Source organism: Lytechinus pictus, chromosome 10, assembly GCF_037042905.1.
Source record: "Lytechinus pictus isolate F3 Inbred chromosome 10, Lp3.0, whole genome shotgun sequence".
NCBI classification, from domain to species: domain Eukaryota; kingdom Metazoa; phylum Echinodermata; class Echinoidea; order Temnopleuroida; family Toxopneustidae; genus Lytechinus; species Lytechinus pictus.
The window spans coordinates 31,826,940-32,085,402 of NC_087254.1; the positions used below are offsets into that span (position 1 = coordinate 31,826,940).

At 35.9% G+C, this 258,463-nt stretch overlaps 6 protein-coding genes and 1 long non-coding RNA gene across 13 annotated transcripts; 3 read left to right on the forward strand and 4 right to left on the reverse strand.

Moving 5' to 3' along the window:
* Positions 1-10,506: 10,506 nt before the first annotated feature.
* On the forward strand, positions 10,507-14,153 carry LOC129270093 (G-protein coupled receptor moody-like). The gene has a single exon (XM_054907501.2). The coding sequence runs from the start codon at positions 11,322-11,324 to the stop codon at positions 12,555-12,557; it is 1,236 nt and encodes a 411-aa protein (XP_054763476.2). The 5' UTR covers positions 10,507-11,321; the 3' UTR covers positions 12,558-14,153.
* Positions 14,154-32,135: 17,982 nt separating this feature from the next.
* On the forward strand, positions 32,136-40,204 carry LOC129269480 (uncharacterized). Of its 4 annotated transcripts, XM_064105830.1 has the most exons (4): positions 32,371-32,418; positions 36,257-36,471; positions 36,962-37,170; positions 37,610-40,204. In XM_064105830.1, exons 3-4 carry the CDS (start codon positions 36,979-36,981, stop codon positions 38,633-38,635), a joined length of 1,218 nt encoding a protein of 405 aa, XP_063961900.1. In that variant the 5' UTR covers positions 32,371-32,418; positions 36,257-36,471; positions 36,962-36,978; the 3' UTR covers positions 38,636-40,204. The 4 variants fall into 4 exon arrangements, with proteins under 4 accessions (XP_054762959.2, XP_063961900.1, XP_063961901.1 ...); XM_054906984.2 differs by lacking the exon at positions 36,257-36,471 and having other exon boundaries at positions 32,136-32,418; XM_064105831.1 differs by lacking the exons at positions 32,371-32,418; positions 36,257-36,471 and adding an exon at positions 32,909-33,076.
* A 14,577-nt stretch (positions 40,205-54,781) lies between these two features.
* On the forward strand, positions 54,782-87,704 carry LOC129270494 (transient receptor potential cation channel subfamily A member 1-like). The gene is made up of 27 exons (XM_064105834.1): positions 54,782-56,118; positions 60,154-60,313; positions 63,111-63,292; positions 64,403-64,510; positions 65,599-65,707; positions 66,504-66,601; positions 67,149-67,321; positions 67,845-67,893; positions 68,283-68,397; positions 69,183-69,346; positions 69,778-69,860; positions 70,402-70,563; positions 72,878-72,989; positions 73,698-73,867; positions 74,296-74,440; positions 75,048-75,131; positions 76,277-76,347; positions 77,060-77,240; positions 78,318-78,425; positions 78,841-79,007; positions 82,212-82,272; positions 82,717-82,788; positions 83,390-83,566; positions 84,135-84,203; positions 84,571-84,684; positions 85,376-85,473; positions 86,771-87,704. Exons 1-27 carry the CDS (start codon positions 55,600-55,602, stop codon positions 86,886-86,888), a joined length of 3,669 nt encoding a protein of 1,222 aa, XP_063961904.1. The 5' UTR covers positions 54,782-55,599; the 3' UTR covers positions 86,889-87,704.
* A 2,723-nt stretch (positions 87,705-90,427) lies between these two features.
* LOC135155740 (uncharacterized) lies at positions 90,428-96,242 on the reverse strand. Its single transcript, XR_010294919.1, has 3 exons — positions 95,985-96,242; positions 93,361-93,512; positions 90,428-92,275 (listed from the first exon to the last, which is right to left on the reverse strand). It is a non-coding gene; the product is annotated as an uncharacterized LOC135155740 (long non-coding RNA).
* A 2,885-nt stretch (positions 96,243-99,127) lies between these two features.
* On the reverse strand, positions 99,128-126,845 carry LOC129269482 (transient receptor potential cation channel subfamily A member 1-like). Its single transcript, XM_054906985.2, has 26 exons — positions 125,342-126,845; positions 124,822-124,981; positions 121,702-121,880; positions 120,933-121,040; positions 120,647-120,755; positions 120,046-120,143; positions 118,800-118,972; positions 118,198-118,361; positions 116,892-117,055; positions 115,865-115,947; positions 115,051-115,212; positions 114,551-114,662; positions 113,994-114,163; positions 113,358-113,502; positions 112,609-112,692; positions 110,967-111,037; positions 110,091-110,295; positions 109,364-109,471; positions 108,287-108,453; positions 107,259-107,319; positions 105,737-105,805; positions 105,171-105,347; positions 103,909-103,977; positions 102,935-103,048; positions 101,117-101,217; positions 99,128-100,874 (listed from the first exon to the last, which is right to left on the reverse strand). Exons 1-26 carry the CDS (start codon positions 126,002-126,004, stop codon positions 100,703-100,705), a joined length of 3,888 nt encoding a protein of 1,295 aa, XP_054762960.2. The 5' UTR covers positions 126,005-126,845; the 3' UTR covers positions 99,128-100,702.
* Positions 126,846-129,921: 3,076 nt separating this feature from the next.
* LOC129269483 (transient receptor potential cation channel subfamily A member 1-like) lies at positions 129,922-174,209 on the reverse strand. The gene is made up of 27 exons (XM_054906986.2): positions 174,021-174,209; positions 172,387-173,268; positions 171,166-171,325; positions 170,503-170,681; positions 168,136-168,243; positions 166,379-166,487; positions 165,289-165,386; positions 164,660-164,832; positions 163,688-163,851; positions 162,474-162,637; positions 162,014-162,096; positions 161,288-161,449; positions 160,777-160,888; positions 159,971-160,140; positions 159,181-159,325; positions 149,516-149,599; positions 149,048-149,118; positions 147,982-148,261; positions 146,412-146,519; positions 145,335-145,501; positions 144,617-144,677; positions 138,719-138,787; positions 137,898-138,074; positions 136,943-137,011; positions 136,020-136,133; positions 134,502-134,602; positions 129,922-133,654 (listed from the first exon to the last, which is right to left on the reverse strand). Exons 2-27 carry the CDS (start codon positions 173,176-173,178, stop codon positions 133,483-133,485), a joined length of 4,092 nt encoding a protein of 1,363 aa, XP_054762961.2. The 5' UTR covers positions 173,179-173,268; positions 174,021-174,209; the 3' UTR covers positions 129,922-133,482.
* Positions 174,210-179,600: 5,391 nt separating this feature from the next.
* On the reverse strand, positions 179,601-214,285 carry LOC129269484 (inactive rhomboid protein 1-like). Of its 4 annotated transcripts, none has more exons than XM_064105839.1 (15): positions 214,065-214,285; positions 206,622-206,806; positions 196,382-196,507; positions 193,213-193,444; positions 191,347-191,488; positions 190,302-190,568; positions 189,251-189,365; positions 188,732-188,806; positions 187,604-187,765; positions 186,947-187,038; positions 186,380-186,443; positions 185,789-185,953; positions 183,902-184,002; positions 183,332-183,485; positions 179,601-182,441 (listed from the first exon to the last, which is right to left on the reverse strand). In XM_064105839.1, the coding sequence occupies exons 2-15, from the start codon at positions 206,652-206,654 to the stop codon at positions 181,998-182,000; spliced, it is 2,172 nt and encodes a 723-aa protein (XP_063961909.1). In that variant the 5' UTR covers positions 206,655-206,806; positions 214,065-214,285; the 3' UTR covers positions 179,601-181,997. The 4 variants fall into 4 exon arrangements, with proteins under 4 accessions (XP_063961909.1, XP_063961908.1, XP_063961906.1 ...); XM_064105838.1 differs by having other exon boundaries at positions 196,382-196,510; XM_064105836.1 differs by lacking the exon at positions 214,065-214,285 and adding an exon at positions 213,093-213,328 and having other exon boundaries at positions 196,382-196,510.
* Between the last annotated feature and the right edge of the window lie 44,178 nt (positions 214,286-258,463).

Below are 258,463 nucleotides of genomic sequence, written 5' to 3' on the forward strand. Positions count from 1 at the left end.
TAACTCGAAGTGCGAGGAAATATATTTGGCAGTTTGGTGTATATTGACTTGAAAACGGGAGGTTTTAGTATAACAGGATTATATATCTCGGTAAACAGACAATGCAAGCACCAGGAACAATGAAGACATAGGCCCTGATCAAATTATGTTTCATAAAGTTATGAAAAAAAATGTTTCTTATGTAATATAACATAACATAACATAATTATGATATAATATAATATTTTAATGAACAATGATGTCTTCTTTCCCACTACGTTTCTCTTCCTTTCTCCCTCTTTTTCTCCTTTTCCCCGTTTTTTTTTTTTTTGTCAGCCGATTGGGGGGGGGGCACGTGCCCCCCATGCCCCCCCCCCCCGTAGTTACGCCACTGACGCTCAGTATATAGATCTCTCTCTCATTCTCTAACTCTCTCTCTCTCTTTACTCTTTTCAGTGAGACGGTGACGCGTGAATTATGAACCTATGGGTGCTTCTTTAAATTGCAGGAGAACGGTTACTCCCGGTATATAGATTTTTTTTCTCTCTTTTTCTCCCTCTCGTCTTTTTATTCCTGTCTGGGACATGGTGATCTGTGATTCATAAACCTACGGGGTGTCGTTCCTTACATTGTATTAAAGTGAACGGTCATGCCCAGTATATAGATCGCTTTCTCTTTATTCTTTTCTGGGACATGGTGACCTGTGATTTATGTGCCTACAGGGCGTTTTCCCTTAAATTGTAAGTGAATGGTCATGCCCAGTATATAGATCTCTTTCTCATTCTCTCTCTCTTTACTCTTTTCCATGAGATGTGACCTGTGCATTATGAACCTACGGGGTGTTGTGTCGTTACTTACATTGTAAGTGAACGGTCACGCCCAGTATAATTATAGATCGCTTTCTCTTTCTTTATTCTTTTCTGGGAGATGGTGACCTGTGATTTATGTGCCTACAGGGCGTTGTCCCTTAAATTGTAGGTGAATGGTCATGCCCAGTATATAGTTCTCTTTCTCTCTCCATTCTTTTTCTGGGAGATGGTGACCTGTGAATTATGTGCCTACGGGGCGTTGTCCCTTAAATTGTAGGTGAACGGTCACGCCCGGTATTTAGATCTTGTTCTTTCTTTTTTTTCTCTCTCCCCTTTGCAATCAATTATTTTTTTTAATGAGACATGGTGACCAGTGAATAGTGAACCTACGAGATGCTGTCCCTTAAATTGAAAAGGAACGGTCTTGCACAGTATATAGATCTCTCTCTCTCTCTCTCTTTATTCTTTTCTTGGAGATGGTGACCCATGAATTATGTGCCTACGGGACGTTGTCCCTTAAATTGTAGGTGAACGGTCACGCCGGTATATAGATCTTTTCCCTTTCTCTCTCTCCCCCTCGCTATCTATTTATTCTTTTCTGGGACATGGTGACCTGTGCATTATGAACCTACGGGGTGTTGTGTCGTTCCTTACATTGTAAAGTGAACGGTCACGCCCAGTATATAAATCGCTTTCTCTTTCTTTATTCTTTTCTGGGAGATGGTGACCTGTGATTTATGTGCCTACAGGGCGTTGTCCCTTAAATTGTAGGTGAACGGTCATGCCCAGTATATAGTTCTCTTTCTCTCTCCATTCTTTTTCTGGGAGATGGTGACCTGTGAATTATGTGCCTACGGGGCGTTGTCCCTTAAATTGTAGGTGAACGGTCACGCCCGGTATTTAATTTTTTTTTTTTTTCTCTCTCCCCTTCGCAATCTATTTTTTTTTTCTGAGACATGGTGACCAGTGAATAGTGAACCTACGAGATGCTGTCCCTTAAAGTGAAAGTGAACGGTCATGCCCAGTTTATAGATCTCTTTCTCTCTCTTTATTCTTTCTGGGAGATGGTAACCTTTAATTATGTGCTAACGGTGCGTTGTCCGTTAAATTGTAGGTGAACGGTCACGTCTATCTGTCTTTGTTCTGATGGCAACCCGTGAATTATGACCCAGGGGGATATTGTCCCTTAACCTGTAGGTGACCATCACGCTCAGTCAGGTATTGTTTGCTGTTGTTATTTAGTATAGGGGGACTATGGACATCTTAGCTTCAGGCAGATAGCCTTATAATGCTCTTCGTGTTTAGAAAATATGATGTATGAAAAAATGTACTTCAGTACTCTGTATTACTTTGAAAACAGGATCTAAGATTCGGACATAAGATCTATAGAATTATGGATAATGCATATATGTTACTGAAACACGGGATCATTTTGACCATCAAACAAAGTTTCTCATGAATCTTGTTTGGGTGTATATGCTTGTCTGTTGTTCAAATATTTATTATGGCATAGATTCACGAAATATACAATTTGATGATCAAAACCCGGATGAGTGATATCTTTATAACTTGCTTGGAGCCAATCGTTCCAAACGTAAGAACGTGCTCACATAATTCTCCGATGGCATTCAGCAACGGGATTGACCAGGGTCCCGTCCATTACTATATAATCGATGGGAACTAGTTAATCCTAACGGGGTGTCACACCTCAACGTTTTAAAATTCACAACATAATGAGCCATCGTTTCCGACGTTGGCTTTACCAAGCTGTTTCCTTAATTCCATTTTTATTTTAAAAAAATACCCTCTGTTAACAACACAACTGTTTCTTCATAAAGAATGTGAATTCTTGATGCATTTACACTTCTTCTTTAAAGTTTCTGATTAAAAGACTTTTCATCTGACAAACCATTGATTGAAAGCGAATTACTTCTCCATTTAATACTGTGTATAAGACACTGGATTAGTCGTTACTTAAACATAAATACAAATTGTATTAAAATCATAAAAATTGGTAATAGTAGCATGCCGTAGAAATAAGTCATAGATTTTTGAAAGGAGCATATAACTCTCAATAATGAAAGGTAATGTCACACTCTTCTTCAGTGCAAATGGTGTGACCAAAAAAAACCAAGAGAATTCAAATTCCGTTTCTGAAACAGTCGTAAATATCACGTATTCTCATGGGCATACGGATGGTAAAACTTACCTTTCAAAGAAATCATTGGACTGAAGATGAAATAACGCGACAGAAATTACCAATTGTATTTATTTTATTCCATATATGCCGAAGTAGACTATTTTTATTTTATAAATTTTATTATCTTGCTATAAGAAAATTAAAACATTATTTTACGCTCTATGCCCGTCGTGGATGATTTCCTAAAATCAATTATTTTTCTTTCTATTTTGATTATCTTTTCACGTTCAATACTTCCCAATGTTTTACTTCTAAAATACAACGTCTGCAAAACAGATATGCACGTTTTGGTTTTTAAATGCGGACTTTGTATTCCTCACACAACATTACAGAGTCAATTAAACTGGCAGTCGCTCATACAACGAGTCGATTACCAATTTTGTGTATATGTCTAAGGTAACTAATGGGCTTGCCCCTGAGTATCTTATAGCATTAATAGTATTCAGAACCCCTCAGATACCTACACGTTATGCTCTAATCTCTCCTCTTTATATAGCCAATCCTAGAACTCAATACATGAAAAGATTTCTTCAATATCACGGTTATTGTATATGGAACAATCTCTTTCTTTCTGTACGCAACATCGTTACAATCGTTTTAATCCAAGTGCAAAATCCTTGCTTCCGTTAATCGCCTTGATCCTTATTTTTTTTATTATTCGTACATCTTGTAAATTTATGAGGCTCTTTTTTCTTTTAAACTACCCCCCCCCCCCTTCGTCTTAAAGCTTTTTCCCCTTCATATTACATATTTGTCATTGTGTGTATAATTTTCATTCAATATCTATTTCATATTTCATGTATATGTTGTAATATCAATCTCGTGTTGCTTTCTATGTGTTGCAAGGCCCATTTGTAAATCAGTTTGCTAACTGAAAGGGCTGCCCTGGTCTATACAATATCCATGTGGCTACTCTTACGAATTAAATCACTCGAGTCTATCCTTCATTCACAGAGATATATGATCTTACAAGAACCGCCCTCTTTAGATGGATGCTTTATAAGCGTCAGTGATGACTTGAACACGAAAGAGAGAGAGAGAGAGAGAGGGGAGGGGGGGGGGGTAGAAATGCAATTAACCATTTTAGAATTGAACACAATTTATATCAAGTCCTTTCACGAAATTTCTCCTTTTAGAATGCCTGCAGTTAAATAAAATATCTATTCAATATTCTAATAACGGAACCACAAACACGGGAATATTGTTGATCTTGATCAGTTGGTTGAAACATACTGATTCATATTAACACAGTTTTTGGTCTTTTTTTAATCATGTAAGCCTATGTACCATGTGTGAACATCCCCCCCCCCCTCTCGCAAGATTTAAGATGTGGGGGGAACCATCAATGTTTTATAAAAATGAAATTCAGCATCATAATGTCTAGAATATATATAATCAAAGAAAAGTCAAAGAAAATGGCACTTCGAAATTTTATTATTTTTAACCTTGTTTTAGGCCTGACGGAGAACATATTTCATGTTTTCGTGTAATATAAAATCAAAGAGCTACAGCTTAGGCATACTTTTTCTTATTTTCAGCATGCTGTCAGAAGCGACGTATTGTATGTGTCTCCACAACAATGACCGCACCTTTCTTTCCACGTCATATAATCGTGCCCTTATAACGCAAGTAGGAGGGCGCACTATTATATCTAGCCAAATAGGTCCATGGACAGATTAATGGCTCTGTTTCAATTGTTCTGTATCTAGCATAGGCAAGTAATAATAAAGTGATGCATTGTTTTTCGTGATAGCACTCCCATATATCGACCATGCTTTCACTATTTTTGTCAGTCCGCATAAACATGAAAGGGGGGGGGGTTATATATTTGGATGTGTAGACTGTATTCTCAAGTGATACTGTATGTAAATACAGAATGAGATGTACAGTATACATGGTATAGGCATTGTACCCAATCATAGCAAACAAATTGATGTCATGGCGATGGATATTACCCGGGATTAAGTTTCAAGTTTTAAATTTCAATTTATTTATTTTCACTCTTAGATAATAATGATTTTTTTTTAAAGAACAAGAGTCGTATAAATACTTCAGGAATGAATAATATCGTAGGAGAATGATCAGTAAATAAATCAATCGTTGTTTCAATTTTCATTTGGATGATAAAAAAATACGGATTGGAAATTGGGGAATTATTCAAAAACAGAATTTGTATTGGTAAGCTTCTTATGGACATGAATTGTAGTAATCTTAATCATAGGCAATTACAAGTAGAGTAGGATGAACATTATCATCATTATGAAGAAGAACAAATTAGGCGTCGTTGGTTTAATTCGATTATAGGTGCTGTACTGTATATGCATATTTATAAATCCACATTACGTATGAGGCCTACATGGACTGTAAGTAGTCCTGAGTCATTTTCCTTTATCGTCATGACCTACATGCATGCATACATATATACATAACAGGTACTTAGCGCTCAAAGCCCCTAACAGGCTGCTTGAAATGCTATGAATCCAGTGTGAAGCGATTTGAACAGTCGTAGATTGATAAAGCGCTATATAAATGCCAATTATTATTATTATTATTCACAATAGACGTACGACCATTTGCGACCTTTTGGTCGTGCAACAGGCGTCAATCGCTAGTCATCTCATAAGATCGCACAGAGGCTTTCACAAATGCAACAGCTGTCGTACATAAAAACAACCAGTAAACCCCGTTACACGAGTAAGTCGCATATGCTCTTATTGTGCTCGTGCGATCACATGCGAGTGTTGCACGAGGGATTGCGAGTGGAACGGTCGCATAAATGCGAGTGCACCGGTAGTGCAATGTTGTAAGCCGTTGCAATCGATCTTGCAACAGTTTTAATGGCCTATATATTATCGCACCCAGTCGCAAGACTGGTCTCTGTACATGTAGGTCGCCAGCACATGTGCAAGTGTTGTACGACCTGTGGTCGAGTAAATGCGACTACTTAGTTGTGCCACCTCTCGCACCAAGTCGTACAACGTTGAACAACACTGACACGATGATCGCCCGACCGATGGTACGACCTGATGCGAGTGAATCGAACGTATTTGATCGCGTTTGGATTTTGAACATGTTCAAAGTTCAGATGCGACCAGTCACGACCACCTCGAGTTCGTGCGACCGTCTACAACGATTGCGAGCGCTCGCAAGACACCAAGAGACTGATCGTGCAACAACAAGAAAAAATGTTGCAGGCGGTCGTAAACTGGTCGTACGTCAATTGTGAAATAGGCTTTGATACCAAAGATATGATCAAATCGCTTTACAATGAACAACCATTTCCTTACACGCTCTTTCACCTTATTTGAATTCCCCCGTCTCCTCCATTCATCAGCAACTGATTGGCCTTTTAATGAGAATGAAATTTGGAAACGGAAATAGAATAATGCAAGGAATGAATTTCGTTCCCATGACAACGTGCTATTCGCTATCATCCGTTTGTATTGCTTCTGCTGCTGATTCAACATTGACTTCATGATTCGTGCCAATGATATCCATGTCACAAAGGTGGATTGCCAATTGGTCTACACCCGATTCGTCTTTCATTTGCTTTAATACAATGTCTATTCGACTATGCTAATGCGGCTTGGTACGGTAGTCTGGGCGTTACGGGTAAGAAAAAGCTAAAAATAATTCAAAATAAAATTGTGAGATACATAAATGTTTTAGGACCAAGAGCACATGTCGGATGTAATGAACTTGAAAAGGCAGGATTACTTCATGTAGATCACATATCACAACAATTAGTATTACACCACGTGCATAAAATATTTTATTCGGATAATTAGATCATTATATAGCAAATAATTTCACCTGTGTATCAAATATCCATAGGTACGATACTCGAAATAGTAATTTTAATTTTGGATAACCAAAATGTGAAGGACATATAGGGAACGCTTTTTATTTTAATGGCATCCAATCTTGGAATGCTCTTCCTAATCAAGTAAAAGCAGTTAAAATATTTTCTCAATTTAAGAGTGCATTAAAGAAGCACGTAAAACTGGAAGCTACTCGAGAGCAGTATTTCCAGTAAAAATCACACATTTTGTACAGTTGGTTTCTAGTATTGTAAATAATGTAGGGTATGTTAAAATATAATCTTGTTTCATATATTAGGAAGATTGTTGTTTGCTACAGATGTTTGCATATTATTTGACTGATGGATATGTATGTATGTATTTTATTTTTATTTTTTTACCATATTCCAGTACTTGTCGTAGTTTATACTATTTGTTACAATATGTTAATGTTTTATACTAACTATAGGACCCCATTGGAAATAAGCCTGTCGGCTTTCATGGGCTATCCCTGTCAAGGTATTCTTCAATTTCATTGTAATCTCCTGTGATATTCTTGACGAATAAAATCAATCAATCAATTTAGCACATTAACCATTTGTTCAATTTCCATTTTTTTCAATTCAGTGTTTCTTACAACCAGATTGCAAATTTTATGTATATATGTATATTTTATATACACGAAGGACGTGTCTTATGGACAGATTTGGACAACAGAAATTGAAACGTGTCCATCTATATCGTGCTTACAGTTAGCATGGTTAGGGACTAACCATAAGTCGGCGTACCAGTTTATTATTATTTTTCATTTTAAAGGGATGGTCCAGGCTGGAAATATTTTTATTCTCAATAAATATAGTAAAATTCACAAAGCAAAATGCTGTAAATTTGATCAAAATCGGATAACAAATAAAGTTATTACATTTTAAATATTTGCATTATTCCGGTGAAATCGTTCTAGGCATGTCTTTATGAATGTTCATTAGGTGGGCTGATGACGTCATATCCTAACTTGTTCTTTTGTATTTTATTATATCAAATTAGGTTTATTCAAACATTTTCTAACAAGAACTAAAACAATTGGATTGACAACTGATTAAGTGCATTAGTTATTACTGCCGCAACTTACTTCATCATAATCGAGACATGTATGGAAAATGAAACATTTATGATTCCATGTCATAACATAAGAAAAAGGAAAGTGGGGATGTCACATCATCATCCCACCTAATCAATAATCATGACAATGTGCATATAACTGTTTTCACATTCACAAAATATTGAAAAAAAACTGTAAAATTCAATAACTTCGCTATTTGTTAGCCGATTTTGATGAAATATTCAGCATTTTGCTCTGTGAATTTTATATATAATAAATATTTTCAGCCCGGACCTTCGCGTTAACTGTTGATACGCAGAACTTGACCTCGATAGGTTTCTGACCTTTGACAATCACCTACATTAATTACATAATGGTTTTACCTTTTTCCTGAAGTCATTATGTTGGTTTTTCTTGTATTAAGTGCTTTCCTTATATTGTATGAATTCTTGTTAATTTTTAAATGGATGTGAATAAAAATGAATTTGAAAATTTCCAGATGAAGCAATGTGGTAGGGCTAGGGGAAGGCAGAACGGGTGGTTGTGGGCTCCCTTTCGTAAACGGACGCAATTGTCCGCAGGATTTCATTGCAATTCAATTTCAATTCAATTTCGAACGGACGTAAGTGTTTGGATACGAGTATTTGCTGGTAATTGCGAATACGTACGGAGGACGCAAATAAACGGTATGTAAAAATTTCACGGATAATCTGCGTCCAACTAGCTACGGATATTTACGTATATTTACGGATAGTTAAGTTCATTTACGGTGACTTGCGGATGTCAGCATTCATGGTGACTCCATGCGAAATTTTGAACATTTCAAAATTTCGCAGGGTTGGCGTCCTACGTCTGCGTCTCACTACGGATCAGTTACGAAGATTTACGTCTACTTACGACCCTGCGGATGGCTGCGTCCATGTCGCGTCCACTAATCCGTATCTATTCGCGGACGTAACTCAACTAAGTGACTGTGCGACTGCAGCTTTCTTCGACCGTCGGATCCGTCAGATAAGTACTCAAGATTGAGAAATGATATTGCATCATTATATGACATTCCTGGAGTTATACAACATATGTTTCGTCTAATATAATCTACATGGTTGTATAATCTGGGCCTCGTCACTTACAAAGAGTTGCGTTGATCTGATCAATCGCTTCTATGGACGGCCAGCAACGTCAACATGTATTATGTATGCTTGTTCAAAAATATTTTCTAGCTATGATGTACATTCATGCATTTATTGTTTTCTTTAAAATTCACTGTGCTTCTTTTGTTTACAAAGGACATTGTGCAAATTTCCTGTAGAAAAATTTATGACACTGATGGATTTCCATAGAGTTACGATTGATTGTATCAATCTAACTCTTTGTAAGACGGGCCCCAATTTATGTACCACTTTTTCAATCGACGAAGTAAAAATAGTAGGCGAAGATTATAATATAATAATGGGCATGTATAAAGAATATTAGACTTTTTTATCCTATTATACTTACACTGTGATCGATAGTAATAAAAATCTAAATCAATTATTCTGATTTGACATACCCACTCTAATTTCAGTTCAAGCAATCGGAGAGCAGTCATTTTGTAGAAACAAATTATTCTACATTTTCAATAATCAAGATTCTTTATTTGAGCAACAATGTATTTTTTCCTTGCAGAATGTGAACAATTCTTTGCCAGTAATCACCATCACGCGCTTGCAGTTATTGAATACACGCCCTTAATATTACTTTAATGTCTGTTATTCGTTTTGGGAGTTTAAAATGTCTACATTATTAAGATAAAGTCTGTGGATATTTATTGGTTGTTATTGTTCGAAGAAAATGAGGTGATTGAAAATGAAAATAGTGGTTATTATGCTGTTATACAATGGGTTCAGTTCCATAACTATTCCCTATTCAGATTCATCTCAAATTATATATCGAATGGAAAAGACAATGGAAAAGGTAAAAGTGGATAAATATATTGCCCTCTCGATATAGATCAATGCAATATTGAGAGCGGAGACCCGGGGCTACTGTCTTTAAAAGTTTTCAGGTCAACAGCTCATGTTAAGGCACTGTCATCTTCATGTACAAGCCCTGTGTGATTTTGTTATCCGTAATAAATGCAAATATATATATATATATATATATATGTATATACATTGGCCATTCGTCGTAAAATTGATAGCTATGCATGATATTTTATCGGACATGAAAGACTTTTAATAAAATTGTTAACCCATGTCTCAATATTGATAATCATTGGTTGACCATTGATCGACAAGAGTTTGTTTCGTTTCGAATCTCCAATAAAACATACAAATTAACTACAAATTCAAGTAATACAAAATCAAAATGAATTGAGAAGGAAAACATTTGGGACAGCAAAGCTTGTCTGTGCAGGTTACCTTGAATAAATATGTAATTGACATGTAGATGTCTATTCAATTTTAAACAGTATATACATAGCAGTCATATCTTCTTTAGACTTATAAATTAAGCATATTTAAATACAAAGTGTTGACATTGTTTTCTTATAACAAATTGAGGCAAGAAAATACAATAAATCATAATGCCATTCAGTAGGGCAACACGAGACAAAACACAACGATACAAGTACTAGCTACATGTAGAAGAGCATGAAAGATGGCTGATTGGCCTCGATTTAGAGGTTAATGTAATCCAAGAAAATCATCACAATGCATTTCTCAAGAGAAGGCGCAAAATGAAGAGATTTTCTCCCGTATTCCCAACATCACAAAAGCATCTCCCAAGAGACACAGATCACGCTTGATTATGCTTCACCCAACAAATCACATAATATAGTGATAAAAAAAAATCACGTGCACAAATCGGCGCAGAAATCCGAAGGCATACAAAACAGAGCATGAATATCCCCAACGCCTCAAAGGATGGTCGCCGTTTTCGAGAAACCGTTTGTTAGTTTAGGAAAAGCGCCTACAGTCCATACACCATCACTCTTTAACAACTCCACGACATATTCGGCAGAAAATCATTGACATTTGCTGTGATAAGAAGTCATCGGCCGATACATTACCACATTTATCCATCTCTGGAATGCCTATACGCTTGATTAAAGTGGTTTAGTTACATGAACTATCTTATTCAAGAATATGTATTGAGATCTTGTTGATATTTTTGTCCATTATCATTATTTGTTTTCACGCTTCATCATATAAGATAATCCCCAGAAAGCCAAAGTTTTATTGAGTTTTACAGACTCGATGTTTTGAGTGAGACATCGGTGGATGTTCATAGAATGTCATGATCAATCCAGCGGTCAATGAATATCTGCTCACAAAAATTAACTGTTGATTCTGAGGAAGATTTGCTGGAATTCTACCATAAACTAATGAATCTTTTCCAATCACAAATCGAACTCCCGAAATTCATTGAGTAAAGCAAATTTAAGTGATGCCATCATGTTGGCTCTCAGGTACATACTTGCTGTATTGATCCGCAGTGTTCTCATGGTCCTGGGGATTCCTGGAAACGGTCTTATCATCATCGTTTACTGCAAGAAACAACGGAAGACCGGGACAGACGCCTTCATTCTAGGACTTGCTATAGTTGATTTCATCGTTTGCCTTAGTTTCCCCCTGAAGATATATTCTTACCTGACATTGCAGTTCACAAGTGATGTCCTGTGTAAGCTAATGCACTTTATCGTTTTCTGGAACACATATCTTGGAGAGTTCTTGACTGCCGCCATCACGGTGGATCGATACATTGCAGTGTGTAAACCACTGAAGCGAAGGGTATCACCCAAACAGGCCATTATCATCATCTCTACCTTCTCTATTCTGGCAGCATTCTGCGCCATCCCATCCGTTACGAAGTCAGGTATCCAGAAATATGGTCCAGCCGTTTCCAAGTGCTCCTACAGTTACGATAACATTACCTTCGCTCAAATCATCTCCTACTGCAACGACACTCTGTTCTACAGCTGTTTGGTTTTGATTACGATCCTGTATACCCTAATTTGGATCTCGGTGCGACATCAGGCAAGGGTTCGCGTGGAGAAACTAGGAGGGGCCAGTAGTGTATCTAGGAACCTGAAGCCTCTGCAGGCTTCTGTGATGCCATCTGAAGCTTGGGGTAAAGAGGAAGGTACGAAATCAGAAAACGTGACTGATGGCTACAAGGCACCGGTTCAGCGGAATAGCTCGACTGAAGCTACACAGTCTGGTGATGCTGCTGGCATACAACAGGATAAGTCTGCAAGAATACACACCTCTGACCTTCTCTCTGTGGAATCAAATTCTAGTCGCGGCAATTCCGATTCTTCTGGAAACCATCTTGCTCCCCCTGTCCGTATTGACGTTCTCGTCAGTCCGGGCACCACTGCGAAGCCATCTAATCCAGGTGCCCCAATCCCAGTCGTTCGAACCAACAACAAGACAACTGTGATGATCTTCATCATCACTGTCATTTTTTTCCTCTCCTGGATCCCAACTAAGATCTGGGATTACTACCCAAACACAAAGTTTACTTGGGTACAAACCGATCCAGTGAGATACAACATATTCTACGTCTCTCTATTCGCTATCAATCTCAATCAGGTCATCAATCCATTCATCTACAGTTTCGTCAACGTTCAGTTCAGACGAGAATGTGTAAGAGTAATGAGACATATTCGACAATGCAGATTTTCTTAACAAATTCAGTAGGAGCACGATGAAATTGATTTGGTTTCGATTTCTAGTATTCTACTTTTGATGTTTGGTCTTGTTTTTATGCATTTGTATGAGTCGCACTCAATGTAAAAGTGTTCACATTGTTAATACTTCAGTCACATTTTCTCTACGGCGGCCATGCAGCGAGTCCAAAACTGCAGTTTTAATACTTTTTGTACCAGGTACAAATAGGTTTGAATGAAAATAAACAAAAGGCTGTTTCGACTCGCCGTACGGCCGCCGTAGAGCAAATGTGACTGAGGTATTCGTATAAGTTCAGCGAACTATTTAGGGTGGAAATCCACCATCCTGCTGCTGCTGCTGCTTCTGCTGATTGTAACGACAGGGTCTGTGGGTATGTGCGTTATTTTGTTGAGTGGGTGTGGGTATGAGTGTGCAAGTGAGTTTTCTTCCAATTATATATATTTGAAGATCATAACCAGAGAAAACTTTTACTCGTAAGGGTGATTCTCACAATTGCGCTGAATCTCTGTACTATTGATGAAAGGGAGCTTTGAATCTACCCCGGGCCCCTAGAAACGTTTATCATGTCTGTTCGCATGATTTTTAAAATGAAAAAAAAATATGGATAATGTTCAAGATCTTGTTAGCAAATAAGAAAAGTGATACAGCTGTAATACACTGTATGTACATAAGGTGTATGTTTGCCACAATTCGAAGAAGAGAAAGAGTATATATAGTGTTGTGATTTGGCGTATGTAACGCGTTTTCAACTTTGAAAATACAAAAGGCACACTCTTGAAAGAACTAGAAAGAAAAGAGATAAATAAATGTAAAAAAATGTAACATATGACATGCGTTTGGAAGTAGAATTTATACTCGACATTTTTGTCTCGCCTGCATAGCAGAGCGAGACAATAAGGTTAGCTTTTGCGATTGTGGGGCCGTCAACATTGAAATCTTAAAAAAGGTAAAGTTCAATGTCATTATAACTTAGAAATTGTGGACCCAGTTCATGAATCTTGAAAATAAGGGTAATCAAGTAAAACTGATCATTTTGCATGAGTTTTACATGACCATGGTCACATAACCAAAGTCAAAGGTCATTTAGGGTCAATGAACTTTGACCATATTTGGGGTATCAACTCTGAAATCTTAACAAAGTTAAATTTTTGAAATGTCATCATAACTTTGAAAGTTTATGAACATTAGGGAAATCAACTATCATTGATCATTTTGTTCAAATTCCCATCACATGATCAAGGACAAAGGTCCTTTACGATCAATGAACTTTGACAATATTGTGGTATCAACATTGAAATTTCAACCAAGATTTTAAAATGTTATCATAACTTTTAAAGTAAGTGGATCTTTTTCTTTAACTTGTACACAAGGGTAATCAAGTATCTGTGGTCACTTTGCACGAACTTCAGGTCACATCATCAAGGCCAATGGTCATTTAGAGTTAATGAACTTACTATTTGAGTGTATTTTGGTGAATAATTATTCATCTAATTGTTTGCAAAGGTATCACTGCTGCTATATTGAATCGAGTAATGCAGGTGAGACTGTCAGAGGCGTTCCTTTTGTTTGTTTATAAAATGTAAGATGTGTAATATGTGGTGTAATTGTGTACTAATTGAAAGTTATTTGTCACTCTCTATTAATTTTTGTGACTTTTTTTCTCTATTTTCGCACATGATGTTACGACTTTTTTATTTCCAAATTTTGTATGTTATATGATGAATGTTTTCCTGTCTGTACTGCAAAACCACGCAGTAGTAAAACACATTTTAAGAAACCTTGGATTACAAATGGTATATTGAGGTCAATGAAACATAAACAAAGAATGTATAAAGATACGATGAATACATTGAATACAAGGAAAAAAGGAAATATTATGATTATAAGAATAGATTAACTTCCATAATTAGAGCGTCAAAGGCTAAATATTACTTTATGATATTTTTATCAGTCAAGGGGGACATGGTTAAAACGTGGCGAGAAATAAATAATTTACTTGGAAAAAATAAACAAAATTCGCTACCACAAAAAATGTTTTATGGAAATTCATCTTTCCATTCATCTAAAGATAAAGCACAAGCTTTCAACTCTCTTTTTATCAATATGGCTAAAAATATTTCAGCATCAATTCCTAATTAAACTAAGTCATTTAAAGACTTTTTTACTACACCCTCCATGTCCTCTTTGTTTCTGAATCCAACCTCTCCATATAAAATTATTAATCTTTGCCATGAACTTAAATCATCTAAAGCAACAGGCCCAGATGATGTATTAACTTCTGTTTTGAAAAAATGTATACACTTTTTTGTTGAAACTTTGTGTTGTATTTATAATAAATCTCTTGTATCAGGAGTATTCCCCAAAAAACTGAAAATTGCCAAAGTTATTCCTTTATATAAGAAAGGTCCAGTTGATGGTATAGAAAATTATAGGCCCATTGCACTTTTATCTACTTTTTCAAAATTACTCGAAAAAATTATGTATAAAAGAATTTTTAAATTTTTATCAAAAAATAATCTTCTAGTTTCAGAGCAATTTGGCTTCCGGAAAAAACATTCTACTTCTTTAAGCATATTAAATATTAGAGATTATATATCAGGTAAATTTGATGAAGGTAAATTTTGCTGTGGGGTTTTTATGGATCTTTCCAAAGCATTTGACACCATCGACCATCACATGCTGCTTGAAAATTTTTATTCTTATGGTATAAGAGGTGTATCTCTTGAATGGTTTAGTAGTTATTTATTTGAAAGGAAACAGTATGTGATGGTCGATGGTGTAGCATACAATTTTTCATATATAAATACTGGTGTTCCACAAGGTTCTGTGCTTGGGCCACTGTTATTTTTGTTATATATAAATGACATTATACATACTTCAAATATTCTCAAATTTTCATTATTTGCTGATGATACTGCTGTCATTTCATCTCACAAAGATATAAATATTTTGATTTGTAATATTAATGTTGAATTAGAGAAACTATATAAGTGAATGGTATATTTGTAACAAACTCTTTTTAAATGCTGATAAAACACATTACATAATATTTCATTCCAAACAGAAAAAAAGGTTCTTGTCAAGTTCCCCCTGTGTATATTAAAAATGATATTCTTAAGAAATCTGATATTGTGGAATTTTTAGGCATCAAACTTCATGAATCACTAGATTGGTCTCACCACATTTCTCATGTTTGTTCTAAAATCTCAAGGGGGGTTGGTATTATAACACACTTTAGAAACACACTGCCAAAACATATTTTATTAACTTTTTACAACAGTATTATATTACCACATATCAATTATTGTAATATGATATGGGGCAACTCTTACAAGACATACCTTTACAAAATTCATATTCTTCAAAAACGTGCTGCCCGTATAATTACTCATTCTAACTACATGACACCAAGTACTCCTTTGTTTTGTGACCTGAAATGTTTGCCAGTTTTTGATCTTGTTACAGTAAACAATTTAATATTTATGTTCAATTTTCATAAAAAAAGAGCTCCCATCAATATTCAATGATATGTTTAAAACAAATTATTTTTATCATTCTTATGAGACCAGGAACAAATCAAAATTTCTTATTCCTTTTGCACGTACCTCATTAAACCAACATACAATACGATTTCAGGGTGTTCATGATTGGAATTTGTTACCTTATGTTGTGAAAAATTCTTCAACTTTAACGAGATTCAAATGCTTATGTAAGCAATTATTGTTTAAACGTTTGATGTGCACTGAGTAGAGGGCATTCTTTCTCCCTCTCGATCTCTATCTTCCCTCTTACTTTCTCCCTATCTCTCCTTTTCTTTTTCTCTCCCGCTATTGCTTCCTTTCTTTCTTACTCTTTGACTTTGTTAACTTCTCAATGTTCTGCATATGGGTGTGTGTTGGTATGCTGGTGTGATTGTGTGTGTGTATGAGGAATGTTTTATTTTTATCTTTACACTTTAACAACGTAAGATCTGCTTTGTTTTGTAAATTATTGTACAGGGCCCCATCCTCGCAAGCTATGCTTTTCTTGGGGTCCTTCCGATTTTTATTTATAAATTTTGTATGTATTTATTTTGATTGAGTTTTTAATGGAAAATAAATGAACTGAACTGAACTGAACATTGCAGTCGATAATTATGTCGATAAAAGTTGTAATTGTGAAAAAAAAGTTCTCTCTGTAGACGTGGCAGAAGACTACTATAACATAATTATGCAGTGAAAATTGAATTATGTATAAAGTGTAAAGTAGTAATTATGTTTTTGCCTCATTCACGGAACGGTCAGATTATTCAGAAAACAAAGCCTTATTTGTAATGAATATTTTGAATAATCATTATCACATTTTACATCATCACTTGTAAAATACCATTGTGCCTGTCTTGTCTCTATTACATTCAAAATCTTAAATTCACTTAAAATGGATATTGTAGCACTTAAATTTTAAAGAATATTTTCTTTTTGTCTTAGAGTTGTGGGAATTTTCATGGTTTTATTTTGTGTTCAGGGGAACTACTTCTCCCAAACTAAAGAAGAGAGAGATAGGAGATCCAACAGAGTCTATACATTGTATCGCGTTGTAAAGACCTACAACATATTTAAGCACATATTGTAATTCTATTAAACAAATTAACATTCATTAGTTTTTAGATTAAATCGGATTAGTAGAGGGAAAGTGGGGTCGATGTCACATTTGCACAGTATGGAAGATGCTTATATGTTTAATGTAGGGGTGTATACATGTACATGGGTATTTTTGTACAATATATTTTTCTCACAACGATATATTATTTTAGTATATGACACCAGTATCAAACTTTATAACAAAAACACTTATTGTGGTTACATTCTCTGCAACTATGGAAATGGTGGCATATATTTTATGTTTTACTTGATGAAATTACCATTCATCCTTATTTAATTTTTTTTCATTATTATTTTCACTCAGCTCTGTGAAATAAAAACAGTCGCTTTCCTCGCTCTGTATATAGCAACATCTTTGTTAATTATAAATTAATTATCATTACACTCTTGTTTTGCTAGCAGGAGTATGAAGTCAAGGTAATTTTACATTTTCAGTCAATAGTTGATTCGATATGCCTAGTCCATGGACATTTGACATTTGAATTCATACTTTTACATTTAAAAGAATAATTCAGTTTCTTTTGAACTGCCCTTTTCACAACATTCCCACTTTCACGTGCGTTTCTATTTCTGCATCATCCGCAGGAAATATATATATGGATCTTTTTTGTGTGTATCACGATGTTTCAGCCTTAGTAAAAAATAACTGAATTTTTAATAGAACGTCAAGCAAACTTTTCAATTAATCGTATCTAGTCAAGGTCTTCTACAATCAATACTTTCTGTCTATTATGGGAAGCAGCCGACAAACTATGTAGGGATATTAATAATTAACTATAAACACATTTCCAATCATGTTTCATAAATAGGCTTACGGACAATGAGGACAACAATGAAAAGGATTGCTATATTTTTCTAACTGTCAGATAGAGGACATTTCGCCATTTCAATGACATAATGTAGGGGATGTTTCAACATTTTGTCAAAGATTAATGAGCGAATTCAATTGCTTATTATCTATGTACGTTAAAATATATCATACATTGTTGTGTTATTATATATTACAAGTTCATTAGCAAATCTATTAGTCACCCGATCAATTGTCTCTGACAAATTAATCCATGTTGTTATATTTGATTTGTAAAATATAATTAGCTATTTTCATAAGATTTTGCATTTTGCTCGTGAAGGACTTATAACTATTAAAGCTATTTGACGAATATTTGTCATTTTTCATAACTTCATTAACCCTTTGCGTGCGGGCCCGCGAAACCGGATACCTCTCCCTGCGGCGGAGCTGTTTTTGTACATTGCTGGTATATGGATCTGTGGCGGTGTTTTCCTAATCTATTGCTAATTGCGACAAACTGAAGTATTTTCAGGATTTTTAGTAAATGTAAAGATGAAAGGTCAGACATTTTTCTTTCTAGAATTAAAGGTCTCGCTTCTCAAATCAACAGAATAGTTAAGAAATTTATGAGGAAAAAGTCGTGTTTTTTGGTCAAATCTTCGCTTTTTCCCAAGTCAATAGGCAGTGTGTACAAAAATGCGTAAGGGCAATCAGCACGCGCGGACGAGTCGGGTTCGATCGATACCGCTTTGTTGTCTGCTCTGGTGCTTTTTTCAGTGTCTATTGTCACGCTACTCATGAATGGTCTCTTTACCCCCTTGTATACAGATCATTTGCAAAGTGTATAATTACGACGATAATCCGTTTTGGGTAAAATCACAGCATACCAAATACCTCATTTTCCAGAATGAATAAAAAAGGGTGAATATTCCCTTGCAAGTACGATGATGATGCTGCGCAACGAAAGTCCGAAACTATTTTGTGATTTTTGGCTTCTGGGCTACAAGACGGTGGCCTCAATGTTTCACTTAAAATCGCCTTTGGCTTCTTCTTTTCATGAATTATAGTTTGTAATAAAAAAATAATTTTGTTCCTGAAGATTGCATACCTGTCTTCGATTTGTTTTCCTGTTGCAATTTCAAAGAGCGAAGGGGGTAAATATGACTCAAATAGTGGATCTGAAATCATACCTCCAAACGCTCTCCTTGTCTCGTTCTACGTTTCATTTTTCTATCTCCCTTTTCCCTCCAAAATAACCATGCTACCGATTACTCTTTGTCACAATGAGAGAAAGTAAATTATTTTTATCTACTGAAATGGTAGCATCTAAATTTAATTCAGATGCTTTTAATTTAAAAGTGTTTTATTTTGTTCTTTCATTTTATTCGTTTTTAACCGTTCTGGATTTTTTCACAACCGAAAACAAAAGTAATAAATAAAGAAAGATTTGTATCCCGTTTTGTCTCTATCTTTTTAATCGTTCAATTAAATACAGATGCGTTGGAGTCGGTAGGAGGCGTCAGTCCACCCCCCTCCCCATTCAGCAAACGTATACAAAAACGCGAAGTCCATAAATTTATGATTTTTAGGGGCCGATCACTCCCTCGCACATTCAGCTCAACCCCTCCATTATAAAAAACGCTTAGCGGTCCCTTTTATTTATCCATTTTTTTTTTAATATTTGAGTTTTGAAGCTCACCAGGGTAAGCGCCCCAATAGTATGTTTGCCGTAAAAAATATAAGGTCAACCTGTCTTTTTTTTCCTTTAAATGGATCCTTTTCTGCTACGCTATTCGGCAGAAAAACAAAAGACAAAAAAAAAAGAAAAGAAACTGGCGAAAAAATTAATAACATTTTTAGGGGGGGGGTAGGTGCAAGATTGAGAGGGGTTTGTCGGGACACGTCAAACAAACATGGTTTTTTTCAGGTGGATGCCTCAACGTAAATTATCATTCTATTTCATCAATTTCCGGCGAGGAAACTTTTAGTTCATTGTTAGTTTTAGCGTTTGAACTGATTATGCTTTGTCGAATTTTCAGTGCAAAAATTTTCACATGGGAGAGAAGGAGAGAATGAGATGAAGAGCTTCCAAAACCTAACATGACAAATTCATTCTATAAAATGGCGTGAATTACAAATTGAGGTGGGGGACTAGTATTCTATAATTCTTTTTAAGTAAATATTCATGCAATAGCAAAAGCGCACATTATGGTTTACATTATACCTTTTTGGTCTATTTCCTCTTTTTTCCCTTCCATCCTTTCTGTCGTTTTATTATTCTCCTATAGATGTATCTCGATTTGCATTTTCTATTCTTTTTTTAATCTCACTTGCATCTTCTTCCATCCCTATGTGTATCATCACCCAGGGGAAATAGTGTTTTTTTTTGTGAAGAAAGCACTGTCATGCTCAAGAAGAAAATGTTCTTGCCATGTTTTAAGCGCCTGCATGTGTTGTCAATATAAATTGAGTAATCATTTACTTTTTTAATGTTGCTGTCCTAATATGAAAAGCAGTATTCCTAAAAACTTTTTGTATTGCTAAATATTATCCTGACGAAATACACTAATCTTCCTTTATCCAGGGTGTTGGCTATTTGTCCCCTGCTCTTTTTATAAGGAATTTGTTTGAGTGTCCGCAAAAATTTCTTTTGTTTGGGGACTGCCGAGACCAAGAACTGCATGGACGTTTTCATTTTCAAAAGAGCGGAGGATAGACGGTGTTCTAAATGCCTTTATTTTCTGTTTGTTTCCTTTGAAATAGAAGACAAAAATAAGAGCAATATCGGATGAGAGAACGAGGGAAAGCGGGAGGGGGTGGGGGTTCAAAAAATTACCAGGGGCCCGTTTTATATAAAATTTGTTTACTAATTTTCAATAACACTTAAAAGCTACTGAAATCCTCCTATTTGACTGGCGGATGGTAAATGTGTTTAATTTTTGCGCATTTGTCAATATAAAATGTACATATATAATGTATTTATAAAACGGTACCAATAAGGGATTTCTTCGTTTTCCCTTTCTCTGGTTTCTAACCTATAAACTGAATGTATTATCTACCGCTTTCATTCCCTTATATCTATCGTCTTTCTATGCCCCTCCCTTCTACACCTTTTTTCTCTGAGTTCTTCTCATTTAAATTATATCTGTACATATCGTCTTCCGTCTTCCCGATTTGGATTACGAGGTATATACCCGCCCCCATCCCCCCAATCCTTTCTCTCTGATTTTTCCTTCTCAGTACCTGTCATTTTACATTACATCTAACGTCTCCCTCCCCTCTCTCTCCCTCTCTCTTCATCGGAAACGCTTCCGAGAGAATGCCTCGTTTTTACCAACTTGTATCGGAGATGGGCCTCTCGTCCTATTGCATCGTGGTCATTATGTCGACATTTTTGGGGGGTTTTCCCCCAGTTTCTCAAATAATGTCCCGAAAACCTTTTAAAATTACTATTGTTACTGTCATTTCATGATCAATTCTGTATCATCTTCCATTTTCTATATTGATAACGTGGGTAGATATCTTCGCAAAAGACAATACGATGATGATCATCATCGTATGAAAATGCACAACTAAACTATTTTTTGTGAACTTGGGGCTTAGGGTTATGGCAAGACAGAGACCTCAATCTTTCACTAAAAGTAATTTTCTTTTTTTATATTTTTTTCATAAATCAAATGTCTCATTTAATTCGATTTTCCACGCAGCTATTATAGTAATAAAATAATTTTGTTCCTAAGCTTTGCGCACCGGTATTCGATTTGTAATATCCTGAAATTATTTCAAAGAGTTAAATCGAATAAAAGTGACTAAAATTATGAGTCAAAAATCATACCTCCCAACTCTCTTCTTGACACTTTCTACGTTTCTTTCTTTATCTTACTATTCCCTCAAAAAGAGCCATGCTAGCAATTACTGAAATTAAGAGAAAGTATTTTTTTCTTGAATAAATTATAGCCTACGCAATAAAAGGTTTTTTTTTATTTGTTCTTTCGTTTTGTTCTATTTTCAATTTGTCTCATTGGTTTCACAACCGAAAACAAAGTAATAAATAAAAAAAAAACATTCCTAATAGTTAGAATTCATTTTTGTCTCTATCTAATAGTACAGAGGCTGCGGAGTTGGTAGGAAGTTTCAGTCCTCACCCCTTTCAGCAAACATGTACAAAAAAATCCGAAGTCTATATAAATTTGTGATTTTTTGGCAAGTCCACTCCCTCCCACATTCAGCTCAACCCCTCCATTATCAAAGCGCTCAGCGGCCCCTGTTTTTTATTTTAAAAATCAGATATTTTGGTTTATATGCTAACCAGGGTAAGCGCCCCAAATGTTTGCAGTAAAGGAAACTATTTTTTTCTATATGAAATCTTTTCTACCACGCAATTCGCCGGTAAAAAAAAGAAATTCGCGAAAAAGTAGGAAAATCAATAAAATTTGGGTCGGTATCAACCTTTTTTTTGGGGGGGGGGGGGGTGTAGGTCACACATGAATAAAAGTTTGTAGGATTGAGCGGGTTCTGTCTGGTGACACGCCAGACAAACGCGTTTTCTTTATAGTGGGTGCCTTAACGTAATTTCTCATCATATATCATTCTATTTCCTCCATTTCAGGCGAGGAAACTTAGTTCATTGTTGGTTTTATAATTTGAAGTGATAATGTTTCCGTCAACTTTTCAATGCAAAAAAAATCATCTGGGAGAAAAAAGGAGAATAAGATAAAGAGCGTTTAGAACCTAACCTATTATAAATTCATTCTGTATATTGACATGAATTAAATAATATATTTTTATTAGCCGTCTCTGTCTCTCATTCTCTCTCGTTCACCGTGACATATAAACATTTTTTTCCTATAATTTCCCTAAATGATTCTTCTTTCATCCTCATATGCATCATCACCCAGGGGAAGCGCTTTTATGCAAAATGGATCACTGACCGATGTCATAAGCACCTGTTTTGTTGGTAATTGAGACAATTTTGTTTTCTTTTTTTTAGATAAAGTATGTTGGTCGGAAAAGTATTCATAAAAACTTGTTGTATTGCTAAGTACGAAGGGCATTCAATAGGTAATCTTGCCGATAAACGCTAATCTTTCTTTTGTTCGGGGCGTTGACCATCTGTATCCTGCTCTTTTCGGAAGGAATTTGTTTGAGTTGCCGCCCAGACATTCTTTTGTTTCGGTAGTGCCGATATCATGAACTACATGGACGTTTCCCTTTTGAAAAGAGCATAAGATAAATGGTGTGCTAAACTGCTTTCTTTTCTCTTCTTTTTTTAGAAAAGTAGAGAAAAATAATGAGGGATGATGGGGAGGGAAAAAGTTCAAAAGTGCACCGCGATCAGCTCAAAGTACTAACAAGACATTACAAGCTTTTTGTTTTTCTGAAAATACAATCGATCGATGAAACCAAGGAGATATCATTCTATCTAAAGTGATATCGTCTAGATGAAACAAATAAGACGAAAATCGTGAATAAACGCGTAGGTTATTACGTGACGATCTTCCAGAAATGATTTTAGCTTATCTTTCAAAACAACGATATGGATCAAATCACGTGATCAGAACAAATCACGTGATCAGGCCTAGTGTGCGCGCGCGTACGTGCACGTCACAAAATTTATCCTCCCCGTCTGACTCCAACGAAAAATTCGGGTAAAGTTGAAATGATTTCCTATTTTAGGGATTTTTCTCCACGTAGCTGTGTATTTTTTTCATTTGATTGTCGAAATAGGTTTATAAAGGAAATAGTGGGAAAGGTTTTAGTACATAACAATTACGAAAAAGCTGAAAAACTTCATCGAATTAAACCAAACAAATCTCGGCTTCTGTAGAAGCCCGTCGTAGCTAAGTGAACGACTCGCTGGGCTTCTGTGGAAGCCCGTCGCACGCAAAGGGTTAACGTATTATAATATATTAAAGGTCACGTCTAAGTAGGGGAAGAAATGTGATATTTATTTATCTGCTATAATGCCTTGTATAGGTAATAATTTTATCAACTGGGTGAATTATGTGTTTTGATCATGACGTTTAGCCATAGCCACCGATTCATGTTATGAATGTATTTTGTAAAATAACCTTGTAACTGAACTACCACATGAAAAATCAATTTCATTCAAGAGATTACTTTTGAAGGCTGATAGTTAATATCGTAAATGGCATTATTAAAAATATCTTGTAAAGTATTTGAAGATCGGTAGAACATTAAATATTTGACTATAACTCACATCAGTTCGTCGTCCATTACCTTTATTAGATATATGCTTACATGATCCTCAATCTGTATAATGCAAGATTCCGATATACTATTGAATTAACTGAATCATATATTCCCATGGTCCAAGAACGTGGAATGAAAAATAAAATCTTTGTGTGTACATATGTGCGAGTTTCTTAAATTTTGCTAGATTTCACCCATTAACCAGGGACGTTCCCAGTCCAGATAAGCATAGAAGCAATTCCTCAGCTCATTTCAAACCGTTTCATGCTCATGATTTGTATAAGGTTCTCGTTCGACCTATTAAACTCAAGTTTGTGTGTGGAGGGTGATAGGAAGCGTCCCCAGTCAGCCAATCATGTTCACTTACGTTCGAAAATGAGCCCGGTTTGAGGTTGAATTAAACGGTAGGCACTTATGACCTCACATAATGATATTTCAGGACCCCATTGTCAATATACAAGACTGTGTGTGTGCGTGTGGGTGTGTATGGTTGTGTGTCGTCTTGCAGACCGCCGCCTCTCTCCATCTCTCTCACTGCCTTTCTCGTCTCTCTCCCTCTCTCTCTGTGAGGGAGTGTGTGCGTTGTTGCGAAGTTTGGCGAGAGTGCGTGAGAATGTGTGTGTGTAATTATTTTTTTACATACTCCTCCCCTCCGTTCCCTTCGGATCTACCATGCACCTTTCAGTCCCTTCAAATCAAATGCGCTCCTCCCAGTTCGTTCACACCTTGCTTTGTTTTTCTTACCGCCAATCCTATATCAAGATTCTGTACGGGTACTGTAACTTTCAAACTAATTACCTTAATCGGCATCTCATGTATTTTTGCTCACTCCAGTACTTCTAATAATTTCGTCATTCCTATTTTATAAAGTCCAAGGAATCTTCATTATACTTCATAATTCACACAACCCGATCTTCATCCAGCAGACTTAATTACCCAGGATTCATTGCGATTTTACGGTCAACTCCTTTTCTGGTAGGTTTTAAGTTTTGTACAGATAACCGCAAGTATGTGGATTTTGTCAATGTGATTATCAAAATCGCAACTATCTTGTTTTTGTATTCCTCATGCAAGGGTGGCTCAGTAGTATATTGTCCTGTCCGCCTCATGAACGGAAAGTCGGGGGTTCAATCCCTTCCATCAATGTTGTAGATGGAGGCCTTTGGTCGTTGAACCATTCGATCCTTCAAACCTTCCTGGACCAAGAAAAAGAAAGGAAGCGGGGAAAGAAATAGACTAAGAAACTAAAATGAAACTGTTAAAATATGTTATTTTCAGAATATTATGTCGACCTATCATACAGTTATATTTTCATTTTATAAAGGCCATATTGTTTGCTATAATTACGCCGCTGTATGCCGAGTCATACTAAATATCAGATGGAATATTGGACCTTTTGACGTCTTGGTTAGTGTTCAGCGTTTGAGTGAAAAAGATTGATAATGCACTTTATGCTATACACGGTCCCCGGTGAAGCAGTTTCACATTATAATGGACATGGTAAATTAAACGTATTTCATGTTATGATTTCTCCGAAAAATATTAACTGTAATAATGCACTATTTCTTTCTATAATCAAATGCGATTTCTAGCATGAATGCGTTCTCCTCCGAATAATGTTTCTTCATAGTGTGGTCAGAATTGTTTAATATGTAATTAAAACGGTAACAATCTTACAACTTGTAATCAAATGGAAAGTGCGTTTCATAAATGTATTTTAGTTTAATAACACGCACTCATCAAAACATTAAGAGCAGTTCGTCTTAATAATATAATTATTGAGATATGGCAAAACCGCAAAGTGAGACAGATTGTGTAAACTTGTGTTCTCTTTGCGACCATGATGTAACATTTGCAATTATGCTCACACCTTGAACAGTAAAAATAATCAGACTACTAAATGAACTTTTTTGGTACACCCTCAATATTTGTTAGCACGATGAATCTGGGTTCTCATTAAACGCTGTAATAATCACGTGGTATCGATTCGTAAGTATCTTAATAGAACTTTTATCTACAAAACCTGGCTGGTGATGATCTCAATAAAGCCATATAAATGTCTCCATTTATCATCCATATTATGTGGCGGTTAAGTGCGTAGTGTGGGTTTAAAACACGATTTCAAATATGATCATTAATGAAATTTAAAAGGAATTTAATGAATGCTAGCTTGCTTGCCATTTTCTCTGCTTGATGACCTGATAGAGAACGTTGCAAGCATGAATTAGTCATGTTAATGTTTTGTCTATTCATGACATTTTGACAATTATCTCATCGGCCAATGAATAAGATGTAAATCTTTTTTCAATAAATCCCTTTATTTTAGTCACTCCAACGAAACCCACTCCAAATTATAACGATAATTATGTCATTGGTAATATGATTGGTTTATTTTGCCAATATGACAGTAGTATTACATTAAAAAACATGCATATGGCATCGTGCCCCCCAACTCGGCACTGTATCTTACTTCATCATCATTTTTTAATCCTTTCTGGGGATCCAATCGTCACCATTTTATAATATATCTACTCATTTTTATCCTTCAAAAGCCTATCAATATGTGTAAAGATTCGTATAAAAATACTATAGGGACTCAGGGCCCTGGGAACAATTTTTCTATCAGGGGTGCTGGTTTAAATTTAGAAAAAAAGTTTTCACTAGTAAATGAAGGTCATTTTGGTCTCGATAACATCGAAAAGCAAAAACTGAAATAAAAATCAAAGTTACTTTTCTGCCGATATAGAATACATACCAGATTTCCAGGGTGTGCTGCCTATGATAAATAACACACTCAGCACCCCAAGCGCCCCGCCTCCAAGGGCCATGGAGATACTAAAGAGGAACGTTTGAGTCCAAATAATTTGTTCTGCTTGCCCTTATGTAAATGTTACCATGACACAAGCAATGACAATATTATCTTGCCCTAAAAGCATGAACATTGACATTTGAAATTGCACTGGATAAACAAAATCATGCTTTTCAAGGTGTTCACGTTTTCCAAAATCACGATAGAATGTCACTCTTACTTTGATCAGTGTGCACGCATGAATTACTCTTTCTTACGTCGAAATTTTCTTGTATATTATAAAAAATAAGAAATGTATTTCTCTTTACTGAATATATTTGGACCTGTCACCCCATTTGAGCTTTCAATTACTCGGTGTAAACACGAGATTATCTTAAAATCCATTTTTTACGAACCTATATATTGTCCTTTTCAAATTTGAAAAGCTAATTAACTCATCACGAATATATATATATATGTATATATATTTCAATTCAATTCAATTAATTTATTTGACATCCTTTAAAAACATATGTACAAGTATACAACAACAAAGGAGTAAACATTTTAAATAACAGTATAAGCGATAAAAAATGGTAGAAATATAAAATAAATGAAAATAAAATGTAGCGGATGTAGGAAGTCAGAAAGACCATTGACCTGTCAAAGCCGACTCCCTTGATTACTACATTATGGTACGATTAAAAACACAAATAGAATAGTGGCCAAAAAACAAACAAACAAGCAAACAAAACAGACACGAACATATCGAAATCACCCTACCCCCCCCTTAGATAGGCAGTTGGAATTATTAACTATAAGTAGACAGTTGGTTTTGTTTCAATCTACGTTTCAATGATGAGAATGTAACAGATGATTTTAAAGTATCGGGTAAATTATTCCACAAGTTTGGTCCTTTATAACGAATTGTAGATTTAGAAAGCGTATAACGAAAGAACGGTATATATAATTGGTTTGAATTTCTCGTTACATAATTATTTATACTGCTATTAAATATAAAATAAGTATTAAAACAAGATGGAAAAATAGAATTTAAATCATGCTCACATATTGCTTACGATTTAATAAATAACTTTTCAATAATAACAATGGAGTCCCTCTAATTCCATAAAAATACAATTTATGGAATAAAATATTAAAATCAATACAATCAAAAGCTTTTGATCTAAAAATATACTGATTAAAAATTCATTGCACTCAAAAGCCTGAGATATGCTATCAAAATTTTTTTAAAGTGCATGGCAAGTAGTATGGTTTTTTCTAAAACCAAATTGCTTTTCGAATAAGATGTTATTATTTTCAATAAAACAATCAACTTATATATAATTTTTTCAAAGATCTTACTGAGAATTGATAATACTGATATAGGTCTATAATTATTTAGTGAAGAGGTATTACCACTTTTAAAGACCGGAGTAACTCGGGCGATTTTGAGTGCATCAGGAAATATACCACGTTCTATGGCCAAATTAATGATATTACAAAGAGAAGTCAAGACTATATGAATAGATTTCTTCAAGACATTGGGGTGAACGTAATCATACCCTGGACCTTTACTTACATCAAGTTTCAGGACAACGTTTAAAATATCCCTCTCCGTAGCAGGATGTAAAAACAACGACTTTTCAAAATGACCAGTCATACACTCTCTAAATGAATTTTCTGTGCTATTAATGTTGATGTTTTCTCTTAGCTTCACACCTACTGAAGTGAAATGGTCACTGAACTCATTGACTATTTCCTGTTGATCAGTTATTGTACTACCATTTATTTCTAACTCTCTTACATTTTTTTTCGATATATTTCTGTTTGAAGTCTGGTTTATAACATTCCATGTCCCTTTCATATTACCTTGTAGTTTCGCAAATTTCGTGTGAAAATACTCGCGTTTCTTTTCTCTTATCTAGTTACCGAGATCATTACGGCACCTTTTATAGGCGTTTTCACATGTATCAGATTTACTCTTCAGGTATTTTTGGTAGAAAGCATGTTTTCGCTTACTTAGGTTTATGATATCTTTCGTTATCCATGGTTTTCTTTTTGTGTTTACTTTCTTTTTCTTTATCCTTGCACTAAAATATCGATTATAAACATCTCTATACAGCTTCAGAAAACAATCATACCTTATGTTTACATTGTCAATTGCGTTCAAAACATCCCAATTTACTTTGCTTAGTTCACTACAAAAAAGGTTTATATTTTCATCACTGTAATCTATTTTTTTAATTTCAATATCTTTTTCTTTATTAAAGTTATTATTTTCCAGTACAATAAATGGTGTCAAATTATCACTAACGTCCGTAATTACAATACCACTTTGAATAGTTTTTTTTCAGGAAAGTTATAAAATATATATTATCGACAGTCGTCGCACTAGTGTTGGTAATTCTTGTTGGGTTATGAATAAAAGGTAAGTATGAGAAAATAACGAAGCTATTGAAAAAATCTGCTGTGTCAATGTTTTCATTTCTTTTGAGAAAATCGACATTAAAGTCTCCCATTATTATGCATTCTTTATTTTCTCCTGCAATCTTACTCATACTTCCTCTAATATCGTTTAAAGCATCTACAATTTTTCGATTTGGCGGACGATACATCACAGCTACAATATAATTCTTAATCTTATTTGGAATTTCAATGAACAGGCTTTCGATATTTTCAGTAAATGTGACCAAGTCTGGGCGTTTAATATATTTCATGTTATCATTTATATACATGCCTACGCCTCCTCCTCTTTTGTTATTTCTGTGTTTGCCTACAAATGTATAACCTGGAATCATGTTCTTCCTTATTATTGAGCCATGTTTCACAAGTACCAATAAATGACAATATCTGACCAATTTCATCAAGACAATTAGTGAATGTCTCAAAATTACACTTTAAACTACGGCAATTGAAATTTGCCAAAATCAGATTTTTCTCACCATGTAATTTCAAGACATTTCCGAACTCCGTAGGGGTATAATATTTATTATTTATCAAATATTCAAAGTACCCATCATTTTCATCAAAACTAGTTTCAGATTCTTGTTCATTTCTTAAAGGCCTACATAAGAAACAATCATTACAAGTTAAGTTACATTACCTGCTACATAATACACAGTTACAGTTAGAAGACATTTGGCATTTCTGAAGGGGAAAAAAAATATATATATATAACAAAAAATATATATATATATAACAAAGAAAAATATCAAAGTCTATGGAATATTCTGTTCAAGTCAACAACTTCCAGAGTTAATTGCATTTCATCTGTCATATCAAATCTCTCTCTCTCTCTCTCTCTCTCTCTCTCTCTCTCTCTCTCTCTCTATATATATATATATATAATTCATTGGTTGGATTGCTTAACTAAGCTAGTCGTACAGACTGTTTCACCCTAAGGCTCATATATATATAAACCCCTCAAAGTGTTTAGAAATCTGAGTTTGGCGATTAATTTCTCCCAACTCCCAATTTTACACAATGCATATTTGACATCATTCAAAAGATCATTTAATTTTCTTTAAAATGATACAATTTTTGGCTCTTGCCCCCCCCCCCCCCCCATGGCCACCGACCCCTGTTACGCCGCTGACATGTTGTTTATACTGGCTGTATCACCTACTTGTTTAAACATTTTCATGCCTTCATTCATTGTCTGATAATATATTCATGGCAAAGAACCGACGTCTATCATTGTCTCTGTTATTGTAGGTAATGATGATGATGAGGAGGATGATGGTGATGATGATGGTGGTAATGATGATGATAATGATTATGATGGTGGTGATGATGATCATGATTGTGTGATGATGATGGTGATGATGATGGCGTTAATGAAAATGGCAACGATGATGTCCCAAAAGAACAACACAATGATAATAATAATATAATGATAATAATAATAAAAATAACAATATTAATAATAATAATATCAATTATAAAACTATGACGAAGATATGAAAATGTATACAAAAGAAGAAGGAAGACAAAAATAAGAAAGTGTAAAAAGAGAAGGAGAAAACATAAAAGTTTAAATGGGGCTAAAGAAGGAAAAAGAACAAGAAAAAAGGGGGAAGAGTATTGATGATGACGATAATGATGATGATGATGGTGACGATGATGATGGTGGTGATAATGATACTGCAGCATTGCAGCAAATAGCAATAATATATTCGTTTTAATTGTAGCAATTAGCAAATTATAGCTTATCATATAGCAATAATAAAACAATATAGAACTTTACAGTTTTACAGGTTTTTTTTCGTATGTTCGAAGTTCAATGAACACAGTTTATGAAAAAGCATTTTCCTTCCTGCCATCGTTTTATGCACTACAGAGTTTTAGAAAAACAATATCATCAAAACATAAATTGTTTTTTTCTTTGAAAAATCAAATCTTTTACGGGAACTACATATTAATCATTTTAATCGTCCAAGAAATGAGATGAAAACATTTGATTATTAACTGAGGACTTTCCATAATTCTTGGGTAGAGTATAAATGTCGACGTACATTGGGGAAAAACAAATACAGAAAATATCAGAGGGGTTGATATGCATGATCATCTATGCATTATCTTAACAAAAGCTCTCGAACAAGTTTGATGAAAAAACAAATCCTAAATTAATCTATGAATATATTTCTGACCTGAAATAATTGTTACCACCTTTTTTTAGAATCCAACCTATAATTTGGGTTATTTATTATATATTTTTTTTACTTTTTTTGCCAAGCACATATTTGCCAACTCATTGGTCAATTACACTCATCCTATATGAGAGTAAAACCAGAAATAATAAAGTATTCATCTTCCATATAGACTAAAGATATTGAATCCTGAACTCCTTCAGGACAAAATATTTACTGAAACTTTATAAATAACATTCTATTTTCTGATACCTTTGGCAACTACTTATTGTCTTAAGAGTTGTAGAGCCAATATTTGTGTTGGTGGTTGTAAATTTGCGGTTGTTTATATTGAACATCATTCAATCATAATATGAATGTAAATTATACAAATTATTACTATCTTCTTTATCAGGATATAACCTTGATTAAAATTCACTTTGCTAACCTTGCCAAAGAATTTTGTACTTTTACACCCCCATCCCACCCCACCCACAATCCCTTTCCACCTTTGACGCCCTTGACGAGAGGCACGCAACACAACACAGACCTAAATCGTTAACCGTTAAATCAAATGGAGAGAGAGAGGGAGAGAGAGCGCGCAGGAGATCTGACACACGAAGATTTTGACTTTGAACCTGTGCGAGGGGAAAACCCCAGACAGCATATCTCTGACGTCACATTGACCCCGATCACAAGATCAAAATCTCTATGAATTGATTGCCTCTTGAAGTGCAGATCTTATATTTAGGCTGATTCTGAGGGGGATCGCAACGGCTACAGTAACACGACACAGGTAAGTACGAATTGTTGTATAATTGCTGCTTCATTAATTGGTCGGCATCCATTACAATATGTCAAGGATTAACCTTTCATGTGATAAGTTAAGCACTTGTTTACTATCATTAATACATTTCGAAGGAGACATTGCAACATACATGTATATGGGAATAGCCCATCGATTGTCATGTATATCTTATCTTTATCTCTCTATTATTAAAAATGAAAACCCTGACACACAGGCCTATAGTCTATATAATATAGCTTAGAAATGGTCCATATACCTTCACTTTTGTACCTATATTATTATGAAAAGTGCGCCTGAGTTATTATGTACATGCGAGTGTGTTTCGTATGCATGTGTTAAGTGTTGTGATGACTTTATACGGTTAATTAGGCGGGAATTGATTACTTGTCAACCACCGGGTGACAATAATGATATGGGAATCAGGTGCACTAATTGTAATGCAATTCCAAAGACAGGTCATGAGTTAAGCACATCATACATTTTGATAAAGCATGTTTATGGGGGAGGGAGGGAGGGGTGGTCATTTGCCTATACGTCGGAGCTTACAGATACATATTTTACTATTAGTTCGCTTTTTAACATTCATATTTGAAAACAAGAGAAGACAATCAATTGCTGGTAGAACCATAATGGGTCCATGGTACAGGTAAGATCTCTATTATCATAATGTCATATCGATATTATCCTTTAGCAGGACAATCCTGTCGTTTCAATATCTTCAATTTGTTCGCATACTGATTTTGTGCATGTGCTGCATCATAAGACATAGTGAAATAACTTTACAAATTAATATATAGTTCCTATTTCTATCGAACATGCTGAACATGTGACGTATTCGAGATACAGATTTGCTAGAATTAACTAATCTTTCTTTTAGGTTGATGGGAAAATAATCAAGATTTCGAGTATAATTTATTCAAGAACAGAAGCCAGTCCACCGCGGGTCACTTAATTTTTATAATAGTTCATCATGCCTCAATGAAGTTGAAAGCAATTTTCCCTTGCAGTTTTTAGCGTGCTGAACACGCTGAAGGGGAGCTGTGGCTTATAATGTTAAACCATGGACCTATAAGAAATGGACGATTAACGCGATCATTCTTTTGATGCAATCATAGTCGCCGTCTCCTGATTATGTGCATATTAATGATAACATACAGGTGCTTTGACAATAGCGACTACCAAGGCGAATCTGATCTTCACAAAGGAATGTTTTGCTCTTTTTGCCGTTTGTTGGCTGATGTCTTGTAGCAGATTATACCTTTCAATTAAGATGTTTCAGATTTGGAACAGCAAATTGAGAAGCAGACGATTTTTGTTATATCAAATTTATTATTATCGATTTGCACGCTTCTGCACACTCATAATGACTTTTCTAACAACGAGAGGGGGACGACCCCTACAAGAAACCCACCATGTTTCTCTGGAATATTATGAGGAAATCTTTAAAATTTGATTATAAATTACAATCAATCAATTTCATTTTAGCCTCTATCTTGAAATATTCATACATTTTTCCAAATAAAAACCATGGAACTAAGATAACCATTTGTAAACCAGAACTGCACATTAATATCCGAGAATTCAGGTAATTTATTACCTTCTGCGCATACAATTTGTCTAATGTTAAATGTCTAATCACCGAAAGCTTCTGTAACTCATGATTTAATTGACGGCGACCATGATGGTATCACAGGAGATAAATATGAAGAGAATGTTATTCACATGACAATGACAGTCAGATGTTAGTGAATTCATTAACTAACCGATGAATGTCCAGCTTTCATAGGTCTATGGTTAAACGAAATAAGCAGATTATCATTTATATCGATCCAATGTGCATTGAGTCGTTAAAGTAACAGTCAAAATTATTTTGTGTTCAAACACACGGGGAAAATATATTTCGCTGGAGGTCTATAATGCTATAGCCAATTTTTCCCTGCGGCGGCCGTACGGGGAGTCGAAAACATCAGTTTTATAAATTTTTATTCAAACCACCCTATTATCATGATTATGTAGCTTGTACAAAGAAATGTTAGAATGGCTGTTTTTGACTCACCGTAAGGCCGCCGTAGAGCAAATGTGACTGATGTATTAGTATCCCATTCCCTTCTTTAGGAAACATATTTAACATAGTTATAATATTACTTTTTAAACATTTTCAGGGACTTGTTCCTTCTATTTCACGGCACATGAAGGGAAACGCATCATTAGTTTTTCTTTATTTTCAGATTTGGAATAACTTTGCAACTGAGTTTAGGTCTTTGCTGTTGTCAATAATTTTATCAGTCGATACCCCCCACCCCCCAATACTGTATACAGACCAGAAAGCCACGTTAATCCCCTTCTTTAGCACCCCTCCTCTCTATAATTCCTGCCAAAGCTAGTTTTAATATTCATCTTTTGCGTAGCAATTGCCCCAAAACTCATCTACTCTATAATCTCCAGCACGCTGTTTCCTGCTCACTTCCAGACCGACTTAGCACATCCTGATTGCTCATTATTAGTCATTAATAATTTTCAGTTATAAGTACAAGGGAAAACAGAGCTGAAAAGTAATTGAGATTCGAAAGCGAGGGAGTATATGATAATACACACACGGATAGTGATAGAAAACTTCAGTAATTGATCTGTTTATCTGTTTATATTACTAGTATAAAGCTCTGTTTCGTTCGATAGATCACCGCTATGAATACAGATTCTTAGAATTTTATTGAGCTTCATACTCTTTTTTTTTCTTCAATATTTGGAGGTTTTCAATGGAGGTGAAACAAGTTGGTATTTATTGTTTAGGCTTAATGAGACCCTGGAGTTTAATCTACCGAACATCACTTTTATTTTGATTGTTCTGACCTGAATGGAGTTGATTGGTGTGGGAGGAAAGACTGTCAGTGGAGAATGGTTATTTAGTTCACCTTTCCACATCCATGCAGCCTACTCAGCTCTAATATTGGCCGTGTATTCATCTTTTGAAAGATTGAAATTGTGCGATTTGTTAATTTTTTTTTTTTTTTTAGATAAATGCCAAATGAATAATAAATAAGATGATGATGGTGGTGGTGGTGGTGCTGCTGATAATATGAATGAAAATAATGTTAATATTAATAATAATAATAGCATTAATAATAATACTGCTACTAATAATGATAATAAGAATTGAATTTATTTCCGTTAAAAACAAATAACAGTAAATATAAAATGATACATAGACACAAGAAACGTTTCGATGAAGGTTTTCCACAATTCCACCTAAAAATAACGGGACTATGAATATTTGAACTTTCAATTTGGTGAGGTCACATATGCGAACAATAATCCTATAAATCATATTAGAAATTCCTTGAATTGCCATTTTTTGTAGAAAGTTGAAATGTATTTTACATGTTAATTCAATAAGCCACAGCAGGCACAACGTCTTTATCATGTTATTGTGTTTTTTTTTTTTTCATTTCTGTTATCCGTTTATTTTATACGAAATATTCTCTCTGATTTTCCTGATATCACGCTTGGCTACCCTGAAATTCCTAAGACATTTATGTCTTAGATTCTTATCAAACCACTCTATGCGTTATATGAAATGTCATAAAGTTGTTATTGATAAAACGTACATTTTATTGCACGTCATCCTTTGAACAATATGCATCATCATGGTTTCATAAGTTGCGTTACTCCCCAGTTCAGCGTTGTATTTAATTCATGTTTATAATGCCTATATTTTGTACTTTGTACTTTCATTGATTACTTTGAAATCGTTTATTTTTCAATCGCTATATTGACAAGATGTACTTTTGGTTCCTGGTGAAGTGTGTTTGCTTTCATTTATATTTAGTTTGCTTCTCAGATGAGAACCTTGACCTTGTGCACTTGATGTATGCAGGGAGAACTGTCAAGAATATTGGACAAGATTTTCAGTCAAGCATTAAACGTTTGTCGTGGACATGGTCTGCTCGGCTGCATTTGAATCTAAAGCACTTTTTTACTTATTGTTAACCATATTGATTTGATGAGGGACAGAAGAAACTGTGCTTGAAATTATCTGGTGAGGTATGCATGGTTCCTTTTTAAAGTGGGAGGGGAGGGGGGCAAGTTAGCGTAGCGACAGTGACCGTGCGAGACTTGATGGCGTTTCTAATATTTCAAATAAAGGATAAAGGACCTATAGGACCCGCTTGATAACTACAAGTACAGTAAACAGGTCTCAGCAGCAAATCACAATAAGAATTTTCATTATAGTTACGATACAGGCAGGTTTTCTTGAATAGTTTGAACAAGAAATGGGTTTTTACTGAAACTCCATAGAAATTCATATATTCATTGCATTTCCTAATGCTTTTTCTTAACGAAATTTCTAGAAAAATCAAGTTTTAATTCAACCTTTCAAGAAAATCTGCTCTTTTTCGTTTATTCTAAAATGCACTTTAATATGTTCAGTTTCAAGATCTCCATCATTTTTATTTATTATTATTCCCTTTTGGTGTATATATATATTTTTTTAAATTACCATCATGTATCTACTATCTGATCCGTCTTTTAGATGCAGGAGTTGTCAGGATGGATGGGTCTAAACTACAAGGTCTGCTTTGTCCCATGTGCTTTGATATCCTCACAACAGCAAAGACTCTTAAATGTGGACATTCTTTCTGCAACAACTGCCTTGACGGAGACAATGAAGCCATATGTCCTTTATGCAGTGAGGAAAACCTTGCTGTAGGGGCTGGACAGGGAGATGTGACCTACGAAGAGGTAAGTTTTATTTGTAGCCCTTCAGTCAGTTCGTGTACTTTTAGCTTTCTGCACTTGCTCTATGTGGTCCTGTAACCTAATGTCTTCCAATTACAGCATATTATTTTACTTTGATCTTTAGCTAACGGGTTTAAAATTGGTAGACGTAGGCCTCCTTTTCCATTTACTTTTAACGAAAAATTGATCTGTCTTCCAACCTTTGATCATTATTGAAACAAACCGAAAGTAGAAGGTATCGTAAGATGGTGGTAGTCACTGGAAGAGTATCCAATGTAGACTCAGAAACCTTTTTACCCAAAGTGAAATAGTTCAAAAAAGCGTTTGGACCCGCTACAATAATCCAAGTGCCCAAACTGCACAATATGTTATTCAGTATGTATGAAAGGTATACTCTTAGTTCCGTATTGCTATATGAATTTTTTTTTTCTTTCAATTACAGAAATCAAATGACAAGGGGTCTGCTGTAGGAGTAGGTGATGATCTTCCTGCAGTGAGCAGTCTAACTTTAGGAGGGGAATCAACAAGTGCAGATAAGCAAAATTCAAAGTCTTCTGCAGATGATGGAACAAAGAAGGCAGGAGAACAACTGAAACCAACGAGCTCAGAATCGGCTAATTGTGGAACTAGTGGAAACATTACAGCAAAGGTTGTGTCGGTGGTCCAAATACCACGAAGAGCGTGTAATGTGAACGGGATGGCAGCCACGTCGAAGGATTCTGTAGTCGTAGGTTTCGGATGGGACGGGAAAGGTTCCGACTGCTTTTCCATGTCCGGTGACAAAACTCAACATTTGAAGCCGGCATTGGGTAACGTATGTGACATTGCATTTCTCTCTAACGGTAACTCAGTTGTTTCACTCGGGAACAACACAGGTCGTGTGTACGACCCCGAAGGTACAAAGACAGACACAAAATACTCTTTCATCCAGGGTTTGGGACATCCATGCCTGTGTACTGATCAGCAAGATAACGTTTATGTCGTCAACGGAAACCCATCAATTTACATCTTCAAAGGCAACACGAAGGATCCGCATACCGTTGTCCCTACAGGAAATATTCTGCCATTACAGGTCTGCGTCACGAAGGGCGGTGTGATGATCACATCTACCGGTAATTTCACACGCGGTCGGATCACGGTGTATGACAAGACCGGGAATGCAGGTAGCTCCATCGCTGCAGCAGGTTCTGACAACGACGAGGATAATGAAGATGGCGAATGCCTCTACGCTACGGTGGACGATCAGGACAGAGTGTTGATAGCGAGGGTGGGGCGTTGGTCCAGCGTGATCTCATTGACTAGGTATACTCTTGAGGGTACGGAGCTCCTTGAAGATGTGGCCTTTGGGGAAATCCCCATTCCACACCAGATTGATATGGCTTGCTGGTGTTATGTGGTCACTTTAACACCTAAAATGCTTGTCTTTGCTAATGACTGTTTTCTGTATTTCATAGAGCTTTTAGAGTAATTTGGGATTTGTTTTACTCATCCATTGACCTTTAAACTGCACGGATTATAATAATGACTTTTATAGAAAAGGAATTTAAATAATTTCCCTTGTCTTTCCCGGTGCGTGCTTCTTAGAGCTCTTTGGTCAATCCGAAAGATATTTTTAAAACTAAACCAGTCCTGTATGGCCGTTAGGAGGCTGCTCTTGACCAATTAGAATGCCCTCCCATTAATGGACTCGCATCAATCGTCTTATCGATGTAAATTAATTCAAAACTACCTTCTGATACCAATATAAATAATAATACATAATACCGTGATAGGATGATATAGTTATAAGTAGTTTGCCATATTTCTGTAGTCTCTTACTGTTAACATGACTAACATTTAATAACAATATTTCAGATTATTATATTTTCAATATACATTTGACGAGACTATCTTCAGTTGCTTTGATCAAAGTAGCCCTATTCATGTATGCCATGTTTATAGGAGTATAAAAAATATCAAATCTTAGTGTATTTGTAATTCATCGCCATATTTTCACTTTTGTTTATACTTTCAAGGGGCAAACTGAAAAAGAATTTTCCTATTTTCTGGTCATTTTTTTTCACTTAAAGTAATATGAAATCTGATGATTCTGTACAAACATGCTCTAGACTCACTGAGAGAGGGGATACTCCCCTGTTCTACAATGACAGCTTTCATTTATATTTTATGTGAAGAAAGTAGTATCATATTATTGTTCTTATTTCTTATCAGTAGTTCGATTCTTTGTTGCATACTTTAATGTTTTACTATAAAGACAACTTTCAGTCATTTTATAAATAATGTTTGTAAATTGCAATCTTTGTCCTTAGTTTTCATATCAGTGTGTTTATGTTTGAATAATTTTATATTGTATGATAATTTTTTGTTGTTGTTTAATGGCAGCTTTCACCTGTATTAAGTATGAAAAGAGTACGTTTTGTTTAAAAAGTCAGTGTACAAAGCTAAACGATTGTACAACTGATTAAACCAATAATTCAATTTTGTCTAAGATTTTACAAATGACTATGATTACATATTTCACTTTATTAATTCATCATTTCTCAGTTTCTGATAGGAGTGTTATCCTTTAATCAGCTATAAAATTATTCCTCCATTTTTAAATAACACCCTTCGTGACAACCAAACTACTTTGTCACCCTAATGAGACAAACCACCTGCGGTAGTTTTGATGGTTGCTTTATTTTTTCTGCCAGTAGTACATAACATATTTTGATTAATTAGCTATGCACGTTATAAAATGTTAAAGACCGAATAGAATGGTCGAGCAGTAAAGATTACGCCTCATGAATGGAAGGTCGTAGATTCGATCCTCGGCGGGATTGAAAACTTCTGCCTTCTTCAGGCGCTGGACATTGTAATTCACAATTAGAATTCGACCTCAGAATCTTTATTTGCATGTATATTTTTAATGGGGAATCCTAGTTATTACTTGGCACGTTGATCTGTGATGACATCGTGTATAAAGGATTATGTATAATTAGATCATTATATTGTCTCATTTTAATAAAATTAAAGAAAAAAGGGCTACCTTCACAAAGTGTTGCTATTTTCCCTTATACCTTTTGTGTATCATGTATCACGTGAGTCATGGCTTTCCGAGTCGTGGTGAGCATGCCAAGTCCAAAGGAGTTGCTATACTTTTCTTTCGTCCTTATCTGTTGTCTGCCCTTCAGGACGAGCTTTTTGGGTCATTCCTAGCCCGTGTTGGCCTATTTCTATCCACATTTGTAATTATGTCCCACCAACATATGAAAAGATGCCCCATCTCCTGAACTGGAAACACATTTTTCTTTTCTGTCCCTTATTTTATTTGATGGGGAGGAGGTGTTGTCAAAATAATGTGCGGAAATGACCCCTCCCCCATTTCGGAATTTCAATGAATTTTTGTAAAACAAACTTAAATGATTTTGAGAGATGGCCCAGCCCCCACATCTATGAAACCCTAGAAATGCCTTTGACCCCTGCAAAGTCCTTCGGGAAAAGGAAAACTGTCACTACTTATCGTGAGCAAAGGGTAATTTTATGACAATGAAAATTATATCTCCGAAAAGTATGTCTCACAAACGTATTTTAATAAGGCTTCGAATGCTCCCATTTTAGGGTCATGCATCACTGTACACTGGTCAATCGTCTGAAAATATATAACATGAAATTTAGTTCACATGCTTGCTATAAACACAACTGACAAAATGAACAATGAAAACAGAAATTGTAGGAAAGCATATACAGTGCGTATCAAAAAAAAGTTTACACTTTGAAAAAATCCTGTAAAATTATATATTTCTAATATCCTAAAGATTTTTCCACATTTTAACATTAGTAGAGATCTATTTAAGCAAATGACGATATAAACTGTCGAAAAATATTTCCGTTTGAGTGAGCACCACTTACTTTTGAAATTTAGTGAAAAAATGATTTGCGCAGATCTTTGAAGTAGTTGTGTAAATAAAGTAGACCTAAATCATGAAGAAAACATGGACTAGCAAAATTGATTTGAAGATATCTTTTACCTTTTTAAACTTGTTTCCTCGCCCAAAACACTTCGAAGAGTGCATTGCGCCCCACCCCACTCCCCACACACCGAGGCCATCGTGACGATATTTGCTTTACACTGAGCTGTGATTTACATGAAATGGCTTAGGCTTGATTTTAATTTTGTTAATCATTGTCAAGCTTGGGAAAAATGTGGAGAAACAAGTATCAAATGAAATGTAAACCCACTTTAAATGATAAAAACTCAGTGAATACATGCTGGAGATGTCTGATATAAACTTTTGTTCAGGTTCAGATATGTCCTCAAAATCCAGCTGGCACAAAAAGGGTAAAGGTTGTGCTTATTAAATGTTGAAATTTCAATTTGGGTGGCAAAATTGTTACAAAATGCTTGAATGTATCCGTTTTATTTCAATTGACTAAAAGTGCAAAGGAAATGTATGAGAAATGTTTCGCAGGGTAAGGTTGATTTCGCCCTTTCACCTTGACACGGCGTGAAAACGAGCATTTCTGCGCAAACAGATTTCTGCGAGCTTTACAAAAATGGACAGTGCTCACTCAAGTGTAACATTCTGTCAAAACTTTTACTTTCATTGGATATATGAGACCCAAACCCAAGATTATATGTGAAAAACCTACCCACATGTTGTATATTTTTGAATTCCCAGGGCTTTTTCAAAGTGTAAACTTTTTTTTTATACGCACTGTATAGACTAATTATTTCGATATTTCTCGATCACCGCGATGGTTTGACGTTGTTTTGTCGCTTTCCCGTAATGGTACGACCTAAATTAATCTAGAATGCGGAGACTAAATTGAAAATTGATACAAATAAAGTGCGTGGGAGAGTGTAATGAATTCTAGCATTCATTCTTCGAATGCTTTCGAGCTCGTTTTATGCAATATGCATTCACCAATTACTTTTATTTGAATCATGTAATAATAACCAAGATGCCTGCATAATAAGTCTTCCATTACAAAAGTCATCGTAACGAACATTTGGGGGGGGGGGTGGGATTGGTAAAACGCCATGAGGTATTTTAGTGGATGTCTAGTTCCAATTTCTCGCCTTCAATTCGTTGACAGGAACGTCGGATTTAAAGGTGAAAAAATTGTGAACGACCCCGATGAAGGTATATAATATAATTATATCAAGTATATGCAGTTATGTTGTCGGTCTAATGTAGCCAATCATCCAAAATTGCGGTAAAATGAACGTGAGGAAGGGACAGACAATTAAACTGGTAAAAATGATAACATCACTGATGGCGGATGGTGGTGACGATATAAACATCAGCAACATTTAATTATCAATAATAAAAACTAATAACGTATCAAATAATCCCCTCCTGGAAATAACACAGTGTCACACACTGTGTTCACATCATGTTCACAGCAAGTTCACAGTGTGTCCACAGTGAGTTCATAGAATGTTCATAGTATGTTCAGAGTGTACTCAGTGTGTTCACAGTGAGCTCATAGTATGTTCAGAATGTGTTCACAGTGTATTCAGAGTGTGTGCACAGTGTATTCAGAGTGTATTTAGAGTATGTTCACAGTATGTTCACAGTGAGTTCACAATGTGTTCATAGTGTGTTTACAGTGAGTTCACAATGTGTTCACAGTGTGTTCACAGTGTGTGCACAGGGTGTGTACAGTGAGATCACAGTGTATTCAGAGTGTATTAAGTGTGTTTACAATGTGTTCACTGTGTATTCACAGTGTATTGAGTGTATGTTCACAGTGTGTTCATAGTGTATTCACAGCGTATTCAGAGTGTGTTCACAATGTGTTCATAGTGTGTTTACAGTACATTCACAGTATGTGTTCGTATGATGGACTATGAGAAGATGTGATTCGGACTGATAAAATGCTTAGAATTAACGATGTGAAGATAACATCACACTGTGGGGTGTGCTTAGTGTGTTCACATCAATAGACTATGTAACAGGCGCGTATCCAGGATTTTGCACCCCGGTGGCCCGACCTAATTTTGGCGCCCCTGTGAACTATTGGAAAATGGCGCCCCTCCCCCCCCCCCTTTCGCCAAGCAACCATAGATTCCTTAAATGAATGTTGAACTATCTTATTTCATAATCACGTGAAAAGGGGCTATCGACGACCACTGTTTTTAATGTGTTCATGAAAAAAATATCCATGAATATATACGTTTTCATACCACTTTTTGAAAAGAAGAAATGGGACCAGGTGGGTGTTTCAAAGTCGTTCGTAAGTTTGAGCGGTTTAACAATGACTGGTGAACCTTTCTTACGCTCCAAATAATCATCTATGAACATTTAATGGTCAATATTATTTACCACAAGATAGGATCACCAGTTGTTCTTAAAGTTGCTGTTAACTTACGATCAGCTTATGAAAGCATATAATTTTAAGCACTTTGGGGTTTTAACTTCTCATCAGAATCGGCCCTACTAAAATTATGTGAGCGGGAGCTGACATTTCTTTACCAGGGGCAGATCCAGCTTTCGCTAATGGGGGGGGGGGTATTTTCATCTCTATGTTTCCCGATCGGATATTCTAAGCACTTTTTGTAACCGTGAACATGATGGGTATACGTAAATCTAAAATATTGGTGCGAGTGCGAAACGCGAGCGGAAAATTTTTGATATTCTGACGTCAAATATGAAAAGTCTGTAAGCACTTTTGGTAATCAAGAACTGGATGGGTATGTATCTCAACATTAATCCAAGCGCAAAGCGCAAGATGAAAATGTTCGAATTTTTTACCCAAAACTGGACATTCTAACCACTTTTTGTAACCATGAACAGGATGGGTAACTTTATCAAATAACCGATGCGAGCGTAAAACGCGAGCTGAAAATTTTTGATATTCCGACCAAAAATTTGGACATTTTAAGCAATATTGGTAATCATTAATAGGATGGGTATCTAACAAATAGTTTTATGTGAGTGCAAAGCGCGAGCTTGAAATTTTGACCCAAAACTGGACATTCTAAGCAAATTTGGTAACCATGACCAGGATGGGTATCTATCTCAACAATTGATGCGCGCGAAGCGCGAGCTGAAAAATTGTGATATTCTTACCTTAAATTTTGACATTTTAAGCACTCTTGGTGATCATGAACAGAATGGGTATCTAACAAATAATTTTATGCGAGCGCGAAGCGCGAGCTTACAATTTTTGATATTCCGACCCAAAACTGGACATTCTAAGCAAATTTGGTAACCATGATCAGGATGGGTATCTATCTAAACAATTGCGCGAAGTAAGAGCTGAAAAAAGTGATAATTATTCTGACCTAAAATTTGGCCATTCGAGTTAGTATTTTTGGTAATCAGGAACAGGATGAGTATCTAACAAAACATTTTATGCGAGCGCGAAGTGCGAGCTGAATTTTTTTACATTTCCACCCAAATTTGGACATTCTAAGCACTAATCTAACCATGAACAGGATCGATCGTCACCTTACTAAACAATTGATGCGAAAGCGAAGAGCGAGATGAAAATTTTTGATATTCTGACCTAAGATTTGGACTTTCTGAACTCTTTTGGTAATCATGAACAGGATGGCATCTAACTATGCATTTGATGCTAGCGGGAGCACCAAACTCATGTGAAACATGAATTTGGCGCCTCCCGGTCAAACATAAATTTGGCGCCCCAAAGGTCGAACATTAATTCGGCGCCCCCTATGTCGAACTTCAATTCGGCCTAGGCATGCTAGGTTGAAGATCAATTCGGCGCCCCTATGTCGAAATTCAATTCGGCGCCCCTAAGTAAAACGTCAATTCGGCGCCCCTAGGTGGAACATCAATTTGGCGTTCCTAGGTCAAACAGCTATTCGGCGCCCCCCGAGATCGAACATAAATTCGGCGCCCCCTATATCAAACTCCAATTCGGCGCCCCTTGGTAAAACATCGATTCGGCGCCCCCCTAGGTTGAACATGAATTTGGCGCCCCTCGATCGAACATTAATTCGGCGCCCCCTATGTCGAACTTCAATTCTGCCAAGGCATGCTAGGTTGAAGATCAATTCGGCGCCCCTATGTCGAAATTCAATTCGGCGCCCCTAAGTAAAACGTCAATTCGGCGCCCCTAGGTAGAACATCAATTTGGCATCCCTAGGTCAAACAGCTATTCGGCGTCCCCCGAGATCGAACATAAATTCGGCGCCCCCTATATCAAACTCCAATTCGGCGCCCCTTGGTAAAACATCGATTCGGCGCCCCCTAGGTTGAACATCAACTCGGCGCCCCTAGGTCGAACATCAATTCGGCTTTCCCTAGGTCGAACATAAATTCGGCGCCCCCCCCCCCCCCCTAGTTCGAATATCAATTCGGCGCCCCCCCCTTCCATCTTCCTTTTTTTCATCTCTCTTTCTTCCTCCCTTTTACCTCTTTCTCTTCTCCTTTCCATCCTTTTTCTCCCCCTATTCTTTTCCTCTCTTTTCTTCTTATTTTGGCGCCCCCCTTTTCGCCTACCAGGAAGGCCCGGCCCCGAAAGCCCCCCCCCCCCCCCCGAATATGCGCATGTGTGAAGATATGGTTTCACTCTTTTTTAAATGCTCACATTCAATAGTTCCACACTGTGAACACACTGTGGGACAAACAGGGAATAATTAATATATATTTTCTGTTAGGGAATGTGATGGAACTATTATAAACGTGGTAAAGTCTGATATAATTCCGAAAAATTATGTAAAACATAGTTTCCACAGAGGGTTGTCGTCCATTTGAAAAGGTGTTAAAGATCAAATACATGTACAAAAAAATCTTGTTTCATGCACACAATTTATCCTTCCTTGGACACCATCATGACGATAGTGCTCTTTTAGATTCTTCTCAAGATTCACCCTGCCATATAGATAATTATTTTTTGTAATGATTTACGTCTTTGTCATTATGGAAATGCACCGAAATGCCAACTATTGTCAATATAAGCCCCTCTCCTCGATCAATCATCTTAATGATAGGGAAAGTCGACAAACATTACCATTATCTTTTTATTATCTTTGTAAATATTATATCCAAAGGACTAGAAAACAAAGCAATTTAAAAAAAGAAGAATCTTTTAGCTACAGGGACATACAAATCTTATTCTGAAATGGAATCTCTCATGAAGGTAATCAGAACAGCACGCTCATGAAAAATGGTGATGATGATGATGATGTTGATGATGATGATGATGATGACGATAATGATTATGATGATGATGACGATAATGATTATGAATGATGATGATGGTGATGATGACGACGATGGCGTTGTTGTTGATGATGATGATGATGATGATAATGATGATGGTGATGATGATGATGATGATGATTGTGACGACGGTGATGTTGATGATGATGGTGATGATGATGATGATGATGATGATGATGATGATAATGGTGAGGAAGAATATAAATATTCATGAAGTCGCATACATCCAAATGCACAGAGAAAAAAAATCGTTGACATTTAAAACGAATAGATATAAAAGAAGGCATCATGTATTCAGAGAGTCAATACATGTTTTAGATCCACAACCACATGTGAGTGTTTATGTAATATATTTTATTTTTCAGCAGTTCATTTATATTTCATTCCAAAAATATGTCGAAAGAAGATTTATTATCTTGAATTTGTGCATAGTAGTTTAAAATATTGATATTTAAATTGTGTTTTTGAATCGTTAAGTTCAACTTTTATTCTAAATTTGCATCCCAGCTATTTGGACTCTCTTCATTTATTGAAGTACGATATACCAATTTGAATAAAGCCAAATGTGTAATTTCTTCTCATCGGTGTTAGCTTTCGGTCATTATGGCCATGCTGGCCGTCATCAGGCCTGCAGTTGACTGGGATCGGCAGAGTGAGGGCGGTAACACCGGTGCACTGTCACCAACCAAAGGTCTTGTATTTGGGATCTGTGTTTCCATCAAAATGTTAACACCCAGTGAAAGGGGAGAATTTGGTGTAGAAATGAAAGTTGTGTAGCGTGTCGTGTGTGTAGACGTGTGTAATGTGTGCAGTTTTGGTAAACTACACACCCTATGACCCCCTAATTAATCCCCCGATAAGCTTAAAATAGGTTGATATTAGCTTTATTAAAAGATGTGAGCTTTGAATAGTAGCAAACAAGTAAGCCACGTACGAGTCATGCCTAAAAAATTATTTGCTTTTAATGACCCCTGTAACAACCGACATTATGCCAAGAGCGTCCAACGCACAATGTCGTAACTTTTCTAACGCATAACGTCACACATCGCAACGCATAATGTCACAGCGGTATTTGATTTAGGACTCGAGTTACAGATAAGATATAAAATATGCTGTCACTAAGTATTTTGAGACGTGAGAAAGAGAATTAAGTGATTTGGAAATCAGGATTACTCTTTGTATGGATATTTATCGATTGATTGCCATTACGTCTACTGCCATTTTGCCCACTATCGAATGGTCTAATATCATTTCGTCTACCATTATAGTTAGTCAACTTTCAACATAGACAATAACAATTTCGTCTAATTACCATCTCGTCTAATAGCCAGTTGGTCTAATAGCCATTTTGTTTATCATTTGGTCTAATTGTATTTTTTTCAATTAGTCCAATATTAACTTTGTCCAATATCATTACGTCTATTACCTTTTGGTCTAATAACCACTTGGTCTTCTTTCATTTCGTCCATGTTCCATTTGGTCTAACTGCAGTTGGTCCACTATCACTTTATCTAAACCCATTTCGGCTAATAATAATTTGGTATCGTTGCCATGGGTCCAATCACCATCTCGTCCAATCATCATTTCGTCCAATAGGCATATTCATTTCATCCCCTAACCATAATGATCTACTGGCACTAGACCTCTACGGTGACTCTATGTATCATTGCCGACTTGTTGCAGTACTACTCCTGATTTGTGATTCAGATCAGCTCGCGAGCGCAAAAAAATCCTCTACCATCCGCCAACAGGGCATAGGCGGATAAAGGGAAAGGGCCTGGTTACTCCCCCCCCCCCCCTTACTGGTGGATAAATAAAGAAGGGGAAATAAAGAAAAGGAAAAGAAGGGGAGAGGATAAAAAAAGACGAGGAAAAATAAGAAGTGACAGACGAGTGAATAAAATAAGGTGAGATGGAGACTTGGAAAATATTTTTTTTTTTAATCGTTCATGTCACAAGGAGGCACGATAGCTCAGTCGGTAGAGCGAGGGTTTCTGATTCCGGTGACCCGGATTCGATTCCTAATTGGTGCGTTAGTGCCCTTTGGTAAGGCATTTAAATAGTCATTACGCCTACCAGGTCCCTCGGAAAGGACCTTAAGGCGTCGGTCCTCTGGTTGCTTGCTTACAAGCATTCATGCTTTCTTAGCAGTCAGGTAAAAAAAATCACCATTTACCATATACTACATGGGCTAAAATTTTCGCTCGCGCTTCGCGCTCGCATCCACATCCACTTCACAATTGTCATACATAGTGCTTTAAAAAATCGCTTTAATTTACCCCTTTTCTGACTGGAATATCAAGTATTTTTAACTCGCCTTTCGCTCTCGCTTAATATTTTTATGCTTTTTCAGTTATGATTGTTTTGCAAAGTGTACATCGATAATTATTACTATTATTATTACGAAGTTATATTTATGCATGTGTATGAAATAGGGTAATGAAACTCAGTTTAGGGGCTGGCCTCTCATACAAGCTTTGCTTTTTTTCGGCAAGCCCCCTCCGTTTTACTAAAATACCCCCCCAAAAAATATTTGAGGCAGCTCAATGTTTCAACTGTGTTTATCAAATATTTAGGCCTAATTATGTTTTATATGATATTATGTTTCGTTATATTCTTTATTTTTATGCTATGTTTATTATATTATATACAACATTGTGAAACGGAAAACAGTGAATAAAATGAAATGATTAAAACATGTATTCAAAATCTAAAAATTAAATCTAAATCTAAAAAAAAAACGCGCTCGCAAGTTTATTGAGATACGCAGCTTGTTCTATATTTATAACGTGCTTGAATTATCCAGTTTCAGATTAGAATATAAAAAAAAACTTCTGCTCGCATTATTTAACATTAATGTAGGAAGATACCCAGTTACCCATCCTTTTCACGATTTACAAAACATTAATAGAGTGTCCTGTTCTTAGATCCGAAATCTATTTTTTCGCCGTCAATTGTTTAGTTATATACCTATCCCGGTCGTTCATGATTCCTGTACAAAAAGTGCTTAGAATGTCCATTTTTAGGTCTAAATATCATTTTTTTAAATCTAATTGTTGAAATATTTATCGTCCTCATGGTTAAACTGCAGTTTTCAGGTCCCTTTTCGATCAGGCCAGAACTTATATTAAAAATTTCTGCTCCAGCTTCGCGCTCGCAGTAATTATATACTTACATCCGCATCTTGTACAGGATCAAAAACATTGCTCAGAATATTTAATTTTCTGTACAAAATACATGAAATTTCCAAAAATTTCATAGCTCGCACTTCTCGCTCGCAATATTTAAATAGGGTTATTGAGATTACTACAAACTGATGTTAAAAGAATAAAGCTAAGAAGTGACTGTTAGGACTACCCCTTCAAAGAAGATCAACTTTGAGCTGCCGATCGGGGAAAATATGGATTTAAAAAATGCCCCCCCCCCCCCCCATTGACGAAAGCTGGATCGGCCCCTGCAGGGGATATATAAACGAATGAACATTTCTCGAGCTCTCCTCCCACATAAGCAAAAGCTAGATCCGCAAAAAATCGTTACTCGCCACCAAAAATCTGCTCTTGGGATTTCAAATCCCCCTCCCACGGGACACTCCATTCATATTTTGTAACATTGACAAGAATGGGTTTCTTCCTAAATTAACTATGCGAGTGAGAAGCGCGAGCTGTAAAATTGTTGATATTTCGATTTGAAACTAAAGATTTCAAAAAGATTTCAAGCACATTTTAAATATAAAACAATCTGTGTTACTCAACAAACAATACGAGCGCGAAGCGCGAGCCGTCTTCTTTCTCCTTTAAGACTTAGAAATGGGGAATTATGAACTCATTTAGTCATGATGAACATTATGGATATCTTCCTTATTAAATAAAGCGAGCGCGGAATGCGAGCCAAAATATATGATATGGAAGAATATATATTTTCCACGTCTTTCCTTCACCATCTTTTATTCACTTGTCTTCGTCCTCTTATTTTTCTCTTCTTTTTGTCTCCCCTCCTTTCCCCATTTTCTCCCCTTTATCTTTTTTGTGCCACCAATAAGGGGAACCCCTTCAGTTCCGCTTAATTATTACTATTAATTATTATTATATGATATCAATATTAATTTCAATATTAATATTATTGTTATTATTGTAATTATTTATTATGTTCACCATATATATTATGATGTCCAACGGTAAACTATTTGGGGGATGATTACACAGGCCACCCCCCTCTACGAAAAGTCAAGGGCATATATCCCCAATCCCCCTGGATTTACGCCCGTGAAATCAACACTCGCGTACGCATGGTCAGAGATGACATTAGAATGGAGAAATTTCGTTAAAATAAATATAATACTTCAATATCCCTAATAGTCCCAAGTTGAGAAAATGATTTATATTGGCATTACAGACCATTATTTCATGCACAGGAGTGAAACTAGAGTACTCACTTTTGTCAATTGAATAAAGAAAGTTAAAACAAAATATATTGTGAAAGAAATGTTGTGAAATATGATGAAGTAAAATATATCTACACACAGACACCCTCACACGCTGTGGCATTATATATATATATATATATATATATATATATATATATATACGGTTGAGGCCAGAAGTTTACATACATCCAGGAAAGTCAAAGAAAAGTTGACACTTGCCAATCATAAAATTTACTGTATCTTATAAAATATTTGTGCTATCATGACGAATTTGATATCAAACAAATGAGTATGTCATGCCCCTTCATCACATTGCTTTGTCATCAAGAGCTGAAAAATATTTAGGTGTCATTTTTACCCAAAAATCTTCATATTTTAGACAAATTAAAAATAAAACCTTACAAAAACATTTCATATTTGTGCTAGTTACTTCTCAATACGAACATTACAGATTACACTTTTTTGTTCAGTGGTGACATATCATGATAGAGAATGTAATATAAATCATAGATTGACATTTATATATTTCTATGAAACAATTTTTGAAAATATAATAAACAATAGAATACATTTGGCACGAATATTACTTTTTTTTCTTCAAAGAATATTCCACCTGATATACTTTAATCAAAACAACATCCCAATCATGTGAAAGAGCTTTATACACTCTTTCATTTGATACCAAGTTCGTAATGGTAGTATTCATATTTTTAAAGATATATTAAATTTTACGATGTTTGGCAAGTGAACAAATTTTACTGAATTCCATGCGTGTATGTAAACTTTTGGCCTCAACTATATATATATGTCTATATATATATATATATATATATATATATATATATATGTATATATATAGATATGTATATCCCGGCCCTAAACACACACAATCGCACATTCCAACACACACTTTAAAAACGTTCAGATGACAGATTTTGAACATAATACTGATTGTAAATATATTTTATATCTTATCTGTAACTCGAGTCCTGAACAAAATACCGCTGTGACATTATAGGTTTAGACAAAGTGATAGTGGACCAACTGCAATTAGACGAAATTAAAGTAGACCAAGTGGTTATTAGACCAATGGCTATTAGACCAAAAGGTAATAGACGTAATGATATTGGACAAAGTGGATATTGGACCAATTGAAAAACATACAATACCAAATGATAATAAACAAAATGGCTATTAGACCAACTGGCTATTAGACGAGATGGTAATTAGACGAAATGATTATTGGACTATGTTGATATTTGACTAACTAATGGTTGACGAAATTATATTAGACCATGTGATAGTGGGTAAAATGGCAGTAGACGAAATGGCAATCAACCGATAAATATCCATACAAAGAGTAATCCTGATTTTCAAATCACTTAATTCCCTTTCTCTTTTTTAAATATCTTATCTGTAACTAAATCAAATACCACTGTGACATTATGCGTTGCGACGTGTGACGTTATGCGTTAGAAAAGTTACGACATTGTGCGTTGACTGCGACATTATTCGTTGGACGCTCTTGGCATAATGTCGCAATCTGCGACATTATGCGTTGGTGTGACATTATGCGTTGGTGTGACATTATGCGTTGGTGTGACATTATGCGTTGGTGTGACATTATGCGTTGGTGTGACATTATGCGTTGCTGCGACATTATCGGTTGTAACAACCCCTACCCGGGTATCGCTTTATTTCGCCTTTTTATATAGTATGATATTCTTTTGCAGCTAAATCCACATAAATTAATATTAGGTATGTGTATTGCCTCTCTAATGAAAGCAAATAAAAATAAAGATTGAAACTATGGATGGCGAAAATTAATTTTAATGAAATGATGGGATAGCAGTTCCCATTTTAAAGTCACATTAAAACATTTTACGAAATGAGATATTAATGAAAAATTGAGAAGTCTCAATTTACTACCTTTGTTGATAGTTTGATTGGCAATGTTGCTTTATAATATATCGGGGCCCAACTCTTAATAATGTTTTCTTTTAAACAAAATTGAATATATTTTCTTCTATCTCGTAAGATATTGCTTGTCTTTAAAAGTGAAATCAACATAATGTCAAATGCATTTCTCATATATCTTTAGCTGACATTGAGACAAGCACCATAGCGGTGAAAATGTGATTTTTTGCGAACAAATTATAGAGTCAAATGCTACCAAAAAAATTCACTCTGGGGCAGCATTGCCAATTTAAGGATTACCACTGAAAACTTATATAACTTTTTCATTTTGCAACCGATTTTGATGGTATTTTGTTTTTCTAATCTCTCTATCCTCTCCTTTCATTATCATCGATTTCCCCCTATGGTTTCACTCTCCTTTAAAAAGTTTCCTTGCCGGAGGGAAACGCCTCCGGGTAAATAAAACCGCGCAGAGTCAATAATAGGGCAGCTTCTCCAGAAGTACCCATCCGATCAATAGTTGTACCTACCCCCACCACTCAAGTATTAAGATACCTTTAAAATACGTCATTTTACTCCCAAGAAGCAGACATCCATCATATCTATCTAATTTCTTAGCGTCAATGGATTAAATCATGTTCCCATCCTCAATTCGTTCGGGTTTTTTTTTTTTATTAATTGTACGTGATAAGAGGTTTTGCAATATTCTAGGCAAAAATAAGGTATACAGATTTTTTGCGTATATTTACTCTTAGAAATGTTGGGGAACATACTGTCCACACAACAATTGGTTAAACATTTATCAAATTCTGGGTAGTTTTAAACCAATGATGTGTGCTTTGGGTGAAAACTACACAGCATTGGTTGAAAACTAGTTAAAGTTTGACGATTTTTTAACCAATTGTTGTGTGGACAGTGGACATTTTAAGAGTGTTCTAAAAAAGATTGTCGAATGAAATATATCGAAAGTTTTTGATGTCCTATGAGTTTAACTTCTTATTAAAAGAAAGAAAACGCAAAATCATTCATGGTTCATATTTCCTGACAATTTTCTATGTTCATATGTATAAGTTTAGAATTTAGTGACTCGAATTTTAGAAGAAACACAAGAAAATCTTCAAGCAATTGTAGGTAAACAGACTGCCTGTGGGGTGTCCAGTAGCACTTTTTGTAGAGCACTTATTTGCAACAGGTGTTTACACCACAGAAACCCACCCCATACCGATCAAGATAATGTATTGTATCATCACAATGGTGTAAGTGCAAAATAAACCAATATATTGTTTGTCTTTGACCTAATTACTTTCTCACCAATTCAAACAACTTAAGGCTTTCAACTGGACATCTATCTATTTCTTAGTGTTTGCCTTCTTAAAATCCATCCTTGTACCTGAGTGATGAGGTCTAAGGGATAAATGCACCGATGGTCAGGGGCTGGTCAAGGGAGAGGGGTGGGGTAAATAGGGCATGTGCCCTTTTCAGAATCGTGCCTCCGATGTACGATGTCTCCTCTTTTGTGAGAAGTTCATCCCCTTTTCAACTTGCATGAGATGAGAATTGGGAGTGCGAAATATTTTGTTGTGGATTTTGTTTTCTTTAATAAAATTGTGCCCCTCATATTTGCATGCTTTAGCGAAAATAGAAAGTAACATCTGATTTTAAAGAGTTGAAAAGTGATATTTGAATTTACTTTTTCTTGAAAATGTTACCAATTTGAGCGGAAAATAACCATTAACATTATTAGGATAAGAACTGAAGGGATCCTGAAATTTCAAATCTACCTGTATTCAATACAACTCCAATGTTCGTCATCTCCAGATGGCCTTGACAAAAAAAATCAGTCCAGCCTAATAATTCTCACTTTCTGGTATGTATTGGAATTTTAACGATTCCATTTAATATCAAATTCATATCCCTGAGTTCCTCACTCCATTCCTACCAACTCCCCGTTCTTAATGTCCAAATACTAAACCCATCACGTAATTGCTGTTGTCAAGGTACACCGCCAGGTAAACCTCTCCAAGTTCCCACAATGCAAAAGCCTACAATACTTACGTAATCAACTTTGAGCGAGAGCTCTATGATTTTTTAAGCTATTGTCTGAGATTGGTAGCGGTGTCCTTCGACCCACCCGCCTGGGGTGGGTCGATAAATTCCGTAAGTCAAAAAATTAAGCGCCTTCGGGAAAACATTTAAACCCATGTTTCAACAAGAAGGCGTCACACCTCTCAAAAGAGTGGTCTTTGTCGCGTGGACAATAAAAATCTATCATCGATTCCTAGTCGATTGCTGAGATAGATTGGAAGACACCAACTGCGTGGAATCGATAAAAAGCATCTATTAGCTGCTACCGGCAATACTTTCATCATATGTAATATTGTTTTGCTTTATAGATGAAGCAGAAAATTTGACGCTGCCCGACATTGATAATAGGGAATTCGATAGAAATAAATAAAATATCGTCAATATCTTCATGTTCGTTTGTTGTTAATTCTACAAATCTTGAAGGATCGGGAGATTGTGGGTCATTTTCTAATGAGGAGCGTTATTTGTAGAAAGATTAGAAGATAAGCGTGCAGTGTATAGCTTTCTTGAGGACAATTCTAATTGAATCAAGAAAATATAGGAAAAGTGATTGTCTTTTGCCTGTTCCTAGCCGTGAAATAAACTGTTGACCTGCCTACAGCCTCCTAAAAACTAAGAGGTCTACATCGTGGAATCAAGTGTTCCAACCTGAGATATTTCTAGTTCTTAGATAACAGGCGTCAGCGAAATAAAAATTTCTGTACTTTGGTGATTAAACAAGAATAAGAAAACATCAATGTTTTCTTGAATCGGTGATTTTGATGAAGTTGTAGAATGGCAAGACGGAATTGGGCCGGAAATATTTGAATTTGGACCAAGGCTTCTGAAATGGCTTCTCCGGACAACATTCTGAATGACATCGACTTAACCAGCAGGTATTCGGATATCATGGCTTCACCCAAAGGCAAGCTGAGCACCATCACGACAGTCAACTGCGAAGTTAGGAAGGATGAATCGAATGAGGCATCAACGTCGTCTATGGGTGACGATGGCGATGATATTGGCTATCGCGACCTCCTCGAGTTGGTAGGAGACACCGAGAATGCCTTGCCTCGATCGAAGGCAGCACCTCAACCAAGCCGGTGGGGCAAGATCGGGGGCAACGGCAAGGGTAGCAAGGCAAAGGCGATGTTCAAGGCGGCTGCATTGGTATCTGGCGTCACGGCTGAGCGTCGTTTTCGTAAAGCTAACAAGCCTTCACGCTCGAAGAGAAATCAAGTCGCCAGCGAAACGTCCCTCCATTACGACTGTGAAGAAATGAAGGAGACCTTAAAACCAAAGGAAGATCATCTGTTAGCTGTTAACAAGAGCTACATGAGACTTGGTTCGGTCATGAAACTTTCAGAGGTGAGTATTGGAGTAGGAAAAAAATTATATTAACTTTAAAGCATTATAGATAATATATTTAATATTCTTTAATTAATTGAAGTCTGTTATCTATTTTTTTAATGTGCACATTAAAAGAAAGGGACACTTCCGATTTTTTTTTATACAAATTTGTACTTAAAATGTGAATATGTTTTCATGTTGATAATATTCTAACGCCTCCCTTTTCGCTGATGTGCATACTTTCTGAGCGGGAATAACTGACTGAATCCGATGAGTGGGATAATAATAATAATAAAGTGCGTAGATACATCATTCATTCATTCGGCGTATGTCTTGAGCGTCCTATGAATAACACTTTTCTTATCATTTAACTTATTTATGGTTGGGAGAAATCGACCATTTCTTCCGGACAGTCATGAAAAAAAGATCTTCACTACCTAATGAAGGTGATTTTTGTCAAGAATATTTAAGAAGCAAAAAAAGGTTTTCACACCTAAATGAAGGCGAAACCCTCGATCAAACCTATTCCAAAAGGAATGTTTATGTTCATCATTTGGTAAACGAAGCCTGATTTCCATTTTTTTTTTTTTTTTGGGGGGGGGGGTGCTTTAGAATCGCTTTCCAAGGCCTTGCACTACTACTATTACTAATATTACTATAACTACTACTACTACCACTACTACTATTACTACTATCATTATGTCTGGTGCTTCTTCTCAGGAACGGTGCCACAAGAGGAGGGCAGACTGCCCCAGTTAATTTTGCAAGTAGTAAAAAAGGGGAAAGAGAAAAATAGAGAAAGAAGGGAACAAAACAGAATGAAGAATGGAGGATGACTATGATGACAATCATGAGGATGGTGAGGATGACGGTGGTGGTGGTGGTGGTGAAGATGACGATGATTATGAGGGTGAGGATGAAGATGATGAGGATGATGACGATGACGATAATATTACCAACAATTTTGAAGTCCATCAATATTCTACTCTTGTACAGTTGTCGTTATCATCTATAAGAATATCATCTTTCGCCCAAATGATGTTTTTTATCACATTTTGTTAAAGTCAATTGAATAATCTCCAAAAGGGAGTTGGTAAAATAATAAACCAACTGCATCATCATCATCATCATCATCATTATCATCATCATCATCATCATCATCACCACCATCACCGCCATCACCACCACCATCGTCATCACCATCACCACCATCACCGCCACCACCATCATCATCATCATTATCATCATCATCACCATCATCATCATCACCATCATCATCATCACCATCATCATCACCATCATCATCATCACCACCATCATCATTATCATCATCATCACCACCATCATCACCATCACCATCACCGCCACCATCATCATCATCACCATCATCATCATCACCATCATCATCACCATCATCATCATCACCACCATCATCATTATCATCATCATCACCATCATCATCATCACCATCACCACCATCACCGCCACCATCATCATCATCACCATCATCATCATCACCACCATCATCATCACCACCATCATCATCATCACCATCATCATCATCATCACCATCATCATCATCACCATCACCATCACCGCCACCATCATCATCATCACCACCATCATCACCGCCACCATCATCATCATCACCATCATCATCATCATCACCATCATCATCATCACCATCACCATCACCGCCACCATCATCATCATCACCATCATCATCATCACCACCATCATCACCATCATCATCATCACCATCATCATCATCACCATCATCACCATCACCACCACCATCATCACCATCACCACCATCACCGCCACCATCATCATCATACTAAGAAGAGTTTTTCGTTTTGGATGTAATTCCCTCATCACAGCCCCTGGATGGTTTAAACATTATATAACCCATTTTTCACACGTTTCATAAGAATGATGCCGAGTACTCCAACAGGTCAAGCAAAGTTTAATGCTCATTTATATTTGTTTTGCTTCTAATTGTCATCATAACACTCGTTAATAGATCTATATTTTAGCTGTGTAAATAGAACAAAACCATTAGCGAACTTGTTCTTCAACCAAAATATAAATGAATGTCTGCTCCGTTCACTAACGATCTAATTGAATACCTGGTGATAACGACAGACTCGGTTCTTTCTCATGATTGGGAGGTGTAATTAGTGATCTTAACCTTAATCAAAATGCATTGTCTCGTATTTGTGTAGCTGGATTTTCTCGCTTTTAATTGCGTGACTTTGCAAATTATTTCGGGAGTGGAAAGATGATAATATGGAAAATGTGCTTGCATAAGAAGTTATTAAAAAAGTTGTAATTACGAGGTAACGAGCAACTCATTAAAAACCATTGTGCAAATAATTCAATTCTGAACAAAAAAATACGTCAGAACTGCCCTTTTGAAATTTGAATTATGAATTTACGTAAGACTCTTATGAGTGTTAACACATTTAAATTAACATATTTGCTGAATCACGTCTGAGATCCCCCACCCCCCCCCCCAAAAAAAATGCTCTAGACCTCTAATAACGAAAAGGAAGAAGACATAAATAAATAATCAGGAACGATATTAAAGGGAAATAAAATACTGAAATAGTTGTGATTTGGCGCATCGATAGAGTATATCACACGGCAAGGGTTCAGAACGTTCTGGCCCCCCACCCTCATGGACATTTACTATTAATCCTCAATATTAAATCTTTGAGAGAGGACCCATTCGTCCTAAGTTCCCCATAACCGATATATTACAATAATTAAACAATGGCACCAAAACATTGTCATCAGTCAAACTCTGGGAGGGGGTCGAAGCTTTGTTAACACTCGCTACCCCTCCCCCTAAGCTTTGCATTGTAAGGCCAGAGAAAAAAGGGAAAAGGAAAGAGAGAAGGGTGAAATATGAAATAATTTTCTGAATATTATGTCAAAATTTGTCACAAATTTTGATTTTTTTTTTCAATTCAAAATGTCGAAGGTTTGCTCGCTCGCAGCTGTTTATAAATTTTTCGTGATATCCCATATCAGGGGCGGCAGAGCAAAGTTGAAAGTAGAGGGGCACCGGAAAAAGGGCAATTTTAATCTCTTTTAATCTTAAAACAAATAAAAAATCTACCGTGGCGTAATGAACAAAAAAAATTGAGGGTGCTCGATATGTCGGATCACGGAAATGTATAAGAAGTTGCGAGCGAGCAAAATTTTTGACATTTTTATGACGAAAATCCGATTTTGTGATAGATTTTAACAACTAATATTCAGAATATAATATCATACTTTACCCTTCTCTATTTTTTTCGTGGTCGTAAATTTTTTTTTGGGAGGGGCAAGAGCCTCCAAAGCCCCCCCCCCCCCCCTGTACGCCACTGCTTATCTACCCCACTCACATGACTCGTGAAACTTAAGGCACGTAGGATTATCCTTACAAGTTTTTTCCTTCATAAGTAGTAATATATAACGATAATATTTTCTCTTATTTCAAAGGGGCACTCGTTAACATATAAAATTATTTTATGGGTCCTTCTCAGGTGAAAATAAAAAGGGGAACCTATAAAAGGGCAAAGGGCTAAAGGCATAAAACGGATCCTTCTCAAGTATGGAAGGGGCAAAGAACACGTTCGTGATGGGCACTTTTCTTGGGTAAAAAGGGGCACTTTCTCACACATAAAACGGGTCTTCAGTTGAAAGGGGCACAGAAAACGTTCGTGAGGGGAACTTTTCTTGGGTAAAAAGGAGCACTGATACGAGAAAGGGCACTTACAAGAAGGCAAGGGGCACTTGCTTACACCTAAAACGGGTCCTCTTCAGGTGAAAGGGGCACAGTACACGTTCATGAGGGGGGATTTTTCTTGCGTAAAACAGGGCACTTTTTCGGTGCTTCAAAATTTGGGGCACTGTGCCCCCCGCCCCCCCCCCCCCCCGCTCAACGCCCCTGCGCCATATCTAGCCCCCTTAAAATTGTTGGCTCATTACGCCGCAGGTTTACCTTGTTAACTGACATAAAGAATTGCAGTTTTGAAAACAATATATGTTTGTACTTCCTTCTAGGCTGTTCGTCGTGGAAATGTCGAAGAAGTTAAGGAGAGGTTGGCATGCACCAAGGATGCCCTCCTCAACAAGCATGATAGAAATGGACTGACCCCTTTACATCACGCATCGGCTTCTAATCAAATTGCTGTGATGAAACGATTGATTGAACAGAAAGCAGGTAATTAAGAATGCCATCATTGCTCTGCCAACCAACAGAAACAGAATGCCAATGTTGCCGCTTGCGTTGCATATCCGATATCTACCGGATGTATTTACCTGACTGGCTCCTTACAAATATACATTTTTTTTTCAAATGCAGCTTGGACTACTGAGCTCGGACTCGGCTAATTTAATCTAATGGTCAGTGATTCTGGCGCTGATCGTCCGTGGTTGATGATATAGAGTTTTCACTCCACGGCGAACGGGGAATTCAAGAAAAAAAGAAAATGTATTGTCAATGCCCTTCATGACAAAGAACAATAAAGAAGCCTTTGTCGAAAATTTGTGAAATTTTAAAACAACAGTTTTGTCATGGACTCCGTACAAACGACACATTTGCCATTTTTCATCAACTCCGAAACTCCTGTCCAAGTTCACCAATTATCGACAAAGACCTCCAAGCTATTCTTTGTCATTTGACGAACATTTTCAATACATTTATTGTATTCTTGAACCCTCCGTCCATCGCAGAGCGAAAAAAAAATCACTAACGATGTTAACAAAACCATGAGAAGCAGAGGAAGTCAGCTACCTGCGCAAAGATCGGTTATTCAGTAAATTTTTCTACTCGATGTAGAGGACTAACTGCGATATATTTTCTTGCCCCGCCGTCAAATTGGTTTCTCTAAATACCAATCGACTCAATAATAAAGAAATTTTAAGCAAAATTATTTCCATGTAATAAAAAACATGAATGAACGGAAAGGGTCTAATGTCAATTACACGGTCAGAGTGTTGAGCGTGGCCATACAAAATAGGGCTCCGTCTTACAAAGAGTTGCGATTCATCCGACCAACCACAACTATGGAAAGCCAGCAATGCCAACATCTTAAATGCATGGTTTTTTCAAAATATTTTCTAGATATTGTGTTTATTCATACATTCCTTGCTTTTCTTGAAAAGTTAGGGTGGTTCTCTTGTTTTACAAAGGACATTGTAAAATGTCCTGTAAAAAAATATTTGACACTTATGGATTTCCATACACTCTTGAAAATGTTGGGCAACATACTTTTCCACACAACAATTGTTTAAACTTTATCCAATTCTGGGTAGTTTTAAACCAATAATGTGTGCTTCGGGTGAAAACCACACAGTATTGGTTGAAAACTACCAAGAGTTCGATTTTTTTTTAAACCAATTGTTGTGTGGACAGTATGTTGCCCAACATTTTAATAGTGAGCATTTAAGGTTGATCGGATCAATCGTAACACTTCGTAAGACGGGCCCTGGTGTTATTGTGGGAATTTGAACTGATTGTATCTTGGCAAGTATATTTGTTATTTGGTTTTTAAGCTGCATGTTCGATGCGATGGGGTCCTGGTAGGCAGGTGGGAAGATGTTGGAAAGGTGTTTGTGTATACTCATTAAATTACAGCTCATTAGCGCGATGCATGCGTAAGGATACTCGTCGACCTCTTTTAAATTTCCTCGTTGCCACTGCAACTCTGGCGATCTGTATCTTGATACACACCCATAGCTACAATTGCCTGAGCTGTATCAGAATTTAGTAACTTAATTACTGACTAGCATAATATGAATATAGTCAACGTAAACAAAAAATAAAATCGAAAAACTGGTTACTCTTTGTACTATGAAATCATGCCGATTTTGTCAGAGGCTTGTCAGAGATATTAATGACTGTACTCAGATTAGATTTTAGATAGGCCCTATGTTAGTTTATTCATCAACAGTGGGTTGAGGAAATTGGTCATGTATTAATAATCGGGAAAATCATTTCTTCAGATATTTGTTTAACCAGCTCCTAAATTCTATCAATGCACTCCTCTATGGTGACACGACATTTGTTCCTGCGATTTGCTCCGATCATAAATTTCCAGACTGATGGCATAGGGTTAGAGTTGGGATTTAGTATATTTTTTTGTTTTGAATAGTGTAAAGATAGTGATTATGGTCTATTAGATTTGAAGGTAAGGTTTTATGTTTGGCTTACCGTGCAGGTTTTCTATCGGAGCAATTGTCGCCAGAGCAAATGTCTTGGAACCCTCCTCAATTCCAAGTTGATCTAGGCTCATCTATATACTATTTCATTCGAGTTTCTACATTCTTCTTCCCTGCATGGGAACAAAGTCACGGGGCATTTATTTCACGTGTTTGTAATTAATGAGCTACAATACTTTGAATCCAGTTTGCAAATATTTCATTTTTCGCTACGTCTGACAAGCCTCTGCCAAGTTTTGGGGGTTTATAAGAACAAACTTTGTTTAGCAAGTGTGCATAAAAATAATTATGTTAGTAAATTATTCTTCTGAAAACGCTTTGCATTTCCATTCTTATATCCATTAGTACCGATTAGTCATTTATTAACCATCAGAAAACAATTTCTTCAGATGTTTGCTTCAACATTCGTAACATTTTTTTTATTCTGAAAATACGACTTCACAAAAACAAAATCGTGGTAACTTTACCTACAGTACTATGACCGGAATATTCATAATGTTTCACATAATACAGAAAACTTTCATCACTTGGGGATGATGAATTAAATCATTTCGAAGCTTCAACCAACCTTAATGATTATTTGGGGCGAACTTTCGTCCACTCCTGTCATGCCTGTGGACATTCTCAAACCAATTGATCACAAAGACCACCGCAGGCAGCAAACTCTGTAACTGATCAATTGGCTTGAGAAAATCCACAGGAGTGGACGAAAGCTCGCACCAAATGATCATTAAGGTCGGTTGAAGCTTAGAAGTAATTCAATGTTTCACATATTTCATAATGTTCTTTACTCTTAGAAATCAACATAAAAACAACCGACGGGAATTCGTCAACGCCTCTTCACCTGGCTGCTAAGAAGGACAGCGTTGAAGCGGTCAAACTCCTCTATGTCCATCATGCCGACATCGATGCACGTCAAACCAACGGTCGAACAACCCTGCATGTCGCCGCACGATACGGGTCCAAAGAGATGGTTGAGGTCCGTAAAATTATCAAGTTAATATATTTGTTTAAGAAAACTAACCATGCCGAAAGTCTTGTTATTTTCTTTTCTTTATCTAAGCCGGTCAAAGTCACCTAAAGCAGAACAATATTATTATGGTTTTAACTCTTCAAGGAGGAAAGTTAACCAATACCAGAGGTTACAGATCCATCCTGCTCATAAAAGGGATATAGATAAAAATGAAGGATTTTCTGTTTTTCTTTAGAAGATATTTTAACATTCGGCAGTTATTAAGAAAGAAATTGATTTCATACTTTAAATCTTGCCATAATGACTGAAGTGTTGGTTTGATATTTTTATCTAACTACCGGTACTGACAAAAGTCTGGCCATCCTTTCACTTTGAAAAATGAATTAATAACACTTCAACTCCAAGTCCCCAGGAAAGAATATAATAAATGATGAATATGATATATCCTTAACAAATCAATGCGTAAACTGAAGACAATCATGCAAAAAGCAATTTACTTGAGTGATCGGAAATACACATTTCAGTTTGATGCTTTCATGCCCGTTTCTTTCATTTTCTTAAAAGCCATTATCGAAACACCGGGCAAAAAGGTCGATGTTCAAGCATGCAAACAAAAATCTGTCTCTTGGTGTAATAAAATTGGAAACATTAGACCATTAATAAAATGTCCTACATAGTTTGAGACAAAATGGTTTATTTTTAAATGAAACTAATTGTACACACTCCATTACAAGTGTATACTCTACTCAGACAATGAATTGTGCGAAATTAATATGCATCGAATCTTCTGTTTTCTTACATCATCCTCAAAGCAAATACACTTCAAATATAAACTGATAAATAAAATTTTACAAGTAAATTTTCGTTGGATCGGTAATATTTGTCTTCAACCATACAAACATGATATTTCATTTCAATTTCTTTAATGCAATGCTTGACTTTTTAAAGGCCAACGACGATACTGTCGACTCTGCTTGTAAGCTTTATTTACTATTGAGATAGGTAAATATATCACGCTGTCGATATCATATGATTACTGGATTTTGGTAAATAAGGAACATGGTGTAATCCAAAAATCGTATAAATGATCGATTGTCATGTTTTTAATCAAATCAGGTTATTATTGATTTTGGAAAGAGTGACGTCAATGCCCACGATGAGGACTTCATAACGCCTCTTCACATCGCAGCTATAAAGCGAGACTCAAACCTGTGTCTGGCATTGGTTAGTATTTTATGTACCTCATTTAAGGTGAACTCCACACTAATGATATATAATGATGCAATTTTGTGAATGAAATGGTAATTTCACCAGGAAATACGTTGATGTGCCTATTTGAGCGAATATCATTGGATGGTAAGGCGTGTCTCACTGAGCGGCGAAAGCTTGCGAACGAAGTGAATTTTAGATTTCGGTAGGGTTCATGAAAAGGTTGCAAAAGGTTCTTAAAAGTTTGAAATAAAGTCTGTAAACATCTCATTAAGCGGCGAATGCTTGCGAAGGTAGATATTTCACCAGGGTTCGTAAAAGGTTGCAAGAAAGTTCGTAAGGAGTGTTCATTTTTGCAAACAGCTTTCCTTGTCGCAAAGAAATTTTGAATACTTTCCAAATTTATTTTCCTCAAACAGTTGCTAGCGTTCGCAAAATAGTTGTAAGCCTTTGAAGTTCTTTTTTGATCCGCCAATGAGCTACCAAATGACCACATGGCTCCTGTATAATATAGACCAATCGATTAAAAATGTGCGTCGAGCGTATGCGAACATATTTCCGTTTTAAAACAGTTCACATAAAAAAATTTGATATAGCAAACAAACGTAAGTCATAGTTTGCAACAGTCGTCAGAAAAGTTGGCTAATGCAAAATAAGCGACCTTCGTAATAAAAAAAATTATATTTATTCATTTTCGTTTATTGAGATACTCCCATTAAGAATGTTCGTTTTCATTATCAAAATATATTTTCGAACTGCTTCAAAATGGGGGAAATATTATGTTCGCAAACAATCGAAATATTCTTTTTATCAGTGGGTCGATTTTTTTTTACAGAAGACATTATAGGGGGAATACAATACAATAAGAAACATTATGATATTACCGGGGAGGAAGAATTTATGAAACTATGAAATACTTCAATTGGGTATACGAAGCCATCATAATCAACGAACTTATGACCGACTTTAATTACGGATCAATCTTAACTTTTATATTTATCTCTGTTTACTTTGTCAGCAAAGTGGATAACAAATGCGTAGTGGTTGTCATGGTCCAGAGTGTTTTTCTTCGAACAATATAATTCATTAATTTCTTCTTGCAGATAAATCGTGGAGCTCTGTTACAGGCAAAGGACAAACATTCGGCCACACCCTTAATGGGTGCTGCATCGGTAGGCAACGCAGATACAGCTAGAATCCTTATTGAAATGGGTATGTAGTCATTGTAGCAAGTAATATCAATCTATTGTTACATCCAGGTCTTCCTTCCCCCTTTTTTCTTTATCTTGCTGATACTTCCTTTCTTCACTATTTGACAGTCATGAAGGTGGTTGCCCATGTCCCCAGTAATACCACGCGTGCAGGTCTCGGAGCATAAACTCGCAATTGACAACAATTTCGTCATTAGTGCTACCTAGATTTGATTGGCTATCAAGCACTGTTACCATTGTGGTTATCACGTGAATTATCATTGGCGAAAGGGTTACCATCAATTTCAGGCAAATGGCATATTGTGCATATAGCTATTCATCCTATCTTTGTCGTCTTGAGTGGTAAGATCGACTGATTATCCTGAAAGCAGCAAGTGCATTCTTGCCGAAACATTCAGTCTTACTCTATCTTAAAGTGTTTTTGTATACAAAATATATTTCTTTATATAAATTTCATTATAAAACTTTCAATTCGGTTAAATGTACAAACGAGTTTCCGCTCCCTTCAAAAAGAATATTCAACCGTCCTATAAACTCAAGACTGCCGCACATGATGATATTTGTAAAACATCGAAGAATTATTATCTTATCCTCCGTGGAAGTATATATACCCCCCCCCCCCCAATTTATAACATTTTTGTAATATTGCATAAATCTGCAGCGTGTTTCAGCAAGGCTATGTTAAAATCACCGTGATTCATATTGTTCAATATTTCACTGTATATTGTTCATTTTTCTTTGGATCAATATTTATTGCTGAATATTTAAATGCAATTGTATATTTCTTTTCGTTCTAGCTCCAAAATATGGAATCAAGGTTGTCGATTATCTGAGGGACCATGACAACGAGGAAAACTCGGTTCTTCATATAGCCGTCAGAAGCAGAAATCTTGAGGTACGACCTTTTATCGACATCTTACAAGTTTGTTTGATCTCTTGAAAATAATTGGTCAAAGCAATAAATATGTTGGTGAATGTTTGTCCGACCGATTAAAATGGTAAAATCAATCCACTTCCTGGTAGATTCTAACAAAAAATATCAACAAAAGATTGGTTTTGACCATGTTTGTCGGTCGGACGAATGCTAACCAACACGTTGGTTAATTTTGACCAATCCTTTTCACAGAATACACATTATACCCCGGTCCTTATAGTTGATGATTAATACATACGTTTTAAATGTTCGAAATTTTATAATCGCGATGTGAATTCAAATCATGGAATGTGTGTATCATGTATTACAAGGTGTTCACTTTGCGTATATTGAGTATGGCAAATGCATTCGGGTTGTATTGGGATAGAACTCAGTGGTTCAGAACTAAAAAGCCTATATTCAATATAGACTGCAGCACCTCACCACCACCACCACATGGTCAATGAAGATATCATTTATATCACTATTTAATAAAGTCGTTTTTCATCTGAAATGTTTATTTTTACAGTTGGTTGAACTTCTCCTGCAACATGGCGCCAATGTAAACGATCAGAAATCAAACGGAGCATGCCCTCTACACGAGGCAGCGGTTACAGGGGCAGATGACATTGCGCGTGCGCTCTTGCGCTATGGAGCATCTATCATGATGGAAGACGACGAAGGTATGACGTCACTGCACAGGTGAGAGCAATTATTATGTTTGTATCATTTATCACTGTCGATCATCTCTGGTTTGGATTCGATTTTGAATCAAACAAATCCAAAGTCTGACCCTAAAAACACTTTATTGTGCATGTCGATTTACATATAAAAAGTTTATATCGGATTATTGAACCATGGAAGATATTTATTAGATTGGGAAGATTAACAAAATTAAGAATGAAAATCATTAAAGTGGTATGGTTGAATCTAATAATGAAAATAAATCTAATACGAGAAAATATGGCATGATCAAGACTGATAATATACTGGATTTTTTTTTTTTTTGGGGGGGGGGGTTATTATGTATGATTGCCACCGAGTGGAGGTGTGAGACCTTTTTATTTTAAAAATTCGGAAATCTCTACATCTCTGGAATAACATTCCACATTTAATAAGACCACTCTTTACATAGTTGCATCTTTTATTTAAAATTTGAAAAAAAATTATGAAAATCATTATTCACTTATACAACTTGTATTTTTCTTATTATTTATTCAAACAGGGCTGCTATGCATGATCGATGTGGAATGATCAGTCTACTCATCAAAGAGGTACAAAAAAGAGGATTCCTCTTTTTTTTTAAGTTTATATACATATACTAATGGTATGATGCACAGAGAGATGTATGTTTAAAACTATACTCATAATTATCATGTAGTACTTTGAGTAAAGAAGGTGGGTCTATTTAACGACAGTAAAACAATATCTTGGGTAGAAATAATATGTGGGTTAAAACATTCAAATGTTGTATTTAACAAATGAAATCGTTCTATTGTATTCACGAATTTTATTGGTTCTACTACTCGTATTTAATCTAAAAAATCGAAATGAATTAATTGATAAGTAGTTAAACAAATTATCACGATTGTCTGTAGTTAATTCAATCACATTGGTCTCATTTTCCGCTTTGAAAAGACATCCAGAACTTGTTTTTATATAGGGTGCCGAGATCGAACATCGTGATGACTATGGGTTTACACCCCTGATCTGTGCTGCCTGGAAAGGGCACAAAGGGGCCGCTGCAAAACTATTTTCATATGGAGCCAGCATTGAAGGTAAGTCTCAGTCAGTTGCAATAGAATAATCAAATGATAATGATCATACTAATAATTTATCAATATTTTTGTAGCCCTACTCACAAAAATTCCTCTAAGCGCTTAAAAGAAAATAGTAAAAGAGAGGGTAGACCGTTGGGTAGACCGTAGAGGGGCTGCAAGTAAAGTTAACTGACAATCTAACGAAAAAGAAGGTTCTTAACATGGATTTTGAATATTGTTGAATCTGCTTGTTTTATACATTGAGAAAGATTGTTCCAGAGTAGAGGGGATGCTAAATAAAAAGATCGGAAACCATAAGCATGATGAGACTGGTTATGGGTGGCAGGGACTATTAAGAGTGATTTGTTCAGAGGAATTATAATTTAAAATCAACGAACATAATTGGCCAATACTTCCCCGTCGACGAGGTCTCTTCGTGAAATTAGGCTCAATCCATTTGAATCATCAAACTCACCGAAGATAATAATCGAAACAAGTTTGTCCGACTTAATTATCCCCACTTCCTGTGTTGCCAGCATTAAAGTACTAAGCTCTATTTTCGAAGAAAAAAAGAATAGTCTCTTAACATTTTGAAAAAAATACGTTCATATTCAAAGTCGCTGCATTATTTGCATGTAAATCGTTGATTGAAACAACACGAATTTGTGATGATTGCTTACAAATTAGTTGTTGAATTGATGACGCGATTAAAGATTCATTTTTAAGTAGGAGGAATGTTTTTACCTTGAACGAAAAGACACGATTAAAACAAATGTTCATTATTCAAATATCCCGTTTGTTAGCGATGGACGAGAAAATGAGGACGTGTCTGCACTGGGCAGCCGAGAATGACAGACCTGACATTATTGAACTCCTAATGGATCACGGAGGAGAGCAGATCGTCAACCATCTCGATAAGATCGATCACACAGCTTTGTACTACGCAGCCGAAGTCGGTGACCTAGAGGTAAGTTTTAAGAAAAAAAACCACGTTTCCATAATTAGGATGAAGCCATTGCATATTTTTTTGGAATGGTGAATGTTATGAGTTTACAAACGGAATAATATGTTGTATGGTTGTATAAACATTTTGATATCATTATGTATATGTATTAAAATTAAGAATGAAGAGTATATCAACATGGTTAAAGTGGGGACCCAATTCTGGAAGAACTGTTGTGATTACAAATGCACAATTTCTATAACAGGTTTACTATCACCCAATCACAATGGATGATTTTAGTGGCATAAACTGTTATTACAATTTATAAGAACTAACATCAAGATACAACTATTAACTTAAAGACTTGGTTTGTTTTGAAAGTCACAATTTAAAAAGCGTTACTGATATACTTATTATTATCATTGTTATTATTTCTCCAACCTGTTTACATTCAGATTCTTAAAATGTTGGTCAAAAATGGCGCCAAACTGGATGTCCGAGACACGACAGGCAAGACGGCACTTCACGTAGCTGCCAAGTAAGTATATGTCGTTTTCGATCTGTTCGAAAAAAAAATTGTTTTTATCATCAGCAGTATGTATTAAGGAATTTAAAAGACAATATCATGAATCCTTTTCGCTAACAAATAATTTTGCTTCCTTAATAACTTGATTTCTATAGATATTTTGTGATAATAATGTCATGTCGGATAAAGAATATTCAACTATAATTGTAAATCGCAAGAGCAGAACAAACGACGGAGACGATTATGATCACAATGAATGGATGTAGGTGATGATGAGGATAATGATGGTGGCGAAGGAGGTGGTGATGATTGTTGATGATGATGACGATGATGATGATGATGATGATGTTGATGATGATGATGATGATAATGATGATGATGGTGATGACGACGACGGTGAATTTATCCAGAGAAAGATGATGATCAAGGCTGATACGATCACGACGATGTTGTCGACGGATGTGGCAGCGATATGTATTATTGTTATTTAAGATGGTGCAGAGGACGACGTTGTTAATGATAAATCTTGGTTTTAAAATCACCCATATTACAGATTGGGACGGCAGTCGTTTTCAGAAGAGCTCCTTCGACTGTGCCCTCGGCTGCTGACCGAAGAGGATCTTCAAAGTCAAACACCGCTTCATTTAGCAAGCAGCAACAGACATCATTACCTCACGCAATGCCTTCTACGAGCTGGTGCAGATGTATCCAATAGGTAATTCATCAATGGATTCAGTAGATTTATTCTGATATGAATCGTATTGAATAATCTAGACCCTCATCTTCGAAACACATCGCAGAAATTAAGGATTTGGTTTTTAAGAGGGAAATTCACCAGCCATCGCATGGCCCAGAGAAGCGGGGTGCCGAGTGCAGAAGCTTCCCTCCCCCAAAGATTTACCTGGGTGTGCTGCGTGTATTATTCACCATAGGCAGCACCACCTGGAAATCTGGAAGGTACATGTATGATAGATAAATAGTCGAAATTAAAAAAAAATGACCTTCAATTCGTATTGAAAACCCTTCCGTTTTGGGTTTTGTTTTGCCTGTCAAACTTTTCCTGGAACAAACTCCCCTTCATTTTTTAGAGAAAACTTTGTTTGTGCTTTTCAAAGTTAAACCAGCACCCCCTGTGAAAAAAAATTCCCAGGGCCCTGAGGTCAGTGGCGTAACTACGGGGGGGGGGGGCATGGGGGGGGGGCACGTGCCCCCCCAATCGGCTGGCCAAAAAAAAAAAAAAAAAAACGGGTAAAAAGAGAAAAAGAAGGAGAAAGGGAGAGAAACGTACTGGGGAAAGAAGAAATTATTGCTAATTATAATGTTATATTATATTATAATTATGTTATGTTACATTACATTAAAAAATCATAAATTATTGAAACATAGGCCTAATTTGCGCAGGGCCTAGGCTATGTCTTCATTGTTCCTGGTGCTCGCATTGTCTGTTTAACAACTTAAGATATATAATCCTGTTGTACTAAAACCTTTTTCAAGTCAATATACACAAAATATATTTCCTCGCACTTCAAATTATTATTGTTTTATGTAGTGACATATGCTTCTTTTTCATGACTACTTAAAGTGATTGCCCCATTTTAAGGTCTTAATATAAACCATTTCCTGTCTGTGCTTACGTCTGCATTCGTGGATTGGTGAGATATGTCTGTTCTTCATGAATTCCTAAAATCAGACCTTAAAATGTCCCTTTTTCTGATCTGAATATCAACAAATTTCTGCTTGCACCTCGCGCTCGCATAATTTGGTTAGTAAAATAAGCATGGTCTTCGTGAATTCCTACAAGTAGGCCTTAGAATGCCCCTCTTCAGGTCTAAATTTCCTAAATTTTCAGCTCGCGCTTCGCGCTCGCAATATTTGACTAGTGAGATGCGTATTGATAATCATGATTACAATGACTACAAAAAGTGCTTCATGTGTTTAGATGTATATTATTCAAACAAATTCAGCAAGCGCTTGGCACTCGCATTAGTTGACTATGGTAAGATATGTATACTCTTATTGGATTCCCAAAATATAGTCCTTGAAATGTACTTGTTTGGGGTCAATATATACACAAATTTCAGCTCGCGCTTTGCGCTCGCATCGTATGTTTAGTGAGACAGGTACGTATTATGATTACAAAAAAATGTTTACAATGTCCCTTTTTAGGTCTGAATTTCAAAAAATTTCAGCTCGCGCTTCGCGCTCGCATTATGTGATCAGTGAGATACATATCCGTTTAATGGCACTGTTCTTAAAATGTCTCTATTATGTCGGTATACCTGGCAACTGAGCGCGCTTCGCGCGCTCTCTAAGTGACTCAAAATTTTTGCTGGTGCCCCCCCAATGCCGTGACCCACGGTACGCCACTGCCTGAGGTATTTTCAGATATTCTATGCATTTACCTGCATACAAATATTGCCATATCCTTGCTCTCTGAAATGAATTCGATATAAAGAAACAAGTTTGCCGATAAAATAAATTTCAAGCATCATAATATGCAAATATCGACTTCATCCATCGCATCATGACGTCTACTCGACGGCTCTGAAACAAAATTGTCCAAACCCAAGTTACAATGATGCTTTTTCGATTTTGCTCATAATGGCTGCGTGGAAGGAGAAATTCAGCGTTGCATCAAAATCCTGCTTTAACATTTTGTGCATTAGATGCCTATTTCCAACAATGACGTGCTATTATCATTATCTGCATTTGTGGCCTTCAGAAAAAAGTAAAATATTTCGGGGGTACTTTTAAGAACGATATAGTAATCTTCCTTCTTAATAAGATGTCCATAGTACCGTTATATGAAATTGATATCACGGTAACTGCCATGGGGGCGTATTTGTTTGGCCGACTAGCATGTTTACCATGGTAATTGGCCCCAGTACAAACCATGTCACAACGATTTGTATAATATTTACCAGATATATTCAAGGTATTTGACAAAGAAGTAAAACTATGATTACCTGTAAAAAAACAAAACCATGATTAATTATGTCAAGATTATTCAACTTTTTAAATGAAAACAGAGACGGAGATTATAAGACGTCCCTGATGTTGGCAGCTTCGAACAACGATGTCGAGACGATGGTCGTCCTCATCGAGAACCACGCTGACGTCAATGCTGTCGACAGTGATAAGGTGGGTGAAAGTTGAAATCCAGAAATTAATTTTTAGAGTAATCTAATTTTTGCTAGAATATATTTTTCTATTTTTTTATTTGAGGTAGTTTCTGTTGCAGAAAAGAGATGTCGAAAGCCTTTTTATCTATTCTAGTTATATTATTTCATCATGAAATGTATCGCAATAGAGTTTAAAGCAAATTAAAACGTTCAAATTTAATGTATCGAACGTTATGTTTCGTGGGTATCAAGTAAAGTAAGGCAGAAGTTATATTGTGCAATAAATATGATATGCTCCTCTATAACATACGATGCGATAGGGACTCGGTTTCAACGAAAATGTTGTTCCCGTTTATGCGTTTCTATTTTTCAAATTGTTTTTTTTTTACTTCATCAGGACAAGAAATCCTGGATTTAATCATTATTTGCTTGAAATTACTTTTACATGAATATTTCTGTAATATGGGTAATTCAAACGAACCAAAAGAAAGATCAAGCTTATAATGTTTGATGATGATATTTAAAAATCATAAAACCATATTACACACTTTAATGGAAAATATGTTAGTACCAAATCTTCTTTATTTTACAATAAAAAAAAATGTAATGTGAGCACACGGTGTCCTGTTGTGCTCATGAACATGTTAACCAATGGTGACCAATAATAATTGAATAATAAACATTCCACAAACCGTAACATGAGAGTCATTGTATATTTCTTACAAAGAACACCGCGCTTCACATGTGTTGCCTTAGCAACGCGACTGATGCTGCTAAGTTGTTACTTGAGAACGATGCCGACCTCACTCTCTTCAACGATGATGCATTCACCCCTCTACAACTAGCTATTGAAATGGAGGCGAAAGAGATAGCAACAGCCATCATTCGAAGTGACAAGTAAGTCGGTCTTGAGAACATTAACTGCAGCATCTTAAAGAATTCATGATTTTCGATTCATTAGCACAATGTGTTTTCTGTGGACCGTTCTGTGAGTTTGGAATGTAATGCACTAACAGAAAACGTGAGATGTACATACACATAAACGTATTATCGAGCATAAATATAGGACAACGCATAAAATAGAGTTAAAAGAAAAGAAGAACAAAGTCAGAAGGACTCCCAGCATGCCCAGTTCAGCCATGCCCCAGGAACATGATGAAATCGGGGCACTCCCAATTCTCTTATTATATCATAATTAAAAGTCTTATTACCCTCATCTTTGCATCCCTATATTGCCATAGTTCGACGTTAAAACAATAATTATTCGCTCCATAGAAACCGTTCAAAGTAATTCAAAGATTGATGTTATATTTGTTCATATTTAGATGGGACTTAGCCATGTCAGCCCGTAACCAGGAGAAGCTGTCACCTATGAAGGCTCTCATTGAAAATCTTCCAGATGTTGCCATGTTAGTCTTAGATAAATGCATCAAAAAATCAGATTATCCACCAAACGATCCACGCTATACGGTATGTAGGCACTCTATCTTTGAATAATATATTTGCCCTCCCCCACCCCCCCCCCCGTCATCTTCCAGTATGTTTTTTTGACAATAAGCACAATTTCACTGTTCTTTATCCCATTACTTTTCATAATGACATTTTTATTACTGGAGATTGTGGTATGCATAATTATCTCATATTGTTTTATATGTGAAGTTTATTGTCACAAATGTAATTTTTTCAGGAATAGAGTTGCCAAAAAGATGCGAGATTGGTTCATCTAAAATTCTAAATTAACCACAAATCGTCAGATTATAAGGCCATGGTTATACGGAGGGAGTTGAGTGAAGTTGTTCAAAATTAGCTTTTATTGCACATTTCTCAAAAATCCATGTAAAAGGTACAACTCATTGTTAATTTTCAATTTGAAAATAAAGAAAAGTACGCCCTCGGAACCAGCTAGGTAAAGGCTATGATGATCTGGATATGATAATAATTTAATAACCAATATGCCGGACGCTCCTGAAAACAAATAAAATGTTTGAAAGGGTGAATGGACTCATGGTCCCATTGGTCATAAGAAAATGTCATGTGAGTATAGTATTCATTTCGCTCTGGGTGTGCTTTTCTTCAGATATCCTACAACTTCAAGTTCATTGACCCTGGAATATCCGACGAATCTTTCAGACATAATGGAGAAAGATATGCAGCTCTGGAGGTATAGTATACTGCTACCCATAGAAATACCAGTATGATATGCCGCATATCATTATGGATTATGTCAACCGCGGTTTAAACTATAAACTGATAATAATACTCAAATGATTTGTGAATAAATTAACTCCTAGATTTTATCATGCCACTGCTGCCGCCAATAATGTAATACACGTTATTATAAAAACTCCTGATGTAGCGTGGATAATATGGCGAGTGTTAACCACTATCAAATAACTAACCCCGATGGTAAAAGCAAATTTATTTCTTCTCTTAGCCCTCTCCTCTGCCTTCTTCCTTTCCTCGTATTGTGTATTTATTTGTGTAACAGGCGTATCCCGTCACAGCTTTTGCTTTTAGGAAACAGCTCCTTCTGTTAACATACTGTATATTTTATACACTGGCGGATCCAGGAGGGGGGGGGGGGACATCCAGCCCTTGCCCCCCCCCTGAAGAGGCATAATCAAAATTTGAAGTGTAAATATGCCATTCTAACACAAGTGTGCCCCCCTCCCTTTGAAAGCGAGGACCTTTTTTTTTGCTTGTCAAATTTTCCGTGGACGAAATGACCTTAAATTGTGGGTGAAAACTTTTCTTTTTTTCTTGACAAATATTCCTCGCAAAAATGTGCCCATTTTCTTTGGAAAATCCTGGATCCGCCCCTAATGATATATATTCATATTTTTATGACAAAATGTTTTGTATAGTTCATATTGAAAAATGATATTTTGTGAAAAATGGAAGTAAATAAATGTTTATTTGAATGAATCAAATGTATAATCTGGCGTTATGCTTAATAATCTCTTGCGGAACAATCGCTTGCGAAATTTTTATCCAAATTACGGTCTTATATTTCTAAAAATCTTTAAAATCTCTCTTTCTCTTAAACATAAATCCTTATCTACTGTGAAAAAAAGTAGAAATATTAAAGTGAATATAATAATATAATTTCGATTGGGGCGTATATGCCTTCTTTCTACGTGTTCTAAGCGCACATGTAAATATTAAAAAAGTTCGTAGTGGGCTTGGTTGCTCCCCCATTAGGACCTCGAAGGACATATGCAACATACATTTGAAAAGCATAGTCCAACTTTTTATGTTCCTATACGTGGTTCTACATACTCATTCATGTCATTCCTATTCTTACAGACAATGTCAAGGAATGCACGTCAAGAGCTCTTAGCTCATGAACTATCCAAAGGTCTTGTCGAACGGAAATGGTAAGTATAATATGAAAGTAATGTACAATATGTTTATTATGAAAAAAAACCCCGCAACATTGAACAATAATGAGCTCATTACAACATCATGAACATGGTAATTGTGAAATCGTTAGTAACGTAACAAAAAGAAGAAATCTATATAACATCATGAAGCACATTTGAAGTCGAAACTTGTATGCCTTTTGTCTTGAATATTTAATCAATTCTAATTGATTAAATCGTAAGTTTAAAAAAAAAATAACTTTAATCGGATACCATTTACGAGGTGAAATCTGGCAAGAGGACGGGGTGCGTATATTCTTCCGAAAGCAGAGTCGAGCAGCCGAAGCCATCTATTATGTATAATTTTCATGGTAACTTTTGGCGGGGAAAAGAAGTATTGATATAAGCATTTCTTTTCAATGAATTTTACTTAAGCTATGAAACATGCTAAGTATTAAACCGAAACCGTGTTATCATCGCTTTTAGAAAAGGGGAAAATCGCCAATTCTAGAATCCATCCTAAAAATACTGCAAAATAAAATCTTTCTCGTTTCATGTACTGATGGATAAAGAAGTAGAAGTTCCATTTTGTCTGTAAACATCTCTTTCTCTTTCTTTTAAGAGATCAATATTTGAACAAACATATATCGCACTTTCCATCATCTTGTTCTTTTATCAGTCTTCAATCCCACCTAAGTTCTAAATCCACCTTGATGCATCTTTGCAGGAATATTTGCTCCAGATATGTCTTCTACACCTACTTCTTCTTATACTTCTTATTCGCGGCTGCCATGGTTTTCTTGAGCGCCGTTGCTGGAAGGGAACTGAGGTATACAATGGACGGTATGTGCGCTCAGATTAATCTGACAAGCAGTGCTTACCTAGCATCAATCATCTATCGAAACCCGGTAATTCTTCTTGAATATATTATCCTTTCTGATATATGAAAAATTGAAAATGGCATGTGATATATTAGTACCTATATAAAGATGGTTTATCACTGCTAGGATTACAATAGATCTACAAGATTATGCAAAGAAATATTGAAATCATAAAAGTATACATGTATATTAAAGTACATACAGGTACCATGATAAAATAATATTTTAATGGAAATATCAGTGATAGGCCATTCTCACGAAAGTTCAACAATAGAATATTTTTTGAGAAAACACAATCATGAAAATAGGAGGAACATATAAATCAAGTAATGGATAGGTCCGTCAATAAAACATCTTTATGCAAATCCGTTCTCTCAAAAGCTCAACAAACAAAGGATTTCTTGACAGAATATAAATCATTGTAAAAAAACACAATTATACAGTTATAGAAAGCTTTGTATTATTCAGTTATTTCGTTTAGTACGTTGGCAAGAATCGCGAGAATCAGCAAACGAGCAGGAAGATAGCATGCTTGCAAATGAAACTTACGAAACAAAAGTGCTGTTAGAATTAAAACGAATAATGAAAAACGAAAATAAAACGTTTTGCGAGAAATGTTTTTATGCTTTCAGGTAAACACCTAATTATTTGGTCAATGAACTGTAGTTTTCGATGTCTATTATATTACTTTGTTCCCCTTATCATCAATTACCTAAACTTTGAAAACCCTTGTTTATCTATTATTTTATTTCCGGCCAATCATCTTTACTATAGAGAATCTATTTTTGTTTTGGTATGTTAACAATATTCTTTGAAATTTTTTGTCATTCTTTATGATACAATATTGTGTAAAGACTATCACACTATGATGTTTGTGATTGCACACGGTGAGCAAAAATATCGTACATGTTGTCGATAAAATACCATTGGATTGAATTGAATTAAATTTAACAAAAACAATTAATGATTTCTATTTGTCATAGAAATGCGATTCGTTGTGTCTTGAATCGGTTCAATAGAGGAATGATTCGAGAAAGCACAATGTGTGTTCTGCAAGTTTCTTTGGCTGAATCTTAATTCATTGATTTCCTTTAATTAATATAGGAAGGAATGTATACATACTCGGCATTTGCTATCACAATCGTTCGGATCTACATCTTTGCGTTTTCCGTGATGTCCCTTGTTATGGAGCTCCCTGAGTTTATGCTGAAAGTGAGTACATGTATTATTTTATAAGTGATAATACTACACAGTGTTCTTTTCATATTTCAGATGTTAGCTGGCATATGAAAGGAAAAAAAATTAGAGTAGGAATATATTTTGATGTGTGAATCGAAAAGTATTAAAGTAAATTGGGTCGAAATAAATAACGAAGGAAAAAATCGCAAGTAACAATTTTGGTTACTTTTAGTCCTAAATTTTACAAAATCAATTGTCAATTCTATATATATTCGCGTTCTCGTTCCTTTTATCTTACATCCAAACATATAGTCATGTCAGTGCATGCACATCCATGCGATGTAAAACCATATGCGTCGCATGTTTCACGTCTTGCCAATTTTATCAGTTTATGTTAATCAATGTAGTGATAAAACATCGTATTCTTTTTTTCATTTGCCCGTTTCAGCGTTTTCATTTTTTCTTGGAGCCTGGGAAGTACCTGAATGTGATCTTGTACGCCACTGCTATCATGTACACCTACCCCCCTGATCGAGTACCTTGTATTCCAGAGTTCATGTTTGGCGTGATGGCAACCTTCTTGAGCTGGGTCAAGCTATTCCTCAATCTTAATATGTGAGATCATTCAATATTATGCAAACTGTAATACGTTAAAAATAAGATAATGCCTGCTATGTAAACGTTAACAAAAAGAAACGAAACCTTACTCCATGAGTATGCCGATAATGATATCAGCATGGAATTTTTAATGATCTATTTTCTTTATTATTTTTACTTTTTTACAAAGATATGTTTCTATCATATTTTCGTCGCAAATAGGTTTAAATTTCCATAGATCAGAAGTATATCCACTTCTCCTTTTCAGATACTTGGCAGTGGCCGCGGAACCGGGGGAAGGGGACTAAAGGGTTCTCAACCCCTCCCCATATGCACACTTTAATTAACGTGTGCAAAAACGTAAATAAATACCATCTGATTATGTTTTCTTGCATGATCAGCCCCTCCCCTCACTTTCAAAACCGTTCCTTGTCCCCTTTTGGCACCGCCTATTTGTCCGAAATGATTATACAATAAGTGATTAAAGCATTTTTTATTTTAAATCACTTCAACTACGAATCTTTTGATATCAAGATACATTACATTTACTTATGGAAAAAGTTATACGATTATGTTTGTGGAATTTCAAACTTTATGTATGGAATTTCACGATATATTTTTTCTCAACACTTGAATGTTTTTATTTGTGTCATACCCATAACTACATGTTTTGTGTCTCGGCCTGATATCGCGAATACAGGATGAATAATTCTGCTCAAAATCAGGATTATATCCCTTGTCTACTGGATCCGAAAGAGTCAAAATCTTGCGTTATGCCCATACGATTCATTACTTTTCACCCTGTTAAATTGATCGGCGAACTCGTAAACCATCATCTGAATTGCATGAAACTGCCATTCCTGTTATTCAAAAGATATACAGTGCGTTCCACAAAAAACGAAACCGAGATTCATCGATGAATTATCATAACTTAATTACAAATACAATAGACAAATGACCTACCATTGTAAAGCTTAGAATCTCCTCTTTCATCTGAAATCACTTAATAGATTATTTCTCATTCACGCATCAGTGAGCAAAAACGATTTGAAGAGGGGATACCAAAAAGTAATTTGGCGGGCTGTATCTGGGTTTCAAAAAGAAAACCACATATTTAAAAAGTTCAATATCTGCTCTTTAATTACAGAAAATGATCAAGAAATAACAAAGTTCTGGATATTTGAAATAAGGCTTGAATTTCAATAATTTCATAAAATAAAGTGGTTTTACAGGCTAGCGTTCAAACTCACTCGACACTCCGTTTTGTTGACGATCAGCCATGCATTAAGTCTTTTGTTAACCATGCGATAGCTTCTGTGGGAAACCGGTGAAAACACGTTTATTTAATGAAATTATGGAAATACAAGCATTGTTTCGAGGGAACATAACTTTTTTACTTCTTGACCATTTTTTGTGATTAAGGTATCAAATAAAAAAGCAGATATTGACCTTTTTAGGCATGTGATTTTTTTTTGAAATTCAGATACCCCCCGCCAAATGAGTTTTTGGTATCCTTTCTTCAAATTGTTTTTGCTCACTCATGCGTGAATAAGGAATAATCTAAGTAATATCAGATGAAAGAGGAGATTCTAAGCTTTACATTGGTAGGTAATTTGTCTATTTTATTTGTGATTAAGTTATGATAAATCATCGCTTAATCTCGGTTTCGTTTTTTCTGGGACGCACTGTATAGTAGACGCCTGTATGTGGTAATCTTTGACATATATTTTTAGAGAAAGAGCTCTCTTGCCATGGCTGTTTTTTTCACGGCACGTATAAACATGCATATGAACTTCGAGATTGAATCAGGACATAGACAAAAAAATAAATCAATATTTAGGCAAAGGAGCTTCATGGAGGATTTGGGTTTCAGCTAAAATGGGCCTTCGCAAAATACATCTTTGATATAAGGTTGATAAATAATGAATTGAAAAAAAACCGATGATAATATAGGGTATTTATATTGCGCACATATATCCACCTTGTTAGGTGCTCAAGGCGCTCCTATATTGATTGATTGATTGATTGATTGATTTTATTCGTCAAGAATATCACAGGAGATTACAATGAAATTGAGGAAATACCTTGACAGGATAGCCCATGAAAGCCGAAAGGCTTATTTCCAATGGGGTCCTATAGTTAGTATAAAACATTAACATATTGTAACAAAAAATATAAACTACGACAAGTACTGGAATATTGGGGAAAAAAATACATACAAACATATCCATCAGTCATATAATTTGCAAACATCTGAAGCAAACAATAATCTTCCTAATATGTGACACAAGATTATATTTTAACATACCCTAATGTATACATTATCTACAATACTAGAAACCAACTGTACAAAATGTGTTATTTTACTGGTAATGCTGTTCTCGGGCAGCTTCCAGTTTTAGGTGATTTTTTAATGCACTCTTAAATTGACAAAAAAAATTAACGGCTTTTATTTTATCAGGAAGAGCATTCCAAGATTGGATGCCATTAAAATAAAAAGTGTTTCCAATATGTCCTTCACGTTTTGGTAATACGAAATTAAAATTACTATTTCGAGTATCGTACCTATGGATATTTGATACCCGGGTGAAATTATTTGCTATATAATGATCTAATTTATCCGAATAGAATATTTTATGCACGTGGTGTAATACTAATTGTTGTGACCTGTGATCTACATGAAGCAATCCTGCCTTTTCAAGTTCATTATATGACCCGGCTAAGCTAGGCGTTCATAGCGCACACAGCTTTTTAAGGAATTACTTCCTACCGGTACCCATTTACCTCACCTGGGTTGAGTGCAGCACATTGTGGATCAATTTCTTGCCGAAGGAAATTACGCCATGGCTGGGATTCGAACCCACGACCCTCTGTTTCAAAGTTCGAAGACTAATCCACTGGGCCACAACGCTCCACTGATGCAATTATATTTATGTAAATTTGAACTTTAAAGTGGCATCTTCATCAATGGATTATATTCATCTTTGGTACGCAATGGCAAATCCAAACGATAAAATGGGGTTTGATTTTTATGCTCTTCTAAAATTCAACATTACGGAGAGAGGTTTGGCCTAATTTTCCGACATTTGTCAGGTTTGTTCGAATCTCGACTAGTTACGCCTTTTTTAAGTATGCAATACCTTAGATAGTCGAAGTATATCGAGTAAAACATACTGTTCCACTGTAAAGTTTATCCTTTCCCCCTATTCCTTTACCCTGCAGTTTCGAAACACTGGGTATTTACGTGCTGATGTTCTTTCAAACTTTAGTAACACTCGTAAAGGTAGGTCTGTCTTTTTTGTCTACATTTTTCGTAGTCATACTTTTTATCATGACGTAGTCATGATTTTGAGTTAATTGAAATGTCACGGTAGCAGATCTCAATATTAATATACCTTGAATTTTATGAACGTAGAGGTCTGTGAAGAATGCTTCTATGTTTTCACAGTGTACCTCTCTCCTATTTTCGTTTTATTCTGTTACTGCCTCCCCCCCCCCCCTTCCACCCTGCTCAGTTTCTTCTGTTTTTATACTTCCCTGATGGAGAATATTTTTTTTCTTCTATAAGAATTTCTATGATTGTTGATCAGTATCCGCACCCCACTCATTCATTAAAAAAAAAACTGGACGTTTTCAGTCCTTTTAATTTTGATCTTCATGTTAAATGAAAGTTGTAAAACTAAACGGGCATCTGATATATTCCAATTTCCTTTCACGATTATGACAGGCCATGGCAGTATACCTGGGATTGATCATGGCATTCGCCGTATCGTTTACTATGTGCCTTCAAGGAAAAGTGGTAGGTTTTCAAATATATTGATTGTATGATTGCAATTCGTCTTGATAATGAAGATTAGATAATACTAGTTAGTCCATATATGGTCAAATATTTTATGTGACAAAAATATACTAAATCGATAACAAATGTGTTTACGTTTTAGTCGGAAGTTTCAACCAAATGAACAATCCTAACCGAAAATAGAAACATTTATACATTATATTCAAATCATGCTTGTATTATGAACAATTCACTCAGATTGCTTTTAATAATGTTGTTTGCATAATAAGATCTTAGTGTCCCGCACTCTCCTTAAATTCATTTTCACAATAAATAGATAGAACTATGATTCATCCAATATGGAATACATTGCTTTAAAAATATGAGTAGAAAAATACAGTAGAGGACTTAATTCCAAAATAATAAATAGTTAACAATGTGAATATAATCTTTTTAGTATTAAGGAATCTCCAATCAATAGTTTGAAGGTCAAATTCATGTATAGCTTCGCTATAAAACTTAGGCGGATTCTTGTTTAACTGAATGGACACACTTCACAGCATAATGCGAAACTACAATACCATCTTCTACCTAAATATTTCTTACTTTTTTTGTTCCGAAGTTTGGCTTTACCGACGAAAGGCTCTCTGTGATCGCAACCTTCACCATGCTCTTGGGTGAAATCAACAGGGGTGATATTTTCAATCAACGGATCGATCTAGAACCATTTGCCATGCTTACCGAACTCATATTCTGTATCTTCATCTTCTTGATGCCTATGGTTTTAGCGAATCTCACGGTATGTATCCGTTGCCATGGTGATAAAGTGGTACAAGTGCCGGATAAAACGGTGACTTGAATATCTGTATCGAATCGTTATTTTCATGAATAAATAAACCATTCTTTCGAAAATCATCCCTGGTGAATGTAGTTTGACTGATCGCCCATTGAAATAAGCAAAATGATTGGCAATGGGTATTTTCTTTTTGAATTTATTTTTTTGGGGGATTATTGTGACACTGTATGAAATTGTCTCGAATTAGGTCTTGTAAAAAAATAAAACACAATCTCTGCGAAGATTTACAAGCGTAATTTCAGCGCATGGTACGACATTGCTAATATATAGACTTTAAACATTCGTGACATTGCAGTGCCTTTTCTTGGTTAAAGATATGCCTATTTCTTCCAATCGAATTATTTTCTTTCAAATAAATTTATGAACACGGTAAAAGAAAAACTAATACGTTATCGCCCTAAGTATCCAAATCTTTCCTCTAAAGGAAAAAAACAACAAATGTGGATATTCCTGAGAGCTTGAATATATATATATATAATGAGGTGTATATTGGGTTATTTGTCTGTTTCAGATTGGTATTTCTGTTGGAGATATTGATGGGATCAGAAAAGATGCTACTCTAAAAATGATGCAGATGCAGGTGTGTAATAATCATGAAACTATGATAGATTATTTTAATTAGGTTTATAATGTAAAAACAAATGCAGTAACAACATCAACAACACTCAAATAATTTACTCTAGCTTTATAGCAAATCGTCACTCACTGTGAATTATTTCAGTCTTATCCTAAAAGTTTGTATGTGAGTGAGGGGATGTGTTAGTGCACGTGGGGTGCGTTTGTAGGTGATTGTGTTTTGGTGAATGTGTGCATACGCACTTGTCTCAGTTAAAGCGAAATTTTGCTTTATTTATGGATTATTGGATCATTATATTTCATATTAGATATTCATCCCGATAAAGATTTAGGAAAATCAAGTTGAAATAATGATATTGTCTTTGTCGTAGGTTGATAACGTTTGTACTTTGGATCGGAAATTACCTGCAGGAATCCAGCAATATTTCCATGAAGAAAAATATACAGCACGACCAAACACAAAACTGTGGACCTTGTGGAAAGGTGTAAGTTTACACGGCCGTAAAAACGCCCCTTGAAAATTGCATGTGCTTTCCTTCAAATATTTTGTATTACATTGAGGTAATAAACTGAGTTTTCTTGTGACTTTTTTGTCTTGTTTATCGTTTGGAAGAGAAATCATTTCCACTTTGGAGTGATATAAATTTGACAACCCCTATAAAAAAAAAAAACAATGTATATTAGGAGTTCGTATTGGTTTATCATGTTTCCCTTTTATTGTTCTTAATTTCGCAGCTCTGACTTTTTTAAAATGAAATCTCATTGAAAAATTGAAAAGAAATTAATATAGACTATTTTCTCAATAAATATACTCAAGGGTAGAATTAAAAATCTGGTAATCATCTTGTTAATTTTGAAAATATACCTACAGTGCGTCCTAAAAATTTAAATAACCTGGCATTTGCATAGCTGTTTCCATCATATCCTCCCCGTGATTATATTTAAAAAACATATAACAAAACAAAGTTAAAACCTATATAGAATAAATAATCACATTGTAAGTATGTTCAAACCTGGCTTTTTAAATCGCACTAGAAAGTAGAACATTTCTACCTGCTCCCTCCACTTCTCGGTTAATAACTGCTTCAAATTATTGAAAATATATGTATATTGTGTATGGACATAGAGAAAAGACAAATGAATGACATGTTATTATTCCTCATTTCTTTTATCCAGTTCAAGCAAATATTTTTCCTGATCAGTGATGATGACGAACAAGAAGAGACAGCAACACAAGATGAAACGATGGCGGAATTATCAGAACAAAGGACTATGTAAGTAAAATATCTTTTTATCATGATTATTGGGGGAAAAGACAATACTTAGGTCATAAAGTAGCTTAGTGTCTTAATTGAAATTGTATGCATGCAGGTAAGGAAGTGTTTTTATTTAAGTAGGCATACCTATATACCGGAGAGGAGATGGGTTCAGACGAAATGATCTGAGCATTGATAACTTTCCAGTTTGTCTGGTCTCTCAGGTATCAGGAGTACCCGTCAGCATCTGTGATTGATTCGGTGTAATACGTCTTCATTTTAAAGGTCAAGTCCACCCTAGACAAAAGTTAATTTGGAGCAATGGAGAGAAATCACGCACAACATTGATACTTTCATCAAACCGGATGTAAAGCAAAGAAAGATATGACATTTAAGAGTTTCGCTTATTTTTCCCAAAAGAGTTATATGCGCAACTCAGTGACATGTAAATGAGAGAGTCGATGATGTCCCTCAATATTTTTTTTTTTTTTTAATCGTTTGGATTGTACAATATTTCAGTGTTTACATATTTTACAGAAAGAATCAACTGGTATGAACCATAAAATGTTAAAACAATGGTAACGCCATGGATTCAGGGAGGAATAAATATTTTTTCACCGGACATTTTGGAGAAAATTCATATTTCATGTGAGTGACGTCTTAAGTCCCCTCATTTGCAACCGACCAGGATGTGCGTATAACTCTTGTGAAATTAAACGAAACTTTAAAAATATGATAACTCTCTTATTTTACATCCGACTTTGGTGTATTTTTTTGTGTTATGCTTCTTGTATTTTTCTATTTTTTTTCAAATAAACAATTTGTTTTATTGAGTTGCTCTAGATCCCCCGATCTGACATTCATAAACATATTTCAGTGGCTTCCATGGTCTAGAGTACCGGTATACAAACTTTATCTTTAGTCAAGCAAAGTCTGAATATGTTTGGCATTTTACATTTCCAAAAAATCTGCAGCGGCCATTTGCGAAAAGAGTTGCGGTCAAACTTGACTTTCATGTGCGTATTAAGGACTTGCGCTTGAGCACTCAACTTGACTTTCATGCGCGAATTGGAGACTTTCGCTTGAGTACACAACTTGACTTTCATGCACGTATTACGAACTTGAGCTTGAGTACGCAACTTGACTTTCATGCGCGTATTGCGGAATTGAGCTAGGGTACATAACTCTTTCGACAACGCGTCCCCAAACACGTACATTACATGTAATATAGTTGTGATTAAAAAAATGAAACCTTTAAAGGTTCAACAAATTCAATGAATTAGACATTCTGTATATTTTTCATTATTTTTATCAGACTCCGGCTGTTATCAGTGCAGATGAAAAATCACGGGGATATTCTCAGACGTCTCGCTGAAAAGGAAGGAATCGATGTCGCCATCTTGAATAAAACATCTACAGTCAAAATGAGATAGTCAGCTTTGCAAGTTACTATACCGATCCAGTGTAATAGGGTGGAGTTTGCTTGGGTGCAAAAGTATAGAGTTTTGCATAAAAATAAGCGATGGGCATTTACTAGTTGGCCTACTCCCCACCCCAATTAATATATCATCATGCTTAAATGAATGCATAATTTTTGTGACATCATTTTGGTTTTTAACTTCTCCATGATTTGTGTAACCTACCTACCACTCCAAAACCAACAACAGTCGCCCAAAACGATTTTATTTAGATTTTCAATGAAATTGATAAAGTATATCAGCCGAAGCTATAAAATGATGTATGACTTGTCAAGATTCATCTACAATAACCCACACATGTACTTGATTGAATGGACAGGTTTAAAGAATAGAGAAGAAAACAAGGTTTAAAATTCGGGGTTCACTCAAGCATAAAATGTGCATACTGTGCAATCTCTCTGAAAATGGCTTTAAATAATTGTTTTTATTTAACTTATGAAGAAGAGTTACTCCTTGAGAGCTAATTTTCTAAGTATTACTTTTTGAAGACCAAATTGTTCTTTTAGCTATCTACATAGAACTTGGTTTTGGGGTGGATGGTCACATGTATACATGTATATATCTTGATAAATTACATTGCTATGTACCTGTAAACTGAACGGTATGCGGACCGAACACTGTAATTATACATGCACATGGGTTCAGTTCTCATGGTTTCTCTTGTTTTAAGTGTAGGATTCATCATATTTCTTACTTCGTTGACTAATCTATCTGTATTGTTCATACTTTATCCAGTGTTGATTATGTGATTAAATACTATATCGTTCTCGATTTTTCTTTCGTCGTTTTTAATGAGAAAATTAAATTGTGTTTCGGTATTTGATGTGTATGTTAATATGATAAATATAAAAAATAAATGAAAAAATATAAATGAAAATGTGCTGATTTTGTTTTAAAAAAAGTATCCGTGTAGCGCCTTGATTTCCTTGCCGCCAACTTATGGGGAAACCTGATGTTGCGAGGAAAAAACCATTGTAAAAGAGAGATTATTATATTGATTCTAATTACGACGAATAAATTCGTTTAAAAGAAAAAAAATCTTTATTTAAACCTTAAAATAGCTGTATTAGATAATATTCAGAAAATTGATTGATTACACAACGTGTAAACGCAATCCAAATGCCGATTCTGCATCGGCATTTGGTTCAGAACCAAATGCCGATTAAGTGTAAACACGACTGGGTATGTGGTTTAGAAATAAAAAAAATAAAAAAATGAAAGCTTGATATCTGAGCTGAAATACGTTTTGTATATTGACTTCAAAACTTGACATTTTAAGCTCCAAATCAGTAAAATATTGAACAAGATATGTATTATGCGAGCGCGAGGCGCGAGCGAAAATTTTGTAAAGAGGCATGAAAGATTTTTTTAAATTATTTTCTAGGTCTTACCCTCACCTCATTTTATTCACTCGTCTTCCTCCTCTTTCTTTTCCTCCTCTCTTTTTCCCTTCTCCCCCCACTTTTTTTGCCTATAGAAGGGCCCGGGCCCCTCGCCCCTGGAACCGCCTATGGATGGGGAGCAAGTCAGCTACATAACCTAAAAGATAACGCCTTTTTTTCTCAATCGAACAGTGATATAAACGATCAAAAATTCTGATTTTGTTACATTTTTCAATATTTAATATTTTTTCTTTTCATTCCTCCAGTGTTCCTTTAAATATAAGAAGATGCCCAGACCAATACTCTATTAATCCATTTGAATAAGCTACATAACAAGGAATGCAAATCCATTGATTAATTCGTTCGGGCAAGCCGAGAGCGAAAACAAAATACGTCTTGACGTAAGAATGCTACACACCCGTTGCAAGGTATTGTGATTGGTCAGAAAGTATTTGGTATAACCATGCCAACAACAAAGTATGTTTCACTGATTGAGGGAGCATTTCACGAAACAAATATAATCAGTGTTTGTTACAAGCAACTAAAATCCATGCACCCCATTGGCTCAGAGCCAAATTGTCATTGAAAATCATTGACTATTTGTTTTATGAAATACCACCCCCACCCCCCTCCCATGATGACCAGTGAAATTGCAGGTGATCAGAATATTTCGACCTCAAACACATCTTTTGGTAGCGTTGTCTATTCATTCAAATGACCGTCTTACTCAATTCAAATTTATTTATCCGACTGAACAAAAAAGTGCATGGACGACGCAACGTTGGTATGGTGCTGAATGGGGGGATAACCGCAGAGATTTTTATCAATTGTTTGACAAAACACACAGGGGGAAATATATTGAAAAGCCTGCGATAAAATTAATATATTATTCAAAAAGGCTACTTTTCGAAATTTTATGTAAAGTTACTGAAATATGATATAAAAATAGTATATTGATACTGATGAAACACCAACGTCGTTCTGACAGGGGTCAGTGCTTTCGCTCTCTCTTCCTAATGGATCGGGGGTGGGGGAGATCCGGCCCTCAAAATAGAAGGAAATTATGTAATTCTTAAATATCTGTGATATCTCCTTTCTGGGAGATAATTAGCTTTTTTCGTGCCCCTCTCCCATTTATGAAATGCAATACCAGCCCTGTTCGCGATTCCGTGTAAAGGGATGGCATACCATGCTTAACTGTTGTTACGTCGGATGGTCTGAACATGGACTATAGTACAGTAGGTCCATGTCGGAATGAACACCTTTTGTACTGCACCGCCGACTTGCAAGTTTGTACTGCACCGCCGATTTTGCAAGACGGCATGATCTGAATGCGAAGGTATGTATTCATCCGCGCTGTTACAGCTTATATCAGCTCAACTGGTCTAGTAGGTCTGGATGAGGGCTACAATTCCACGTTTATCAGTCCCGTCCTACAAAGAGGTTAGTTTATTATTTGAATCTTTTATATTATTAGGCATGTAGTGATTTTTTTTGGGAGGGGTGTTACTTGACACAACAAATTTTGTTAATATAAAGCACTTGTTCACTGCAACCACCCTGCAATATTCGCAGAAAAACATTATTCGCAGAATGCGACATGCATCATGCCGAGAGCATCCAAAGCACGATGTAACTTTTCTAACGCATAACTGAATAAACATAGTTTATCGGTTGAACAAATCACATTAACAGGATGCTGTTACAGACGCAACAGAAAACATTGTTCATTCATTGACCTCATCTCGTCTTAATTTCGGCAATGTGCATTTATCTTATCTACCTCAATCCTAAATTACTCGTTTACAAAAACTACAGAATTCTGCTGCTCGTATAAAGACCGTTCATAACAAATTTACCCGTATCACGCCTGTTCTTTAATCTTTACATTGGTTGCCCATGAGCATGATGAGTGAACGCGTCAAATTCAAAATCATTTTACTGGTATATCACTCAGTTAATGGCTCTGCTCCACAGTACAACAGGAGCCGCGGAAGCGGGGGGCTTCAGCCCCCCTCCCCCACTTTTTTTCCAAAACCGTGTACAAAAACGTAAAAATTACCATATAGGATTGGGATTTTTTGCATGGTCAGCCCCCCCCCCCCCCCACACACACACTTTTGGCTCAGCCCCCCACTTTGAAAACCGTTCCGCGGCCCCTATACAACACTGCTCTTATTAACAGCTACACACAATCTAGGCTATACACTCCAGTGACTCAGGTCCTCTTACAGTTCCAAAATGAAAGACAAGGTGGGGGGGAGAGCGGCCCTCATACTATGGAATTCCCACCCACGAGAGATCCGGGATAGCAAGTGTGTCGAAACATTTAAGATCACGCTAAAAACTTAACCTCTATAAACTCATTTTATCAATGATGATTTGTTATTTTGTTTTGCTCCCCCTTTTACTTGTGTGCCTTGAGCACCTCTTACGAGATGGATATGGCACCTAATAAATTGCATTTATTATTGTTATTATTATCAAAATGGTCAGAGTCCGAGCGTTGCAGCCCTCTACGTACGTTGAGTTTATCTTACATTGACGATGATTAAAATAATGATGACACCAACAACACTAATTGTTAGATTTATTATTTCAAACAGATATTTGTAGGGCGCTTCCTACGGCTGTTTCAAAGCGCACAAATGTGCTGACTACATACAGCAAGTCTATAAACAGTTAAACTGTATAAATGAAATCCGAATATCCAAATCAGCAATTTTTTGTAGGGCCTACAAAGATTTCACTGTATCAATTACATGCCGATCGGGATCCGTAACACCACACTTCAAAACGCCTGCATAGTTGTCCTAACCAGTCAGTCCGCAAGCCCCTGTGTTAATGAGCAAATGAGCAAGATTTATCCAAGTCCTCACGTGGCTGAATTCATGTCCCTGCAAAATCTCGTGAATTGTGAGACTTTCTTTCTCAAAGAATTTAACCACTTTTTCCTTGAGTAATATTGATTATTTTTGTACCATGGGCAAGAGTAAATGTTACCCTTTTATATTGGTCATTTCTTTTGAATGAAATATTTTGCTAAATAAGTGAATTCTTTACCTGAAAAGATGCATCAAACAGAATTTTCTTCCTCTGTTTTCACTTGCAAATTGTGCAACATTTTGTGTTTTAGGCACCAACATTATTTATATCATCAGAAAGCTCAAACTCTGTACTTTCTTACAATGTCACTCTTGATATGTGGCATCTTTTAGATGGGTCAGCAGCCAGTTATTTCCATCAAGATGCAAGACGAGATTTCTGAAATTTCTGAGTAACATAAAATCCAGAGTTCTGATTGGCTGAATACTGTTTTCAAAACAAACAGGCGCGGGTAATTTGAAGAGATTACCACATGGTGAGTGTGACCTTGCAGAGGCCCAGTGTGGGGATCATTGGAATTTGCGTGGGTGTGTGGTCTATGACCAATCAGAGCGCAGTATTCTTGTTTTTGAGCTGCAAAATGTACTTGGCCTATGAAAAGCTGGCTGCTGACCCATCTAAAATACATCTTCTTATAAAAATTATATCATATTAAAGCTTAGATCTTCAGCTTTATCATGATTTAAAAATCATTTGTGCCTAAACAGAAATTAAGTGTAAAAATAACAACTTTTGTTGCATGAAAAAAAATATTTTGTTTCATGTTTTAGATCAAAAGTTTTTCCTATATTACAACATTCTTTTAAGAATCCAAACACATGACCTAAAAGAATGATTCTTCTTCTTTACAAAAATACCAAAAACATGAAATTTTGTCGATATTTAGAGCAGCAGTGGCCGAATAAAAAGAGGTGTTTTGGTTCGCACCAAGCTCATTAACTATGCAAAAACCCTCTTGTCATGAATATCACTTGGATAAAAGTATCACTTGGATAAAAGAAGCTACTTTTTCAGGGCTTGCGGACTGACTGTAACCCCCACATCTCGGCGGGCATCGCAATTTACCTCCCAGAACTGCAAAGACACAAGAAAATGATACATTGAAGTGTTGAGGAAACAAATGAAATTACTGTTGCCAAGGGAGAATGAGCTTAAGCGGGGTTATTAGATAGCGGCTCGACATGAGCGAGGCTATGTACCCCTTATTACGCATATTTTTTTCAGGGTTGGGGCAAGACACATAAAAAAAACGTAGAAACTCGAAAGCGAGGGAGCGAGGCGAGTAAGTTTATCATGGAGGACGCTTTTGCTTTTCCTACAGTAAAAATTCCGTTCACACTTTTGGTGAATTTTCGTGAAGATTTTCAGATGAAAACATGTAAGTTTTCAAAATTTCTCGGGGGAGGGGGCAACTCCCTCTTGCAGTGTACGGCTATGCTGAAGAAATTGTATTTGATTTTATTTTTTTGTTTTAACTCTGAATTTCTCTCTTTTCTTTTACATGAATTAAATCATTTTGGGGTATTCCAAAAGGCCTCGTATTAAAAAAGCTCCGGGGGATCTGCCCCCACCCTTAATCCTTGCAAAGGGGCCCCATGCTGTGTGGTTCCGCTCGCTTTGCTCGCCCCACATAGTGGAAGACATTTTTCCGATAACAAACGGGGCATTTTAAAACCTGTATAAAGGCTTGTGTCGAACAAAACCTTGTAATCTACAAAACTCGAGGATACAAGTTTTCTGCAAACTGTTATAGGCTGGTTTTGAAAATAGATTTTTTCTGTCGTTGTCACAGTCCTCAAATATTATATGACGTCAAGGTTTACCAGGGGAATTGAATTACAGTACATAGATTTAGTAAAAACCGACTCTTAGCTTCAATATGCAAATTAGGAATTATGATTTTGTATAACTCGAGGAAGAAAATTGTATTCACAATGATATTCAGAGATTAAATGTGTAAACTCTCAACTCTTGGACGTTTGTATTGCAATTCTTTCAATTTGTTCTCCTTTTTGCCAAGATTTCTTGCTTTACAGAAAAGAAAAACTGTAATAGACAATGACCTGGGAGAAACAAGTGGGTCTGTCTCAATATAGCTTATTGAGAAGAGATAATATATAAAACAAAAAAATGGGAAATATAAAAATATATATATCTACCTTCCTCACTGGCCCCCCTTAATGAGAAAAGCCACCGCAGCAGTCCTGTTTGAGACTGCTGAGCATCCTCGTTATCGGCGATGACCACCTCAACCACCATACCGACGACGGCGACACAGAGTAGGATGATGAACAAATGTCTTGAAATCATCCTGTATAACATTATGATATCGGAAAGAGAGCTCATCTTTAAAACCCGCGGGTAAAGGGCCAATGTGTTATGTTCCCCGGACTTCGAAACCAGAGCAAAAGGTTTGGATTCGAAACCCAGCCAGTGTGTATTTCCTTCAAGAAATTGATCTACATTATACTCCACTCCACCGAAGTGTGTTAAATGGGTAAATAAGCGATATACACAACAAGTGAGTCTTCAGCACACAATAGCAAAAAAAAAACAGAATTCCAAATATTTTACAAATAATTTTTCTCCCAAAATCAGAACATTTATTTCAAATAAAACGCACTTGTATTTGGAATGCTCCACATCGTAGCCCTTCTGGGGCATACACATCCACATGATCTATTAATGTATTAAAGGCCTTGGGAGCGTTTCATCAATATTTTCATCCGACAAGTTGTCAGATCTGACATCTTTCCATGATTTTGAGAAAATGGGACTTGTCGGATAAAACGTCCGACGAGTCCTTTCATGAAATGCCCCCCAGGTCACACCGCCCGAGCGTTGTTGGAGCGGTCGTGGAGCGGTAGGGAGAGCAGGCGCGGATCCAGGAGGGGGCCGAGCCGGCCCCGGCCCCCTATTTTTGGCAACCTGCAGAAAAAAGTGTACTCTTAACTTGATAGAAACGATGAAAAACAGAAAGAAAAGTAAAAAAGGGGTATTATACCCATGATGTGTAATTTACAGCCTCGTAACGGCCGGCCCGACCCGAAAGGAAATAAGAAAAAGGTGAGGGGAAGAATTGGAAAATTGAATTTATATTAAAAAATTTCGCTCGCGCTTCGCGCTCGCATTGCCTGTGTAATCAACCTCATTCAAGAGGATTAATGGCACTTAATATATCCAGTTCTGAAATCAATTTGCAAATAATATTTTAACTCGCACATCAAGTTTTCATTATTTTGTTTGATTTACACAAATTGTTAATATATATAACAATTTTCAGCTCGCGCTTTGCACTCGCATTGTTTGATTTGTGAGATACCTATCATCTTTGGAAATTCTTACCACAATTTCTCAAAGTGCCCGTTTATCATGTCAGTAAAAATTTAAGCTCGTGCTTCGCGCTCGCATTTAATTGTTTGAGACACAGCTTGTTCTTTATTTAAATAAAAGCGTGCTTAGACTGTCCAGTATTTAGGTCGGAATATCAAAGATTTTGAGCTCGCTCTTCGCACACTCATTATTTAATTGGTAATACTTGTATCCTCTTCATTAATCACTAAAAAACAGTCCTAATTGAGTCCCTTTTCACGTTGATATATTAAAATTTCGGCTCGCGCTTCGCGATCGCATTGTTTAGTTGGATTCTTATCTTTGTTCATGATTATAAAATCTGCTCAGGCAGGTCTAAGGACATAAAATATCAAAGAATTTGAGCTCGCGCTTCGCGCTCGCATATTAAGACCACATGAGATACCTTATCTTGTTTATAACAATAAAAACTAAAACTTCAGTTTTAAGTTAGGACTACCGCCTGAAAAACCAAAAAAAAAAATTCGGCCCCCCCCTATTGGCGAAAGCTGGATCCACCCCTGGAGAGGGGGTCGAATTTCGACAACGCTCGTCACCGCTCACAAAATTGGGGAAAAAACAAAAAAACATGGGCGTTGCCTTAGCGGTGCACCGCTGAAGCCAGCGTAGCTTTAGCGTTGGTTTAACGGTGGCGAGCGTTGGATTAGCGGTGACTCGAGCGTTGATAGAGCGGAGTTCTGCACATGCGGGCGTCGCACAGTGGGCCAGAATGAGTTCAAGATTTCTGTGTTGGCCTAGCGGACCCAAGCGTTCACGAACTTTTCTCTAGCGGTGCCAAACTTTGACTGGGCATTGTTAGAGCGGTAGTCAACTTTGCTGGAGCGGAAAATTGCCCGCTCCTCACCGCTCGCAATATTTTGAGCAGCTCAAAACTTTCGGAGCGGTAGGAGGGACCATTAGCGGTGGCCGAGCGTATTCGGCGTTGCCTTAACGGAGGCCAACTTTGGTTACACGGTGGTGAACGGTAGCGAGCGGTGATGATTTTTTCTCTCCGCTCCACGACCGCTCCAACAACGCTCGGGCGGTGTGACCAGGCCTTTAGATAAAGACCTTTTAGGAGATTAAGCTCGATTTTAAAGCTGCAGCAGCGACATATGTTGTGTTTTGATAACTGCCAATACTTGCCGTGCGTACTAGATGAATGTATTCTTTCTCATTTGATACACATTTTCATTAAAACGTACAGTATAGAACGAAAAATCAAAGTATGTTCAACAATATCGTTAGCCAAAAAAGTATCCAACAATCTAATGTCCTACCATTCATTAAAATACTCATACATGGACCGTTTTCATAAACCTCAATAAGTCTAGTAATCACCTAACTGTACTCTGTGGCCAATGTAAATTTGTAACTAGATCTAGACTTATTCTAGTTTTATGAATAATGGCCCAGGTATTTTTGTTCTCACCTGAAATACTCAAACAACGACAAGATCTTTAGTAAAAGTTGATCGCAGAGTGCATACGAGTGCCTGACTTAGACACAAACAACCGTGGTCACTCTATAGTACTGAATGAACAATTCCGTGTACTACTCAGTGGAATATCGCTTTTTACAGCAGTTGATGGTTGACCTGGATTGAATGAAGTGCCCTCACGCTCCTTCTCGATTTCATCAAAGAAAAGAAGTTGTGTTTACCTAGCTTACCGATCCGATTTCATGATCCTACGATAACAATTAGAAAGAATGGACTTTCCATTGTATGGATGATGACGAAAATTGTTACCTTGACTTTTGCACCGTCATGATAAGTCAAAAAGTGGGACACACTCCTTGGTCCCGTTTAATAGAATTGTTATAATAACAGATGCATCAATTCTATATAAAAAATTACTATTGTCCAATTATTTTGAATGCTTTCAGTAGCTTTAAACTATTTATGCAAATTTGTTATTGTGACGGGTTTCAGACACCGACCCCTGATATTTTTCTAATAAGCATGTCACGAAAATTCTAGTTTAGGTTTATTGAAGAGATTACAATTTTCTCAGAAAATTTGAACTTATTTTGCCACTGCATTGATTATTTACTCATACGCTTAAAAAAATCATAGAACATTGATGATATGCAGCGCTTAGAACCATTATACAGTGCGTTTAAAAAAGTTTACACTTAAAAAAAATCTTGTAAAAGTATACATTTGTAATATCCTGAAGATTTTTCCACATTTTAACATTGGTACAGATCCATTTAAGCAAATGACGATATAACTGCCGAAAAATATTTCCGCTTGAGTGAGCACCACTTACTTTTGTAAAGTTAGTGAAAAAATATTTGCGTAGAACTTAGTAGACCTTAATCATGAAGAACACGTTGAATTTAGCTAGTGAAATTGATTTAAAGAGATCTTTCACCCTTTTTTAAACTGGTTTCCTTGCCCAAAACACTTCGAAGAGTGCATTGCGCGCCACCCCACTCCCCCACTCACAGATGCCATCGTGACGATATTTGCTTTACACTGAGCTGTGATTTACATGAAATGGCTTAGGCTTGAATTTTCATTTTATTAATCATTGTCAAGCTTGGAAAAAAGTGTGGAGAAACAAGCATTAAGTGAAAAATTAAATGTAAACCCACTTTAAATGATAAAAACTTAGTGAAAAAATGCTGGAGATGTCTAATATAAACTTTTGTTAGGATCCAGTTGTCCTCAGATCCAGCTGGCACAAAAAGGGTAACGAATGTGCTTACTAAGTGTTGAAATTTAAATTTGGGTGGCAAAATTGTTACAAAATGCTTGAATGTATCCGTTTTATTTCAATTGACTAAAAGTGCAAGGAAAATGTATGAGAAATGTTACGCAGGGTAAGTTTGATTTCGCCCTTTCCCCTTGACACAGCGTGAAAACGAGCATTTCTGCGCAGATATCTGCGAGCTTTACAAAAATGGACAGTGCTCACCCAAGTGTAACATTTTGTCAAAACTTTTACTTTCATTGGATAGATGAGACCCAAACCCACCCACATTTTGTATATTTTATTAATTCCTAGGGTTTTTAAAGTGTAAACTTTTTTTTTTTTAATAATTTTTGCCAAAGTTATAATTGGATTCAATTGTCCATTAATCAACATTTTATTACATGACAGACATGTATAAGTGAGCTGCTGACATATGAAGTCACAAAATGTGTTTTTCTTTCATTGATAAATCTTCACCATAAAAACTTTTTGGCCTAAACGAATGGACTATTTCTGGTATCCAATGAAGAATAGCCATGAAATATAATTCTTAAATTACCAATAGTGCACGGTATTGTTCTAAGCATTAAATGAATTCGTCATATTTCTGCATTACGTGGGGGAAAAACACTCTGATAGTGCAGGCAAATAATGCAGCCCAAAACAATTTTGCATGTTCAACATCGTTATAATGAAATTCCGAATTTATCTCACCTCATTCGACGACTGCGATAATATATAGGCCTAAGCTCATTGATAAATCATAAATCTATTAATATACACTCCTCAAAAAAAGTTTGGAAATCTGAGTTTGATCGATAATATCTCCTCGGTTTTAGTAAATATCAATGTGTAATTAATATTAATGAATAGATCATTTAATTCTCTTTAAAATGATGCACTACATGATATGATTATGGTTCACATGGAGGTGCAGTGCCTTGAAATGTGGGCCAAGGTCAAAATTCAAAGGTTGTAAAATGACACAATATTGAAAGTCACTGTTCTTTTTCCAGTGGTGATGAGTGAGTTTCTCAGCGGTTTCTTTTAATTATTTTCATGCACCTTAACATCAACATTAACATGGAATCAAACACACCTTTGCACAAGCAAACACATGACAAACAAACAAACATGCATGGGTATTTCAAACCACGACTCAAACCATACATAAACCACAAAAAACATAAAAAATGAAGAAGCAGTGGCTTGATTTGAATTGATTTTCATCTCTTTTGACACAGACAAAAGAATCATGTTCTGTACTGACCCTTCATGACTATTTCTGCTTGTTTTGCAGCTTTTCAATTCAGACCTCATCCAACACTTTTGAATTGTGCTCTTTTCGTGATGGCATGATCATAACACGCATGCTATCATTTTAAAGAGAATTAAGTGATCTTTTGAATGAAATCAAATATGCATTGTGTAAACTTGGGAGTTGGGAGAAATTGATGGCCAAACTCAGATTTCCAAACTTTTTTTTGCTCGTTTGCAGCTTTTCAATTCAGACCTCATCCAACACTTTTGAATCCTGCTCTTGTCGTGATGGCATGATCATAACACGCATGGTATCATTTTAAAGAGAATTAACTGATCTTTTGAATGATATCAAATATGCATTGTGTAGAATTGGGAGTTGGGAGAAATGAATGGCCAAACTCAGATTTCCAAACTTTTTTTGAGGGGTTTAGATAATTATTCAACTCCAGAGCATGAGCTACTTCGAACGCACAAACACCCTCTCACAGGCGGATCGCTCCCCCACGCCCCCCTCCCCCTCAAGGCGGTGCAAGAAAAATAACAAAGGGAAAAGAAAGAAAAGAAAAGAGGGAGAAGAGAAAGAAAAGAAGAAAAATAATCAGAACAGGAATCAGTTTCAAGTTTCATTTATTTCTCCTCAAGAGATCAAGATAAAAATACATAAAAAATAGACAATGTAAATTCAATGAAAATCAAATTAAAGAAAGTGAGGAAGGTAATGACCAAAAAGGAAGAAACCTTGTGTGAGGCCAACCCATCAGCATTTAACAAGGTCTTTTTCAAGTCAGTATATTAAGAAAGTTCTGTTTGCGCTTCGCGTTCGTATTGTTTTTTGTTGGTTAGTGTTTTCTTTATTAAAATTTCAACATTTCTATTGAAATGTCAAAAAGATTCAACTCGTGCTTCGCGCTCGCCCCTTTTTATTGTAAACATGCCCATCATTTTCATTATATAATTATGCCTAACTGCACACTCCTTGCTCCGCTGTGATTCCCCAAAACTATGCAATCCACAAAACACTTTTCTCAGTCTCTTGAGAACGAAGCGATAAGATAATAATATGAAAAGCAAAACAAGACGATGTTTCTTCTGCATATTATCAAAAAGACAGTACAATTAATGTGATAGACATAGCAGACAATCATGAAAACGAAACATATCCAAATGTGAGTTAAATAGGAGGTAGTCATATTCTTGACATCTGTACATGCATGCAATGCTTTGAGATATTCTTATAAAAAAGGTAAAAATGATTCTACAATCACTGACTTTTGTAACGCAACAAAAATAACATATTGAGAAGGTTAATTTTGAGGAATTAATTATGGTGCTAGAACAAGCCCATGTCTTTACATCATTATCATACAAAAAATATTGAACAAAGGTACAATAAACTTGCAAAATCTAACTTTTTCTCACCTAAATATTTATACGAAGAAAATCTTGTGAGGATGAAAATAAGGTCATTTTTTCCAAGTAAAGACCCCTTAATTGCTTGCCAAAATTATGTGCTCCTCCCCTCGACCTTCCTGTTATACAACCCTGGAAACGCTCCTTCCTTTATTTGATCCCTTTACATCACAATTGCATACACAACGATAAAATAAGAATGCATTCTATTAGGCTATTAAAGAATAACGGAAACTTTCTTTTATCAAACAAAATGAAATTTTGCACGTTGAAACGTGTCATTTTTCTCCAATAAACAATGGATCGTGGGAATCACGTATAACACAAAATGGCGTTGCAACCCCATGAAATATAATGCACGCTTTACATCTCGAATATGGACTAGATTAGATTAGACCACGCATGATCCGTATAAGTTAACTAATGTCAACCTTGGCAAAGTGCACTAAAATCTGATATTACAAGGTCAATAGTCATAAAACAAAAGTCACTATGAAAGGCATATCGATGATACAGATTTGACGATGATTTGGTTTCTAGGTTTAAAAAGAGGTTCTTTCTGCAATGTCATGAAAGACTCCCAAGCAATTTGTATAGTTCTTAATTTGAAGGTACGTTCCCAAACTTCATTTCTAGTTTGGAACAACTAAAAAAAGGAGAATATAATTATAAACATCAACCATGTCAATGGGCAAATGCATTATCCTGACACCACCCTCCCCTTCTTCTTCTTCTTCTACTACTTCTTCTCAATCTTCTTCTTCTTTTTCATTGACTACGCAACAGACGAGGTCGGGTCATTTTTATCGTCCTCATCGGCCGGGGGATCATCGTAGAGTTCGTCCAGGGCTTCGAAGTCCTGTAAGCGGGATTGGACACCATCCTTATCTGCCATCCGTCTCAAAATATCACCTTGCTGCTTCATCATCAGCTTCAACGACGACAATCTACCGGAAATTGACAGAGATCGACAAAAAATTAATCTTTTGCAACCCGTTTTTTCCGGAACCATTCTTTCTCAGAAGATCATGCCATGGGTGTTTGTGAAAATGTATCTTTGTGAACGCAGTGGATGATGTTATGTGAGTGAGGGTTTGTGAGGATGTGTAAATTACATGTTAGTGTGGATGTTTTTTGTATTATGAGTAATATGGCTTGATTGAAATGCATTGCAAATGCCGATACTCACGCTGCTTTATGTCTCTGCAGCTCTTCCAGTACATGTTCTGAATTTCTTGGTTCTGATTTGTCATCTGTCTCTACAAATGCCGCGTCTTCCTTGGGAAAGAACTTCAAGGTAAATAAAGAAAATATCTTTCATCACTTTTGTTTGATCAGATAACCAAATAGAATTCACTTATCACCCTAAAAAGACACCCCATAACGAAATAAAAGGCATGCAAGTGAGCAAAGAAACTATCAAAGAAAGATTACAAACTTAACATCTTTATTTGGATTCAAATTGGAACAGTTCTACGATTTTTTTTTATTCATTTGCAACGACAACTCCAATTAAAATCTTCCTCCAAGAGAGAAACTAGTAAAAACTACAGACACATTGCAATAAATATTGTAGGCAAACTGGCAAAAGCGATTACAAAGACCACAAAGACCATTACAAAGGTCCATGCAAAGACAAAGACAATGCAAATAGGACGATTAGTACATTCCAGTCATATGTAGGCATAAATCTATGACAAAACTTTTTTTTTAATTAGACCTCTTTGCGTAACCACTACAAAATAGTTTCTTTTTAGTACAATTATTTTATCGAGGTGCATGTGAATTAGCCAGTTCGTAGTCCCACTCTGCGCATGATCAGAGGAAGGTCATTGGTACAAAAGTGACATGGTGGTGTAAACTTTAATGAGATAAGCACCAACTTTGATGTCTTGATTATTCATATATTCTTTCGAATTGTGTTTTTCATTCAAATCCACAGTTTGCCAAGTACATTGTACAACATCCTCTAATATGCATTCAAAGTAGAAATGCAACCTTCATATAGAGTGTTCATTAATATGCTATTCTAGTTACCTGGTCTACATGGTCTATTCAATTTCTTCATCCTGCTATGTAAGGTAAGCTTACGTAATATCTTACTTTGAAATCTGCCTATCATAATGAAATAAATGAAGGGTTATTTGACCAAAATTGTCCATGAAGTAACTACGAACTGGTCTATTGCCTTGAAACGAAAGAGGTTGAAGATCGCCTATGAACACTCTACCCCTTGCCCTCTCGCCCCTACCCCCATTCGTCATCCCGCTCCTCTTATAATCCCATACACACACACACACACACACATACTTCATACTCATTAATCAGCCATGCAGTTGTAGCCACCATCAACCCTATCACCGCCACACATTCATAATCGAAATGGAAAGCTATAATAAACTGATGTATGTTTTGAATCATCCAGGAAGAAAGACAACGATTAGAAATAAATCTGATCATCTGGACTTACTTCGTCTCAAAGGACCGTATTCTGAAGTCAGGTTATAAACTTAGGCCATGGTCTAACTCTGTGCTAAAATTATGGAAGGCCCAAAATTTCGAATTTTTCCTTACATTGTATGTTTTTTTATGTTGACTGTGCTCTTTCCCAACTCGTGAATGATGTATAAAACTATCTAATGTATCTTTCCGAAACAGTTAATGATTTAAGAGAAAAAATAGCTGATACATTGAAATTCTACAGTTAGAGATTTATGCCACTATTGGCTATCCTTAGTTAAACCACAGCTTTAATCCAGAGTTTAAACTAAACCCGACTTCCAAATACGGGCCAAAGGCAACAACATCTATTGAGCGGCAACGACGATTTCCCACCAGTTCAAACGAGCTGAAGAAGCGTCCAGGATCGGACGTGAAACTGTTCTCTCCGTTTAAAAAAAGTAAGTCCAGACGATCAGATTTATTTCTTATCGTTATTAAAGCCATTATATTCATCCTTCCACTTTCAGGAACATAATACAACCAGATAATTCTTGATTCTCCTTACCCATGAGAGATATTTTAGTCTGTTCTTAGTAACCTTCACAATGAAATCAGGTTGATAGAGCAACCGTTGAAGCCACAGGGGAAACTTTCCTTCCAAATGATAGACGTAATCCGCCTACATTAAAAAATAATAATTCTAATATTTAAAGGAAAAGAAGTTTTCAATCGATAACATTGTTGCAATCATTGCAATATATCGTTGGATATATATAAGTAAAGTTCGAAATTATTTTGTAACTATTTGACATGTTACGCACGTAAAGAATTAAAAAGAGATACTCTCGCAAAGATAAATAGATAAAACCCCAAAAATTCATACAAATCTTATGAATGATTTTCAATTATGGATTTTTTTTTAATCATGAAGCATTTTGTTATTATCTATGTCGTCATGAATATTATATAAATGGGCATTATGATATTAGGTGCCCACCTACACTTGAAATAAGCAGGGAATCCTAATTTTGCATTCTTGTAGCATGCAAATTTAATAATTACAGTTTCATGAACAAAATATTAAAAAAAATATTAAGATGACATGAATAGGTTCATAGATTATGAGTATTCAGTATTTTTCACACGCTTATAGTTTTACTTAAACCAAGTTATAATCAACCTGGATCACCCCTTTTAGAAAGAAAATAGTTCTTAGTTTTGCTAGCTAACGAAGCCATTTATTTCATTTGAGTCGGTAAATTGTCAATTTAGGAAAGATATAGTGACAATGGGAAAACTGTTTATATGTTTGAACTAACATTTGCTATTCAAATTCAATCTTCTAGTTGTTAGCCTATACGGAAATTTTATTAGGTATGATGAGGATTCATTCTTCTTGTAATGTAAAATTTTGCTAACAGAAAGGCATCTTTGACGACATTTGTATTTTTTAAAGAAATATTTAAAGAAATAATTATACTTATTTTCCATTGCATATCGTACTTAAAGTGTATGTGCATGATAATCAATATGAATTACCTGAATAGAATTTCTCTTTATGAAGGCCTTCTTCTGAATACCTTCGATATCTCCAACAGCAATACCAATCTATCCAAGAGGGAAGAAAGTAAAAACAAAATAATTCAAACAAAAAACAGTAATAAGTGACCCCCCCCCCGTCGTTGTATTAAAAAAAAGAACTAGATATTGGTAAAATGGAAGGTTTCCACAAAAACCACAGTGATCTTAAAATATCCATAATCATTATTTTGTATTTTATGAAAAGCCTTTCCGTGAAAGAACAAGACCACCTCTTGCCCATTGTCTTACGCATTCATTACACAATGTCTGGTAGGTTTATCATGGCTTAAGCCCAGAGCACACTATGCGATCCGAGCATTGGACATGAAAGTTCCAAGAAGTAAAATTATTTTATTTGACGTTCGGCATAATGTTGGGAATAATACAATCGTAATTTTGCCTGTGGTCGGGGTAAAGTCCGAATCGGCTACCAGTCGCAGCCGATGATGACGTCATTACGAATTGGAATTGAATTTGCTTTTTATCCCTATACAGGGAGGCTCGAAGAAGACTAAATTTCAATTTTAGTAGTCCTTCCACTATTCTGAACTCGCTAAGATTTTATTGGATAAAACGTTATTGCAATTTCTTTGAAATTCGGATCGCAACGAATCGCATAGTGTGCGCCTGGTTCTACTCGAACAATCGAGTGATCGCGTCGGGTCGTGTTATCGCGTGATCAACCCTCACTTGAAACCATCCAAGCTGTTTGCCAAAGGTTATGACAATCATTTGTAGAGAAAAAAAAACCCGCTTCTGAATTTTGTATGACAGGGTGGCTATTTCATAAAACTGATCCTGTAATCATGGTAATAGATAAGATAACATTGTCTTCTGGTAGGATATATGGGCCTTCCTAACCCTTATCAAACTTTGACAAATAGTCAACTTTGCATTCTGGAGCTATCAAGTCGATTTAACAAATTTGGATTTTAACTTTTAACACTTGGGGATCAATTTGGAAGTAATGAAAAGAGAGCCTGATTTTAAACATAAAAACGTTACTTTGGTTGTCCATGGTCCAACTTACGAACGGCTTCATGAAAGGCCTCATCCGACGCTTTTTAAAAACCATCAGAAAAATATGCGACGCGTAGAACAGAGTGGTCGCATAGCCTGACCTTCCGTAAAATCTGTATGTTATGTTCAATGAAATGTCGTCGGGTTTAGGCGGTTAGGCGATTACCAAAAAAAAAGTTTGGGCCTTATCTGAAACTCACCGTCAGATTATTGATGACCATAGGCATAAGGAAAAGAAAGGTCATGAACAGCACGTACACCATAACACCGTAAGGAGCAAGGGATTGATCAGCGTTGAAGATATCGTCCTTATTAAATTCGCCCAACATCATCGTTATGACTGTCAGGAAAGACTGCTCACTGGTAGAAAATCGGTACTGCAAATAAATCCATAACAAAATGTAAGTCGTATGTAAAGAATTCCTATAATGAATACGATATAAAATACCAGGGTAGCAAGTGCCAATGATATAGATCTTCTTAAGATATGAACATTTTGTAGAATAGATTAACCTCTGTAGATCCGGCTAGACCATGTTTAAAGAAAATATATTCAAAGATAAAGACTAGGTTGAGAACAAATATCAATTTAATCGGTAGATAAAGGATAATAGGGTTATTACATGTAAGATAAACTTTACAAATTACCTATACTCAGTAACCATGCCTGTGATGTGAATTGCCTTTATCAAGGAACAAAAATATATAATCTATCCGGAAGTTTTGAATGCGAGAATTAAAAATATAAATGAAACAATTTACTCACCACTTGGTAGAGGCACATCTGGAAGGTAACTGCAAATGCGACTACAAACATGACGTACACCGACATAGCCTGTTAACAAATAAAACATCGTGATTATATCAAAGGATAAAGCCTAAGAATAAGCCTCGCTTGTTTTATATGGTAGAGCAATCAAAAAAAAAATATATATATGTATATATATATAAATATTGAAAGCAAAAATAATGTGTGATATACGTCCATCTATACGTTGTGACCACAACGCCATCTTTATAAAGTTTGAATTAGAAAAGTGGAGAAATGTCCTGGATTCTCGCTGTAAATTGAGTACGTATATTCTTAAAGATGATGTGCATAAAAAAGTAAGGTAAATTATTAAAAACATCGAAGATATGAATCTTAGTTTCTCTGAAAGAAGTGAACTAATAAAGATTAAATGTCGTGAATTTACACAAACATACTATATTGGAAAGAAGTATGAATCAAAAGAATTTAAGAAGAAAAGATTAGAAGAAAAATTCGCGAGTATAGCCAACAAAGTTGATGAACTGAACAAAGTAATATTGATGATGTAACTAGGAAATAATACCTTGGTATCAGAAGTGATTTAGATAGATAGTATAAAAGAGATTGTAAAGAAGCAAGCGTACGAGCTAGAATAGGCCTTTCTTTCACAAATTATTCATTTTGATAAAAGATAAATAGACCTTTCTCTTGATATTGACATTTTGTTAAAAAATTACCAAAAAAGAGAAGATTGATATCATTACTACAGCACTATGGAGTATTCATAAATTTATAACTTTAAGAAACGTACATAAAAAAGAAAAAATTATGGTTTACCTATGTGAAGGAATTAACAATTAGATTAGACATTAATAAGGAGCTAGGGGGGAACAGGATGAAAAAATGAATATTTTGCCTATTATTTTGCAATTTGTATGTGAAATTGATATTTGATGAAAATAAATGCCCCTGTTATGGATAAAAGAAAAAAAGGAAAAAACTGTAATAAGAATTTTTCAAAAGCATTTTTATTTCAAAATTTATCTTTAAAAAAGGGATTGGTCAAGCTATTGGATAACTAAAACTCTTTAAACTAATTAACCCTCAACCATATACAAACAAAACACGCAATCAACACTAACAAATAATATACAGGTCAGTTTCAATGAAATCAATACAGTATTTTACAATTATATACATGTAATATACACACAAATTTTCAGGTGGTCTTAAACTTATGCAGATAATTGTATATATTGATTGATTTCATATGCTATGATTTAATACAAACACCGATGCTCATACAATGCATACTTTGCATGCATTGATAACTTGGTTGGCATAAATTATATGATGAAACATTTTTCTTCATAAAATTAAGGTCTATCAGAGGGATCAATGCAGTTGCTAAGAACGAAAAGATCAATAGATATTTATTGAAGTTTACACAAAATTTTCAGTTCTAAAAGAGATGAAACTAAAATAGATCATTCCATAAACTTATGATATAAAATCAAATTACTCGTATCGTTATTACCTTGAGTAAAGATTTAAGAGTCTCCATAAACATCAGCACATAAAGACCGGTTGTCTTGAAACTAATGGGAAGAAATCAGAGTTTTAGAAAGAATTGTTTCATTCATCGTTTGAAATATATGAACGCTCATCTCGATAAAGGTAAATAGCAGTTATCCCTATAATTATCATGATTATTATGCAAGGAATTTTCTACTAACGACATGAACGAAGCGTTCCAAATATGACGCCAAATGATTTTTTAAATGAAATTGGTATCAGTACTTTTGTGGCCTTAAAGCTCGGTGAACTGTTAAGGCACAAGTGTCATACTTATTTCCAGAGCATTGTTTTTATCCTACAGTATACAGTTATGATATAACTTTTCCTGTGCTCAATAGCCAAACAATTGTGACTTTGCTCAAGTGTATGAATTATAATTGGTGCCTTTTTGAAAAAAGAGTTTGCTAAAATACAATTTAACGAGTTTCTGTGGGAACGAATCATTTACTTGCAAGTCATAGTCACGTTTAAGTGCATGTTTGAAAACACCTCATTGTGGAAATCTTCCATTAAAAAACCCCCAAAACAACCAAATCAAGCATAAGGTGAAAATAAGGATCATCTATATCCACGTATACATGCCCTACACCCACCCACGCCCACATATTTCTCCACACGTACGTCCGCCGTACTCCCATTTCGTCCCCACCGTTCTGAATACTTTTAAACTTTTTACTCCAATCTCTCTCCCCCCCCCCCCTCTCTCTCTCGTTCTATCTATCTCTATCTGTATTGTTTTAATTTACTCATGCCAAATGAGGAATATTCCGAGTTATACCAGGTGAATGAGGACATTCTATTCTTTACATGCAATTTGTGATTAATTTAATGATAATTTATCGATAATTCTCAGCTTCTTTTTTTACTGGAACACACAGTATGTATGATTATATTTATATATTACTATTTATATCTTTCTCTTACTAGCACTCCCTCTCCTCTCTCTCTCTCTGTCTCTTCAATCAACTTTACACAAAGTTTTTATACCCCTTGAAGTAGAGGATGAACTTCATCCAGGAGAAGAAGATGGACATGATTCCAGCAGTCCAATTACGATAGCAGAGTTGCCTCCCCGGTGGATAGACAAATACCATCGCTGTCACCAGGTTCACCCAGTCAATAGCGTTCGACAGGTCCGTGAAATATTTCAGCCGCTACGAGGATTAAAGAAAGAGAAAAAGAAGTAAATTCTTTAAAACAAAAAGACAAAAATAGCAATGTGTTGATGACCAAATGCGAAATGTAGTAAGCGGTAATAATTGTTCGCAAATTGCAAAAAATGGAGTTGTGAATCTCCTTTTAGTTGGATAATGAGCAACAAAAACAAAATAGCATGAGAATCTGTATCACGACCAATCCCTATTATTACTCATATAAGGGATATGCTCGAGGTATGACATCGAACTTTTATAAATATATTTTTGTAATATATATATATATATATATATATATATATATATATATAAAGATTTTAACCAACAACGATACTATATTAATGTCCGATTTAATTAAGAATTAGTCGACGAGTAAAGTTAATAATCATTTTTCATTCAATGGTCAAAGCCTCTATACGAACAAAAAGGAAAAGGAAAATGTGAATCTAGATAGCAATAACTAATTAATTATTTTTTTTAACTTTAATAGAGATTCTCCATATTCAGAGATGCAAAACAACACTCTATGTTACTTAATTTCAAAGGCTTGCCAATCAAGCAAGCGACGGCGTTGGGGTAAGGTGTTACAAGAAAATATGGAAAACCTGGAAATTTATTTCTTATCATTATCCGTGTTATCGATTTAAACATGAATACTATGAAATCCATCAATGTCATAATTTCTTATTCAGGAAATTTGCCAAGTGCCATTTGTAAACAAAGAGAAGCACACTGAATTCTAAAAAAACCAATGAATTCATTCATGAATATGAAACATATCTAGAAAATAATAAAAACAGACGTGCGTTTTAAATGTTGACGTTGCTGGCTTGGTTGATTTGATCAATCGCAAACTTTTGAAGACGGGGCCCAGTAATGACAATTTGATTGGTTAAGTAGGCATACTCACCACGACATAAATTTCTCCCAATTCTCCAACGATAACAGACAGGCAGTAGGCTAACACCATGTAAGATATCAAATATGGAGTACCGTCAATGAAGTAGAAGTGGTCGGTCTGAAAATGCCGGAAATAAAGACAGTTGATATACAAGCCTAAAACAAAGATTATTTTGGTAATTTGGCTATCGTTACTGCTATGCTGATATTAATAATACTACTACGAGGACCACGACCAATATTCCGCAATGCACGACTACTATTGCTGCTGCCACTACTACTTCCATTACGATTAATAATAATAATGATGATGATGATGATAATGATAATGATAATAATAATAATAATTCACTACTTTTACCATTTCTAAACTGAAGAAGAAGAAGAATAACAAGAAGAAAAAGAAGGCGAAGAAGAACAAAAAAGCGAAGAAGAACAAGAAGGCGAAGAAGAACAAGAAGAAAGATGAAGAAGTAGAAAGGAACTATCAACTCAATAAGTACAATCTTTGGAGGGGTAGATTCTGGGGAAATAGAGAGTTATATCTGGTTTCTCTGTGGTGACTATGACATTAGAAGGGATTGTGCCACCATTAATCCTCATCCCTGGGAGGTCAGCATACAAATCAAATCTTAAACCATTGCTTTCAGCACAACTTTTCATTTCCTTTGCAAGGTAACCTAACACGCTATTGTGTCGATATGTAAATCTCACGTCTTTCGGTGGTAAAACCTTACCGACGCATCCAAGAAGGAGTACTCCAATATAAATGGGGCTGCAGTCACGTTGAAATAGGGGCAGTTGATGTCCGTCTCTGATAGTATAAGGAACTGATAAAACTCTGGAAGAATTTGGGTGATGATGGTGTATGTCGTCATCAAAGCCAGGAACATGACGTAGAAGAAAAGATCAAGGTAATAGAACACACGACCGAATCTAACCCTAGATGGGGGATAAAAAAAAGAGGGAAAAGAGATCAAGAGAGAAAATGTAAGGGATACGTTTGCAAGACAGGAGAGAATGGATGAGGTTAGTGTGAGTGCGTAATTTATGTGTCAGAACAGATGCTCTTATAAAATATTTTGATTATTATATTAATTATTCTTTTTGAAGAACTTCACATCGGATACTTTTTGCCTAGCGATAGTTCATCTAGCCGAATATGCTGCATACGGAATGGCGTGCGTCAAGGTTTAATTCTGTCTCCGATGTTCTTCAATAAGCATATGAACTCGCATCGCTGTATATACATGTACATATGATTTCTAGCAAGACAGAGATTTGTGCTCACTGCCGACATGTGGGATTTGAAAGTTCAGTGTGAACTGTTGACATATCCGATTATCAATCATGTAATTTATCTGTGGTTCTATAACATCTGGAGGCAACGGCTAATTTGTTTTTCCCAAAGGATGCACTTGATTGGCTTGCCGAGCTCAAAGGGTTGCTTCATGTACGATCGGTGCTAAACCATAATAAAGAAGAAGAGAATCATAAAGAACGATTTATCTAGTACCTACATCTGAGACCTTAATAAGAAACAGATATTTCAGTAACTTAAAATCACCGTCAAAAACCTTCATGAAACATTCGCAAAATGCAAATATCTTTACCATTTTCTTTTGAGGATGCTTTGACATAAATCGTGACCAAGGAGTTTCTCTCGTCCATATTGGCACATGGTCTGTAAGTGAAATGGAAGGAAAAGTGAATTATGGTTAAGAACTAGAAATTTGACGTGTCCAAAGAACACAGATGCCCCCGCTTAACTCGATCAGACATTCACGAGCATAAACCAATATGCATATATATAATGAACAAAGTCAGACATTTGACCTAAACACTCACCCTTTCCATAATAATCTCTGACAGAATATATGACAGTAAGGTCATTTGATGTGACCTGACTGTATTTTGGTGTCATCTACCCAGACACCAAACATTTTTAATATCTGGTGAATATTTCATAAGTGATCATGCGGAAACCAACTCGCATATTTAAAGGACAAGTTCACCCCAACAAAAATTTGATTCAAATCAAAAGAGAAAAATCCAACAAGCATAACACTGAAAATGTCATCAAAATCGGATATAAAATAAGAAAGTTATGACATTTTAAAATTTCGCTTAATTTCACAAAACAGTTTTATTCACATCCTGGCTGGTATGCAAATGAGGAGACTGATGACATCACTCACTCAACTATTTCTTTTGTATTTTATTATGTGAAATATGAAATATTTCCATTTACTCCCTGTTGTCGTGTAAAACAATGATTAATTCCTCCCTGAACATGTGCAATTAGCATTTTTTAATACTATATGGTTCAATCAAGTTGGTCCTCACTGTCAAATTTGTAAAAAATGAAATATTGTATAATTCGAACAATAAAAAACAAGAGAAATAGTGAGTGAGGGACATTGACTGTCTCATTTGCATGTCACTAAGTTGCGCATATCACTGTTTTGTGAAAAATAAGCAAAACTTTAAACTGTCATAACATTCTTATTTTACGTCCGATTTTAATGAATTTTTCAGCATAATGCTTGTTTGATTTTCTTTATTTATTCAGATCAACATTTTTCTGGGGTGGACTTGACCTTTAATGAGCTGTGACCTTTGAACTGCGGACTCCGAATTCGAACTTAGCCTGTATTTTGGTGTCATCTACCTACACACCCCAATTTTTTAAAAATCTGTTAAATATTTCATGCGGAAACCAACTCGCATATTTAATGAGCTGTGACCTTTGACCTGCGGACTCCGAATTCGAACTTAGCATGTATTTTGGTTTCATCTACCTACAACCCCAATTTTTTTTTTAATCCATTAAATATTTTTCGAGTTATTACGCGGAAACCAAGTGGGGGACGGACGGAAAGACGGACGGACAGGGGCAACGCTTAATGGCCCCTCCGGACTTCGTCTGCGGGGGCATAAAAATGAATTGAATTGCCGTTGACAAAAAGCATAACTAGATTATTTGAACTTAACCGATGGCAATTGAAATATTTAAGAATCTTCTTCTTCTTCTTCATCCGCTTTTATCGGAGATCAGCATCAAAATGCAGAACGTTGTAATCCATTTAGTATGTTGCTAATGAAGGTTAAGTTGCATATCTATTTCATTGAGGGCAGGAAGTGATATGTGATACATGAGTTTCATGTAAATCATATTGGTTTTTCATATCTCAGGACGCTTGCAATATCATTTGTAACTTAATGATTGTTTTTTGACAGACTCCCCATACTTACCCTGATGGCGAAGTATCTATAACCATTTGATTTTGTAGACTCGTCGTCCGGTCCAGGGTCAATGTACTGATACTCGTATTTCACCTTCGAAAGAGAAAAAAATCGATAGGTCATAAGATGTTTCCTTGCGGTACTCTTCAAAGTATAATAATGAAATCTGTTCTACAAGGAAAACGGTATACAGACAGCCTTATCTTATCAAGCTAGTAGGAAAGTAGTGCCTAACCGAGTAAAAATACTAACAATTCAAAATGAGTCAAGTTATCTAGTAACGTATTTTTCCAGTATGGTCATGTTTCACGGTGAATATGCTGTCCCCACTTATTTTTTTTAAAGAAAAAGAAGAATTCTCTATCAATCGATTCGAAATCAACAAGTCTGGATTAGGTAAACACGAATGACCATTCCTCTGTCACTGACATAAAGCCATTAATGTATTACTGAATAATGGTAAAAATCTAAACGTGTGGTACCAATGCTGCGTTCTCTTAACTTTCGGTAAGATATCCAAATGGTGTGGCTCAATGTCCCAAATAAACATCTTCACAACTGTAACAAGATAATATTTATAAATATACCGTTTATCATATCTATTTGAGCTTTATAACTCCCATATTATATTCGTAAATAATTTTCGAAATGTTGCTCGTTCGCTTTTATCCATGCACACAACCTTTGGCTATACACCGCGTCCCCGGAAAAAAAACTACACCATTCAAGTCTTCTTCAAGGGCTTTTCATTTACTCACGTGATAGGACGGGCAATGAGGGTTCTTGTATGTCTTATGAACGCATCGGTCCATGACAAGGAGGGCGACGTCGGGAAGCTTTTCGATGAGGGATTTCATCGGCGAGATCATCAATTCATCCTTACTCTGCATCGCAATCCTCCAGCTGTTCATGAACAATAAGGTCAGTGAATCAAATGTAGTTGATAATATTCTGCTTCAGACATGTCAGATGTTGGTAAGCACTGATTTCATTAATTAATAACAAATTGTTGCTAAGTCATACATAAAAGGACATAAGGCTAATAACAAAGTCTTTGTGATAAGAAACATTAGGCTATTACATGTATATTATATCGTTCTACCACACGTCCAAACTGTAATACAGATTTTTTTAAATAAAACTAGATTCGCTTTATCCAGGAATGTCTTTTGTTTGATTCCACCAAATCCATTCTACGTGTCTTAAAATGAGATCTTCAAAAAGTTTTTAAAATCTGGAGGGTCCAATTATTTTTGAAAAATAATATTTCATTTCATACAAAAACGTCTTTTATCCAGAAGTTACCTAATGTTTAGAGTGAACATACTTCCCATAGTACATTCCAAATACATACTAATTATCAATGTATATTATGATATAATATAATGATTTACTCTTTGCTTTTGATGATAGCCGCAGCAATCTCTCCCTGTTCTCTCTCAATGGCTAGCTCAAGAGGAGTGAAACCTTCGTTGTTTGATGCTGATTGGTCAGCTCCGGCTCGGATTAACAGGTTAGCTGCTGCTATGTGACCAGCATCACAACACACATGAAGAGCATTGTTCTATCAATGGAATTTAAATACAAGTAATAATTATCCATCTGCTACAGTATAACATTCATGTAACTGGCGTTTTCGTTCTTTGCCATGACTATGTCCGCTAAACGGATTGTTATTCCGCTAACTACTTTTTTTATGCCCGGCGTTAAAAAATCAGCTAGTGCCAGTATTTCGATTGCGCTTTACATCCAATTCAATTGATAAAGGTCTGTTGAGTAACTTAAAAATGCATCAGAGTTTCCATTAGATTACCAGTTAATTAGATCATATTCTGAAAGAAAATAAAACTCCACTTGATACTGTAGAGTGTTGGATGATATTTATAAATCTAACACCCTATGGTCTACATGGTCTTAGATATTCCTCTACTGAGTACGTATTGACCATTACCTTATCTTTATCAATAGCATGGATATCGCAGTTGTGTTCGATGAGGATACTCATTGTTTCCACATGGTTGTTGACGGCTGCTAGCATCAGTGCAGTCCTATGTTCGTCATTGCTAAAAATTAAAACAAAAAGACACTTTTCACTTTCTCATGTTTCTCTTCGGCTTTGTCCTACAATCGTGCCGTTTCTTCAGCAATTAAGTTTACATTCATACCGAAAAAACACGGTTACCTAGACCAAAATCTCACACAATATTGGCCAATTTAAAAAAGCAAAAACATTGAGTTGAAAAAGTATGATACTCGATACAATTCGTTATTTTTTATTCTGATAATTAACTGTTTGAAAAATTGGGTTGGCTTTTTTTCATCAATCGACATCATTTAGTTAGATAATCATCAGCAAGGTAGATTGGTAATTAGATAACTGAGATAACTGACTTTCACTTGAAGAACTCGCTATCGTTTGTGTGACTGTAACATTAAAGCAACTGTCCTTACACATTGGTAATGTCAGCACCCATCTTCAAGAGCTGACGAACCAGATCATGGCGTCCGAAGAAACAACTGGTAAGAAGCGGTGTCATGCCATCCCCATCGTCATCATTGAGAAGCATTGGGATGTGGTCCAAGAGTTCCTCCACGCAGGCAACATAACCAGCTCTGGATGGGGGTAAAGAATGACCGCAGTGGGGTGAAGAGAAACAGAGGAAGATCCAGCGGGGGTTTATATCTAACCGACCCCTCCCCTGCTTTCTGTGGAACAGTATTTCAACTAACAATCTAATGGGGAATCGTAAGAAACTAGCAATCAAATATAAGTTAAATTCATGTTTTTTATTTACAAATTGTAAGAAATACATTTATTTGTGATATTGCTAAAGCTGATAAACCCATTTACACAAGAATCAAATGATTTGATGATGGTCACTATACTTTTGTAAGATGGAAATACCATATAAATCACATTATTGAACCATTATCAAAGATTTAGACATGCTTTGACAGTGCTTCGGAATAACGTTCTGTTTGACACGAGAGACTTTTGTCACTACAAAATAACATACACGAAAAATTTTGGTCGTGAAACGGATAACCACTTTCGATGTAAAAAAAATATATATGTATATGTCACCACCTTCATGACCTTGAAGGCTTGTTGCAGTGAGTTTCTTTCTTTTTCAGTCTTTGGGGATGTACAAAGGACACTAACTGTCCATGAAAGAATAGCACTCAACATACACTTTAACATTTATATTTTCCCCCTCCTTTTTTTCCTTTAGCATCTTTGAGAAGTGAATTTCGAAGGACTTACTGAGCTGCGATGTGGACTGGTGACTTTCCAAGGACATCGCGAACTTCACCCTGAGCTTCGTATTTGAGCAATAATTTTATCATCTAAAAGAAAGAGTTTTCATGCGAATGTGATGAAAGATTATGTTAAAATATTTTATACTAAGAAACCAGAATACGCGAGCAGCGCAACTTGGGAGAAGGTCTGTAAAACTAACAGGGCTTTTTGTCAATATTGGTTGTGTACAGAAACAAAGCTGATCATTAATGTAAACTTTCCTGACATATATACACCCAGTCTGCAAGCTTGATTGAGTTTGGGAACGGTTAATTTACGTTATTCGTTTTAACTTTGCTTTCCTACAAAGATAACGCAGAGAGTTATTTTCATAATTGCTTTGCCATTTTCATTTGTTGTAGGTGATTTTGAGAGGGAAAACTAATTGTTATATTTTACATCAAAGTGTTCAACATCAGTTTGCTTTTGGCAACGGTCGACATCAGTTAGAAGGAATAAAATTATGTGTAGGAAGAAACAAAAAAATTATTTAGAATGGTTTTGAAAATAGATCAGTATTTATTTAGCAAAGAGAAACCGGTGATTTACATTACCACAATAGTAGAAAATTTTGAAACACTTCTTAATTCTCTTGTCTCACTTGTTATTAGAATCGTTTTTGAGCGGCATGTTGGTTGAAACCACCCACCCCTTTTCCCTCCCTTTAAAAAAATCCCTACAGATTCGACCTTAGTGGATCATTGACTGTTTTAATTACTACGAAAGACGAATATTATTTCGTATTACAACGAATTAAATCACTATTATAAAAAAAAAAGACATCGTATTTGTATGTGTTTTCGACTTAGTTACACGTCGTGTTTCATATTCAGTTGTAGAATGTTTCAACTTGACTATTTTGAGACTAAATTTAAAGTTTGTACTCCGTAATGTAAAGAAGAAGAAGAAAAAGAAAGAGAAGAGAAGAAAAAAGAAGGAAAAGAAGAAAAGTGAGGGAGAAGAAGAAGAAGAAGGAAGAAGAAGAACTTACATCCACATTACCAGCTTCGGCAGCGTAATGGAGTGGTGTTTGATCGTAATGATCAGTTAAATTGAGTAAGCCATATCCGCCATGTTTGAGAATAAATTCTAGAAAGCTTGGATGATCCATCTCCGCAGCCCAATGTAAGGGTGATTTGTTGTGCACGTCGAATACTGTATCAACAGATATGATGACAAGAGTTATTTTTAGTTTAAAACGTATTATGAGATGCAATTTAAAAGGGTATTAACTCAAATGTTTAGTAAACTGGTTAGGTATACCTCCTTTAAAATTGAAAGGAACTTCACTCTATTATTAGACGTGTTGCGTCCATATATGACATTCATTGTGCATTGGCATGACAGCTGGGCCCATACTAACGGGGAGCAAGACGACATGATTATAAATATGTTTCGAAATACCGAAAGGTGATTGATTAAAATGGTGCAAATCAATGCAGTTCTAAGTTGTTGTTAAATATGGATCGAAAGTCATTCATATAGCATTCCCGTCAACATCACCACCCAGTAGTATTATCACCATCACCCGGACCAACACCACTATCGTCACCTTCGTCATAAACTGCATTAACAAGTTCATCTCTCCAAAATGTCAAGTATTTTACCATCACCATCAATTTCTACATCGTCAGTATTATCACAACTATCATCAAGAGCATGATCCGCATCATATAAACAGCGCCATGGCCATGATCAGTTTAATGATCATTCCATCAACAATTATTTTCATAATAAAACCATTATTTACGCCACCACCACCATCACCACCGCAGCATTTTACGATACAAAAATTATTGTCATCATCATCATCATCATCATACCAAAACAATCACCGCATTAACCACCGGATAAGATTATGTTTACATGTTAAATCTGCTATATTCATGTATATCTCTTCTTCTTCTTTTTTTTCTTTTTATCGAGAATGGTAATACATCGAATTGAAATCAATCACGTCAAAGCGGGGGCGACGCCAGGATACTTTGATACAGTCAAGACGACCTTAACACGTTCAATCAAGATGACGTCATAATTATTTGTCTCAATTTAATAACAGAGCTTTAATAGTATTTCACGGCCCAGATTTCTTTGTCCTATCCTAATTTTATCTTCTTACCACCCGTCTCCCTTTCTCTTCCATTTGTTCACTACTGGAAAAAATACAGGAATGATCCCCCACTGTCCCCGGTGGCACCGCCCCTGGAACAAAGACGGAAGGCAAGAACATTGATTTGTTTCGTTGTTGTTGTTGTTATTTTTGTCGTTGTTGTTGTTGGTTTTTAGTAAGATCTTACCAAACACCTGCGCGCCTCTGGTAAGGAGAAGCTCTCCTGCCGGTGTATGACCTTTCCATGCAGCGCAGAGAAGAGGCGTAAAGCTGTTATTATCGATATCATCGACCAGGGCTCCTTCGTGGATGAGCACGGCCATGGTCTCCACGCGGTTATAAACAGTGGCCCTACAGATAAAAGTTGTAAGGAGCATGACCATGATGACTGTGAAAAGTAAATAATCAAGCAGCTTTGTTCCGATTCCGAACAAACATTTACAAATTGTTGAAACCATTACCCAAAAAAGTTATGCATTTTCACTTATGCAATACTATATGTATTTCAATGAATATGATGAAAATTTACATATTATCTGCAAAATATACCGAATAAAGACTAAAAACCTCTCTATAATTTGTAAATTATATTTTCCTTACAGTTCGTATCTAAGGGAAATATCACGTATTCTTGATTATTGACTGTATCAAGCAACGGTATCTACGATCTAAATCGTTGCTATTCCCTTCATTTTCATGTTTGAGGGCAAATATGTAGCATAAAATTAGTTTGAACCTCCTACCTAATATATCATGGATTTAGAATTACGCCATCATCACAAACCTTACCTGTGCAGTGGCGTCATGCCTTCATTATCCTTCATGTCGATGTCGGCTCCGTTCTCGATCAGCTGCATAACCGTGGTCGTAGCCCCGTTCATTGCCGCAATGTGGATCGGAGTCATTCCATTCTTCTTCCTAACGTTCACATCAACCCCGTTGTCTAGTAATCGTTGAATTACCTGAGGGAATAACACATTTCATTTGGGTTTTCCTCTTGTTTTATTAATCCTTCCTCTCTCTAATATTCCCTTTTTATCTTCATCTCATTCTGTGGCACTCGTGTACTCCTGATGAGGTTTTCCATGTGTGGCGCTGTTTAATGATATATTCCAAGCCAACTTATCTAGAAGTTCAATACTATCAATATTTTTTTCGTTCTCGTATTTTTCCTGTACATTCATGGGAGGGGTCAATGCGCTTTCTGCCGTCAGTAATGATTTCAGACGCCATCGTGCCACTCGTAAATTTATGTTATCGTGAACATCCCAACAAGACATTCCTGTAACATTTTCTATTCATAATGAAGAGTAATACTGGATAACCACTCTACAAGTTTAAGCTTCAGATTTCTTCTTGTTTGAAATATAATTAGTTTTTGTATCATTCAAATATTGATTTGTAAAGAACTTTTCATTCTCTATTTTCTTATTAAAAATGTTCTTGATACACAACGCTGTTTTTTTTATGCGACAGTCATTTTCGTTTTTGACAAAGAAGACCTTTTTATTACTTGTTAAGATATTGCCGAATAATGAAAAAGATTTGTTTTATAACTCCCACCGCACTTTAAAATTTATTTATTTATTAGAAAAAATTTATACAGGATAAAAAGATCAGCTGAATTGCTGTTTTACATCAATGTCCTGATTTAACAAGGTTAAAAAACATATAAAGTTACAATAATATCATGATGCAAAATACATATTAATATTTAAACTTAGCTACTAAAATATGATAATAAGATACTGTAAATAATCATGTTAAAACATTTTTAAAAAAGGTGAAATTACTTAGCTCCTGAAATATGATAATAAGATACTGTAAATAATTATGTTAAGACATTAAAAAATTTAAATTCAGTTCGAACTAGTTGAGTGATCACGGGAAGATAATATTTCACAAGCAAACTAAGACCTGTCCCTGTCCAAGACATTTCCCTCCGCGAAAATTATGTATCCATCCTAGGATATGTCTCTAGACGAACAATCCACTGTTCTTAGAAACTTATGTCTCATCAGAGCCATTTAGTTACCTCTGTTCTTCTCTTAGAGACAGCAAGATGTAAAGATGTATTACTCTCATTATCTTCATCCATCAGATAATCACCCACTGGTATACACGTCTTTTTAGCTGGACAAAAAAATAATTAGAGAAATTAAAGACAAATCAGTGGATTTAAATTGAATAACTGTTCGATCAGAAAAGCGAGACTTGACCTGTGATATACGAGCTTTGGCTAGAGTTGGAATGATTGAGTCAGTTTTGGACGAATTGTAAATTCTGTATAGAGTAGGATGTATTCTTCATCTTAGTAGTAGAGTGACATCTCCGAAGATCTCTGGGATTCTCTGTCGGGCCGTTTCGGTAACGGAACAAATTTGGTTTGATATCGATTTCAAGTTTGATGTTGAAGGTGCTGAATAGGTGCTTCTATTCATTCTTTTTCTCCTCTTTGTTTTCCTTCTTTTTCTGCTCCTCCTCCACAAAACTCTGCTCCTTCTTCTCATTAACACGCATCCGCATTGCCACCACTTCATTTCCGTCTTTCTACATTATTCTTCGTAGCATATCTTCGTATTTCCTTTTCCCCAAAACAAAACTAGTGGGAACTTCGGATAAAGTCAAACTCTCACCTGTTTCAAGGAACATATTAATGAGGTCGATATGTCCGTTCATCACTGCTTTCATCAAAGGTGTGTAATAGTTTGCATCTTTAGCTCTGATGTAGGCTCCGTGCTCAACCTACACAAATGGGGAAGGCAGGCATAACAGGTGAAGCACTTTCATACAATATATTAAAAGAACATTAATTTGTCGTTAAAACAACTTGTCGCCAGTTAAAAATAAGATATGAGGGCTACTATCACCCATTGAATAAAGCTTTATACTTTGAAATATGAAGATTTCCCATTAACTTACGAGTAACTTGCATACGCCCATACTTCCATTCGTAGCAGCTAAATGTAGAGGTGTACATTCGTCATTATCAATGGCACTAACGTCTGCCTTTCCGAGCGTCACCAGAATCTGATGATAAAGAAGAGCAAAGGGGAATGAATTATTCAAAATTAAATCAGTTTTATTAATGATAAAAAAAAATCATATTAGCAAACCCCAGCTTGCACAACTTGACATTAGTTTACTTTAATATATCTGCATGTACTACATAAACACGAGAGTAGACGTATGGTTATCCATTTTATAGCCGTGCTCATTATATGAACTGTCTTTATTTTCGTCGTCAAAACGATCATTGTTATCAACATCATTACCAACCATCACAATTATGGCCATGATGGCCGTAAGCAGCGGGGTGGGGAGACAGATGACTGTTGCCTTTTTCTTTTGTAAATTTTAAACATTTCATGAAATACACGTAGAGTGTGCATCAGATACTTTTTAAAGTTTGAAATGCAAACAGAAACTCAATAGCTTCGCTCCGTCACTTATATATATATATGAACTTTTTACGTATTCTCTGCCCCCCCCCCCGGTGAAATTTTAAGGCAGGCATACGACCATAATCATCAATGACGTCACAATTTAGGATCCTCGTTATAATCGCCATTGTGACTATCACAATGAGCATAATTAACGTTTCGCATCTCCTCGTCTGCTCTACCCAAGGACTTTGTCCCAGTCTCTAGCAAGGAATTTATTAACAATGTTCATCATATTTTCTCCTTACCTTCGTAATCTCAACATGCCCCCTCCTCGCACTGATGTGGAGCGGTGTCATACCACCGGTGGTTCGTTTATTGACATCAGCGCATCGTGCTAGGAGTACGTGGGCGACGTCGGCACTGTTCATACGAGCAGCAGCATGGAGTGGGGTTGCCTTTATGTCAAGCTCAGTCACATCAACATCTGTCAAGGGAAATTATTAGATTAAACTTAACATTTCAAATCAAACTCTAATATTTACCTCCTATTTTCGAGTCCACCACTGATTTGAGTACAAATATAAATCTAAAAACATAATAATTTTATCAAAATCAAATGTAAGAAAGGACAATCAGGGGACCGTTTCATTGAAAGTTGTCAGCACCGACAACTTTCCTTTCACCAACAGTTAACATAGTAACAGTAAGAAGTTAGTGCCTCACAGTCAATCAAATCCAACTTAGGATTTCACTGAAACTATCAGCGCTGATAATTATATTTAGTCAGAGCTGACAACTTTCGTTAAACGCCACCCCGCTGATCATGAAGCTGTTCAGATGTTAAACATGCATGATGCAGTTGTTAGGCATAACATATAAAATACGGCTTCCTACTTTCAATATCTTCTTTTTTTTCTAAATCTAAACTTAAAAAAAAACATACTTGGGGCTAACCTTAGTAGCCTAAGCATATTGATATTTTTTGTAAGTTTTTTACCGTTCATTTATGAATGAATTACAGTGAGATTGGGTAATCAATTCGATTCCGTTATAACATGGAGGTAAAAAGAACGGAGAGACAACGATATGTAAATAGCTTCCAATTTCTAAAGAAGTACAAAAGGAATACGCATGTGCACTGTAGCCTTTGGTTGGGACCTATCACCTACCATGCCGCCAGTTTCAAAACTGAAAAGAGACTTGTGTTGAAAATATATAGATGTCTGGGATATTTCCATTTTTATTTGATCACAAGACATGGATATTGAACACATGACGAAATATGCGTCAAAGGCTTATTGTGTCCTGAAATTGTGCGAAATGTTGAATAATTTGAAATTTTTTAAATCAACATTTTACGAATACCTACAAACTTCCACACGACAAAAATATTATGATTAGTTTGTTGTAATATTTTAATTTGTGATACTATGTGTCAAAATGCGGCCAACTGCGGTCATTCGTAATTTCAAATCATATTTCAATAAACATGATAAATATTGTAAAAATTATTTTGCTGTCCCATGTAAAAGTGAGCAATGTGTCTGCTCAATCTATCCACCTGAGGCAGCGTAAAGTAATTATCATTACAAAAGCATGTTTCCTATCGTAATTCTTCCGTAAGTCTGTAGTTAGGCAGGAATCTTTAATCTACAAACTGCAAGAAATGTGCAATGAAGACTAGCATATTTTATCATAGTGGCATCAAATAGTCTAAAAAGGGAATGTGTTGGATGGTTCTCCATGTTTTAACACTCCTTATGAAATTACTATTCATTGTAAAGACGATATTTAAAAAAATTAAAGCATTCTATTAAAGCACTCAAACAAGTATTGTTTGAAATTTTGAGCAACTGTTTATTAAACAGAGTGACGGGCTTAAACAACGTGCTTAGAATTTCAAGCAACGTTCTTACAGTGAACCAGAGGACCCTGTGTGACAAACGTTATCATACCATTCCCCAATGATGAAACCTCTAGCTAAGGGGTCAATCTATATAGACAGCGAATGGGTTCGGTTTCATTGTATCACAAATTTGAATCATGCAAAGCGAAAAAAAAAACAAGAAAAATTGAATGTTGTCATTCTATTTACAAAAATTAACGATAGCATATCATTAATATTTTTAATTGAATAAAATGAGGCCACATTATCTGTATCATTGTTCCATGGCCCTTGAAAGCGGGAAGTTATTTTTTTCTTGTCAAACTTAAAAAAAAAGCATCATCCGCTCTTTAAATATTCCTGGCCCCTGCATTATTTTAATGGCATTTTTGGGGGTTCACCATCAGGCATTTCAGTCTGACTAAGAGTATAGAATCAATTATCATATTAAAACGTGTATTTCTGATGAGTATGCAGTATATTGAATGAGTATAACCCAATGATAATAGCAAGCTTCCATCCAGTATTTATTCCCATCATAGGGTGCTGAATTATTGCCACCTTTCTTCAGGATATTACATATTTAGTACAGAACGCAACCACATAATTATATTGGACTTCGGACTAACCTATAAGTAGACAATAACATTTTACTCTCTGTTAGAACATATTACTCAACCATATGGAAGTTGAATTGGGATTTGGCGACAAATAGTGTACAAAGAAATTAACCGGATCATTGATAAACTACAATAATAATAATTGTAAAGAATATGAGAAAACCTATTATTCCCAGAACAAAATCTTTTTGTTCAGGTCAGTAACAATGATAGGTATACACATACTATGCGTCCATTCGAAACTGTGTGCTCTAACTCGAAATGGTTCTACAAGAATTAAAACCATGTATTATCGGTGCTTTATTATAACCTGAAGCGTATCACAATTATTATTTCATAATAAAGCTAAGATCGCTCTCCCCGATTTGATGCAACTAACATTACGAGTATTTCATGCGTGAAGAAGTAAAATAAATTTGAAGAAAGGGTAGTAAAAGATATTTGGTGAGCGGTATATACATTTTCAAAAGAAATCATAATGATTTAAAGAGGAGTTTATGCACATTGTGTCCGTAATAAACGTATTTAAATCAGTTTTATTCGTCCTCATCCCGACATCTCAAATAGTTGGGGATTTACAAAACATTCAAAGTATATTTATTTGACAAAGGACTGAATTCTGTCTTGTTGGTAATCAGCTCTAACTATGAGAGCAACATGTATATGAATTCCCCCTCTGTTGTGTAATACATTAACTGAAGTAAACTTGAAATTAAACTTCAAGACCCCTCTTTTTCTTGAACATATTCTCACATTTCCCATCCAATGACCTGATTGAACTCTACTCGGCTTTCACGGGATACCCTGTCAAGTTATTTAGTACCTACAAACATTATTATCTCTGCATTTTGTGTGTTATACTTGACGATTATTAATCTGTCTTTATAATGGATATCAATTAAAATCATTTTGAGATTCACCTGCTCCTCTGCTAAGCAATTCCCTGGCGATAAAATCCCGGTTGTTGATGGAGGCATGATGGAGTAAGGCCAAGTTGTTCTTGTCGAGTTTATTTACATTGAATGAAATATTCTCATCGAGAAGGTTTCTCAGATCTTTAAGGTCACCACTTCGAACAGCCTATAGTAAAATGGGAATAAACATATTTGTCATTATAATGAAAAACGATTTTTTTTTTTCAGCGATATCTTGATTATCAACAATAGTATTTTCATCAGTTTACTTCACCACCACCATCACTATCATCTTAATATCTTGTTGTTCGATATGCCGGTATCGTCGTCATCATCATTGATGCATGGTCTGAAAAATGTATTACATCAACTTAAAAGGGGAAACTCTCTAAACATGGATATTCCCTATTGGATGCTAAAAATAATCACAATTCAATTCATATTCTTCCAGTATCAATTCATTAAATAGATAGCATGCAATCGATAAGTGATAACAAACTTTAAACTAAATAGCGAAGCTACTTACTTCCGTCAAATTGACAATCAGCAAAGGTGAATAGATTTTATTCAACTTATTGTTCTTGGTTGTCTTCTGAATTTTAGATTTGACGTCGTGAAAGAACCCTTCCTTCGTCTTCTTGACTTTTCGTAACTCTTCATCAACAGCCGGATCGTCGAAGCCCTGGTTCACCTTCCAACCTTCATCACCTTTAGATTCAGGGTACGTCCCGGCGTTTCGAAAATTGGCAAACGATTGTCTATTCTTCTGTCTAAAATCGAATTTCGAGTTGGAGATGACTTTACGCGAGCGTTCTGGACGACTGTCGGTGAACATCGTGGTGGAGACCGACATCGCCGATGGTTGCTGATAGCCCACATCGCTGCTGAGATCATTCATCGGAATTCCATTCTCACCACTCACGTTTCTGGTTGCACCATGGTTTGACCTCAAACGCAGCCCACCAGGACTGGTGTTCGTGCTGACGTTCGATGCTTCGTCGTCCGCCATCGATTCCGTGATCGAGGGGAGAAGTCTTGACGGCATCAATGTTGAGACACCGATGATGGGACTGGCGCATCGCCTGTCTTGATCGTAGATGAGATGTCGGAGGTCGTTGATATTGCTGTCATCGCTGCTTGATGAGACATTCCCTAGCCCCTCATCCGATCCACCATGGTCCCTATCCATAAAGCTAATCAGAGAAATAAAAATCAACTGATCAGTGCCTTTTCCGGGTTGTCATTTGTGTTATGCTATCTGATGGAAATAGAATTGTTGACTGTCAAAACTCACACATAATGAGTTGATTAACCCTGATTAGTGTTTACAGTCATATCCGTCGTAAAAACACTCTTACTTCCAATCAGCTGTCAAATATGTTGTTGTACCTTCAACGCTTTGAACTTTTTCAATGGTATTCCCTTTTTATCGGTCCAGTTGACTCTCAAATCGTGGAGGTTAATTGAACGTAAATGGTCAAATGCACGAATCAGTAACAATTAATTATTTATTTGTAGATCACATAGGCTGATATCAGTATTGATACCATTCGCTTATGTCAATGTCGACCTCTCCCTATATTCCAGATGTCCACTCCTCCAAACTGGCTGGCCATTGACTATCTAGTTGTAGGTTTTTTGGTAGAAACTTCAGCAGGAACCTTCCAAAATGAAGTGATAAAAGTGGTTCAATATTCCTGTTCTACATGACCGCACAGGCGTGCCACTACCAAACACACGGCTATCAACAGAAGCTCGGAGATACGGGAAACCATTTGTATGACAATGCATTTATTCTTGGCACTTGTCTGGACTCAGGGTCTGGACTCTCGCTGAGGTCTTTTGTCCTCAAAAGAAAAGAGAAAGTTTGCTCAAGGTATCTTCAAATGTTTACCCAATACGATGACGTTAATTGTGAACCTCTGTGTCACAAGTTTTATGTAACTGCGATCATTGCATGTTCATGTACTGTACCTTAGTATGTATTGAATGTAGCTGAATATGACACAGATGATGATCATTTACATCATGGAAAAATCGCCTAAATAAAAATCAATTTATTGATTGATTTTTTGAAAAGTTGTGACGTAATCTTGGGACTTAAACTTCAGGGGATCATTCATAATAATCACAGGCGATTATAATGTGACAAATTAATTGAAAAAAAAACATTCTAATCCTATGGGGACACACCGTAAATATATTATAACGTCTTTTGGACACACCCAATCAGCCAAAACTTCTTTCAGATAATCGATGTCAGGATACTATGTCACCAGAATACAATGACGCAAGGAGAATATATGAGTAGTGGCGTACTGTGGGCCAACAAATAAGAGGGGGCTAGATAATGGCGTATCGGGCAAAATTTATAAAAAGTTGCGAGCGAGCAAAAATTATTACCAAAAACGAAATCAAATTTCGAGAGTTGTTTTTTAATATTTACAAATGATATCATATTCCACCCTTATCTCCTTCCTTTTCTCTCAATTTTTGTATTCTTGCTCGTGACAAATGGGGGGCAAGCGCTCACGTACAAGCCCCCACCCATCTTAACGCCACTCACAAAATAAGGATAGGGAAAAGTGGTGAATTCGAGAGTGGAAGAAGAGGAAAGTTACAGTATTGTGTTGTGACATTGCTTCATCTGATTCAGCCTATACCATTGGTAGGCATCATGTAAAATTGTGGTATCAAACAATCATGGTTTATCTTGATTTTTTTTTTTGGGGGGGGGGGCTATCAATTCCAAATGTGTAAAATATGAAATACCCACCAACACACAGCCTTAGGTATCGACTAAAAGCTTTGGGGTAAAGACTAAAAAATCCCGTAAAAATTCAGTATAATGCATGTTTTGAAATTGAGTATGTTTTTATACCCCTTCCCCTTAAAGTACATTAATATAAATGAGTAGAACAGTATATAAATCAACTTAATGGATGGGGATATCATCGCATCAAAGTAGGTATGATATTATTTAAGGGGAATCCAACCTAAGTCATAGAATGTGTGAGAGAGGAGAAAAGTGTAAAACAGAATGGTGAGAGTTTGACAGACATCGGACAAGCAATAATAAGGCTATGGCTGTTAACAAATTGAGATCCCTAAGACTATATGTAATTTCAAATTGACAACTGGGTACAAGTGTTAGGGACAACTTTCCCAAAAGCTTTGTACGTAATCATCATGAATTGTTGGATTTCTCCTCGGTATCTATTTCCCTGGGGGTGGGGCAGTAAAAAATATAAGCAATAGCAAATTGTTTATGCCCTCATGAAAGAAAAATATAATTTAAGTCAAATTTTGAAGAAAAAAATATTTTGTCATCTTATTATAGGAGTAAATGGAAGAAAGGCGGTATTTGCCTTACATCACTATGACATCCCAATGCACCCAATTAAAAGTATCCATGTATAATAATTACCAATTTTTACAACTTATTATTTTTTTCTTGTTGCTTTTATTATTGTGCAAACTCCAACCTATCTAATTGTCTTTTTTTTCTTTTTTCCTCGAAAAATTGTTTATTTCGGTTGGATTCCCCTTTAAGAATATTTTGAATTGTAGAAACTTTCACTGGTCCGTGAAGGCTAAACCAAAATCCATCTGGATTGAAATTGGGTTTTTCTTAGCTTCATTGCTATCTACTGAGTTTAAACAATGGAAATTAATGAGATTGGTGATATGTATTTCTCTCTGTTTGTCTGTCTGTCTGTCTTTCTCTCTCTCTCTCTCTCTCTCTCTCTCTGACAAAAATGTGCACAGTACAAGTCCTTAAAGCCAGACGATAATCTGTCGGAGATAAAAGGTTCACATTTCACAATCGAAGTAAATTTCACAAGAAATAAACCGAAAGTAATCGTTGAAAAAAGTACTGTTTATTAGATTCCACATTTCACCGGCAATTTCATCTACATAAATATGCAATACATTTTGTTAACATGTGATAAATAGTACGGAGTTTAAAATTGACATGAGCTCGTTTTCACGTGATGAATATGTACATTATAAGTCACTTTAACTGCAGTTAATTTTCCTTTTGAAATTGAATAACAAAGACATTATATAGTGAATTATACAGTCTCATTTTGTTAAGTGCAAACATACAAATAGTCAGGGGCCTTAGCAAAATTTTGGGGACAGAATTTACAAAAGCGCAATTTTTTGCATGTGGGTCCCTGGTATCAAAAGCATTAATACTAGATAGGGTGCCCCGAAATCGATGAAGGGCACCCTATTTTAAAATGCTAATTTATGCAAATTTTATGCAAAAAACTCATAATTCACCATATCTCACTATAAATAATTTTCAAATGCCCAATTTTTGTGTATTTGGGTCTTCTTTTGCTAAATATTCAACTGCAGGTCGATTTTTATAAAATTGGTGAGTATGAATCAATTCTTAAGGTTAATTTATGCAAATTTTATGCAAATTATATGCAAAAACATATCTCGACATATAGAATTGTCAAAATCACAATTATTTTTCCACATGTGTCACTGGTTCCAAAAGCATTAATTCTTGATAGGATGCCTCGATATCAATGACTGGAATCCTATTTCAAAGTGCTAATTTATGCAAAATTATGCAAAATCACACTATTCACCGTAAATTACTGTATATGTATAGTACAGACCTAAACTTTTCTAGAAGCCTATTCTTTTTTTTTTTTTTTTTTTTTGGGGGGGGGGGTTTATTTTGATGGGGCATCAAATCTAGATTGATTTCTGTACAGTTCCCGAATCAAAATCAATTTTCAATGTTAATTAATGCAAATATATGCAAAATTTATGAAAATATGTGTAAAACACATTAACTATCATATTTCGAGGTTTTAAACAGAGGGACGAGCACAACACTATGCATATGAGACACTGTTACACAATTCATTCATTATGGTGACTTTCCATGCGACCAGAGGAGGGTATCATGTTTAAAATGCAAATTTATGCAAATTATAAATCCTGTGCATACCCCTTTCTTTCCCAAGTAGAGTTTCCCCCTGTCAGAAAGAGGAGGGTATATGGATCGTTCTAATGTCAGAAAAAGCTGTTTATGTTTGCCCCTCTGACAATTATGTGCATTTTTTAGAACAGGGACACATCAGATTTGAGCAAAGATACCTGATCATTCTTCTTTTTCTGTCGTCCCTTTGTTGACGGTGACCTGAATAATTTCAGTGATTTTTCTTTATTGGCTTATGAATTGATCTCTATCACTAAAACTAGGGTAACACCAAAACCAAATTCTCCCAATCAATTTAAGACCGAATCAGAGTCGAATTGGTCTGGAATAGGTCCCGAATCAGAGCATTATTGACTTCCCAAAATAATTGTCCAAATGCCTCCCGTAATTCAACCGAATTCCATCCGAATACATCCCGAATGTGGCTCGAATAAAATTTGTCGTGGCCACATTCGGGAGTATTTTGGAGGATATTCGGCTGGTTTTTAACATTTCAAGACAAGCAGAATCCCTTCACGAATGTTCCCGAATGTTCTCGTATAGGGAGAGGGAGAACAGAATAGTCCTGGATCCTTCCAAATAGATTCCGGGAGCTCCCCGAATCGGAGACGAATAAGTACCGAGTCCAGGCCATTCTGGGCAAAATTTTTGGTGTAACCCTTGCTTAAAGCTAGGGTTAGAACGGAACTGAATCAGCTGCGAATCCATCCATAACACGTATTTGGGTGGTTTCAGGAATATTCTGTTTTGCCTTCGTAAATGCGAGAAAATTTGCGAACATTCGCTGAGGAATTCAGCTCATTTTGAAATGTTCAAAACCAGCCGAATACCTTCCAGAATACTCCCGAATGTGACCACAACAAATTTCATTCGGGCCAGATTTGGGATGTATTTGGGTGACATTCGGTTGGATTAGGGGAGGCATTTGGAGATTCTGGGCAGATTCGGACCTATTTGTATCATTCTGGGCATAACTGTCCCGAACCGTCCGAGCTCAGCACATTCGTTCTGGTTCGGGTCCACAATCAGGCCATCGTTCGGCTGTAATCAGAGATATCGGGTCACATTCGGCTGAATTCTGGATACAGGTTTCTTCCAAATTTCGGCCTCTTTTCACTGTAATATTTGCTTAGTCATTGGAATACAGCTTCATACATAAATTATTGTTAATTTACATAATATAACACACTTTTGCATGGAAACAGGATTTTCAATAGCATGTTTTGCTGGTAAAATTAAAGCTTTTGAGTTGATAGAGGTACTTCAAATTAATGCTTGGCCCCTTTTCCACTGTTAATACCCATTGGAATGGGATAATTTATACATACATGTATAAAATAATTGCTAATTTACATAAATTAGCATATTTTGCATGAAGACGGGACTTTCAATAGCACCTTTGATAGGGAAAATTAAAACTCTTGATCTGATAGAGATTTTCTTTGAGTTTGGTTTCTTTTTATTCCTTTATACTAATTTTCACTATTCATGCATAAATTAATTGCTAATTTACATAAATTAACATATTTTTGCATGAAGACACAATTTTCAATATCATGTTTGAGAAGGAAATTTAAAGTTATTGACCTGAAAGAGACTTTCCTAAAGTTTGGTATCTCTTTATTTACTTCTATTAATTAATTCCTATTGGCATATGGCTTCATGTATAAATTACTGCTAATTTACATAAATTAGCATATTTTTGCATGAAGACACAATTTTCAATATCATGTTTGATAAGGAAATTTAAAGCTATTGACCTGAAAGAGACTTTCCTAAAGTTTGGTATCTCTTTATTTACTTTTATTAATTAATTCCTACTGGCATATGGCTTCATGCATAAATTACTGCTAATTTACATAAATTAGCATATTTTTGCATGAAGATGCAATTTTCAATACCATGTTCTGTGGGAAAAAATGAAGCTATTGACCTAATAGTGACATAGGGAAAGTTTGGTGCTTTTGTAAACTCTGTCCCCAAAACTTCAAATTATGGGCCTAAGGCCCCTGACTAAAATGAGAATTTTGTCCGAAAACTCTGTAAAATAGCAAGAAATCTTATTTCCCTTCACGTGATGTCATAAAAAGCATAACCCGTTTCCTTATTTTTTTCCATATACTTGTGCTATATATTCTATCAACATTAGGTGTGCGATGTGAGTACATAAACTTAAGAATAAAATACAAACAAATTTGTAGACTGCAAATACAGTTGAAGTTTGCATGAAATATTCATTTGTGAATACATAATTTGTTAAATAGTAGTGCACAAGAATGTGTTCGATCGAGGCTTGTTCAGTCATCTCAACAACAAGGCTCAGTTTACACATTGTGTGCGAAGTCAGCAGGATTAAAATATGAGGAGATTTAAAAAGAATGTTGCAGAGTTATGAAGCACTTCACCAATGCCCAGCTGGTGACAAAAAGAGCTGTCGGACAATAACATTTTTGAAATATAAGTAGGCCTACATTGCATTCTGTATAATCAAGGCGTTTTAATTCATATTGTCACTTTAAAAATAATTTAAAAAATAAGTCTTCTAAAATTTAAATAGATACCACTTCATATATTTCTGGTTATCATGTTTAAACTATTCTTTAAAAGTACCATATGGTAATAGTGGTTAGAACCACAAGTATTTTGAACAATTGATTGAGATCTAAATGTTCTTTGAGGTCTGGAAAAAACTGTAACATTTCAAACTTATATCAATAATAACCATGGCAATGATAAGAATAACGATTTTGATTTTCAAGCGAGCTTTTCGCAAATCGAGCAATAATGACACGTATGAACATTCTAAAAAATTATGTTTCAATTTAGTATCCGTTCCTAAAACATTACCGCAGTTCCCATGCATAACTGCTGTGACGGGTAAATACGACCCCGACAGACAATATTGGTAAAGATTAATGTTAAATTTAACTGCCAACATTACCATTATCATTAGTTGAAACGTATAGGAATTATGGTTGACTTTACAATTTCCCCCCTTTATTGAGGTCGGACAAATTCGCTGATATATTGGACATTTTGACCATGGATCTTTTTTAGGCTTGTTTAAATTGTTTGTTTATATGATAACTAAATTTTTCGATGCACAAAACTACGACTGATCGTAATTTTGCTCGTTATGGTACCTTCCTTTGATTCTAAATTCTTTTTTTTTCAAGGCTACCATGGTAGCTGCCGTTGAAGAAGTCAGTGGTTCCAGGATAAAGATTTCTTAAGAATTTTCAAATCAGCGACATGAAAATGAAAGGTTCCCACAGACTCCGCCGCATTTAATAAGCGTGCAGGATGAGACGTTAACAGTAAAATTACGGACTAACAGGTGCATAGGAGAAATGAGATAGATGGGTTAACTCAAACCATGTCACCTCAGTAAATTGGCAACCAGTTTGCTTGATCATGTCAACATTCGTTATTTCGGCGGGTGGCATCTTGGCTTTATTCGGGGTAACATTAAAGTATTAGCACTAACACTCGACGAATCGGAGTGCTTTTACAAGTGAATGGTACTCTTATCAAAGTAGACTTAGCTCAATTTAGTAAAATTAATCCGCTTCCTTTGTGCAATTTAAGAACGAGGAAAATTTCAAGTGAAATATAAAGTCTTATTTCTAAATTTTAAATAGATAAAAACTTGTTTCGATCAATCTCTTTCATTCTATCCTTCTGTCTATCTCTTCCTACTATACGACCGATGATGTAGGATTATCTCCATCATCCTGGTCATCAGGTGGGTCATCGTAGAGTTCTTCAAGAGTATCTAAATCCTGTGACTTGGCAAGTACGCCCTCTTTGTCAGCTACCCGTCGAAGAATGTCACCTTGTTGCTTGATCATCAGTTTCAAAGTTGACATCCTGGTGAAGAGAAAATTGAAAAGAAAAAATGGCGGAGCTCATCATGTGACTAGTACATATAATTTGATTAAGAATTAGAAAAAAAGGTTCAAAGCGTTTGGTACAGCTTGACATCGCTTTGGGAATGGCAGACAACAAACCACTCTACAAATATCAAAAGGGGTCAATTTTCCACTCGTTCGGCTCAGAATGATTTGGTAAATTTCCACTCGAAATCGAATGATCTAATCCAATATTCCTTCATCGATTTTCACTCGCTAGGTGATTTGGGTAACTGACTAATCGATTGCGGGTTAGATTTGATAAATTTAACTCGTGTGTAACAATCGAAATACAGACAAGTTAGGGATCCCAGTCCTTATATAAATACGGATATTATACGAATGAACATCTGTATCAAGTTGAGCATTAGTACAAGTCACACTCAAAAGTGATAGATCTTGGACCAAAATTCAAATTTGGTTTGATCGATTACCGAGTGAACATTTTGTTACTCTTCTTTTGAATAAAAATTTATTTGGCCATTATCATGTTCCCTGAGATTTTGGGATTTTACTCTTTTACAGCTTGGAAATATGACTTATACAAAAAGTACTAATGCAGCACGAGCCTGCGTCATGGCATATAATATGTATGTTCTTTGTCATTGATATACTTGAATTTAAAGAAAAACATAATAGTACGTTAAGGCCTCTGGTATAAATCTCAGCTTAAAAAGGTTATCGAACCATTCCGTTATACATGTCTGCATATAGGCTCGTATTCTCAAATCGGGTTTAATTTAAACTCTGGTCTAAACTTGTGGTTTGACTATAACCTGTGGTCACGGAAGTGATGGAATACTTACATTGCTTTATGCTTTCGAAGTTCGTCCAAGACATGTTCTGCATTTCGGGGCGCTGACTTCTCATCCGTTTCAACAAATGCAGCATCTTCTTTAGGAAAGAACTGCGTGGTTGACAAATTTGAAAGAGTCACGAAGTTGAGTGGTTAATTTTTTAGACTGGTTTCGCAAGTATCTGTCGGTACGTGCTATCTCTTAACCAATGATAAAGACATGCTCTTGGCATGGCATATTTGCAGAAAAAATGTCCGAAGGCAAATTGTTATAAGTAATTTTACATTTATATGGTAATGAAATCAAAGCGGCCAGTTGGAAAATAAGGTCTGTTTTGATGCTTTATTTGAAATTGAAAGATACGAGGAACATATGATTGAACGACTCGTGATAACATGCGTAACAAGTCGATATTATTGCCAATAATGCTCAAACAAAAATAAGCGACGGAATTTTAGAATGTACTGAGCGCAATTTCCATTGTTGGCTTTCCAAAGCATTCATTGACAGAAAATAATTCGTTACCTATCATTATCATCAATTCCATTTTCAAAGTCACGAGTCACGAGAGATTGTCATAGTTAACACATTATCCTTATTCACATCACCAATACTAATAATTATTTTCATTTCATCACCACCAACATAATCACAATTATGACCATTAATAATAACAATAATAGGCATTTGTATTGCGCCATCTATCTAGAAACAATCTATTCCGAGGCGCATTGGTATTATTATTATTATTACCCATTATAACCATCTTCATCATTATCATAATTAACAGCGTCATCATTACTATCATCTTCATCACTATCATCATCATCATCATCAACATCATTATCATCATCACCATCATCATCACCATCAAAGCAGCATTATTTTTATCCTCATAAACATCACCGTCGACACCACCACCACATCATCAACAACAAGAACAACACCATTGCCAAAACCTTCACCGCCACTCCCAACATATTCAACAACATCATTGCCCACGCCACCAACTTTATCATCACTGCCAACATCACCACCATCACCATAATCATCAACATCACCGCCGATAAAACTACCATCATCAACATTGCTGCCGACACCACAACAACCGTCATAATCACCACCACCACCACCACCATCAGCATCATCATCATCATCACCATCATCATCAACAACAACAACATCGTCAAGAACACCACCGTCACCATCATTATCATGAACATCCCCGCTGACAACACCACAACCATCATCATCAACATCACCGCTGAAACAACCACAACTATCATGCTCAACAATATCACCTCAGACATAACCACCACCATCATCATCATCATCATCACCACCATCATCATCATCACCATCATCATCATCATCATCATCATCATCATCATCATCATCATCATCATCACCACCATCATCATCATCATCATCATCATCATCATCATCATCATCATCCCCATCACCGCTGCCATCACCACCATCACCTTTATCACCGTCAATATCAACGTCTGAATTACCCTGGCTTACCCACTGTAGGAATCGCACTTTGTTCTTTGTGACTTTGATCATGAATTCAGGTTGATAGAGAAATCTCTGAAGCCAAAGAGGAAACTTTCCTTCAAGATGATATACATAGTCAGCCTAAGAGAATACCAGTCAAATAAAAAAAAAATGTAAATAACGATTGAATGAATATTGCAATCGTTATTTATTGGATGCCAAGAAGGCCCATTTTGTAAAGAGATGGTGTAGATCTGATGGTAAAATCTCGAGTAACGCCACTTTTGATTCGAGGTTACACCAACTATCTAGTCAAAGCGATAACTTGCTTGAAAGAGTTAGAATGATTTTAAGAAATGAATGAATATATCTGAATAACAAAAAGCTCAAATGGATTAATGGATACATGAGAAAATTATTGAATGAATAATTATTACAACTTTTCGGTGAACAAACTATTACAACTTTTCGGTGAACAAACTCCAACCTTTTAAATGGATGATGCTTGAACTTTGACATGTTGCAAATATTGCAAAAATCTTTGACACAGAAACGAGACCCGTACAAACTATAATCATATTAATCATGGTTCTTCATAAAAATTGACGTCTAGGAGCAAGGTTACGTCAAATACTCACGATTTTGTATTTTTAAGCAAAGGAGCAAAGCGATCGAGCCGGTTTTAGTGCGTCTTCTAACGATTGAAATAGATCTAAACCACACCTCAGATGGCATTTTGTTAAATTTGGCGGTCAAAACGTAGCTTTCAGAATTTCGTCTAAATAATTATTTGCCTATATTCTATTTGGTTTTCGTGGTTGATTATTGTAAGGTACTGCAGATTGCCGATCGCAAAAGTAGGTATGTTGAACCAACAACATAATAAAAACAAATGCCTCTCCCCAACACAAGGGAATTTGCACACAATAAAACAAAACATTTAACTTTACCTGAATAGAATTCCTCTTGATAAATGCCTTCTTCTGAATCTCATCAATATCTCCAACTGCAATACCAATCTATACAGATATAATTAAAAGTAAAATGTATTCTTTTTTTAGTTTCAATTATTGATATGTAATGCGACTCTGAAAAAATCAACAAGCCTACGTTCATACTGTATAGACAGAAAAATGTTTAACAAAAGGTTTTACATACTTTATCCTGCTTGGCTCTGATGGTGATATTTATATCCATCTTGCTTTAACCTTTTGATATTTAATATCCACTGTTGAGGGCGGTTCTCGTTGATTTGCTTGATTATTTGTAATCAAAAGAGACAAAAGAAGGGGTACTCTAACCAGCAAATAGCATAAGGGCATTTCAGCGCCTTGTCGAATTTAAAACCTCTAACATTATCATCATCACCTTATTATCATCCCAAATAATTTCATTCCAAATTGTACAATACAATGTTAGAAGTTTATCCAGTAGTTGGTATCACCAACCAACATAAGTTACAGAATAAAGTTATAGATAACCTACGAGTAAAACTTAGTCAAACCAACTGCAAACATACTTTTAAGATTAAAACGGTGGGGAAGTGACAAAAATGAATGAATGGATGGATAAATGAATGAATGAATGAATGAATTGACAAAAAATAATGTAAAAAGTTAACATTAATTAAAAACAGATCAGCGGAGAAAATAAGTGAAAAGATACATTAGTATAAAGATGAAATAATACGTAATTATATACATAATTCATAAACAAGAAAAATAAACCAATAAACGCCTGTCAGATATTACAATGAACTAATAGAGGAATAGATGATATAACGATAGCAAACCACAACCTTAATATAGATTAATACGAATCCTATCTCGTTTGACGTTTAATCCTTTTTATTGGTACTATTTGGGACTAATATCACCCTTTCTTTAATATCCGGATGCTACTTACCGTGAGATTATTGAGAACCATAGGCATGAGGAATAGGAAAGCGAGGAAGAGGATGTAGACTGTGACGCCGTAAGGTTTGAGAGAAACATCTTCGTTGAAAATATCGTCCTTGTTAAACTCGCCCAACATCATCGTGATCACGCTCAGGAATGAATATGTATTGTCGGAAAATCGGTACTACATAGAGTTAAAGAAAGTAAGATATTTAAATCGCATACGGACAGATCTATTGTAATCACGATCGAAATGGAAATTCCGCTGAATACTCGCAGATGCAATGATGCAATTTGTTTACTTTGTTATTACTTTTATTAACTATTTAACTTTTCTTTTTTGATGAAACATCTCTATGAAAAGGTGTACGATAGGTGACAAGGGTGATTTTTTCGTCAGGATATTAAAGCGGTGGTTATTCTCATACCATCTACATGTGACACTGGATATGCCTAGATTTGATTTCTTATGTGTCATATTGATTAATCTACTTATTTTTATTCTAATAGTCGATTGATATCAATCATGAACTTACGAAAATAGACACGTGCATACCCATACTTTGGAATTGATAATGCTTATTATGTTCAGAAATGTTAATTTCTAATTATTCGAGCCCAACAGACGCGCAATTAATTTCAAAATAATTCATATAAATCATATGTAGAGTCATCGCATATTTCATTCCTATATTGGCAGAAACTGAATTCTTGGTATTCTTATCATGAAAAAAGAAGTGCATATGTTTGCTCGTACTATGATGTGCTTTTTAAGTTTTCAATTACACGTTTGGTAGGTATCGTATACAACGAAGAAGGTCTACTCACTATTTTCCTGAGGCAGATCTCGAAGGTGACAGAGAAAGATACTACAAACATGATGTACACGGACATGGCCTGTTAAAAACAAAATATGTTGAATTGCATAAAAAAGGCTGAAAAGGTACAGCTGCTGATAATAAAAAACGGTAAATTTGATTTGTTTTATGTTTACTCTTCCCGGAGCTCCCATTTAGATAATGATGGAAGCTGCCGCTTATTGAAATGTTATCGAAGTTGATATCGCATGAGCTCGGCACATTTCACATCGTCTTGTCATCATATTACAGAAGCTCAGTACCAGTTCACATTTTCTCGTCATCATCTTACAAAACGTCGGAGTCATCTCATCTAAGTTCGTCACAATTCTACATAAGCTCGGCACCATCTCTCATTATCTTGTCACCTTCTTACAGAATTTCTGCACCATCTGACATTATCTCGTCTTCATCTTACAGAAGCTCGGCACCATCTCACATTACCTCATCATCTTAAAGAAGCTCGGCACCATCTGAATTATCTCATCACCATCTTAAAACAACTTGGCACCGTCTCTGATCAGCTCGTCATCATCTCACAGAAGCTTGGCATCATCTGACATTATTTCATCATCATCTTACAGAAGCTCGGCACCATCTCACATTATCTCATCATCTTACAAAAGCTTTGCACCATCTCAGATCATCTCGTCATCATCTTACAGAAGCTTGGCATCATCTGACATTATCTCCTAATCATCTTACAGAAGCTCGGCACCATCTCACATTATCTCATCATCTTACAGAAGTTTGGCACCATCTGAATTATCTCGTCAACATCTTACAGAAGCTCGGCACCATCTCACTTTATCTCATCATCTTACAGAAGCTCGGCACAATCTGAATCATCTCGTCATCATCTTGCAGAAGCTCGGCACCATCTCAGATCATCTCGTCATCATCTAACATAAGCTTGGCATCATCGGACATTATCTCGTCATCATCTTACAGAAGCTTGGCACCATGAGACATTATTTCTTCATCATCTTACAGAAACTCGGCACCATCTCATATTATCTCGTCGTCATCTTACAGAGGTTCGACACCATCTTACATTATCTCGTCACCATCTTAGAGAAGCTCGGCACCATCTCACATCATCTCGTCATCATCTAACAGAAGCTCGGCACCATCTCACCTCACCTCGTCACCATCTTACAGAAGCTCGGCACCATCTCATATTATCTCGTCACCATGTTACAGAAGTTCGGCACCATCTGACATCATCTCGTCATCATCTTAAAAAAACTCGGCACCGTCTCTGATCATCTCGTCATAATCTCACAGAAGCTCGGCACCATCTCATATTATCTCGTCACCATGTTACAGAAGTTCGGCACCATCTGACATCATCTCGTCATCATCTTAAAAAAACTCGGCACCGTCTCTGATCATCTCGTCATAATCTCACAGAAGCTCGGCACCATCTCACATTATCTCATCATCTTACTGAAGCTTGGCACCATCTCAGATCATCTCGTCATCATCTTACAGAAGCTTGGCACCATCTGACATTATCTCCTAATCATCTTACAGAAGCTCGGCACCATCTCACATTATCTCATCATCTTACAGAAGTTTGGCACCATCTGAAATTATTTCGTCACCATCTTACAGAAGCTCGACAACATCTTACATTATTTCTTCACCATCTTAAAGAAGCTCCGCAACCATCTGACATCATCTCGTCATCATCTTACAAAAGTTCGGCACCATCTTACATCATCTCGTCACCATCTTACAGAAGCTCGTCACCATCTCACATCATCTAGTCATCATCTAACAGAAGCTCGGCACAATCTGAATCATCTCGTCATCATCTTACAGAAGCTCGGCACCATCTCACATTATCTCATCATCTTACAGAAGCTCGGCACAATCTGAATTATCTCGTCACCATCTTACAGAAGCTCGGCACCATCTCACATCATCTAGTCATCATCTAACAGAAGCTCGGCACAATCTGAATCATCTCGTCATCATCTTACAGAAGTTCGGCACCATCTTAGATCATCTCGTCATCATCTAACAGAAGCTTGGCATCATCGGACATTATCTCGTCATCATCTTATAGAAGCTCGGCACCATCTCAGATCATCTCGTCATCATCTAACAGAAGCTTGGCATCATCGGACATTATCTCGTCATCATCTTATAGAAGCTCGGCACCATCTCACATTATCTCATCATCTTACAGAAGCTTGGCACCATGTGACATTATTTCTTTATCATCTTACAGAAGCTCGGCACCATCTCATATTATCTCGTTACCATCTTACAGAAGTTCGGCATCATCTGACATCATCTCGTCATCATCTTAAAACAAGTGGAATGCCTCTGGCCGTCTCACCTGCATCACGCGATTCAATATAGCAGCAGTGCTGATTTTGAAAACTACTATAACTCGCACAAGATGTTCAGTGATACTTGGTTACTCTTATTTCCACGTTTTATGAACTAGACCAATACACTTATAGAGATATGATGGCAATTCAACAAATACCCCCAACGTGGCCAAAGTTCTTTGACCTTAACATGACCTTTGACCTTGATCATGTGACCTGAAACTTGCACAGGATGTTCAGTGATACTTGATTACTATTATGTCCAAGTTTTATGAACTAGACCAACACACTTTCAAATTTATGGCTGTAATTCAACAAATACCCCAATTTGGCCAAAGTTCATTGACCCTAAATGACCTTTGACCTTGATCATGTGACCTGAAACTTGCACACGATGTTCAGTAATACTTGATTACTATTATGTCCAAGTTTCATGAATCAGATCCATAAACTTTCAAAGTTATGATGGTAATTCAACATATACCCCCAATTCGGCCAAAGTTCATTGACCCTAAATGACCTTTGACCTTGGTCATGTGATGTGAAACTCAAGCAGGATGTTCATTGATACTTGATTAACCTTATGTATAAGTTTCATGAACTAGGTCCATATATTTTCTAAGTTATGATGACATTTCAAAAACTTAACCTTAGGTTAAGATTTTGATGTTGATTCCCCCAACATGGTCTAAGTTCATTGACCCTAAATGACCTTTGACCTTGGTCATGTGACATGAAACTCAGGCAGGATGTTCAGTAATACTTGATTAACCTTATGGCCAAGTTTCATGAACTAGGTCCATATACTTTCTAAGTTATGCTGTCATTTCAAAAACTTAACCTCAGGTTAAGATTTGGTGTTGACGCCGCCGCCGCCGCCGCCGTCGCCGCCGCCGTCGCCGTCGCCGTCGGAAAAGCGGCGCCTATAGTCTCACTCTGCTATGCAGGTGAGACAAAAAAACTCGGCACCGTCTCTGATCATCTAGTCATCATCTAACAGAAGCTCAGCACAATCTGAATCATCTCGTCATCATCTTACAGAAGCTCGGCACCATCTCACATTATCTCATCATCTTACAGAAGCTCGGCACAATCTGAATTATCTCGTCACCATCTTACAGAAGCTCGGCACCATCTCACATCATCTTGTCATCATCTAACAGAAGCTCGGCACAATCCGGATCATCTCGTCATCATCTTACAAAAGCTCGGCTACATCTCCCATTATCTCGTCACCATCTTACAGAAGCTCGGCACCATCTTACATCATCTCGTCACCATCTTACAGAAGCTTGGCACAATCTGAATTATCTCGTCATCATCTTACAGAATCTCGGCACCATCTCACATCATCTAGTCATCATCTAACAGAAGCTCGGCACAATCTGAATCATCTCGTCATCATCTTACAGAAGCTCGGCACCATCTCACATTATCTCATCATCTTACAGAAGCTTGGCATCATCGGACATTATCTCGTCATCATCTTACAGAAGCTCGGCACCATCTCAGATCATCTCGTCATCATCTAACAGAAGGTTGGCATCATCGGACATTATCTCGTCATCATCTTATAGAAGCTCGGCATCATATCACATTATCTCATCATCTTACAGAAGCTTGGCACCATGTGACATTATTTCTTTATCATCTTACAGAAACTCGGCACCATCTCATATTATCTCGTCGTCATCTTACAGAAGTTCGACACCATCTTACATTATTTCGTCACCATCTTAGAGAAGCTCGGCACCATCTCACATTATCTCGTCATCATCTAACAGAAGCTCGGCACCATCTCACATCACCTCGTCACCATCTTACAGAAGCTCGGCACCATCTTATATTATCTCGTTACCATCTTACAGAAACTCGGCATCATCGAACATTATCTCGTCATCATCTTATAGAAGCTCGGCACCATCTCACATTATCTCATCATCAACAGAAGCTTGGCACAATGTGACATTATTTCTTTATCATCTTACAGAAACTCGGCACCATCTCATATTATCTCGTCGTCATATTACAGAAGTTCGACACCATCTTACATTATCTCGTCACCATCTTAGAGAAGCTCGGCACCATCTCACATCATCTCGTCATCATCTAACAGAAGCTCGGCAACATCTCACATCACCTCGTCACCATCTTACAGAAGCTCGGCACCATCTCATATTATCTCGTTACCATCTTACAGAAGTTCGGCATCATCTGACATCATCTCGTCATCATCTTAAAAAAAACTCGGCACCGTCTCTGATCATCTCGTCATAATCTCACAGAAGCTCGGCACCATCTCACATTATCTCATCATCTTACAGAAGCTTGGCACCATCTCAGATCATCTCGTCATCATCTTACAGAATATCGGCACTATTCCAAATAAGTTCGTCACAATGGAATAATAATCGACACACTCAAATAATTTGTCACAATTTTTAGGAAGTTTGGCGTCATCTCTCATAATTCGCCATCATTTTAAAGAAATTTTGCGGCAACTCACTTAAACTCACAGACCCACAGAAGTTCGTCATCATCATTATTGCGGAGCTTCTGTAAAAGGATGACGAATTTATCTAAGATAGTGCAAACGCCTGTTAGATGGTGACGAACTATGTGAGAAAGTGCTGGATTTCTTTTAAATGGCGACGAGTTATGTGAGATAGTGCCGATCATCTATAAAATGGTGACGAACTTATTTTCAGAAAGTGATGTAAGTACATGAATGCCACCGTTTCCTAGAAGCTTTGCAACATCTCACATAATCCGTCATCATTTTAAATATGATTAGCGCTAGCTCACATAATTTCGTCACAATTCTCTCATGATTGTCACCATCTGATCTCTGCTCAACTAATTGACCATAAACCATTACCATCTTACACACTGTATGAAGAATTTCTTTCAAGTATTCTTCATCTAAAATATACATGCGGCCATTCTACAATTTCGCTAGTATCGTCCTATCGTCGTCTGCTTTGGGATGGCATCACCTGACATAAATATTGATTACATCTTACATCGGCACCATCTCACAGAACTAAATCACCAAAGTTCAAAAGCTCATCACATTCTCACATACGTTTGTCAGCATATTCAAATCCCGGCACAAAGTTACGCAAATCGTCACCATCTTACACGAGTTCGGTGCCTCCTCACATGAATCGTTATCAACGACACGAGATCGGCATTATTAAATATAAATCCCAATCATCTAACACTAGCTTGTCATATAAACCGTTAGTATCTACATATTAATCTCAGAAGCAGTTCTCACAAAAAGCTCGGCATTATTTCACATAAATCGTTGCCATATTTATATAAGAGTGAAAATATCTTTAATACATCAGCTCCACACATGAAATCGTCCCGATGATATTCCGTGTCTTGTCAAGTTTTAATTTGCTTTTGATCAACTTGTATTTCTAAAACTGTTCCTTGAAATACGAAGAGTATTTAAAAATGTCGTTGGCTGTTTAAGGTATAGTATTGTGTTTGCAATATATATGTGTTTTACATACCTTCAGCAATGACGATAGAGTTTCCATGAACATAAGTACATACAGCCCAGTAGTTTTAAACCTATGAAATAAACAAAAGTTCACATATATCTAGTATCAGGCAAGAGGGTAATTTTCCCGAAAGCCATTCAATTATTATTTTTTTTATTCCATGTGTATGTACCTAAAGTTTAAATAATACTGATAAACTCAGCGAGAAGTGTTGACATGCGGTAGATTACAAAATTGTGACGCTTTGAAATTGAATAAATTGTCTGAATCTCCGTTATGCTGGAATTATCAATATGCACTCTTAATGGTGGTGTAATTTTAATAGCACCATTCAGATTGTTTAAATCACAATCAATCATACTCATTCATTTTTAAATGAAACCCAAGACCCCCCACCGGAATTGACCGATGGCATGCCAAATTGTCTAGAATATCATGACATCAAAGGTCATCAAACTGGAAGCCTGCATCAGGTAATCTAATCAAATCAATAATGCCTTTAAACGTGTTTAAGAGTATTCGAATATATTAAAGAGTCCCGGTGAATAGTTTAATAAAGCTGTTCGTAAAATTACGCACAACTTTACGCACGAGTGGAACATGTTCTTAGGTGCTAATGCAACTACACAGGGATATACTATTTACCACAAGAAGGGGTCACCAGTCGCCCGTAAAGTCATTCGTAACTTCTGAACAGCTTCATGAAACACCCGCCCGCTAATCTTACCCTTTGAAGTACAATATGAATTTGATCCAAGAGAAGAAAATGGCAATGACTCCAGAAATCCAGTTATAGGAGCAGAGCAGCTTTCCCGGTGGGTACACGAAGATCGTAGCAGTACCAAGGTTCACCCAGTCTATCGCGTTCGTGAAATCCGTAAAGTATTTCAGTCGCTTTTAATAATAAATAAGACCATACAACAGTCAATTCAACATAAAGAAAACTGAATAAATAAAGACTGTCTTGTATGAAAGCTATGATTTACTGTCGAATTATTAAATACATTTATGAAACAATCATGAGAAAATCAGGTTAGGAAAAAAATAAACCAACAGGAGTTTCCCGAATCTAATTCAACTTATTAGATGAAATCTTTGTGTCATAAAGTCGACAATTGAAGTGCTTATCATTTATCAGAGATATCAGAGATATGTATTTATATAAATGAAGTTCAAGTAAGATAAACGAAATATTATTAATCATAACATTAATAAGAATGTAAAAAATACAAGATAACAGCCATCATTGTGGGTTAAATTGTGATATTTTCAAAGCAAATGTTATAAAGGATTTTGAACGCGCCTCCATCATGCATCAATAACTTTTCTTCCAACTCATGATAAAATAAAGTCTAGTTTCCCTTCTCATTCATTGTTGACACAGACATTACAATTTAAAAAGAAATAGATAATCCTTCTAAATACCCCTCCAGAAAAAAAGAAAAGCAAAAATTTTCATCTATACCTGGGCTCGAACAAAAGTCTGGTCAGATGGCATCGGGGACATCATTCCCGAGTCTCTAAAATAATGGTTTCGCCAATGAAGATTATTGTTGCATACGTATTTTGTTCAAAATGCTGACAAGGAAACAATCAAAACTGTTCTTTCATATTTGCAATCCATCGCGAATCATTACATTAACTTATAAGGGCCCAGGGTCTCGTAACACAACGGTTAGCGATTAATCGTAAGCCCAGTATTTACGTTTAATTGTACATTGAAGTCAATGCAATCAATCGTAGAAAATGATTGCTAAGCTTTGTGTTACGGGCCCCAGATGAAATTAAAAGCCAAAAGACATACCACGACGTAGATTTCACTGAGTTCCCCCATGATAACCGTTACACAGTAAGTCAATACAATGTAGGATATGATTGCTGGTGTTGTGTTGACGAAGTAGAACGAATCCGTCTGGAATGATAACAGTTTTTATATTGATAGCTATTCCACAAATATAATGAAATATGATGAACTTCAACTTTATAAAAAAAAATGGGTGTTGTTTTATTTCGATTGCCAAAGATATTTGGCAATCCCCCTACTTTCCCCTACTCGCTCTTTCTTATTTGTCTTTTCCTTATCGTTTTTCTTGTCCCCCGTCCATTGTTCTGTTTGTTTTGTTTTGTTTTGTTTGTTTGTTTTTTGTTATATCATCCATGACCATGACCATGCATTTATCTTCCATATGTTCAGCGATTTTCCTACTATTTATGTTCCCTTATTTCGAATGATCATTTACCAAGTTTACATTATATTACGTTATTTACATTATTTACGAATTCGAGAGATCAGCGTCCAACAAGCCTAGCTTCTCAGCTGGTCTCTCTTTTCATTTCACCCCTTTCTTTTTTTTTTAACATACACAAGAATACTCAAGCTTTTAAGAATGTTAAGTTTTATAAAATGAGGATATATAAGTATCGTATTTTGTTCGTATAATTACCAAATCTTTGCAAATGTATAAGGTCGTTACTTATGTTCATTTTTGTAATTGTATTTATGTATTTGTATTTATGTATTTTTGACTTGTATGTGAAAAATGGAAAGAAAAGAAATGAAATAAATCAATAAATCTAAATCTAATCTAAATCTAAATATTATCTTAACTATTGTTTGTTAACTCATTCCCGTTTCGTTATATTTATCAGTGCACTTCCGTTAACACTACTACTTTTCAGGGGGGGGGGGGCGCTTGAAAAATAATAATAGTGGGGACTTTTATAACGTACAGATCCACCTTTCGGGGCTCATGGTCATTCAATAAAGTACAATGTACACATACACCACAGAATAAGAATACAGACCCTTGTGAACATGAAATATTATTAACTTATCATTAATTAGAGAGAAACAAATAAGTTTTCAGTTGGGATGTCAATGTCGCTGTTGATGGAAGTTGCTCAGGTGTGTATGATCAATTCGGACATTTGAATAAACAGATACTGCGAGATTCTGATCAAGATAGACTTTCTATCAATCTCATTGTCAATCTGATTATATCGGCCAATTGATCCGAGCCACTCGGTAGTGGGTTTGTAGCATTAAATAGAAACAATAAATCAGCCGCTCATTTTTTTTTTGCATTTTCTTGATAGTATAATATACAAATATATATTAGGGTACAAGAAAGTACAGAGGGAATTGTTCGTCCGAGATTGGACTCGCAATTACTAGTTTTTACCGAGGGATGATATATCGCATGATCTGTGACGTCAATAATGGAATAATGGATCATTCCATCATTGTCGTCACAGTATAGCAAATATCCTCCTTGGGCGATTTGTTTCAACATCATATTAAGAATATTTTTGGTCACATGATGCTATTTGAACCAATCACTAAACAGGATTTGATCTATGAAGGATATACTTACGGGTGCGTAGTAGTAAAAGTAATTGGCGAGAAACGGGTGTTCTGTGAGATTAAAGTAGGGGCAAGCAGGGTAAGAGTCCGACGCTCCTACTGATGACGAATCCACCGGCCCTGGCGTGGTTGACGATGGATTAGTTGGGGGTACAGTAGGATCAGAAGGAGGGTGTATACGGTATTGATCAGCCCAAGATGGATAAAGACCGGTGTAGAGTGTCATCGATACCAAGAACATGATGTAGAAGAGAAGGTCCATGTAGTAGAATAATCGTCCAAACCGATTCCTGTGGTCGGAGGAAGCAGATGAAGAAATATTTTGCATCAATTTGTTACTAAAGAATACAAGCACAAGCACCGATGACAATCCCAACCAAGTTACACTGATAAAAATCCCAACCCAAATTACTGTTTTATTTAGAATTTATTTGTACAAAAGACATGTTTTCCTCATCGATTCACACCTTTTTAAATATTTTTCCTTTCTTTTTTCGTCTAAGAAACAAATTCTTTGTCACATGATCCACTCTTTCAAATGAAACCCTCACACATACATACTAAATCTTCTTGCATAGACCTAAGTCACAGAAAACGTGCTTAAATAGCAATGTAATGAGCTAACAATTTTGAGGGGGCCAGCCATGGCATGTGGGGTAAAATTTGGACCTTTTCGTACAAAAAATCTTATTTTGCGATAGATTTGGACAGAATAGTCATAGAATAAAACCATCTCCACTATTTTCCTTCCCTTTTCTTTCTCTTTCTCCTTTTATTTTTTGGTCGCAAAAATTTGGGGTAGGACACCCTAGCCCCCTCCGCTATCATCTGCACGCCATTTTTTTAAAACAAACCTCATCCGCTCTTTATACGAGAGAGGGCTTATATGACTAAAGTTCGATTCGTTTACAGTTATTTCATAATCAATTACATACGAGCATATTTGTTTCAAACATGGTTTAAGAATAAAGTGCCAATAATTACGGGGATAGCATATTTTTTAAAAACTTATTAATGTCTGCTTGTTTGTTTGGGAGTTTTTTGTTTTATATGGAGTCTGAGATGTCGATATTTACCATTTTCTCTTGAGGATGCTTTGCGATAGCTCATGGGCAAGAAGCTTCTCTCGTCCAAACTGGCACATCGTCTATAAAACAAAATTATTCAATATTACTCGTTAAATCAGAGAGTCGGAAGATCGTATGCAGATCATATATGGTTTCCTGTCGGTTCAAGTATGTTGCGTACATAGTAAAAAAAAAATAGTCAAGATAAAAATCATGAATGAATACGAAAATCACATTCCTTTTCGTATTAAAAGTATACAGTACTACAAAGCCTCACAAGATAATTTTCTGCCTTAGTATTTGTCGAAGATAGCAAAGCACAGTACATGTACCTACAATTGTAATTTTTCATTTTCCAAATATCGACATACATCTGCTTAATTAGTAAAATGATTTTTTTGTGAGAAAATTCAATTTTTTGGTGAAATCAGTTTAAATAAGAAGATGACATAATATGAATTCTATTTGCTCACTCACCCTTATAGCAAAGTATCGATACTCGTTTACTTTCGTTGACTCGTCGTCTGGCCCTGGATCAACGTACTGATATTCATACTTCACCTACGCACAGAAAAATAGATGCATGTAATACTAATGATTTATTTACCCGGGGTAAATGATCAATGTTTATGTTTATATATTTATATCTATTTTACTATTTTATACTGCAGTTATATTACTGCTCTACCAGCGAACTGTGCATAACATACTGTTATCATCCTTCTTCAATCTAAATGTTGAGTGCCTAGCAAGAAGGCATAATGTCATTTTTTAAAGTCTTTGGTTTGACTCGGTCGAGGATCGAACCTACGACATCCCGTTCATAGGGAGGACGCTCTACCACTAAGCCCATATGCCCGGTACTTCTTAAATACTCGGGAGATCGAACCCACGACCTCCAGTCCACGAGACAGACGCTCTGCCACTGAGCGTCAGATGTCAGAACCATAATTCTGCATGGTTAGCTTTCCGAAGAGTGCTCAGCTATAACGTTATTATCATTACATTATAGTTTAAATATATAGAGATGCACAACACAATGTACATCATGCCAATTAGCTTGTGATTCATAATAATGTATTTTAAAGACGACTCGGCGATTTAAAATGATTTATAGGTCGGCGAACAAAGCCAGGTCATGAAGGTGTTTGTAATTTGGAATGGCGCGGTTGACGAGGTGATACGTCACAATGGCGCGCCAGACTGTATGGTTTATGCGCACAATGACAATAATTTGTACTGGGCGCAAGAGCGCGCAAGATTTGGCGCGCGCGCCTAGGTGGAGGCGCGAAAATCCTTCATTTTAGTCTTGGCTTTCAACGGAGATGAACGTCCAAAATATTCGCTTGTAATTTTTCTTACGACCTTGCATTTTTGAAGACGTCGTAATCTACAAAGAACAACGAAATCTACAAGAATTTTTTGTTGAAACCATCATCGATTGGGACTCACAACAAATTCGCTTATGAAGCTGTAAATGCAGTCCGAATTACTTGATGATACTCTATATCTTGCCTGGCCTAACAGTAACAATTATAACTCGTCTGCTTTGACTTTGAACCAAGTTTAATACGACGGGGAGCGACCGTATCGATTACTAGTATATGTTAACAGCAGTCAGCAGATCGGCTGGGCCCTAACTTTGAGCTGTTTGGTTTCAGCAACGATGGGAACGAATTATGAGAATGTGACTCAAGCTGCTAGGTGGAATTCAGTTCATTCGGCTTTTCATAAGCCTGGAATTTTTATTGAGTCTGAGAGTCTTGTCGTTAACGAGCAGGATTCGGGACTGGCAACAGCCAACAAAACATTTGAGTACGGGCCCTGGCACAAGGTTAGAGACTAGGTCTAGGCCTACATTGGCAACGAAATCATGCATATAAGTTAGACATTGTCGGCGACGCCATGATACAGTCGACTATGATTCATAATGATCACCCAATGATATGACCATGAGTATTGAATGTTTGTCGGAAGTCAGAGGTCCTACTCCTGAGTCCGAGCTCTCGAGACTGCTTGTGGGAGGTGAGGCGACGGTCTGGATTGGCAGACGGAACGGGGTTCTCGTGGTCGGTACCACTACCAGACAATTCACAAGTTCCAGTCTCTACAAGACCTAGCCTATCCGGTGAGTACGAAGCAGGAATAGATCTAGGCTAGACTCAGTCTAGATTTAGGTCTACGGTTTAGTGTCAAATGGTATAGGCCTAGTGTAGTAGGTCTAACGTTAGACCTAACGTTAAGCCTATTGATGTAGCCTAGTGCTAACTTAGAGTAGAAGTTAGGCTTAAATGAATCGTATATTAGAAGAGGCCTGCTTTGTAACGAGCAGGTAGGCCTGTCTAACGTTAGGCCTGGCTTTAGATTTCGAACAAAATCATGTTCTTATTGGTCAGGAGTTAATAGGCTCTGAGTCCTTTTCATTTCAATTTCATGGCCCGTCAACCCCCCCCCCTGGTTTTCACGTTAGAACGCGAAGATCCTATTACCAATCATAGGCCAGGCATAAAGACTAGTTAAGGTAGTCAGGCAAACATGGTTCGATGGGGGGGGGGGGGGCTATTTGGCTTGTTAACACAATTGGGGTTTAGATTTGAATGTAGGTCAAATGTCAAGCCATAATAAGACATAGGCCTAGCTTGGACTTGGCCTGGAATTAATAATTTTAAATTTGGTCCAAGCGGTTTATACGATCATGATGGAAAAGGGAGGGGTTATCGTCATAATTCAAACACGGGCCTAGGCCTGTTCCTACTTGACGACTTGTTTTAGTGTCTGAACTAGGTCACTAGGTGTGTCATGGTGATTTTTAAAATGAGTTCAACAATTTTAACGTTAATTACCGTATCGTACTAGGTGTAGGCCCTAGTTCATGGCTGTGGTTGATATGGATGTAAATACATTTTCACAGCCGGTGGTTTGGAAATTGGGGTTAGTATCCTCAGTATATGCCTACGTTGAGGTTCTAAAGTTTCGGCCAGAATCGATGTAGGCCTATATTTACGATGGAAAATCAAAGAAAAATGAAGTCTATAGAGGCCGATATGAAATTGGTTCTAGCATTACAGCTTATTCTAGGCCTAGTGATGGGCTAGGATAAGATCTATTTAAGACCATGATTAATTTTAAGCCGCCGTTTTTGGCAAAAATGGTGAGAATAACAGAGGGTCTACTAGTGATTGGCAAAAAGTTCGAACTTTTTCGGTATTGATAAATAACTGAGTGAGAAATGTCACTTTGTTTTAAATTTACAAGTAGTCTACTACTAGTACAGGTACTCGGACTACAATTTAATGGTGACACCACAAAGGAAATTAGGCTAGGTTCAACGTTAGATCTACTTACAGTAGACGCGGTTTTACATGTCTGTTTTGGGAATAAATCAGCTGGTTCAGTTAGGCCTATAAAAGTAGTATTTGACCTCTGTGACTTTTTCTGGATATGGGCCAGCATGAGCTGTGTTCTCGGTCTAAAAATTATGTGGATAGACCGGTAGTGGAAGAGCTTATACTAGATATGTATACGTCTACTCAGTTTTTGAATGAACATCTACAGACTGCGACGGGCATGATATTATTGTTGAATCAGTCACTTGAAAAGTAGCGGATGTGGCTTAGCATTATGACATGTGATTGTATGGATTTCTTACAGTCTTTTAAAGGAAAATAACTAGAGTTTATAGTATTGAAAATAATACTATTTATTGCTGATGTTGATGATACAGTGTGATAATGATTATACATTAAATATAAATACCTCCACCTTGCACCAAGCAGTTCTGTTTATACATTTACGCCTTGAAAGGGGTTGGTTTTTGGAATTCACTTTGCATGAATTGAATGCCGATGCTTGGTGGAAATGTGAGCTTCACGTTTCGAGGAAACATGGTACACGTAAAAGTAGACTTACCATGCACATAATAGTCGGATGTAATTTCGAAATAGCTTGGAATCCCCAAATTAGTTTAGATTGAAGTCAAGGGGTTCAACGAGCAGTTTGTTATAATATTATAGGCCTCCTAATAGTAATAAGAAACCTTTATGTAATAGGAGTCGTTTATGTGCGATGATTTTGTGTGGATTTTATTTTGTGTAAAAGAAATAGAAATGCTTAGGCCTTATTGGAATTGAATTTAATTACTGGTTATATAGCGCTTTATATCAACCTCGAAGTCGAACTGCTCAAAGCGCTTCACAATTGAACCTAGTTGCACCTCATGGTTCAAGGTATATATCAAATAGGCCTATTTGGCTGGTCAATGATTCGAACTGAGATAATATCGATAATATCATTTTAAAAAGAATGATAATTATTATAGATTTGGTATAAATGATCAAGGCGGCAAATACAATAATAAATAATGATGAGGAGTTAATTCCTGGAAAGCATTGAGTGTAAATGTCATGTGTGGGAAAGTCTGAAATCTTGTAGATGCACCATGCTGTCATTTCCCCCCTTTGCTTTCGGGGGACACAATACGGATGCCTTTAATGCAATAAGCCATGTAGGTAAACTGGCCAATCAAACGAAATTTACCGATTGCACAATCAGGAACCAGGTTACAAAAGTACATCTTCTTTTTTGGAATTGTACAGCGTGTGAAATATTTTGTTGGTGGCCCGTTGAGTATGAAAATGTTTCCAATGGGCTGGATGCAATAATTTGGCTCGATTATTTCTGCAGTGATATAGAGGTAAACTGAATACTGAAATAATAATGATTATATATTTCAAAATAATAAAAGTTATAGTCATTTGGAACAGATTATTTGAAGCTTAATCTGATTTTGACATATTGTCTAAGTTGCGACACGCACATGTATGCAGATGATATTGCATCGCTGGTTGGGGTTGTACTGTAGGGAATTGGAAAATTAAAGTTAAAAATGAAACATAAGGAGCAGGACTACTGATTATTCCGTGAAAGCGGTTTTCAGATGTTTCGGGAAGCTGCTCCTTTCGTGTTAAGCTCATAATTGAGTGATAAATTGAAAGGGAAAGCAGAGGGACAAACCCGTTTTGGTACGAGATACAGATTTAGGTGTTCTGCCCAGGCTTTTTTCTTGTTTTCTTTTGCAGAGTCGGCTCTTTGGATAAAATGGATTCAAGCTGACTACTGCGAGGCAAGGTAGGCTGGCAGGAAAGTTTGATGACAATTGGACCTACTATAGTATGACCTAGAACGCTCCAAGTCTGGCTGCCAAAGAGTTTCCCTTTGGTTGGATCTAGTTCCTGACCAGATAGCCTAGAGTCCATGGTAATGGATGTCAATTTTGGCGTTAATACGCTCTTGTAATAAATAGAAATGAACTGGGTATAGCCTGAGAACTATGCTGCCGGAAATTACCCTAATTGGAGCAGTGGTCAACGTCTTCATCTTCATATAAATAATTTACCGACAGGTGTGGATTTATAATACGTAGTCCAAGGAATAGAGGTTTTCTTCAGTCAAAAAAACTGGTGAACAAACATCTTAGCCTTCAAGGAACAGTATTGCAGCAGGGAAAACCAATTTCATGTTTGAAACATCATGATACAGTGGGCTATCTTGAATAATGAGTCCATGATATGAGGATGAATTCATTATGATTTCAATTTCAGACTTTTTATGAGGTCCTCCATATTGTTCACTTGGAAGGGATTGGAAATTGAACATATGAAGAAAGCCCTTTGCCCCTTTGTGCTTTTGCCAACAAGAATGTAACATATTATTTAGGACAAATCTATATATATATATATATATGCATGTATGAATGAATAAGGCACTTCAGATTTTATTCATTATCCTTTGAAGGACTACTCGTCGGATGTTATTTTATTTTTGAAATAAACAATTATTTCATGGATGTGGTGAAGATGATAAGACAAAAAGTCAGTCATGTTTTACGTCGATATGTGAATACATGATAATCGAAAAATGAAACATCCCCGGTAAAATTCCAGTTTATGTTAACTGGTTCTTAGTTTAGCTGCATGAGGAGTGTAGCTCTAACGGAGTAGTCCTGATCCGGAAGGTTTCATGTTCAAATTTGTTTTAGTGCCTTCAATTATCATGGTTATACCCCATGGGTTATATGGGGTTATTCTGTGGATGTTACTCTAGTTTTCAGTTTCAGTTTTTATTTTATCTCATTTCCAACAGAACAGTATTCAAAATCCATTATAACTCAGGAATGGTATGATGTGTGTTTGTTGGCATTAAGAGTGAGGTGACTAACTAAATGCTGGGGTTGGATTTTGATGATCGATTGTCCACAATTGAATTATTTGTGTGCATAGGGTTAAATCATGCACTGTTTAAAATGGCAAATGGGGCAACAAGAAAGTGGCAGTACCTCATGCAATGCTGGTTTAGCAACGTTGGGATGCTAGTATGTGTTATCTACATGATCAAACTGATCGATGGCATTCTGCCATCAAATTAATTTCAGTACCTTCAGTTATCATGGTTATACCCCATTGGTTATATGGGGTTATTCCGCGGATGTTACTCACGTTTTCAGTGTCAGATTTTATGTCATTTCCAACAGAACAGTATACAAAATCCATAAAAATACAATTATAACTCAGGAATGGTATGATATGTATTTGTTGGAATTAAGTATGAGGTGACTAACTAAATGCCGTGGTTGGATTTTATTGATCGATTGTCCACAATTGAATTATTTGTGTACATAGGGTTAAATCATGCACGGTTATAAATGAAAAACGGGGCAACAAGAAAGAGGCAGTACCTCAGTGCGGCATGCATTGCTGGTTTAGCAATGTTGGGATGCTAGTATTTGTTAAGTATATGGTCAAACTGATGGCGTTCGGCCACCATTGATAACTTATCAAAATTAGTGATGCAAAGAATTTCAATTTTGAAGCTTGCAATAGATTTGTATCAAAACCATGATACTTAAACTAGCATATTATTTTGTCTTCCTTCATACATGTATGTTTTGCTTAGTTTTGTGCATGGTAATCAGATTTTAATTGTGAAGGAAGTTCTGACACGGTTATGTTTAAAGTATTTCTATTGGGAGATTTTTTCCAACAACTGAATATATTGAAGTGTTTTTCATGCTCTCATTATACTTGAGATGGATATTTGAATTGAATATTTCTATCTGGTTTTGGAATGCAATAAGTGAAATATTCATGTGCAAGGTATTTGTCATTTCATGTTGGTTTAAAAGGTGGCTGGTATGTTGGTCTATGATAAAAAGCAGGTATACTTCAAAGAAAATTATCACTCTTATATCAGCCAGACAATTGAAAAATAACTAGAGGCAAAGAATGTCAGCCTTCAGGTAATTGTGTCATGGAAGACAGCGACATCATGGCTGTACAAAGATGTATATTTTAAATTCATTTAAATTTATTAATGGAGGGCTTGGAGGCCTACTTGGCAACATATGCATGATAACTGATTTAGCTTGGCCAGCTAACGTAAGACTGGACTCAATCATGAATGAAGGCTTAAAAAATGAATAAAGTGTTTTGGCGGCCGATCATATATATAAAATATATTCTCGTTTGGCGGTAATTTGTCAAATTATGCCGCCTAAACACTGTTGTCATTAGATATATTGGCATGGCATATGTTCTTTAACAAGGTGTTTAAATCAGTGAATGATATTTTCGCCTCTAGTTATTATATTTTCCACTTTGATGCCATGTACGTTGATTAATATTTCATATTGAATCGGGTCCTCATTCGGTACCTAGACGAAGGGGATTTATTTATAACTTTACATAGTACTTTAGCAACGCAATTGTAATTTGAATGTAAGGGTGTCACGCTCGAACTTTCAGTTTAGGCCTCACCTGATCTCATAGGCGGGGAGGCTGGTAGTCTGTATACATTTATAGATTTATTTATAACTTTACATAGTATTTTAGCAACGCAATTGTAATTTGAATGTTAGGGTGTCACGCTCGAACTTTCAGTTTAGGCCTCACCTGATCTCATAGGCGGGGAGGCTGGTATTCTGTATACATTTATATTTTTCGTGAAATTTAGGCCTCACCCAAGTTCTCATGCGGGAAGGCTGGTATATGTATATTATATGATATAAGTATGCCATCTGTAATCCACCGATTTGCCGATAGCTCATACATGTAGTTAATAGCTGTCCTGGTATTCCTGTCCGGCTAGCAGAGAACCAGTGGGAAAGCAGCCGCGATATTTAACGTTGAATTTTCTGGGAGGGGGGCCTTCTAGCCGGGGGTTTAACCCCCCTTCGGGGAGCTAAACCAAGGCTATCGGTTGGTTCCAGACATACATGAATGTAAGTCTCTAATCAGAGGTATTCATATACATGTTTTATATTTATGTGATTGTGACACCAGATTCGGAAAAGCGTTCATCTCTATTGAATAAAGCCACGACATAATCGCATATTATTTGGTTTTGTCATTTTGTTTGCCGAGTATAATGTATTTTAAAGACGACTCGGCGATTTAAAATGATTTATAGGTCGGCGAACAAAGCCAGGTCATGAAGGTGTTTGTAATTTGGAATGGCGCGGTTGACGAGGTGATACGTCACAATGGCGCGCCAGACTGTATGGTTTATGCGCACAATGACAATAATTTGTACTGGGCGCAAGAGCGCGCAAGATTTGGCGCGCGCGCCTAGGTGGAGGCGCGAAAATCCTTCATTTTAGTCTTGGCTTTCAACGGAGATGAACGTCCAAAATATTCGCTTGTAATTTTCCCACCTCCTCCCCAACAACCACCCATGTAAACGTTACGTTTGGGTCAAATAATGTTGTTTAAACACATGCAATTGAGAAGGTTGAGAATGAAGATACTCTATAGGTATCATTCACAGTTGATTTATGTTTTATTGGAGTGTATAGCTCGTTCTGAATGGAATAATGAATGTACAATGGTCAGATAATAAATTGGACATTTGAATTATTTTACTTACATGAATTTAATGTTGATTTATATAACGAAACACGAATTCAAATCCGGGGGCAGTTTGCCTGGTCGCACATAGAAACAATACAAAGATCGTCGTGCATTTAGAAATGTGGGCCGTAAGGGAATTTTATCCTTCTGATCTATTTTGGTCTGTGGTCAGGTGGGTTTTCGCCCTTACACGTTTTTGGGACTGGGTGTTCGTTATATTTTGGTAATTCTCATGAATTGAGTTGTCATATTATTGGCATGGCATATGTTCTTTAACAAGGTGTTTAAATCAGTGAATGATATTTTCGCCTCTAGTTATTATATTTTCCACTTTGATGCCATGTACGTTGATTAATATTTCATATTGAATCGGGTCCTCATTCGGTACCTAGACGAAGGGGATTTATTTATAACTTTACATAGTACTTTAGCAACGCAATTGTAATTTGAATGTAAGGGTGTCACGCTCGAACTTTCAGTTTAGGCCTCACCTGATCTCATAGGCGGGGAGGCTGGTAGTCTGTATACATTTATAGATTTATTTATAACTTTACATAGTATTTTAGCAACGCAATTGTAATTTGAATGTTAGGGTGTCACGCTCGAACTTTCAGTTTAGGCCTCACCTGATCTCATAGGCGGGGAGGCTGGTATTCTGTATACATTTATATTTTTCGTGAAATTTAGGCCTCACCCAAGTTCTCATGCGGGAAGGCTGGTATATGTATATTATATGATATAAGTATGCCATCTGTAATCCACCGATTTGCCGATAGCTCATACATGTAGTTAATAGCTGTCCTGGTATTCCTGTCCGGCTAGCAGAGAACCAGTGGGAAAGCAGCCGCGATATTTAACGTTGAATTTTCTGGGAGGGGGGCCTTCTAGCCGGGGGTTTAACCCCCCTTCGGGGAGCTAAACCAAGGCTATCGGTTGGTTCCAGACATACATGAATGTAAGTCTCTAATCAGAGGTATTCATATACATGTTTTATATTTATGTGATTGTGACACCAGATTCGGAAAAGCGTTCATCTCTATTGAATAAAGCCACGACATAATCGCATATTATTTGGTTTTGTCATTTTGTTTGCCGAGTATAATGCATACTTAAACTCGTGAATTTAAACTTGAGCTAACATGGATACAGTAGATTTGCCTCTTCATGATGATTGAGACCCCTCAGCTGTCATTCGCTGTCTCAAAGTTCCAATTGTAATTGATGAATACACACACTTACACAATACGATGAACTCTGTGTATTCTTGTATGTCTTATGTACGCATCGGTCCATGACCAGGAGCGCGACGTCGGGGAGCTTTTCGATCAGGGCCTTCATGGGCGAGGTCATCAATTCATCCCGACTCTGCATCGCGATTCTCCAGCTGATCAATGAAATGGATGAGGGATTATTTTTTATTTCACTTAAAAACCTTCATCAATATAATAATGATAATAATTGTGAAGCGCTTTTAACAGTCGTAGATTGATAAAGCGCTATATAAATGCCAATTATTATTATGTTTATTATCAATATCCAACTACTCGCCAAAGATGTCAATATCAACTTAAAGGATTAATATTATATGGTTGCATTGATGTATTGCCAATCGATATTTGTAACAGTTACTGTTTGTTTTCATAATTCTTGAAAAGCATAAACATAAACAAACATAATCTAGAATGTCCTTTCTGAAGTCCTGAAGATAATAAAAATAACGGTAACAAAATTCCGCTTTTACATTGGTCTTACTACATCGGAACGACGTCTCTAAGCGCTTTACAGATATATTATCCCGGTCATCAGATCCTGGCATGCCCGCAAACAACGTATGTACTTTCTCCACTCCCTGTGGAGCATTTCAATAAGAGTGGTAAAACAAAATGAATTTCTAGGCTTCATGTTTAACACGGTTAAGTATCGAAACTTATTGGTAAATATTTAGAATTTACGACGATAGAACAAAATCAAAGCTTTAAACAAAACAATTTTAGGGTGAGAGTCAGGAGATGCAAAATGACATACTTACTCTTTGCTTTTGATGATAGCCGCAGCAATCTCTCCCTGTTCTCTCTCAATGGCTAGCTCAAGAGGGGTGAAACCTTCGTTGTTTGATGCTGATTGGTCAGCTCCAGCTCGGATTAACAAGTTAGCTGCTGCTATATGACCAGCATCACAACACACATGAAGAGCAGTATTCTGTTTAATAATTATTAATGATGATAATAATTAAATGGTGGTGATGATGATGATGATGATAATGATGGTAATAACAATGATAATAATAATAATAATAATAATAATAATAATTTAATAACAATAACAACAACAGCAACAATTACAATAAAGATAATTATAGTAATTACTTCACATCTAACGTAGATTCGGTTCACCATAAAATCACCTGTCCTCTGCTAAGAAGTTGACCGCTCTAAAATGCCGATATCTTCCTTATTCTTTTTTAGCTAAAATTGACAGAGAATTTGGCTTATATTTGATTTCAATTTTAAAAATCTCTTCTTCTATATAGACGTTTTTAATGAAGATAGTAGATGAAAGCCAAATATATAAAATGAGTTTCCTTCGTCATTATTTCGACATGTAATCTAATGTATATTATATATATATATATATATATATATATATATATATATTCCTACCGATAGCCTCTCATTAGCAGTAACTTTCCAGTGATCATAATTATTGCATATGCTCATAAGCTGTACTGAGAAAAAAAATCAAATTACAGAGTCAAATGTGGACATAAATTATTTTATGTGAACAAACGACTGCACCTTTGTATTTGTATTCACAATTAAGTAAAATTGTGCTTACCCTTTCTTTATCAATGGCATGGATGTCGCAGTTGTGTTCGATGAGGATACTCATTGTTTCTACGTGGTCGTTAATTGCCGCTAGCATCAGCGCCGTCCGATTCTCATCGTTTCTGTATAGAGTATCAACAAGTTTAACAGATAACAATTATATCGTGTAGGCCTATTTGATTTAATAGCTAAACTCAACAGCTCAAGTCTTTTCATCTTTAGATAACACTATTATTCATAAACCAAGGAAATTTATTTAGATTAAAGGTAGGTCATTAGAAATCCAAGCATACTTTGTTAAAATCCGCCAAAAAGTAAACGAATAAAGTAAAAATTAAATTAAATCTCCGATTAAAAGTTATGTTTTGAAGATGTTTCCGCAATCTTGCTTAGCTTTATGAAAAAGATAACGAGACCAAGCAAACACTAAAACAAATTGCAGTTCATACTTTTCAAAAAGAAAATAATTTCCTATGTTTTGAACAAAATATCGAAAAGAAAGTCATTCAAGGGTTGCTTACACATTGGAGATGTCGGCACCCATTTTGAGGAGTTTTCGGACCATTTCATGTCGACCGTAAAAGCAGCTTGTTAATAATGGTGTCATTCCATCACAGTCATCCTCGTTCAAGAGCATTGGGGTGTGGTCCAATAACTGCTCTACACAATTTACGAATCCCGCTCTAGTCATGAAAAGGGTAATATAAGAATTTATGAGCAGGAAAGTAAAGAAAAGACAGGAAAAGGGGGAAAGGCACAAGGCAAAAGCCCCCCCCCCAAAAAAAAAAAAATATAATAATAATAAAAAAATAAATAAATAAATGAAAAAAATATAAAATAAAAAAAATTAAAAAATAAATAATAATAATAATAATAATAATAAATGAATAAATAAAAGATACAAAATATAAAAATAAAAAGAATTATATTAATAATAATAATAAAAGAATAAATAAATAAAATAAAAATAAGGTAATAACTTCTGTATGGCACCTTTTTTAATCGATTCTCTGATTGACGGGGCTACGCTGTCTAAATAAAGCTTCATGGGTACGGTAGACTCCATCTGTGATAGCTCATTATTATTGTTTTTACTGTTTTATGTTTTTTAAGTACATTCTTTTGGTTTCATTTTCTACATCACACCTCATCCTATGAAGCCATGTTGAGCAAGGCAGATCAAATTCTTAGAAAGTCATTTTATGTACTTGATAAACTGATGGTAAACATTGAAAAGGGTGACTTACTGAGATGCGATGTGCACTGGGGTTTTGCAGAGTACATCGCGTACATCACCCTCAGCCTCGTACTTTAGCAACAGTTTTATCATCTGAAATCATTGAAGGAGAAGAAAGTGTTAATTGTGGTTATTGTTTGCAAATTGATACATGATTAAATAATAATAATAATAAACTATAGCATATATTTTATATAACTGCAGGTACAATAAGTATAAAATTCATCTTAATTTGAACACTGAAAAGAGCCTTCTAACATTAGAATTATGTTAATAGAACTAAGTATTTTGAAGAGCAGGGTGAAGGTGGATGCATTAATGTTAAATGTTTTTGTAAATACACCTTGCTTTTATGAATCGTGTTTTATGAACAAACACCTTGTGTCTAGTAACGCCCGCAGTAATGCCCGTATGATTTGCATTTTTGTCATTGAGGAACAGCTCAGCTTAAGGAGATGAAATGTGCTTACATCAACATTTCCTGATTCAGCGGCATAGTGGAGAGCCGTCTGATCGTTTTCATCGATTTCATTCCTGAGGTCGTATCCGCCATGTTTGAGAAGGAACTCGAGGAAACCCAGGTGGTCCATCTCAGCTGCCCAGTGCAAGGGAGATTTGTGATGCACGTCAAAGACTGTAGAATCAAAACATTACAAGAGTGATACTGTTGGATTTTCAAGACAGCAAAGGAAACACAGACCCCTTCCAGAGCAGAAAGTAGGCCTCTAGGAGCCTTATTTTCCCGGTTTTGCCCAAAATATTTTTCAGGTACCGAGTAAGGAGACAGGATACACGAAGGGAAATTTTATGACGGTAGGTTGCTGAACGAACTTTGGAAACCCAACTGCCCAATTAGAGCATCCACACCCCAGATATCACTTGCAATGTATAGCCATTGGCACACTTGGGCCCACTAACATAAACCTTAGCAATCGATCATAGGGCTGATTTCTATTCTTGATTGCATTGATTAGTGTGTATGATCAATGGTAAAAGTCAGATTTATGATCAATCGCTAAAGCTTTAAGTTGCGGGGCCCAGGGGCCGTTTCTTGTGGTAACTGATATTCACCATTAAATGTTCATTGGTGATTATTGAACGCGTAAGAAAGGTTCACCGGTCGTTCTTAATGTCTCTCTTAACTTACGAAAAGCTTTATGAAACACCCACCTGTTCAACATTCAAGGAATATAGAGGACAGCCTCATTTTGTTCGCAGATTAAACGCTGTTTCGTTTGGATAATGTCATGAAAATAGAACGCACGGATTGTGGTAGTATTATAGCATTCGCAAATCGATTATTTGGCTGGAATCGCGTTGTTCTCCGATTCCGTCTCCTGTCGTGAAATAAGAAGCTCAATCTGTATACGGTCATCCGGAAATGCCATTGTCTTCAGCGGTGTCACATGTTATTGTGAATCCTGCTCCATCCCCGGTATAAGGATTATCATCATCATTACCACCATCACCATGATCATTATCATCATCACAATCTGCATTATCATAATCTCTATTTTGTACAACCACCACCGTCAACCATCATCATGATTATCATCATCACAAACGTCATCATCATCATCATCACCGTCATCATCACTCTGAGTCCGACGCCAATTTTCTGTTAATCCTTCTCCTCATCATCTCAATCCTCTACCATATTGCAATGATCTTCATCATTACTTACCGTAGACATTTGCTCCCCGAGTCAGAAGCAGTTCACCAGCAGGTACGTGGCCCTTCCACGCTGCGCAGAGTAATGGGGTAAAACCGTTATCATCCATATCATCAATCATGGCTCCTTCGTGAATGAGTAGAGCCATCGACTCCACGCGGTTGTATACTGCAGCCCTGCATGAGGAAACAAATCTTCTTTAGAAAATTCAATACAAATTCAAAGCGATGCTCGATGCTCGTAATGGAGAAGAAAACAAATAAACCGAGAGTCCCGGCCGAGAGTGTTTCATACAGCATGTGGTGATGTCCTCATCAAATCAGATAGGCCAAGTGTTGTTTGACTCTGTAAGTTTTGAGAACCCAATGTCAAATTCGGCTCCCAAAGAATTGCTTCAAACATAGCTAACAGAGTCAATCACAAGTCCCAAAAATTAAGTCATTTAGAGACCCTTTCTGTATTGGGCCTCAGGACACCTCCTGATATTAATGTCGGGTTTAATACAAAAGGGGACTCAGAGGCCAATGTGTGTCAAATTTCTTAAAGCTTGCCACGCTATAGCCTTATCTATATATCTTTATCCTTTTGTATTTCTTCCTTTAAAGGAAACTTGTCTTTAGATATGTATCACCATTACTAATCTGCCCCACCATAAATTTGACATAAATAGTGAGAATGAAGAAGAAAAAATAAGTTGTATGGTACCAATTCATATAGGACAAAAAACATAAATCATTCACCGATGTTGGAAAAAATAATTCGGAATCCCGTTTCATTTTTAATGTGGGGGGGGGGGCACTGTAGGCTATCATTCGTTTTGTCTATAAATGAACGCATTCCAATAATAAGGATTTGATAGGTAGTTCTATAGTGTAGTAGGTTTCACGGTACACCATGTATCTTTCTTGGGCATATGTTGGTCCTGAAAAGGATCACCCAATCTCGACGTTTCGACAAGTGTGTTCTTGTCGTCCTCAGTTCTACCTATGTAATGGTGTCATGCCTTCAGCATCCTTCATGTCGATGTCGGCTCCGTTCTCGATCAGCTGCATAACCGTGGTCGTAGCCCCGTTCATTGCCGCAATGTGGATCGGAGTCATTCCATTCTTCTTTCTAACGTTCACGTCGACACCCTCATCGAATAGACGTTGGATGACCTTGTCAAATATAGAGATTTGATGAAGATATGAATCATAACAATTTCAAAAGTTAGTTTGTAGTTTCGTGGATACTTATTATCGAAGGGACTTTTTTTCATTCCCAAATATCACTAGGGCTACACGAAACTGATATTCTCTTAATTTCTGAAACGTAACTGATTAATTTCGATTGAGGGGCGTAGATGCATGGTATTCCAAATGTGTGTCTAGTATTGGCTGGTATCTTATGCAGTAGTTTATTTCCAAAAGAATGTTTGTTCACAGTGCAGTATTATAAACATTTGTCTTAACTTTAAGTACAGTAATGGTAATGTTAATGGGCCGCGGAATCGAGGGTCTTGGAGTGCTTTTATAGCCACCTCCCCTCCCAACTTTTTTTTTAAATAAAAGTCTGCTGACCACCTTCCTTGATTGAGATTTGTACTAAGCAGTTACAGTTATTGTCATATTTACCTCTGTTTTTCGTTTCAACACTGCCAGATGTAAAGGTGTATTGCTCTCATTATCTTCATCCATCAGATAGCTTAATACAGGAATGTCTGTATTGCGGGCTGTGTATAGTAAATATAAGCTTAATATCGTCATATTAGTAATTGATTGTATATTGCATCAAACTTCACAAATACGGCTGCGGAAGTCCGAGACAGGAATATCTCGATGAAATGACTAATTCGGCTTGTTTGAAAAAGATTATCTCCGAACATGAAAATGGGAGAATATTTCCATCTTTAAGATGCCAATAACAATAAAACAAGATGTTGGGGTTGGCAAATTGCTCTTCCCTTAGCGTAATCAGATGGGAAATTAAGTTGTTGTTTTTTCATATTGAAAAAGGACTTATCGAGGGGGGAATCGAAAAACTCGGCCTAAATCCAAATTAGCCGTCACCCCTTAATCATATTCATATTTTCACAGCAGCAAATATAGAAAAAAGACCTTGAATTATTGGATCGATGTGTATTATTTCGCTCATGTTTCAAGTATCAAAACATCATCTTGAAAAAGCAAAACAAAATCATTCTATTGTTGCTTTGTCAGTAGCTCAGTGCTAATATAATTTATGTTAGTTATGCCCGCTTTATGGATATTACATCAAATACAATAATGCACTCAGACACTGGCGTAAAATCCGAGGGGTGAAACTGTTGTTCAGGGGGTGACCTATTGTGTCACCCCCCCCCCCTATTTGAAAAGTATGACGTCACGGACTTACGCCAATACAATCAGGTTACGTTAGAGTTACGTTTAAACACAGCTCAGGAAATTATGCTCAAGTCCAAAATGCTCTCTTCCGATTGTTTGAATACTGTGAAGTTTTTTATTGCAAGTCTTTGTGCCACGCTAATTTGAAATTGAAAGGGTTCTTAGTCAAAAATATCATAATTTTGTTTTATCAATAGATAATAGTACGCATGTACAGTTGTTGTAAACATGTTCGCTTCATGATTTTTCTGTAAATTGAATTGTTTTCGTGTTTGATTTTGAATAAAATCTTTCTATGAAAGAAAAAAAAAGTCTTTATGCCATCATTCCCATTACTTACCCTTCTCCAAGAGTAAGTCGATGAGCCCATTGTGACCATTCATCACTGCTTTCATCAAAGGGGTGTGGGAACCACCATCTTTGGCTCTGATATCGGCCCCATGGTCTACCTATTGGAAACAGTATAGATTGATCAGACAATGTGAATGCGATGAACTAATGTGACGCAATCCAATGACGCAAGAAAGCGTTATCATGATTATTGTATGGTGATTTGAAGTCAAGCCATGTAAGAGGATAGATATCATATGAAACAGACAACAATCATACAATTCGCTAGATGGTCGACGCATGCATCCACTTGATTTGTTTTTATGCATGCGTTGTATAGATTTATTGACCCACGCGCTGACTGGAATCAAAGTCAGCTTGAAACATTATTGCACTGCCCACTGTAAAAAGGCTGTTTACAATCTTAAGCACGTTGTTTACGCTCATCACTCTTACAACTATCATTTCAAGTTTTAAAGAAAAATCTGTTAAAAGTCTAAACAATAATAAATACATAAACAATTGTTTAAAGGCTAACAATATGTTGTTAGAGTGACGGGATTTAATAAACAACGTGCTTAAAACTTTGAATAGCGTTTTTATAGTGTGTATTTGTATAGCTTTTGTTCACCAGATGAGGGGCAAAGTATTCACAATGGCAACTAAGCAAGTAATACACACAGATCCGTTTTCTCGTTTAGGAAGATATCACGAGGTCTTAAACTATCTCAAAATTTATTTACCCATTCACACAATTGTCATTAAACATGTTAAATTTTGGAGTCATTTATAGAGCGTATAAATGTGTAGTTCACTTTGATTTAAGTAAGGAGAGGTGATATCTCCTTGATTTAAGATTGACCCCAAAGATCTCTAATTCATGATGACGTCATCAGTACACGATACCAGGGTTAAAGTGACGTACGTGTAACAAAGGGTTCACTCCAGTGTGAAAAAGAACACGGATACTATGGCATATAGGTAATAACAAATCGCTCAATCCTCTTAAGATCTGAAGGATAAAAAACTGAAAGGATAATTGGCGATTATTTTTGTTCCCCTCTAATTCAGCCAGATAAAAAAAATAGGTAGGACAATTCAAATCCGTGATCAGAAAACGAAAGCCAGTATTTTTAACACAGGAAGGACAGTGTATAGACGGACATACTGCGGGGGGGGGGGGGTACAGGGGCCATGAACGAGGTTACACAAAATATGAATAAAATAAGAATGCTGGAGTAATAAAATATCTTATATGTCAACATTATGATTTTATGGACAAATGAACGACAGAATGAAATGATTATTCATAGCTGTCCACGATTTTTGTTCAACTATTACTTCTACTACTACGACTACTACTACAACTACTACTCCTCCTCCTACTATTACTTTAGAAATAATGTTAATAATAATAATAATAATAATGATAATAATAATAATAACAGTAATAATAATAATGATAATAATAATAATGATAATAATAATTATAGCCATAAAAATAAGAAGAACAATAATGATATTGATAATAAAAATAGTAATAATTACTTTATATCTAACGTAGATTCGGTTCCCCATAACGTCACATGCCCTATTGGTTTACTCTATAAAATATTCCCCCTGTGTTAGCTTTCAAGCTTTCGAACAGATAATTATTATGATAATAACAATAATAAATACAATGACAACGTGACAACTGTAACGAAAATGAACATAAAATATAGAGCAATAACGACAACAAAAGCATGTTTTGATGTTTTTTCTTACGAGTAACTTGCAAACTCCCATGCTCCCTTTGACAGCCGCTAAGTGCAAAGGAGTGCAGTAATCCTTGTCTAATGCAAACACGTCCGCCTTGCCTAGCCGTAGTAGAACCTTAAAAATAAAAGATACATTATTCTTTCTGACATATTTCAGTAAAGATATAAAATGTATGAAATAAATGAATGAGAATGATAAAGGAAACTCTGGACTGTTTAAGTATATGATGCTGCGAGATAGTGTGTCTACAAGACACCAAGGACATTTGAACTCAGTTTTAGTTCCAGTAGCCCTTATACGATTCAAGGAAGATCCACTAAAGCCTCCAATGCCTACTGAATTCAGTAGGCATTGGAGCTTTGTCGGATCTTTAGTGTACTTTCATTTGATCATCATCGTGACATCTCTATTTGAGAACAGTATACGTGACAGTAGGTGTGACGACGCACGACGCCTCTCTATGCTTGATCCAAATTGTGCACTGATCTACCATTATTTTACCTGGCGATATGGTTTCGACACTGTTTAGTACCAGCAACAGCAGAAACATCAGCCGCATTCAACCTCATTATAATTAGTCCCAAAACTCTGAAATTTGTCACCACCACTGACATGTTCTATTAATCGTCATCGATATTACCTTCATTCCCATCGCTCAAAAGTCCATGCACGAATATAATGGTGACGAAAATGATCATCGTAATCATCGTCACCACAAATTTGTCTGATCATATATATAATCAGTATAATGTTATACTGATGTAAATCAGTATATTATTATTATCATCAGAATCGCCGACACCATTCTTATATTTTATTTTTAAATATTCATAAAACACAATAAAAATAATCAAGTTGTCTGAGAATTTGTAAATAAAAGAGGCAAAAAACGATGGCATGGACAATAATAAATAGAGAATTATTAAAATCCAGCATAAGAAATGGAAATTGGCGTCTAAATAATGATATTAAACAAAGTAAAATAATGATATTAAATAATGATATTAAACAAAGTAGAACTCTAAATAAGTTTTAAAAACTTCTGAAAGTTAAATTTTTCTCTCAGTATAAAAACTCCTGCCAATAGCACACTGTAGGTCACTATGATTTATAATTGTTATTCTAGTTTGCTTGTTTGTTTATTTTCCCTGTATTGGCCCATTGTTTCTTTTTTCTCTCTTTTTTGAATTGTATTTCAATTTTATGTATGTCTTATATTCATTTGTATTTAATTGTATCATGGTGGTGCCCCACCCACAATTTTTTTTAATGAAAACTTCCAGGGGCTCCCAATCCCATGTTTTTATCTAATTTGTATATACCTGTATTTTCATGATTGATTGAAATAAATTTTGAATTGAATTGTCTAAGGCTCATGATCACGGTAAGCATTAGATAGAGTTTCGTGTTCGCAACTGAATGTAATGAATAGGCCTACCTTAGAAGAGCCTGATTCACAGCAAAACCAATTTGTTCAATTTAATCAAATATGGTGTTGGCATCATTAATAATTAAAAAAATAGGGTTCACAGCACTAATATTGCCAACTGATTATAAATTTCAAGCTATGAGGAAACCAGGGCCCCGTCTTACAAAGAGTTACGATTGATCCAATCAACCATAACTATGGAAAGCCAGCAACGTCAACATCTAAAACACATAAGATAATTATGATGTTTATTCATACATTCATAGTTTTTGTTTTAATTCAGTGTGTTTCTCTTCGTTTACAAAGGACATTGTGCAAATTTCCTGAAGAAATATTATGTCATTGTTGGATTTCCATATACTTGTGGTTGATGGGATCAATCGTAACTCTTTGTAAGAGGGGGGTAAGAGGGGGCCCAGAACTTAAAAGTTTACAATCAATTGCTAAATGCCACAGCCCAATCAAGATCATTGTCGTATTGTTTCGCTAATTAGTCACAGTAACAAAAATGGGGCCTGGGTGACATTAAACCAAAAGCTTCCGTCTCCGTACATTGGCTCAACTCATGATAGTAAAATGTCAGAAACTGTTTAATAAATCCCAGGAAACGACGGTTATTCTTATCTAGGATGACATGATTTTCAAGCTTCTTATTCTTCTTTAATCTTCTCAACCTTAGCTTCTGATCTTGTTTTCTTGTTAGCTTTTACCATGATTACGTCTACGGTTCTTCAAGCGATTCATGGCAATGAAGTTTAACCTCAATTTGAAAAAAAAATCCTTGTTGCACACACGATTTGTTCAAAACAGACTAGAAACCAATCAAAATTCGAATTTCTTAATTTTTCTACATCGCAAATGTTTTCATTACGGGGGCTGCTAATTGTGCATCATATTAAAACTGGGAAATTATGAACATTACCTAAATATTTAACCAAACTTACCCGTGTGACTTCAACATGTCCCCTCCTCGCACTGATGTGGAGCGGTGTCATACCACCGGTGGTTCTTTTATTGACATCAGCGCATCGTGCTAGGAGGACGTGGGCGATGTCGGCACTGTTCATACGAGCAGCAGCATGAAGCGGGGTTGCCTTGACATGGAGCTCAATAACATCGACGCCTTGGGTGAAAAAATATCATTCTCTAGTTCCATATGTAACGGGTAAGTACAAAATATTATACATTTTGTTCTACTTTCATCATATTCATTCAATCGTCCAAATTTTGATAACGATGTTAAAATCAATCAATTCAATTAATCAATACAAAAAATCTATATTTTCTATATATATGTAACGTGAAAGCAACAAAAAATAATACATAATTGTTCTACTTTCATAATTTTCACTCAATCATCCTAATTTCGATAATGAATCAATTTGATTATTCAATATACAAAACAAAATTTCTATGATATATGTAACGTGACGACAAAAAAATAAGTCCAAATTTATTTCAATAATAAATAAATAAATAAATAATCAATCAATTATTAAATCAATATGTACAAAATCAAAAGTAAGAATGAAATAAAAACAAATCAACAGTATCATCTGGTCATCAAGATATAATTTTTTTTTTCAAAGTAACGAGTAAAAACTCACATGCGCCTCTCTTGAGTAACTCCCGTGCAATGATATCTCGATTATGAATAGCAGCATGGTGTAAAAGAGAGAGATTATTCTTGTCCAATTTATTCAAACTGAAGTAGCTGTTTTGGTCTAGAATATTCAATACATCAAAGAGATCATCATCCCTTATTGCCTGAAAGAGATAGAAAATGCAATATTTGTTCTATGTATATACAGCTTTAAAGATGCTTCGTTCTTCATTTACGTTCTATCTTTATGTTCGCATTCTTCATAGGCATGATAGATAAAGTGGCTGAAATAAAGAGCAATACTGCTATTTATCATATATGGCCATTGCTCATTGTTTTTAGATAGGAGTAATATTTCACTAATTGGTTGGTGTTGATAAAAAAAAAAAATACATCGTTTATAAAAAGAAAAGGAAAAATATAATGAAAGAACTTATAAATTGCAAAATAGAATATGCAGTGATAATGATTCAAGTACATGCATATACGTGATGACGTATATGACGTCACAAACATTTACACTAAAGTACTTGCTTAATACCTGTTTTTTTTTCAACTAATAAACCATAAAGTTGTTAAACTGAAACCAAAGTGTGCATGGACCTAGCGATAGGAACACAACAGAACAATAGGTTCTCAATCACCGTTTCATATCCAAATTGCTTCAAAGAAATTTATACAGGGGGATCAAACTTTGTGTACCAGATGTGAGTTAAAGTATCAAATCCTAATTCACTTCTAATATAGGGAATATGAACATGACGCATGCCTTGCAATGCTCAAGATTGACGTGACGAATAGAAAATGTGACAAGTCATTGTGAAGTGACACTGTACTTAAATATAATTGAATGCAGTTGCAGCAAACACAGCTATAAACAAAACTCTGTGAAATCGGGAAATTTTGGTAATATCTCAAAAATTAAAAAAAGTCTTCCAAAATCGTTTGGCACGTATTTTTTTAAATTTATACATACAGACACATGGGTGATAATTTGATTGGATTCTGGATGAACTCATTTCGAATTCCTTACCACAACTGGTATTTATCATTATCCAACAATCATGTCTTACATTTCCGTCCGATCTGAGACTAACGAGAAATGTCACGAAGTTAGAATCTTACGGTTTCTATGTGATATCTATTTCATAAAAAAATAATATTTCGCTTAATCTATTTATCAAAATATGATGAAGAAACAGAAATGAATTCTGTATTTACTTACCTCAGTCAAGTTAACTATGAGAGCCGGTGAATAGACTCTATTCAACCTGTTGTTCTTCGTTGTTTTCTGGATCTTTGACTTAACATCCTTCAAGAACCCATCTTTAGTCTTCTTGACCTTTTCTATGTGATCATAGTCGATAGTACGAGAATCAGTATGACCATCGATATCATCAAACCCTTCATTCACCTCAGATGTGTCAAATCTATCTTGATCTGTATCAAGGAGTGATCCTTTACCTATGAAACTAATCGACATGCGATTTCTTTTCATAAGATCGAATCGCGAAACCTTCCTGCCCCTGCTTTCCATTTCTTGGTTTAGAATCATCTGCCGTTTGAAGGATTTGGCGTCGCGCTTCCTGTCCAAAACTTCCTTGGTGTCCAAGTTCGAGAATCTGATTGTCTTCGTCGGCAGGGTGTCCGAAGGCGGTTGGGGATTTGACTCGGTGTTGAAATCATTGAGAGATATCTCGTCGTGTTTTTCCACTTTCCCTCTCCGGTTGGACATCTTCAACTGCATCCCAGAAGCGCTCGTCAGCGTATCAATAGTCGATACGTCGTCATCGAAGACTTCATTCACGCCGCTTCCATGAAGAGGATTTGACGAAGAAACCCGTTTCGACGGGCTTATCGAGCTGACTCCGACAGTAGGGTTTGCATTGTCATGGTCGCCATACGTCATATCGTTGATGTTTAGATCAGAATCGCTGCTCGATGCGGTGATGTTCATCGTACCTTTTGACCTTCCTTTGTGTCGCAGAATAGACTTATGCTCATTTTTCTTGTACATGTTTGGTGATGGAGAAGACACTACCAACGGATTACTTCATCATCTTCCAATCACGGATACTCATCTTAGTATCAAGGTGGAGAGGTCTACCTATTTTATCAAAACAACAGAAGAAAGGGTTGGTCAACTTGGCAAACACGGACTAATTTTGCATGGATAATGGTAGTAAAATTGAACCACAAAAAGCAACTAGGATTTCGAGGCACATAAAATTAAAATCTTCAAATCACTTAAAATCAAAATAAAGATTTTTTTTCTCTCTTAACAAGTTTATTTGGTAACTTATCTTACAAATATAGTAAGCTAAAAAATGATAAATTATACCGGAAACAATCAAACCATTCCATGTTTCATAAATAATACCGAACAACAATATACGCTGTTATTATTATTTGATTGGAGTCCCGACCAAATGAATTCTCATGTGAAATCGCAAAATAAGTTGACTAAAATACGTCTTTGTGCATTATCAACCACGTCATATTACAGGTCTAGGACATGCAGTCTCATAAGAAACTGGAAAAGTGATCAACACGTACTTTTGAGGGATTTACTAAAAGTTAAATTGATAAACTAATATTGTAATCAATATATATGAAGGGTTGAACCAAAAAACCTTAAGAGAGGCTTTGTTAAGTTGCCTCCAGGCTCCTCGGATACCCCCCCCCAAACATCCTTGCGTTGACCCACGGGACATCACTTCACCAAAGATGCATCAAATCTGATCAAGAAACGTTTAAGAACCAGCTCGGTGTGATCTTGCTGCATTGTTTATTTATGATATTTCGTCACATATACCATGATCACTTGAAGAAAAGAAATATACATAGGTCAAGACTTACCATTAACAATTCAAATGACTTATCCAGCATGTCCAGGACTTTGAGATATCGCTATGACCCCATGAAAGAGAAAACATCCATATGAAGGTACGAAAAAAAGCACACTCTACTTTGAATGGTGCAAGTAGTTGGAAAGGACTTTTATTTAATAGCAGTGAGCCAGAACTTTGATAGGCGGGCCTATGGAATGACAAAAGATGATCGCATTAAGTGGAAAGAGGTTGATCATCTGACAAGACTTTTCTCAGTCGAATGGTTGCAAATTCCAATGCCCTTGCTGTTATGTTAATACCACACAGTTATACAATGATTTAGAAGGAATAACAATCCAGACATAACAAAAGAATGAGACTCACACGTACACTAACAAAACGACCGAATTTAAGGGCAAATGCCGCGTATACAGGATATGAGGGGGAGGGGTACAGGATCATGCAGAGATTGCTTTTAAAAATCTTAAAAACGAAACAGTAAAAAAAAATTGATTCTCCCAACAGAAAGGGACGAATTTCATTGTGTCTTCGAAATCCGACAAGGTCGTATCACTCGAGACATCCCTTACTTCCTATAAACACCAAAATGTAGGCCTAACTCTTTAACCGTCTTCACACTGGCCGCAAACACCGCTACAATACCGGGACTGCCCCCCCCCCCGGGGGGGGGGGGACAGGAGAGGGGGCACTAGCTTCCATTGACGAGTGGATACCATGCGCGACCAAGGGGTCTCGAAAAGCACCCTAAACAAGTATTTTCCGTATTCTGAAAGTGCACCCCTTAACATTTAAGTATTGGCGTGTGAACCCTACCTTTAACAAGTATTGGAAACAAAACGATACCCTTGGCAAGTATTCCCTGAATTGAACCCCTAAACAAGTACAGCGATTTTAATTGTTTTACCTTTACCTTCATCATGGGTTTAGTCCGGCCAAACCGCCAACACCTCGCGCAAGTCGGACTCTCATAAACACGTATACCCCGTCTTAACAGACACTTTTCTAACTGCCCTACCCCGATAAAAGCAGGGCGAAAGAAATCCCCCTTTCCTGTTAAGACGCTCCCACTGGGAGAAAAGCAGACTGTAGTGTTAGGGCAAAAAGTACATCCTTTAACATTTTAGTATTTTTTATAACCTCGCAAATTCCACCCTAAATACGCAGCTTTTCTAGCGAAAAAGATACCCTTTTTTCATTATTTTAGTGTTTAAGGACGTTCCACAGTTATGTTTGTGCGCATTATGATCTGCGCATAATTTACACTCTGCGCGCTGACGTCACAGTGGATGAACAGGTGATTAATTAGCTGCGGGTATGAGCTGATTTTTCTCATCTTCTGCACTTTAACTGCAGATCCGCTGCGTTATTTCATAAAGCTTAAAAATTGAATTATTCCATGGACCATTCAAAAAAAAATTCTCTACAATTTCAAAATACTTTACTCTGCAGTGCTGCGTAGAATCACGAATATTACCCCGAGTTTGAATAAATGGTAGAGTGGTTTTGATTTTTTCTTCGCATAGATACAAAGCATTCGGCGCATTTTTGGTGTTTTAAAAAGCACATTTGCTCTGATAAAAATGCTAATAGTTTAAAAACAAGCACATGAACCTCTATTTTTTAATGTTTGTACCTCTTAGGTATACCTTCCTCTACAACTCTGCAAATTTTGGTGAAAATGACATGGATTTTGAATAAAATGCAGCATTTATTGTACGTTTGTAGTTTGTTACTGAAATTTCAAATTTTTTAGATTGGGATTTTGTTATCTTTTACGCCATTTTTAAGAACTGACAGTGCTGTTAAACTAAAAATTGCAAACAAATAACACTATAAATAGATTCTCCATTCTAATTATACAATTATTAACTCTCTTGCGAAATTTGATGACTTTTTCATGTATTTTGACTAAGTAATATAGGTTTAAACTCATTGTAGTAATCTTGGGCGGTCTAAAAATGCCAAATTCTTTTTGAATGTGCAATTCTTAAGAACATCAATTTGGGTGAACTTTGAAGCTCTATAGCAAAAAATCAAGCACATGGACCAATGTTAATTTTTGCATATTTCGAATATTAAGGTTCTAAAGTATCTATGTGCAAAGTTTGGTGAAAATGACATGGATTTCACTTTAACTGTGGAACGTCCTTAAGACACCCTTATTACGTTACGTACGTATACTTGCCCTATCTTGAAAAAGACATCCCTTTATGTGTTTTTTTTTTGGTCGCGCATGGTATCCACTCGTCAATGGGCCCCCGGGGACTGTCCCGAGATTGTAGCGGTGTGAATTCTCGAACCTGCAATAAACCAAGGAGATAGAGTGATATCTCCTTGAATAAACTACCTCGAGATAACCTCGCCTCGCTATAACCAAGGAGATATCATATCTCCTTGCTATAACTCAAGTCATAGTAATAGCGCGACTGTCGCGTTGTTTCTTCAGTGTGAAGGTACACCGCTACAACACCGGGATAATAAACCACTTGCTTAAGTTTACTGTAATGTGGGGGCGTCATGGTCTAGTGGTTAAGACTCTCGTCTTTCAATATGAAGGACGTGGGTTCGATTCCCCCTCAAATATTTCCGGTGTGTCAAAGTCGGGTCACTCACGGGATCACTAGCCTACACGTGTTTTGTTATGGAGGTCATAAAAATCACCTGCTGCAGTGTGAATCATTAAATTTATCCCGGGATTTTGCCGGGATAACTTTTCTACTGTGATTTCGTTTATAGCGGGTTTATAGCTGCGTCGCCGTCCCGCGACAGCACCGGGATAAATTTGAAAACCAGCGTGAAGACGGTATCAGTCAATCGTTTTCTCATTGTTTTGTTGCCCATTTCATAGCTATGCTCTCTCGTGACTGTGTCTTTGTGACCCCCCCCCCCCCTCTCTCTCTCTCGAAGCATTCATTTGATGGAAAAAAAAATCGCAATGAAGATAACATCATTATCATATGCCACAAAGGATTGTCTACTCTCTAATGATTCAGTACGATTTTGACGTGGTAAATGTTTGCCTTTGGATAATAATGTGTCATTCTTTGATGTGTCGGTTTCCTTCTAATCATCGCAATTAATGATTCCAGGGGCCAGGTTCATAAATGTTTACAATTATTGTAAGTTTGTCGTTGAATGGAATCCTTTAGTTTATTGGCTGCTACGTCTTGTTACCACCGTATAAGCAATTCACAAAAAAGAACTGACAAGTAAAAAGTTTATTCACCCCCTCCCCTAGATCCGCCTCGCTCCTTACGCTGCAAAACATTATGTATAATCCTCCCCAAAATCCGTCGACGGAGGAGCCATTGTAAATAATAATGGTTATATAAATTCAACATTCAACCTTTACTTGAACAGGCTTCTTGATCGAAAGAATACAGGGTTTTTCTGACTATTCGAGTTACCATAAAACCGAGCTTTTCTAGATAAGGCTTATCCTATTGTAAGATTACTTTAAGTCGTGATTAAATCAAAGAAAATGAGATTATTATACAGCTATGTATGAGAGACAGCAAAAACAGTGATGATAGAAAATCAGCATTCATATTATAAATTCCACTCCAACATACTGATACAAGGTTTATTAAAAAAGAATGATGAAATCATCCTCAACGAGAAATTAAACAAACCGTCTAGGAAGTAATTTAAGAAAGCTTGAGTGTTTGTAGTGGCATCCTCGGGGCATTTTGATAGCTAGGGAGAAACGCCGACCATAGTGTGACATAATTTTTCACAATTTAAGAACAGGATTAATACAGGGAGGACAATACACTTTCTATACTAAACTGTTTTTTAATCCGTCGTGCATCGTGGAAACAAAAGCTCCTGAGTTTTATATTTCCCCCTGTATTTTCCAGACTTGTTGTCTATTTCTCACTCATTCGTAAATGTATGCCTATCACCACGATCATGTGACTTCTTATCCAGTCTAGACATTTAGTCCAAGAAAAATAAGGTTTTATCTCAAGCAAATTTCAATAATATCCTTCAGAATAGTTTGAGGTACATAAAGATTGAAGACTACTCGCCACAATACATAGTGAAACTAGTCTCATTATTTCAGACTCTGCATTATGCACTATGCAAAATGTGAAAACCAAAGGTCTGTGCCTGCAGACTACTTGATAAAAACCAAATCATATACTACAGGCCTATAGATACATTTTATGAAACATCGTAGACAATAAACAAAAAGAAAATGAGAAGGTGAAGACACAATGTTTTTCTTCCAAAAGCTGGAAACGTATTTATTTACAAAGTAAAAGTAATTGCACAGTTTCAATTTTTATATAATACATTAAAATATGACAATAACCATATAAATATCTTAACAATGCATAATCATGTTTATCTTATAAAAACTATTTGAACAGTTAAAAATATTACAGTTCTTACATTTTCATGAATCAATTAAAATTGATCTATACAGTATAGTATTTTTTTCCTACAGAATTGTATGATTTTTTTTATTAATTACAAATCATGAATTTCATTTTCTCTGGCTCAAATTTGCAACCTGAGATTAATTTAAACAAAAAAAATCACTGACCCAAGCGATGGTATATAATGTAAACAGCACCAAAAGATTGTAAACCCTTGATTTAAACATAATCAGTAGCACAATAGTTAAGAAAGTAACTAAAAAAGGCGTCCAACAGTTCTGATTGGCCAAAATTTCTCTTAACATTATGTCTTGTAAATAAAGATTTAAATAAAGATTTTGGATGTAGTGGAAACAAAATGCAATGTGCTAAAAAAAATCTTTGAGTCCACTCTCAGAAAAACTAACACAATACTACACATATTCTTGCAATAAAGCAAGTTTGATGGCAAACTGCTGAAAATACCAGGAGTTTTTTGTCACATGACCAGTCAACTCCTGATTAAGAGTTACACGTATACAGGTTGCCTTATAACGTATCTGAACAAACCCAAGAGAAAAGATTAGAATTACTTAAGAAATAAAATCTCCCCTTTATGGTATTTTGTATAAAAAGAAAAACTATATTCCATCTACCACTGATTTGATGATCGTAACAATATTAATACATCAAGATATCACAATAAGAGGGTCTCGTAGAACAGTAAATTGTAACTGAAGGCAAATATGAAATGACACATACTTTAGATGGCAAATCAATTCTTACTTCTGTTGAATGAAGGAGACTATCATATACTTGCCAATTCATAATCAATTGCTAATTTACAATCAATAGCAAATCTTATGACTGATATTTTTGAAAATGTCTTCCAATTGATTGCAAACTTCTTGCAATGTACCCTTCGACGTTATACTTGGTAGAGGAACATCCAACATTCTGGAATGGAATCAAACTGTTTTTGCTTTAACCTATGGACTTCTGGAAACTGCATTTCCCATAGACTTTGTACATACCAATCAGTTCCAGAAGGTAAAGAGCTATTCTTATTAAAAGTAAACAAATTCAATCGTTGATTGGCTAAATCAATAACCAATTTGTTCATCTCTTTTTGATATTTGTGTGTGCATCTTAACAATTCAAAAGACATGTCAACAGCTTTTAGTTTTGGGTTAAGATTAACAGCAGGATCTAATAGAATTAAAAAAAGAGAATATGGGTAAGGTTTTATGTAGTGCTTCAATGTACAGGAATTCCATGGGAGCAACATGATGTATTTATCTAGCAGTTGTCAATAATGAAATTGAGATTAAACACAGAACAGTCAAAGAAATTAGTTATGGCAACATTTTTAGTGCAGTTATTAGAAAAAGATATAAAAAATATCACTAATTTCCATTGTAGATGATCATTAAAAAAAAATGGAATTGGAAGTGGGAAGTGTCTAAATGAGTCAACTCTATGCATGAGAAAATTAACACACAAAAAATCAGTAATAAAATGGACTCCAAACAACTTGGTGAGTTTCATAACACAGTGAAGGAAGAATATAGAACATGAGAAAATGATTATCTAGATTACATCAAGAACACATGATAAAAACTACAAATAGCAGTGAAAAATATAACAACTTAGGATTGCAACACAATGTAGAAAAAAAATTTATTGTGAAATTAAAAGTATAATTGACACATATACAAAAGTGACAATGATCAAGTAATAAAATTGTCCAATGGCAACAATCAAGATAAAATATTTTTGGACCTTTTGGTAAATTAAACATTATCTCACAATTGTTAGAAACAACTTTGCACAAATCAATATGTGTTTTGTCCTCTAACAAATAAAAAATATTGAAGTATGAGGTTAAAAAAATTAGGGAGTTTGCAATAGTTGGAAATGCACATCATTCCAGTCTTGTCTGCGATATATTGGATATCATTTCTGTACTTAAAAACAACTGCACAGTCCTAAAGCTTTCATAACTTATCATCTAAAAACAATTAAAAACAGACAACTACATTTCATGATCATTGCATTCATGTTATGGGGCAAGCTTACACATTAGTGTGTATTTGAATTCAAGAATTATCGTTAAAAATTGTTAAAATTCTAGCTTGACAAAACATGAAATAATTGCTTTTTCACGTTTGATGATTGGCATTAAAAAAAGTTTGCCCCCATTAAAAAACTTTGGATAAACATTTTACTGTTTTTTAAATGGATTTCAATGTACACACACATCAAGAATTTGTTCTTTTAAAAAATGCAGATGTAGATAACAGATGCAGATTAAATACATTTGCTACAAGAATACAATGCACTTAAGAAGATTTCAAATTGTATTCATTGCTATCATAAAGGGAATAATCCAAATTCATTAACTTTAAAAAAAAAATTTAATCCCCAGCTTTCAATATCATATCAAAGTATAAAATTAGTCATATATTACCTATGAGCCAGATGCCTCCCATGTGATTACTGTTTTCTTTTATGAAATAACTAAATGATTTTTAAGAGGGTCTATCCTTTTTCTGTGTTATTATGTAGTACCATACATAACTCAGCTAATAAAAAAACTTTTTAACATGTCAGTGTTCTCTAAGGACTGATTTGTCGTTAGTAAGACAAATCACATAAACAATGTTGTTTGTAAGAAAGAACACATAAACAATGGGTGTTCGATTCTTATCTGAATTACATGTTCTCTTAAAAATGATACAATGAGTACACATTGATGAGAGACATGACATGATAAAGATGAGAGCTGACATGACACACGAGGGCAGCAGGCACTTATAACAAATAAAATGCATAATACCCAGTATTCAAAGGATACACCTTTGATGTACCCTCATGAGAACATCAAATAGGAATGGTTCACTAAATACTGAATCGTTCATCTTCGTAACCAGTTTTTGTTGTCATGACAACCATCTTGTCGAATACATCTTGAGAGTTACACTCATTTCATATATAATCTATAAAGTACATGTGCTGGGATTTAGTAAGTAGTTGTAATCCACATGCACAAATAACAATGACAAAAGACTATCAATATCTGCAAGAACAGTCCAGTGCCTTCCACTTTTTAGTGTGCAGATGATACTGGTCACAGAAGATAAATGTCTCTTGGCCATCAGATGGGAGAGTTTTAAGGACAGCCATACACAGAACTGTGGCAAGATAATGTTCATTTTCTGCAAGTGATGGCATTGATGGCTCAAGCTTACAGTCATTACACCAATCGCCTCTGCAGGAACACCGTGATCTCAGGATCATGTCCAGATGGGATCGATGGATCAAGACAAGCTTTGGAGAAACCACTACAGGAGATGATATCAACAAGCCTGATGAAGATAAGGATCTAAGGACCCATGTTTGATAGGTAAAGAGAATAGTCAAAGACATCTCTTGGTCTTCATACTGTCAGCAAGGCTCATGGTACATTGGAATCTCAGTGACATCCAGTTCCAACAAGCCAAGAGGCATAACCAGACACCCCTGGTCATGAGTAACAGCTTATCATGATCCAAGCATTACTGTTTCAGAGATAGGAACCTCTATAAGTTACAATATCAATGGCACATCACATCTCACCATTACATATTCCCTGGTACTCCGGTTTCCTCAAACCTGACGTCCATATCATTACAAAAGTCTTCCGTGATGGGCACGCAGTTGAAATACTGAAACCACCACCACCAATCGGTGATAGGGCGGACATAGAAGAGGACGAAGCCTAGCGAGAAGAACCCAACCAGGAGCACGGAACACACTACCATCTGGATACGCTTGCGGTTGCGGTCAAACTCCCCAAAGCAGATGTAAGGTAAGAAGATGAAGGAGAGGAAGATGCCGCAGATGAAACCACCCAGATGGGCGAAGTTGTCGATCCATGGCAGGAGACCTAGTACAAAGAGCACCATGATGATGGCTAACAGCTTGACAAGGGCCAGGCCAGGGTTCCGCAGGATCTGCCAGTTCTGGAAGACTTCAACAACTAGACATGCAAGGAGACCAAACTGGGCTCCCGCAGGACCAACCTACGAAAGAAAGGAAGAATGAAGATGAAAATCTGTGAGGCTACAATAGATTAAACCTCTCACTTGGTGATTCAACTTGTACAGACAGAATCAATACTTACACAGGTATAATTGTGATGATCATTTTAACGCATATCAAAGCAACATAAATACAAAGACCTTGCCTAACGGCAGAAGTGCCATTGTGGGAACAGAGAGAATTCTCTGGTGGGTATCAAATCCAAGAACCTCACATTTAACGACAGTTACATTATTGGCTACACAATTCTACAGTTATGTCATTGGCAATGGTGAAAACTGTTGAATACAAGCAAACCCCTGATATGTTTAGAACTAGAACGTCAGTTGTTTGTTGGAGTGAGACCTTTCTTCTTTTTCTTCTTTCACAAGCATTAATGGCAAACTGAATGGTTTGTTAAATTATGTGGTCCATAACTGTTTATCAAGGAATCTTAACATGAAGCATTTCTTCCTCCTGGAGCAAGCAAATTCTTATAATTCCCTACCCTGTCAGAATTTTTTTCTAGATGCCTGCATATCAATGTCATTTTGCAAAATTCAAATTATTTTTAACCAAGAAATTTTCAATTTATATCATACTTAATCCAAGCGAATTGAAATGCAATGAAATTGTGAAAGTAAACTCAAAGAATTTCCCTTCTAGAAGCAAAATTTAGTAAACAGCAAAACATGCAGAATCTGTGTATAAAGACCATGCATGACAAGAAAAGTGATCTCTACTCTACAGACTGGTTCCTTTAATACATATTTCAATTAGGGAAAAACATTCAAGGGAAACCACACTAAGGGTCTTCATTGACAGGCAGTTGTGGTTAATACAGAATTATGGTATACATACTTTTGAAGAGTAGATATGAGACGTGTCTTACCTCAGCCCTGTATGGAATGAATATTGCACTGGTAAGGTTGCCTCCAATGCCACTGAAGATATAGATGATAGCTATCCTAAACCAGCCAGCAAGCTTCTCAAGATCTCTCAGGATTGTCATATGCATGATAAAACTCAGCACGCAATGAAAGATACTGCAAGAGAGAACAAGCATTGGGATAAATATAAATCACAACAATGAGAATACTTCTCATTTTTATCGATAATATGAGATGTAAAGGAGTTGATGATCAGACAAGAGCAATGCCATTAGCTTATAACACAACTGCGCTCTAAACAATTTTCAGATTGGCTTCATTGACTAATTTGGTTGTATCATGCATAGAACAAAACAATGCTGACTGCAAGGGGTGAAACTGAATTTAAAGATAAATAAGAAAAATATTGTTTTTCTTCCTCAACATGAGACCAGCCTTCTTTTTTTTAAAGGATGAAATATAAATTTATGTTTTTTCCCCCAATAAATCATCCTACCTTCTCTGATATTGTGCATTAAAGGGTCAGATGCTCATATTTCTACATTTTTCATGATATAATTGCAGATACTCACCCAGCATGAAGAAACAGTGAGAGCCATAATCTATAGATCTGATCGGGATAATTAGGATCTAGGAAGTTGATCAGTCCACATATATCATCAACACAAGAAACCTACAAATTGGAGAGATAGAAAGAGAGTGACAGACATTGGCAGTAGATATGAATATCAATGATCAGAGTCAAGAAGTGAGCTCTAAAACACAGAAGATTCTTTTACCCTGCCCCTCTATTCTGAACTGTCTTTATGCATCATTGAACCAGTGGGGAAAACAAATAGCAGGGGCCAATTTCATAAAGAAACTTTGTCATTATTGTAATAAACCTGGAAACCTTTACTGTGATAGGCTGCTTACCCCTGCTACCATGGTAACTGACGTAATAGCAAGGTTGTAACTCTTTATGAAACGAACCCCTGATGTGATCAAGATCGATCAAAAATCCCTGAGATCAATTAATAGTCCTAGATATAAACTCAAGTTGTTTGTTACTTCAATCAACAAGAGTTTAAAATAACATTTCAATTACTTTTAATTCTATCCAAACTCTTATCTAATCCATTACTTACGTTGTGTACTTAAAAAAAAAATTTTATAAGAAAAAGCCAGGGGCTGGGGTGAATTAAACTCATTTGATTCAACTGCACTCTTCTTTTAGTGAACCCCACCACAAAAATGCACTCCCTCATGCTGAGTGTTGAATGGAGACAGCAACACTACAAAGTTTGGCGATCCCAGAGAAACAAACTTTATAGAATGTATAATATTTTATCACATGACTTCACAATTACATATCTAAAACATCACAGAATTCAATGCTTTAAATATGTTCATTTTCAGATGGGGTTCACTAACTTTTGAGCACCACTGTAAATGTCTGAACATTAATCTGTAAAGTTATGTTAAAACAAGTGGAACGCCTCTGGCAGTCTCGCCTGCATTACGCGATTTAGTATAGCAGCAGTGCTAACTTTGAAAACTACTATAAAATAATCATTCACAAAAACACCATTCATATAATGACATAATACCATGTTCATTGACCATAAATGACATTTGAACGGTGACTTAAGACTTGTCAACTACACCCATGTCCACATTTCATTCACTCTATCCATAAACTTTCAAAGTTATGATGGCAATTCAACAATTACCCCAACATGGCCTAAGTTTATTGACCTTTAATGACCTTTGACCATGATCATGTGACCTGAAACTCACAGGGGATGTTCAGTGATACTTGATTACTCTTATATCCCAAGTTTTATGAACTAGATCAATAAACTTTCAGAGTTAGGATGGTAATTTAACAAATACCCCCAAAACGGCCAAAGTTCATTGACCTTAAATGACCATTGACCATGCTCATGTGACCTGAAACTCGCACACGATATTCAGTGGTACTTGATTAACCTAATGTCCAAGTTTCATGAACTAGATCCATAAATTTTCAAAGTTATTATGGTAATTCAACAAATACCCCCAACTTGGCCAAAGTTCATTGACCCTATATGACCTTTGACCTTGGTCACGTGACCTGAAACTCAGGCAAGATGTTCAGTAATACTTGATTAACCTTATATCCAAGTTTCATGAACTAGGTCCATATACTTTCTAAGTTATGATGTCATTTCAAAAACTTAACCTTAGGTTAAGATTTGATGTTGACGCCGCCGCCGTCGTAAAAGCGGCGCCTATAGTCTCGCTCTGCTATGCAGGCGAGACAAAAATGGTAGGATTTTTATTTCTTAATGTTATTTAAAATAAGCAATAAATACAAATATTATCCGAGTGCCAACTTTTAGACATTGGAATCAACTTGTTGACTTCTTAGTTCTGTCAATCCTATAGAGTTTGAACAGAGAGATTGACCGAATCCAGTAGGCAATGGGTTAACCTACCTGAGAGCATAGAGTGGCCTCTTCATGGAAGAACCCATTGACGAATTCACAGTAGTCACGGCTAACAATCTTACATTCACCATGTATACCGATGCAGCATGGTCGACCCGTCACCTCACACATTGTATGGTATTGATTATGAGAATCAAATGGTTCCACGCAGATCTGTAATGGATCAAGGGCGGATCAAGTGAGAGAATGGTTCATGGTGAGATTCGACATGGAAGATTAAAGAAATAATACAGCCAATATCAATGTTTCATTCATGTGGCCTTACTGGAATCATGTCTGCATGTATAACTTGTTGCTGTTAGCACACTGAATGACAAGGTGTTAGAATGAGCAACTGATGTTCAACTCATACAGCATAAAGTAAATCACATGATTTCAATTATATGACATAATCATAACAATTGAAATGTAACTTGTGTATTCTTCTAGCAGATATGTACATACAGTCGATTGTTTATTCCTCTCATAAACTATTCATTAGAAGGAATGCTAACAAAATGATTCAATTGAATTTGACCCCTTGTATATGGACTAAAAAAATTGAACCGGAAATTTAGATCAGAAAAGGCAATGACTTACAGGCCACTTTGTGATGTCATCTGGCCATTCATACGGCGGTCTCGATGAAGGACTCTTACACTCCCTGATAGGACCAAAAATACATCATCATAGTTGTCATTATCATTGTCATCATTATTATCATAATCATCACCACCACTGTCAACATTAGTCATCATCATTAATTGTTATAAACATTTTCCTATTCTTTACCATCCTACTCATCATCATCGTTTATGAGCTAACCTGTCCTCATCTTTGCAACATTAGTCGTCATCATCATCATCATCATCACCACCATCACTACCATCATCACCATCACCACCACACCACCATCATCGTAATCATAATTAATGAGCTAACCTTGGATATCACCCACATACAGGTACTCATATTTGCACATCATCATATCATCTCCACCACCATCACAACCCCCACCACCACCACCACTATCATCATCATCACCACCACCATCATAATTAATGAGTTAAGCTTTGATCTTGCTCACACACAGGTCATCTTCGCACACCATCATCATCATATCATTTTCACCACCACCACCATCATCATCATAATTAATGAACTAACCTTGGATCTTGCCCACATACAGGTCCTGATGTTCTTTGTTCACTAGGATCAGGTCTACTAGGGGTCCACTTGGAGAACATGGCAAATCTCGTCTAGAAAATAAATATTTAATAAGAAAAGTAAAACACTCAATCTGCAATATCTTTGATCTTGTTGCTAATTTAAGTTAGTTGTATGGTGATGAACACAGGGGTTAACTGCATATTAAAGACAAAGATCATAATTTATGTGATTCAAGTTAACCCTCTCTAAACAACTATGCAAAAACAAAACTACAAACTGTATCATTTCTATGAAAGTTACAATTACCCCCAAAATGAGCAAGCAATAACACAATTGGAGAACAAGTCTAGAAGAGATAAAGCAAATAAATGAAATGACTGATTAGGAAAGGGGTATATAACTCATAGAATTCTAGCAATAATTTCATGAAGCTCTATGTTGGTGATTCCCAGTGCCAACTATTATAAACTACATGATTATTTTTGAGCTGCCATTGGCTAAGAGCAATTTTGTGATTGAAGTTACTAGCCAGAGACTTTATGACATTTCCCCCCAAATCCTCAAAAAGTCAATAAACCATTATCAGGGACCAGCTTGGTTCCTGGATACCAACTAGTTTACAAATGATAAAAAAACATCATGTCTGCCACTTACTGAACATTGTTCATAAGACGTCTGCACACAACCTGCGTTATCCGTTCGTATACAGCACCCTGTCATGTTTTCAACTGCTTTTGCATCTTCAATGGTAGCAAATACTTGTTCATCTCGATGCATACATGGGGAAAACTTGGCACCTAAATGTATTAAATCCGCCTGCAAATGAAGATAATCAAATAGTTGTTGTGATGTTATGACCATTAATGCGTTTTGTAGATATACAGACAAAGTGGTTATTATTCTGCTTGGAGTCGGTGAAATAAAAACACTACGAAATCAAATGAAAAATTATGAAAACAATGAATTATATAAATACTCTTCTACTCAAATGAAAAACTCTGTAGATAGAAAATTATGAAAATACTCAAAATCGAATGAAAATTGCTGTAAATAAAGAATTTTATACCAATATGATTATATAAATAAAAAGTTACAATGGAAGTATGACATCTGGAAATCTGGAACCCATTTCAATATAAAAACTTAAAAATAAGATAACATTTTCATTATAGGGACCTACGTAGGAAGAGTCATGTCATAATTTTCTTTCTGGATTATGATGGTGTTGTACAAATCAGAAACTGGTATTCCGATGGTTGTTCAGTGATGGAAGAGAAAGTATGGTTGGTTATGTTGGGGTGAGGTGCTCTAAGCGCAGGAAAGGGTTTCCTGCACAACAAAGGATATTTCCTGGTATCTCTAAGTTTCTCCTCAGTCATTTTTACCCGCTATACTGTAAGTGATGAGTAGCAAGAAGCTGATAAATACAGGTAAGTATAGTGCAGTGTAATGAATAGCCAAGATCTTGGGAATCAGCCTTATCATATATCCCATATCCCAGTGTCTTGAGGGTTAAGGTGGCATCTAGTGGCTTCATTTTATGAGATAGGGAAGTGGGATTCAAGCATTAAATACATTACTACAACTAGGGTCCTGTTTCATGAAAATTTACAACTATTGTAACTTTACCATAATGGCAACTGCCATGATAATAAGGCTCAGCAGCCAATCACAATAAAGGTTTCAATGGTGGTTACAATAATCGCAAGTTAAGATAGTTGTAAACCTCTATGAAATGGGCCGATGATTTTGAAATCCAGAAGATGAAATGTTTGCACCTACCGGTCTTGGACCGATCCAGAAGTTATCTGGTTCCTTGTAACCTACTGTTTCCATCACTAAATTAGATTGTAAGACCTGTACAGAGAATGAGAGTGACAATAAACCATACTGAATATCAGCTCAAAACAAATCATTAAAAGCCATTCATTATAGTATCATTACAAATGTAAAATCAAGTTAAATCAAGTATAAGTTTTTTTATGAAAAAATAGTACTAATCAATGGTATTAAAATTATGGCAAAAATTTATCACCAGCAAAGACTCTAACACATCTATTACGTATACAAAGTCTAGGAAAGGGTTGTTGGGATTGGAAAAAATATCTCACTATCAACTGCACATTTTCATGTCAATTCTACCCAGTCAAATGGGTCCATTCGGGACTAACCACATGGTGAACCTTATTTTAACCAACATGCAAACCTTCAAAGATATAATTTTATCACTACTTTCCATTTCTACTTCCCACTACAATCTTTACTTGAAATACTAGAAAGGACATTCAAACCAAAACTTACCACTCCTGTTTTTTGTGTATAACTAAAGCCGATGGGAGCAAATCCGTAGAAGGCAAGAGATACTATCATGATGGCTATCTGTACTGTAGTTACCCAATAGGTGAAGTAAGGTCGACTAAACGCAGAGTTGAAAGGGAGGGAGAGAGAGAGAAAACAACTATTCTAAAAAGGCTGTACAACGTGCATTTCACTGTCTTGATGAATTTTGCATCTCTGCGAACTATTTCCCTAAAACAGTAAGTCCATTTTCATCATCATTTTCTACTACACAAGAAGTAGACTCCCATTTTGAAAAGAATATCTGATAGTGATGTTTTCATAGTCTCCATAGCCTACTTTGATCTCTGCCCCAAGACAACCCTTCCTACACCTCAAGCATTTGAAAATACTCAATAACTAGTCATACATGCATATAGCAAGGTACTGTTTATACACAGTTTCCACTGTCACAATTTGGCTCATGATTGATTGAAACAATAGTCTCAATCGTAAAGTAATTATAGTGACCGTATCAGATTGTATCAGATCGCATCAGATCCAATGTGGCAATCATATTGATCAAATTTTTCGCAATCAACTACGAAAGGCCAATCGTGGCATTCATAGTGGATCACATGACAGTAGAAACAAGGTAATAGGAAGACTTATTACAGAGTTGGGACTGATTCAACACAAACTGAGATTGATCTCTATTCTGTACTTGAGCAAGAGAAGAGAGTTAAGACCAATCTAAAGGTCACTTTGATTCAAACAAATTACAACTCTTGTGGAACTGGCCCCTAAAGTCTCAAAATGCTCCAATGTAATGCCTCTTTTCACTCACACAGCCCTTTCAAGGGAAAAAGTCCCACTAGTCATCAATTTACTCCACCATAATGCAGTGCTGTGGGCAAACTTCTTGCAGAAGAACAATGAATGTAGTGTGAGATAACTGAACCCATGACCTTCAGATTGAGAGATAAGAATGAAAACCACTAAACCAAAACGCTTCCCTACATTCTACCCACAGAATATGATATTGCATCACTGGAGACATGCCCTTCTCACTTACCTATGATCTTCAATCTCCTCTATCTGTTTCTGGACGTAGCTGTCCATTCTCTTGGACCTGTATCTCCTGTTGAGCACCCTTCCCACCAGACCCTTGCCGATCTCTCTCCTGTCCGCGTTGTCCATTGCCATGTCCATGATCTGTTCCCTGATCTTGGTGCGACGCAGGGGTTTGCCACCGTCTGGTAGGTCCTCGGGGACAGGCACGATGGGTGGGATCTTGAAGCGCTCCTCTGTCTTGGGTTTCCGCCACCCAATACCGGTGGGTCTGTCGGGAAATGATGAGAAAATTTGGTTGGAAGCATTGGATGTTGATTGCTTATGAAATCTTAACAACTTGCAGTGTTGACTACTGAGGGCATACAGACAATGCTCATAGTTTTTAAGGAGGAAAATGGATCAATATGTAAAAGGCAGCTTGACAGAAGTGGGTGGGCACTGGAGAAAGCTAGAAGTTCATAACAAGGTCAGATATTTAGTGAAGAAGGAAAGGAGCACAACAAACAACTCACTTGATAATAAAGTGGGGTTTTTTACACCTACACACACTACTTCACATTTGTGTCTTTTTCTTTCCAACAAGACACATTTTATAATCTTTTTATCAACTAAATTTACCTAATTTTTTTATAGATAAAGAGTTTTTATCAATTTTAGTATAAAAAAAAGCAACCCCCCCAAAAAAAAATCTCAGAAAATGACATAGTTTCGAATTTGAAGATTCTGGTCAAAAGATACGCTGTGACATGTATCTTTTGACCTTTTTGACAATAATTTGTGTCGGATCCATATCACCATATTATGGTGATACAATGATTTTAAAGGGTCAATCTTTGAGGTTTTGATCAATTTATTTTGATCCCACCACACTTTTATATTGAACGTCGTATTCTTTACGTTTGTAGAACACTTATCTACTGAATCAATTTTGTAAATTACTTTATATATATATTAGTGTAATGATTTGATAAGCTAAAATTTTTCAAATATTTTTTTTGGGTTGAAATGTGGAAAAAAACTCGGAAACTTAATAGATGTAAGCTCACATCATGTCTTGTAACACACTATTTGTTCTGGAGTCCAAGGGATCCCCAGCAGAGGGCTCTCTCCTGTAGACATCTGGAAGATCAGGCATGGCATACATATCATCTTCATCAGGGTATTCCCTCCTGTAGGGTGGTCTTCCTGCTGCATGGATGAGAACCAAACAAAACAACAGGTGAAAACTATGGTACCAAGGGTACTAAGGTTGGAATTAATCAACACCATATAATGACAGTATTTCTCTTCCAAAATTATTACAAACCTCACTGGAGAATTCCTGGGACCTCACTTCTGTTCTACTGATTAATTCTACTCCTTTCCTGTGCTAAGGATTCACTGTTCACATGATTTTTTTTCATTTTGTTATTCTCACTTGTATGTAGCCCATGCTATCTTGTATGTCTTCAGAATAAATGGTTGACCCACACAAGCCTCTCATGATAATGAAGGACGGCGGCTGCATGAAATGTAAACCGCATCGATTCATATCATCAAATCTTTGCCAAAACCATCTACACGTGGATACACATGCTTTAATAATTCTATAGAAGTCTGTAGATATCAATGAGAGAAATAATTACAATAAAGAATATACACAGAATGGAATTAAACCTGTCGGGTTTCACAAGCATGTGTTTCGCATCATGATGCGAATGTGCTATTTTTCAACCAATTCAAATTCATTCAACCATCATTCTGATACATGTAGTATCAGGATGAGGGAAGCATGGTAAAGTGCAAAAAATTGATTAATCTAATTATTAAAATTATGCATGCATTAAAATATTGATTCTTTGCCACAACTATACACAGATGCTTTAATAATTCTGTATAAGTCTGCATCTTGCAAGAAAATTTAACACAATTTTTAATTTCAGCCCAGTTGACACTGTAGTGAATTACATTGGTGACATAAATTGAGGAAACAGAATTAAGAAATGACAAAGAAGAATTTTTTGTGATTTATGAAATTTTTTTTTATAAATTAGCATGAATAATTTTCTAGTCAGAATTTATAGATTCTGTGTAGAACCTTGGTGAACCTCGTGTAGCTCTCAGATGGAACAAAAAAAAATCAAATTCAGTCAACAAATAAATAAGCATTTTTTGGAGTTTTGAAAAATATGCATAAATTAGCATATTTATTGAGTTCCAAAAATTCTGTGTAGAAATTTTGCATCCCCACCTAGAGCTATCACATAAAGCAAACAAAATTGAAATTAAGCAACAAATGGAGAAGAAAAAGCATTTTTTGTGATTTTATGAATACATTTTGCATATATTAGCATAAATATTTTTCTAGTCAAAATTTGACAATTCTGTGTGGAAGTTTGGTGACCCTCATGTAGCTCTACCAGATGGAAGAAAAAAATCAAACTCGGTCATCAAATTAAGAAGTAACATTTTGTAAAAATACACATAAATTAGTATAAAACAAATTTCTAGTCAACATTTCAAAATTCTGTGTAGAAGTTTGGTGAACCTTATGAAGTTCTTCCAGAAGGAAGCAAAAAAATCAAAATCGGTCAACAAATAAAGAAGCTTTTTTTTTTTATTTTTAAAAATGCACATAAATTAGCATATTTAATGAGTTTTGAAATTATGTGTAGAAGTTTTGAATCCCCCACCTATTGCTATCATATAAGGCAAACAGAATTGAAATTGGACTTGAAATGACGAAGTATAAGCATTTTGAAATTGCGGACAGACGACACGCCACGGCATAAGCTCATCAGGCCCAAAGGGCCAGATAATAATGTCAGCAGTATTATTTTCTCTGCCTATACCCTTAGCCCTAACACCATCATTACTTGGTGGAAAAAGGTATTTCACTTCAATGTGAATGTATGCACTACGAGAGCACCTACCCAGGTCGACTTCATCAAATCCGAGTCTGGGTGGCGGATGGGGCAACTGCCGAAACCTATCTTCGCTGCCTGGCACCCTGTCGCGAATCTCCTCGTACTCGCTGGCCTCGTCAGACTCCAGCCGCCGACCCGGTGGCAGTGGAGGGGGATGCTCTGCAGTTGGGGGCCGGGCTCTCCTCTGGGCCTTCGGTGAGAAGTCAAAGAATACCTCGTCATTGAGTTCATCAGAAAGCTGGATGGTTGGTCAGGGAATGGGGTGTACAGGCAGGACAGATGCAGGATGGGGAGGGGTAGGATACATACCATGCAGGACATTAATTAGAGGATAGGATAGGATTAGAGGGGTAGGCAATTGGAGGATAGAATAGCACATATGATAATCAAAGAAAGGGATAAAAATTCAAAAATTCAAAAAAAGAAATTGCATAAGAAGAGAGGAGAGAAGTGAGAGCAATAGAGAAGAGAGACCATAAGAGATGGGTGTAAAAGAAAGAGAACAAAATGAAGAGGAAAAAAAAAGGACAAAGAATAAAAAAAGGAGAATAGACAGGGACAGAAATAATAGGAATGATTGACAGAACAGGAAGAATTTTACATCATCGAATGTAAAAGATGGAGAAATGTAAGAAAGAGAAAGGAGTGAGTTAAGAAGTGGGCATGTTCTCAGACAAGGTATGAAAAAGAATTATGAAATGGATAGACAATTTGGATTTATGGACAAGAAAAATAGTAGGAAAGGGAGGGCAGCGGACAGGGATGGGGAGGGGAGGAAGAGGGGCAGGGAAGGGAGGGGAGAAACCAAGCACATTGCAAAACACAAAAGAATCAGAATCATGCTGACATTGCATACAATCATTCTAAAATCATAAACATACCATAACATAACAAACTTAGAAAATGAAATTCAAACAGATACTCCAAACATATCAGTCAGAACCCTGCATTAAATGGTTTACAATAAGCCACCAACAATTGTAGGTTTTCATGGTTAGCACTGCCATCAAAACAAAGCAGCATTGAGCATCTTTCAAAATTTAGGTACCAGAAAGAGGGCAACTGAATACAATGTTCATCATTGATGTATGTAACAAGTGCAACGCCTCTGGCAGTCTCGCCTGTATTACGTGATTCGATAGAGCAGCAGTGCTGACTTCGAAAACAGCTATTAAACAATTATTCTCAAAAGAAAACACTCATATGATAATAAAATATTATGTCCATTGACCCAACATGACCTTTGACCATGATCATGTGACCTAAGACATGTGCAAATCAATCATTCATACTTGATTACCCTTATGTCTACGTTTCATGAACTACATGCATAGATCCATAAACTTTCCAAGTTATGATGCCAATTCGACAAATACCCCCCAACACTGCCAAAGTTCATTGACCCTAAATGACCTTTCATTTTGGTCACAAGTTATTGAGGGATACATGGTTAATCTTATGTCCCAAGTTTCATAAACTAGATCTATATCATTTTAAAGTTATGATGACAATGCCACAAATACCACCAACATCAAAGTTTGTTGACCCTAAATTACCTTTGACCTTGGTCATGTGACCTGAAACTCGCACAGGATGTTCAGGGAAACTTAATTGCTCTTATGTCTAAGGCCGTGTTTATGCTTCCACTTTTCAGGCCAGAATCAGCGTTTCCAAACGTGATTAGTCCAAAACACGGTTGCGTCCATGCTCACTTTCATTTAAACGCTGTTTCAAAACGCCGATCGTAAACTCACAAAAAAGGTGCGTTTGTAAACGTCGTTTGACCAGAATCAGGCTTTCTGGGGAAGTATAAACAGAACCACGATCGTAAACGTGTTTAAATGACGTCATTTGGTACATGCTTCCGGTGAGATGAAAATCCGCGGGCAAATACAGTCGCATTGCTCCATGGTCGCATGTTACCTCCACGGAATTACCTCTCATCTCCCTTGTTTTGCATGTTAGTATTACTCTTCCAATTTGTCATCACGATGAACATTGAGGGATTTACACACAAAAAACCTGGAACATGAGTTATAATGAGGAGACATCGCCAGATGCCCCAGTAGCAATAACAAGTAAATATATTTTATTATTTTGTATACTTAATATTCTTTATTTTTTCTTACTATTATCCTCACCATGGTGGAAATTATATGGCTATATCAAGAAGCTCCATGCAATGACTAAAATATCGGAAATTGTTTGATGTTTATTTAACAGTCGACGTACCTTCCCCATAACAACACTCGTTAAAAAAAAACTTTCGAAAAACGGCACGCCCAATTTGACCTCGCTTTCCTGCTCAATGAAAATTACGATGCGAAGCCAGCTGGAGATCGTGATTTCGCCTCTGAAAAGTTAAGCATAAACAGCACTCCCAGAACCACGTTTACGATCGGCGTTTTGAAATTCCTTTAATGCTCGATGCGCCCGATCAGGGTAGCCGTGCTAAAGCCGGGGTAATAGTATGCAGCGCTTAGAAACATTTGTATTAAGCGCTATATAAATGTTGCATATTATTATTATTATTATTATTATTTTGAATCGACGTTTGAAAACGCTGATTCTGTACTCGCAATGGAAGCATAAACACACCCTAAGTTTCATGAACTAGATCCATTAAATTTCAAAGTTATGACAATTCCACAAATTATACCCCCAACATCACAGTTCGTTGACTCTAAATGACTTTTGACCTTGGTTATATGACCTGAAACTCAGGCAGGATCTTCAGTGATAAACTATCACCCTTATGTCCATCATAAATTGTCATGCAGAAAATAATCACAAGCAAAAAAAAAAACAATGAGAAACCAACACAAAAATAATAATTTATTCTAAAATAAAATGAGGTACTCATGACTTCTAAACTTTACCTTTTCAGGAGCCTGAATGAAAGAAAAAGTGATGAAATTTGTTGTTGAAAGTTTATTCCTTTTTTCCTATTCAATCCTAATAAAATATTGTCAAAGCTGTACCCTTCAAGAAAAATTGCTTGAATACCACAATTTATAAAGTTGTAAGTAGTGTTAACTCTACCATAAACTTAGGCTTCCCAAAATAATGAGAGTTTTATGCACAATATGGCATAGAACACTTCTAACTGCACAGCAGAACATACTATTAAACATATATATACACAACAGTAAAACATCTAATCATGCATTCTTACCACTCCTGGAGAAAAGAATTGCGTTGGATCGACTGATTCTTCATCATCTTCATAATCAAAGACCATACTAGCGGGAGCAAAACTTCTACTGTGGATGAGCGGGGGACGCTGCTGGACCTTCGGTTGCTGCTGAAGAAAAAAGGAAACACATCTTTCTTCACATTCTTATTTGCAACATTATAATGCGTGCCGATCTATATGAAATAAGACATAATTAGAAGGGAGGTCTGAAAACCAAAGGTCAACAAATAGTGGCCATGTACACACTATAATTATGAGTCTATTCTTGTGGCAGTCAGATGTCCATCATGCAACATACGTTTATGAAATCTTTTATAAAACCCTGTATATCATATACACAATGCTTCCCTGATGTAAAAATAAGTGTGTACATACCCTTTTTTTCTTTATCTTCATCTTCAACTCATCACTAACACAACGGTGTCAATCACAATGATCAATTTTATACTCCTTCTCCTCCTCATCATCATCATCATTACATTACCACCATCACCATCATCATCAACATCATCACCATCACCACCACCATCATCATCGTCATCATTATCATCATTATCATCATCATCATCACCATCACCGTTATCGATCATCATTATCATCATCATAGCAACTCCTACTGTCTTCACTATCACTATTCTCATCATAATCTCTATCAATAAATTAAGTTGGAGATTCCACTTGACACACTATTCTCTGAAGTCAATATATAAAATGTGCCTGTGCCTTTTTTGGCTACTCTCAAAATATCTAGTGTCTAGACATCACCGTTCAATGCCATTCCAGCTCCAATTGATCAATAAACCTGTTCAAAAACTATCCTGCTCCAATTCTTGACATTCGAACAGATTTATCTGGGACCAGATGAAAATCTAAACCTCCCTCCACTTCTCCCTTAATCAATAGATTACGCTGCGGGGAGACTGCATGTCTGTCCTCTATTTCCAGTAATGTACGGCCTACTTTTAAAGAACGATCGCTACCATGGAATCAAGTAGATCAAAGCTGAAAAGGTCCAAAGTGATGTGTCGCTTTTGATCTTGGGAACTCATGGTCATTCCACCTAAATACCCCTTTCACAGTAAACTCATCCCCGTTGAGCTTAGCTTAAAGGGGAAGTTCACCCTGACAAAACGTTCATTCTAAAAATAGCAGAAAAAATAATAAAAATATTGCCGAAGGTTTGAGAAAAATCCATCAAAAATTTAAAAATTATTAGAATTTCAATTATTTGATTTGTGACATCATATGCGAGCAGCATTCCTACATAATTATAGTGTATGGTTAAAAATAAATGTCATTTTCTCAGAAAATTGAAAATGATTTTTACTCTACCTATTGTATATCAATAGACAAATCATTTCACACCCGATCATGAAAATAAAACAAAAATAAGTCATCAGGTACCATTAAAAAAAGTGAAATTTATGCATTTTATATTACATAACATATGAGGCAGCTGCTCTTTTATGACGTCACAAATCCAAAACTTAAAATTCTAATAACTTTATTAATCTTTGATAGATTTTCCTCAATCCTTCAATATTTTTAATCATTTTTTCTGCTATTTTTACAACAAGCTTTTCTTCAGGGCGAACTTCCCCTTTGAGTTGTGAAAGGCAGTAAAATATGGTGTAAGGGAAGTACAGTATGAAATGTGCAGGTGATTGGTATAGAGATTCTGACTAAACTTTCAGGAATATTACAAGTATTTTGCTTTCACGTTGGCATACCTGGTAATTTCTGATCAGTGTAAATTCCCCAATCATAGAATATATTCTCAAACTTTGAGACAGTCTGAACATGCCTAGAGGCATGGTGATACAAGTAATTTTCCAATCATAGTGTATTTATATTACTGTGGTTTTTAGTTACATCATTATTACACTAAACATAAAAGGATATTTGTGCACATTAATACTGCAAATGCAACATTAATGAAGGGAACGTGCTTGAAATCAACGCTGCAGAATAGACAAATTCATATTATTGGCAAAACTTATATGAGGGATTGATTGATGACACCGCATTGTCAATAAATCTGATGTATGCGAACACAATCCATATTGCCTACTTTATCACACGTCACAAAACATGAAAACGGTTAAGTCATCAACCTTGCAAAGTGCTTGTAGATAAATGAAAAGTGTACAAGACAACGCAGACATGCAGCATTTCAATAAACACATCCCGAAGCCACTGTTTCATTTCCCAGCTATTGAATATATGAAAGTGCAGCCTAAATAAAATCATATCTTCTTATGTGCTATTATTAGTCTCAGCTGATCCAATTTTGTGAACCTAGTTTTCGGCGAACGCCATGACAATTACAAGTAGGTTCAGGTCAGGTGAGGGTGAAAAACTAGAAATGGAAAGAGCAGATTGAGACTGAGTTAAAGTACAGGAGAGACAGTATAAGAGACAGGGAAAGAGAAGTGGAAAGAAAGGGAGAAATGCAGAGAAGGAAGAACAAGACATACAGAAAATGAGCAGAGGAAGCAAAGAAATGAAAAGAAGTGGAAAAGTGAGAAAATATTTAAATGAAGAGATGCAGATATGGGGAGGTAAAAAAAAAACAAGATGAAGAGGATTATGAGAGAAAAGTGCAAGTAATGCAAAATGCAGACTGCTTTTCTTTTAAAGTCCAATAAATTGTACCTATTTTAACATAAACTGCTTTCAAATTCAAAGGAGCTACTTTTCATCATCTAGCAATCCACTTAATTTGTTTTCCTCTGTTGCAATGTCACGTCAAACAAATTAAAAATACTATCAAATTTTATTATAGAAACTTCATAAATTGATTGCACAGTTATCTATGCCTTCTTGCCTTGTATAAAAATGATACTCAATGACAATTACAAATACCATCAATTAAAATTAAATACTATCACTGAACTTGTACTGAATTCTAATCAGAAGTATCTCAAATTATGTGCATGATTTAGAAAATGATGTCCTAATTTAAAATCATACTGTGTATGCATATGAGTGAAAATCTTGATCCACGACCAATTTGAGGATAATTCAATAACGGTCTTAATTGCTTTGCCATTAATTCAATCAAAACTTGTTTATTGCCCTCTGCAACAGAATGTCACATTCAAACCTTGTAAGCTCCTACCTTGAATAAAAAGCAAATTAAATTACAGTATCATACATTAAGATGAAGATACATGCATAGAAAATCTAAATCTAAATAGATTTGCTGATATCTTGTCTAAACTCATCAGTAAAATACTATTTAGGTGGTCTGTCATGAATATGACAGATCACCTATTATATTCGTCAGATTTTACTTTATTTATTTTTATTGCCAAATTTTGTTCCCACTTTATCTCCAAATCGGGCTTGTCAAATTTCTTGATTTTCATGTCATGTATGGAAATTATTATGGAATCGCGAAACGAAACTTTTCAAGGTTATCAAATCATGATGACGTCATCTAGGCGCCATTTTGTAAAAATAAATTATTGATCATATCATCGCAACTAATCATAAAAAATCATCCATATTTGCATCATATCAAGTTCAGGTGACAGGTCATCAGGACATGTCATCAGAGGTCATGCAAAGGTCACGACGCGCACGTACGCGCGCGTCAAAATTTAAAAATTCCCCAAATCAACCGTGGTCAAGTTTGGGTACGTTTCAGGTCATTTTGAGCATGTCAAGAATTTGCACGCGCACAGGTATGCGTGCGCGTTCTTGCACCTACCATCGGTATGCATCTTCGAGTCGTCATTTATTTTATGTCTGTCCATTGTCCATTATCTTCTGATTAATTTGATACCTCATTCAGCCTCTTACGACCAATAATACGGGAATGCGCGTCCATTCAAATTTGCATTACACGCGCGTGCAAACTCGCAAAATAAGTCATAAGTGGGCAAAAATATGCCTATATAAAATTCACTGTAGCTCTTCAGGGAGTCCGTTGACCCCCAATTTTTTTTCCCTATTCGAATAGAGTATGAAAAGGAAATATGATTTCATGCCACATTTGACCCTTAAAAACATTGTGACGTCATCAAAATGGCGTCGGAACTAAAAATTAACGTTTTCTGTTTCATGATGTCACCACACTCATGTAAATTGATTCTAATTCCGTAAATATTGGTTATTTCTCGCCAAATTTTCAATATCTTTTAGCTTAGAATGTACCCTTTAGACAATATGTCCATTGTATCAGTTTAAAGCTTGTACTATTCTCAAAACTAGAACTTGTAGAGGTTTGTCATCATGCCAATTTTCTACTTGCAAAAATTTACATTGACAATATGTTTCCTGGTTTGCGTGTGCCGTCTGTCGGAAACATTGTGGTCGACTGGATAACGCACCTGACTGATAAAGCAGGGGTCGGTGGTTCAAACCTTGCCTGACTTTTTTTTTTTTCCTTTTTAGGTGGTCTGTCATGAATATGACAGATCACCTATTATATTCGTCAGATTTTACTTTATTTATTTTTATTGCCAAATTTTGTTCCCACTTTATCTCCAAATCGGGCTTGTCAAATTTCTTGATTTTCATGTCATGTATGGAAATTATTATGGAATCGCGAAACGAAACTTTTCAAGGTTATCAAATCATGATGACGTCATCTAGGCGCCATTTTGTAAAAATAAATTATTGATCATATCATCGCAACTAATCATAAAAAATCATCCATATTTGCATCATATCAAGTTCAGGTGACAGGTCATCAGGACATGTCATCAGAGGTCATGCAAAGGTCACGACGCGCACGTACGCGCGCGTCAAAATTTAAAAATTCCCCAAATCAACCGTGGTCAAGTTTGGGTACGTTTCAGGTCATTTTGAGCATGTCAAGAATTTGCACGCGCACAGGTATGCGTGCGCGTTCTTGCACCTACCATCGGTATGCATCTTCGAGTCGTCATTTATTTTATGTCTGTCCATTGTCCATTATCTTCTGATTAATTTGATACCTCATTCAGCCTCTTACGACCAATAATACGGGAATGCGCGTCCATTCAAATTTGCATTACACGCGCGTGCAAACTCGCAAAATAAGTCATAAGTGGGCAAAAATATGCCTATATAAAATTCACTGTAGCTCTTCAGGGAGTCCGTTGACCCCCAATTTTTTTTCCCTATTCGAATAGAGTATGAAAAGGAAATATGATTTCATGCCACATTTGACCCTTAAAAACATTGTGACGTCATCAAAATGGCGTCGGAACTAAAAATTAACGTTTTCTGTTTCATGATGTCACCACACTCATGTAAATTGATTCTAATTCCGTAAATATTGGTTATTTCTCGCCAAATTTTCAATATCTTTTAGCTTAGAATGTACCCTTTAGACAATATGTCCATTGTATCAGTTTAAAGCTTGTACTATTCTCAAAACTAGAACTTGTAGAGGTTTGTCATCATGCCAATTTTCTACTTGCAAAAATTTACATTGACAATATGTTTCCTGGTTTGCGTGTGCCGTCTGTCGGAAACATTGTGGTCGACTGGATAACGCACCTGACTGATAAAGCAGGGGTCGGTGGTTCAAACCTTGCCTGACTTTTTTTTTTTTCCTTTTTAGGTGGTCTGTCATGAATATGACAGATCACCTATTATATTCGTCAGATTTTACTTTATTTATTTTTATTGCCAAATTTTGTTCCCACTTTATCTCCAAATCGGGCTTGTCAAATTTCTTGATTTTCATGTCATGTATGGAAATTATTATGGAATCGCGAAACGAAACTTTTCAAGGTTATCAAATCATGATGACGTCATCTAGGCGCCATTTTGTAAAAATAAATTATTGATCATATCATCGCAACTAATCATAAAAAATCATCCATATTTGCATCATATCAAGTTCAGGTGACAGGTCATCAGGACATGTCATCAGAGGTCATGCAAAGGTCACGACGCGCACGTACGCGCGCGTCAAAATTTAAAAATTCCCCAAATCAACCGTGGTCAAGTTTGGGTACGTTTCAGGTCATTTTGAGCATGTCAAGAATTTGCACGCGCACAGGTATGCGTGCGCGTTCTTGCACCTACCATCGGTATGCATCTTCGAGTCGTCATTTATTTTATGTCTGTCCATTGTCCATTATCTTCTGATTAATTTGATACCTCATTCAGCCTCTTACGACCAATAATACGGGAATGCGCGTCCATTCAAATTTGCATTACACGCGCGTGCAAACTCGCAAAATAAGTCATAAGTGGGCAAAAATATGCCTATATAAAATTCACTGTAGCTCTTCAGGGAGTCCGTTGACCCCCAACTTTTCCTCACTCTTGGATATAGTCAAAATATTGTGTAATAACGTTAAAATTACGTTAGAAGTGAAAATAACACATTTTCGCAATTACGTCAACGTATTTATGCATATTTGACCGTATCTTCGTTATTACTAGTCAATTTTCTCTCAAATTTTGATATGATGTAGTGAAAAGAATTTTCTACAAATAATGTGTGATTGATTTTCACTTTCAACCACAGCATCAGAGTGTTATCACCTGTTTAAGTTTTTGCAAATTTTTTCTGGACCTAATTTTTGAGAATTCTTTTAAGAAAATGCTTTATTAATCAATTGTACGGTCTTGCTGAAAATATCAAGCCCACTTGCCTTGCGATTTTTTATGTAGGACATTTTTTAAATATTGCCGGAACATTTTAAGGGGTAGTTTTTACATTATAAAACATCATTTATGCATTTTTGGGGAAACGCTACAATATTGAAACGCTATTTGGTTGATAAATTTCATTCTAGACATTTTGCGAAAAAATCCTGGATTTTTTTCTATTTGGTTATTTTCTCTAAATATAACATATAACAAATTTTCAGATACCTTCTGTGAAATTAAAAATAGTGCAATTTAGTAAAATACTCATTTTCCCGAAATTTTGCGGGAAAATTGCCAGTATTTGAATCTTTTACCTGACTTTTTTCAGTAAAATCATCAAGAAAGAATTTTCAAGTAAATGTTTAAGTCATACACAATTAATAAATGGACATTGAAAATTCTTGACGGAAAATATTATGTGAAATGTTTAGGAATTTGCAGAAATTTTGCAAACATTTCCCCTAAAAAAAATCTACTTAATTCTTTTATCAAATACATCACTGATGAGTTTTGAAGTGAATGCTGTGAATTTGTATCATTGCGAAACTTCTCATTAAATAATTGAAAATTTGCAGAAATTTTGAATAAAAATATTTAAGATATTTTAGTTTTTAAAAAGTATCACCTATGAATTTTCAAGCTTTCTGTGAAATTGATACCCACTGACATTGTGAAAATTCTTGCTTGAAATCTTAAAAGAAAAATTGCTGACAGTAGAAAGAAATTTTAAAAAGATTATGCATAAAAAACATGAAACTGTCCATTAAAAATTAGCTACTCTGAAAATGAAGGCGCTTTTTATTGTGCAATTTTGGAAAGCCAATTTCGGTAAATCGTCTGAAATTTTTGAGGACTTATTAAGGCATTTTACGTGCTCCAAACTTAATTTCGTATTTACCGTATTGCATTATCACCACCATCATTATAATCATCACGGTTGTCATCACCACATTAATAATCACATTTAGCAATGGTCAAAATGTATTCCTATGATGTCTATGATCAAGATTATCAATCATATCTAAATGATTCATTTCATACAACATTAGCCGACACTGAATGAAAAATCATGACAGACCACCTAATTCGTCCTCATGACGAATTAAAATCTAGTTTTTTATATATTGTTGTATGGACTTGGTTCAATAAAATTACCATGGCGTGAGATGACAGTGCAGATTTGTAAAAACTATGCCGAGGGTAAAAGAGCAATGAACCCTTACAGATATTAAGTGAACAAGTAGGTCCTTAGAATAGAAGTAGGCCAATCCATTTCAGGGCAAAATGTCAAATAAAAAAGGGTGGTCCAAATTGATTAATAAGTCAGTTTAAAATTAGAAGCAGGAAAATGATAATCAAAGAGTTAAAGTTTATAAGTTTCACAAATTCTTTATCGAAAATATAAAAAATGAAATTATTCAAATTTTAAATTACCGATTGGTAAAATAATGTGAACTCACCCTGGAAATCCTGAAGAAAACAGTACTAAAAATAAAATAAAATTTTCTTTTAAAAAATCAGTAAAAAGTAACTGACTAGTCTCATATTTCTGACCAAGTAATTGCAAATGACAATTTTAAAATGCCTGGAATATATATAAAAAAAAAACTTAATATGATTATTTTATTAAAAAGAAATTACTCAGTAGATCTAAGATTTTTATCAACAAACTGAAGCTTATTGAACTGATGAAAACCCTCTCAGGGAAAAGATCAAAATCTCCACCTACTTCCATCAAATTTACGCACAAGGGATGGGATTAAGGCCTGTGGCTTCTTTCTTCTTAAAATACATATCTCATAATCTTCTAAGTGACATTTTGCAGTATTGTGGGGGAGTTGAATGTTTGCAAAATATAAATTGCATTTTAGCATTAATTTAATACGAGGAAAAATACATCAATTTCCTAATCCAATTAAAAAATATAAAGAATTTTACTACCTCTCTTGCAGAAAGGAGACATAACTTATGATATCAAGAAGTATCATAGACCCACTATGATAAAGTAGGTCATGGAATTCTCTTTGCTTCTCTGACAGTTCTCTTCCCCGTCCTGCACCCCAGGAAGATACCTCAATTTCCCCCTTCCTCTTCAACCCTATACTTCATTTGGGCACATCAGAATGAGAGAAACTAAGTTTCAGTTCTTTTCATGGAGCTATGATATGAGTGAATATAATGAACATGGAGAGAATTTATTTTGGGTGACATGAAATATCATGATAAACTGAATCAAGAGTCTCTTTTCAAATACTTTTTGTTTTAACAGCAACTGGATGTGGAATGGATATAGGCCTAGTTATGATAATAATGTAATTTTATTCTATGAATACTCAATATTCTTTGAGGATATACCATCACTCTTCTACTCCTATGTAATTTTAGTGTGATTGACAGCCTGCAGCAGCAGTGATAAAGGATTGTTTTCCCTTTTAATTTCATGAACTTTTGATGGGTGTAATTTAATATCAAATATAAGCAAAGACCTTCTGACTTTCATCAATGCCAATGCTAACTGCATCCTCCAAAACTGTCAATTATTCATATCACCAACACCATCACTATCATCTTAAATTCCACTTGTCTTTCAAAAACAGACAGCATCTTGCTGATTTACCAAATCGGCCTCCATGTGGCCAATCAGAATAAAGAACTCAAAGATGGGTACTATCATAACCATTTTCACTAATTACGTAAACATCATCATCAATAGGAATCATCATTCATTACTTTAATCAATCTACCATTCATTGATTTAAGGTTCATCCAATCTTCACTACTGCTGATTGCACCTTCTGTATACCTTCAAGACCTTTGCTGTTGGAGCACCTAATACCTTTACAATGAAAACTTCCACCATTACTTCTTACCAACATCATCAACATAGCATTCATTTTCAATCACTTCTTTGCTTCTGGAGAAAAATACAAAGAATCCCCATGACATAACCTACACAAATGCAATCTCTAACATCTCTATTGATACTGTCACAACCACCATCAACATCATCATCCACTTCAAGCATCCTGATTGTATGTCTTATGCACTCCTTTTCGTTACTTCTGGAGGAAGTTACCAAGAATATCCTGATTTTTAACATCAATTCACCACATTTTGCCAATACTGTCATCATCGTCATCTGTTTCACTCACTCATGACTAAATGTCTTATAAGCTCACTCTTGACTAAATGTCTTATAAGCTCACATCCCATCTTGCTGGTTATCTTTTGGTTCATTTCCTGATCAGACCCATCACCTTTGCTTCTGGAGGTTGTTACCAAGATTCTCCTTGATTTCAACAAAAACAATTCATCTGTTTCGGTCAATACTGCTCCTGCAGCCATTGTCATTGTCATCATCATCATCTGTTTCACTCACTTTGACTGAATGTCTTATAAACTCCTATCCCATCTTTGCCACTGACGGCCTCTTGCTGCATTGCCTGATAGGGGGCCTGTTTCATAAAGGACTTTGCCATTATGGCAACTACCATAGTAACAGGGCTCATCAGCCAATCAGAATCAAGGTTGCCATGGTAGTTGCCATAATGGCAAAGTTACAACAGTTGTAATTCTTTTTTAAACGGGCCCCTGAATCACCATCATTTTTTTCACTCACCTTGACTGAATGTCTTATAAGCTCCCATCCCATCTTTGCCACCGATTGCCTCTTGCTGCGTTGCCTGATCAGCCTCTGTGATCTTTGCTTCTGGAGGATGCTGCTGGTCGCCGTGCCAGTACTCAGCTGAGATGGGAGCGGACCACGAGGACTGTCGTACTCGTCCCTCAACCTCCCAGGCCTCGCTATCATGACAACAATAAAGAATAATGGCATTTAGAGAAATGAAACACCAAGGAATAAAACATAAAAATATAATAGTTAAGTATAAAGAAAGAAACAAAACATGAGGTAATGAGTATTAAACCAAATGGCAATAATAAAAATTCAAAGTTTCCCAAACATCCATAACATCAAAATTTGAAAAGGGTAAGCCATTCCAACGAAAATGCAACGTAGTTTGAATGAGATCTACTAATACAATAACAGCATCTAAGTAGGTAATAGTGGTTTCATAAAATAATTTTCACCAAATCATTGAATATTAGATTTTTAAAATAATTATTATTCTTTCATACATATTCCAAATGAGATGCATCTTCTTTGATATTTGTATAATTCACAGTCAAAATCACATTTGAAAATAATATAAATCATGAATAAATAGATTACAGACCAATACAATATATTTATAAATATTCACTTGTGTCTCAAGTTTACCTGTCTTGTTACATTATATATAATTGTCAAGGCAATTTTACATCGATTACTTCATACCCCCGCCCCACCCCTTTCTCCTTCCTCATACCTCCCCCAATGGCTGAAATGTTAGATTATCTCAAAGACATACCATAATATCAGAAGCAGATTGTTTGACATTATACCATATCAGTTTCAGATCAACAATCTCTTTAAAAGTTTGAAATAGGTCTTACCTCATCCCATATCAAATCCATTTTTCAAAATCCAATAATTATATTCCAAACATAAAATCCAACCAATAACAGAAAACGCACCACACAAAAAAATCCTGTCTGCAAGAAATTAAATCGAATTTTTATCCACACTCCTACAAATGAAACGTCTAATAAAATGATGAATTAAAGAGAAAAGAATATTTCCTCTAACTTAAGCTCACTGAGGTAGCTTTAGTAATGGAAAAGTGTAAATTCCGTTGTGACTTCAGTATTCTCAATGAATTATGCATTCTCCTTTGCTTTTTAAATAATCTCCTGCATAATGGTCTCTAGAAATGTCTTCACCACCAAGGTTTAGTGTCATTATGCACAGGATTCGCAAATACCCTCTGGTTGCTACAAGCTCTTTGCTTCGTTATACTCTCCTTCAACCAAAGACACTCACAAAAGCAGCAGATTTTCCTCTGCGGAGCGGGGCGGCGGCACTTTCCCATCGTCACCATTACCCCTTGTCACCTGCAACACATTCCACGAATCATTTATTGATCTTCCTCAATAAACTCCTGATTCCTCTAATCCAAATAGCCCGCTGAAAGGCAATCGGCCTGCAACGTACACACGCAACGAGGACAAGGATAGACGTTCAAAGCAAGAGAGAGGGTGGTGAGGGCTAAGAAACATTCTTGCTCAATCTCCGCTACCCTCCTGGCTCCCTAAAATTGTCTGCTTTCCATATCTCCACGAAGACGGACGAGTTGAGATCATGTTTACATGCACTTGCAGAAGAAAATATGATATGGAGAAAAGAAACCTGATTGTGCAAACACTCTCCACATCAGCAGAGCCGAGAGTAATGAAATTATTGGCGAGCATCCGCAAAGTAAATTTCCAGAGTTCAGAGGGGGGAGACGGAGAGAGACAGAGAAAGAGACCGGGAGACAGGAAGAAGGAGAGGTTATCACTTTTACCAGGGATAGTACAACGATGATGAACACCAACTTCAAAAGCCCTCTTGCACAAATATGTGGTGTGCCTACAGAGTCACAAGGGAATGCAAATGAAAGAAAACCTCTCTCCCCTTAGCATAATCAGGACAGCAGATACCAAGATCAAACTATGACCCACAGGAGATAATTTTTTTAACATTAATTTGAACAAACATGACTACTGCACGTCTTTCTTTGACATTGAAAGGGTGATCAGCACTTTCGAGGCCTATGCATACCTGCCCAATTGCAGATAGTGTCAAATGAAAGTTGCAAGTGCAACTTAGTTAATAGGAATCCTTGAACTAAGAACATTTCTCAAAATACCTTTATACAGTTATCAAAATACATTCTGATAAACTAACTTTATTGAATTTTTCACTGATAGGTCTATGTAATGAAAAAAATATTGAGTCAAATCATTTCACTAAAAGAGACACTATTCAACAGATTTTAGGCTAGATGGTCTTTTTCAACATTTGGTATTTTCATGCTACATGTAGCAATTCTTTCTTATACTTTGTATCTTTTCTACTTCTTTTACTTCTAAGACACTCACCCATTTTTAACAATATGATTTACAGTTGAGGCCAAAGTTTACATACACCCATGAAATTCAGTGAAATTTGTTCGCTTGCCAAACATCATAAAATTTACTATATCTTCAGAAATATAAATAATACCATGACAAATTTGGTATCAAATGATAGAGCGAATTAAGCTCCTTCAAATGATAGGGATGACATTGGGATTAAAGTATATTTCAGGTGGAATATTTTTTTTTATTATGTATTCTATTGTTTTTTATCATATTTTCAAACATTGTTGCTCAAAAATATATAAATGTCAAATCTATGATTTATATTACATTTTCTATCATATGTCACCACTGAACTAAAAAGTGTTATCTGAAATGTTTGTGTTGAGAAGTAACTAGCACAAATATGAAATGCTTTTGTCAAGTTTTTATTTTTAATTTGTCTAAAAAATGAAGATTTTTTGGGGAAAATGAACCATGTTTTTCAGCTCCTGATGACAAAAGGGCCGTCTGCACCATCCCGAGTTTTCAAATAAGCGCGCTATTTCTGATCCGGCAAATTATCCTGATCTGAACAATCTCGAGATTATTTGCAATGGAGACGCAATTATCGCGCTAGTTCGTATGAATAATCTCGAGATTGCAATCCCAAGTCAACTTGTCATTATTTGCAAAATAGCGCGCTATTTTACGAATTATCGTGCTAATTCGTAGGTGCAGACGCACTCAGGATTATTTATTCACGGCGTCAGACCAAAATGCATCGATGCCTCGCTCGAGCAGGAATCGCTCTTCTTGCGATGGTGGAGACGGGGTTTCTTGAATCTCGAGATTAATCGCGAAGAGGGCTGATCGGGCTAAAATCTCGAGATTGAGCAAACTCGGGATGGTGCAGCACCGCCTAAAGTGATGTGATAAAGGGGCATAACATATTATACTCATTTGTTTGATATCAAATGCATCATGATAGCACAAGATACAGTAAACTTTGTTTGGCATGTGTAAACTTTTCTTTGAATTTCCTGGGTGTATGTAAACTTTTGGTCTCAAAGTTCTGTGTATCTACTTATTCTCGGAATGATCTATCTATTTTTGTCTCAGCCAGTCAGCCAATATTTATTTTCCATGGGGAACCAATCTTAACTCTTTTTCATGTAAATGGATGCATTAAAATAACAAAATTAAAAAGCTAAGAGCTATAGGTAGCATTTTTGTAAAATATCGGAAAAGTATTAATTAGGAATCGAATGATTTTGACAAAATAAATCACATTCCCCAGAATATTCAGCAAACATAGCATGATTTGAAGCACAAGGCTCAATCATAATGGAAAAAACAAGATGTGGTTCCCCCCATCTCTTGATATATCATGCAAGTATCTGAATAGATCGCCTCAAGACAGCCAGAGAGCTCACTCTATATGCAAATCACAATATTTTCATACTGAAAGATTTATCACCGTGGTGACTGATCTGAGTATTCTGGGAGCATAGTCAAGAAAAACTATAAAGAAAAACATGTATCTTACTTTAACCTATTTTAGACTACTGCAAGGACGAGCAAATATAATTAACTTTATCTGTTTGGAGGAGCAAGATTTTTTTTAATAAATGAAATTATTTTTTTTCTAATTTGTGTATGTAGTTGATACTTCATGAAATATTTTATTTAATTAGCTGTGGATATTTCAATAGCTTCCTGAAGACAGAATATGCAAAGAACAAGATTAATCATATTGTCGTTCACAATTTAGGATCTGTAAACAGGTAGTTATCTATAAAGGATACAAAAATAGGTATTCCATTGAATGAATCATTCAATTTGTTTCTATGTGGAACTCAAACTTTGGAACATATGGTTATGTTTCATACACAATGCTGATATTATGAAATTATTACTGACGAAGCTCACATGCATATTAAAACCAGGAGTTAAACCAATCTACATGTTCATGAACACTGTGTGTCTTGTATTCCCTCTTTGAGAAAAAAACTTAAAGGTCTTGTCACAAAGCTATGGGGAAATTTTACCTCGGGCGAAAATCAGATCTTTCCAGCCCTACCCTGGCAACCACTGTTTTTCTTTAGCACTCCCGTTTAATAAGTCAACCCCAATTTCTGTTCAAGTCCTTTTTCCTTTTCATGCTTGGATTACGTAAAGACTGCTGGCGTTTAACGTCATCGGAAGGCTTTGACGCTGCTCGTGAGAGCCTACACCTAATTTCCTTCACCTGTATGTACATACATGCAGGTTCCCCATAAATTGCTTCGATACTTCTGAAAGAAATTCACTCAGTAATAAGTTGTGAAGTATTAAAGGGCTTTTTGAAGGTATTTCAAGTCCAGTTTAATCTTTCTGTCATAAAATTCAAGCTTACCAATACACTGTAAATTGAATCAAGACCATTTTCAATCAGTCAATGATATCAAAATGGTATCTTGACAACTTTTTGAAAGTCAGTGAAACACTTACTTACCCACATGTATCATGATTGTACGTAAGTACTGCGATTAATTTTAAACAGGTTTGAAGTATTCAGAATTCTATGAGTATGGCATTTTCAGTGTGAATTCTAGAACTCCATGACCCATTCGCAAGAACACAGGTTCACAACTTCACACTCTTTATTTCAAACTTGTATTGTGAATTTGTCTCTCTAAACATCTCTCTATTTACCAGTCTGATTATTGATTTTACTTGACGTTATTTGGCAAAGTAAAATGACAAGTAGTGCTAAAGTGTACTCAAAACACCTCGACACTCAATAATAGTTTTGGAGACACAAGGTACCCTCTTTATTCATCAGTTTCTTTATGCAGAAAAATATGTGTGTGTCATGATAAAGACCTCAATCATCAAGGCATATAATGTTCATTGGTTTCATATTACGATGAAAGAGAGTATAGGCCTTAAAGGAGAATGAAACCTTTAGAACAAGATAGCTAGTGTGAAAACAGAAAAATCAAAGAAACAGATCAACGAAAGTTTGAGAAAAATCGGACAAATAATGAGGTTATAAGCATTTGAATATTGCAATCACTTATGCTATGGAGATCCTCACATTGGCAATGGGACAAAAATGTGTGATGTCACTTGTGAACGACTCTCCCCATTACTTTAGTATATATTTCACTTAAATTGCCTCTTTTATCACATCTATCAGTAGATCATGTGTTCGTTCTATAGGAGGGCATGTAATACAGATTTTTTAAAGAATACATCATGGATAAAGAGTTTGTATCACAATAAGAAAAAGCAAAAAGAGACAGTTTGGGGATATTTTATAGTCCATCAAAGTTCACATGTGATATCACACATCCTTGTCGCATTGCCAATGGGAGGATCTCCATAGCATTAGTGATTGCAATATTCAAATATTCATAACTTTCTCATTGTTTGTCCGATTTTTCTCAAACTTTCGTTGATCTGTTTCTTTGATTTTTCTGTTTCGACACAAGCCTACTAATTCCAAAAGTTTCATTTCCCTTAAGTGTTAAAGAAGCTATAGGGCGCAAACTTGTGCAACATACATTTGTAAAGGGAAGTGCCCACTCGGCCCGGGCAAACATATCTCACAAACATATCTGCAGTGGGCACGTGCCTAAAAAAAATATATATATATGTTGCACTTGAATAATTGATAGTTTTAGTTAGATTAATGATATTTGAATTTGATTTATTGTTCAACAAATTAACAACACACAAAGATGGCCTAATTGTTTGCACTTTTAAAAGAGACAAATAACTTTTCTTCTTCTCATTCCATGTGATATAATGATGTGCACAAATACAAGTACAGTACTCAAAAATGAAAATAAGCATGTTCTGTTTCAATGTCAATGAAATGTGAAGAAAAAAAAAAAAAAAAGACAACAAGACCCTATAGGCCTACTTTAAAAATTTGAGCATGTCTAAATCACATTTTTTTTTCTTTGCTCTAACTAGTAGGTCCATGCTCTAACTTACTTGCCTAATCTCAACTTTCACTCCACCGAGCTCTTATATAGGCAAGTATCTATACCACACTGGGACTGGGCGGAAAGGAAGGGGTGAATCCGCATTGCTGACCCAGATCTTCTGGGATACAAACCTTTCAACAAAATCCAACAACTCAAGCTGAAGCAAGATGTGTGGTATATTACCATCACAACTTCCCCTTGGAAATAATTCCTAATATCCATAAATCCATCAGAGTGCCACTGCAGAATAATCTGAAATTTCAACTGAAAAGACCAGAAGCTGTCCGAGAAAGATGCAGACAAGTCAAACTCTACAAGCTGAAAGTTCCAGCTTGACACACGTGTGCCAATACTAAGTACACAAACTTGGTATGGTTCATGGTAATACAAAAACCAATGGGGGTAGACAAGCAGTGGCATGATTCTCGTTTTAAGCCCACCCCCCCCCTCTCTTTCTCTCTCTCTCTCTAAATGCTGGGAGGTTGTAGGAAGAAGTCAAGATTACAGGTGAGCATAGATAGCCCCTGCTAGCTTTATTGTGTCTGCAAAATGCTGAGATGAAGGTTATTGTTTCTAGAGGTAATGTACAAAAAGCCAGGCTCTAGTCAGGTTGTTTTGGTTGATCTTCCACCTGCTCTCGTATTTCATATTTTGATAGGGTTTAAAGGCAGTGTGACATGATGCATGCACCATTATATGATATACAAATGAGAGATAAATGGTGTCACACACTAATTTTTAAAGTTTAATTTATGTGAAATATAGCTGATTTTGTATTTGACCATAAGGCATAAGGAAGCTCTTGGCGACTGAACCATAATTGTCATTACAATGGAAATTCTATATTCATAAACTAATAAACAAAACTGTTTTACGAACTCGAAAGAAAAAGAAATCTCATTTCACATACAATTTTAATGAAATATTCAGTGTTTTCATAGTGTGACTTTCATCTATTCATTCAATATCCAAATAACATTTTGTTGGCGTACACTTGACCTTCTTGATCCTTAAAAGAATAAAATTGTCATATTCTTGACTCCTCTTAAGGATAGAGACCTAGTACCTACCTGGTGTGATATCAAAATTATGTAAATGGTTACCTCAAATAACTCAGGTTCTGACTCCATGCTGAATGAATACTACCTCAACAAGTATGGATCCCTCCATCAAAATCACAATTCAATGTTCAAACAAGTCATAAATTGATGTTGTGACAATACAACTCCTTAAAATATGATCTGGGACAGAGTACCATTCCCATTTCAAGCTTGTAAAACACTGGCCAGGGAAGTGGGAGTTCCAGGGTGGACTTCCCTGCACTGACTGTTGTAAATGTTGAAACCTGATAAAACCAGATTCCTGCCATTATCAGGTAGTATTCTATTCAAACTTTCTGGTTTACGAGCCAACATCTGCTAATGTTTAATATAGATAATAAGATAATAAGGTGACAATTAGTCACAATGTTTACACACCAATAACAATGTTAAATGTACTAGAACTCTCTTTTCCAAACATTAAAATGATCAATATTCCATCTTATAGGGACATGGTCAGCTTTGTGGCAATTAATCTTCAAACAAACAAGAAAAATCGTGAAATGGTGCAACGTCACAATCATCCATATTTCTTTTTTATATTTGACTTTGATATTACTTCTACATTTCAATAATAAATGGTATGCAAGATCAAGTTCTGATTTCAAAACAAATTCAGGTGTTCTCCATTCAGACCTTGCAGTTAAAAATCATGTATTCAGTACGAGGTCCAGGAAGTGTTCACACTTAGATTTAAGCTCCAACTATTCTGGAAGGCATATGAGTAGACCCATCAAAGGCAATCCATACAACACCATGTTCACATTCTGTATTACCAACATGTACTGACATTTCAATAATTTTTCTTACCAATCACCACAGTGGAGGAAAAAGAAAATTGGAAAATGTGAACGTATCAAACAGGGGGACAAAGTTTAATCTACCTGGTAAATCCCATTGTTTCATCATCATCCTTTTAGAGACAACGTTGACCAATTGTTAGGAAGGTATTTGTGTTTATTTCATGTCCAGACAGGAAATGGATCATCAATGATATTGCCTCACTGTCAAAGTCCTAGATTAGCATAGGTGGGGTTGCCATGGCAATCAGACAGTTAGGAATGCCAACTTTCATGTATATTTTTCTATTAATGTTATATTTTGTTGTGTCAGTGCAGGAACGCCCTTAGCACCATACTGACGCGAATTGCATGTGCGCAGAAAAGCCCTTAGTCGCGCGCATAAGGGCATTGCGCAAGGCGTTTCTGCACTGGTGTGGTGCAAAGGGTGTTCCTTTAACGACACGACCTTTTCCCCCAAGGACTCAGATAATCTTTATGAAATTTACCCCAAATTACAATACTATTATTGCTGCAATTTGTTTTCACAACTTACTGATATGTTAGTTAATACCCCTTTCATAAACCCATCCTCCAATTAGCCGCCTAAGAGTAATGCGGATAATTCAATAAAAATTGCGTTCACAAACTCCGAAAATAATCCGCACTATTTTTACGAGCGCCCGTCCTAAAAAAGGCGGATAATCGTCATGGCAACCGCACACACCCCCTCCGATGCGGTTGTGTTGGAAAAGGGTGACCTTGTGACCGCACCATGGCAATTATCCGCATTACTTTGAAATGCGTTCATAAAGTCAAAATCTGGTCCCGATGCCGCTATTATGCGGATAATTGCAGCATCAAAATAATGCGGATAACTCTGGTCCTCCTGCGATTTTACGACCAAATTATGCTGCTATTAGCCGCATAATTGGGTTTATGAAAGGGGTATAAATTACTATTTGTTGGACAATTCAAAGAAGAATTTTTTAAGAAAATATTTTTGGCACATCCCGGAATAGGATACTCTGAAACTGACAGAATATTGAAGGACAATACCTGCAGCAACAGAAAGTTCACTGACCTCACAGAATCAATATCACATAAATCAAGACAGGAAGAACATCTTGTGGCTAACTACTGTTTGTTTCCATTTTCTTTTTTTTTTGTTGGAGAGGGTTTACTTTATCTAATTCTAAACAATTATTCATTTCCCTTTAATACTTTTAAATTTGTTTTTATATGATCACTTATTTGTAAATATATGCTTGATGGCCCACCCAACTACAGTGTATAATTATAACATTCGTTTGAAGAGAACAGTTGAAGCTAAAGTTATATTAATTTGAAGCAAACATGAATCTGACTTTTATCTTCTATTTTTACAAGGAATGTGCATATGGAAATATCCAGGAAAATATATTGTCAGCATCTCTGACTGAACAAAAATAGTAAATAGCTAATATTCCCGGCCATATCCTATGTACAAATGTAGAAAATTTGCACTGAATTCGTAGGGCATATGAATTAGACCATGGACCTACTAGTAGGTCAATGATTAGACCTATACAATATACGTATATCAATTATAAAAGTTAACTAAAATTTCATCAAAATTAGATGACACTAATATGCAGCAATTTATAATATCGAATGATACATAACAATAACTGAAATAGAGGAGCGGATCATGTATTTTTAATCATTCACCAGTAATTCCAAGGAGAAGCTCCTTGGTAATTCATAATGAATGCAACTTTTTTAAAACATCAAGAAGCTCTCTAGATGCACAGCTACATGTACCTTAATGAGAAAAACTTCTTTACAGACATCCATCTTCTAGACATTTATGGTTGAAAAAAATATTCCAAGTCTGATATTGAAGAAAAAGAGAAACAAGATGAGCCTTCCATTAAAGACTGAATAAATGAAGAAAGAATTAAGCTTTGAGAGTAAGAAAAGACTTCTCATATTTTAAAACAAAAACATGGAAAACATCACATATCCCGCACATCCATTATATGAACAATAAAAGCAGAAATTCAAGAAGTTTCCATCATGTCCAAGATTTTAAAGAAACTCTTGATTCTCAAAAATGGCATTCACACACACACAGCAAAAATTGAAACTTTAATATTAATGTAAAGTTTTTCATCATATATTTTTTTTGCATCTGTGGACAGAATATTTTGGAGACCATTGCAGTCATGGTTATGATCCAATTCAAAGTTGTTCTTGAAATGTTGCAATTTTTTGTTCAGAGTACTAGTAATAATTAATTAGCCAAGCGCTGTCTGTGAATCCTCTCACGAATCCAGAATCAATTTTCTTTTGCATGATATACAGCACATGCGTGTACATATGTCCATCCAGCTCTTTGAAACTATCAATGTCATTCTCCTGTCATGCAAATTTTGAGCACTTCTTCCTCATGATTTCTTATGATTTTTTGTCCTGTGTGTTAATGGTACAAAAGAAAATCAAAATTTGGATTTCATTTTAACTTGTGTATGAATACCCCTAATAAGTAGGTGCTCCTTTTTTCAATTAAGTTGAATGAAAGTGAATAGAACATGTGAGTAAAACCTGAATAAACACTGAATGAACAATTAAGAAAACAAAATTTTGCAGAAAATAATATGAAATCAATATTTTTGTTTAAAAAGATTATTTTTTTTAATTGAATATGAATATCTGCACTTCTCATCCACCATAGTAAGACAATATGAGAACAGGTGAAAGGATTAATTTAAGTATTAATGAAGCAACATGCTCATCGTTTAAATTAATGCCATACAGGCCAGTAACTATATTGAAAACTTGAAATAAAAATCAGAATGCCACTCCGATATAGCAGCTCGATTTTAGGTATCAAGTGAAAAAGCAATATCCAAATATACCAAGACCTACGTCACCTTTGACTTTGCAAATCCCAAAACCAATCTGATTATCATCACTAGAAACATGCGTATAATGAGCATAGTTTGAACTTTGAAGCTAATCCGTCAAATGGATTTTAAGTCAATCCAAGAGCGCATCCAGACAGACAGACGAATCAGACCTACAACCACCCACATGTAGAGGGCGGAGACAATCAACATCAAAACACTTTCCATCAACGCTGATAAGCACAATGAGGATATATGGAGGCAAAATATCACATTCAAGCGTGACAATAGGATATCAATTGGAACCAGTTGAAATCACTTGAAACCAGTTGAAACCAGTCAAGACCAATTATCTCTGCAAGGGTGGTGCCATGCTTCATCCCAAGATTCTAAGAAATGAAGGTATCGTGGCATTCTCCTTTTTACACTTGTCAAACTTTTATGATCCTATCTCATGAGTTATGACATCAATGTTTTTGCTGGATCACTCACTGACTTTCTCTATTCTTATGTAATTATACAAATTTGGTCTCTATTTAAAGAAGAAATAAACAAAAATATTGAGAATACTAATCTCCAAGAAAAAACATTTTCATCCATATGTTGTTTAATTTCAATGAATTATGTATGCAGTAACAAAAGAAAGAAAATTAAGAATTTCTCTGAATTTTCTGTCTTAAGAATAAGAGCAGTTGCAAATAATCTCAAGCAATTTAAATGTAAATGGATGAGTTTATTTTTTAAGGTCATGGCTTAATGTACAACAAAAGTTATGGGATAAGAGAAGAGCTCCGGAAGTTGATAAAAAAACTATTTATTTTATAAGTTCCCTTTTTAGAGAAATACTCCCACCCCAAATCTTATGAGAATGACTTGAAAGCTAAAGACAAGCAATATTTTCCAAATTTGAAAAGGCTGTTACCATGGCACCACAGATTCCAATATATCAACAAGTACGTCATGCACATTTTTGTCCCAAGAAAAGTGCAGGCACTGACTTCAAGGGGAAAAAATAAAAATGATAAATGTTTGCAAACAATTTTTGAAAGTTACACCTACATATATTTCAACTTAATAAACACAGTAAAATGCAACTCCCACTCATTTGAATTACCAATAAACAAAATACTGATACTCATGAATGAGTATTAAAACACATACCAAACAAATCCCCCTCCCTCATAAGAAAATAAGCTTAAGTGTGTCAGTGCTTAATGCTATTTTCCGGAAATGATAATTTATGTCTACACATCTATATATTTTGCAATTCCCAAAGACATTGCACAGTGACAATCCTGTCCCAATAAAGCAACAGATTAGGAGTCCCAACTTGAATGCCTAATTCAATTCATCGAAAGAATCAAGCTTAATATTATGAATGGAGCCAAGAAACAACCCAAGAACACTATACATTCTATTCAATATAATAGCACATACAATGTAATTCCCTTTGGATTCATCATGTGATTTTGATGTAATAGAAACTGTTTAAAAACAATTTAATTACAGAAGACTGCAGATCTTTCTTTATTTCATGATTTTCATCACAAGATGTATCCTCAAAAGAAGAACCAAGAATGCAGTTCATGAATCAGGCAGTAGAGGGCAGCAATCACATTTTAAGTGATAACCAAATTTAGTATTTGTCCTGTAAAGCTCTTGCACTGACTCTTTCTCACTCGTTTTCATCAACTACCCCCACACTAACATTCACACACATGTACACCCTCACTCCTCTCCATTCATTTCAATCTCTCTCAAAAAGTCTTGTAGGGAAGCCTTTACTGCATTCAAAAGGCATCGACAAAACAAAAGGCTGGCAAACTGTATTTTAAACAAATATTGCCCAAATATACATATATCCATGCTATGTAAATCAAACCATTGTAAGTATGTTATTTTGTTATACTCTCATACCCTGAGAGGGGCTCCATAGAATAATAAATCTTATTTCATCATATCTCACCTCATAAAAAATTTAAATTGCATTTTTGCCTATGTTATTACATTATTTCACACATTTAAATGTTTAAATAATTTCTTTCTATCAATCAAACAACAAAAAAATAAAACATTTCAATTTGCCTATACAAAGAAAATATGATAATTCTTTAGCTCCCAAAAATCAATCCCAACTGAAGGTACCAATGCATATTGTGCAAATTACACAGATTTCCACTTACCTAGGGGATCTACAATGTGGGGAAGAGGCACCCCGAATGGGTCCTCTGCCGATAGAGGTGCCGGTTCACATTCTCGTTTGATGCCAAAGTGGCGCCTACTAAGGTACCGTGATTGCCGCCTACGCCATTTTGCTTGGTCTTCCTCGCAGTTGTCTCCGACACCAAAGAAGTTGGCAGTCTGCGACACAAGCCGACTGTGAAGGGAAAAGAAGGATAAATTGACTGTTAAGTCACAGTTTTATTTTATTTTCTGTGTTGTATAAGTTGTCCAATGTTCATTGAGCATCTTGAGTGTCATTTTTTGACAGATATGTGCGCCATATAAATCTCTCAAATTATTATTACTACTATAATGCCTCATTACGTTAATTGAACTTGTTATAAGGGCTGAAATATTGTAGACGAATTATTGTTCTGTATAAATTTCTGCATGCACATTAATACAGAAAACTATCATGAGTTTTGGAATTGAAGTTTTATACAAGTTTTAAACCTGACTGTACAGTGTACGATGCAAGTTTAGGATGATTGTTGATATTTTGCTTGTATATACGAGGGAGATAATTATTATTCAACGTTATGATTTTTTTACTTTTTAGCCATGTTATCACCCTACACCAGCTTGGAGGCAAAGAAAATGTATGTTTAACGACGTAATACATAAAACACTCTTGTCTAATTTTAGCATCCTGCGGAGTCAAACCAATATTACATTATGCAAAGTTGCCTCACAACAACTGTCACATTGACTGATCACTTCTTAAAGACTAACCACTCCTCAACCCAAATATAGGCTGTCAATGAACGATGCAGTTTCCTCCTATCTCAGCGGCAGGAGCAAATCAATTAATCCTTTCAATTACATTCCCAATGCTAAATCTGGATAGTGAAGAAACTTCGCTAGAGTAGGGAGGTAGACTGCTAATTAATGTCTTGGGCATGGCCTTGCTTGACACTAGCATGCCAGTAATTTGATTACATCCTGGGATTGTGTAAGCATTGTAATAGATGGAATTCCCTTCAGGTCAAATAAAGAAGAGTTTAATTGATAATAATTTTTATGTAAAGTACACTAAAAATTTAGTTTCAATATTAAAACTTTCAGATGCATTCATTGAAGCCAATGACAGCAGTCTCCCTCGAGAATTTGACATAAATTACCCACAACTCCTTGTTATGATATTACATGCACACAGCTAATCACATATTTCTTAGGATATAAAGATCCTCAAATTGGCAAACCTTTGAGAGATCTGACGTTGCCACTTCAAGTGACTCTATATGAACTTCTAGAGAGGTAGATATTTGATTGTGTAGTTTAAATTCATTTTAAACATTAAAAGTACTTTTTTCAGCAGAGCATTAGTAGTACTTTACATTATGTTCATCAAGTTTATATGGTTCCAAATAAAAGATATACACATGAATATATTCAAAAGTGTAAAACTGTATGCCTTATACTCAGCTTCTCTTAATGTGATACAAGAATGTATGAAGTACATATGTACAATGTACATACTGAAATTCCAGCATTGTATTCGACAAGAGCAAAACTGCCACTGATTTTTACAAACATCATGATAACACACTCATTTTCTAAAGTACTAACAAATGCACTCACTTGCCATATTGTCCAATTCACACAATTCATTGATTTTAGTTAATAAACTTTATTTCTTGTTACAGTGTTTTGTTCGGAGTCACTCAAGTGTGGCCATAAATTCAGTACGACAATATATACGGCAAGTGAGGGGATATATTAAAGCTTTGAACTGTGCTAAAGCGTTGCTTGAATGCTTTCATGGTGAACCTCAAGCAAATAAGTTGCTCATCATATAAAACAGCAACAATGGACATAATAACACAATTTGGAAACCTATTCCAATGATAATGCACAGAATAATTAAGACGGATAAATGAATTGAATTGAAATTGAACTGACATTGAATTGAAAAAAAAATTTGAATTAAGAAAAGTATTCTACACTTCTACAGTAGATGTGGAATCACTCATAGTTTGTTTAATTGAATCTAAATTAAGATTCTTTTAACCAATCATGATAAATCCACTACCACTTCTGGATTAATTTAAATGTCCATCCACACAGTCAAAGCACTGGCAGTGGATAAGATTTTGATACTTGAAGAAATTATTTATTTTGAGATTGTCATCATAGCTGAAACTTATTTTCGAGACAATGTGTTCTTTTATGTGTGCGAGTGTGCGTGCGTGTTTTTTGGGGGGTTGTTTCTATTTCTCTAATTATTTTAGAGTGAGCCTTTCACTCACTCCATTGTGTTTGGGTCCTTCCTGGCTCAAGTGCAAAATGTTTTATTTAACAGTTTCCATATTTGCCTCCATTCAATCAGCCAGACACCTCCATGAGTAAGGGTTCAGTCAGTGTCATTCCATTCAGGTCAAATTTATATCATTTACCTACAAATTCAATCTGCAGAGTATCAATCAGTTAGGTGGCAGAAGGGCATTTACCAATGTCATTTAATGCAGGATAATGTCTTTCTGGTACTGAACAGGTAATCCTACGCAGAGTGACTCAACTATTATGCTTGGGAGTTTCATAGCCACTTGGTCTAATTTCCAGTTTGTTAAACACTGCAATGGCTCAGGGCAGTTAGTTTAATATCAGTTTCATGTACATATCATTTGGTATATCATTACTAAAGACAAATATCCACTTGGATTTACTCATCTGTTGAATGATAAAATGATGTAAGTGCCACTGTAACAAATCTGTTTTCACCCAATGTGCCTTATCAAGATATAATATTAAGAGATGTTAGACCAAATGGGGTTTTAGCAAAATATGAATAACCTTATATTGGGAACCAGATGAAATAGGCATAGCCTAAAAATGAATAAAATCTTAACTGGCGAAGTCACAACTATACCAAATGGTTAAGCATGTTAGGCAAACTAGTTTGGTCTCATTGTTCATTGGTAAATTATAATTTAAGTTAATATTCTTTTTGGTTAATTTTCTTGCCGACTGATAAATTGATTAAAATACCACTTCATCAGTTTTTTGTCTACTTATTTTGTCTAATATAAAAGTATGAGATGTTAAACCAAATGGGCTTTTAACAAAATATGAATAGCCTTATTGGGAACCAGATGATATGGGCATAGCCTGAAAATGGGTATGAACTGGCGATGAAGTCCAATGACTAGGGCTGCGTTTATGCGACCTCAAGCCAGAATCATGATTTGAATCATGATTCAAAACACAAACATGAATCACAATATCACAGAATCAGCGTTTAGACGACCTTCATTCCAATGCCGTTTCTCCTCAGATTCGGGCCAATCCAGTGTGCATCACTAGTGCGCAGTTTGACAGAGTTTTTCGCACGTGTTTCGGCTCTCGAAAAATCTTTTGCTTCCAGAATTCAGTCTATACATCATTTTGTTTACTTCTATCATATATGGTCCATATGCTTCTATTCATCTTGTTAGTTTATCCAAAATGGTGTTCGGAAGTGAATTTCAGCGTAGATCCAATTTAGTATTGATACTGTATACTCAACAACTGAGATCATTGTCTGTCCAGTTAATTCATTTACTATAGAACTTGAAGTTGAAGACATGACCAATAAATGAAAAGTAGTGGACGATGCGATGACCAACACAGAGCTTGAACATGACAAGAAATGCATGCGTAGTACATATTCATGTACATACAGCGCATTGAGCTAGGCAAGAGTCAAACCGAAAGTAGCCCGACACAACAGTGAGGTCATAGAATCATGATTCAAATCACGATATCGTTTATTCGAACATTTTCGTACGTGATTCTGCAGAAACGTCTTTCCAAACGCCCCTTTTTTTTTGTGTTTCATGTTTGTGATTCTAATCATGATTATATTCAATTTCGACTAAACGCAATCGTGATTCTGCAGAATCATGATTTGAATCATGATTCAGATCATGATTCTAGGGTAAAAAAGTGGCGGATAAACGCACCCTAGGTCTATTATAGCCAAACTAGCCAAAAATGAAATGGGATTATTGGGGATGGGGCTAAACAAGCAGTGACCTCAGGGAATCACACCAAGCGGCAGTTCAAAAGTAATATCCTTTCAGTGACTCAAACCGTTGTGGTTTATGTTGGATGTATTTTGGTATATCCTGTCAAAGAATGTAATGATGAATGAATATTATAAATAACTAGGGGAGTATTTCACAACACAAGTAATCAGTGATTTTCACTCACAAATCTGTTAGAAACTTCTATAATTCTTGCACCCGATTGGCTGAGAAAAAACTTAGTCAGTGTAAATCACCAACAAAACTCTTCATGAAATGATCCTCAGGTGATCTCTGTCTAGGTCAAGATAGACAAGACCAATATGGGGAGAACTTGAGTTCAAGGAGCATTTTGGGGTAAAAGTTGGGAACCGGTCTATTTCACCTAATTTGAACGTGCTGAATCTGATAAGACCGGTTCCCAAGCTAATTTTTCATGTTTTGACCACCTAATTTGCATAAACAAAATGGCTGCCAAATTGACAATTTATAATCTTATTTCTACAATATTCTTTTATAATATTCGCTTTCACCGATATGGATACTGCAAAATCCTGCATACTTAACATGTACCATTTGGGAAAATTTGTTATTTCTGTTTGCGGCTAATTAATTATGCAAATTTATGCATATTTTGCAATATTATGCTATAATTTGATAATTACACCTAAAATGTTTATTAATTTGGGTACAAATAGCATTTGTATCATTATAATTGTTTGGCCCTTAAATATAATACTCAAGTCAATTTTTATATGTATTTTATTGTTCTTTGATATTTCTTTTGTGTTCTTGTATTTTCTGCCATTTGCTTTGTATATGTTTGATATGAGATCTTTAAAAAACTAATATCAATGGCAGACAAATATTAAGCTTCAATGATTGAATCATTTGATAAACTTCTTTTGCCACAACTGTTAATTGTACTCAGGAACAAATACACACACATGCTCCCACACCCACACCTGTATATAGAAAGTAATATACTTGCAAGGTATAGTAGACATGCCCATTATAAAACATTGATGCTGATCCTATAATCATGACAATTACCAAATTCAATGAACCCGTAAGAAAAGAAGAGTTTAGAAGTTAGAAAACCTGTAATCATGCTGAACTTAAATTTCTTGAAATAGATATATTAAAATAATCAATTAAACGTATGATTTACGCAGTGTAGGTTATCAATCGGATATAAGTATCAGTACATTGTTCCTTGTAGCAAAATTATATCTTTGATTCAGCTCCATCAGAACTGCAATCATGCCAGTTAACCAAAGAACAATTTTTTGTAATAAATGCAAAGGGTCTGTATTACTGGATCACTTACTAGTTTTTTGGTCATTACCGATTTATTTATTTATTTGGCAACGATACATTTTCCCCAAGTCAACCATCAAAGTGATAACTGAAAACCACAGCTTTTATCCAATCCTTGCCTTGGAAGATTCTTTGACGAACGACACTGAATAGAGAAGAGGAAATGATAAAAACATGGGGCTAAACACAGATAAGCTCCATGGTTAAAACATGGGCAAAACAAGGTTTCCAGCCCAGTCACTGCCCAATGCAGAACAAATTTTCACAGTGTGTCCTATGGTTAAAAAGTGCTAGAGATGCCTGTTGAAGGTAAACCAGCATGGAGACAGTTGCAGAAGTCCAGTCTAGAGGTTATCCGGTCATGGATGATATTTTCTACACCACCTCATGTAGGACAATGTCTGATCTCAGCAATTCTGTGGAGCAGGTAATGTGCAGATTGGCAGACATGTGATGTGTGTTTCTTCATGCTCATTGTTATATCAAAAACTACGCCAAGAGATCTAGCCTTGCATACTGGAGATATACATGTATAGCTTCCTCACCTATTAAGACTGGAGTTGTAGTCATAATAATTACGCATATATATATGGAGATGACAGTACAAGATACTTCGCTTTTTCTTGTTAAGCTCCAGGAAGTTGACCTTCATCCAACATCCAATCCTCTATGGCAGCACCAACAACAGCAGCTGCACGAACCTCTGTATATTTACCTATTTGATCAAAAGTGAGGTATACAGCTGGATGTCATCAGCATAGAAGTGTATACCAAGACCATGTTGCCACATTACAGAGCCAAGAGGAGTGATGTACAGTTTGAAGAACAAGGGACAAGGACAGACTCCCAAGGAACTCCATATCAAAGGGTAGTCACAGGAGACTGCATGCCAGTGATGAATACAGCTTCATACAGCTCTGTTGGCAAGGTAAGAGGAAACCTGCCATTGGAGTGCAGAATCATCAATTCCACAGACTGTCAGTCTCCCAAGAAGAATGACATGTTCACTGGTATCAAAACCGGTTGACAAGTTAAACCTAACTTAGGCAACTGCTTTCCTCATAGAAAGAGAAATCCTGGCTCTACAATCGAAGACATTCTCGACCTAGACTTTGATTGTGATATCTCAGACTTGCATGTAGCCTATCAGAGCTGGGTAAGCTATTGGATGCTGTTGGGTTAAATACCGATCAAAAGAAGTGGATTAATAATCACCTACAGGAACACCAAACATGCCAGGAACCCACCATCCTCTGAAAGATATCTTCGTTATCAATTTGAAATAGTCTATCTTATGAAGATATGAAGATGTGTGAATATTAGAAGTTCGATAAATGGCCTAGAAGACATTACACAATTCCTGCGGTATAGTATTGAAAAGGTGCACTCCGAGCATTTTAACACCTGAAACAAGATCTGGTTAGACAGCAGATTCTCTCTCAAGACAAAAGTTTAGGTTTTCTCTATGGATCTGTGACATGAGAATCGGACATATCTCAAGAACACAAACACGATGACTTCGATACGAACTGCCTCGCAGAATACTTGTACTAAATTGGTTTGATTTCAACAATTAGAGATGACTTTTATAATATGAGGCTGCCCTATCAATCAAGCCATCCAATGGAACACCAAATCGATGATAACTGACATTGATCATTCAACACCCCGAAGGTAAAGGTGTATATCAAGCTGGGGGAAGTTGGATGAAGCGGCAATCCTTGATAGGACAGGTGCAGTACTGCATTGGAAAAGATATATTATGGAGATGCACATGTTATCCGTTAATGAAGTCCAATGATAAAAGAAAATTGTTATTAAAAGGATATGCAGTGACTTATTCGTTGTGGAACTTTAGAACATCACAGTCTGGCTTTTAAAACACGGAAAACGGTCTAATTGATAGGCAAAATGAGAAATTAGATGGATTATATATGTGGGTTCAGTTCAGATAATTTTTGTTCAATATTTGGACAATTTGAGGAGCGTAATGGAGAAAAACACAGGACATTTCATTTTCAGCAGACGGTTTTCACTTCATTTTGCTGAAGAAAAACACACTAAATGTATATACATGTATGTGTGATCAGATTCTGTTGGTCGGGAACATAACTACTCCAAAGGATATTAAATGCAAGTGATTGACTATTAGGAGTTGAGAATTACAGTACTATTATGATTCAAATTTAATAATTCATCATCTAAAATTGTAAATATGAATGAATTGATTGATATCATAATTCAAGATACCATTTTATAATAAAAATATAAGCAATTAATAATGACATTCGCTTGAATACAGATAGGTTCATGAATTTCGTTGGATCTCCACCAGTGTGCTTTTAAATGGGAAGGCCCTCCGTGCAGGAGTTTACCTTTGTATGCAGATGTGGGTGTGGGAGTGGGTGCATCTGTTTATGCCCATGGATATATGCAAATAAAAAGTGATTACATAATCAAATCATTGAAGCTAATTATTTTCTGCCATTGATAATCAATAATTTTACAGATCCCATAACAAAACATGTACAAAACAAAAGTTACAAAATACAAAGAAATACATAAGAAATATAAAAAAAACAATAAAATACATTATTATTCACTGTGATATTATATTCTAAGGGCCGTATAATTATTTATAATGATGTAAATGCTATTTGTACCAAAAATATAAACATTTGAGCTGAAATTATCAAATTACAGCATAATGATCCAAAATATGCATAAATTTGCATAATTAATTAGCCGCAAACAAAAATAACAAGTTTTCCAGAAAGGTACACGTATGTATGCAGGATTTTGCAGTATTGATGTCTGTGAAAGCGAATATAATTAAAGAACATTGTCGAAATAATATTCTGAATTGTCAATTTGGCAGCCATTTTGTTTATGCAAATTAGGTGGTCAAAACATGAGAAATTAGCTTGGGAACTGATCTTATCAGATTCAGCATATTTGAATTGTGTGAAATAGTCCGGTTTCCAACTTTTACCCCAAAATGCTTCTTAAAGTTTATATAGGCCTCTTTTTCCAGAATGGGTCTAGTCTAAAGAGGGGAATCTAAGATTTTAGAATTGATGAGTGGGTCTTCCCAACTTCCTATTGAGACAAAAATATCAGCTGACTAGGTTATGTAATAGGTAGGCCTAAATGTTCAAGCACAGTAAAACATAAGGACTGTTCCAAGGAGATCTCCACTTTTGTGACAGCTTAGGCCATCTTATTATCAACATGAGCTCCATATTTCGTGAGGTAGCCACATGTATCAATTTTACTTGGTAATTCTGAACAGTGAATTTTTTCATACACGCATCTGATTAGCGCACTTACCATGGTTTTTTTACGTTTGATTGTCAACTTTAAGTAACAATCCATTATTCTGTCACTCTAAACAATCATTCATTGTGTAGTAATGATAGACCACTGACATGAAGGGTTAATCTTGTACCATGTCTTTAGAGAAAAGGCTGATTGTGTACCTTCAGGACAAACAATGCAACAAAATTGGCATCCATTTCTCCTCTTGGCTTCCAATTTAGTCACCCTTAAAAAGATAATGGCTCTTGAAGAATACAATTAGACAGGACCCCACCCTCTTTTGGTGTTATCATCAGAAGTGATTCAATTTGAAATTTATGTTGAGTAATCTAAAGTTTTGTTAAATGATAATAATAATATACAAATATTCAATGTTGTGCGATCGTTCTGAATATTACATGAGCATGCAAGTTGAATAGACCACTTCAACTAGCACATGTGGATCAATATCTTGCTGAAAAAAAATTACACCGTAGCTGGGATTCGAACCCCACGTCCCTCTGTTTAAAGTTGGGAGACTATTCACTGGGCTACAATACTTAAAGTTCGTTTATACATAGCAATTTACAAAGTCATCAAGAAGTTAGAGCAACTGATCAAATAACAATAAAAGTACCAAACTAAGAAGAATATTCTTAATTTATGCATTGTATTTCATTTCATTTCCACATTTCAATATCTGAAATTCTAATACCTAAAATTTTTTGTCAGGGTGACAACATGTGATGAACGCAAATCAAGACGGTGCTCAAATTGGCTTCTTTGAAAGGAAATCTATGCTTTTGATCTCAAAATGAGATCTTTCTTGGCCAAGATAGGAAGGTTACAGATGGGTCATCCAAGAGCAGTTGCCTTTGGACAAGCCAGACATCTTATCCGATTAGTTGTGAGCTTTTTAATTTAAGTCGTTTGCTAACAGTGAAGGGAAATGTCTAAATAAAGATGGCTGCCAAAGAGCCAAAACATCAGACTCCACTGATGCTACTTAACATTACAGGTCATGTTGTATGAACTCTCACCATAAATTGAAACTTCTTTTACAGTGGTAACATCACTACACAAAAATCAAGGTTACCATGGCAACTACAATAATAGTAGAGTGATACCCTTAAATGATGGATTAAAGGAAGTGCTCCTTCTTTCAACTTGAGCCTATGCAGTGAAAAAGAATTTCATTGATTTTTTTTAAATAAACAAATGCCTACAATACTTGTAAATTGTCATCGATTCTTCAAACAAATAATCATGGCAAATCATCAACATTTCAGTCTGGAAATGTGCAATGTATAGCAAAAGGGTTTTTTTACATGTATTTCAGGACTTGAAATACGTGTGCAGGGGCAAGTTTCTTAAAGGTCAAGTCCACCCAAGAAAAATGTTGCCTTTAATAAATAGAGAAAAATCAAACTAGCATAACGCTGAAAATTTCATCAAAATCAGATGTAAAATAAGAAAGTTATGACATTTTAAATTTTCGCTTTATTTTTCACAAAACAGTGATATGCACAACTCAGTGACATGCAAATGAGATGGTCAATGATGTCCCTCACTCACTATTTCTTTTGTTTTATATTGTTTGAATTATACAATATTTAATTTTTTACAGATTTGAAAAATAAGGATCAATTTGACTGAACCATATAGTATTAAGCAATGCTAATTCCACATGCTCATGGAGGTATTAATCATTGTTTCACATGACAATGAGGAGAAAATTAGAATATTTCATATTACATATAATAAAATACAAAAGAAATAGTGAGTGGATGACGTCATCAGTCTCCTCATTTGCATACCGACCAGGATGTGCATATAACTGTTTTGTGAAATTAAGCGAAACTTTAAAATGTCATAACTTTCTTATTTTACATCCGATTTTGATGAAATTTTCAGAGTTATGTTTGTTGGATTTTTCTCTTTTTATTCAAATCAACTTTTTGTTGGAGTGGACTTGTCCTTTAAAGAAATTTACAACTATGGCAACTTTACCACAAATAGCAACTACTACTGTAGGACTTAACAGCCAGTCAAATTCAAGGTTTCCATGTTAGGCACAACATAGTTCTAAATTTTTATGTAACAGGGCCCCTATTTAAAAAAACAACTTTTTTAGTGTCATGTGTCGGGTGGAATCTCCTCTTTCAGAAGGGAGATCCAGAGATTAGCCATATCATAACCATATCCCCATTTAGTACCACAGCTGTGAATCATGCTTATACATTACCTCCGTGATCTTTCCCTAGGATTAGTAAGATACTTCATGATGTGACTGACACTTTAAAATTGAATTCTCCAATTTAGTAACGTTCTAACAGCACTTTACATCCATATATAAATAACCAATCAATGAATATATCCACAAGATCATCAAATATACAATTTCAGAAGATTATGCGTACTGTCACATCCTTGCATGTAATCCTTTTTATTTGTCCCAATCTCCCTGTCTTGTAATGGACTCAGAGAAGAAACTTCATTTTATTAGAAGAAAATGATAAATTGATTTCCGGTTTCAAAGGAACTGAAGGAATTCTGAAGTAATCCATACTCGGTTCATCGTAAAAGTTCCTCAAAAATGAAGTTAAGATCCACCATTCCACTGAGTATCATGTAATACGGCATCGTCATGTAAGTAAAACATTATACTAGGCTATATAAATATGACCTTCATCAGATGATTAAAAACAACAACTGTTACTATCCACAAGAACTTGCTCTAAAACAATGGCACTATATGTCACAAAGTTGTAGAATGCATTGCCAACGCTTCTTTAGTATCAATGTTGAGTCTTTTCGGTGCCTTTCCCCGTTTCGGTCCTTACGAGTTCAAAGCGGGTTTGACGTGTTCTCAGACGTTCCTGTGAGTCTACCTCAGGATATGATGGCTAGAACAAGGCCTAGTTCTTAGCCGCAGACCCTTTTGACACAGAGTACTTAACTGTGTCTGATCTGTGATACTAAAACATCTGTGCAGTGTCGGCATGAAAAGGGTCATCTATTACAGCTGCTCTTGACAAAGTCAGGAAGCAACAGTTAGGCTAGGCTACAGACTTTAAGCAAAGATGATTAAGTGTCAATTTTAAGTCTGTGCGTATAGACTACATAAGCCGAGTCACAGGAAGCACTGTAAGACTACTGTGAAGGGGTAAAGACACAGACCTTCAAGGGAAGGGGGCAACTTGCGATGGGTTACGACGAGAAGGGTAGATTTTCAACTGCATGATCATTTCCAATTAAAATTAACATAGGTTACATAGGCTTACAATAATTCAATATAAATGTATCAAATGTATTATGTCATAAATTATAATTTCCATGTGTAATATTGCCTGCTTTCTGAACTTCTTCAATGCATGGCAAAGGTGTGCATAAATAAAATCCTCAATTTCACTAATGATTATGCAAAAGGGCCCCAATGACAAGCTCTGACACTTCACTCCCCCGTTTTTAAGTTTCTTCGAAAATTTGGATTTGTCCTGCTCCCCCCCCCCCCCCCCGGATTTTTTTTGCATACGGCCTTGTGCTTAAGTATTAACCCCCAATACCCTTTCGAAAATTGTAAGTGATAGAAAAAATGATGGTATTTATTTGATATTTATACAGGGTGGCACATATCACCAATTTGGTGGTCTTCCATGTGGCCCTGTTAACAAAAAAATAACAAATACTATTAATAATGAAAATATTAGGTAAGTAATGAAAAAGATATAATACAGTATGTAATGAATGATATGTACAGGCACAAAATATATAATATGTAAACATGTTATTTAAAGAAATATTGGTATCCTTGGGAATTATGTTCATTTCATAATCAGTTTTGACAATTTGAATCAAATTTGTGAATTTAAATTTTGAAGGTAGAGCATAAAATAACATAACAATAAATTAGAATGAAAAAGAAATTACCAAATATGAAAAGCGAGAGAATGATTACCAGTCAACACTGATACCAATGATTTCTATATACATATTTATATTTTTCCACTACATTTTGATTGCTCACAAGACTGCTGAAAACTGATACATTGACAAGGGCCATGTCTAGAAATAAGATATGCATAGTATAGTTTCTTTCAAATATAAACATGCTTATATCCTTGGAATAAATTTACACCTCATCTGCAGATAACATAGATTCCAGACTTTAATTAAAACTTTGCAAAGGAGGTGACATTTTCATAGAACTTTCAAGTCGGTTCCATACTGTAATTCCTATGTTTGTACGTATCTGCCCTAAATTTAGGTTTTCGCAATGTATCCTTTACAGCATGTCTTGTACAGTGATCATGTAGCGAGCTGACATGTTGTAAACCATTCTTTAAGTATGTTGCTGCCATGTCATGCATTGATTTATACATCATCCAAACTGGAAACATATCTGAATAGGCATCCAACCTAACCTACTATTAGGGACAGTGATTTTCCACGATCACAGAAAACGGACGGAATTCAAGGAATCGGCCTTTTGAAGCGGAAAGTGGCTTTTCAAATGGAAAATCATGGAAAACATATTTTTCCTCAAAATGCACAGAATAGCGACAGAAATTACTCCCATATCCTCAATGAAATACAAATATCAACTGGCCAAAAAACACGATCTCACTTCGCTACAACCAGGACAATCTTTAAGAACTAGACGGTTTTTAGTAACCCATGAGAAAACACTTTTCATACTTTTAGTCGGCTTTTGATCTACTTCAATAGCATTAGTTCCACTGACTGTAAGAGTTGTTTTGTCAGCATACATATCAACAATGCCATCATGAATACATTTTGGCAAACTATTGATATAGATAGAAAAAAGAAGTGGTCCAAGGATGGAGCCTTGTGGGACTCCCAGTCTCACTTTTGACGAATTTAAAGTACATGTAGTCCCTTTAAAACAAACTGTCTGCTCTTAAAAATATGATACTAACCATTGGACACTGATATCAGAACAGCCGATACCTTTCAATTTTTGTAACAACTATATGGTCAACAGTATCGAATGCATTCCTCAAATGGATAAAAGCAACACCTGTTAATTTGTTTTTACACCTGGAAGAGAATATATTTTCATTTGAATAGTCATGGAAAAAGTACCTCCAAACATGTACATGTTGTTCACAATTTTTAAATATAAATGATAATCAAGTCAATATGAGATATTAAACCCATGTGTACTGGTAGCAAAAGATAGGCTATGACTGATCTGCCCCCACACACTCCTTTCAATGAGTCACAAATTTCAAGACCAGGGGTCTTACAAGGAGTTACGATTGATCCAATCAATCATAACTTTGTGGAAATCCATCAGTGTCATAATTTTTTTCTACAGGAAATGTGCACAATGTGCTATGTAAACAATGAGGTGCACAATGTGCTATGTAAACAAAGAGAAGCACAGTGAATTTTCAAGACAACGATGAATGCATGAATATACATCATAGCTAGAAAATATTTTGAACAAACATGCATAATAGATGTTGACATTGCTGGCCGTCCATAGTTGCGATCGATCGGATCAATCGCAACTCTTTGTAAGACGGGGCCCAGTGTACTCCATAGGACTTTTGTCTTGAATATCAAGTTTATAGTGCTGTAGGATAAAAATTTTACATAGTGACGGGGGGGGGGGGGGGTCCATTTCCAATATACACCAAGATATATGAACAATTACAATTACACGAACACTGCATGTTCAAATATTTTTCTAAGGTGTACCAAGTATTTTATGTAAAGTTTTTGATAATATGTCTTCTTTTTCCGGTTAATGAAGCCCCCAAAATTCCAACATTGATTGGCTTTTCTCCAAATAATGATTTCAAAAACCTTTATGGACCAGTTCTTCAAAATATTGATAATGCTATCTCTAACAAGTTTTCATACACCTGATCAAGAATAACCTTGTTCCTTAAGACAGTAGAGGAACTGAAACTATTTTTATATACAGGTGATGTGTCATCATACCCTTATCCGTATGCAGACTACACTGATGATATTAAAAGTGTGATAAAATCAGGGGAATAAATAGTACATTCATCTATGATGCCTAAATTAGTTGACTGAATATTAATGTTCTCTTATCACAGTATACTTTTTTGATAGGGGATAATAAACCTTGAAAATGTAATTAAATGAAAAGTTATGCCATTGTTGGTCATTTGGTAGGTTCATTTCCAAAACTTCTAATGCCAATTTGTCCAATTGCCAACTCGTCTACTACATGTACCATTTGGTTGGAAGCGATCTTCAAAACCGGTTCAGAAAACCACCTCGCGATGTAGTTTTGAAGAAAGCTTTGCCTCGTTAAACTGGTTTTAGTGTAAGTGAGGACACAACCGTTCTTCGGGAAGCGCTCTTTGCACATTTAGCACGCTACTCCACACACTGTATGTGGAATGCCTACGCTGCGGTTTCAAATTTCGCATGAAACATGTCACCCCACTGAGAGCATTCCAATAGCATCAAGACCGCTTTACGTGAAGTGGTTTTGAAAACCACTTTCAGGTGATCAAAAGGGAAATATGCAAAGCGATCTTCCAAACTGGTTTCAATAACCTATTTCCAGAAAACTAGTTTTAGAAAGTATAATGAGAACAGTGTCATAGAAAAAGGCAATCTACCATGTAGTTTGTTTGGGTAATAGCCTAATAGGGTATACTAACAAAGGAAAGCACTGCAATTTTTTATGAAAAACAACATAATAATAAAATCAACTTTAATTCTTTAAAAAATATATTTTGTGAGCTATTGATATGTTCAAAGCCAAAGGGATGGGCTGATGATAATATTTGTCAACTTTTCTTCTTTTTATTTTGGTATATTATGAAATCTAGATCCATGTACTTTATTCTTATTAGAATACAAATACACCCTAACATCTAAATGTACGATTACATTTTGATTGTTTATCTGAGCATAATCGGGTTGAACCACCCTCTAATGCTGTTACAAAAATATGATGAGGAAGGAATAATAATTTATCGATTCTTACAGGGCTCACCCTTCTGAGTATTAGTCATCATGATCATAATCTCTGATCTTGATAATAACAGCTCACTGTCCTGAAGTCAAAGGGGGTAGTTGGGAGAGGTAGAGGGGTGAGGTACCTCCCATCTCTGCATGAACAATCCCTTGAAGTCACTAGGCCATAGAGATTTTGAACAGCGCCATCTCAAGACCTAACTATCACAATACAATCCTGTATCCATATCCAGGGGGCTGTTTCATAAAGCCGTTCCTAAGTTAAGAGCGACTTAAGAATGACCGGTGAACCCTTCTTACGCGCTAAACCATCGCCGACTCAATACCATTTACCACAAGAAAGGATCACCAGTCGTTCTTAAAGTCACTCTTAACTTCCAAACAGCTTTATGAAACACCCACCAGGATGCAACACTTTGATTATGTACTCTTATAACACTGTACTCACAACAACGATGAACAATTTTTTGTATAACCTTTACAGCCTGATTCATACCAGGGTTTATTCCTACCATAATATTTGCCTAGAAATGATTATTAGAGTATGCTTTCAGGCATTTCTATTTTTCAATCGAGATCAAATGACAATCAAAAAATTGTTAACACACAAATCCACACTGATGAAAAGGTATACATATCAAGGCTATCTTATATACCTGAAGATTCAGTGTTCAGTGTTCAGTGTTACATGTTCAGTGTCATTAATCATTTAGACATCTAAAATTAGTCTGCTCAGGACATTTATACAGGACATGCAAAGGGTTTGTAATAACATATTCCCATATTTTTCATTTATACTGCTTCACTACCTTTGAATGGTGAGGTCATTTTCTGATCATGTGAATCTTTCAAGGTTGTGCTCACTTACAGATACCTGAGGAACAAACGCCTGCAATATTGATAAATATCATGCACCCACTAAACACATCCCCATTCTTACATGACTTTACAGCATACAACCTATCCTAAATGAAATAGGGGCATTAAATGCATTGTAAATATTGGAGCCAATATCCTTTTTGCCCTCACCAGATAATGGTGATTGATGCCATGAATTACACTGCATTTCAAAAGAGTGCAAGAGTAATTTCCCAGTTTAGCATTTTTATAAGGCCAATTACATCGAGACAAATGGCATTTTTGGATGAAAGTGGCTTTGGATGTATCTTTCACTATGGAAGAGTGTACCAAATGGGACCATTATGGTCATAACATGCATCAACTTGTAAAGCTATTGGACCAGAAATGGATGCAGCTATTGCATATACGGAAAGGCAATGACATTTCATGAAATTTGGAAAGAAAATTGGAGTATGCTCTAATCTAGTAGAGCACTTTGTCTAAACCTTTTGCAGCTCTGCATTTTGTGAATGTATTTGTATGGATTTTCACCATTTAGAGGATTCTACAGCTGCACTTCTATATGCCGTAATCTCACTATGAAAGAGATGGGTGACAAAAATATTCATGTGAAAGAGGAAAATACAGGATCCTTCAATCTGAGAGGTAACTATACTACGTATAACACTTTCATGTTCCTCTGATCCCCCTCCCTCTTCTTGAAAGAAAAAAAAATGAAATTAGAAAACAAACCCTCACTCCATCCTCCTCTTTTTCCCTCCATTACAAAGTTACAGGGAAAGTCTATCCTGATATCAAGTTGGGCTTTAATAAATACAGAAAAATAAAATTTTTAAAAGTTTTGGTGAAAATTAAAAAAATATACTAAATAACAGAGTTAAAGATTTTTAATGATCGAATTTGTGACTTCACTTGCAAGCAAATCCCCCAAATGTTGTGTTCAATTAAACAAAATACAGTACTAACATTATCGAACAGTAAAATATCATACCTTTTTATCTTCACATAATCAGAATGTGATACTTTTAATACTTCATCATCGCTCTATGGTGAATTAACAAAATTTGCAAGATAGTAGCTGGATTTCATATGCATGACATACATGGGAGCATAATATATACATGTAATTACCTTAAAAATTCATAACTCTGTTAATCTCCAGTGGTGTATTATCAAACCTTCATTTTACAGATGAATTATATTTATTAATAACTCTCTTATGAGAGTAAAGAGACAGGCCTTTGTGAAGAATACCGCTTTGTAAAGAAAACTGTTTCATATAAAAGAAAATACACCCATGTAACTCAAAGAAAATTGACAGACCCCAGCTTAACTAGTCACCACACCCTTTACAGTTTAAGTGTGAATCCTTGCTACTCTCAATGCTTCTGGGCTGGGCTTCCCACTGGGATACAACTTTAACTCCTGACTCAGCCCGCTTTTTATTCTCTTTCCATCTCCAAGTTCAAATACACTCTCACGCTGAGCTTCAACTAATAGGCAAGATTCAATTGTGACTGCTCAGTCAGAATTAAAATAGCTACCCATAGAATTAGATTTTAAGGTTCATTTACACTGCACATGAAAACCCTGTCTTGGTCAAGTTTTATTACAAGTTCCTGGGAAGGCATCATCTCCTAGTACACCCTACTCAAAGTGACCTATTGTACCCATTGTTGATCAAATATTTTATTATTGCAAATCTTGTTGTATTTTCAACCTCAGCCTGGCATACAGACTCTGCTTTTGTCGGTGAATGCTCGTATCATCGTGGAGCGTTGTGGCCCAGTGGATTAGTCTCCGGACTTTGAAACAGAGGGTCGTGGGTTCAAATCCCAGCCGTGACGTAGTTGAGCATGATCGGTTCATCACGGACGGACATTTGATAGATTTAGGAAATTTTGAAGGCTTGTAACAAATTAGGAATAAGATGAACAAGGTTCCTTTGTGTTTTATAGAGAAGGGTAGGACAAAGTATGCTGAATGATGAAAAAAGTTTGTTGCCATGGTTACCTACAAACATAGATATCCAGTAAATGTGCCATATCACGGACGGACATGATAGAAATGTGGTTTTCAGAATTTTTGAACATTTTTATTGTTTCTATCTAAACAGCTTAACATTGACCAATAATTGTTAATGCAACTAACACTCAGGTATGTTAGCTTCTATGTTCAGCATATTGAATTCTTAACCAATATCAAACTTCTGAGAGAATTGCAAATATTTTCTATCACGGACGGACACAATTAAAATACATTGGAAGTACCTTGTAAGAAGTTCTTATTACTTTTGGGGGGAATAAATGCTATTGTATTGATGATTTGTACATTTTTTAATATGATTAAACAGTATTAGTTGCACAATCAAGTTGCTACAACTTGATTTAAGTTGTAGCAACTTGATTTCTATGCTAGACGCACAGTATAATCTAGACATATGATTGCTTTCAACACAGCTCTTGTCAAACTCAAATGTAAAGAATGTCCTAATGCATATTGTCTTCTTTTCAAATTATAGAATACTAGTAGGTACCAAATCAACATCTAGTTGATCAATGATCATATTGATACAACTATTTGTATGATATATCATGATGATACATGTTAATACATTTTTAGGCATTAATTTTCCAAGAGCAAAGATGTTTTTAGGTTCATTAACTAAATCCAAAAGATTCAAAGGTTGCTGATCCTTATGCTTGTTTGGTGGATCAAGCATGACCACAACACTTGTCAGAGGCTCTCTTCAAATTCATCTTTTGTCCATATTAAAGTGGAGACACCCCATAACATCAACAGCCCTCATGTATTTAGGCTCTGACCGAATCCAAAATTGAAATTGATAATTCATATACCAATCAAAAGCTTATTATGCTTCTAAACACTGCAGTGCAAGCTTTAAAATAGTATGCATTTTAACAGTTTACCAGATAAGCAATTTGCTTAAAATTAGCTCCAAAATGGACTTCGAAAAAAGGTATTCTTGTCCTTTTCACAAGCCTCAAGACCGTGATGTCATGTTCTGTTAGAAGCATTGTGAATCCATATGTTTGTACATGGAAAAATTGAAGATTTTTCTACTTATCAGATTATGCATTCTACTTTCTTCTTTTCCATCACTTTCTGCAAGCTTGAATAGATTAAATCTACAGCTTTGGACTTGTTCTTGCCATATTTTATTTCCTGCTTTTTTGACACACATGTACCTTTCCAACTCTATCTGCATTCCAATTATGTTTAACAATTTTTCCTGACAACAATTTAGCCCCAATAACATCCAAACAAAGATACCACAAAAGAATTGTGAAAGAGTTGTAGGTTTCCATCCATTTGAGTTCTGAATAATTCTCAGTGACATTTTTCACTGCAAATTGAAACTAAAGTTAAATTCATGATCTGCTCAGCAAAGTTTCCCATTTGCATGGATGATTCCACAGTATTAGCAGTATTTGCGTATATTGCTCACTTGTCCGTCCGTGATCATTTCTTATTGATTTATGATATGCGTAAAATGTATGGATTTAAGCTATGTTAAAATAAAATGATGTACAGTGTCTAGTGAAATACTTCTACACACTTTTATGTTTGTTTCTATTTTGATAAAGAATAAAAAGCTGAATCCATACATATTATCCATATCAAAAACTGATCACGAACGGACATTAATTTCATCACCGACACATCTACCAGAAAAATTTACTTCCTATATTTTTTTTCTACCAATTTATGTTTGATGATAGATTAATGTTAAGAGTGCAAGAGTGCAAGAGTTTATGATATGGATAAAATGTATGGATTTCAGCTATGTTCAAATAAAATTATGTACAGTGTTTAGTGAGATACCTCTACACCTTTTTATTTTTTATTTCTATTCTGATAAAGAATAAAAAAACTTTTCATCTTTTTTTTCATCACGGACGGAAATTTCAAAATGGAAATGTTAACACCTACCAAAAAAAATTAGTTCCCAATATTTTTTTCCTACTAATTTATGTTTGATAATAGATTAATGTTCAGAGTGCAAGAACATCAAAACCAAATTAGAGTAACTTTAAAAACAACAAAACTAGAGTGAATTTAATTTGAGTAAAAATGTCCGTCCGTGATGAGAGGTAACAGCACCCCCATGAATAAAATGGACTATTCCAGTACTTTCGGAATCATCAATCTTCATGAAACTAAGTTCTTTGAAACCTGATATATCAAAGATTATTTTAAAAGCAATTTTGATAGAAATACCTTTAAAAAAAATTTTCACCTCAATGCTAACCCTTAACCGATCATGCTCAGTTTCCTTCAGCAAGAAATTAATCCATGTTATGCTGCACTCAACCCAGGTGAGGTGAATGGGTACCTGGCAGGAATTTATTCCTTGAAATGCCGAGCGCGTGAAAGCTGCTTGAGCTACAGCCAGGGTAATAATATCCAAGTCCTTTGGAAGGGCATAGAGACGTTATTTATAATGTGTTATGCACTATACAAGAACTGACTATTATCATTATCATTGTTAAGAATTAATTATTCATATTAAAGGGCTATATTCATTTATTAAAGTCCTGGGCCTTTCCTTTTATTTGGGGGCTCCATTTTCGTGCACATTACATAATTAGGTAATGCTCAAATTACATGTCTATTGGACATTCTCATTAGTTCTATAACAAACCATGGTGTGTAGAAATCGATTGTTGAGCAACAGCTCTTTAAAATTCTTGTGGCAGATTTAAGGCAATTTTAAAGAAAATGGTTTACCCACAGAATACACTTTTGGGAATATTCATGTACATGTATGCATTGCATAGTTTAATATCATGGTTGCATTGGGGGCAAAATTGCCTATTGCACTAGGTTTATTTTCTATGCAGCTAAATAGGCATTTAAACCTTCCAGTCACATACCCCAAGGAAAAATTAGAAATTGTAAAAATATTGAATGTTTTTCAAATAACTTCCGAAGTGTGAATGAGTCTTTGCATTATTTTGGCACCCCTCCCCTTATACTACCACCACCACTATGCGCTAGCCATTCCCACACCACTATTCCATGGATATTAATGGGCTAGATTAACGTCATAGCTCTAATTCTCTTTACGGGGATCTAGACACAATCAAGAATCTGGATATATTGGAAAAAGGGCAATGATATGCATGACCTTTCGACTAAACTGCAATCTGTACATAAGCATGCCCAAGAGCAATGAATCCGCATTCAGTGTGGATTAATCCATACAAATATGTGTTTCATAAACAGACTACTTCATTAAAAATATGAATCACACATACATGCATTCCCATTTAATACTTGATATAACAGTGCGATAGTTTCAAGTTTTTCTGCAGTTAAATGGCCAAAAGGAAGTGATTGACAACCAAATTTAAGTAATGTCTATTTTCATATCATAGCTAATGTTTGTCATCTCAAAGCTTAATATTATTCTCATCGAGCTCAGAGATAAAATTAGGCAAGAAAAATGGTATTTAAATGCCTTCAGTTTAGAATGCCAAAAACATTACTTGCATTGCTTCCTTAAATGCTATGTAAAATGCTTTGAAAAACACATCTCCTTTTTATATACACATTAATATGAATTTAGGAGGTAGATAAAGCATGCATAATACATGCATTGAAATATAAGAATTTTGATAACTTTTCATACTGTACATGTACATGCTAACAGTTAAAAATATAAGTACAGTGCGTCCCACAAAAAACGAAACCGAGATTTATCGATGATTTATCATAACTTAATCGCAAATACAATAGACAAATGACCTACCATTTTAAAGCTTAGAATCTCCTCTTTCATCTGAAATTATTTAAATTATTTCTCATTCACGCATGAGTGAGCAAAAACAATTTGAAAAGGGGATACCAAAAACTCACTTGGCGGGCCGTATCTGGGTTTTAAAAAGAAAACCACATTTTTAAAAAGTTCAATATCTGCTCTTTAATTTGATACCTCAATTACAGAAAATGGTCAAGAAATAACAAAGTTCTGGTTATTTGAAATAAGGCTTGAATTTCAATAATTTCATAAAATGAAGAGGTTTACAGGCCAGCGTTCAAACTCACTCGACACTCCGTTTTGTTGACGATCAGCCATGCATTAATAGTCTTCTGTTACCGTGCGATAGCTTCAGTGGGAAACCGGTGAAAACACGTTTATTTAATGAAATTATGGAAATACAAGCATTGTTTCGAGGGATCATAACTTTTTTACTACTTGACCATTTTCTGTGATTTAGGTATCAAAGAAAAGAGAAGATATTGAACTTTTTAGTCATGTGATTTTCTTTTTGAAATTCAGATACCCCCCGCCAAATGAGTTTTTGGCATCCTTTCTTTGAATTGTTTTTGCTCAATCATGCGTGAATGAGGAATAATCTAAGTAATACCAGATGAAAGAGGAGATTATAAGCTTTACATTGGTAGGTCATGATTAAGTTATGATAAATCATCGTTAAATCTCGGTTTCGTTTTTTCTGGGACGCACTGTATAACACATTAAAAAAAATGAAATCAGATTACTATTTAAAGTTTGAAGTATTTTGTACACTGCAGTCAAGTTAATGGGTTTGACACAATCAAGGGTAGCACACATGGGAAAAAAGTAAAAGATTTTTTTTTAATTCTTCTACTACCAAAGATACTAAAGTGATAATTCATAAAAAAAAAGGGAAATCAATAAAAATAGCTGAACAAAAATTAAAAGGGGAAAGTTCATTCCATAGGACGCAAAATTTAAAGAAAAATGCTTAAAGTAGAAGCAAAATGAGCAAATTTTTTTTTATTATTAAAAGCAACACCAGTTATTCTGATTTTTACAAAGCACCTGTCCATTTGATAACTCAGATGCACAAGAATAAAGAACTAACGCAAAAAAAAAGAAACACTGAGCAAAACACATTGACTTTTCACAGGAAGCCATCACTTACTTGAGTCCAGATATAACATTTTCCCACGTGAACTTACTTTGAGAGAATTACAAATGAAGGAAGTAAAGAGAGAGAGGGTTAGTTATATGAAGCTATCGTAGACGCAGATCTATACACAATTCTTGGTTTTGATATCCAACCTGAATCAGCATCTCATGCCTACATGTAGTTTGCCTACACACTCCATTGATACATTCATTACATTTTATAAAGAACTCACAAGAAATAAAACAACAGCAAAGACAACAACAACAAAAATACAAGGGAACCATTAAATGTCAAAATAACCCTAAAATATTACTACTTCAATACAAAATAAAAATGGATTTTGGAATTACCAGAAGCAGAGGGGAAAGTCCCAAAAAGAAAAATGATTTCACTGAACTTTAAAATACCCATAATGAATATATAATTTGTAACCCATGTACTCATGCAAAGACATGGCATGCATAAAGTAATACATAAATTGAAGGATCCAGCAAGATTTTGTACATGTAACTACTCATAATGATTTAGTTTGTGACAGGAGCTAAAGCGGAGACCAAAAATTCAAAGCATACGGTATCAAAACAATTTTCTATAAATCAGCAGAGCTATAAAATGTCATTCAGCTTCCATATCATATTTTACACATTTCTTTTTGACAAGAAAGACAGACAGCTCTAGATCCATAAGCCAAAATTTGCAGGAAAATTATAGTTGGAAAAGAAGTTTTCTTTCATAAGGTGTGCATACAATCCACAGATCACGGACCTACTATTCTGACTATAGTAGGTCCATGGTTTGATGAACACAGATACTGTTTGTGATGAACAGTCCAGTAGAGGATGGATGCAGACAACGATGGATATAGCACAGTAACAGAGGGTTACAAGAAGGGGCGGGTACCATGCAAGGAAGCGGTCACTTACAGCAGTTAATCGTGGGGAGACATGATGTCAATATGAGTGACAGATACGTAACACCAGTGAGCATCATGCATGTCAGCAACAGCTACACTGACAACGTAAGACAACTATTGCCCTTGACAGATCTTTGATTGCTTGTTTGTTTGCGAGTTTGGCTTGGATGTTTCCATGCATCAATGTCGTTGTCATGGTAACGTGTCTCAGACCGAGTAGTAGGCCCTATATATTTGTGTTCATGATGGAACAGCTCTGGATGCTATGCAGCACTATTAAATGGACAAGCAACCAGCCATTGATCGATCGAGATTCCATCACTCCATCACACATTCAGAGCCAGAAGGACGTATCCTCAAGTGTGTCAATACAGGCATAGCGCCCTTCTGGTTCTGAACAGACACTATCATCCTTGAACATGGAATACCATGCAGGCAGCTGATCAAAATCTGATGGTGTCGTGACATTTAGATTTTTAATTGAGTTGACAGAGTAAAGACAATCACTGTGTGTACAGCCAGTCAATGATTAGCGCTGATGAAGTATCATTTTCCGATCTGTTATATCATGGAGCTATTAACTCTCAAGGACTGTATATCAGGTTCCCCCTTTCTCTCCATGATCTTAAATTTCATTTTTAGTTTACATACTCACAGCTTACAAGTAAAGCGAACCTAATAGCCTACTTACTTATTTTACATTAAAATCATGTTCCCTACTATCAGATGAGAAAAAAATTGCAATATCATTCATGACATTATGGAAAATAGATCAGGAAAGTGGGTGTTGGACATACAGGTAATCAGCTTGCCTATGTCACTGTTTTCCGAAACCATGAAATGCCTTAAAATGCAAAGTCAAGGTAGACTAGTCCTTTTTACCTTTTTTGTACCCTTATTTCATTTATCTTTTTGTGTGTGAGAATCTCCAACAATCCCCCTACTTCACCACCATGGTGATTGCTGTCTGTACACAGCCGCAGGAGCGAAAAAGGGGTGAGCATTATAAACAGTTATTGCACCAGGTCTCTTGGGCATCGTCACCTCACAAAAATTCATTCTGCATGATTACATGCATGATTCCAGCCTTTTTATGAACTTTGTCATCTATTCCTCATCACTTGTTTTTCATTTACAGCAGCGAAAGTAAATTAGAAAGAAGTAGGTCAGATTTTTCAAGCTTCTGTACTAAACCTTCAGGGTATACATAAGCATAAAATGAGTGAAAATTGAAGTGATATGGACATAATACGATAAAGACAGAAAATTGTCATTTTATGATTTACCATGTCACTGTCTATGAATTCTTCCACAGGAAATAGCAGAATACAATTTAACAATATACTGGCAAGCTTGCAAACAATTACAAGACTGCACATAACACTGCGAGATGGAGAGAAATCATAGTATTTTTTTATCACAAAACACACTAATATATACCAAAACAAAGTTTATTTCACCCAAAAGAGCAAATCCAACAGTTCCCTAGCCTAGCCCCCCCCCCCAAAAAAAAAAAAAACACCCACAGATCCTATGTTCTATCTGTTAACATAATTAGCTATTGGTAGCATAAATGTGAAGGGTCCTAGTGGCTTGCCTTCCTGACCACCAACAATTACTTTTGGTGGTTTCGGCATGATTTTTTTTAATATAAAATGAAGAATCAGAGTTTAACAGAACTGAAAGAGACAGCTCTATATATTCATTGCTCCCTTTGCTTGTCATATTATAATTTCCTGGAGCTGCAGTCTGAATAATTGTTGTCTTACCTTCCAACTCTCTGCACCTTCTTGGTATACTGTCTCTGTATAGGCATGTTTCTATCTTAATTTCACTTCAGAATCACTTAGCTATATCCTTCAAAACGCCAGACCTTAGGTATACCGGATCCAAATATCCAAATAAATAATTCCAAAAGTTTCTTGAAGTTGAAAAGTCACCAACAACTTGCCCTCTCTGGAGCAGCACTGGGTCATGCACTTGAGACCAGGAGGGAATAGAGAGGTGGGATGTGAAGTAAACCAATCGGAAAGGGTCCATATACAATTGCCGACTTTCCTGTTCTTCTCTGGTGAGGATGAGACACCAGCTATGTTCACACGAGAGTGCACCAATATTAATTTTAGTCACCTTGCTGCTAGTAACCATGAAATGAGTCAAGATTTAAAAAAAAACATTGGTTACACACCAGGTATAGCAGCAAGGATTCTGCAAGCAACACATGAACATGTGACGTGTGAATAATGTAAATGTACCTGGCAAGTTCAGAATGGAATTGGAATACTCTGTTTTAATCCCACCCAACCCTATATCATGTCAGTTGATCAGTCATGAGGATTTTCAAAAACCTACACCCCTGGCAACTTAACCAGTGGTTCCTGTACAAAGCACATGGGAATTCCAAGATTTGGTCATCAATGGGCTTGAAGGGTACCGTGTAAACAAAGCTGCTATCACTTTTTTGCCGCTGATGGATTAATAAGACCCATGATAGCCGGTAAACTTGAACATCACAAGACCTCAAGAAGAAAACTTATAATTTTAACCCTTCAGGCAATGAGTACGATATAAAGTCACCACAGTATCTTGGTTAATTGCAAGTAGAAATTGAGAGAGATGACTCTTCAACTTTGTCAATTCATACTATGTGTCAAATGAGACTCGATTGAATAGTTTGCAGTACTTAACTTTCTTTTTCCTGTAGCAATTATTAGCATATTCAATTCTAATAAATTTCATAAAGATCCCATCAAAGAAAAAAGGGAGGAAATAATCATTATCGTTTACCAGAATTTACATGTAATTGTCTAATAAATTCAAATTCATGAAATTTGCCAAGAAAAAAGAAAATTACAGAAAAGTGGGTAAATCTTGAAATTGAATATTGAAAAAATGAATATTGTATTGTTTCAAAATTATTTCATGGAATCCAATTTCTAAACTTTCATACTTGTTTTCTCAATGGGGAAAATAATAACACAATAATGCAATAAAATCCATATATTTCTGAGACAATAGTAACATAGACAATGTCATTTTAAAAAGGCATTGGGGCTACATTATCATTATTAAAAAAAAAGTAATTACAAAGACGCAATGGCGAATTTGTATTAAAATCATTAATGGAAAATAATCACTGTAGTCTTTTTATAAAAAATATATTTCAATATGGATATGATTCTTAGCTTAGCAACAGCCATAAATAGTTGGCAACATGAATCACTTCTCCTGAAAAGGCTGAAATACGAATAGTAACATACAATACTTTCATCAAGGGACTGTGAATATGGAATAGAAGACTACTCAACGTCTGGAAGAAATTTGTGGAATGAAAAGTGGATGGCAAGTGTTTTAAATCATCACACTCAAATGAGCGACAATATTTACTCTCAGACTACAAATAAAATCTATTAATATTCACTATCTGACAAGGCAGGCAATATATTTTCCCTATCAATTCCCAAATGCAAGCAGATCTAAATTAGTGTACCATTCAGTTCTACAGTGTAGTTGACAGGTTACATAGGCCAAAATCATGAAATATGGCAATTGCTTTTTTTCTAGTCGTCTGCTTGAATCAGTATTAAAAAAAGCAATTGCTTGTAAGAATACCTTTTGTAACCTAGTCTAGGGCTAGATGACAGATTTGTGCCTATAGTATACCTTTGATTCTGTACATAAATGTATATATAAAACATATCAAGTATTTTATAAATCAAACTCACTTGACCAAACTTGAAAAACCATTAGCAAATGCAGGTTTTGTGCATATTACCTTTTCAGATAGATAGGCCTACTTGATATTAAAACAATTGCTTGTCTGCAGTTAGGCCTAGTCCTAAATTTAAAACATGTTTAACCACGTAGAAAGGAATCCATGGTTAAATCATGCTTCTTTGCAGTTAGGCCTAGTCCTAAATTTAAAACATGTTTAACCATGTAGGAAGGAATCTATGGTTTAATGAGGGAGTTCTCTTGATTACCCTTATGTCTATGTTTTCATGAACTAGATCCATAAACTTTCTAACTTATGATGCCATTTCAACAATTACCCCCAACATGACCAAAGTTCATTGACCCTAAATGACCTTTCACCTTGGTCATGTGACCTGAAACTCAACATACTTCATTACCCTTATGTGTTAGTTTCATGAACTAGGTCCATATACTTTTTAAGTTATGATGACATTACAAAAACTTAACATTAGGTTAAGATTTCGATATTGATTCCCCCAACATGGTTTAAGTTCAATGACCCTAAATGACCTTTGACCTTGGTCATGTGACCTGAAACCAAGCAGGATGTTCAGTTATACTTGATTACAATAGGTGGTTTCAGACCGCCTCGAAGTTCGTCAGTTCCAGGTATTCTCTGATCGGGAAATTTACCCCGATCAGAAAATACCAGGTATTTTGGTAATGTGAACGCAAACTACGCGTAATTTCCCGGAAAGGAAATACCCGCTAAATAGTAGGTACTTGGCGAAATTACGAGAACTTTCGTGGGGATTTTTCCAAGGTCACAGGTATTTTGGCAATGTGAAAGCAATTTACGGGAACTTTTAGCCCAGCGTGTCGTTGGGCGCAGGCGCCTTGGGTGGCTGCTAGGCTAGTGGTTTTGAATCTCGCGCCTTGCCTGCTTATTAGACCATACTGCGCATGCTCCTAACTTCAGGAATTTATCCCGAAGGGTATGTTTCGGGAAGGTGTGAATGCAGGAATTAATAATGGGTATTTTTTAGCCTAAAAATGTTCTCGTAATTTAACAAGGATTCTTGTGATCGAGGCGGTTTGAAACCGCCAAATATGAATGAACTAGGTCCCTATACTTTTTAAGTTATAATGTCATTTCAAAAACTTAACCCCAGGTTAAGATTTGATGTTGACGCCGTCGCCATCGGAAAAGCGGGGCCTATATAGTCTCGCTCTGCTATGCAGGCGAGACAAAAAATGACCCTTCAATAGTTCATGATTCATATTTTAGCAAAAATATATCTTTACCATAAACCTGAACTGAATTAACATTTTTGTATTATTATTTAGATGTAGGGTTTTAGAGGCGCAGATATTTTTTTACGTCTTGCAAGGTTGTTTCAAAGAGAGAAAATATTAAATTTTTTAACATGCATGCCTATGAAAACCATCCAATATTTTCAATATTGGACGAAATTAATATTTTGCCCCGCCCACAAGATTATCATTGGTTAATGAATGATTGTGTGCATGAAGCTTTTGTTACGTCACAATGAATTTGCATTGCGTATTAGTTGCCAGGTGTGGCAAAGGAGCGAGATTGCGTCAATTTATTTAATTCAAATGCTCTTGCACTATATGCGAGTGCATCTTAACACAGATTTCTTTTTTTTTTTTATGACAATACTCAGTCGCCATGCACATGATTTACAGGATTGACATAAAATGCTGAGTAAAAACTTTTTTTTTGGCTTTATTAATATATGTTTAGCTTTGTGGGGGTATTTTAATAATAATAATATTAGATGACCAATTTTCGTGGGATGCGTAGAAATATTGTTACTCGCTGAAGAACAATATTGGATTCGAGAACTCACGCGATATTGTTCTTCAGCTCGTACAATATTTCTACGCATCCCACTCAAGGCCATCCAATATTCCCTAAATATAAAATACATGTATGTTTGGTGTTATCACAGTGTAACCTCCCAAAAAGCAAAAAAAAAAACCTTGAATCAGGTTCGCTCTTTTCTGATCAACCAGCCATCCACTCACCTATCAAGAGAGCGAGGACGCCGACCCCTTCGACCCCTCTGATTCTTCTTGCGATAAACCACCTTTACCTCTTCAGCCTTGTCATTGACCTGCATGTTGTATCTCTGTTCCTCCTCATCCTCCTTGAGGATACTCAGTCTTTCCTCTTTAATCGGCATGGCGACGGTGATGAGGGCAATGTTGAGGATGATTAGCGATGCATCAAAGCACATCCGAAGATCAACATGGAAATTGTGCCCTTGAGGTCGCTTAGTGAAGAAGGCGTTGCGATCTTTCAAAGATACTAAGTCTGAAAATTCCTTTAATGCTTAATGCATCTTTGTTCGGGTCATTGAATATTAAGAAAATGATATCCGTAACATTGCTTCATCTTGCGCAAGCATGCTCTCTGCACATCTTCATCAAGTGATCTATTTTTGTTCCTTCTCCAAACTGCTCTCAGTTATCATTAATTTGAATTCTCAATCCAAGTTGTATCCGTGAATTCACCGTCAGGCTATTTCCAGTGCAATATTCCAAAATTAAATTTCCAATGTCTAGTGTAATATGCTGCAAACAAAATATTAATTGCTCTTCACTATTAAAACAAAAGAACAATATGTACTTTGCCATAACTATCTCAGACCAAATAATCAATAAAGAATTTCCAATATATATATATAATATTCCATTATATCCTCAGGATTCTGAAAACGAAGTGAGGGTTAAAGACATAGTCAGCATGCCATGGCAATCACCTCTCTAAAAATAGACAACCTGCAACCTGTTAATTGGCAAATCAGCACCATTACATACTGTCGGTTGCACTTGAAAGCATTTCTAACTGAAATCAGGGACCTGACTTCATGTCCCACTTTGCAAAATCACAATTGTGCATAGGCCTACGCGATTGTCCCTTCTAAAGAAAACTTTGAAATATCATACTCATATTGCAGGCTTTCCAACAGGGTTTTCCATAGTTGAGAATGATTGGATCAATCTCTGAAATTTGGATGACAGGCCAAGGGCTCCTTCATAGGCAACCTTCATCGAAAGACCACCATTCTTTGCAGAACTCTCCAAGGTGGAAAGTTTGCAAAGAACAGAAATGACATATTGTACAGTTCCACAAATATCACAGATTCTCTGTACCAGGGGATGCAGAAACTGTGTACAGCAACATGCCCATTATGAATACATTAAAAGAAACTATCAATTATTTGTCCCACATTGGTTCCAATTATAGTAATTAAATAGTAAGTGGTTGTTTATCCATCAGCTCTCTCCATCAAAAGATAATCAATTTTCCAACAACCTCCAGGGGACAACAGGATTGTTTTGATCTGTAGAAGTACAGCATCAGAGTATGGTATCCTAAAACTCAATTAGGCCTATACCAGAGAGTATGATGCAAGAGGCAATAAGGCTATTCTGGACATTTTAATCATTACGAGAAATGCTTGGCTCAGAGACACTGAAGTGAAAAGCTGTGATTCACAACATCAAATTCAAAAGTTTTGTTTAAAATCAGGCAAAGTGCATGATAGGTCAAATGTTATTTCTATTGAATTCATTGTGAAGCCCTTGCTACACGACTCCACTATATATACAACAGTCTCTACTTGTATGTATTCTAAGAAATATCTAAATGCATTTAATATTTGACATATTTTAGATTGGCAAAATCTCCTGAAACTGATGACTCATCACTTCTTCTTTCCTGAGGAGCCATTCTTGAGGAATGTCATCAATTCCTCCAAAGATGCTAGAAAAGATACCCTCCTTCTATTTATCAATGCAAGATGTTACACATGTGAAATTAGAACAGGCACCACAAGACAGTGATTTCCTCTACATTTCGATCAAACGTCCAACTCCACTGGTACTGCCCAAGACTGACTTACAATGAGAAAGGCTCATTGCTCTTAAGCAGGGCCTCCAACCGCCTGCCTGAAGAAATTCTCTTTATCCACGTCAATTTAAAGATTTTATTGTTACTGAAAGGAATTGGTGGATCCTGACAAGATTTTGCCTATCTTCCTCCCACTCCTGAGTACTGATACAATTATTATATCCAGATAAGGCCTAACTGCTGAAAAGACAGGCAAATCATTTAGGCCTGTAGGACTCTACTGGTGGGGCCACCTGCCAAAACTTCTGCTATCCATCACAGCCATGTGTACTTGGAAGGAGATGTTCTTGACAAGTATCCAACTAAACAGAAGTACTGAGGTTTCACGGCAATTCCAAATATGGAAGTCAAGATCAAAGCAATAGATGCTGAAGGTCAAAAGAGGTTTTATAGGTAAACAAGAAGTTCAACAGGTGTATTAAGAAAAGTGGAAAGTGAAAACACAGGTAAAAATAAAGGAGACAAGGAGATATCCATACCTCCTTCGATGAGTATTTAAAGCAAATTAACCAAATGGCTAGAAGCAGGTTTTTTTAATGCAGCCTCTAAATGGGAATTACCAAACTTAAAACAACGGACAGGAATTTGTATCAAAATTTAAAATGTTGAATGAAACATATTAGAGATAAAGAAGATGTTTAAAATAATTGGGAAAGATACTATACATATTCCAGAGGTTTTTGTACTATTGAAATGAACTACTAAAGTCTAAATAGTCTGCCGGAATGAACTTATTTAATTCAATGCACTGTATACTGTCTACTATTAATTAATTTGATCCTGTTTGGTTTTTGCAACTGATAACCTGAATACTTTGATCAGAAAGGAAGGCACATGCGCAGCCAAATGTCAAAAGGAAATTTCAAATCTTGAGAATTCTTGAATTAATACAAAGAAGACTCTGCCAAAGACATTACTACGATAATGATTTTCATTACTTCCAATAGAGTGCATTTGAAGGCACCTGTCTTAAGATACCATTTCAAAATATTGTTTAATATAGCAACATAACAAAAGTTCAAATTAGGTAAAAGCCATCTTTGCATGTCTTATGTTATACTAATAAAAATCATATGGTGCAGTATCATTGTGATGTAGCATGTCTTTTGATTCTACAGAGATGATGCATAATCCTTCATTAAAAATAGTATTTTGTCAAAATATTTTGTGCATGAAATTATGAATATTATCTAAAGAGGTGAAAAAAGCCACTAAACTTGACACAAGGTTCCATCATTTTCACTGCTCAAGATTTCAAACACACATGTGGGTACAAATGATGATGAGAAAATTACTCTCAAAGCACCTTTTGCAATGAGGAGAATTGCAATAGGCGGTGCTGCACCATCCCGAGTTTGCTCAATCTCGAGATTTTAGCCCGATCAGCCCTCTTCGCGATTAATCTCGAGATTCAAGAAACCCCGTCTGCACCATCCCACGAAGAGCGATTCCTGCTCGAGCGAGGCAACAAGCCCGATATTACGAGCATGCGCACTTTCGGATCTTGGAGTTTCAACGGCCCGCGCTTTTGATTAACTTCCCGCGATATGCAAGCAATGTACTCCTTTCACTAGCACTTTCGCCGAATTCAACCGGTGTTATGCAACAATCCTCTCAGCTCAGCGAGTGAAGAAGTGATGTATTCTTCGTTAAATATGATGGCGGAGTAGGAGGCAACGACAGAGAGAGAGAGAGAGGGAGAGAAGGAGGAAAGAAATGCTATTTGCTCACATTTTGCGAAGGAATAAGACAACACTGCTGTCAGTGTTGTTATTGAATATGACCATCGTCGATGAGCGCCTCCCCCTTCGGTCTGGTCTCTCCCAAAATCCATTCACTGGTGGGACACCATCGTTGCTTATGAACGCTATTCGCATGTATAAAGTTGACTTCCGCACGTGTTTATGTTTTGACCAAGGCGGAAGTGGAACGCGAATTGCATTATGGACTGACGTCATGAATAAATTACCCCGAGTCCAATCTCGAGTGCGTCTGCACCGACGAATTAGCGGGATAATTCGTAAAATAGCGCGCTATTTTGCAAATAAACCCGAGTTGACTTGGGATTGCAATCTCGAGATTAATCCTACGAACTAGCGCGATAATTGCGTCTGCACCGCCAACTATCTCGAGATTTTTCAGATCGGGATAATTTGCCGGATCAGAAATAGCGCGCTAATTTGAAAACTCGGGATGGTGCAGACGGCCCTAATGAGGAGAATTGCAATTGATAAAATTCCAAGTACATACACCTCAAGAAAACCACAATTCCCACTTCTGGCTTGGCAACCCACAACTTGAAAATTAAAGAGACCTTGTACTCTATGTTTAGTGAGGAGGCCATAATAAGGAGAATCCTATACTGTACATCACAAAGTTGTATGACACAGAATATGTTGCTGTTGAAATGGAAGAAAATAATGAAGTTGTACGACGGGTATCCCTTTAGTATCCATCTAATGAGTGAAAGGCTGCAACATCTTTCCAACAGATACATTATCCCAAGGGATGCCATCCTTTAATATAAAATAACATCCAATATCCATGACAACCTGGTGGTGAATCAAGTACAAATATCCATCTCAGCTCAGCAGGAGTAAATGCTCAACGTAGGTTCAACTGCATACCATCCTCAACCACAAAAATAGCCATGGTACAAAAAAAATTAAATAGCTCCTATTACGGGTTATAGCCTGATGTTGATAAAAAGCCTGGGTCTACATGCAGGTGTATATAGAAATCTGTAACGAGTTTGGTCTTTACCATGTAAAATCAACCATTTAAGGACGTTCCACAGTTAAAGTGAAATCCATGTCATTTTCACCAAACTTTGCACATATATAGTTTAGAACCTTAATATTCGAAATATGCAAAAATTAACATAGGTCCATGTGCTTGATTTTTTGCTATAAAGCTTCAAAGTTCACCCAAATTGATGTTCTTAAGAATCGCGCATTCACAAGAATTTGGCATTTTTAGACCGCCCAAGATTACTACAATGAGTTTAAACCTCTATCACTCTGTCAAAATGCACGAAAAAGTCATGAAATTTCGCAAGAGAGTTAATAATTGTATCATTAGAATGGAGAATCTATTTATAGGGCTATTTGTTTGCAATTTTAAGTTTAACAGAACTGTCAGTTCTTAAAAATGGCGTAAAAGATAACAAAATCCCCATCTAAAAAATGTGAAATTTCAGTAACAAACTACAAACGTACAATAAATGCTGCACTTTATTCAAAATCCATGTCATTTTCACAAAAATTTGCAGAGTTGTAGAGGAAGGTATACCTAAGAGGTACAAACATTAAAAAATAGGGGTTCATGTGCTTGTTTTTAAACTATTAGCATTTTTATTAGAGCAAATGTGCTTTTTAAAACACCAAAAATGCGCCGAATGCTTTGTATCTATGTGAAGAAAAAAATCAAAACCACTCTACCATTTATTCAAACTCGGGGTAATATTCGTGATTCTTGGCAGCACTGCAGAGTAAAGCATTTTGAAATTGTAGAGAATTTTTTCTTTGAATGGTCCATGGAATAATTCCATTTATTAGCTTCATGAAATAACGCATCGGATCTGCAGTTAAAGTGCAAAAGATGAGAAAAATCAGCTCATACCCGCAGCTAATTAGTCACCTGTTCATCCATTGTGACGTCAGCGCGCAGAGTGTAAACTATGCGCAGATTATAATGCGCACAAACATAACTGTGGAACGTCCTTAAGACACATATAACAACGTCACTGAAAACAACCTGTATGAAGCAGAGACCTGCTAACTGATGAGAGTACATGTAACTTGATGTGAAGAGTACAATCTTAACCCATCGTTTTTTGCGTGGAGACAATGCGGAAGTTGCTTCATGGTATCAGTGCAATACCTAGGATACATAACCATAACAACGGAACAAATGTATTCCTATATATAGTTCATATTTTAATATAATATCAACGCTCCAAATATAGAACAAGGTTCCTAAATACAGAACCCCTAAACTGGATATCTGGTGGAGGGGGGTGACGAGAGGGTTAAGCCTATTTTACTTTTAAAGGGAGCAGCAAATCGTCATCCTTGAACTTCGGAAAATCTTCCATCTTCAGGATAAGATTAGGCGATTTTGCCTTCCCTCCTCCTGCAGAAGTTTCCCGAACCAAGCCTTTCGCTTGATGACAGCCTTGCGGATTAAGATATGTATGTCTGTGTTTGACAGAGAAACAGTTCTTTAATTGTGATTTCCTTAGACAGCCACAAAATTGAAGGATTTGATCAGGAACTTTAATCATGACTGGTGCCTTAGCTTTCGTAGTTATGAAGTAGGCCTGTAAAGCTTTGAGATACTGCTAAACCACTTTCAATATCAACGACTGACAGGGTTGGGGAAAACAAATACTTGTCAAAGAAAGAATTTGATGAGATGAATATTACTTAATATGAATTATGAATAACATTATAAGAATATACTAATGCGAGAAAAAAAATAACTTAGTGTCACACAAACAATTTCTCACTGGTGGAAAAGTGATGAATGTACACAATTATAAAAGTACAAAGGAACAAAATCTGAGTGTTGAGACCAAAGTAGGATAAGAGCAAAAATGAAACCAATACACTTCTTTTGTTCATGTGGAATGTTTACCAAAGTCAAAAGCTGGTGACAGAAGTCGACTGCAGCAAGATAAAAAAAGAAACAATTAAAGAAAAATAAAACAACAATCTGCTATACAAACTTGGATCATCCAATATGAAACACAACATGTCACATCCAAAATGTTCATGTCCATGTTCCTCCAAAAACTTGACAAAGCACTTGTATTAATCCATGCAATCCATCCATTACACGTCATGTGATGTAGGATCATGAGAAATAGGGTGTAAACGTAAGCGTGTAAATGGTAAGAAAGGAAAGTACTCTCACAACTATACCAAGCAACATCCCATGCACTGTTTACAATGATGGAAAATATGCCAAGTCTTTAGGAGGCAATGGACCAATCTTGGACCTACTGCTGCTTCCAGTCACTCGCTTAACTTTCTCCTGCAGAGCGCTGGTCGAAATGTCAAACTGGCATGGCACGTCATTCTCTCTAAAACAACATCTGAATATATTCTGAATTCTGTCCAAAAAAAGAAATCCACTCAGGCCATTTCTACTACTTGGCAAAAATACCTTATCGTATTGAATGGAGGTGTGGTAGAAAGTTTGTTTGGCCTATATCAAGTAGTAAGTGGGCGGACGGAACTGTAAAATGCTGACAATAAGATCTCCTCCACATGGTTGGTCCTCATCCTCCTGTATACACACATCACTCTTCAACTTGACAGTGGACCTGATAGTCTTGCTTTCAGATGGACCTTGTCTCCCATACTCATGGGTATCATAGATCAGATGGGAGACAGCCTTTCCAAGAAATGTGTTTTCAATGTTGTGTGTGGTAAAATCATGTTGTATCTACACTACAGGTCACTAACTGTAATCCACAATTCCCATCAAATAAGACTGTAGATTTAAAACTCATCTCTAAGTATGGTAATAATAAATACTTTTAGCAGAGCAGCTATTACGCGCTCAGTCTATGTTCCTGCCAGGTTACCATTTACCTCACCTAGGTTGGAGGTAGCACAATATGGATGAATTTCTTGCTGACGGAAATATATGTAAATGCCTGGAGTAGGATTTGAACCCAAGACCCTCCCATTAAGACACTGGAGTAATATGCCTCCACAGTATTGATCAGAATCTGGTAAATTATGTTTTCAAATAATCTTTGCAGAGAGTTCATGTTTGCAACATTATCCAATATTCCAATCATGATTTGGGATAGTAATTGGGTGAATTGATCCCTATCTCATCATGCAATATCATAGTAATGAAGTTCTCTAATGAAGAAATGAAAAAATAATTTCATGATAGATTGTATAGAAGTGGTATTTATATTGATTATATTATCAGTAGCAGTTTCGGGGCCAATCAAAAACTCTCAAATTTAAAACATTCAGGAGGGGGCTCTGCCGACTCAACCCCCCCCCCCCATCCAAACAAGTCCCTAAGCATCAATTAAACTCTCTTCTCCGAAACAAGACTATGGTTTGAGGTGCCTTGCGACATCCAAGACCACCATCTGACACGATACCACCAATGATTGATGACATTACTTTACTAGGCTGTCTAGGTCTCCCTAACAAATATTTTTATAATCGCTGGGCACCCCTCCGCTTCGACCAGGGCTGAGAAATTCAAATGGTTCTCAAACAGGCCGTTCAGACTGTCACCCGGGGGAAGGGGGGGGGGAGAAATCTTATCTCTTTACGACCGACCATCCATACATCCCCCGGTGTCCGGGAGATTGGAACCAGGGGATGAGTGGGCTAGGTCATTGGCATGGTTACGTAAGGCGCGCCCGCACATGATAACGCGGGAAATGCAATTACTCGCAGCTAGCCGAGCACTAGCACAGTACTGAGCGGAAGCAGTTCTCGACACCACATTTCGCACATGCGTACTTATGATTAAAACAGGTGCGCGATCTCGGATTACGAGCCAAGGTCGCTCTTCCTTCGAAAAA

Excerpts from the sequence above, each read along its gene's own strand:
- LOC129269480 (XM_054906984.2), top strand. The coding sequence starts at position 36,979 with ATGGATGGGTCTAAACTACAAGGTCTGCTTTGTCCCATGTGCTTTGAT. Across the intron at positions 37,171-37,609 it reads GAGATGTGACCTACGAAGAG|AAATCAAATGACAAGGGGTC; the intron begins GTAAGTTTTATT and ends TTTCAATTACAG.
- LOC129270093 (XM_054907501.2), top strand. The coding sequence starts at position 11,322 with ATGTTGGCTCTCAGGTACATACTTGCTGTATTGATCCGCAGTGTTCTC.
- LOC129269482 (XM_054906985.2), bottom strand. The coding sequence starts at position 126,004 with ATGGATAGGGACCATGGTGGATCGGATGAGGGGCTAGGGAATGTCTCA. Across the intron at positions 108,454-109,363 it reads TGGGAGAAATTTATGTCGTG|CGGCTGAAATATTTCACGGA; the intron begins GTGAGTATGCCT and ends TAATCCTCGTAG. Across the intron at positions 103,978-105,170 it reads TGGTCATCAATAATCTGACG|ATTGGTATTGCTGTTGGAGA; the intron begins GTGAGTTTCAGA and ends CCTCTTGGATAG.
- LOC129270494 (XM_064105834.1), top strand. The coding sequence starts at position 55,600 with ATGGCTTCTCCGGACAACATTCTGAATGACATCGACTTAACCAGCAGG. Across the intron at positions 65,708-66,503 it reads TAGAATCCTTATTGAAATGG|CTCCAAAATATGGAATCAAG; the intron begins GTATGTAGTCAT and ends TTTTCGTTCTAG. Across the intron at positions 84,685-85,375 it reads TGTGGACCTTGTGGAAAGGT|TTCAAGCAAATATTTTTCCT; the intron begins GTAAGTTTACAC and ends TCTTTTATCCAG.
- LOC129269483 (XM_054906986.2), bottom strand. The coding sequence starts at position 173,178 with ATGTACAAGAAAAATGAGCATAAGTCTATTCTGCGACACAAAGGAAGG. Across the intron at positions 161,450-162,013 it reads CCAGTGCACATCGCATCTCA|AGCGGGATTCGTAAATTGTG; the intron begins GTAAGTCACCCT and ends TTTCATGACTAG. Across the intron at positions 146,520-147,981 it reads ACTTTTACTACTACGCACCC|ACGGATTCGTTCTACTTCGT; the intron begins GTAAGTATATCC and ends TTATCATTCCAG.
- LOC129269484 (XM_064105836.1), bottom strand. The coding sequence starts at position 213,183 with ATGGATATTAGGAATTATTTCCAAGGGGAAGTTGTGATGGTAATATAC. Across the intron at positions 187,766-188,731 it reads TCTGGATCGGTCCAAGACCG|GCGGATTTAATACATTTAGG; the intron begins GTAGGTGCAAAC and ends CTTCATTTGCAG. Across the intron at positions 186,444-186,946 it reads GTATGTGGGCAAGATCCAAG|GGAGTGTAAGAGTCCTTCAT; the intron begins GTTAGTTCATTA and ends TGGTCCTATCAG.